Raw genomic sequence first — 267,887 nt, forward strand, 5'->3', positions numbered from 1 at the left:
GTAGTTGGCAATATCTGCCGGTGGTTCTCAAAATGTTGCGATTATTTTTTTAAATTTTCAAAGTTAAATAACTCAGTTATTTTCAATTTATTTTAAAAATGGTAAAGAGAAAATATGTTTATTTTGACCAGATCTACCACCTCTTAAAATATCTGCACTCATTTCTGGGACACCCTGTATATTATTTAGAGCACGCACCCGAACAAACCTTAGTTACCAGAGTCATCAAGGGTAAACAGTTACTCTACCTACTAATCTATCTGTAAGATTAGTCAGACGACTAGACCTGAATAAAAAAAAATAGCATACCCAGAATATATGCTACCTTCACAGAAGAAACCTGAGTACAAGACAGGAAGCAAATAACTGACACCAACATTGGAGATGTACATTGGACAACATTGGACATGTCACAACCTAACACCTTTAGGGCCGGTGTGTGGGGAGCTCCCTCTTTACTCTACCCAGAGGTCCTACAACGAAAAACCCATCTTTGCCTAACCTCAGTCTCCGACTCGAAACCACCCGCAGCATTACTTCATGACAGAAGGGGGTCTTATGCATGCATCATATGTACCGTTCTGCCAACGCTCTTCCTGAAATTTGGTCCTCCTATGATAACTCGCATTTCGGCAACCGCTATGTCCTTCTCTTGGTCTTCATCCATAAGTTGTCCAGCCTGTAGGTGTCTCAAACCCTATCTGGTGTACCATAGGCATGACACCAGCCAATGTCAGTACTGCCGTTGTCAGCGCAGTGCATTAGGCGCTCGTAATAGGTAAGGCCAGTCTCGTAATCATAGATTGTAACATATTGTCATAGTGTTTATATATTTGAAAAAAAATCAAAACTTTTCATGTTTTTTTTCGCGAAAAAAAACTCATAGGCGTGTTTCTGGGGTCGAAATATACTACCACTAAAAATATTTGCACTTATTTAAGACTCACCCTGTATATATGTACATCTACTTACTATAGAAAAAAGACGACGTCAAGTACGGCTAGAGAGTGACAATTGATGATAATTTTGGGGAGATCAAACCCTAGACGTCATTAGGTGTAGTTTAAAATTCGAGGAAAAATATTTTTTTGGAAATAGATTTGTGTGTCTGAAAACGTTCTATCCTTTTTTAATACTTCTACACTGAGAGTTAAGTTTTGTCAAGTGGTATTCCAATTTTTAGTAAATGGCGTCTAGAGAGTGACCTCGCCAAAATTATCATCGATTGTCATTCCGCAACCGTCTGTGACGCCGTTTTTTTTCTCGATCATACGGTATAATATAAAATATCCAATCCAACATTAGATGTATTACTGAAAAATTTAGTGATATATCTTTTTGTTTAGAGCTAGAAATAGTAAAAGTTTACAAATTATGACTTTTTTTCTCGTTTTTTATTACTTTTACTTTATTTTAAGATTCTCACAACCTTAAAAAATAAATCTATTAGATAAATCAACTAATTTATAATTACAAACAAAATTCCTAAACGATATAATTTCAGAGGAAATATTAGTAATCAGATTCAAACGGGATAGCAAATAATAATAATTATCGTTTGAATAGAGTAGAAGCGATTGTATCTCTCCCATAGCCTACAATTTCTTATTGTAAAAGCAAATAATTGTAATAAAAAGAAGATCCTGTACAAATAATACTTTCAAGTAATCATGTAATTGATTAAAATGGGAATACACCTAATGGATTAGTTTTATTTATATTTCATGCAATTTACCGTTGATACATTTTATTTAGTTTTATGTATAAAAACAATAGAAGAAGGTGTAACGACATTATACCGAGTTTTATGCTAATATGTATAGAATATTACCATCAAAAGAATATTCTTAATCAAATGCATAGTAAAGAAACAAAATAATGTATCTAATAATAAACAAAATAACTAAAAAATATTAGTGATTGCTATTATTGGACAAAAAAATAGTTACCAAGAAATACCTGTGAAACTGTTAAAAATTTAAAGACCTGGAAGTGCTTTTTCATTGTCTTCAAAACTACGACGTTCAAAATTTTCCTGTGTAGTCACATCTTGATAGCCATGTATCATTTGAATACGATTTCAATGATTTACCATGATTCTACATCATAAAGAAGAACGGAAAAGACGTATGTAGTATTAGCATTGTACGAATCTTACTTAAGTGTCGAGGGTAGTGATGGGAATACCGTTTAGCTTGAAATAGTTTAGCTTAAACAATAAAAAGTAACATAATTTGAATCATTATTCGAGATACCGACGCCATATGCTAAATTTCTGTATCTAGCTGTATGTTTTTATCTACGTATATTCCTTATTGGTGGAAAAGTTAGAAATAAAATGTTCATGTCAGATAATCAAAATAAAATCAGTCTTGCTTTATTCCCGTGTAGTAAAATGTAACTCTCTTTCTTTACAGTCTGCAAGCTAGGAAGCTACGAATGATAGAGTCATATAATAATTCTAATTGAGGAATATTTTTAATCAATTGATAGTAACTTTAGAAATTTCCTATTTTGCGGTCATATTTCTTCTTTGTTTTTCTTATTTTTGTAAAAGTGTTTATTTGTAACTATCTAATGTACCTAACATGTATTTATTATCAATCAAAAATGCCTAGTACCTAGACCTACCGAAAATCGCGGTCTCGAAAGTATCGTAAAGACTGTAACGGGGGCATCAACGCCAACAGCGGCCGATCAAAGCGCGACGCTACGTACTTACCAGTTCCAGTTACTACTGTTCGCGACTGACGAAAACTCGACACTACGAGCGTTCCAGCAGTCGCGCGACCACTGACACTGGACCATACTTTGGTACGTACCTTTCTTTGGTACGTCGCGGAATAGGTTAGTTATCGGTTTGCGTTACAAAAAAATAATAATGTCAAACCGCCTGCACCCATATATAGAAAAAAATCCTTCCAGAGTCGCAAACGGGTTTTCGTACCAACCGCGGCACCGTCGATTCCATATTTTCCATCCGTCAACTACAGGAAAAAGTAAAAGAGCAGCAGTCTAAACTTTATGTTGCATTCATCGATCTAACAAAAGCCTTCACTCTGAACAGAGATGCGCTTTGGGCAATTATGAAAAAGTTCGGAGTGCCCAACAAATTTCTTACAGTGTGTAAAAGCCTCCATAACAACAAGTCAAGAGTGTCACATCATGGATCACTGAGCGACCCATTCCTAACACATACAGGAGTTAGGCAGGAATGTGTCTTAGCGCCTCTCCTATTCAACATATTCATGGCAGCGCTCTCCATTATAGTGGACAGCAAACTGCAGGAGAGAGGATTGGGCATTAGATATGACGGCGGTCTGTTCAACATAATAAGACTTAGGGCAAAAACACGTACAAAATTTATCACAGAACTTCAGTACGCTGACGACTGCGCTCTAGTTGCAAACACGGTAAAACAATTACAAGAAATGTTGAACACATATACCTGGGCATACGAGGCTTTGGGCCTTAAGCTAAACATCGGCAAAACTAAAATCATGTGCACTCCCCCGGAAGATCAACATTGCTATAAAAATCGGAGAAGTACTATTGGAATATGTGGCGGAATTCAATTACCTTGGCAGTTTGATTTCGGAAAGGGCCAATATTGACTCTGAAATTCAGCACAGGATTAGTAGCGCATCAAGAGCATTCTGGAAATTAAAAGACAGGGTTTTCTACAATCATGACTTGAGTACAAAAACAAAACTTGCAGTGTACCGAGCAATTATAATCCCCACCATGTTATATGGAAGCGAAACCTGGGTACCGTACCGCAGACATATGGACGCATTAAACAATTTGCAACAGAGATACCTTAGACAACTCTTAAGAATAAAATGGTTCCATCATGTCTCAAACGTATCGGTCCTTGAAAAAGCTAACTGCGAGAGCATTTAAGTCATGATTAGAAAATCCCGCTTAAGATGGGCTGGCCACGTATGCAGAATGCAAGAAAACCGCATGCCAAAATCTCTGCTTTACAGTGAGCTTGTAGATGGTAAGAGGAGGCCAGGTGGACAACTGAAAAGGTACAAGGACATTTTCCACGAAAATTTAAAGGGAATTAACATGCAGAATGAGTGGGAAAAAGCAGCTCACAATAGAACTCAATGGAGAAGGGTTGTAAACTCAGTTAACAGCGGCAACCAAAAAGTAAAGAGGCAACAAAGCAATGAGATTTTTGAATGTCCGGAGTGCGGTAGGCAGATAACATCACGTATCGGGCTTTTCAGTCACAGAAAAGCTCATGAAAGAAAACGCCTTGCGCGACCATCTTCTTTATGTGTGTCGAATACTCGTCAGCGAGTAACGGCTGTATATATGTATATGTATATAGTTATAGGTTTGCGTTACAAGTTACATCCCTTCGCGACAGACAAAGCGGTCGAGATCGCGCGACGCTACGTACTTACCGGTTCCAGTTCCAGTTACTACTGTTCACAAACGACGAAACTGCGACTCTATAGGAGCGCGACGGCTGGAGCGAAACACGGCGCTATAAGAGCGATTATAAATAATTTATTTGCAAATTATAAATAATTTTTAATTTAGCAACAAGTTCCTGATTCGTTGTGGAGCGCGACACGACGTTAGAAGAAAATACCGCTCCAAAATCGCGTTACTCAAATACCGAAACATCACTAGTCGGCAGTGATCTTATTCTCTTAACTTTTTCGGCTTCTCCGCTTCTCGGCTTCTCGGCTATTGGTTCCAGATATTTCTAGTGATCAGGAACCTGTGTCCGTTTAGCGGAATTTTTTTGTCCATCGTAATATACTTAATAAATAAGAATCTTCGGATTGGCACGGGTTTTTTAATAAGATACTGTCTCATCAATGAACACACCTCAGTAGATTGAAACTAAGAAGCAACGGCGAATGAAGATTCTGTAGGGAAAATGAGGAAACACCAGAGTACCTCATCACTGAGTACGCCGCACAGTGATCTGGGGCTAGGTCATAAGTGGTCAAATCCGACATCCTGGTATCTTCCTTAACCGATGCTAATTAAACACGTAAATGACCCCAGAGATATGACTCATTATAAGTGAATTCCTATATTTTTTTAAGTTAAGAGGGTTACAAAGGGTTCATTTAGTATAATTTTGGATCGTAATCACCTTAAGCCTAAAGAAAGAAAGTAAAACAAATTATAACTAAGGCAAGAATTGTTCGTGGAAGAAACTAAAGACATCTACGTGTAGGGTAAGGACTGGGCTTTTAAGCAGTATCAAAAAAAATGGTAAGAGGGTTTTTGTTTTTACGCAAAATTGTTTTAATAAAATGTTAATTTAAAAGATGTTCTTGCTAGTTTCCAAAATTTATCTTTTAGAGTCCACCTTAGTCCAGCTAGCTAGTATATAAGTATCATACCCCAAACCAAATACTCCGAACCAATGGGCACCTACCCCAGTATCCTTCAGGCAGAAATTTACGCTATCGAAAGATGTGTACAATTTATCTTAGATAGGAACTATCGAAAACAGGAAATTGCCATCCTATCCGATAGTCATGCAGCACTAAACGCGCTCAACTCAGTAACCATCAGTTCGAAGTTGGTCAAAGAATGCCTAGAGAAGCTCAACAAGTTGGGCAAAGAAAATAAAGTCCTCCTACTCTGGGTGCCTGCTCACCAAGGGATAGAAGGCAATGAAAAGCAAATGATCTAGCTAGGAAAGGAGCGAACACTCCACTCAACTGGACCAGAACCGTTCTGTTTTCCAAGCGGAAACCAGCTGAAAGCGGAACTGAAGAATCTTGAAGACTCCAACCGCAACTTGAATGGGTGTCCTCCAACGGTCTAAGACACTCGAAAAAGTTCCTCAGAACCTACGACCGAGAAAAATCAAAGGTTTTCCTTGATTTAAGTAAAAACAATCTTCGGATTGTCACGGGGTTCCTAACAGGACACTGTCTCCTCAACGAACACCTCAGTAGGCTGAAGCTGAGAAACAACGGCGAATGCAGATTCTGTGGGGAATATGGGGAAACACCAGAACACCTCATCACTGAGTGCGCCGAGACGACGACGTGCCATGAACTTTGGTACGGCTGATGTCAAGGATGGAGAGCTGGCCTCTATGGAGCCGTCTCAGATACTGGCTTTTGTTAAAGCCTTAAGACTGTATGATGAGTTATAACTGGTTATAGCTCAAGAAAGGGGAACACACAATAGATCTTTAAGGTCGCGGTGACTAACTCCCCTCCTAAACATTCTACATTCTATATCATACCCCAAGTCTTACTAAGTAAATCTAAATTATATATTTACCCGCCATGACCCGCCCATGAGGACAACAGAGATAAACTCTGTATAACGAATGTTGTCCGATACGTTATTAAGGAACCAAGCATTTTTTACGGGATTTGCTGGTGAAAATTATATTTTCACCTCGAATCGTTTTAACTTATATCTTAAGTTGAATATACAGGGTGCTACAAATTCGAGGTACGAGCATTGTTATCTCGGTAATCGTAATAGATATGAACATGATTAAATTGGGGCAAAGTTGCGCTTTAGGATGTTCACCAAGATGCAATCAAAAAAGCTTAGTTTTTTGGAAAAAACGGATTTTTTTTTGAAATTCAATAATAAAAAAAATCGTATTTTTTTCGTATTCTTAAAATCTCTTTATTATGACCAAAATGACTTTTGACCGCTTTCTGACCCAGCCAGATCACTGTGCGCCGCGCCGATTTGAAAAGTATTGGTGCCATAAACTTTGGTACGACTGATATCGGAGATGCAGGAACTAAACTCTATAAAACCGTCTAAGGTACTAGCTTTTGTCAAAGCCATGAGACTTCACAATGAGTTACAACTCAAGAAAGAGGGACATAATAAATCTATAAAGTCGCGGTGATTAACTTTCCCGCTCCCAAACAATCTACAAACATACTTAATAGAGCTATAACTATTTTCAATTCTTAGTGATGTATTACAATTATTAATTAACTAGTATTTTTAGCAAAATAATAATCAAGATTCGATTTATTTTGCGCTAATGTATAAAAGAACCTGCTTTTTATTTCGTCGCACAAAGAAACAACCAGCTCTTAAAGAACCAAAGACCGCGATTCTGGCGGGTTCTGTTCTTGAAGGTCCATTGTTCGGGACGGCTGCCCCGAGTACCTGCTGCATCCGCGGTACCCCAACGGATAACATACGTACGAGCTACGAGCTATTCGTTCTATTACCTGCGCCATACATACGTAGGTTCACATCCCCACGTCTAGTCTCTGAATTTGAGGCTAGAAGCCCGCTCCCATTCGCATAAATACGAACGTCGTATAACACTAATATACATACAGTGTGACCCACTCAAGACCGGGCACCCTCCATAAAATCTGTGTTTATAGTCCGATTTTGATGATTTTTTTTTTCAAATATAAAGTTTCAAAAAATGTACTTTAGGGCTCAATGTCATGTTATTTCACAAAAAACAAGGCCTACTTAATAAAGTTTTTGTGGTGAAAAATTTGACAAAAATCATATTAGCGATTTTTTCAAAAAATTTGAGTACACCCCTACATTCGGCATCCCCCAAAACAGTTCTGTACCAAATTTCGTTTAAAAATATTAATTATTAATAATTCTGCAGTTAAATTAAATAATTCCCTATTTTTGCCAATTTAACGATGAGTTATCACGTAACCCTTGAAAAAACAATCCACGACAACGAGTTTTATTACAAACAATGATAAAAAAATACTACAAGCAACACAATAACCGAATAATAAGTTAAACATATTCAAATAATTCTAGTTGCTTCTACCAGCCCTCCATTCAGTTCAATACATTTGTCGCATCTTTTTCTTAGATTAACAGTTACATTCCTAAGCTGCTGTGGTGTAATATTTGCAGAAGCCTCTGTAATTCTAATACGTAATTCATCTACAGATTGAGGTCTAGACTTGTAAACTTGTTGCTTTAAGAAACCCCAAAGAAAGAAATCAAGGGGTGTTAGGTCCGGGGATCTCGGTGGCCACTCAATTAGCGGGCTATTTCGACCTATCCACTTATTTTCAAAATTTTCATTTAACCATTCCCTGACAACTGCCGCGTTATGCACAGGTGATCCGTCCAATTGAAATTTTAAATTCAAACGGGTTTGGCATGGTAAATTATGTATTGCATCCCAAAAGTCATTAATCAGAAAATTCAAAAACGTTGGACTATTCAAATTTCTCTCAAAAAAATATGGACCAATGATTCTATCATCAAGTATGCCACACCACACATTTAATTTCTGAGAATACTGTCTTCTTGTATTGATCACCCATTCAGGGTTTTCGACTGCCCAGAATCGCGAATTTTGAGAGGATACTACTCCGTTTGTACTAAATGTTGCCTCATCACTAAATAAAATTTCTTTTAAGAAATTTCTATTATTTAAATACTCTGCTTGAGCCCATAAGCAGAATTCTAATCGTCTAACATCATCTCCGTTTTCCAAAGTGTGTAAAATCTTTGGTTTAAAGGGTTTAACTTTATTAGTTCGCAAACATCTCCTAATATTTTCCCTTGGTATATCCAAATCAACACTGGCGCCTCTAATGCTTGCACGAGGATTGTTACGAAAATATTCTAATATTTCCTCATTCCGCCTATTTATTCGATGTTCCGGCCTTCTGTTTTTTAGTAAGTATTTTGACACACAACCAGTTTCATTAAAAACTCTATTTATTCGTTGAACCGTGCTTCTACTTACTGCAGGTCTGTCGGGATGTCTGTTGTTAAATTCTCTGGCAGCTTCTCCTGCTTGAAGATAGTTATCACCCACTAAACGAATAATTTCAATTTTATCCCTAATATTTAATTGTTCCATAATGCAAATAATATTTCTTGATACAACACTTTTCTGCGTGCTATTAAATTAATATTCAATTCTACGCTGCAAGAATTGACAGCTAATAAACCCATTGTTGTGGATTGTTTTTCCAAGAGAACTACCGACGCGTCATCGACAGATTTCAACCGAAGGACACACAAGAGAAAACCCAAAACAGGGCCGTCCTAATGTAATTCCAGATTTCGACATGGTAGAGGTCGTGTACCTGCTTGTAGTACGACCGAGCCGCGGTACAACATTGTTTCTTTTAAATGGTTTTTAGAAAGGGCCCGATGTGATGCGGTGAGAACGTCAAAACTGTCAAATAAAATATGTTTATTAGAGTCGGGGAATTAGGTAGCTTTATCTGCGTTGATATGTTTATTGGTGATGAGATTTTACGTTTTTTTTTCAGTTGGTGTAATGGGTTGTCGTTTGATTTTAATGAAGATTTAGTATTTTCTTTCTTTTTTTGTTTTTCTTGGTTAGTTGAGATGAACAAAAGTCATTACTGACATATTCTGGTACTATTGCTTGTATACACGGAAAAAAATCATTTCTATATTCAAGAACAATCATACACTTAAAATTTTACACTTTCTTTAAGGATAGTATTCTTTCCATGAGTACAACAAATATTTGGAACTATTTTACTTTTACACTTGCTAAGTATAAATGCTTTTATATAATAATAAGTAGTATTCTTAACTTTTTCAAAACTTTTACTTGAAATCGGTGTATTAAGACTTTAAATAAGTATATTATTCTCGGCGCGAGAATAACACCCCATTTCCAAGAGTTACTATTTTTATATTAAGTGACCATCCCCAACAGCAACAACGCAACAGTGCATTCCTGATTCCTATCTTCATTTGGTTTCTGTTTCTCCTCTGCGACACGAGACGCGCCGGGTACTTTATATAATATATTACCACCAATGTATAAGGAATAATGCATATTAAAATGGAGTCCCCCTAACCTCCAACCAATGTCATCAAATAATGTAGGATTATTGCTAAACTTACCTTGAAATTTTGGGATCAAGTCGTCATCTCCCATGCCTGAAGAAGGTCCTTCATTTTCACATATCACAAGCACAAACGATAACAAGAAAACTTCATAATTTTATAAACTACCTTGTCGGCGCGTCTAGTAACTAACCTAAAAGTAAGAAGAGGCTTTATTTTATAGTAGGTGATATTAGACTTGAATAAAGTAATTATTACACAAAGAATTACTATACTTAATGCAATAATTTGCTAATTTACAAATAAGTATAAGTAGTACTCGAAACAAGATTTTATCTCGAATTGTCTGGAGTGTAGTTATAATCTTAATTTCAATACTAGGTGGTAAATCTTAGATAAAAGATAAATTTTCTTAGCTTCTAAGGATAAGGTTTTCTTGAAAAGAAGTATAACTAGATTTGCGGAATGGGGAAACTAGCATATCGTTGGTTCAAGATTAATATTCTTTAAGCCAGTTTAGCTTTTTTTCCGTGTAGCTTAAAATATATCCTAAAATATGGAGAACAAAAAAATATATATGATAACTCACCCATTTTACCTTCACTGTCCTAATAATTATCGTCATATTTTAGTGGAGTGCCCAGAGACTTTTACCTCGGAATTCAATTACTGTGAGTTCATTAATGTGAAACCTTCTGTATTGTGTTTTATGGATAATTTTATATTTGCCCATTTTTTTTCATTGCGTTTAATTTTTTTATTTTAGTAAATTCTTAGTTATTTCCTTCTTAACTTTTTGATTTTTTTTATTTTTTTTTCTAATTAAATTTATTGAAATAGATGAATCGAATGCATAAGCTATACCTATTCTGCTTATATTCTAATCATTGAAATTTTAATTGAATCGAATTATACAGGATGGCGCGTCATATACGACGCGGTTTTTGCAAGGAGAACAAAGGTTTATATTGAAGTGAAATTTTGGAAGCTTATGTAAGTCAATTTAAAGTATTTTCTAAAGTTATATAGAGTTCTACAGGGTGTCCCCAAAAAAATTACACATCAAAGTTGTGTTTTTTGTAATGGAACATCCTATATATAAATTGATTTTCTAGACTCTTTCTAAATTAAAAATAAAACTCCCCATCTGTTTTTCCCCATCATTTCTTTTAGTATAAGTTTGAAGCACCCTGTGGAATATGTTAACACAGCAAGTAATTTAAAAATCATTTTATCATCTAGATACATCCTTTCTCGATAGTTTGTTTTTTGGTTCATCTCGTTAGCCTTATTTTTGTTGGAGATATTCGCTTTTGAAGAGAACATTTTTTCGTAATTTTTACATTAAGACCATGCCTTTGCTTTTGGTCCTAGTCAACAGATCTAGTAAGTTCTGGTCCCGAATCAGTCCTTCTTGACATAAAATTTGCTTCATTTAAATTATTTTTATTATTTTTTTGTTCTTCTTATAGCAAAATAAAACACTGACTCACCACAATACACCAAAACACTTTTACTTTTACACTAGACGCGCGGTTCGCTAACCATGCTAGCATCATCAGCAGATGATTAAAAACTAAGTTTCTACTACCTAACCTACCAAATGTATTGTTTTCACTTTTGCAACTAAATAGTCGGCTGACAAAAAATTACATGTCAGTGCGTACCCTAATTATCCTAAAAAAACTCACAAGAGAAATGCAGAAAAATGCATGCTTCATTTAGAAATATGTAATAATTACTTTTATTCAAATAATATGCGATAATAATTGTTTTGAGTAGTGTATTTGTTACGATAATTTATATGTATTTCAGTAATTTTATTTTAAATTATTTATGAATAAATTCTCACGATAAAAAGAGTTGATTTTGTTTATACTGTCTTATACATAAAAATTAGAATAGCGATATGAAAGACTGATATGTTCCTTTTCCGCATGGTAACGGTTAAAAGTTGATATATTATGAGTAATATAAATGCATTATATTACCACAGCCTAATTTAACATCGACTTTTTCTAAAATATCGACGCCTTCCGAACACGACGGACGGTCCTTCGCCCATCTCTACTCCGAATTCCCGCCGTCGCTCCTGCTGCTGCTGCCGGCTGCATGCAGGAGCCTCGGCGGCGGCGGCGGCGGCCACGATCCATCCATCGCCAAAACCTCCTACCTCTCTCTCTCGCACCTCTTCTCTCTCGCCCGCCGTTGCAATTACCAAAAGAGCGGCAACGCCGTCGCCCCCCGCGGCCCCCCATCCATCCCGCCCCCCTAGCGCTCTTCCCCCGCCCCCTCGCCCGGCGCCCGCCGCCACCGCCACCGCCGTCAGTGGATCGGTCTTTTGGGCGAAATCGTATGCAACTTGTCGCGGTGCATCGCGCCGCTCGACGCGGCTCAGTCTTCGCGCGCTACACTCTGCCACCCGGTGACCAGTAGTAGTGTGATCCATTATGTGACTAGTGATTCTGTGACTTGTGACACCCTTTAAACACGTAAAATTATTCGAAAAAAAAATACACCCGAAACGACGCGTACGCAAAAGAAAACGGTTAAGAAGACGAGCGGACCGGACGGACGAACGGACTTCCTCGAATCGAAAATAAGAAAACGCAGATTTATTGTATTTTTTGAGGAAGACCGAAAATATGGCCATCAACTTCTCGGCATCGTTCGCTGCTTGCCTGGCCGCCGGCCTCAAAGTACCCCGGCAAATAATGTACTGCATCTCGCAAGGTAAGGGTTCGTTTTTTTTTCATTTGTAAAAATCTGATTGCAAAGATTTACTTCTTTGTATAAAACGCTTTTGGAGTGCACAAAGATAAAGAATGGGTTACTAAAATTAATCTTCAGTAACCAAAAGATGCATAAGATGCATTCAACAGCATCAATGAGTAGATAAAATTATAATATCTCAAAATTCTATTTATTTTGTAAGGGTTTGTTTTTCTTTTCATTTTTAAAAATCTGATTGCAAAAATTTACTTCTTTGTATAAAATGCTTCTGGAATGCACAATGGTAAAGAATGGGTTATCAAAATTAATCTTCAGTAACCAAAAGATGCATAAGATGCATTCAACAGCCATCATTCAGTAGATAAAATTATAAAATCTCAAATGTATTTAGTATTATATTTATTATTAAGGTACATATTTTTTCAACAATTAAATCATACCTATTTGTTTTTCATTAAAATCCGATTATTGTTTTACCCAACAAATGGACCGAGATATAGAAAGAACCGCCCGCCAAATGTTAATTATGAATAAAGGACAAACAAATGTAATAATAATATACATAAAAAATAATTTAAAAAAATGATAATAATTTCCTTTTATTTTAACTTTTAATTTGTTTGCAATTATTTTTTTGCATACTATATGGAGTAATATACTGGATTTTATGGACAAAACATATTAAACCCTTTCGCGGGTGGTTCCTTTTTGTACCTCACGGTCCAACTAAACTATTTACACCTTTAGAAGGATTACCACGATTACAAAAAATAAGCAATAAATAAATGGATTTAAAATTTTACTAACCGTTGTAACCAATAGGTGCTAGTAATTTATTATCAGAATATAATTATTATATCCCGTTGAATGTAATCATTTACTGACGATAGTTTAACCTGGAAAACGTGCATAAAAATTATTTTTTTAATAGGTATGTAGCAAAAATATTTTTGGGTTAAATTTTTTACGTATTCCAAACTAAGATTTAAAAAAAAAATCCTGTATGGGTATTTCGCCACTGCACTGCAAGAAAATCTACAAAATAAAATAATTATTTTTTGTAAACACTAAAAACGACTATCCACCACATTTTATTGACAAAACATTAAACGAAATACAAACCCCAAATCATAGACACAATGATAACAATACACAATATATACAACTTACAATTCCATACATACGAGGCGTTTCGGAAAAAATAAGAACGATAGGAAAACAATATAACATACGAACATCTTTCAAAACACAAAATACAATTAGATCCATTTTATCACATACTAAACCAATCAATACAGAACAACAAACAAAAAATCTAATATACCAAATACCCTGTGAATGCGATAAATTTTACATTGGTGAAACATCTGGACCCTTAAATGTTAGAATTAAAGAACATAAAGATTATTTAAGAAAGGGAGATTTTCACAAATCTAAGATTTGTCAGCATTCTTGGGACACAGGGCACAGAAAAAATGTTAATAACGCCAAAACTATAATGAAAGAAGCGATAGCCTCTAAAAGAAAAATAAAAGAGGCTTTTTTAATTCAATCTAATAAAAATAAATGTATTGCTCATGCATCTGTAGATGTTAGTAATGTATGGCAATCGCTTCTTTGATTTTAAAGAACAATAGATACAAGATAAATAAACATAACATACGTAAAATTTAAAAATAATCATACAGAAAGTTTGGGGCTTTTTGGTTTTACCTTATTAAGTAATTGTTATCAAGTAGTAATTGTTAATTTTGAAGTTTAAGTATCAAGTTAAAAATGTCCTTTTAACAGAACGTCAACGGTTTCTTGTAGACGTATCTGTTTTAAAAAAGTAAAGTGTTCTCGAATAGTTGAATTTAAATATTTTAAATAGTTTTTTTCTTTATTCTTTGTATTTTTTTTGCTTCCGACGACGGAAAGAGATAACTTTCCGAAACGTTAAGCATTTTTTTTTTGCTTTGTTAGGCAAATTTGTATTACCGTAAACATAACTTCTGACAAGCAGTGTTTAGGTTTAACGCAGAAGTGTTTACAAAAAATAATTATTTTATTTTGTAGATTTTCTTGCAGTGCAGTGACGAAATACCCATACAGGATTTTTTTTTGGAAAGATGAATCCGCCACATAGGTATAGATATTTTATTAAGATTTTTACATTTGCGAAATGTGTTTTTCTTTTGTGAATAGTCCAGGAGGCAATAAAGATTTTCGGTACTTATTTTCCCAGTCAGCAAACACCGATAGAATTTTTCGGTATCTTATTTTAAGCAAATTTCATATATATTGTAAGAGAGGTTTTCCGATGAGTTGGGGCGGAAAATGCGTTAAAAAGTACAAATATACTGCACTTTTTTCCAGCGATAAAAATAATTCTATTAGTGAGAGATGTGCAGTTAAAAAAAAGGCTGGCTAATCTGTGAGAATGGGTAATATGTCCGGCAGGTGAAAAATTGGATAAAAATTATTTAAACCATCGCCCTTATTTTCGCAATCCTAAACATTTGTCAGATGATAGTTTATATGATAATTACAGGTGCAAAATATAGCCTGGCTCATGTGGAACATTCCGAAAATCTTGCCAGACTCGTCCAACGCTTGTCAGGCGCGCTAAATGCGGCATGTACAATTATACAGGGCGGGTCAAATTCGACGCTTTTAAATGGAAACACCTTTTTCTATAGGAGATAGACAAAATCTAATATCGGTGTCTGGAGCTCAATTTTTGTCAAAAATATGATGGTGAAAACCGCATATCCATATCTGTTACCGTTTCGGAGTTACGGGGTGTTTTTCAAAAATATGCATTTTTAACAAATCATTGTAACTTTTTTGCTATGGAAAATTTTGTATTTTTATTAAAACATTTCCAAAGCACCTTTTTACGTAGAATTTAATGGTTTAAGTATAATTTTTTTAAAATTAATAATTTAAGAATTTTCAACAGAAAATTTGATTTTTTATATGGGACACCCTGTATATTTTTAATTTATTGAAAAGAATTTAAAATTACCTTTCCAAAAATATAACACACTTGATATTTTGCTCGATTCCTCTTCGAGATATATAGAGTATATAAAAATTCGCCCGCTTTAAATAAGTAGGCTTTGAACGGCACCGGCTGTAATGCAAAAAAATTCTAGCTGTGAGCATCAACTAAAACGAAAATAATATTTGCTATGTGTGATGCCGAATTTTATAACAATTTAAAATATATTTAACCAACACCAACACATTTAAACTATATCTAATAACAATAAAAATAAATAGCAAACCTAGACATAAGATTTTGCTACAGGTGTTCGGCATATCGACCTTATGTTATCGACCCTATCTGTTATGGACAGACGAGGCAGTTTTTGAACATTCCTCGCGGAATTCATTAACTCAGTGGGGGTGAAAGAGACCCTTTCATAACTGCTAAGTATTTTTAATTCTTGTCTAGATTATACGGAAGAATAAGGAACCTTTATTCGCAAATATATCCATAGGATTAGATCCATGGGCTCTAAGTTAGGCGGCCTCGACGGCCAACGGCTGGCATCTTGGTTAGCTATCCAATTATTCTTGAAATTGGCTGCAAAAATTTGCTAATAACTTCAGCGTTCAGAGGCGGTGCGTCGTCTTGCTGGAAAAATATGTTTTCGAGTTCCGCACATCAATATCTGTTACCGTTTCGGAGTTACGGGGTGTTTTTCAAAAATGTACATTTTTAACAAATTGCTGTAACTTTTTTGCTATGGAAAATTTTGTATTTTTATGAAAACATTTCCAAAGCACCTTTTTACGTAGAATTTAATGGTTTAAGTATAATTTTTTTTAAAATTAATAATTTAAGAGTTATCAACAGAAAAATTGATGTTTTATTTGGAACACCCTCTATATTTTTAATTAACTGAAAAGAATTTAAAATTACCTTTCCAACAATATAGCACACTTGATATTTTGTTATAACCCCCTTCGAAATATAGAATTTTTAAAAGTTTGCCACTTTTAACTAGTAGGCTTTGGATCCCTTATTGATGATCTGAAAAACATATTTTTCCAGTAAGACCACGCACCGCCTCTGAACACTGAAGTTATCAGCAAATTTTTGCAGCCAAGTTCAAGAATAATTGAATAGCTAACCAAGATCCCAGCCGTTGGCCGTCGAGGCCGCCTGTCTTAGTGCCCATGGATCTAATCCTATGGATATTTTGCGGAAAAATAAAGGTTCCTTATTCTTCCGTATAATCTAGACAAGAATTAGAAATACTTAGCAGTTATGAGAGGGGGTATTTCACCCCTACTGAGTTAATAAATTCCGCGAAAAATGTTCAAAAACTGCCCCGTCTGTCCATAACAGAAGACGGTTGATATGTCGTAGCAAACACCTGTAGCAAAATCTCATATCTTGGTTTATTTTTATTGTTATTAGATATAGTTTAAATGTGTTGATGTTGGTTAAATATATTTTAAATTGTTATAAAATTCGGCATCACTCATAGCAAATATTATTTTCGTTTTAGTTGATGCTCACAGCTAGAATTTTTTTGCATTACAGCCGGTGCCGTTCAAAGCCTACTTATTTAAAGCGGGCGAATTTTTATATACTCTATATCTCGAAGACGAATCGAGCAAAATATCAAGTGTGTTATATTTTTGGAAAGGTAATTTTAAATTCTTTTCAATAAATTAAAAATATACAGGGTGTCCCATATAAAAAATCAAATTTTCTCTTGATAATTCTTAAATTATTAATTTTAAAAAAATTATACTTAAACCATTAAATTCTACGTAAAAAGGTGCCTTGGAAATGTTTTCATAAAAATACAAAATTTTCCATAGCAAAAAAGTTACAGCAAATTGTTAAAAATGCATATTTTTGAAAAACACTCCGTAACTCCGAAACGGTAACAGATATCGATACGCGGTTTTCACCATCATGTTTTTGACAAAAATTGAGCCCCAGACACCGATATTAGTTTTCGTCTATCTCCTATAGAAAAGGGTGTTTCCATTTAAAAGCGTCGAATTTGACCCATCCTGTACCTCTTGATCTTTTGCCGTTTTTTTTCTCTAAGACCTGTGTTATGGTAAACAGATGATCCACAGTAGACCTTCCCGCTCTAAAATCCGCCTGTTCTTCTATTTCTATCTCTTTATATTCATTTATTGATTATAGTTCATGATAGTATCAAAAGATAGGTTAATTTCTGTTAAAAAATCTGTAAAAATTTTTGCATCGGCAAATTTTCAGCCAGACTGACTTTCCACCATTTTGGATGTGTCAGACAATGGACCAACATGACTCATGGTTCAATGATTCATTTTAATAAATGTCAAATATTTATGACTGGAAAAATAAGTACATTTTTTTAATTTATTTAGAAAACCCATCCAAAAAGTTGAGCCAGACTCACAAATTGTCATAGGAAAGGAAAATAAGTAGATAAAAATGTCACTGCCTCCTGGACTAGAAGGAAAATTGTATTATGTCAAAAAATCAAACTATTTTGTTTCAATTCTTTCCAGCATTTCCACAAAAATACATCTATTTAAAAGTCTAATTGATTTAAAGGAAGGCAGTAGTAGTAAAACATTGGTAGAGATGCATCAAAATAAGTATAAAATATTTATGCATAATATACATCAAAACCGTGGCAAATATAATGAACATCCGCCGCTATCTTCAGGCCGCGCGCCGGTGGTAATGCTTTACTGAATGATATGTCTTTTTTCATTCTTTTCATATGTTGCGCATACCTATAGTCTGTGAAACGAATAACTTTGAATTTGACAGTTCCCACGGGCTTTTCTAGTGTTAATTTTATTAGGTTAGCAACTTGCGACCATGCTGACGCACTGCCGTCTCTAATAGAACAGCCTCGGAGCGAGATTTATGACGTCACGCTAACATAATTATTCCTTACATTTGACTATGGCTGAAATCGTACTCCATAGTCAATGTAGATAGTTTTAGTGTTAAGAATAATAATTTTAAAAAAATATGTGGTCATCTTTTGACAAGTTTATATTAGTTTATTAATTGCAGTAAACATTATGTGGTTTGTGGTGTGAATATTTTATATGCAATTTTTTGGATTATATTCGACACTATATTTTTATATGACACAACACTGATGAAGGCTATAATGTTAGCCGAAACGTTTTTTTTAAACCAAAAAAATAATGAAAAACCTAATAAAAACTTAATCAGCGTTTTTCGCGAACCTAAATCCCAAGAAAATCAAAAATTTTAGAATAATTTTACATTATAAAATGACAGCGATCTTTATTTCATAGCCATCGCTGACGCATTTTTTTCTATGATATTGTATTATTTGCAAATATAATTTTTCGAACATTGATACTTGCAAAATATATGTACATATAAATTTTGTGAATGCAAATAATAATAATAATAATAACACTATTAGTATATATTGAATGTTTTTTGTTAAATTAGATCGATTTTCAAGCCCCAAAATTTAAAATATATTTTACATTTTACCCATTATCTTATGTACCTATTCATTATATGTATATTGTAAAATATTTGCTGCATTTGTATGGTTCATAGTTTATTTGCCAAAGTATTTATTACTATAAATAGGTATATATTATATTTATTAACTGTATATTATGTATATTTCATGTAAACTATATCATTTTTAAAATACACACCAAAAATACGAGGAATAATTATGTTTTCCATATTTATTAATCCGTATCTAATTAGCGTGACGTCATAAATCTCGCTCCAAGGCTGTTCTATTACAGACGGCATTGATCTGATATTTAGAAATGTCAAAAGCTGATGACATTTTACTTTTGACAATTATGCCATTTCGTGTTGATTTTTGCAAGAAGAGGAAGAACTGTCACTTGTTTTATTATTTTCCTTTTCTATTTCACGTAAGTAAAAAGAGTTACCTATCTGATTCGTTCAGGCACTCAATTTAAAGAATACTTAAAGAATATCAGTAACTTTTTTGACAGAGGGATTTTATATTTGCCATGTTGGTAAAAAATAACGCTCAAAATTCAAAGTTATTCATTTTATAGACTATAGTACAGGTTTATCTTGTTTTATTTTTTTGAAAATTTGATAAATTTTGGTAGTTTGAAATAAAAATGTGTATTAAAATCTTCTGCGATTCACAAAAAATAAGCATTAAGTTATTAAACCGGATTGAACTAAACGTTCTCAATATATCTTCGAAGTGTTGGATATAATCATTTACTGCAGACATTATATATCGGAAAACATGCTACAATCTAGTGCTCCTTCATTTCTAATTTTATATTATTATTATTTATTATACCAATATGCCTGCATGTTATGCTTTATACATATAGTTTTAGTTTTTTTTGTAGCCTACAAGGTACTCTGGCAACCATGTCCTTTTCGACTTAACATTTTTCAAGCTCATCACAAACCGTATGATGAAAATATTCTGTAATCAAGCGTTCAAAAATTTCTAATGGAATTATTACCCAAGAACAGATTATTACCTACACAAAAATTGTTAATTCATCAGAACACTTGATCGTAAAATGTTTTAATCTTGAACTTACCTGTGTACAGGGTTGTTCACCACATACGACACGGAATATTGTAGCTAAACGATTAGATTTTTACAAATTGTAAGTTTTGGGTTCGTTGAAGGACTATTAGAGCTACAATTTAAAAATATTTTTACAAGATACAGAGTGTCCCAAATAAATAAAAAATATCAAAGTTGTATTTTTTTAATGGAACACCCTGTATATTATTACATTTTTAGTTTCTACGATTAAAATAAAGGTAAATTTAATTAAGATTTATTGCACTTAAACCTTACCGTTTTTGAAATATTTGCAATTTTGTGAAATTGCAGTATAAATTTTAAGGCTTCATTTCTCCGAGGGTATCAAAGTTTTTAATATTAAATATTTACTGAAGTTTATTTATTGATCAGTTATTGTGTTGCAATAATAAAAATTTTACTACCTTATACAGAGTGTCTAAATATTTATTTTAAATAATTATTAGCTTTAAACGGCAATAACTTGTTTAATTTAAATGGAACACCCTGTATATTTTATAAGAATCAGATGCACAATTTAATTGACTATCAAATTGTATTATACCATTTTTACCTGTCTCTTCAAGTTTCCGTAGAAAATGCATTTTATTGTAATTTAGAACTCATTTATCAATATACCCATGGAATACTGACATTTTAAATTATTTTTAAACATGTACCAAATTTTTAAAGAGTACAGATACTGACATTGTCGATATAGTTTGTTTATTTCATTCAAAAATAAAAAAAACTGTTTAAATATTTGTTAAAGAGGACCAATTAATATGTTTCCAGTATTCAAACTACATTAATTGACTGTTTGCGTTGATTAATAATAATTGCTTCAAATACTAAAAAACTGAATTATGTATGTGTATTAGATAGCGTGGTAAAAAAACTAACACCTTAAAAATGTTATTTCACTTTTTGACAAATGCTTATTTATAACAACAGAGACGTTCATTTTCATAACTTATTATTATATTGATTTCTAATTCAAATCCACATTTATTTAGAATAATTTATTAACGAACACAATTAAGTATGTAATTAATTAGTATTTGGGCAGAAATACTGGTGGTATATTTAATTAAAGGTATACACTTTTATAAAGTTTAAATAGTTTTCTTTTTGCATACAAATGGGCTAGTAATATTATCATTTTACTAAAAACGATAATATGACTAGCCTGTACATTTTGTAGATTTGTTGTTTTAAAAACAATCTAAAATGTCAATATTCCATGGGTATATTGATAAATAAGGTCTAAATTATAAGAAAATGCATTTTCTATGAAAACTTGAAGGGATAGGTAAAAAATGGTATAATGGCAATTTGATAGACAATTAAATTGTGCATCTGATTCTGATAAAATATACAGGGTGTTCCATTTAGATTAAACAAGTTATTGCCGTTTAAAGCTAGTAATTATTTAAAATAAATTTTTAGACACTCTGTATAAGGTAGTAAAATTTTTATTAATGCAACACAATAACTGATCAATAAATAAACTTCAGTAAATATTTAGTATTAAAAATTTTGATACCCTCGGGGAAATGAAGCCTTAAAATTTATACTGCAATTTCACAAAATTGAAAAAATTTCAAAAACGGTAAGGTTTAAGTGTAATAAACCTTAATCAAATTTACCTTTATTTTAATCGTAGAAACTAAAAATGCAATAATATACAGGGTGTTCCACTTAAAAAAATACAACTTTGATATTTTTTATTTATTTGGGACACTCTGTATCTTGTAAAAATATTTTTAAATTTAGCTCTAATAGTCCTTCAACGAACTCAAAACTTACAATTTGTAAAACTCTAATCGTTTAGCTACAATACTCCGTGTCGTATGTGGTGAACAACCCTGTTTAATAGAGCTGTATACAGGGTGGTCCGAACTGTATTCCGGAAACTTCGGCAGCATATTCTGCACATAAAAATCAGTAAAAAAGTTCGTATAAATGTATGCCCTAAAATGCTTAGTTTCGGGGATACAGGGTGTAGAAATTTCATATTTATTTTGTTTTCTTTTCCAAATAATATCTGAAGTAACGTCAATATTTGGATGAAAATTGGTGTCTGGCAGTTTTTTGACATGAGAAATTTGATTTTGATGCCAATATGACTCCAACTTGTAGAGGGTGCCACCTACACATTTTTTAACTCGTTTGAAGAGTAATAACTTTTCGTCTGTACCTGTATAAAACTATGGAGTTAAAAAATATACATTTTCATGACTTTTTACGTAAAAAATACCTCTTGGTAAAAATCGCTACGGGTAATGGTTTTCGAGATATTTGGAATCGAAATGATCAATACCTGTCATCATTGACATATAAACATGTTGACTAAATAGTTACTAGACTGAGATCATAAACAAAGAATATACCTAGCTAGAAAAAGAATGGACTCTGCCATACTGAAAAATGGTCCTACAGAAGTGGCGCCATCTATTGAGTAGGGCTTGTTTTAAATGGATCGAAGCGCGGGCTTTTTAAATGAGCGTATTTACTAAATAATTTTACTCTAAAATAATTAAATTTGATTATTAAATATTATTTTTTACACAAATTCAAAAATACTAATAACAAGTATCGTTGTGATGTGTAAAAAATAAGATTTAACAGTATAATATATACAATTATTAAATAAAATTAAAGCCACACATGTGAAATATTATTTATTATTTAAAGTTCTTATTTATAAGTCAAATATTTAAACATCGTTTATTATAATAAAACAAGACCGACGTAATACGCCCAAAGTTTTGTAAATGGAGTAAGAATTTAAATAGGTACTTAAATGATGGCAAAAATAAAAGACTTACATTATATTTTTAGAGCCAGAAACAAAAGGAATTGTCTAATTAAAACACATATAACAAATTCATAGAACAAATTATAGTTTTAAAAACGTTTTGATAATCATTTATTTGATAATATTATGATTGGCGCTATGACAACGACAATATTTTTTGAGAATTTGACAATAATATGACAATGGCCGCTGGAAACAATGGAAACTACAAAAAAATTCTGATTTACCGCCATCTGGCAATAACTAGTAGCAACTTCTTAACCTAAAAATTAATTGCACTACCACCTAGTGGCTAGGGCTGGAACTACCGTATGATCGAAAAAAAAACGGCGTCCAGTTGGCTTGGAAATGACGATCACTGACATTTCGCATATAATTTTACATATAAAATGACAGCGATCTTCATTTCATAGCCATCGCTAACGCCGTTTTTATTCGATCATACGGTATTTTATTTGAGATTTCCGTGGAACCGCTTTTGCTATTTCACTTTCCCGCCCCTGATCATAAATTTGAAAGTTGTTGTTACAAAAGTACAACAGAAACTGTTTTATCCTCATTTTTTTGCAGAAAAGTTAAAAATTAATTTAAAAAATTAAAAAAATTTCCAAATTTATTATTTCAGTCAAGTAATTATCTACTCAACGTGTTTATTTTCTGTCAATAATGACATGTATTGACTATTTTCATTCTAAATATCTTAAGAACGGTTGCTAGTAGCGATTTTTACCAAGATACATTTTTTACGTAAAAAGTCATGGAAATGTATATTTTTTCACTCCATAGTTTTATACAGGTATGGACGAAAAGTTATTACTCTTCAAAACAGTTAAAACACATATAGGTGGCGCCCTCTTCAAGTAGGAGTCATATTGACATCAAAATCAAATTTCTCATGTCAAACAACTCTCAGACACCAATTTTCATCCAAATATTGAAGTTACTTCATAAATTATTTGGAAAAAATCGAAATAAAAATGAAACTTCTACACCCTGTATCTCCGAAACTAAGCACTTTAGGACATACATTTAAAGGAAATTTGTTACTTATTTTTATCTGCAGAATATGCTGCCGAAGTTTCCGGAATACAATTCGGACCACCCTGTATATGGAACTTTCAAGTAAAGAGCTACTGGAGCAATTTAGTAATATTTTATACAGGGTAAAATGTTTGAAACTAGCTAAACTGGCTCAAGAATAATTTAAAGCCGATAACAATAAAGCAGTAACTTTGCAGATGATAAAAGGCTATATCTTTGAAAACATAAGACAACTTAGTAGTAGATTTTAAATATGAGATAATATACACTTTTAAATAAAGATAATTAAGTTTCTAGTTTCAAAATAATAAATTAATATTTTAATCAAAACAGTTAATAAATTTATGATGACAACGTGTTTACTAGTACTTACCATTGGTGTTGTAATAATATATAATATCTTAGAAAATTTTAATTGATGAAACGACTCATACATGACGAGATATGCTTCACCGCATGCGGCGCTATACAATCTCACCTAGAACGCTCGTAGGTATGCACCACACACTGAGATGATTTCGCGTCATTGTTAAGTTCTTTCTGTTACCGACGATTATCGTGGTATTTTTTGTCAGTTTCAAAATTTCATTCAGACATGAAACATTAGCTTAATTATTGGTGAATATAATTTTTGCAAATTCTGGAAAATATTTATGGTAAGGGAAACAATACTGTTTTATTGCAATTTTGGAAATATATACCGTGCAAATGTGTCAAAATTGCAAAATTTATCAAAAATTAACCATAACTAATAGAAAGATTAAAAAAGGATACGTTTCCAGACACACAAAAAAGATATTTTTCTCGAATTTTAAATTACACCATTTAAAAATAACTTTTACAGAGTATAAAAATAAATTGCTACCTTGTTAAGGCCAACTGGCAGTAAGCGCCAATGAAGTACTTCCTAGCGTATTTTTGTTATTATCTTAAAACAAAGTAACTTGCACTTGGTTGAATGAAAATATATTAAAGAGAACAAGTTTTCTTGAGTTAAGAGAGTTTTTCTTCAGACAAAATATTTTCTTTACACTAAAATAAATTTTCTTGCCAGTAAGTATTTTTTTTCAAGAACGATGACGACTTTAGTTCAAGTCTATATTTTTTATCAGTGTGAGACACTGGCTTTGGTCTTGCAGTCTTGGTCTTGCACAAAAATGAAAACCAAGATCAGCTTTAGATCTGTAAGACTAAGCCCTTGCATTTTTTCACGTTTATAAATATGATATTAATAGTTACACTTGCTGTTGTAACGTTTAAATACTTTAATAAATCGAAAAATAATTGAAAAAATATAACATATAACTCACATACCTACTTAGTATCTTTTCATTTATTAAAATGTTGCACCGATTTTTGAAGATATTTTATGTGAATCCATTATATTTTCCAAATGGCAGAGATTTATTTTGAAATTGTAAAGTGCCAGAAATTTGGTATTCGAATACATTTCATTCGCAAACTCTAGTGCAGATCTAGTTTCTTACGATGTCAGGTTATATTTTTATTCCCGAGGACCAATCTAATGTCAAAAAATATGCTGGTATCAAGGCTGTTTTATACCTTTTTTGAAACAGCTTAATGTTGATCAAGTTAACTTCTGCCTTCCTTAATGTATCTTCTAGTTCATTCCAAATTTCTACCGACATTTTGTTCTGCAATAAGTACTTTGCACTTTGAACATTATACAGGGTTGTTCACCACATACGACACGGAGTATTGTAGCTAAACGATTAGATTTTTACAAATTCTAAGTTTTGGGTTCGTTGAAGGACTATTAGAGCTACAATTTAAAAATATTTTTACAAGATACAGAGTGTCTCAAATAAATAAAAAATATCAAAGTTGTATTTTTTTAAATGAAACACCCTATATATTATTACATTTTTAGTTTCTACTATTAAAATAAAGGTAAATTTTATTAAGGTTTATTACACTTAAACCTTACTGTTTTTCAAATATTTTCAATTTTGTGAAATTGCAGTATGAATTTTAAAGCTTCATTTTTCCGAGGGTATCAAAGTTTTTAATACTAAATTTTTACTGAAGTTTATTTATTGATCAGTTATTGTGTTGCAATAATAAAAACTTTACTACCTTATACAGAGTGTCTAAAAATTTATTTTAAATAATTACTATCTTTAAACGGCAATAACTTGTTTAATTTAAATAGAACACCCTATATATTTTACGTGAATCTGTATATTTTATAAGAATCAGATGCACAATTTAATTGTGTATCAAATTGTATTATACAATTTTTTACCTATCTCTTCAAGTTTCCGTAGAAAATGCATTTTCTTGTAATTTAGAACTCATTTATCAATATACCCATGGAATACTGACATTTTAGATTATTTTTAAAGATGTACCAAATTTTTAAAGAGTACAGATACTAATATTGTCGATATAGTTCGTTTATTTCATTAAAAAATAAAAAAAACTGTTTAAATATTTGTTAAAGAGGACCAATTAATATGATTCCAGTATTCAAACTACATTAATTGACTGTTTGCGTTGATTAGTAATAATTGCTACAGATACTAAAAAACTGAATTATGTATGTGTATTAGACAGTGTGGTAAAAAGTAACACCTTAACAATGATATTTAATTTGTTGACAAATGCTTATTTATAACAACAGACACGTTCATTTTCATAACTTATTATTATATTGATTACTGATTCAAATCCACATTTATTTAGAATAATTTATTAACGAACACAATTAAGTATGTAGTAAATTAGTATTTGGGCGGAAATACTGGTGTTATATTTAATTAACGGTATAGTCTTTTATAAAGATTTAAATAGTTTTCTTTTCGCATACAAATGGGCTAGTAATATTATCGTTTTACTAAAAACGATAATATTACTAGCCTGTACATTTTGTACATTTGTTGTTTTAAAAACAATCTAAAATGTCAATATTCCATGGGTATATTGATAAATGAGATCTAAATTATAAGAAAATGCATTTTCTACGAAAACTTGAAGGAATAGGTAAGAAATGGTATAATACAATTTGATAGACAATTAAATTGTGCATCTGATTCTCATAAAATATACAGGGTGTTCTATTTAAATTAAACAAGTTATTGCCGTTTAAAGCTAGTAATTATTTAAAATAAATTTTTAGACACTCTGTATAAGGTAGTATAATTTTTATTATTGCAACACAATGACTGATCAATAAATAAACTTCAGTAAATATTTAGTATTAAAAACTTTGATATCCTCGGAGAAATGAAGCCTTAAAATTTATACTGCAATTTCGCAAAATTGAAAATATTCAAAAACGGTAAGGTTTAAGTGTAATAAGCTTTAATCAAATTTACCTTTATTTTAATCGTAGAAACTACAAATGCGATAATATACAGGGTGTTCCATTTAAAAAAATGCAACTTTGATATTTTTTATTTATTTGGGACACTCTGTATCTTGTAAAAATATTTCTAAATTGTAGCTCTAATGGTCCTTCAACGAACCCAAAACTTACAATTTGTAAAAATCTAATCGTTTAGCTACAATACTCCGTGTCGTATGTGGTGAACAACCCTGTATAGGTACCAATTTTATTCTCGGGCAGTCATGGCTATTTCCAAAAACAAATCCGTTGGATCTAAGCTGGCGATTTTTTTCCGGAAATAGGGGTATCGGCAAAGTTTACAGAATAAAATATATCGATGACCGATGCGGTAAAACTACACACGCCGTAGAAATGTTAATATTATCGATATCGGGCAGAGTTACAAAGATTTAGCCATTTAGGATAGGTTTTTAAATGGAAAATTGATTAAAATCAAAAAAATCCGATTAAAATAAAAAAAAAATCTTATTAAAATATAAAAAATCGACTTTTTTGAATTTATTTAAAAAATCTTGATTTTTTTGCACCCTGATAAAACATAACAAAATCAATAAAACATTTCAAGAAGTTATAAAGTAACTTCAGGAACATAAAATTGTGATATTTCAAAATGCCTCTGGATTGAGCTATAGCTTTTTTTAGTAATGACCTATGATAAAATGGATTTAAGCAACAGAAAATTAATAGTACCCCACATAACTTTAGAAATTTTACACCGCAATGTCCGTTGAGTAAATGTATGCAGATTTAAAGTAATCTGTTCCTTAGTGAATTCCATCAACCAATTTACTTGATCGCTTAGTTTAATTGCCTCAAATGGAGATCATAATCGTATCAATCTAATGTAAATGTATCAGAATAAATTTATTAAGATATAAGCCACTTCGATAATTTACTGTTTCGATTAATATTTATAAAGGATATTCGATTTGATGGAAGTAGGATCTGTCAATTTGTACTTTGCTTTTTTATTGCCATTACTTATCTAAGATAATTATTGAATAAATATAGAGGAAGAAGAAACTGTGCCATCAGTACTAAAAAACTGATTAAATATCCACTGTTCATACTTTCTGATTTTCTAGTTAATTAGATTTTAATATAAAAAAACATAGTTTTTTAAGGTATTCTGTTTTACACTGAATATTTTATCAATGAAAAGATTTATGAATCTCCACGGTCTTCAAATTACACTCAGATGTAAAAAAACGCAACCGAGAAATTTTTAGTCAAATTTGAAGTGTTATATTTTTGTTAATTTTAGCCCTATTTTCATGATTTTTTTAGCAAACTGTATATAATTATATCATCAGCTGTCAGCAAAATAAAATCGCAGATCTCATGCGTACATGGGCCCATGTGTTGCGACGTGGGAAAGAGTGTACACTTGAGATCTGGAAAGACGACACACGTGTGATAGTTTTAAGAGGCACCGTACTACAAGTTAAGAGGCATCGTACTACCGTTTTTCGTGTTTTTGGCGTAACGTGGTGTGGCGTGTTGCCTATTGTGTACGCAATACATGCAATTAAATAGAAAAACATATCACACAGATCTTCATGACGTGGGGTAGCATGGAGTAACGTGGAGTGACGTAGCGTGGCGTGTGGCCTAATGGACTCCCGGCTTTAGTGTTTTATTTTGCGGTTAGCACCATAAATGCATATATTATAGACCAAGGTTATTAAAATGCTTTGAAAATGGAACGTACAGTACGTCTGTCCGTTCTGTAGCTACGGGGTATCCGTGAGAAGGGAAACGATATTCTCTCGATGTTTTTCGTAAAAAATTAGACGACGCGTCCCATCAATAAAAATTCGACAAATTTGCAAGTAGCCAATAAAATGAGTGGGCGGAGCGATTTGCGGTGACGTACTCGTCATGTCGACGTATAAAATATATTGCTGTTTATTTAAATGTTTTTTGTCCGCATTCCTTTCATAGACACAGACCCAGCAGACGTACTGTATGGATTATTTTTAAATATCGGCCAGTGTTCTTACAACTCCTTTGAAGGAAAGAAAATGGCTCAACCAAAAAATTTCAACAGGACCTACTATAGGGCCAGTATTAAAAGACACCGATGGTATACGAAACAACAGCTGAAGAGGAGCATCTAGAAATGAGATGTCTTTGCTCTAGGTGTGTTTATATTGATAGAATTGTGTGATACAGTGTTTACTAGTTGTATACCGTATGCACTCAAGATTCTAAAGAGTTTTTTGTAACGTAACAAATAATTATTAAAATGACGAAATCGTCGGTATATGAGACATACAATGTATAAGTCATATGTATGTGTGATACTTCGTATCATAGTTGTGCCTATAGTACACACCTTGTAAAAATGTGACGTATACACATAATATAAATATCTATATAGACACTTTGTAATAGTGTACTGTTGTGTCTACATTTTAGCATGAAATGAAGGTGTGCGCATGCGCGGACATCGTCAGCGTAGACACACCGACCAAGTGTATTTTATGTGTCCTCTCTCCTTTCTCCTTTCTATGAGTGGTATGTGTTAGCAGCCATTATTGTTTTATCATTCGGAAGTTCTATATAAATGTTCTGTTTGTGTGTAGTTTAAAAGAGATTGTAAGGTGAGTACAAGCTTTTAATTACCTTGTTACACCTTCCTAAGAGTATTATTAATATTATAGCAGCGACTCTTCCCTTACTCGATACCCAATTTACCAAATTTTGACTCCAATGAATGAAAACTCCAAATATTGTCGTATAATGATAAAGAGGTTAGCTGAGCAATATTAATTTTATAATAAAATAATAGCAATATAATTTTTTTAATTTGGAAATAATGAAAATCTAAATGGACCAGAGAAAGAAAGATTTAAACACTTCAAAGAACTTCTTACATTGATATTCGGTAAGTTATTGATGGATCAATATACAGATATGTTTAATATTCAATAATCAGTTTCATATAAAATTTAAGGGTGAGATTGTTAATCTGCAAATAAAATACAATAAAGTCCAACAGAGTGCTCGATGAATGAGTATGCTAATAAACCAACTGCTTGGAGGGAAAAGAGGAGAAAAAAATAACTAAACGAGGTCCACCAAATCGTGGCGATATAACAGTGTTTACCATTTTAGTATGCTGTTATACTGGGTACTTATATTTTTAATACATTTTGATACAAATTCTTTTCTTTTACAGTGTTTTCTTACTTCTGGTTTCTGCAGTGTACATATTTATTAATATTGTGTTATTTGCGCTATTGCGTTCCATGATATAAAGAAATATAAGAATTTTATTTTTTAACCACTTAACCCATTTTATAGAAGAAAACTGGTGCATTTAATACAACACAAAATTGGAACAATTCTAAGGCTACTTCTCTTGAACTTACGATCGAGATACTTTTGGAAAATACAAAGTTTTGCCTTCCTAATTTTCGTTCTAAAAAGATATAATTGGTATCATTGAATAAATATTTCTTAAAAAGAACGAAAAGTTAGGCATCAGAACTTGTATTATTTCCTAAATTCGTTCATAAGAAGTAGTTTTATCTAGCACAAGATGTATATACGAAGCAAAATACATACGTATACACGCGGTAGTTACAACTGCAATGTGCAAACATAGTTTAAACGTAACACACAAGTACTGTGTATCCTACGGCACACTGTGTATTCCTTACTTTGTGTATACGTAAATGCTATACTGTGGCTACAAAACGTAGCATATTTACATCGGGGGAATTGTGTCACCCTGTATCTACATCTTATAATGTAAACACATCGTAAATGTGATTTGATGTGCTGTATGGACAGTATCTATGTAGAGTTTGTAAAAAACACCTTTTGTGAATATGTTTAGACACATGCAATTTTACTACAAGATTGTATTTCTGATTTAAATTTAATTAAACTCTTTTTGTAATAATCATTTAATATTAATTAACCGTTTTGCATAATTACATTTTTTATGAAACTATGTAAAAATATCTTATTTTTATAAGTTTCTTATTAAAAATACTATAATGTATCAATATTTGTTTTTGTAAAATTGCTTATATTTTTTTCAGTGCACTCTGTAACGACTAAAGGAAAATTATTCAGTGTAGCCTTTCATATTTTATGTTATGGCCGCAAATTTTGATAAATTCGCCTGTGCGCCCGACGAAGCCGTCCGCCACGATGGCCCTGGATCCCGCAGGAATCACTGACCCGCGCTAGACGGCGTCACGGCGGCCCCGTCCGTCGGGACGTCGCACTTGGAAGGTTGCATTCGAGTCGTCGTCGTCGTCGTCGGCGTCGTTGTTGTTGTTGTTTCTGAGGTTGCTCGCGCACGGCCGACCGGCCGCCAGCCGTGCGGCCTTCGATTCTCGTAATAAGAGGAAATAAAAGTTAACTCTGGCAAAGTTAATGAACGAACGAACGTCTCGCCTAACATCGAAACAGCTGATCTGGGACGACAAACTTTCCTCTCGAATTAATGAGAATTGATCTCAGATTGTGTCACGCGTTTTGGCCTTAGCTCGGCTCTTTTAAATTAAAAAAAAAAGAAAAAAAAATTTAGAAAAGAAGTAAAAAAAACGTAGAAGAAAAAAAATATTATTAAGTTAGCGATTAAGAAAAATAAATATTTATGGAATTTGCATCAAATTTCTAGTCGCGAACAAATTTATGCCCTAGCTCAGAAAATTGGGAGAGTAGGGGCGGGTTAAGAGCGCCACTGACTTTAGACGGAAAAAAAAAGCCAGAAATCCCCCAAGGTGTATTTAGGGCCTTACAAGTTCCACAAATACATAAATAAAAAAAGTAAATAAATAAACAAAAAAAAAGTCAAGATCTTAGAGAATTATGTAGACATAGGGCCAAAGGAAATATAAAAAAAAATAATGCAAACTGATTAGTTTCAGTACCCTCTATTGAAATATAAAAGGAAAATATAGGAAACAGTAAATAGAAAATACCAAATAGCAAATAGTAAATTAAATAAATCAATAAAAAAAATTGTGCACCAAGAAAAATATATCTCACAATACGCAAGTAGCAAAATTACGTAAATACCTAGGTACCCTTCGTGATCACGTAAGATTTACAAAATAAAATATATATGTATATATCAGCGCAACTAAATTCAGCTAATATATCAAATTAATCAACAAATTAATAAATCAAATAAATAATACTAAACCAATTCACTAATAATAATAAATTAATAATATAATTATTAAATAAATAAATCAAAATAATCAACTAATAATTATGAATTCATCAGTTCAAGAAATTTAGATATCGATAAAAAAAATGAATAGATTTAAATTTTAAATAGAGACAAAAAGAAACTTGTGTCAGCTGTATTAAATTTACAAAAAAAAATTAAAGGAAAAAAAAATGAAATATTATTTTATCAACAGAATTAAGTATGTGAAAATTTATTCTAATTAAATTATAATGTAAAAAAAATTATCTACGTTCAGTATTCGTACGCACCAATGAAATTCAAATCGTAAGATAGGGAAAAAAATAAAAATTGAATTGTACGATACCAAATAGTTGAAAATCTTCTAAATCAAATCAATCTTGGGCAGACACCGTCGGCTGTCAACTGTCAACCGTCGACTGTCAACTCCTCCAGAAAAGTAAAATGGATACAGCGAAAAAAAAACTGCTCCAACAAAAAAACTGGCTCAGAGAGAAGTCTTCAACACAGAAGAAAAACTTCTTCGGCCCAGACAAAAAAACTTCTTCGGTCCAGACAAAAACTCTTCGGCTCCGACGAAAAAAAAACCCTACGGAGAAATAATATTATAGTTTCTCCATAGTACGAGATACCATAAAAAAAGATAGTTTTTTTTTAAAGAAGAAAAAAAGTGGAAAGAAATGTATTAATAAAAAAAAATAGGCTTTACCTGCTAACTCAGGGTTTTCTACGAATCCTCAGGTGATTAATATTATTTCTTCCCCTGGATGGAATGGGGTGCTCAATAAAAAAAAGGCGGGCTGCTTGGTTGACCCACGTCAGCGTTTTGAGGTGAAAATCCCGTCACCGGTAAACCGTAGCACCGTCCAAAAAACAAAAGGTAAGATAGGATGCTGCAGTAATTTTTGAGGCACACTCGAAAATCCCCACAAGGGTAAAAATCAAAAACTTGACAAAAATGACCGAGAGGCCTCTGTACCTCAACTAGCTGAACATAAAGTGACCAAACCAAGGTAGTTCCAAGAAAAACGAAAACCTTTTTTGCAACAAAGAAATAGCCAGATAAAAACACGAGCCCTTGATAAAATATGGATTGCCAACCATGAGCTGAATAAAGACATGAAGAAAAAGTTATATATTAAAGGAAAATAAAGTTAATATCAATAATTTATATAATTAATAGAATAAATAAAGTTAACGAGATTAATGAAAGTTATATAGAAATTTGCTTATCAAAACATTCAAAAATTAATAAATAACAACAATCTAGAGATATTGCGCATGACTCACTTGCCGGATCGATACGATATTTTTAAGACAATTATGCTTAGAAAATTCTACCTAAAAATTAAAATAGAGCAACATAAATTTAATGAGTTTAACTAAGTGACAATAGGCTCAATAATTACTGTTGATTAAATAAAATACAAAAATATATAATCAATTTATTAAAGTATATTTTGGGTTGCCTAATAGTTAATGTTAATAAAAATATAAATAAATATTTGACAGTTCAATTCAAAAATTTCTAACCTACGTATTTAGTATATAAACAGAATTAACGGCGGAAAGAATTATTTTATCTATTTCGGCTAAAATAAATATTAAATTGTATTAAATCAAACTATTTTGTGCTGCAAAAAAAAATGTTATTAAGTGTGAAATATGTTTAGTTAAAAATAAGGATGGAATAATTACTTTTGTTAACATGTAAGTACGATTTATTTATTCTTGGTTTACTGAATTGAACTGATCGATATTTCAGACTAATAATAATATCAATTAGCGTTAAATTATTAAAGAAAAGAAATAAAATAGTTTAGTGAAATTTTGGCACGTTACAATTGTTATCGTGTCACAAGTCAAATCTAATGAAAAGAAAATCCCTTAAAATAGACTTACCTACAGGAATTTCAATAGTACGGATATACAGGATTGTTCACCACATACGACACAGAGTATTGTAGCTAAAAGATTAGAGTTTTACAAATTGTAAGTTTTGGGTTCGATGAAGGATTATTAGAGCTACAATTTAAAAATAATTTTATAAGATACAGAGTGTCCCAAATAAGTAAGAAATATCATAGTGGTAGTTTTTTAAATGAAACACCCTGTATATTATTCTATTTTTAGATTCTACGGTTGAAATAAAGGTAAATTTGGTTAAGGTTTATCACACTTAAACCTTACCGTTTTTGAAATGTTTTCAATTTTGTGAAATTGCAGTAAAAAATTTAAGGCTTTTCATTTCTCCAAGGGTATCAAAGTTTTGAATACTAAATATTTACTGAAGATTATTTATTTACCAGATATTGTGGTGCAATAATAAAAATTATACTTCCTTATAAAGAGTGTCCAAAAAATTTAAATGGAACACCCTGTATATTTTACATGAATCAGATTCACAATTTAATTGTCTATCAAATTGTATTATATATTTAAACCAGTTACAGTATTCCATTTAACTGTTACTTCGCAAAGAGTACTTCTTCTCGCAGACTTGCAAATTTTTACTAAATTTCGTAAATCTCTCTGAGATACAACTTTTTGGCCTTCCCGAACTTTTACCTCTAACGTCTACGTTGGCAAATTCACCATATTTTTTTATTATATTAAAGACCGTGGTTTTTGGAATACTTAAATCATCAGAAATTTTTCGAATTGTTTTTCCCGTACTGTATTGACGAATGATAATTTCGCGTAGTTTTTGATTTGTAGCTTTTCCACGGACCATTACTTTGGATTAAATTAACAAAATTGAAAATTAAAAAAATTAAAATTTCTTACAGTAAATCTCACTACTCAAAGTATCGAGTCACTTACAAGCTGTCAATGCTGAAGTAAACAGTTTGCGACATTTGTGACGTTTATAGCAAAGCCGCCTATGATTATATTAATTATTTAAAAATACTTGTCCCAACATTTAGTTGTCAGCAAATTTGTCCCTTTATGAACAAAATCCGCTACTGTAAATATGGATTGATTTACAAATTCATAAAAATATTGTCAAGTTGTTGAGGATATATGGCTATGTTTATATTTAAAAAATTAAACATATATTTTTCAGTCATTTTGAAAAACCAGGGCAATAATTCCATAATATGACCTTGTCCCAACATATAGTTGTTAAACGCTTTTCTTCACTTAGGCACGCCAGAAAGAAATCTAACAATTAACCCGTTTGTTTCACTTATTTTTAATGACCAAGCCGTAAGGGGAATCCCCTGATGTCGATCCCGCAGATCCCGCACGGTAAATCCCGCAACTTTGATCCCGCGGAATCACAGAGGGATCCCGCGTTTGCGGGATCCAGTATTTACGGGATTGCATTCCCTAATACGCACTATTGCCGGACCCTGTATGGTGATATAAAAAATAAATGTTATTTTTCAGCGAGGAATCTCTACACGAGAGATGGCACATGTTTTTTGTAACACCTGGTATTGCCAAACTCCGTAGTTATTAAAATAGTTTTTGGGCAAAAGTTCTGTTATGTTGTCACTTCATGTTCCTATTGTGGAAGTAATTATTTAATTGCCATATATTTTATCTACTAGATTTTTCCTATCCAAGTTAGACGATCAATATCAATATATTGAAGAAACGAGCGGCGACTAATAAATAATAAATTGGTATTCCATTTTCTAATCAATTTATATGATATTGGAGAATGCATACATACGGTAGTTTTACGTTCACACTATACAAAGATCAATTAGCTTCAATTATTTATGCCAAAATTAGAAAGTTTTATTGACACTAATTGTACTGGCATGATAAATATCATATTTTTTATTTATAGGACTAAAACAAAGCATTTCCAGCAATATTTTCATTCCAAATTGCGCGATTCCTGTATATTATACGAAAATGGCGATAGGTGTGAAATTCAAATAAAACACCGGGAAAATACTTTTGGATTAAGCCGGGAATATTTTTGCGTACAGTATTTTCAATTTTAAATAAAATATTAACTTTTGTTAATAGTACGGAAGCATTGTGTGTCCAGTGGGAAAGTTAATGAAGGGAAGGTACTAGTGGTACTAATCGATAGATAAAAATATGTAGTCCAATAATGTCGATGGTGACACTTTGACAGATGTTGCGTGTGGCTATGATGACGTCATCCATGATGACCGTCGCTTCATTATGAACCAAGTGGCATATCTCGGTCCCTGCTGAACCGATTCCAATTTATCTTATTTTGATCGAAAGGTATTTGTACTAGCTGAAAAAAATATTCCTAACATGCATTGCGAAAAAGTGATAGATTCGATGATATTTCATCTTAAGCTAAACACAGATTATTTTATGCCAACAGTGTCAGTTTTTGGAATATATTTTGAGTATGTAAGACTCGCGCAGTGAAAACTTCTTCGCCCAAAAGATCCAAAGGAAATACTGGCAATATGATGAACTTCATGTTATTTTCGACACGTACTTGGACGAATCAATAAAAAACCTTACTAGGCATAAGAGGCTACATGACGGTGTCACAACACAGTACAAAGTATGTGACACAACTGACATATCAAATATAAATTTGAAAAAGTTGTTGTCACATACTCGTACCAAGGATGAATTAACCACCTATATTGCACGTACAAATCAGCCAAGTCATGCCAAGATATCAGCAAAAAAATATGTTGTTTCATGGCGGACTGAAGTTTCTGCGACGCACTGCTCTTTGGATTGTTTAAAGAGTACTCAAGAAGAAGCCGACACCAAAATTATACTTTATGCTAGTAATGCGAAAGTTAGAGGTGCAGATACACTACTGGTATTTGCTAACGATACAGATATTTTAGTTTTGCTAGTGAGGCGCTATGCAAGGCTTCCCCAAAACACCGTTTTTGTACCATCGTCAGGCGAGGCAATATCAGTTAAAAACATATATATTTCACTCGGACCATTAAAATCTTCAGCACTGCCCGGGTTCCATGCAATATCTGGTTGTGACACCACCGGAAGTTTGTTTGGAAAAGGAAAGTTGTCATATTGGAAGGCATTTGTTTTAGCGAGTGAAAAACTTACTGCCTTGCAGAAACTTGGTACCAGTGATTTAGTACCTGATGTTTTGCATCAGCTAGAAATATACATTTCTCGAGTTTATAAAGAAAGCACTCTAACAAAATCACTTGCAGAATTACGATGGTCAATATTTACTGCCAAACAAGCCCTTGGAGATAAGTTACCCCCCACTAAAGGTTTCCTTGTACCTGCAATTAAGAGAGTTAAATACATCTTTTGACCACACAAAGGCTTGAAGGTTAGCAACCCTTTATGTGGTCAAAAGATAATGAACCAAATGCAGTCATCCCTAATCCAGTTGGACACGGCTGGTATTTGGAAGAGGGAGTGCTTACCCCTGTTATGTGTGAAGAACCATGTGCTCCAGAGTCTCTTCTTCAACTGATTAGATGTTCGTGTCTTAAAAATCGATGTTCGCCACCATGTAAATGTTTAGCAAACAATATGCCTTGCACAGAAATGTGTAATTGTAATGCGGACCAATCAGCTTGTGATAATTTGCATCCGCCTGATTTTGCCGACGAAGGTAGTGATGAAGTTGATAGTGATGATGCCGATTTGTAATTTTATTAATATATATGTGCAAATGTATCACTCAATTTTTTTTAAATACATAAACTCATATAACGTAGACCATATTTTATTTTCTTAAAATAATATAACACAATATTTTTCAGTTTTTTTCACTTCAAATCCAACCAGCAATAAAAATATTATCTTTTGCAATACTTTCAAGAATTAATTGTTTTACTCTTTACATTACCTTTCTAACGAGCTAAAAAAAATTGAAATCGGTTAAATAGCGGCGACGATAGCGCATATTCTCTATATTGCTATGACGGCCATTTTGTTTAACGCACTCCAAACAAACGCAACATCTGTGACGGTGTTACCATGAAAATTAATGAAATACATAATTTTTCTGATAAAACAACTCCACTGGCATCTCCCTTCATGAAGTTTCCCACGGGAAGCTATTTTTATACGTTGTGCTCCCCAACTATAAGGTATTTTTGAGTGATTTTGACAAACGCCTTTTTTAAGACAAAATAGACTGTGCATCTCGTGCTCATCACTGAGCTCCTGGTAATTCTTGAATCTCCACATTGTCCGAGACCTTTTCCTACTAATGTCTGCAAAAGAGGCTAGGGAACTATGGAATATTTCGACAGATGGCAAAGTCAGCAATTTCAAACGGATTTTTTTTTTCTTAATACATAATAATATTAATACATAACCATCGACGATACCTACATACAAAAAGCACTAAAATCCAGGAAAAATAAAAAAGCGTCAGGACCAGAAGTATTACCAACAGAACTAGTGAAAAACGGATCAAATAAATTAATACTAGGTACACCTGATAGAACTAATGACAAGGTATATAAACGGTGAGCCAATACTTGGCAAGAAGTGTGGATAACACAAATCCACGAAAAGGGAAAAAGGGAAGAATGCTCCTATTATAGATGCATCTCGGTCAAAAGTACTATGAGTATAGGCACCATATCAGAAAACAGGCAGGGTTCCGTACAGGACGATCCTGTATGGACCATATATTCACTCTGGTCCATATAACTGAAAAAGAAGTGGCAACCAATAGAGATGTGCATCTGCTCTTTGCTGAACTTACAAAAGCGTATGACACCGTTCCGATCCAAAAGCTCTGGAAAGTCCTCGAAAAATCCTCTATAAACAACACAGCGATAGAAGCAGTTAAACAGCGATGTAATGAGGCAACATCAAGAATTAAACTTGGTACGGCGCTATCTGTAAGTTTACCTGTAACTAAGGGCCTACGACAAGGTTGCTGCCTATCCCGGATGTTATTTAAGATCTATCTTAATGAAACCATAGAAAAATGAAGAAGATTTTGCAGAGGAATAGAAATATCACTTAACGACGAAACATCTCTATACAACCCTCACTTTGCAGATGATCAAGTTGTAATAGCCCAAGATAAGGAAGACCTACAATTTATGACCAGACTTTTAAAGGAGTATGAAAAGTAGGGGTTGTCCGTAAATACGTCGAAGACTAAATATTTATGTATAGGCCAAGCAGCAGAAATTCTACAGTTCATCTGCTGGATCTGTGTCTACGAAAGGAATGCGGACAAAAAACATTTAAATAAACAGCAATATATTTTATACGTCGACTTGACGAGTACGTCACCGCAAATCGCTCCGCCCACTGATTTTATTGGCTACTTGCAAATTTGTCGAATTTTTATTGATGGGACGCGTCGTCTAATTTTTTACGAAAAACATCGAGAGAATATCGTTTCCCCTCTCACAGATACCACGAAGCTACAGAACGGACAGACGTACTGTACATCTGGATGGAAATATAGAGATAGGGACATGCAGTAAATACACTTACCTTGGAATAGATTATACCGGGCGAACAGAGAGCGAGATCGAGAAAAGAATACTGAAAGGTAAAAAAACCAAACCAAACTCAAAAAAAGGGTGCCTAAACTCAGTATTATGGTCCAAAAACATGTCATATGTGAAAAACATACTATTTATGATGCCATTTTTCAAAGTATAGTTTTGTATGGATGTTAAACATGGCAGCTCACTAATAGAATGGAACAACGACTATTTTCACTCGAGATGGACTTCTGGCGAAGATCTGCGGGGGTATCAAGAATGGAAAGAGTACCGAACAAAAAGATAAGAGAAAGTATACATGTCCAGTAAACGATAATAGATGAAATAGAGAGAAGAAAGCTGGTATGGTATGGGCATGTAGAGAGAATGGGTGAGAACCGAATACCTAAGAAAGTCTTGAAATGGACACCATCAGAAAGAAGAAAAAAAAGAGAAGGCCAAAAGCAACATGGATTGGAGGTGTACATAAAACTATGTCGGAAAGGAATTTTCAACCAGGGGATTGGGAAAATAGGAAAGCTTGGCAACTGGGTGCCGGAAGGCGTAGGACGTTATGAACCCGGATTTATGTATATAAAAACTTTTTCTTTTATTTTTTCTCTTCGTCCCCCAAAATAAAGGCAACTATGTATAAAATTGACTATTTATACCTAAATTCAACAGTTTTCGAGAGATATTGACATATCAAAATCTTTTTTGACACAATTACTTTTTCTCATTACTAAAATACTTTTTTCTATATGAATATGAATAATGATTATGAAGTTTTCCCCGTTTATAAAATACGTGTTAATATAATATTCAGTTCTCGATATATAGATACTTTCCACTTTTTTGTTCTGTAGGTAATAATACTAATTAATTTGAAATATTATATGTACCTACTTTCTTCATTCGTCATTCCCCATATATATTTTACATTTTTTGATAAAACTTGGTTCTGTTTCTGATAGTTATGTTTAGCATAAATCATAACACATACGTTATGAACAGGACTTTCAGTGTATCGCCCGAAGAAAGACAACAGGAAATATATACATATATCGATATATATATATTTTACCGTAGTTCTTGGCACTGACTTTACATTCTTACACTCCGCTTACGTTCTCTTGATATGCAACATCGATGTTAAATATAAATACACGAATGAGCAATTTCAATTGATCATTTTATAGCGACTCAACACACAACTTAAAACATTTTTAGTATATGCTATGCCATGGATAACGTATGTATCAATGAGAAAGTGTTGACACAAGATAATACTCGTTAATTCGTCCAAATTCGGCAATACTTTTTTAGAAATTTAAAAAAAAATCATACTTTCTGAAAAGAAAAATTCATTCTTTATAAAAAAAAATGCATGTTCTAAAATGGTTAATCCCGTTTATAGGTACTTTTTCAAATGTCTATACCGTTTTAAAGAAAATTAAAAAAAACTTAAAAATATGGTTGAATTTTTTCCTGAAATTCCTAAAAATCTAAAGGCGTTTCTATGGTAATATAATTTCGATTTCATTCTTTGATAGATTGTTGACAAGATTGTTATTATTAATTTTGATTTGATTTTGATTAACGTCATATTTCTTCCTGTTGTTAAAGTACCAGATTTTCCGATAACTTTTATGACCTTTTCCATAGCATTGAATTAAATAAAGTTTGAGCTTTTTTAACATTTTAAAACAGCCAAAAATATGACGTTAATTAAAATTCTAACAACAACAAATCAAAGAATGAAATCGAAATTATATTAACATAGAAACGCATTTTAATTTTTAGGACTTTTAACTTCAACTACATTTTCATGTTTTTTTAAATTTTCTCTAAATTAGTATGGAAATTAGGAAAAGTATAAACGAGATTAACCATTTTAGAACAAGCAAAAATGTTTATACAGAACTAATTTTTCTCAAAATGTCAATAATAAAAAAGTGTTTTATCTTGTAAAGACAATTCGGGGACATACTGTATGTTCCTTAATTCATAATAAAATATGCTTCTATTAAACACTATCTATGTATATATTAAATAGATTTGTTTAATAATAACATTATTTAACATAAATATTTTATTTTTAAAGTATATATAAAGAACGTTTATAATGATTAAGAAGAAGCTAAATAATACCTAATTCAAGTAATATACCAATTTATATTCCATCTTATAATCATATAATTAGATTTAATATCGAAAGGCTACATATCGTTATTTTGTTTATGTTTTCTATTTGTTATTATATTTGAAATCTTTCATACGAAATTTTGGTTGTTAAGAAGAACATAATTACTAATTATGGGGGGATGAAATACAATATAAAATTATGTAAAACTAAGAACGATGTATCATACCTTATTGAATTATGCCTATTCAAACGATTATTTCAATTTTGAGTGGAACAGTAACTATTTTTATATTAAGTTATTTTAAAATTGAAAAAATATTTTGCAGTTTAACATATTTCCGAGAAAGTCAAAGAAGTTGAGATGATTTAAATGATCTAGGTACAAGATGAGTAATTAAAATGGCGTCAAAAATGGCTTTGAAATGAAGAACTCATTATATTAATTGACAACCACTTTTTTTCGCATCAATAAACATTTTTCTTTTTAACAATTTTTCTTGTACATATTAGCACAAAGCCAAATTTGATACATATTTGATCACTCTCGATACTATGATTTTATTTGTTTTTTTTTTTCGCCTCATATTATCATTTTATTTGTTTTTTTTTTCATCCCATTAATCTAGCAAATTTGAAGATGCTAGTTAGTTATAAGCATAGGGTATCATCTGTCTGTAATAATAGTGTAGAAATTTTAAAATAAATTATTGACAAGCGCTTTTTATTAATGACTAAAATTTCCATCTCTATCAACACACTCTTTTCTTATTCATATGAGTTTGTCAACTAAAAAGTTTAAATTATCGCAAGCAAACTTCAAGCAACGATTAATTCCTCTTATTTATGTGCCTTGTAGTGATGGGCATTACGATTCTTTTTAGGGAATCGAATCACACGATTCAATTTCTCATATTGAATAAACCACATGCACAATTTACATTTCATAAAAACAAGAATCGTAACTGGCACTACCGGCGATAATTTGGTCGGACAACTACTTAAGAGACCAGAAAAAAAAATCAGTTCTTTCATTTGTTTTTCAACACTTTATGGCACTGGCGTAATTGGATTGATTATTATTTTACCAATAATATTAAATTATCAATCCAATTCATATACATATATAATTTATTATAGATTTCATAGTACCAATTTAATATTTTTAGAGCATATTTTAATTCCGATTTAATAATCATATAATAAATAGTATATAATACTGCATGATAGAAAAAAATGGCATCCAGTTGGCTTGGTTTCCCAGCATAGCATTCCCCATATAAATTTACGTAAGTTCATTTAATGAAGCTGGTACCGTTTCGCAACATCTAAACCTACTGCCAAGCATTTCCCAACCGACGAACACGATGGTTCATCTATACTAATATATAAAATCCTTAAGTGACTGACATACAGATTAATCACGATCCTGCTCAAACCACTCAACGTAAGAAGCCCAATTTTGGCATACATGTTGATTCTAGGGTGTAGAGGTTCGATAAGAAGGGATTTTTCGAAATTCCAGTTCCAAGAGGGTGAAACCACCCCTCAAATATTACAATATTTTTTATTTAAAAAACGGTCGGGTTTCCGAAAAAACGCTGAAACACGTATATTTTATTTTGTTTTTTTTACATATTTTAAGATTTTTTTTTAAAATGTATACAGGGTGTTTTGAAAAATATGGTCATTGATTAATCACGATCCTGGTTAAAGCGCTTGACGTAAAAAGCTGATTTTTGGAAAACAGATTGACTTTACGGTGTAGAGGTTCGATAAGAAGGGATTTTTCGAAACTCGAATTCTAAGGGGGTGAAACTAATCCCTCAAATATTTAAATATTTTTTATTTAAAAACCGGTGAGTTTTTCGGAAAAACTCTTAAACACATATATTTTATTTTATTTTGTTTATTGTTGTTTTACATATTATTATTTTTTATAAATTTATACAGGGTGTAATTCATATCACCATTGAGTAATCACGATTCTGTTTGATGTAGAAAGCTTATTTTTGGCAAACGGATTTTTCGAAAGTCAAATTCCAACGAGATGAAACTACCCCTCAAATATTACCAAATTATATATAATAATATCGCCATATTGTTTTTTCTCATGCTGACATAAATGTGAGAACATTTTATCCAGTTTGTATATTAATGGAAATTCTTGCTTTGCTTTATCATCGGGAAAATTTACACACAAAATTATTGCACAGGGTGAAACATTCACATTTTATGTGAAACCATAAGTCTTCTAAATGGCAGAGATTTGTGTGGAAATTCATGTATAAGTGACATTTCATTCGCAAACTCTAGTTCAGAACTAGTTTCTTCTGATATTAGGCTACATTTTCATTTCCTATTTTTTTGCGGAAATAATTTTTGCGGCATCCGATTTAAATATTTTTTTTACTCCGATCAAAAAAATCTGATTAAAATCAAAAAACCTGGTTAAAATAAATGTTACTATTTTTTCTTTCATTATTTGTATTAAATCTAGCAATTAAATGCAGATATTTCCCAAAAAAAATTAAGTAGTCGATAAAACTAAAAATTACCGAAGTTAAAAATAGCTAAAAATTATTCGAATGCTTCATTTTACATAATATTCAAACGACTAAAGACCATCTAAATTTAAGCGGCCATTATTTCCCGACTGCACCGTTGCAGAAAAATGCATTTCTCAGCGCGTTTTTCACACTTCGCTCTCTGTCGAGGGCTGTTTTTAGCGTCGGCCGCGCATCTGCCGTTGCCGCCCTCGCCGCCTCCATCGCCGCCGTCATCAATCGATAAATATTGCAAAATTACGGATTACAAAGGGCATAAAAATGCCCTTAGAGTGGGGATAGGCGTGAGGGGACCGGGCAGGGGCGGTGCGGGGGAGCATGTTTGGGAGAGGGATGCTGCCGATATGCAGTTGATAGATGGAACCCGGCAAAAAACCTTTTGTATGTTACTGTGTGCATATTCGTCTTCTTTTTGCGCGTCCATGTTCTATGGGTTTTTGAAATTTCCTTTATGGAGAGAGATATTGAGCGAAGTGCTGTATTAACGTCATACGTCGATGTCAGTATTCTAATAAGTACTAAGAATATTACTTAGTCTTAGTCTTAGTCAGGCGAAGTCTGAAAAACTTGAAAAGAATCCAACTAGATGGAAAGGAAATACTGCCAACACAGGAAGTTAAATACCTGGGAATAACCCTGGACAGTAAACTCCTGTGGAACAGGCATATTAAGAACACTACCAGCAAAGCCATAAAGGCTCTCATGATATGCAGAAGATGGCCGGAAATAGATGGGGCTGCTCCCCTAACATTTTGCGCTGGATGTATACCATGATAGTAAGACCCATGATTACTTATGGAGCAGTTGCCTGGTACACAAATCTAGAGCAACGGACGGCAAGGCTAAACCTGTGCAAAGTCCAGAGACTAGCATGCGTTTGCATCATAGGAGCCATGAGAACCTGTCCAACAGCAGCAATGGAAGTCATTCTAGATCTAACACCACTGCACATTGTCATTGGTAGATATGCCAATGCGACAATGATTAGAATGGTCACTAACGGAATTAGTACTGGGAGAATTGTCAGATCAGGGGCTTGGAACACCCTCAAAAAGGAAATACTACTCCTGCAACTCCCAGTGGACGATATGCCAAGAACGTACAACTTTGACAAACATGTCAATGTAGTATTGAGCAATAAGAAGGATTGGAAGAGCGAAACGCTTGCCCAGCAGTTAAAAGACCATACCGACCATACCATAACTTGATATACTGATGCTTCCAAAACCAATACGGGAACAGGGATCGGAGTATTTGGGTCGAGAACTAATTACTCCGAACCAATGGGCACTTACCCTAGTATCCTACAGGCAGAAATCTACGCTATCGAGAGATGCGTACAACTTATCTTAGATAGGAACTATCGGAAACAAGAAATAGCCATCTTATCTGATAGTCAAGCAGCGTTAAAGGCGATCAACTCAGTCTCAATCAATTCGAAATTGGTCAAAGAATACATAGAGAAGCTGAATAAATTAGGCAAAGAAAACAAAGTCCTCCTACACTGGGTGCCTGCTCACCAAGGGATAAAAGGCAATGAAAAAGCAAATAATCTAGGTAGAAAAGGAGCGAACACTCCACTAACTGGACCAGAACCGTTCTGCTTTCCAAGTGGTAACCAACTCAAGGAGGAACTCAAGAACTTGGAAGATTCCATCCGCAACCTGGAATGGAAATCTTGCAATGGTCTAGGACACTCGAAGAAGTTTCTGAGGGCTTATGATCAAGAAAAATCACAGATCTTTCTGAGTAAGAACAATCTTCGGATTGTCACGGGGTTTTTAACAGGACACTGTCTCCTCAATGGACACCTCAGTAGATTGAAACTAAGAAGAAACGGCGAATGCAGATTCTGTGGGAAAGATGGGGAAACACCAGTACACCTCATCACTGAGTGCGCCGAGACGACAACCATTCGTGCCATGAATTTTGGTACCACTGATATTGGAGATGGAGAACTACCCTCTATAAAACCGTCCCAGATACTGGCTTTTGTCAAAGCCCTGGGACTGTATGATGAGTTATGATTCAAGAAAGGGGGACACAATGGATCTGTAAGGTCGAAGTGATTAACCCCCCTCCCACTCATTCTAAATTCTAAAAAATTCTAAATGGGCAGATTCTCGGGTGCCACAGTATTTTTGTGCCCAATTTGGTTAAAATCGGTTCAGCGGTTTTTGAGTTATCGTGTTACAGACGGACAGACAGACAGACAGACAGACAGACAGACAGACAGACAGACAGACACCATGAAAATATTTTGTATTTAGGTCATTTATGACCCAAATAACTCATTTTGAGTGAAATTAAAAAAACTTTTCTTTTTGCCGATCTTAATAGCCTACCAAAAAAAAAGCTATTTAAAATGTCTAAATACAACTATTTAAGAGCACTATAATTTTTTTTAACAGAAACTCTGTTCCGACCCAAGTATAACAATACCCATTTTTAAAAAGGGAGATAAAACAGACCCAGCAAACTATAGAGGAATAACATTACTGAGCACCTCGCTAAAACTTCTGACTAAGATCATTGCGGACAAAATCTCCTCAATAGTGCCAATAAGCGAGGAACAACAAGGATTTCGAAGAAACCGATCAACTACGATGCACTATTCATACTCAGGCAACTAGTTGAAAAATCCTTAGAATATAACTCTCCAGCCTATCTATGTTTTATAGATTTAACAAAGGCCTTTGATAGAGTCCAACTAAAAGACATCATCACCATCTTGGAAAGCAGTAATGTCTCGAAAGAACTCACCGAACTTACCAAGGACTTAAACACAAACACAACAACCCAAATAAGAACAAACTTTACCTTAACGCAGCATCTTCGAACTACAACTGGTATTTGCCAAGGCGACAGTCTCAGCCCTCTGCTATTCAACACATCATGGATCAAGTAATAAAAACCGTCAAGAATACTGGATTAGGATATCGAATGGGAATGCATAAAGTAAACATATTATGCTATGCCGATGACGCAGTACTTATTGCAGAGTCAGAGGACGACCTCCAAAGAATGCTACAAGCTTTTAACAGACAGGCAGAAAAACTTAACATGCAAATTTCCACAAATAAGACCAAATGCATGACCATTACAAAGGAGCCTCTACGGTGCAAATTGGTAATAAAAAACAAAACTATTGATCAGATAATGTCATTCGAATACCTCGGATGCAAAATTACAAGCTCAGGATTCCTGGAAGAAGAAGTAAGGAAACAAGCCAATAAAGCTGCCGCAATATCAGGACATCTTAAATATCCCATATGGAAAAACAAACATTTGAGTACAGAATGTAAGTCAAGAATATACAAAACCTGCATACGACCAGTGATGACATATGGTGCGGAAACCAGAGCTGAAACATCAGTAACAAAGAGAATCCTACGAACTACTGAAATGAAGACCTTAAGAATGATAACTGGATACACATTGAGGGACAGACAGAGAAATGTAGACATAAGAGAAAAGTGCCAAACAAACGACGTTGTCAGATGGATAAGGCAGAGAAGAAGAGAATGGAACCAGCATGTCAATAGAATGGGCCCCGACAGAATGGCCATAATAATTCGCAACAACGTACCCCATGGCAGAAGACCTACTGGACGACCACCTAAACGTTGGCAAGTCAGTTGGCAGTCAACCTCGCAAGAGTTGCTTAGACGAGGAGGAAACCGGAACTAAACAGGCGATACGCCTTCTAATAGAAGAAGAAGGAGAAAAAGAAACTCTGTTAAAAAAGCTTTTATTTTGTAGACTTTCTTCCAGTGGCTAAATCCGAGTTTTTTCTTTTCAAAAAATAAATATGTTTCTCATATAAAAAAGTATTGCGTTCTGTGAAATACTACACTAAAAAGGAAAAGGAAGTCCAACAGAAAACATGTGTTCGCTCGACTTTTTGTCCGTCAACTACTACTGCATTAAAGAATCTGAAATTAGAAAAATACCAAATTACCGGTAATGTCAAATAATGATAAATTAGATTCCGGAAACTCTCTAAATAAAAGTTTCAGTCCATTAATTTAAAAATAACAGAGCGCACGCTACAAGGAAAAATATTTTCCCCGCTGGCAAAGGAACGACAACGACGACGCTAACAAAACGACGACAAACCGAAATTTATTTAGAACAATACGGCGAGGCGATATAAATTTAAAATTTAAATTTATTCCCAAGCGAATAATCTTAATCTCTGCGCAAGAAAAAAGAAACAACAAATAAATAACAATAACAATAATTACTGCAGTCTGCGAAATTCAGACAGATGTGTGAATATAGACCGACGAGTTCGTATACGTAGAGTAACTAGTATACCAGTAATACTTTGGTATAATATTATTTAGTATTTTTTCGGTATGTTTTCGGAGAGTCTTCTTATTTAACTAATAATTTATTATTAGAATAAATAATAATGTAACTACTTAAAATCAATTAGTCAAAAGAAGTATCGCATATTTTTAATTAAAATATTAATTTGAAAAACAAGAGACCTTGACTAGGCCCCGCAACTAGCCTATGTGCTGAAGCGGGAATAGAGCCCCTTAAATACAGAAGGAGGAAGCTAGCGCAATCCTACCTCACTTCGGCATTAGCAAATCCTAGCCATATAGTGAGAGAAACAATGCTATCCCGTCATATGGAAGAACATCTGCCTATGATAATCAATGAAATCCCTTTCGAAAATTCTCCATGGCTAATATCTGAAACTGAAGTAATATTAGACCTGAACAAACTAAAACATCAAGACACATCGCCTGAAATATATCAACAAAAGTTCCAGAAAATACTAGACCAATATAACGAAAGAATTGTTATTTATACTGATCGCTCCAAAGCACAAACTGGTGCTGGATGTGCAATTATTACCAACGGGTCAACTTTCCAATGGACTTTGAGACATGAAGCCTCAGCTTTCTTCACAGAACATTTTGCGATCTGGAAAGCCTTCGTGTCTAAAATTAATGACTTATTTCTCCATGATCCTCTGAAACAAAAAATTCAGACGCTTATTCGAGAGTGCAGCGAAAACGGAAACAAACTCACATTTGTATGGGTCCCAAGCCCATACAAACTAATATACTTTGCAACACAATGGCAGATGAAGCTGCTCAGCAAGCTGCTAGAAGAGATACCATTGATTTCCATTATATTAGTAAATATGATCTTAAAGTTCTACTGCATAAAAGAACAGAAAGGGAATGGCAGGATGAGTGGGCAGGTACACTTTCAAAGCTTTGCGCAATAAAACAGGACCCGTCAACCCCATCCTTACGTCTTGCACTAGGACGAGCGGATGAATCCAGAGTGCATCGTCTTCGTATTGGGCATACTGCGGTGACTCATGCATATCTGCTTAACAGAGAAATACCTCCAATGTGTATAGTCTGTGATGTTGAGTTGACAGTAATTCACATTACATATATGTGAATGTCCTAAATATACGGTGGAAAGGAATAGATTTGATATACGTGGTGAAATTCGTAATAATTTAACTGAAGTAGAAAAAATTAAAAATATTTTGAAATTTATGAAAGATATTAATATATACTACCAACTGTGATACTCGTCTGTGATACCCAAATCCAACTGTGATACTGTGATGTAAACAATTACCTATTTTTCTTATTGTTTGTTTTTTGTTGTCTATTTTTTTGTGTTTAGTTTTTTATCCTTTTGTCACTCAATTTGAAATGTATATGTCAATGTAGTTTTATAAATTTTGAATTGCCCTGAGATAGATCCCTGTAATTGCATTATTGTTAACAATAACGAGTTATATATGGCTAATGATCCTGGTGATCGATGCCTAGGAAGAAAAGAAAAGAAAAGAGACCTTGAATTAATTAGTTAAAATGCTCTACTGAGAGAAAGGAGACTCAGACTGGCAGTCTTGTATATAAAAATTATTTTAAATTTTTGCTATTTAAATAAAGGGAGCAACATGTTTCGGGAAACAAATTCCATCCTCAGGCCCAAAAGCATATTTGTCAAACGAACAAAGTCAAGTAACAAAACAATAAAATACGGATACAAATAATAAAAAGTTAAAATTATCCAAATTATTTATACAAAGAAATGTTACAGAATGCCAAGCTGAGCTTTATAACAAATAAATTTCAATTACAATGACACCTCAAATATCAAGAGTACGAGGAGTATTAAAACGATTTATGAAGGAAGGGAGGAAAATTCAGATTTAGGTGAGAAAAGCCAAAGTATTTGTTGTAGTTAATGTGATAATGGAATTTAGTTTCTAAGATGTATATTTCAATTATTTAAATTGAAATACACTAATTACACACATATACTAATTTTTAAATCTCGGTTATTTTGGACTTCTTTGAAAAACGGTAAAGAGAAAATATGTTTCTTTTATCGAGATCTACAAGCCCTGAAAATATTTGCAGTCACCCTGTATAATTTAGGCATCGGAAATATAATTCCAAGCCATCATATTATTTTACTAATAGAGCTTCGTAGGCAAGCTGCATTACAAAAAACTTTAACAGCAGAGAATTGCGTTTACTATTTTTTTTAAAGTTCAACAATTAGATGTTCCGATTAAAGGGGCTGCTGTATACTATTACTTTTCATCATGACATGTTCTTTAATACAAGCACACAAAAAAATTGAAACTTTGTAAAAAATATGTTTCTTTATATATTTTATAAATTATTTTTAATTTTAACCAAATAAATGAGTATCATCACTTATTACAAATTTATATAAAAAATTGACGTCATGCTGCAATCAATATTGCCACATTCCAAATTGTTAACGCATATAAAAGTGAATAAAAAAGATCATTTTTACATAAAGTCGTTTAACAAAAGCTTCATTAATCAATATAAATTAATATTTTTAGACATAATATGAAGTTTTGATGATAAAAATACCGTCATTCCATTTTATATATATTTTACTTTTATTAAATTTTACGAAATGCATTTTTTTAATTATTTTTTCAAAAATTTTTAATTAATATTTGAACATCGTTTCAGATTATCAAATTGGAAATATTCTTTTCATTCTCTAGAAAATTCTCATGTAGATGAAAATATATCATTAATATGGACAACAAAGAAGCTAAAAATCCAGTGGAAAGAAGTATATATCCACTAAACGGAAATATTAAAGAAAATTATAGCACAGGTAACATGTGCTTATAGATTATTCTTATTTTATAAACTATAGTATATTAAGCCATAATTTATATTCTAAAAATATCCAGATTATTATACCGGGTGCGTCTCAATAGTGGCTCATCCCTATAACTTTTTTATTTTTTTAGTAAAAAAAAACGAAATTTGGTATGTTAGTATATGACATAAATTAGGATTGATTGACGTATTCAATTGTTTTCGGTCACATCCTGTTTCACCGGAAATGACTATAACTTTTGATTTTTAAATGGCACCCTCGGTATTTTTTTACTTTATTCGATAGAAAATAACACTCTGAATTGAATGACATATCATATGTCAACTTTTGACGTTTTCGCATATGGTTTATTTGAAATTATAACTTGCGGCGAACTTCGTGACGAAAATTTGACTCGAAATACCAAGTGTGTAGTATCAAATTATTCGTAAAAAATGCTTTTTCCAAATATGCAAATGAGCCACCCTCGTTCCAATTGAAAAAACGAGATATGATTGAAAATACGATTTGAGCATTTTCTAACTGGCCAGGAGAAGATGCCAAAAACATTAGACGATCAAGTCTATTTTTCCAAGGCTCCTTGATTAAGAATTAGCGTTTTTAACATAGCCATGGCACTCTAGATTGAATTTTAAAATACAATTTTTTATTAAGCGAGAATGTCAAAGGTTGACATATGATATGTCATTCTATTCAGATTTATTTTTAAAAATCAAAAGTTGTAGTCATTTCCGGTGAAACAGGAAGTGGCCAAAAACAATTGGATATCAATCAATCCTAATTTATGTCATATACTAACATACCGATTCTCGTTTTTTTACATGAAAAAATAAAAAAGTTATAGTGGTGAGCCACTTTTGAGACGCACCCGGTATATACTCATATTTTCTCGCTTTTAATACTTATAATATTTTACATATTTTTTTTATTGTAGTTAACAAAAAAAATCAGTAACAATCAAAGTTAGAAAAAAATCTATTTAATGGAACTTTATGGACTACACGAGCGTAAGCAGTTAATTATTAATTATGTGATGTATGTAGTTAAATTTAAAAATACTTGATTAGTTAGAGAGATTAAAGGGGATTTTATTATTTTTAGAAATACTAAGAAATTTAAAAAGATACAATTTTTGCAAATTCTCAGTAGTCTCGACATGCTTGGGGTCGTTACCTTCTATTTCAAAAGCATGTCTTTTCCTCACAAGAACAGACTAGCCTTCCTACTGGCAAAGATTTGTTATTAGTACTTTGAGACAATTGAACAAATTAGTCTTAGTTAATGTATAGATATTAAGACAATTAAAAATGGCATTAATATTAGAAAGATTTGTCCAGTTTAATAGTAACTGGTATAGTCAGAATACATGTCTTAACACGTATATTTCTTCTATTCCAAAAATATCTCTTATTTGCTGTAAAAGGGTATTTGCATATATATTTGCATGACTCGATTTTATAATAGTATTTAAGTTTCTAAGTTACAGTTGGTAGCTAGCGGTTGCATGCAAGTAACCGTTTACTGACGTAGACATTCCTGGTTACGATCAAAACTTTTGATTATAGGATAAAAGCCTTAGTAGTAAAATTTGAATATAAAATAAATATCTGTTTAACTATTTAAATATGGATATTTTTAAGGAATAGGGATTTAGAAAGTCGAATGGATTTATTGATGATATTATTTTTTTTATTACAAAGTAAAATTTCCGTTCGAAAAATACATAATATCAGATATTAAAAAGAAATCTTCAATTGAGAGATTGCAAATCAATGTTAAAAAATATAAAGCGATATATTTTGTACAACTTGTTTTATTTTTTTTTTGTTGTTATAATTGTACAACTTATCTTATGGTTAAAGGTACGTTCTCACGAGTCAATATTATTCACAACAATACATAGCATAGAATAACTAACTGAAAGAAATGAAAACTCCTATGTTAAAGCCTGGAAACACGCGCTCGACGCGATCCAAGCGGGCTACTGGCAGAACTAAAAGTTCGCGCCATATTTTTAAATGAACCTTTACTGCCAGTTTATATAAGTTTTTTACTTATATTTGGTAATTTCAATCTAGATTATGAACTTATTTGTAACAAAACATTTTACAAAATAAAAATAATGTATTTTGATACAAATAAATTAATAATCTAGGTTGAAATTATCCCTGAAATTAGAATAAAACACGAAAAATCTGTAACTTTATTATTTTATTATAACATTGTTAAAATTACATAATAACACATTCAACACTATACAAGTATATATAAAAGTTATCAGAATTTATACAATCAGTTTAAGTAATTATAAAAAAGGTTATAAATTATAAATAAATAATTCATTATATAAAAGACATATAGTTACCGTGAATATAATTTGGTATAACTTTAATCTCAACTTTAATGACCTATTCAAATAGAAACATCTTACAATTCACATTATATAATACACAAAGCCAAGGGACAAAATTGTTATTAAATCTATTCTCGATGACTCGAAGCATTTTTTTTTCAAATAAAACAGGACATATAGGGCTTATAAATAATACAAGGGTATAGAAAATATATAAATAAGTAAATACAAATATATTTTCAACCTAATGATTAATGATTATACTCGTTTAAATAAATAAATGATCTTTTTAAAATTACTTGTTTGTCTTTGCAAATTTGTATATTTAATATTTATCTAAAAGCGTACACTTACATAAATTACTGCACAACCTTTAAAATTAAGCTTTTAATATGTTATACAAATTCTTGATTCGATATAAATACACTTAAATAAAACTTTAAAATTAATGATCTTCCAAATTTCTGAGACAGCCATTTTGTTGAAAGAATTTGTTTTGATTATGAGAAATTTCATAAAAATTATCACAGGGATTAATTAATCTTATATATGAAACTACTTGGCTTTTAAATTTCACAATCCTATCGTCCAAAATACTCTAAATTCGCAAAAATCCGTAAATATTCCCATAAAAACAAATCACAATTCACTTCCACTTCACAGAAACTGACAGACATTGCCAGATATGGAATGACGTTTATTTTTCAATTTATTTTACTGATCTAACTGATCCGGGTCACTTAGAAATTAAATTTTTATTAAATTATTTAATTATAATTGTTTCTGGCGAAAGCAACTTCATATCAATGTTTATTCATAGGGTAACAAAGCACATCGCTGTTAAATTATCAACATTTTATATAAATATTTATATTTTTCAACTACTCCAACTACTCCAATTACTCCACAGAGAATCAAACGAATTGTTAATTAAACTATACTCTGTGGATGACTTGATAAAATCATGATGAAATTAAAGTCCCTAGATGAATATCTAGGGACTTTAGATGAAATTTCTACGCAGCGCCATCTATCCCTCTACTGGCAGAAACTCCGCCGTGTTTCCAAAATTCAAATGGCAGTTTCATCCGCCTGATACATAGCCTAAGAGCTGACGACATATTTAGAGAACATATTTCAGGCAAGCTAGAATAACTAAAAATGTATAGTTTATTAACTGGTGAACCCAGAATCTTAAGTCTGGCTGGGGGGTTGGGGGTATTTCGCTACTGCGCAACCCATATCATTTGCAAAAAAATAAATTCAAAAAACATTCTTTAGGCAACTTGAAATTTGTTTATTCTTAAATTTTAGCATCTATTTAACCTAGAAATAAGTGTGCCAGACTTTTTTTCGGGTTTAAAGTGTAACCAGACCATTCCAAATATGTTTAATTATTATACCTGGAAAACATACTTTAGGCATTCTAAAATTTTTACAGCGTGTTTATTAGATGATATTAAAAAATATGTGTTAATTGCCAGACGAATTCAATGGGATTTAATACTTGCCAGACGCGAATAAAGATTTCAAATGAGCGCGATAAGAAAGTCTTATATATATTATTTATTATAAGACTTTAATTGGAAATAAGTCCTAGTCATTTGGAAATCCCATTTAAATATTGTTTTGGATTAAAATCAAAAAAATCTGATTTAAATAAAAAAATCTGATTTTTTTGATTTTTTTAAAAAAATCATGATTTTTTCCAACCCTGGTTTGTAGACGTCTGTTCATACTGTTAATGAGGATGCAAATATATTGTGTTGTGTTTTCCCATTCAACTTCAAGGACCAAGCGAATATTCGTAATTTCGGCCATCTTTAACAAGTTCAATGACTTTTGAACAATTTTCAACACTAAGAACCATATTCAATCGTACATAACAATAATAACCAAAGTAAAAAACACAAATATTCAGGAGACATGGTTCTGACCGAAAAAACAACTCTTCGATTAACCCTGTATTATAAGTCAAATAGTAAAAGTTTATAATATACTGTGTAGAAAAATTAAAGTTGATATATTTATATACAGTTTGCTAAAAAAATCAAGGAAATAATAGGATCAAAAATAAAAAAAAAATAACATTTTAACTTGACCAAAAATTTTTCCGTTACGTTTTTTTTTTCATCTGAGTGCAGTTTTATTTAGTTAATCGTATTAAAGTAGTTAACAGAAAATAATATTCGATCGGTTTGTCGGTATTTCCCATGTCGAGTAATAATTCGCCTTCTCCATCTGTAATATCTCATTAACCCCAGACCTGTTGGTAAAGGCCAAGCTAAACTTGAGTCAGACAAGGTTCCGAAACGGGTTCAGTGTGTCTGGATGTGCATTGTCTAGCGCTGAGAGAACTAGGGCTGGCCGCGGTTATCGATATTTTAGTAAATTACAGTTCAATCAATTGCCTTTGTAATAATACCACTTCTTTTCGTGGCATAACAAGGAATGGTGATTAATAAAAAATAGTTTTATTGAATTAAAAGAAAATATAAAAATACTAAATAAAAATAAAAGAAAAAAAAGATAATTAAAATATGATTTGATATCTACATTTATACCTAATTAAGTAGTACACAATAATATCAAGTATTTGCAGCAAATTAATATATTTGAATTAAAAATTGACTTTGTATGGTTCGGATTAGGGTAAATTTAAAAATAATACAAAATTTTGAAAATATTTTTATTGCTTATTTGGATGTATCTTTGTTTAACAAAAATAAAACTTTTTTTAAAGATAACTTATGCTAAAAATAAAAGAACATTTTAAGTTTGATATTTGAAGTAAACAAAACTAATATATGTCATTTACATCACTGTTTTCATCAAGTGAATGATGGCTAATGGATACTTCATTTATTACTTTCAGACTTTCAATAGCTTTGGTTAATTTGATTTTGTCCCCCAGAACATTATGCTCACTTCTTCTTGTGAAGGGCACTTTATTACATCGATTCCGTCGATATTTTGCTCTGCAAGAAAACAAAGCATATTTTACCAACAAGACATTCACAATACAAAATATGAACAAGAACTGATAAAAAAATTTGGGTCAATTGTAATGAAATATTTAGCGTTTGCTACAAATGCCCGCGCATTTAACCTAAGGACACGAAGAATTTCAGGTGAAAAAAGATGGACGTCCATCACCAACTTATTGTCTGTAGTTCTTTTTGATAAAATCACGAATTTTCCAAGATACTTTTATTATTTCGCTAGACAAATAAACTATTAGCAACACAGTGCTATAATAATATTATTATACCGTGCTACCAAGATGAATTTATGTAAAAATCATCTATAACCCAATCGTAGATCGCGGCTCTATATTACATCATATTTTTTTAACATTCTATGCCGTGATTGAATAGTCAAAAGTACAACCAACAATGGGTGAAATATGAAAAAAAAACAAAGTAAATAGTAAATGCTTCTTTGTACTCTCTTTGTTTGTTGTTTATAAACTGTGTGTAAGTTTATTTCCAGAAATTTAAGCAAAACCTTTTACCACGTTATCTTTGTTCATTCCACCCATTGTTTATTTATTTTTATATCCTCTTATAAAATCATGCATAAACAAAATCAAACAACGTCTTATTGTTTCTACGTACCTTGAAATGTTGATAGCAAAAATGTTCTAGGCACCATGCCACTTGGCCAAAAATTCTTCCACGCTGCTCATATTCGGTCTGGTTGTTCAAAGGGACTGATGCTACTAATACTAACACGCACGTAAAAGGTTGATCGCGTCACGAAAGAAATATAGGCAACAATGGCTAATATGCCAAGAGCGCCGAATTTCTACCAAAAGCATGGCTTTCAGCTGAAAAGTTTGACATTGGAGATAAATGCATATAATTCCAATGAAAGGAGTAAGTTGAATCCACGCAAAATTTGGCGGCCCAAATGCAATAATTTTCTACTAAAATCCGATTTGCCAATAGAGCATGGATTTTAATTTGAAACTCTTAAATTTGACGTGAAAGTAATTCATTTGCCTGAAAGGCACAACAAGGCAAATGCATGGTGAATATACCCCAATCGCAGTGGTTTTGTTTGACACAAAAGCAATGCTATTGAATTTAAGGAGTCTCCCTTGGCAAGTTTTTCAGTAGATTATTCGATAGAAAATGACACTCTGAATAGAATGTATATCATATGTCAACTTTTGTCATGACATTTATTATTTACAAATCAGGTAAAGAAGCCCCGGACGGACGGTGAGTTTTTGTTGATTAAAACGGCACTTATTATGGAAATCGCGGGGGCATGCAGGTATGTTGAGTTGACGAATTTAACTGTGGAGAATATTAGAGACAATGATTCTTACTTGTATGTTATGATAAGTTTTACTTTAATGCCGGAAGGATTTCCTATCAATCCTGTGGAATTGTGCAGAAAATAACTACGTTTGAGACCAAAGAGTACTCTCCATAAAAGATTTTTTGTGTTCTATAAAAATGGTAAATGCACAACGCAATGCATGGGAATCAATACTTTGTCAGGAATGCCATCAAAAATTACTACGTACTTGGGTCTCCAACATCCTGAGCAATACACTGGCAATTGTTAATGTTAATTTAAATAAATAATTGAATTAGTAATTTATGAATAAAGCTTAATAATTTCTATAAAATAGTGTGGCTTTGAAGTATAATACACTAGTTGCATGCATATATACATGTGAGTAATGTCTGTATAAGTAGTAAAGTAGTGGCTGTTGGATAAATATTATTATTTCTACTCGTGCTTTGGAGTTATTTTAATTTCCGTATTATATTAAGCTATTCTTAAACTGCATCTTAAATTTACGGAGGCATATCTAGACGTATCGATATATTCTTCGACTCGGCCCATTCCTAATACGGACTGGCCAAGCAGCAGTTTTCAGCGAGATGCACAAGGTCAAACGGCACAGCAGAAAGTGATACCGGTCCCAACTGCACGATAATTCCACTGTTTATAAAAGTTTTGCATAACTTTTAAATAAATTATCCGATTCTTGTTTGGGTTTGCATTTTTTACGATAACGCTATTTATACATCGATTGCACGTACGATTCTTTTTGGCCAGATTGGCATTCTGATTACTCGCTGTTTTTTTCTGTAAACAAATTAAATATAATAATATCGTCTGATCGACTGGGTGGAAGCAAGAAGAGAGCATTCCTTAGCCAGTTCAGTCGAAAAAAATATACATCTTTTGGTTGATTTTGTTAAATGGTGCGTATGCTAATACCAAACTAATACCGTATGATACTTTATACGTCTATATCTTTTAAAAAAATATTTAAAATATTAAACGGTTTTTGACTAAAATAGATATTATAGTATCTATTGCATTTTGCATGTAGTATACCCAGTTAGTACTAATACGGCAGTGACAGTTTCGCAAAACTGCAGATTGTAAACAATAAATGCTCTTCTTCTCTCGCTCCGATTTTGGGATGCGGTTTGGACCAGGTTTATCCAGGTAATCCATCTATTGTGATTAAGATGCTATGTGGTTTTCGAAAATATATTTACCGAATTCTCATATACAGTGTGTAACTAAACTGAGCATCAATTGAAGCGTAAAGTGCAAATTTTTGCATTAAGTTTAACTTTTTGTATTTTTTAAACTTTTGAAGGAATTTTGAATTTGCCAGCCAGATTCTAAAACATTGTTTTATCGACTATCGAACCGTTCTTTGCAGTTTTTCTCAATTATTGGTCAGGACCCATAATACACGTTAAAACAAAACTGCGCGCATTTTTAACAAAATTTTAAGTAAACCTCATTTTGTGGAGGGATGGAGGAGATCCATTTTTGTGGGTAGTTTGAAGGAGGTGTTTTATACCTCGGGACGTTTATGTTTTTTCTTGGCTATCGCTCTCCATTGCGATGTTTTCGATATTCTTATGATTGTCGGTAGAGTTTTAATACTAATAATTTTATCTCATTGTGAAATGAAGATATCGTATTTTTAAGCATTATGCATTTTAATGTATAATTAAATAAAGCAAACAAATAATTTTATAAAACTAAAAAGTGTTACAGTTATACAGGGCGTTAAACATTTATCTAGCTGGTATATTTAAATTATATGAACAGGTTTTATTATGTATCTTGGCATAACAAAAGAAGCATTTAACACTTTTTCATTAACGATACAGTATAATCACTTAGTATAATCATTAGTTAATACGCATAAAACTCAAAAATGCAATATATTAATTTCATAATGAGATAAATTTATTAGAATCAAAACCTTACCGAAAACCATAAAACAAAGGAAATCATCGCAATGGAGAGCGATACGCCAAAAAAGCTCAAAAACGTCCCGAGGTATAAAACAGCTCTTTTAAAATACCCATAAATAATGGAACCATCCCCCCACAAAATGGAGGTCACTTAAAATTTTGTAAAAAATGCACGCATTTTTGTTATACCCTGTATTATGGGTATTGGCCAATAATTCCATAAAAAAGCGTTTCAGAATCTGGCTAGCAATTCAAAACGCCTTCAATAGTTCAAAGCATTTTCCAGGTGTTCGATATTGTTATTATATTCATATTTCAAAAATCTCCAATATCAGAAATCGAGAACGGACAAATCCGGGAATCATATGGGTCCATTGCTATTGGTTCCAATACATTGATTTGAGAAATAATAATTTAACACAATTCTAATATTAAATTCTAATCTTAAATTCTATATTATAATTAAACACATTATACTGGGTGTTGCATCGTCGGACGGGACATAGGAAATCCCATGTAAATTTTAATGGGGCCAATTATTGACTTCCCTAATTATTTTAGAGAATAATTCTATTTAGGTTTATTGAAGAGCACTAAAACCCACATTAAAAAGAATAACTTTAGATATTTTTGATTAGCCCGTTTACGAGATTTCTTTTTAAATATTTCTCCTTTCTTATGGCCCTGTATTTACTTATGAGCATCAGTCAAGGTAAAAGACAACTGTCAAATGAAGTTGTCATTTCAGAAATTTACCTATTTAGTGCTTTATTATAATTGAAAACTCATTCCTACATCGGAAATCTTAAAGATGTATTTATAAATACAAATAAATATGAATTATAGTAAAATAAAGTAATAAATTACAAGGTTAATTAGAGTATTATTACAATATTCAATAACTTATTAATTTAGGTACTATTAAATTGTTAGAACTTTAGGACTTAAGATGTTCAAATATTCCTCCAGCGACTGCTAGACAATAACCCAGGCGATCATAAAATTCTTATCTTACATTCGCTAGTTGGTAAACTGAAATGCTATTGCATTCGGCAGAAATAGCATTTTTCAACTCGTCTAGATTTGGGTATTTTTTATCCTTGTATATCCTGTTTTTTAAGTGGCCCCAGAGAAAGAAATCATTTGGCGAAATATCAGGAGACCTTGCTGGCCAATTTACTATATGATTTAGGCCAATAACGTTTCCGTTAAAACTATTGTCTAAATATTCCCGAACAGCCAGGGTACTATGTGCCGGGCAGCCATCCATTTGGTACCAAACTTCCTGATTTTCCCTAGCGGCATCATGTAAAACAGGTAAAATATGATTTTCGAGTAGTTCCAAATAATATTCCGCATTTAAATTTCGCATAAGAAATAATGGCCCGATAATATTGTGTCCGAATATCCCTGCCCAAACAGTTATTTTCTGTGGATATTGCGTCCTTGTTTCGACAAACCTGTGTTGGTTTTCTTTGTTCCAATATCGATAATTTTGAACATTGGATTCACTATTTAATGTAAACTTGCATTTTAAAAATTCCCTATCCGTGTTTGCTCTTTCCATCATATCAAAACAAAACGCCTGCCGCCGTATTTCGTCCCCATCTCGTAGCTCTTGGTGCTTTTCATATTTGAAGGAATAGTATTTATGTCGTTTCAAAATTCGAAACGCTGTAGTGTGATCTATTCCTATTTCATCCTCAAGTTTCCTTGTGCTGATCTTTCCATCGTTCTCTTCCACGCACAATAAAACTTCCAAGTCGGTATAATTTCTTGCATCTTCTCTTTGTTCCTGCCGTGCTTCACATCTGCAGTTATTTATTAGGGTACCTTTGGTCTCAAATATCTGGATATTCCTTGCGATTGTAGATTTTCCAGGTATCGGTCTATTCGGATGCAGAGCAGCAAACATGTCCGACACCTTTTGATAACTATATCCTTGATAATACCATTTGATCATCAATACGTTTTCTTCGGTAGTGTAATTCATGGCTAATATTTTCGATGTAGGTATGAGTTTTTAATAATAATAATAAAGTACAAAATAGATAAATTTCTGAAATGACAACTTTATTTGACAGTTATCTTTTACCTTGACTGGTGCTCATAAGTAAATACAGGGCCATAAGAAAGGAGAAATATTTAAAAAGAAATCGGCGATAACTCGTAAACGGGCTAATCAAAAATATCTAAAGTTATTCTTTTGAATGTGGGTTTTAGTGCTCTTCAATAAACCTAAATAGAATTATTCTCTAAAATAATTAGGGAAGCCAATAATTGACCCCATTAAAATTTACATGGGATTTCCTATGTCCCGCTCGACGATGCAACACCCGGTATAATCAATGCAGTATTTTCAAAATCTTATTCATAGATCGTTCAATTTATGAAAGACTTGATATCGATAAAGGGCTCCATTTCTGCTGCGACAATACAGCTAGGGCTAAAGGGCAACGGCGCCACCGACGCATTGAACTTGCGTAACGCTTAGGGCAAAGTGCGGGTCAGTAAACCGTCTACGTCGAAGGGCTGGAAGGAAAAGTGCAGGAAAAGGGCAGAAAAGCGGAAGAGACTGCGTTGTTCGATTTTTCCCGTCTGGCTATTTATCAGTTTTAGAAGGGGTCGTGTAAGGAGTATACAGAGATTTTCGCACAATCTGTTCATGAAAAGTTTGTAGGATCTAATTTAGATACAGTGTGAGTTTTCTACGATGTTCTCTACGGGTATCTCGGAAACTACTGGAGATAGAGAGTCGGTTAAATGGGGAAAGAATTGCAGTTTTGTGGGATCATGAATATGCGCCCTTCGGTTTTTGAAAAAGTGTATATGGCTATATCGCAAAAAAAAATATGGGCTCTTTTAAAAATTCTCCCTAATTCCATTATAGGCTATAATGGAATATATATAATTTTAGACAAATAGGTTTCAGATAAAAGTTGTAGATAATCACATCCTTAATGAGATTGTGTTCTCTGTTCATTAAATCTTGGTGCGATTCGAACCTCCTGAGTCTCAACATTTCTAAAACTAAAGGTTTGTCGTATAAAAACTCGCTGCAGCCTTTTGTACTTAACAACACCACCATTGACGTCGTAAAATCTGTAAAATTCTTAGGGCTTGTTGTAGACAATTCTCTGAAATGGGACATACATATCGAAGCTTTGTCGAAAAAATTGAGCTCTGCCTGTTTTGCATTAAGGTCTGTTTCTAAGGAGCTTAACTTGTCAGTGGCTAGAACTGTTTATTATGCACTTTTTGAGTCGCACCTCAGGTATGCCCTTCCATTCTGGGGTACGTGTTGTGCGGCTCAATTTGACCGCATTTTCAAGCTCCAGAAGAGAGCTGTTCGATATTCACTGGGACTAAACAGCAGAACTCATTGCCGGGGCTTTTTTAGAGAATTAAAAATATTGACTCTTCCTTCCTTATTTATATTTGAATCCGTTTGCCTAATACGTAAACATGTATCAGCTTCTCAAGAAAGGCCATCTCACACTTATCCACTCAGGAACGCGGAGCAAGATCTTTATTACCTTAACCCCACGCTCAGAGTTAGTTAAAAGTTCAATATTATACAACTCGAAAAAAATGCACAATCACCTGCCATTTGAAATCAAATCCATAACATCACTTTCTTCATTTTGCAATGGCAAAGCATTGAACTCTTATTTACTAGACAAGGCTTTCTATGCCGTAAATGAATTATATTTTGATAATCGAATTTGATCTTGTAAACACTGGTCTAATGTTTGCTATTGCTATATTTACTAATGACATCGAAATAAATTTATTTAGAGGTCATTGATATTTACTATAAACTAACTAAATATTTTTGAATATTATTTTTATTTTTTTTATTCTTTGACATTTTAAACATTTATAAATGTTTATTTTAAACAATAAGTCTGACAATATTATTTGTATAATGTTTTGTATTATCTTTTGTTTGTTTGTTTGTGTACCTTGTTTGTTTACTTTGTTTGTTTACTTTACCTTTGTCTACAAATTGTAAAATTTTTTGACAATAAAGGCATCTATTTATTTATTTATTTATTTATAACCGTAAAAAACTCATCGCAAATTTATTATAATATTTTGATCGGAAAAGCGGTAGTATGGCCCTTTATGTCCCTTAAGTGCTGTTAAGGAGGTGAGTTTTGTTGATGCAAATAATAACTGTTGATATATTTATAATTAACTTTTTTTTCCTAAAATATTTTGATTAAAAGAAAATATATAAATGTGGGAACGCTGTGTGTAATTTAAAACTATTTAAATAAAACTGACTGATGATGATCAATGTTGTCTTTAAAGAAGTGCATATTAAAGAGAATTAATTCTACAGAACCGAACCAACCAGTTTAAGTCGGACACCTTAAATAGCGAATAATTCTTTCCAAATTGAAAGTAGTCAGACCTCCAAATTTATTATTATACTGATATTTGCAACTAACAAAATGCCATTGTTTACGTGCTTTTAAAAATGCTGTACGGATAGATATTTCTTCACGTCTTAGAATTTATGTTAACAGCATAAATCGGCGTGATGAAATGTAGAATGACGAATTATATCAGCTGTTATTTAAACGTTAATATAAAATTAAATAAGACTGGTGTAATTAGTTCACTGAACGGGATATTAGTCAGTTACGAATTGGAAATTTTATTATGGAAGTATAGAGCATGTCACCAATGAACATGCATTGTAACTAATATAATAATTGCTGTTCATGTTTTTTAGAACAGAGATGGGGAAGTTTCCTTATAAATATTTCCCAGAAATGTTTTTTTAGTTTTAGTAATCGATAATTATTAAATTATATTTTTGATAACACCTTCCCACGTTGGACACACGGACATTTGCCACATCGCACAGTGGATCGACCCAATGCAATTTGGTGGACATAACTGCAATAAAATTATGCAAAATTTCTAAATTGAGATATGTCTTACAAACGTCAAATTTCTTCAAAACAGTCTTAACTTTATTTCAGATAACTTACTGAATAGTGCAGGGGTGTTTTACTATAATAATTTTACTAGAATATTATTTTATTCAAATTTCCGTATTAAATTGGCTCAGGGGCGGATACAGAAATTTATTTTAGGGGGGCCCAAATAAAAAATTTAATATTTTACCCAATTTACAGATTTTAGGGGGGGGCCGGGCCCCATGGGCCCCCCTCTGTATCCGCCACTGAATTGGCTATTACAAATTAAACTGCATAATTCCATACTTATCCTAAAAAATAATGAACTTTTTATCATATTTCTATTCTATATGAATTACATGCTTACGATTTGTCCTATTCTTTAAAACCAAACAAGTATTTAATAACAATAATTTTAAAAATTTTATAGTGTATCCTGCCAAACTAAACTTTAATCTTGAGTTTAAAAAAAATGCTTAAATATGCATAAACGTTAAAAGGTAAAAGTTTCTTAAAATAAATATAAAAAGATTTGCTGCCACTAGTGAAGTGCTAGTGAAGATTTGCACAAAACCCAACGTTTAGGCAGTGCATTGACTTTCCTTGAGCAGTACCACAATGAAGGTGAAGATTTTTTAGACAAAATTGTTACTGGTGACGAAACATGGGTGGCCTACGTCTCACCAGAATCGAAACAACAGTCCATGGAATGGCGACATTCATCATCACCCAAAACAGTGAAGTTTAAGCAATTTCTGCCCGGAAAATCATGTGCACAGTTTTTTGGGACAGAAAAGGAGTATTGCTAGTGGAGTTTCTGCCTCGTAATGAGACAATCAATGCAGCATCTTATTGTGAGACATTGAACAATCTGCGCCGTGCAATCCAAAACAAAAGACGTGGCAAGTTGAGTAAGGGTATTGTTTTGCTGCATGACAATGCCCGTCCACATGTGGCTAATCGGACCAAAGATCTCATCAAATCTTTTAAATGGGAAACTCTAGATCATCCTCCATACAGCCCTGATCTGGCGCCGAGTGACTACCATTTATTCCTGCACTTGAAGAAACACCTGGGCGGTCAGCGTCTTCAAGACGATAACGAAGTCAAAACAGTTGTGATACAGTGGTTAACCAGTCAGGCGGCAGAATTTTATGAGGAGGGTATTGAAAAACTGGTGCCACGTTATGACAAGTGCCTCAATATTCACGGAAATTATGTAGAAAAGTAGATTAAGGTACAGGCTTTCATTCCAAAACGGTACTTACTTAAAAAACATGCCTCGTATATGTAGAGTTAAAGTTACTCTTATTCAAAAATTTTTTGATACATCTAAAAGCGTGTTTTATTAAAATACTTTTATTAAAATACTAATATCATGTAGCTCTAAAACTATGCATTTCCATAGCCGTGTTTATAGGATCTTTTTTTTTCATAATTTTTGATGGAGAATCAATGAGTACGTATTTAAAACTTTCGTAAGTTAATGATATTAATTTTTTTAAAGGTTGCTATATGAGACTTCGATCAAGGCATATTAATAAAATTGCGTTTATCTCATTAAGGAGGCCGAAATCGATAAAATATCAAGAGATAACTTTTAATCGGCATTAAATGGCCTACACAATTTTGGTAACAAGACGAAAAAGAAAATTATCACTGATGGAATATTTTTTCTTAGAAAAATATTTCAGTGATAACCAATATGCACGTCACTGATGAATTTAACGGCACTTTTTTAGCAATAAAATATATAGTACTTATAGCAACTTTTACCCTCAACATTTCATTTGAGTCACTAAAAGTATTTGATCCCAGGATCCCATTAAAACACCGAAGTTAAGCTACGTAAGGCGATACTGGTGGATGGACGGGTGACCGGTTCGAAACTCTGTATCGTGCTGTTGTCCAAGGGAAAAGTGTAAAATCTATTGATACACACTGCTCATTCACGCCGGTTCGAGGCCGGATGAGATCGGATATCTCGTGAGTAAGAGTTAATTTAGACACTTCCTAAGTCGGTAGGCCACTGACCATGATATGGCCGAGGACCGCGGTTCGGATTCCGCGTAAACAAAGTAGGCCCCGTCCAGATTAACCCTGGCAGCAAAAAGGAGACGTTAACTGAAATCTTTACTTTTACTTTACTAAAAGTATTTGGAAGAAAATTGCAATAAATCGAAAAAATATTAAGACTTTTACACCCCATAGCTACGAAACAAAGCAGAATCGGCCCTATGTTGATATGAAAAATAAATTGTATTTTTACGTGAGGAATCTCTCCACGAGAGATGGCACATGTTTTTTGAAACTACCTGTATAATAATTATTAATTAAAATATACCATTTTCTTACATCGTATTTACATATTCTAAAATAGTTTTTACCATGAAACGATACTATCAGCTGTCGATAAAAGCACGAACAAAAAACTAGCCTAGCAAGTATTTCCCTTCTTTCCGTCACTTGCTATCCTATGGCTATTCAATCAAGCTTTCACAAAAAAATCTGTTTGCAAAACAAATAAGAAAAATTAGAGTAAATGAAGCGACAAAACTTTCAAACCTTGTTACCGTAATTAGGCATAGTTAATTCGCATTTTGTTGCTTTATAATCTTGCCAATCGGTTTTAATCGTTAAAGTCACATTCTGAGCGATTATCCCAATCGAGAATTGGTAGTCGTGAGCAAAGGACTGTGACGATTTTATAAAGTTTCTAATGAAATAACCAGTTTGATTCCGTTGTTGTATTTTTTGTGTTATTAATTTCTGTCCATTTAATTAATAGTTATTAGTTATATTTTTTAATGTTTTCACAAGATAGTTGTGGCGTAAGAGTGCTAGTTGCATTCTAAAAAAAGTTAATTGGAAAAATGATTCTTTAACTGGTAAGCAAAAACTTGTATTAAAACGTGTGTAAGACTCATGCTTTTCTTTTTCTAAAAGTCGTATTCTCTAATTAATGATTTAATGTGTATAATTATGTTAGAAAATAACACAATATATATAGTATGAAAAGTATGTAATGACCGTAATCTATATTTCATATATAATATATCCTTATTGGTAACTGGATGGGCTTATAGTGGAGAAACCGAAGTTTTACATAAACTAAACCACTGTTTTATAGATGGATAAACTATTGGGAGTGGCAAAATATAGCGAATTTGTGATAATTGTTAACGAGTTTAACGTAAAGCATTGGTAATAAAGAAGAGTCTCGATAAGTAATATAGAAATGATGAGTATACACTGCTGGCAAAGGAATATTAGCAATAGGAGGTTTTCAATGCGATAAAAAAAGATGGTAAGGCTGCAAAATACACTGCAGTGCAACAGAAACGGATAAAGTGTCTTTTCCCTACCATCGTATAGGGGAAGTGATCATAGAAGTGATACGACGAGAGAGCCCCTGCGAGAGTGGGCGCCGGGCGGGTCTTTAAGACGCTTGTGTGGGGGCTACAGCCTACTAATAGAACAGAATCGAAAAAATAGAAACAGGACGGACAGTGTTGCCATTCAATTAAATCGAAATTATGTTGGCTTGGCAAAATCCTAAATCTTCTAATCCCATTATCTTGCCTACTTAATGAAATATTAAATAAAGTACGAAACAATTTTAAGAATGTTTTCTCTAGGCACATAACTTCTTTCTAAAACGAAAAGTAACATGCATAACTTTGAAATCATTTCTAAAATAGCAAGTGCAATTCTATGAAATGGCAATACTGTACGATCTTCCTAGCAGTCGCCCCGACACAGTCGGTCGGCGGCAAAGCCGCGGCTGTGACAAAGGAATTAGGCCGAAAAAAACTTTATAAGGAGTAGCCGAACAGGGTTGCCGGGTTGGTTAGATTATAATTCCATACGAGAACAAAATTCTCGGTACATCTTCAACAAAAATTAAAAGTACAGAAACGAAATAAAATATAATATATAAGTCCAAAATTAGCATTCCTATGTGTCGTAATAATAGATCACTCAAATAAAATACAAATATAATAAATATAACAAGAATTAGAAATCGTTAGGTATATTATTTGATATTAAAAAAAATATTGAATTAAATAATATTAATATATTATTAAAAACATCTAAAACTATAATAAGTAGGGATAGCAGTCACAAATTAGTGTAGCAGTCACTTTTTACCTTTGTACAAATTTTGATCAGTAATATCTAAAATTAATTTCATTTCAATGGGAAAGCTGTAGCAACTCTCAACTCTTTTTTCGTATTAATATTTTTTTTGACGGGAAAATCACTAAAATATTTGTCCGAATTTAGGTTGTTTCTTAACTTAAATTTTGTTTTTTGTTTACATTTTTTGGGGAAAATATGGGTTCAACTTTAGTAGATGAATGAAATAAAATCTTTTCAAAAGATATCAACTTCTTCGGGCATGTCGCCAATACCGCGCCTAATAAGGAGTAATAAGGAGTAATAAGGATTTTTAGGAATATCTCTGTAACTCTGCAACTAGACAGAACGATGACCTGTATGTGTGTTATTACTAAATAAAATTTAATGAAACAATAATAAAGTCAAATTATACAGATTCCAACACGGCAGTCGCTTAATTTTTAGTCAAATAAGTCAGCTTTTTATAAGTGCTTCTATTGTAAAAACTAAAGACGCAGTTGAATATATCGTTAGATTTTTCTTTAAATCGGTAGATCGGTAGCTTACAGACGAAACCGGTAGACCTGGCAACTCTGTGATGAACTGACGGGAGTCAGAATAGCGAGGTGCGGAGGCGCGGGAAGGGAAATAAAATAATGGCGATAAATAAAGGGCAGGGAGATGAGTATCATGAGTGGATGGGAGGTGGCGGAATTTCCAAAATTTGTTATCTTATTGGAGTTTGTCTAAGTAGACAGTCGTAGTGGAAGTGGAAACGGGGAAGTTGTTGTCCATCTCTGTTTAAGCATAGACTTTTTATAGGCGTTTCATTCCAATGCATGTAATTCCTATGCCTAGAGATCCATTGCCGGGCCTGTATGCTTGTATAGTTCTGGAAAGAAAAACAATTGTATAGTGCTGCTACACAACTGCACAAAAAGATACTGGTCAATGACTTTTGCTGGTGCTTAGTGTTTTAGTCGCTATAACTTCCCGTCGTCGGAAGCAAAAAGCAAAAATAGTAAAGAAATTTTTTTTAAATGTACAGGGTGAGTCAACGATAGTGTAAAGTCCATTATCTCATTTGTTTCAAGGTTTACAAAAAAATGTTAAATATAAAAGTTATAGGGATGGTTAAGATACACATTTTAAAATTATTATAGAGTATACAAGGTGCTTCATAAAAGTGTGGCGGCTATAACATATGTTTTTTTAAATGCAACACCGTATTTTTTATTTTATTTTTAGATTCTGCGTAAAATTCCATAACATTTTTATGTATAATGTTATATACCTAAAATTAATAGTTTTTGGAATATTTCAATTTATTTAAACAAATGTTAAATTGCAGTGTGGTAAAAAATTGTCAGTTGTGCCATTGTTTCTGAAGTTGAAGTATCACAATTTGGTAGGAGAGTTTTATAGAGATGAAAAAAAAATATATGTAAAGAAATTTTAGTTAAATGATACAGGGTGTTCAAAATATATTTATGAATTTCAACTGCTTAAAATTTAAAAATCTCAAATTTTTTAAATGGTACACCCTATATATTATCATTTTTTCTGATAGATTTTACAAAACTCTTCAACTTTTATTAAGTATGTCATATCCCTATTTTTAATAATTTGCGATTTATTCCAATTTTTTCTATTTTTACCCATATTTTTAATACAATTGCCCTATAAAATCATAGTTACCATGACAAAACAAAACTATTTATTACTTACCTTTAACAAGTAGCTTCATAATTAGTTACAATTGCTGGTATTAGTTAAAATTAAATAAATTTACTCAAATAATCTAAATCGCAGTAGTGAATTTCTTGGTGTATTTCTATATTATGAAAGATGACACTTGGGATTTTTTCGTCGGGGCGAATAGCCACAGATTAGGGTAATACTAGATTACCTAATTGCTGAAGACTACTGATATATGAATTTTCTTCGACATACAGTAAAGTTTTTTCTCGTAGTAATTCTGGTTTATAATTCATTTGGTATAAAGCCAATATTAGGTACTACTGCCGCGAAATCGTCCCATTATACACTGAAGATGTTTTCTAGATAATATACATCTATCCTTATAGTAGTTAGCAAAGCATTATATAATATATAGTACTGAACCAAAAAATGTGGTTTTCTAAGCTTGTCCGTGTATATCAATCACATTGACTAATTCATTTCAAGAAAATCTGTAACTATTATCTCTACCATTTATACTTATTACGACAAATTAAACTAAAATTCAAATTTTGTTCTTAACTTGCTTAACAGACATGAAATTGTGATAAGTAGTACTTTTTGTCATGGCAACTATATGATGTTCTAGCGCAATTTTATTAAAAATATGGGTGAAAATAGAAAAAATTGGAATAAATCGCAAACTAATAAAAACAGATATATAACATTCTTAATTTGAAGAGTTCAAAGTTGAAAAGTTTGGTAAAATATATCAGAAAAATTATAATATATAGGGTGTACCATTTAAAAAAATTGAAATTCCTTAATTTTAAGTAGTTGAAATTCCTAAATATATTTTGAACACCCTGTAACATCTAACTAAAATATCAATCTAACATTTGTTTAAACAAATTTGAATATAAGAAAAACTATTAATTTTAGGTATATAACATTATATATAAAAAAGTTATGGAATTTTACGCAGAATCTAAAAATAAAATAAAAAATAGGATGTTGCATTTAAAAAAAACATATGTTATATTCGCCACACTTTTTTGATGTACCCTGTATACTGTATAATAATTTTAAAATGTGTATCTTAACCATCTCTATAACTTTTATATTTAATATTTTTTTGTAAACCTTGAAACAAATGAGATAATGGACTTTAGTCTATCGTTGACTCACCCTGTACATATCGATGTGTGCATAACTAGAGTACAAAAAGTACCTAGTACGCATAATTCTAGGTGTCATCACTGGAAACTGCTGAAATATCATTTTTAAGGTGTTACTTTTTACCACACTCTCTAATACACATACAAAACTCAGTTTTTTAGTATTTGGGGCAAATATTATTAATCAACGCAAACAGTCAATTAATGTAGTTTGAATACTGGAATCATATTAATTGGTCCTCTTTAACAAATATTTAAAAAAATAATTTATTTTTTAATGAAAAACAATTATATCGACAATATTAGTATCTGTACTCTTTAAAAATTCATCTTCAAATGTCAATATTCCATAGGTATATTGATAAATAAGTTCTAAATCACAAGAAAATGCATTTTCTACGGAAACTTAAAGAGATAGGTAAAAAATAGTATAATACAATTTGATAGACAATTAAATTGTGCATCTGATTCTCATAAAATATATAGGGTGTTCCAATTAAATTAAACAAGTGATTGCCGTTTAAAGCTAATAATTATTTAAGATAAATTTTTAGACACTCTGTATAAGGTAGTATTATTTTTATTATTGCAACACAATAACTGATCAATAAATAAACTTCAGTAAATATTTAGTATTAAAAACTTTGATACCCTTGGAGAAATGAAGCCTTAAAATTTTTACTGCAATTTCACAAAATTGAAAATATTTCAAAAACGGTAAAGTTTAAGTGTAATAAACCCTAATCAAATTTACATTTATTTTAATTGTAGAAACTAAAAATGTAATAATATACAGGGTGTTCTATTTAAAAAAAATACAATTTTGATATTTTTTACTTATTTGGGACACTCTGTATCTTGTAAAATTATTTTTAAATTGTACCTCTAATAGTCCTTCATCGAACCCAAAACTTACAATTTGTAAAAATCTCATCGTTTAGCTACAATACTGCGTCGTGTCGTATGTGGTGAACAACCCTGTAGATACTTTGTAGAAAATAGTGGCAGTGTACTTAAGTGCCTCTTTTCTACATTTCTATAAACTGAACCTTCCGGTTTTACTTTCCATCGAAGCGCAAATTAATTCATAAATACCACTACGACCATTACGGCCTTTACCAACTGAGTTTAAACATTTAGGTCCTACTATAATGCAAATTATACGCAGTTTATTGGATAGTCTGAAAAGTTATTCTAATTATGCTGTAAACTTCGCCGTTTCTTTATAAAGGTTTTACTTTGCACTAAGAAATTATTAAACCAGCTACTCCAGCAAGCGAATAAATATAGCAATAAAAAATATTATAAAAATAAATATTTCTAGTTTTTCCAATGTTCCTTGATCGAGTGGATTTTTTTTTGAAGTTATATTGGGTTGTACGTAATTACTTTGAATAATTTTAAGTTATTTCAGTTGCCATTTGTAAAAAAACGTGTTTTAAAATAGCATGGTTAATTTTAGTAAACTTTTGATGAACTACAAACACCGGAAAAGTCTAGGGATATTACAATTTTATTCAGCCATCGTCAGTAATTTTATTATTTGCATTTCTGATATAATAACATTAAAATAAACAAATAGTTTACAGGACGTATTGGAAATAAAGATGCGAAATTTACCGAATTTTTCAAATTTGCCTTGATTTTTATTGAACTCAAAAAAATACACACATTTTTTTTATTTTTAAACTGTGAATTAAAAAAAAAGATAAAATCATTTTTACTTAATAAAGGGTATGGCCTCCTCTACTGTTTATTACAGCCCTACATCATACTCCTGATCAGGTTGTCGATCTCTTCTTGAGGTACAGCCTGCCACGCTGCATTCCCGGCCCGAACCAGATCCCTACGAGTTTCACGAGGCATACCCATTCTCAAAATTCTTCTTTGGACCGCGTCCCATACGTGCTCGATGGGGTTGAGGTCAGGAGATTGTGCCGGCCAGGGTAAGATGTTTAATTGATGAGCATTGATAAACTCACTTACCACTGTGGCTGTATGAGGCCGTGCATTGTCATGCATGAGAATGAAGTTTCTCCCGAAATCATTGGCATATGGTAACACGACAGACTCAAGAATTAAATCACGATATGTGATTCCTGTTAGAAACCTTTCAAGAAAAACGAGATCGGTTTTTCGACCTAACTGGACTCCTCCCCAGACCATAACTGTTCCACCTTGATAAGGGTGCACTTCCTGAACATGATCCAACCGAATAAGATTTCCCAGTTCTCTCCATACCCTAGCCTTCTCGAATCCGGATGAATTCCAAAGCGTGACTCATCCGTAGAAGAACATTGGCCCATTGTTCATTCGACTAGTGAACATGATCTTGAGCCCACAAATATCGTACCTCTCGATTTCCTCTCGTTAAGGGTTGAGCTCTCCAGGGGCGTCTGCTTCTTAAGTTGACCTCTCTTAATCTATTGCGAACAGTGTCAGGACTAACGGTTACATTATGTGTTTCCTGGAGAATTAAATAAGTAAAGCATGTAAGCATTCAAAACGTCAAAATTAAGTTAACAAACTTTTAATTTTTCCGCTAATTATGGTTCAAAATTTGCGAGAAATGTCATTTTGGTCTTTGATTGTTTTCCGTCAAGAGAAATTATGGTTAGAAATTAAAAGTTGATTGTCTTATAAGCTAAATATTGGGCTTTCTCTATGGATAGAACTGTCTAACGTAAGCTGCTGCTAGAATATTATATTAATTTTAATTCTGTTTTTTTAGACATTGTGAATGATCGTAAACTAAAAAGTATGAAGTGTAATTGAAACCACTAATTTATTCCAGTAATTGCTTTGTTCTGAATGAAGCTTAAACGTGCGTTTTGCTAACCATATTAGCGTCATCAGCAAATGTTTAAAACTGGGTGGTTAAACTAGGGTAAAACCTAGTTTAACCTAGTTTGAGATCTGGCTTTGTATGGGAGCCGGAAACATTTACAGCTTTGTGGATCTTGAGGAAAGGATATTTAATGAAAAATGAAAAACAACAAAACTCCAGGGCCTGATGATATGTATTCGGAAACGTTCCACTTAATTAATGAACAAAACTTAAAAACTATAGTACAGCTTTTCAACAACATCTATGACACCGGTCACATCCCTGAAGATTGGCTTCGTTCTACGTTTATCACGCTGCCATGTCAAGTAACGCAACTTCGTGTAAAGAGTATCGTCTTATTAGTCTAATGAGCCACTTTCTTAAGCTCTTTTTACGGGTACTGCATACAAGACTCTACAAAAAATGTGAGGAAGTAAGTGGAGAAAGTCAATTTGGATTTAAGAACGGCTTTGGTACTAGAGAAGCCATATTCAGTCTTCAAACTTTAGTACAGAATTGCCAAGATCAGAGAAAAGATGTCTTCATGTGCTTTATAGACTATGAAAAGGCGTTCGATAAATTCAAACATAAGCTCCTTATATCATACCTCAGAGACTTGGGACTTGATGGAAAAGATATAAAGGCTCATCAGTAATTTGTATTGGAACCAAAAGCTGAAATTCATTATACATAGCGTGGGAGTAACAGAAGATTTTGAAATAAAAAAGGGGGTAAGGCAAGGGTGTATTCTATCTCCAATGTTGTTCAATTTATATGTGGAAAGAGCATTCACTGAGTCAATCTCCGATAGTCCCATTGGTTTGAAAATAAATGGTATTCCAATTAATAATATCCGATATGCGGATGACACAGTGATATTGGCAGACAATGCAAATGATCTCCAAATCCTTCTAAATAAGGTTAACAGTGAAAGTCAAAGACTGGGTTTAAACATAAATACTACAAAAACTAAATTTATGGCTGTTAGCTGAAACAATATTCCGAACACCAGAATTTACTTAAATGGAGAGGTCATCAAGCAGGTCACACAATTTAAATATTTGGGATGCATGGTTAACGAAACGTGGGATCCGGATCAGGAGATCAAATGCAGGATCGAATAAGCAAGATCTACTTTTCTGAGACTGCGAAGATTTCTCACAGATAGGAATTTAAACTTCGGCCTTAGATACAGAATGGTGAAGTGCTATGTCTGGTCCGTTTTGTTATATGGTGTAGAAGCATGGACACTGAAGGTAGCAACAATAAACCGAATTGAAGCCTTCGAAATGTGGACCCTATGACGAATGCTAAGAGTGCCCTGGGTCGACCGTATTAGGAATGAAGACATTCTCAGAAGAGCTGCTCTGGAACAACGTGAAGAACTCTTCAGAAATCATCAAGAAGAGGAAAATAGCCTATTTGGGACACATACTACGTGGAGAACGCTATCACTTTCAGCGTCTGATTCTCCAGGGTAAAATAGAGGGGGGCAAAAGGGGGATAGGACGAAGGAAGCTATCCTAGCTGAGAAATATTAGTCATTGGACAGGCATACAGGACTTCCAAGCACTCCAAGTCGCGGCAGTTAACAGAACCATCTGATGAGGAAGAAAAAGATGAACGCCTACGCAGGATTCTGCACGGCACCTTAAGAAGAAGGATCTTGAGGATGTTGTCGAGAAGAGCATAATGGAAGTTGTCCGTTTTTTCGATGCAACGGAATGGTTATAAACACTTAAAAATCTCTCAGAATGAGTGGTATCAAAACGGCAATTCTGCTTATTGGATTTGGATAAGCGGTCGTGTTTGCCACTTTAACCAAGCTCTCAGAATCTAAGATATCAAAATCCATTTCTGAAAAGATTGGATTTGGATAAGCGGTCGTGTTTGCCACTTTAACCAGTGGATATTGATAAGTACTAACTTGGTAGGTTCTTACGGAAACTTATTTTCGAAGAACTTCAGAGAGTTAAAAGAATGGACGCTAATGATGATAAATATGTTTTTAGTAGTACATATTTATGTGAATAGACTTTTTTAATCATAACCTATCGAAAAAAGAGCATTTTTCTCGATTGATAGATGCATATTAGATATTATAGATATATCATTCAGACGCGATACTCCGTATTTCTAAAACCAAAATGAGAGCAAATACGGGTGCGTCTCAAAAGTGGCTCACCCTTATAACTTTTTAATTTTTTCAGTTAAAAAACGAGATTTGGTATATTAGTATATGACATAAATTAGGATTGATTGACGTATTCAATTGTTTTCGGTCACTTCCTGTTTCGCCGGAAATGACTACAGCTTTTGATTTTTAAATGGCACCCTCGGTATTTGTTTACTTTATTCGAAAGAAAATAACACTTTGAATAGAATGACATATCATATGTCAACTTTGACATTTTTGCATATGGTTTATTTAAAATTATAACTTGCGGTTCGTAACGAAAATTTGATTCGAAATACCAAGTGTGTGGTATCAAATTATTCGTAAAAAAATGCTGTTTTCAAATATGCTAATGAGCCACCCTCGTTCCATTTGAAAAAATTGAGATATGATAAAAAATACGATGTGAGGATTTTCCAACTGGCCAGGACAAGACACTGAAAACATTAAACGATCAATTCTATTTTTCCAAGGCTCCTTGATTAAGAATTAGTGTTTTTAACATAGCCATGGCACTCTAGATTTAATTTTAAAATATGATTTTTTATTAAGCGAGAATGTCAAAAGTTGACATATGATATGTCATTCTTTTCAGAATGTCATTTTCTATCGAATAAAGTAAAAAAATACCGAGGGTGCCATTTAAACATCAAAAGTTGTAGTCATTTCCGGTGAAACAGGATGTGACTAAAAACAATTGAATACGTCAATCAATTCTAATTTATGTCATATACTAACATACCAAAACTTGTTTTTTTATCTGAAGAAATAAAGAAGTTATAGGGGTGAGCCACTTTTGAGGCGCACCCGGTATACAATCACTATACACTCTATACAGGGTGTTTCAAAACAAATGCGAAAAATTTCAGGGGGCGATTCCTTGTTCAAAATAAAGGGTAGTTTGCTTCATAAACGTTGGGTCAAAAGTCAACCATTAGGGAGATATCGCGGTACAAAGATGGCGGAAAAATAATGTTTTTATTTTTTATCTTGAAAACGAAAAGAGATAATCTAATGAAATTTTATGGCAGCATTACTGTTACGAAAACACACTTTCTGGTAATTTTTTCACTTTTTAAAGTGAGTGGAAGGGTTGAAATAAACTACCCTTATCATTCTTGTTAACGAAATTTAAAGAAAAATCTTATCAAACACATGCAAAAAATTGGTGATTTGGATAGCTTGGTTTATTTAGAAACTTTTTTATCTCTTGTGTTTCTTTTATAAACTCGCCGATTTGAAATTAAAAAATAACATGTAAAGCATTACATGTCAGGATCAAAACATTTTTAGATAAAAAATCTAGTGATAATAACGATAATAATAAGAATCTAGATAATAACGTATTGCAGTAGAGTAATGTCAATAAAATAATATTAGAAACATCTTAAAAGTGACAGCAGCCGACTAGATTTTTTCTAAAAATGTTTTAGAACAGATACTAGATTCTTTATCTAAAAATGTTTTTTGTCCTGATATGTAATGCTTTACATCACATTTATTAAAATTTCAAATCGGTGAATTTTATCAAACAAAAGATAAAAAAGTTTCTAAACATGTAAACTATCCAAATTAGCTTTTTTTAATTTCGTTAACAAGAATGATAGAGGGGTAGTTTATTTCAACACCTTCCACTCATTTTAAAAAAAGTGAGAAAATTACCAGAAAGTATGTTTTCATAACAGTAATGCTTCCATAAAATTTCGATTAGTCTATCGTTTTCGTTTTCAAGATAAAGAATAAAAACATTATTTTTCCGCCATCTTTATACCGCGATATCTCCCTAATGGCTTGAACTTCATTAAACAACGTTTATAAAGCAAACTACCGCTGGCCTGAACAAGGAATCACCCCCTGAAGTTTTTCGCATTTGTTTTGAAACACCCTGTATATATAGCTAACGGTTGCCGACCCCAGATTTAAAGCATAAAAAATGGTGGCAACGATTTCGTTGTCGATATATCCGATATAGAACAAGTATAATAAGGTATTAAACAATAATAAAATTTATTTTGATTTACTCAAAACTAATTTAGTTCCAACCTTTGGTTCCAATTAGTATTATAGGAAATTTATTATCGTCATAAAATGTTTGACTCTTCTAAAAACTACCACAAATTTATAAATATGACTTATAATTATTATAAAATATTTTTTTACAATTACTTTATGAACATTTTTGTTTAATTTCATAACATAATATCCTATAAATTATATTTGCATATTAACAAAATGATATTAATATGTAATTATAGAAGCGTGCGCCATCTCTGTGCATAAAAACTGCAAACGGTCTCAGTTGCAAATCAACAAAGTTGCCCAAGTGTTACGGGATTGATGTCTAATGGTATAAATTTACCGTTTTCGTAACCTGTAAGATCTAAATATTCTTGGTATTTATGAGCAAGTTATTTACATAATAACTAGTGATGTTAGCATACCAACGATATCAGAAAAACAGCTTTATTTAATGGAAATAGACCGCTTCAACTTATTTTATATACACCATATTCAGCGATTCATTTTTGATTCATTAAAAGTGTGTCTTTTTCTCGTATTAAAAGTTTTTTTACCGGTATATGTCTACAGGTTGGTGCATCGTCGTTTGAAACATAGGAAATCCTATGCAAATTTTGAACTGTCCAAATATTGGCCCTCCTATTAGTTTGACAGCTTAGTCATAAATACAGGGTGGGCCGCTGAAAACTTACAATGGCTATAATTTTTAAACCAAAAAAGATATCAAAAAATAAAAAATACCGTTTCTATAATATCGAGGGGGAATACATATGACGTATTTTTTGAACCACCCCGACCCCTACTCACATGAAAATCTTAAATGGCAGCACCCCACTTGTGGCGTCTTTTTGAAAAATGCTAAATGATGATCATAAAGTTTTTAGGGTGAAATTGAAAAACTACCCTTACACGAACAATTAGGTGGACATTAATGAAAAAGGTGAGTTTTTCAGCATAAGTTACAAACAAAGTAATAATAGATAATTTCTGAAACGACAACTTCATTTGACAGTTATCTTTTACCTTGACTGGTGCTCATAAGTAAATAACCATAAGAAAGAGAAAAATTTAAAAAGAAGTCGGCGATAACTCGTAAACGGGCTAATCAAAAATATCTAAAGTTATTCTTTTGAATGTGGGTTTTAGTGCTCTTCAATAAACCTAAATAGAATTATTCTCTAAAATAATTAGGGAAGCCAATAATTGACCCCATTAAAATTTACATGGGATTTCCTATGTCCCGCTCGACGATGTAACACCCGGTATATTCCTTGAGTAAAAAATAATAATACTTCCTGTTCGATCTGCCCGTTGACCAAGGGATAGAAGGCAATGAAAAAACAACTGATCTAGCTAGAAAAGGAGCGAACGCTCCACTAACTTCGGAAACCAACTAAAAGCGGAACTGAATAACCTGGACGATTCCATCCGCGACCTGGAATGGGAGTCCTCCGACGGTCTAAGACACTCGAAAAAGTTCATCTGAACTAACGACCGAGAAAAATCGAAGATTTAAGTAAAAACAATCTTCGGATTGTCACGAGGCTTCTAACGAGGGGCGCCGACTGCGTGTGCTCGGGTGCTCAAGCACCCACGAAAGAAAATTAGTGGGTGCGGAGCGTCTTTTTTGCGTTGGCCGCACCGAATAAACAAGTCTAGGGCAATCTGTCGGCAACACATTGATCTCATCTATTTATTTTTCATTTTATTCATTTTATGGAAAGCACTCTTCATTAAAATGTTGTATCTTATCTTATAGGGCTTGTTTCTCTCTACAATTTCCTGTCTCACAATGTACTGTTTGTGTCGGGGAAGGGATCATAATTTCATAGTTGTCGATTTTCGAAAGAAATCAGTACATGTATATTATTTCGTATATTTTTCATTTTATTGATACAATGGAAAGCACTGTTTATTAAAATGTTGTATCCTATCTTATAGGGCTTGTTTCTCTCTACAATTTCCTGTCTCACAATGTACTGTTTGTGTCGGGGAAGGGATCATAGTTTCATAGTTGTCGATTTTCGGTTTATCAGGGCCATGTATATTACAATTTCGTGACTCATTTTGTATTTTATTGATTTTATGGAAAGCATCATCATTTCAAAGTTATCCTATGTCATTAAAATGTTGTATCCTATATTATTTACGTATGGAGCGGAATTCTAACATTAACGAAAAAGTCACCAGAAAATTTAAAGAGTAGCCCTGAGAGCCATGAAGAGAGCCATGCTTGGAATAACTAAAGAGACAAAATTCCTAATAACACTATCAGACAAAAACCAAAATTAAAGACATAGTGGAACACGTAACTCGAAGATGGAAATGGAGATGGGCAGGTCATGTGGCTAGGAACATCTAAAGACAGAGTGGACTAGAAGATTGTTAGAATGGCGACCTCAAGCAGATAAACGTAGCAGAGGCAGACCACCGACACGCTGGACCAATGATGTAAAGAGGATTGCTGGAAATTGGATGATGACGGCCCAACATCGAGAGACATGGAGAAATATGGAGGAGGCCTACGTTCAGCAGTGGACAACGATGGCTACATGATGATGATGTGATGATGATCCTATGTTATAGGGCCTTGTTTCTCTCTACAATTTCCTGTCACACAATGTACCGTTTGTGTCCGGGAAGGGATCATAGTTTCATAGTTGTGGATTTTCGAAAGAAATCAGTACATGTATATTATTTCGTATATTTTTCATTTTATTGATTTTATAGAAAGCACTGTTCATGAAAATTTTGATCCTATGTTACAGGGCTTGTTTCTCTCTACAATTTCCTGTCTCACAATGTACTGTTTGTGTCGGGGAAGGGATCATAGTTTCATAGTTGTCGATTTTCGAAAGAAATTAGTACATGTATATCATTTTGTATTTTTTTCATTTTATTGATTTCATGGAAAGCACTGCTCATTGAAATGTTGATCTTATGTTATAGGGCTTGTTTCTCTCTACAATTTTCTGTCTCACAATGTACCGTTTGTGTCCGGGAAGGGTTCATAGTTTCATAGTTGTCGATTTTCAAAACAAATCAGTACCTACATGTGTATTATTTCCGAATTTTAGTTTATTGTTTTTATGTATTTCATATAAAATGGGTCAGTTTTTTTTTCTTTATGGTACTATTTTTGTTACTGAATAGGTATGTGTGGTTTTGTTTGTTTTATTTATTTAATAAATGTTTTTATACTTTAATTAGAATAGTTTTTGTTATATTTCCAATTACATATTGCTCGTTTGTCGCAGAATATAATTTCTTTAAATTTTTGAGATTAAGATTAAAATATATAATTGATTTAAATATAAAAAGGGCGCACCAAAGAATGCTGCACGTAGGCGCCAGTTACCCCAGGAACGGGCCTGACTAGAGGGACCATTTTACGAAAAAACAATCAACCGTCGGTGGACTTGGAAAATATTTATACTAAAATTTATGTAGGGGTGGGGGTAGTTTTCAACCTTCAAGTACATTTTCTTAATTTTTAGGAAAGGCAAATGTTTAAGCTCTTAGCAAAACATAGGCTCAACAAATCTCATTCAAATCGGAATAACGATTCTTAAAATATCTGAAAAAATGTGTTTTTTTTAATGTTTGATGCTCCCTAACGGACATACGAAGCACTTTTGTACAGAGGTGTCCAACGAACATATTTTGATTCCAAAAATACGTAGTAGTTCTATGTCCACGGAATATTGGGATACCCTGTATATCAGCCTAATTTGTAATAAAGCAAAAATTTTAAATAACACTGTGTTTTATTGAAAATTTCAAAATTTCCCTAGATCTCAAGAATTTTTAACTCGAAAATTTCTAGTCGAGAATTCTCGTGCCTGGAGAAATTAAAAAATGGTTGGTCCAGAAACCGGAAACGCTGAAGATGCAGTAGCATTTCACAATAACTTTGTTATCATTTAAATGTCTGTTTCAGTGGCGCAATATCCAGGCTTTATCAAGCAATTAACTCCCCACAATTGTAGACATTAACTCCTAATGTGTCATATTGAGTTTTGAATAAAAACATTACTGTAAAGATTTATTTATGGTTTTATTTCAAATTGTTACTATCTCTTACTTAACTACTATAGCCCACCTAACAAGTCAGGAAAGATTTCGATAGGCGACATTCAAAATATGTCAGGAAATACAATTTATCTATGAATTAAAAGGACAGACCCAACTGATCCTCTTGTTGGACAGACCATAGTAATCGTAGGATCGATTGCCATTTTTTGACTGTTAAATGCTAGCCTTCAAATTCACGGAAATTCAAATACACTTTCTGCAAAAGCAACATTACAAAATTCTAACTTTATTAGAGATTACCTGTAATCAATTTAAGTAACCATTAGTCGGTTTAACACATGGACAATAACATTTCAAACGAATGTCACAAGCGATTTCTTAGAAAACTAGATTAGTCCATAATATCACTCCAAAGCCTTTTGACCGATACGAATGATGCCGGGTAAAAAAATGTCACCAACAAATTCGATTTGGTCTACAAAGTTGTTCGCTGTGTAATGGTTTTATATTAGCAAAATATATTTTAAAAGGCATAAACGACGTTGCACTTTTTACGCAATAATTCTTGTGGTATTACGGTTTCAAGTGTGAAATGAAAATATTTCGCTATTTATTTCACGCTCATTTAAGCTACTTTTATGAGTCATCAACGAGTCCTTTCTTTTTCTCTTTTTGTCGATCTGTCAAACAGAAAGAAAGGCGTGGACATTAGGCTATTTATTGCTGGGTTTATTGGATTTACATCACAGCAAGTCAGACATTATTGGAATTAGACTGGAATGCAGTTTCTTTTTCTTTCTTCGTTGTTGTTTCTTCTTTTTTTTATTGCTTTATAGTCAGTTACTGAAAATTACTAAAACAGTAATATAAGTAATTCTCAACATTAAAAAAATTGTATGCATCATGCGCGTATATTTGTGAAACTTCTACAACAGCTATTAAACTGGATGATTTGAAAGACATGTTCGAAAAAGTGACATACTTCTTCTTCCTGTGCCTTGTGCTTAGCCGCACGTTGGCGATTGTCTGTACTCTTCATACAATGTGTAGAGTGCCGTTTTCGGCTCTTCGAAATATGGTGGCTGCGTCGCTGATGTTACACCAATCCCGTATGTTTCTTAGCCAGGAATGTTGTTTTCTTCCTGGGCCTCGCCGTCCCTCTATTTCTCTTTATAGAATCAGCTTAGGAATGTAATATTTGTCTCCTCTAAGGATATGGCCGAGGTATGAGACTTTCCTTTCTTTAACTATATTAAGCCTTTCTCATTCATAGCCTGCAGTTCATGGCACACGTAAGAGTCTCCGGAGAGTCCACATTTCGAAAGCCTCGATGCGGTTCAGAGTTCTAGCCTTGAGAGACCAGGTTTCTGCGCCGTATAGTAAAATGGGCCATATGTAGCATTTTACTCCCCATAGTCTAAGTGTTAGCGGGAGAGTGCGTGCTAATAGGAAGTTTTTAAGTTTAAAAAGTGTTGACTTTGCATAAGTCGTTAGCAGTCCCATCGTTCATTGATCATGGCACCCAGATATTTAAATCGTGGTACTCGCTCTATAATATTTCCATCCACGGTCAATGCGGTGTTGATTATAGGCTGGCGTCCTATTACCATAAGTTTGGTCTTGGTAGCGTTGATTTTAGGACCGAAACGATTTCCCATGTCCCCTATCTTATTTATTATTTGCTGGAGATCCTCTAAAGTTGGTGCTAGGATTGCTGTATCATCTGCATATCTTATATTGTTAATTGGAACTCCGTTAATCTTAATTCCTCCACTTTCTCCTTCCAGGACCATTTGAAATATCTATTCGACGTATATATTAAAAAGAATTGGTGACAGTATACAGCCCTGGCGGACTCCTTTACACACATTGGAGGTGTCTGTGGATAAATTTTTGTTAACTCTTATCTCCGCGGTTTGGTTCCAATATAGTTCCTGTATGATTCGAATGTCTTTGGAGTCTATTCCTATCTCGAGCAGTTTGTCGTGTTTAACGTTGTCGAAAGCCTTCTGATAATCTATGAAGCACAACAAAGACATCTTGGCGTTGATCATAACATTTCTGGATCAGTAGCTTGATTGAAAACAAAGCCTCTCTGGTACCCATCCCCTTGATGAAGCCGAATTGTGTCTCTCCGCTTTTTTTTCACATTTCGAGGCATATACGAGCACATACTAAGGGCTGGAGAACTCTCCAATTAAACAATACAGCTATCAAAGCCATCAGCGATACCTACTCAAGAATTTTCCAGAATAAAGATCGGCAGTAACATATCAGAAACCTTTTATGTGACCAAAGGCCTGCGTAAGGGATGTTGTCTATCGCCAGCTATCAAAAATCATCAAACAGCTATACCTTAAAGAATTTTCAGAATAAAGATCAGCAGTAACATATCAGAAACCTTTATGTGACCAAAGGCCTTCGTAGAGGATGTTGTCTATCGCCAACTCTCTTCAAAATCTAACTCAATGAAGCCTTAAAGAAATGGAGATCCTGCAATGGAATGGGAATAGAACTAAAAAATGATACCTACCTATATACTCTTCATTTTGCTGATGACCAAGTGACAGTGGCCCAAGATAGGAAAGACCTTGAATGCATGGCGAGGAAACTTTTTAAAGAATACGCAGAGTGAGGATTAACTGTTAATTGCAGTAAAACTATATACATGTGTATCGGTGGAGAGGGAACAGATTTGGAAGTGGACGACAGCTGCATAGTACAATATTGTTCAGATTATACCTACCTCGGAACAAAGATTAGCCAAAGTGGACGAACTGAAGAAGAAATATTGGAACGAGAGTTATAGGATGCCTAAACTCAGTATTATGGTCAACAAACATCTCTATCGAAAGAAAACACCTTTTATACACTGCAATATTTAACAGTGTTGTATTGTATGGATGTGAAACCTGGCAAATAAATAAAACTTTAGAGCGTAAACTACTGGCTCTTGAAATGGATTTTGGCAAAGATCTGCCGGAAAGTCGAGAATAGAACGAATAGCGAACGAGGGAATTAGAGAGATTATGGGCATAAAAAAACTATCCTCGATGAAATCGAACAACGCCAACTAATGTGGTATGGACATGTAGAGAATGGCTGAAACGTCTACCAAAACAAATCCTAAAATGGACACCAGCGGGAAGAAGAAAGAAAGGAAGACCTAAAGTTACCTGGATTGAGGGCATTAACCGAGCCATGTCCGAAAAGAAATTTACTTCAGGAGATTGGGAAGATCGAAGGCAATGGAGACTGGGAATCGGAAGGCGTAGAACGCTATAAAACCTGGATATATAACCTAAAGTTTGTGATATAACTTACACCCCTATAACAATACCCCTTATAACAGGAAATATTAATTAATGAGTTATATTGTTTCATCAAGTCGTTTAATCAATGTTAAAACAATCTTCTTTAATATTGTCGATTTATTTTTTAGGTGAAAAATAGTGTAAAATTGTAAATATATATAATTGTAAAAATGTACCATTTCTTACATTGCTTGCGTACGCCATTTCACATTTAATTAGGTCTAAAGAAATACATCAATATCTTTAAACATAGATTTATAACTTTCGTAGCTATAAATCTACAGTTACTATCATTAACCAGCAAAAATATTATTTCTGTCAAACTAATTAGAAAAGTACATTAATTGAAATATATTGTCTTATTTAATGATGGTGTTTTTTCTGCAAAGAAGTTGAAATTAAAGTTTTAGAAAATTAAGGCGATGTGTACAGAGTAATTCGATTCTAATCTAATTTATTCGATACTAAATTAAATTAATTAGTGTTGCACAGATACAACGAATTGTTGTTAATTTTAAATTAAGATTCATCTCATAAATCCATCATAATCTGGCAGCGCTGTTGCCATCGCTTGTCACTCAAAGTTGATCACGTGCATCGGAAATTGTTTTGCGATTACCATAGTTTTTTATCTTTCTATAAATATCATTTCATAATCCTTTATAATGTTACGTATTTCGTAGGTTCCGTGTGGATAGAAAGTCACAATTTATTTAAACACTATTTATTTACACTAATTAACAAAAACAATAACGATAAAAGACTTAAAGAAGTATTTACAAACGATTTATCTAGAAATGATTTATTTTGGATTTCGCGCGTCAACTGTACTTGTTTATTTATAACTGCCCTCTGTAGGCCACAGCCGCCGGCTTTTATACCCACAGCTAAAGATTTCTAGAATAGTCCATAGATCGTTAGGTGCATAGAGAAGGTTTCGATTGTTCTCGTATGTACTACTCCATTCCAGTGGAACTCGATTTTACTTGAACGTCCGAATGAATCATTACGGTGTCTATTCTTTAATGCAGGTCATCTGAGGGCGGGACATATAGTTAGGTTAGGTCGAGTCCACACGGGTCCGCAACAATAAGATGATTTTTTATATAAGGTATTACAAAACATTCCATAAAGAAATTATTTTTATTATAAAAACTATCTGAGCATCATTAATCAAATATATCTTTAGAATGCTATTCTATTAAACTAATATTTCAATGAATATTTTCCGGGAAAAAGTAACAAGAAAATTCTTCACCGTTCTGGAAGTCAACAACATTCCGCTCGCGATGAGTTTGCAGAAAACGGTAATTTTAAGATCACTTTATCTGTTGAAACAAAGGAATTTGATTGACTGTTACTAACCTCGGAGGGTATAATAAGAAATCAATGTAACACTTTAGAGGTATAATATTAGTAACTGAAACAGTTATAAATAAGTAGGAATTCTTTGAATTAAAATATTTACGTTGACAGAAGAATCTATAGGAGATATTTCGGGTCAAAGTTATGTTATAAGGCGACATACGATATCACAATCTAGATCATCAATATTATTAATTATCCTGATAAATATATGTATATAGTTATTTTTAGACTGTCATCTGTTAATCTAAATACATCGAAAATTAATTTTGAATTAAACAGGCTTTATCAAGTACATTTATTTATGAAATATGCTTTGCGACTCTGAATCTATCAGCAATTGGTTAACAACGTTTGTTGTAACAGCTCCATAACGTGAGTTTAATTTAAGTTTTATTTACTCAAACCCGTGATAATTCTGAAAAAGTGGCATTAAAAACTTAAAAAGCTGTGCTGTGAACTGTGAACTCATAATATGAACTGCAAAAACCATCGTGGATCGTGCTATAACGTCGGTTTCCAATGTTCAATAGGTATTTCATACGTGTCCTTATATAAAATAAAGTTTCTTGTATGCAACACACTGTATTTTATTTATAAAATTAAAAGAAAATAATAATATCCTAGCAACAGCTTGCGGTAGTCTGTTGTATCCGTAGAGAAAGCATAATATTTAACTTATAAAACAATAAACTTTTGATTTCTAACCAAAATTTTTCTTGACGGACATGACATTCCTCGCAAATTTTGAAGTATAATTAGTAGAAAAGTTAAAAGTTTATTAACTTTTTCCACTAATTGAAAATTACTACCACTCATTATGACGTTCTGAATGCTTACTTTAAAATTAGGTGAACAAACTTCTACGCTAATTGAAACTACTAATTTATTCCACTGATTTCGAGGTTCTGAATGAAGCTTTACTTTTTAGATTGTCATTGTGTAAATAAAAATAATGTATATCGAGATCGTCCCGGTTAAATAGCCATGTAGTCGAATAAAACCCCAACGACCCGTCGAACTTTAGCATGCATCGCCCGCAGCACTCGGATCGGCAGCGACGGCTGCTGCAACGTTGGCCGAGTGTTGTGTTCAAGGACACGCCGCATCGCCCGTCTGCATTTCTCAATGCAAACCGCTTTTGGGCTTCTTTATGTTCTCGCAGACTTAATTTTAGATTTTAAGAGATCCGCGCCACAGCCGATTTATTTATAAGACGGTACGTGGCGCGTCGCATCTTCGGTATGTTCGTAAAGGACTACCAGAGCAGGGCGACGCGACGGTCGAGTAGGTACGTGATTTATTCGCGGATTTCGCGAATATTTCACTTTCAATATGTGAAAAGAATTACAATTTAAAGTGGATAATAAGAAAAATTCTGCATTCTGCTTTAGTGATGGGCATTACGATTCTTTTTAGTGAATCGAATCACACGATTCAATTTCTCATATTGAATCGACTCCTACGATTCGTTCACTTGAACGAACCACATGCACAATTTACGTTTCATAAAAGCAAGAATCGTAACTGGCACTACCGGCGATAATTTGGCCGGACAATTACTTAAAGGACTAGAAAAAGAAATATACAGTTATTTCATTTGTTTTACAGCATTTTCTGACACTGACGTAATTGGATTGATTATTTTACCCCCCAATAATATTAAATTAGCAATCCAATTCATATACAGGGTTGTTCACCACATACGACACGGAGTATTGTAGCTAAACGATTAGATTTTTACAAATCGTAAGTTTTGGGTTCGTTGAAGGACTATTAGAGCTGCAATTTAAAAATATTTTTACAAGATACAGAGTGTCCCAATTAAACAAAAAATATCAAAGTTGTATTTTTTTAAATGGAACACCCTGTATATTATTACATTTTTAGTTTCTACTTTTAAAATAAACGTAAATTTGATTAAGGTTTATTATACTTAAACCTTGCCGTTTTTGAAATATTTTCAATTTTGTGAAATTGCAGTAAAAATTTTAAGGCTTCATTTCTCCAAGGGTACCAAAGTTTTTAATACTGAATATTTACTGAAGTTTATTTATTGATCAGTTATTGTGTTGCAATAATAAAAATAATACTACCTTATACAGAGTGTCGAAAATTTATTTTAAATAATTATTAGTTTCAAACGGCAATAACTTGTTTAATTTAAATAGAACATCCTGTATATTTTACGAGGATCAGATGCACAATTTAATTGTCTATCAAATTATATTATACCATTTTTTACCTATCTTTTTAAGTTTCCGTAGAAAATGCATTTTCTTGTAATTTAGAACTTATTTATCAATATACCTATGGAATATTGACATTAGAGATTATTTTTAAAGATGTACCAAATTTTTAAAGAGTACAGATACTAATATTGTGGATATAATTCGTTTATTTCATTAAAAATAAAAAAAAACTGTTTAAATATTTGTTAAAGAGGACCAATTAATATGATTCCAGTATTCAAATTACATTAACCGACTGCGTTGATTAATAATAATTGCTCCAAATACTAAAAAACTCAATTTTGTATGGGTATTAGACAGTGTGATAAAAAGTAACACCTTAAAAATGATATTTCATTTTTTAATAAATGCTTATTTATAACAGAGACTTTAATTTTGATAACTTATTATTATATTGATTTCTGACTCAAATCCACATTTATTTAGAATAATTTATTAACGAATACAATTAAGTATGTACTGGGCGGATTAGTATATGGCGGAAATAATGGTGTTATATTTAATTAATGGTATACTCTTTTATAAAGATTTAAATAGATTTTTGCATACAACATTATCGTTTTTAGCAAAACGATAATATTACTAGAATGTTATAATATTACTACAATATATGATGTCAATATTCCATAGGTGTCAATAATAAAATGTCAATATTCCATAGGTATATTGATAAATGAGGTCTAATTATAAGAAAATGCATTTTCTACGAAAACTTGAAGGGATAGGTAAAAATGGTATAATACAATTTGATAGACAATTAAATTGTGCATCTGGTTCTCCTAAAATATACAGGGCGTTCCATTTAAATTAAAGAAATTATTGGCGTTTAAAGCTAGAAATTATTTAAAATAAATTTTTAGACACTCTGTATAAAGTAGTATTATTTTTATTATCGCAACACAATAACTGATCAATAAGTAAACTTCAGTAAATATTTAGTATTAAAAACTTTGATACACTTGGAGAAATGAGGACTTAAAAATTTTACTGCAATTTCACAAAATTGAAAATATTTCAAAAACTGTAAGGTTTAAGTATAATAAACCTTAATCAAATTTACCTTTATTTTAATCGTAGAAACTAAAAATGTAATAATATACAGGGTGTTCCATTAAAAAGAATACAACTTTAATATTTTTTACTTATTTGGGACACTCTGTATCTTGTAAAATTATTTTTAAATTGTACCTCTAATAGTCCTTCATCGAACCCAAAACTTGAAATTTGTAAAAATATAATCGTTTAGCTACAATACTCCGTGTCGTATGTGGTGAACAACCCTGTATACTATTTGTTAAAGACTTTTCAATACCAATTTAATATTTTTAGAGCCATATTTTAATGAAATGAGCCATGATCGAAAAAAAAAAATGACGTCCAGTTGGCTTGGAAATGAACATCGATGACATTCCCCATATAATATTACATATAAAATGACAGCGATCTTCATTTTATAACCATCGCTGACGCCGTTTTTATTATATTGAGCAGAGGCCAACAATATTTATTTGGAGTTGGATAAAAACACGATTTCGTCTTTTAGTTCGACATTTAATGGTTTATAGTCGGTAATATTATTTTAACAAAAATATTAACGTGAACATTAAATACCTTACAGATACTCCCGTACTAAACACAGTTTAAATAAGTTTTTTTCTTGTAAATAACTTTCTTATCGTTTGCATTTTATACTCATGATGTTTGTTTAGTGCTTTATATAGGTTTTTTTTTTGTTTTTTTTATTCTCTAGACTCTTTTTTACGGCTCATCGTTTAAATGTTATGGATCCGTGCTGGCTACAATTAAATTGAACGAACCATATTCTAAGCATTGAATCGAATCTCACGATTCATTTTTAATACTCGTTCAAATGAACGACTCGTTCAGTCTTTGTCCACCTCTATTCTGCTTTTACAGGATGAAATTTTAAAAAGTAAGAATCGGAAATATCTCTTAGACCCAGATTTTACCTGCCGGTAGAACTCCGTTTTTGGGTTAAAAATGGCGCCCTAAAAAGCATTATTCTACATTACTTTTTATTTGGCCCCCCCCTAAACCCATACAGCCACGGTACGTACTATGTACGTACCTGGTACGTAATGTTGGGACGAACGTCAGGTCCCTGGTACGTACTATGTACGTACTAGGGACGTACATTTTCCAACGCTATGTACGTCCCCGGTACGTCCCTGAGATGTGGTAAAGTACGTACTATGTACGTCGCATGTACGTACATTCCAGGTACGTACATTTTATGTTTTGTTCCGGACCAAAACTGGACGTAAAATGATCGAAAGTACGTACAATGTACGTACTATGGACGTACATTTTTCAACGACATGTATACGACCCATGAATTTAATTAGAAATAATTCAATTCAAAAATAAAATATTTATTAATATAAAAACTCAGGTACAGGGTCATCCATTATGTCTTGATACACCCGTGAGTCTGGCATCGGTCCGTCAACTACACCCTTAGCGCACTCTGTCTTTTATTGGATATTGATAGATATTTTATTTCTTTATTCTCGAACTGCTTCTAACTAAAAAACACAAAAAGAAAACTAAGTATTCAAATATCTAACTCTTGCCTCTGTTTTGAAAAAATTGAATGAGCCGATTCTCAATCATTCGAGGTTGTGACTGTACTAGGTGAAATAGTCACATTATATTATTACACCTTAACTTACCTGGAAACAACGAGCAACAAAGGCAACGACAAAAGAAAACAAAGCGGAAGCCAAACAACCTACGGCCACCATGACACACAACACAATCGAAAACTGGATCGGAGTAGGTGCGCACTCAGTGTATTGTTGTTTTTATTTTTTACGTTGATTAATAAAAGAGGGAGCTACACTGAGTGCGCACATGCGCTCTAGTTCTGCCAATCGAAAACGCCATTAGAAACCGCCCGACTTCCGATTCCGACAAGACTCGAATGTGAACGAATAACTTAGCGGGAAATTTAAACAAAGGACTGCATAATTTTCCTGTTAGGCTTGATTGCATAATGTATTGCATTTTTAACCCATTAGGTTTCTTCAAAGGCTGTCATGCATTATGGTCATTGGATAATTTAGGAAATCATTTTTATAGCGGTCGGGTTAGATTTATTAATAAAAGAAGTAGAAGTAGGTTAGAGTGACTTGAATTAACGTTAGCCTAGAAAAGATCCACTGATCCAGTCCATTCATTATTATTGGGTATATCTGACCAAAATAATCCAGTCATGATATTAAAATTAAATAACATTTTGTAATGCGTTTCAAAAATTTTCAAGATATGTACGTAGTACGTACTCGCATGTACGTCCGTAGTGAAGTTCTACAATGTACGTAAATAGAACGTACATGGGGCACGTACTGTGTACGTACATAGTACGTCCCTAATTGGTCCCGGGACGTACCGACGTAAAATGGACATAAAATGTACGTCCCTGGGACGAAGTGAAATTTGATTAAATTTGTGACACTTTTATTATACTTAGAGATTTAGTTACGCATTTCGAAGAATCCAGCATATTGTCTATATACGTTTTACTTAGTAAACATTGGGCTTTCATACAGTAAAATAAAATACTGCGACTTTTTGCGAATAATGAGAAAAACTTTGCTGATAAAATGAGAAAAACATTCTTGGTTTCCTCTAATTTGCCAATCAGTGATATACTTATGCGAGGTGTAAACCGCTATGGCATTGTTGTGTACAAAGCGATCGCATTAGTGCCATTAGCAGTATAGCACAATTTGGCATTAGTAGCGACTTTAGTGGTATGGGCATTGCTCGCGGATCAGTCGTAGCATTAGTAGTATTAGTTGCGATATTACTACTGGCATTAGTGGCATTGACCGTGGAAACACTGGAACAATGATTTTTCTTTCTTTTTTTAGAATCGACGAATTATCCTTTATTTTGTTCATATTATTTCCTCTTTAAATGAAAATAGCAATAATTTATATAAGGTCTACATAAAAAAATTTCGATCAACTATCTGTGTCAAATACCCCACTGTGGGACGGTCCAAAAATAAATATATACAAATCAGTTCATAACGTTCTTCGCCGTCTTCTAATTTCCAGTCTCCATTGGTCTTTGCCAGTCCAAGGTTTTCGACGGTTTTCGTCTATTCCTCTTGTTCTGATGTCCCCGTCTATTCTTTCTCTGCAACTCCGTCTAGGTCTCCCTCTCTTTCTTTTACATTGCGGTGTCCAATTGAGTATTTTCTTTGTGATTCTACTATCTTCCATTCTTTGTACGTGCCCGTACCACCTGAGTTGGTTAATTTTGATGTCTTCTGATATTCTGTGCTTAACTCCCATGATGTTCTGAATTCTTTCATTTCTTAATCTATCCAGTTTCGATTTCCCGGCTGCGCACCTCCAAAAGTCCATTTCTGTAGCTTCGAGTAACTTAAGGTTTTTTTCTTTCAAAGGCCATACTTCACTACCATAACTATGATGCTTTTTTCTTTTTAACTATGCTATTTGTGGGAAATAAATTCCTATATCCGCCCCTGATTGTAAACATTGAAAAACTTGTAAATTGTATCTAAATATTAATTGCCTGAATTTTCGGATTGAGAAACTCCTTTGGCTTTTACGATTTTACATATCCATTTGGTGCACATGGGGAAGCTAACTCAACTTTCCCTGTTATGATGTCTGAGACATAAGTAGCACCTTCCTTTGCCAGTCTTCGACATTTTTTACACACGTAATGATTCGAGATCATGTACTTTAGTAGATTTTGATGGTTCTTCGACATTCAAGAAATCTAGGGTAGGTTTTTGGAAACTCTTCATTGCATATAAACATATTGCATTAAGTTCTTCAAAATTAAGCATATTCGCAACAGATTTAAATGGGCAACACGTGCTAATCCTAGACACAGCATAATGAGTCTTGTTCACAGCATCCACTCCAGATTTCATACTTTAACTTGATTTTGGTTTTTATGTAATTGGTTTTATGCAACTAGGTTATGAATTTTATTTTTTAGGAGAGGTAGTTTCATTTTATTTCGTTTAGGTTTATGTCTTCCTCAAAAATATAAACAAGTAAGATAGGTACTTCAGAATCACTCTGTTTTGCAGGATATTCAATACAATCAATCTGCTCTTTGTTCATTCTCTGTACCCTCATCCTTTGTTACAACCGTGTAAACTTCATATTTGTCAAAATGATAGTAAAAGTATGTGCTTGATCGATTTTCCATGCTTTCATCTATTTCTAATACTCTATATTAAGAGGGATATAATTATATACTTCTAAAGGTAATTTAACAACCGGTAATGTGAACTATGAGGTTATAATTCTCCAAAAATTTAACATTTAATAAGAATAAAAAGCTTTGGGTTTTTGGGAAATCTCAATATGACAGTGTTTACAGAAGGGGAAAGGTATTTTTTGGACTATTCTAAGTTACTTAGTATCTACTACTGTATTTAACACAAAATAAATTGGATGTTTCTTATTTCCAGACACAGCAGCGCCGTACGTACTTTACAAAGATGGTATGGATAGGGCGCAAACTCAATGGGGACCACAAGACGCTTACCCACCACCCCAGCAACAGCCCACACCTCAAGGGGCCAGCAGCCCACCGCAACCCTGCGGTCCTACGGCTGTGCCGCCCCTTGGGGTGGAGGCTGATGCGGTCACTCAAAGAGACCAGGTCAGTGTAAGTATTAGAACCATGATTTTATTATATTTTTAGTATTAGGTTGTCGATTTAAAGTTACTCTTGGAAAGGTTCTTGAACCAAAACCTTGTTTGCCAAAAATAAGCTTTTTACGTCAAGCAGTTTAAGCAGAATCGTGGTTAAGAAATTACCCAACTGTTTGGAACACCCTCTATGATTTTTTAAAAATTTCAAAATATGTAAAAAACCAAATAAATTATGCTTGACCAAGCGTTTTCTCGAAAGACTAACCGTTTTTTAGATAACAAATATTTCAATACTTGAGGGGCGTTTTCACGCTCTCGGAATTTGAGATTCGAGAAGCCCTTCCTTATCGAACCTCTACACCCCACAGTCAATCCGTTTGCCAAAAATCAGCTTTAAACGTCAAGCAGTTTAAGCAGAATCGTGATTACCCAATGGTCATATTTTATGAAACACCCTGTATAAATTTATAAAAAATCTTAAAATATGTAAAACAACAAAATAAAATATACGTGTTTAAGAGTTTTTCCGAAAAACTCACCGGTTTTAAATAAAAATATTTTTAATATTTGAGGGATAGTTTCACCCCCCTTAGAATTCGAGTTTCGAAAAATCCTTCTTATCGAACCTCTACACCCTAAAGTCAATCTGTTTTCCAAAAATCAGCTTTTTACGTCAATCGCTTTAAGCAGGATCGTGATTAATCAATGGCCAGATTTTTCGAAACACCCTGTATACATTTTTTAAAAATCTTAAAATATGTAAAAAAACAAAATAAAATATATGTGTTTAAGAGTTTTTTCGGAAACTTGACCGTTTTTTAAATAAAAAATATTGTAATATTTGAGGGGTGGTTTCACCCTCTTGGAACTGGAATTTCGAAAAATCCCTTCTTATCGAACCTCTACACCCTAGAATCAACCTGTATGCCAAAATTGAGCTTCTTACGTTGAGTGGTTTGAGCAGGATCGTGATTAATCAGTATGTCAGTCACTTAAGGATTTTATATATTAGTATAGATTGCCAAATTTCCTTAACACAAGTTTTTATTATCGAATATTTATTAAACAGAGTATCAATATCTACTTCTTTTAATTCTAAAATTTCTAAGATTTTTATTAATTCGTGGAAAAGAACTGTTTTCAAATTCAAGAAATTAATAAACATGTATATTTAATAATTTTTATAATTTTATTGTTTAATAAAAATGTGGCTACTAAACAAATAAAAATCGAGACAAACAAACAAACAAAAACAAACAACGCTTTATTGTGCAAAAAGCCAAAACAGCTTCATCGACAAAGCACTCACAAACAACAAAATTTAAGTCAATTCAAAAAAATTTAAGTCTTTAAAATTACAAAAAGAATATACATGGACAATTTTAGAACAGTACGCAGTAAATAGATATAATTTTAAAGTTATAGAATATTAAATACTTGACCTTTGACCAGTGTGTGAGATGATCAAAATTTTAAAATTCAAAATTGTTTATAATCAAACATCAACAAAAAGTCGTTTACCGCATATAGGGCTTCTCCAGTAGGTATGATTTTAGAGCCTTGCGAAATGCGGGAAAGAATGAAAGCGATTTGATATTCAAAGGCAGATGATTGTACATTTTTTTGGCATTGTACAGTATTGAACCCTTAACTAGTTCTGAGCTCGGGGTTGGCAGATAAAGATCGTGCTCTGCATTCCTAAGTGGATAGTTATGAGATGGCCTTTCGGGAATAGCAGATATGTGCTTGCGGATTAAGCAAACGGATTCAAAAATGAATAAAGAAGGAAGAGTCAGTATTTTCAAATTTTTAAAGAAATTCTGGCAGTGAGTTCTACTGTTCAGTCCCAATAAATATCGAACTGCTCTCTTTTGAAGTATGAAAACACGATCAAATTTTGTTGCGCAGCAAGTACCCCAGAATGGAAGGGCATAACGAAGATGTGACTCAAAAAGGGCATAATAGGCTATTCTAGAGGTTGAGAAGTTAAGTTCCTTAGAAACTGATCTTAGCGCAAAACAGGCAGCGCTTAGTTTCTTTGATAGAGCTTCAATGTGAGAGTCCCATTTTAACGAGTTGTCTACAAGAAGTCCTAAGAATTTCACAGAGTCCACGACGTCAATAGTAGTGTTATTAAGTACAAAAGGTTGTATAGTACTTTATATGACAAAACTTTAGTTTTTGATAGGTTGAGGCATAGGAGATTAGAATCGCACCAAGACTTAATGGTGCGTAAGTCATTGGATATAGTATCATATAGCGCCGCAACATCTGGGCCGCTCCAAGTGAAACTAGTATCGTCCGCAAAGAGGCAGATTTTACCGCTAATGTCCAGATTTGCAATGTCGTTGATAAACACCAGAAACAAAATAGGGCCAAGTACTGAACCCTGAGGGACACCACATTCTATAGGCTTACAAGAAGACATAGACGTATCAATCCTCACAAGCTGCCTTCTGTTGCCAAGATATGACTTAAGCCATTCGAGCGGCACTCCCCTGAAACCATAGTATTGCAATTTGTTAATTAAGATATTATGATTTACACAATCGAAAGCCTTAGAGAAATCACAGAAAATTGTTGCTGTAGAGTGATGGTTATTCAGGCTAGAGTATACATTATTAAAAAGGTCGAACATAGCATCATTTGTGCAACTGTTACTTAGAAATCCAAATTGATGGGTAGTAAGTATTTTATATTTAAGGAGAAAAGATAGAAACCTTAGGGCTTTGCGTGGGGAAAAGACATTAGGGCTTTGCGTGGGGACACGAGACTTTTAGATCAAAATCGGGATTGTGTTGGGAATCAAAAATCATAAATTTCGTTTTATCCGCATTTAGTTTTAATATTTTATATACTAATGTTACCTTTCTATTGTTATAGAGTCTTCCGTCCCCCGCCCCATCTCCCTACCCGGCCACGCAAGCGGAACCGGTGCGAGAAGACACGGACCCCATCCAGCCGGAAGCGCCTACCATGGACCTCGAACCCAGACCGGCGTCGCAACAGTGCTTTCCCACCGACCTGCAGCAACAACAGTCGGTGGCGGCGGCGGCCGTCGCCCAACAGCAACAGGCCTACCAACAGTATGCCAGGGCGCCGCCACCAGCCGCCCCGCCTCCTGGCGTACCGGGGATGCCGCCCCACATGCTCGGAGCCAACTTCTCCGCCTTGCAGTACCTCAAGCAACCGGGGATGATGCTGACGAGCTTGGGCTCTGACGGAAGTAAGTTTTAAATTTGTAGAAGGGTGAATATTACGTCAGAAGAAAAAAAAATTAGTAAACTTGGAGACGGTTCCTTCTAATTTATCTATGCTTCTTCCGGTCGCGCTACCAAAATCCGTGTGTTTTTTGATTCGAAATAATTTTGAGGGTGTTTATCTTCATTTAGAACCTAGCAATCAGTGGCATAAATTAGTTGTTTCAATTAGCGTAGAAATGTGTTCCTTTAATTTCAATCTAAGTATTCAGAACATAGACTTAAAATAAAGGCTGTACTTAAACTGCCGTTAAACGCTAGCTTACTAAAATACCGTTAATAGGTATGACGTCGTTGATGTGACGCACTTGACTGCTTTATGAAATATAGGAATTTTATAACAACTAACCAACGCTATCCACCCCACCAAATAACCAACTTAACCAACGCAACTAACCTCGACACTGATAAAAAATATCAAAAACAAATATAAATTAGTAAAAATCAACCAACCCCACCAAATAACCAACTAACCAATGAATTAACACCCTCCAAATAACCAGGCTAACCAACCCGCCAAATAACTAAACCATTCTAACCAAAGAGAGTGAAACCAATGCAATAAGATCACGCTGTAAGCAAAAAAAATACATCTCAACGCGGTCAAACAATCTTTTTTGTACACATGTTTACTTCTGGGTACAGTCGACCGAGCCTTCCTCATCCAGCCTATGTTGTCACGTCTTTAATATTATCAATATTTTTTTTCTTGTTATACACATATATTGAGATATTAATACTACAGTTTAATAAAGTAGGTTTTAATAGATGTATTAAATAGTCCTTATACTACTAAATTATAAGTCGGATACTGTTTAAAAAGGATAAGTTCTTTACAATATGACAACCCCGATTAGAGGTGAGGGAGCCTATTCATTCATTTATTACCTTGTAGTACGCGTCGCACGTGTGCGGTAAAGCTTTGTTGCCGCTATGTCCCCGGCTGTATTAACGCATTTTCTTAGCTTGTAGTCCTTAAGTGTTTATTTTATTGACTTTTTCTGTTCAAGAACTATAAAATATGGTTCGCCAGTGCCAAATTTGCAAGAAATTTGACTTAAATAATCCATTTAAGTCTTGAAACGACTTTCGACCGGTAGGCAACTCTCAATTTACCCATTGGGAGTCAGTGGCGTTGTTGTAGAAAGGCGCTTATTTAGATAATATTTTAGTAAAATGTAAAATCTGAATTTTTTTCTCTTACATTACATTATTTACATACTTACATTATAACCCTGTTAATAATTAATAATGTTTTTATTAAAAATATATTCCGGTTTATTTTAAAATTATCTTCAGAATCTAAAATAACATACAAGAATTTTAAAATGATATTACATTATGAAACAATATTTTTTAATATACCGGGTCGTCTCAAAAGTGGCTCACCCCCTATAACTTTTTATTTTTCAGATAAAAAAAACAGATTTGTATGTTAGTAGGTATATGACATAAATTAGGATTTATTGACGTATTCAATTGTTTTGGTCTCTTCCTGTTTACCGAAATGATTACATCTTTTGATTTTTAAAGGCACCCTCGGTATATTGCTACTTTATTCGATAAAAAATGACACTCTGAATAGAATGACATATCATATGTCAACATTTGACAATGTCGCTTAAAAACAAATCGTATTTTAAATTTCAATCCAGGGTACCATGGTGTTGTTAAAAACACTAAGTTTTAATCAAGGAGCCTTGGCAAAATAGTTTTGATTGTCTAATAGGTTTCGTGTCTTGTCTAGGCCGGTTAAAAGATGTACAAATCGTATTTTTAATCATATGTCAATTTTTCCAAATGGAACAAGGGTGATTCATTAGCATATTTGGAAAAAGCATTTTTTATGAATATATTGATACCACACACTTGGTATTTTGAGTCAAATTGTCGTTATGAACCGCGTGTTACAATTACAATTAAACCATATGCAAAAATGTCAAAAGTTGACATACGATATGTCATTCTATTAAGAGTGTCATTGTCTATCGAATCAAGTAGAAATATACCGAGGGTGCCGTTTAAAAATTAAAAGTTATAGTCATTTCCGGTGAAAGAGGAAGTGACCAAAAACAATTGAATGCGTCAATCAATCCTAATTAATGTCATATACTAACATACTAAATCTTTTTTTTTTATTTGGAAATATAAAAAAAATATGGAGATGAGCCACTTTTGGGACGCACCCGGTATAATAAAGACAGTACCGAATTAAATAAATGTAGTTTTCATTTTATCCACTTCCTATCACCTTCTCTGCTTTAATGGAACAGATTTATGTTTTCTCTAATTTACATAATAAGACATCACCGAACCAGAAAAAAAATTACAATAATCATATATTTTTTTCTCTCCCTGTCGCCGATTCTATTATATCTGTGGAATAGATCCTGTTTTGATTAATATTAGGGGTTGTAAATGTTTGACTAAAATTAATAATTTATTATCGGGAAAGGTTCAGCAGCTCAATGACTAGTAAGGCCTCTACGGATAGAGCTAGTGGAGCTCTATATTTGTCTCATTTAAACTGTGTTCCGAAAATGCAGTTTCCGAGATATTTAGTTAGAAAAAAAAATTATTATCTTTTTTAGAAGATGTTAATTTAAGAATTCTAAATTCAATTTGACACCCCTTTTTAGGTTATGTTGTATTTTTCAGAAATTGTCGAAATATAAAAATTGGTTTTTATTTGTTTTCTCACCCTGTATGTACTTTTTTAACAAACTCTGGATAATAAAAAATTTGGCTAATCGATCTGCATCGATCCACGTCCAAAAATCTTTTAAATTAAAATAAGTGAAAAATGTTCGATTTTGGCTAGGAAAATTTTTGGAAATTTTCGAAGGAATTTTTTTAATGGGGCGATTATAGAGCTTTACTAGCTCTATCGGTCTCTGGTAGGTAGGCCTCATGGGTCGTTTAGCTACATACATTTTCCGAGATATTTGCGTTTTTCGATATTGACAAAATTTCAACTTTAAATCGTTCTCTGCGAGTCCTCATGAAAATCTAAGAAACGAAAAATAGGCCATGGGAGGACGCTATCAATCGTTTATCCGACGGTGCATAAATGGTTTCTTAGAACTGAAGAGTTTGATAGATACCCAAAAAAAGGTAAAAAAAAAGCAAGATTTCTAAAAAAAATTTCCGGCCAAAATCGAGCTTTTTTCACTTACTCCGATTTGAAAGATTTTTGTGCGTGTATCGATGTAGATTGATTAGTTAATTTTTTTTATAAACACAGTTTGTCAAAAAAGTACATAGAAGGTAAGAAAAAAATATAAACCAATTTTTCCATTTCGGCAATTTTTTTGTTACAATTGTTTGTTACCATGGTTGTATCCCATGGAACAAAGAAAACAAGGTATGATATTGCGCAGGTTGGTCGCTACGTCACAGGTGATAACAGGCGCTATTGGTCAGCACGCTACGCGCGCCAATTCAAATCGTCAAGATATTATAATGAACCTGTTTTTTGTTTATATACCGTCATTGAACTGTCGCTAAGCAGGTTACTGTGGAGCAGTGCGTAAAGAGTCAGGCTAGGAAGCAAGAGACTAGAGTTTGAATCTCGGCCGTGGCATAACTTTTTTATTTAATTTTTTAAATACTGTTGTATTCTATAGTTTATTTTTGTAGTATAAAAAAATAACTATTTACTCGGTTATTTTTTAATCTCCGGTATTAATATAAATTGATTGTTGGTAAAATACCTCATTTAATATAAAATAATATTCTACTTTTTGAAATGTATTGGGCCCTAAAATTATGTTTAAGTTAATTTGTATTGAATAATTACCTACCATTAAAGGAAATTTGAGCTATAATCCCTGATGCATATTCAGGGTATGCAAATACTTCCTCTAAATTTTGGGTTTCGTTCAACCGATTTATTCTCAAAACCTGAAATATCTACATATAAAAAGAAGCACAGGTCACTAATTAAGTATAATAAACTTCACCCTTGGAATTACTTCTGTTACAATTAGAATACATTTATCTGCATTGGCATTTTCTACTTTGCGATGGGAAACAAACAGCTTCCCAACATTTTTTAAATGCTGTAACAATTTTTCTTGTGGTTACTTTTCCATAGATATCCTCATGTCAATTCAGAGACGATGAACATGAAAATTATTTACCATAAACATCGCAAACTAAAAACCTAATAAACAATTTTATACCGAATATAGAAATAAATTTAGTATTCTAACCTATTATCGTCGAAATCCATGTTAATAGATAATTAATATTTTGGATTTTTGTCTTTTATTTTTAAATATATTTTTGGAACTGCTGGTTTTAGTAATTATTAAATTAAACCAAAGAATTAAACGAACTAAAAAGTCAGAGAAAATAAACAATTCTTAACCATAACTTTAAAAAATGCAGATCTCCTGCATTGCCTGGAAACTGATATGGTGAAATTTTGATAAAATAATTTAGTACCAAACCAAACTAAAAACACGGTATGTCGCTAGTGGTAGGAAAAATAATTTTTAGAGGTTACTAGTTTATTTGGTTGCCTGTAATATGCATATACAGGGTGTTTCCTAATTAATCTAAAAAATAAAAAATCTTTAGAAAACGAATTAAGGCGGGCTCTTATTAAGTATATTTATTTTTTTCTCGACAACCGTTTAATGAACAAGAAAAACTCAAAAGATCAATTTTGTTGAAAAAGGATGGCCAGTCAAGAAAAAAATATGTTTTCTTTAAAAAAGCAATGGAGTACCATTTATGTTAAGCAAAAAAATCGATTTTTTTTTAATTTTTAACACCCTGTAGATCAGAAAGGAAGTACTTTAGACCTAATGGTTATATAAAAATTGTTTTAAGAACACCATGAGGAATCACACCAAAGAATATACCTAGCTAGAAAAAGAATGGACTCCATACTGAAAAATGGTCCTACAGAAGTGGCGCCATCTATTAAGTAGGGCTTGTTTTAAATGGATCGAAGCGCGGGCCTTTAATTAAATTTGATTATTAAATCTTATTTTTTACACAAATTCAACAATACTAATAACAACTATCGTTGTGATGTGTAAAAAATAAGATTTAACAGTATAATTTATACAATTATTAAATAAAATTAAAGCCAAACATGTGTAAATATTATTTATTATTTAAAGTTTTTATTTATGAGTCAAATATTTAAACATCATTTATTATAAGAAAACAAGATCAACGTAATACGCCCAAAGTTTAGTAAATGGAGTAAATATAAATAGGTACTTAAATGATGGCAAAAACAAAAGACTTACATTATATATTTAGGGCCACAAACAAAAGGAATTGTTTAATTAAAACACATATAACAAATTATAGTTTGAAAAACGTTTTGATAATCATTTGATAATATTATGATTGGCAACGACAATATTTTTTGAGAATTTGACAATAGTATGACAATGGCCGTTGGAAACTATGGAAACTACAAAAAAATTCTGATTTAACGCCATCTGGCAATAACTAGTAGCAACTTCTTAACCTAAAAATTAATTGCACTACCACATAGCGCCTGAGGCTGGAACTATTTTATTTGAAATTTCCGTGGAAACGGTGGAACCGCTTTTGCTATTTCACTTTCCCGCCCCTGAATCACACCATAATTTTTTTAGACTAATTCGAAAACACCCTGTATATTGTCAACTTGACAATGACTACTGATAAATCAAAAAATACCTTTTCAGTGAAAAAAACCTGATTTTCGCAGGAAAAATTTTGATTTTTATTGAATTTGGGCCTGCGTTTGCAAATACTCCTTTGTTTTTTAATTTTCTATCTATCTAAATTTTAAATATCATAGTCAGAAATAGTTTTATTATTTATTAACTGTAAAAATGGTGTTTTCTTGTTGTGTTGCATCTTGCAAAGAAACTAACAAAACTGCAAAAATGTACGTGTTTCCAAAAGTATGTATCTTAGATAAAAGAAAAATATATGGTATGTATTCGTTGTTTGATTTTTTTACGTTCGCTTTAAAATCTATAAATCTCGGTCTATTCATTAGACAGCGAGTTAGACTTACGATCATTTACATGAAACTCTGTAAAATAAATAAAAAAATAAATTGTAAAATATATATATTCTTATGTTTTATTAAAGTTACTCTGATATACTAATATATCAGTGTAACTTTAAAAATAAATCCTTTGAATTCAAATATAAACATAAAAAACATTTACAGCAGAAAAGGCAAAGGCGCTGGGGTAAACGTAGTCTCCACTAAAAACACGGAGGGGCGCTTTGACCAAAACTTTACTATTAAGTTTCATATCTACCTTAATAATAGATTATTTTCTTTTATCTATGATCTCCTGTCAACTTTCTTTATTTTTTATTTATTCCTTATTTTCCTAGTGACTCACAGGTGGTATGCGCGAACTGAAAGAAATTGGAGCCGCTATCGATCATACCTTGTTTTCTTTGTACCGTGGTTGTATCCAGAGAGAAAGCCTAATATTTAGCTTATAAAAGTCAACTTTTTATTTCTAAACACAGTTTGTTTTCAAATAACCACTACTTGTTTTTATGGATGATAATCAAAGGCCAAAATGACATTCCTCGCAAATTTTGGAGTATAATTAGTAGAAAAGTTAAAAAACAACTTTTTTTACTAATTGAAAATTACTACCACTAATTTTAACGTTCTGAATGCATACATTGAAACTTACTTCTGAATGAAGCTTAAAATGAATATTTTATTCCAAAATAATATTTTTCCGTCCCCGATGATCGTGTGAGCATGCTGATATGATATATAAATCTTATTTTTATGTAAGGAATCTCTCCACGAGAGATGGAGAGATGTTACGTGTTTTTTGAAACACCCGGTATAAGGTTTTTTAAATTGGGTTTTTAAAATAAGGTCTAAGGAACTTCAACGTGTAAGAAAGCACTACCTATAACTACTACAGTTACTACTACTACTACTACTTATAACATAAAATACAGTACGCTAAACACGACCGCAGGATACAATACTGTTATTTTAAATATATTCTCCATTCCTTGTCAATTCTAGATAAGATTCATTGATTGATGTATCTTTTCAAAGAAGCTATCAGTTTCATCCTGACTTAAATAAATGATTTTGTATATAATCTCATTAGAATAAACAGTTAATGAACTGCTAGTTATTCGAATTAGCTGTACAAAAATATTCTCCTAATCTTTACATAATTAAAACATATAAATCCAATATCCGTCTGTTTAATTCCGCAATTTATCTTTAAATGACTTAATGTATAGCGTATTTTTCAGCTAATCAACTCGACCAATATGCATCTAACATGCAGGACCTACGAAGCGCATCCTTGCCAGACGTTATCCAGCAACAACAGGCAGGTTTAAAGAAGGCCACTAATGGACTTACAGGAGAATTAAGGCTGTTTAAATGTCTGACGTGTGGTAAAGACTTCAAGCAGAAAAGTACTCTCTTACAGGTTAGTGTTTTTTTTTAATTAATTTGCATAAAAAATAATATCCAGCTTATTCACTATTACTCTTATTATTAGTCTTTCAAGTAAAACCTAAGAGAAAGTAAAATAAAATGTTATTAATAAACAAAAATAAAATACCTGCTATATATAATATTTCGTTATGTAAAATGTAGAAATAATTAAACAAATTATTTTATTTATTCGTTAAAATCTTAAAAAAACAGGTTTATAATTAGTTTAATTGAATAGTATATTCACTATATTTTCTTTTTTAATTTGGATATATTAGCATATCAACATTTTCTTCTGGGAAAAATAAATGCGTATCATAATTACCAGAATTATGCAATGCAACACACTAGCGTTTAATGTTTGTCCACATACTTCGTTAAGGAATTATTAGAACTGAATAATTATAAATAGCCGGTATATTTTAATCTTTTATGGTATTAAATTAAAAAAAGTGATATACAGGGAGTTTCCTACGATGTTCTCTATGGGTATCTCAGAAACTACTGGAGATAAAGAGTAGGTTAAATGGTGAAAGAATTATTTGTGGGAAAAGAAGGGGAAAGAAGATTTTTGTAGGGTCGTAGGTTTTGTAGTCATACGTATGCGCCTTTCAGATTTTCGAAAAATTACTGAGTTATAGCCAATTCTTATCTTTCTTGACCAATTTCACTTAGTTGGCGTGGTATTCCTATTCTGTTATGATTTATAACTTATAAAAAGACAGACGGGTTTTTACAATTTACATTACACAAACTAAACCTTATAATAAAATCACTTTTTCACACTTTAAATTATTTTAGAAAAAAATCCGCCATTTTTTGAGTACTTAAAAGCATCTTTTTAAAACTGAGATACTAGCTATTCTCACAGAACGACCGATCGAGTTAATTAAACTTCTCCCGTACCGCCCTCCTTAATTCATAAGTTCTTTTGTAAACCTTGTTAACCATATCGCATAGAAAAATCTAAAATGGATAGGTCAGGTGATTGAGAAAGCCCATGCAATCAGTCCACCCTTACTATCCCTGAGTTTGCATAAATTATGCTATAAATAATTTTTAACCTTTCTTTCAATATGGGGGTGGTTTCTTAATGGAACCACTCTATTGATGCGCGAGTATCTAAATTTAACTTTTCTAACATGTCTTGAAAACCGTTCTCAAAAAAAACGCAAGTAACGTTTACCGATCAACGTATCCTCGAAAATGTATGGCCAAGAAAAGTTGAACCAATAATCCTACACGCTTTTCTTTATTTGAGAAATTCATATTTACAATTTTTGTTTATTTTATTTTACAAAGTTTTGATGTGGTTTTGATGTGATGACAGTTCGAAATTTCTGAGACCAACGACAATTGAACTTGTTTTTTTGGCTAACTAAGTGAAATTGTTTAAATATGATACGAATTGGCTATAACTCAGTAATTTTTCGAAAAAACATATTATAGCTTATATCGCGGAAAAGATTAAAAAATGGGGCTTTTTATGAAGCCATGGCCAACTATGGTTTCCATTTAGATTAGATTAGATTCTTAGAGGTGGCTTTCGGCCTGATCCACTTCGACCTTCTCAGATCTATTGTGGTCCTCTTCTGATCCTTAGATTACATTCTCCAGTCCTATCCTTTTCACAAAGTTTAGCAACTTGGAGACTGAACCCTCCATGTAGCTCCTTGGCAATGGCCTATCATTGCCTATTACCGGGAACCGCACATTTGCCAGGCTGTCACACCGACATAAAATGTGTTCTGACGTTTCTTCTTCAGATTGGCAGAACCTACACATAGCTTCGTCTGTCAATCCCATCAGCTTTAGATGCCTATTTAGCTTACAATGCCCTGTTAGTTGACCTACTACAGCTTTGACTGTCTTTCTGTCCTTGCTTATCAAGTCTACCGTGAATTTTGGCGAATGTTCTACAATGAACCTTTTCGCCTCATAATGCCCTGGTGAGTTTCTCCACCATTCTAGAGATTCGTTGGCCACCCATCGTTCCGTGGCCATTCTCGTGACCGCCTTTGCAACGCCGCAGAAGGGTTTGGGCCTATGAATGGCATTGATGAGCCTTGCTTGGCCCTTTCATCTGCCTTTTCGTTACACTTGTGACCCTCGTTCCCTGGCACCCAGGCCAACGTAACAGTGCTACGTTCGCCCAAAGTATTCAGAGCACGCACACAGTCCCCCACTAGTCTAGAATTGACCTCCGTGGAGCTGAGTGCCTTTAGCGCCGCTTGGCTGTCTGTGAAGATCGCCACAGAACGATTTGTTCTTTGTTGCCTTATTATTTCTTCTACACAATAGTGGATTGCCGTTATTTCTGCCTGGAAAATTGTGACATCCTTGGATAGGCTTACGTGGAAGGTCTCCCTTGTTTCGGCCCTACTATCTCAGCTTCTACGCCTTCTGACGTTTTTGAGCATACCAGGTTGCCTCAGCTTGAATGGGTACACCTTTACTCCAGTCTTCCCTTCCTGGTATTATTAAATTTGTTGTTGAAGCTATACCTAGTAGCTGTTGCATCAATTGGCAATCCCAATACTTTGTCTGCTTTTAGCTCTTCGATTAGCTTCTGGTTAGCAGCACTATGCGTTTGGCTTATGTGCTGCTGACCGTGAATTAACCTGTGCATGACAGATCTGGCTTCGCCTTGTATGAAAATATGTGTGGTGAACTTAACAGCCTTACCGCACCCACTTGCGATGTCTTTGTCCACCACGCCACCGACCCGTAGGTTATCATGGGTCTTACTACCCTTGTGTATAGCCATAGAGTCATTTTAGGGTTATGTTTATGGTTTCCATTTAAAGAAACATATGTTAGTGTCATATGTCAAAAGTGACAGGCTTTAGAAGAAAACGGAGGACACAATCTCATTAAGGATGTGGTTATCTACAACTTTTATCTGAAAACTTTTTGTCTATAATAGTTTATAATGGAATTGGGACAATTTTCGAAATATCCGAAATTTGTTTTTTTCAAAATATCTAGTAAGCCACGAACTTTTTCAAAAATCTGAAATGCGCATAATTATGGCCCCACAAAACTGCAATTCTTTCCCTATTAATCGACTCTCTATCTCCAGTAGTTTCCGAAATATTTATGGAGAACATCGTAGAAAACTCATCCTGCATATTATAACAAGTGTTAATTTACAAAATTGAAAAGAAAACTCCCATTTAAGTGCCTCATATTTGTTAGAAACATTTGTACTCTTTAATGAAACACGGAAGGTATTTCATATTACATAAAAGAATCTTGATATAGGTTTTGCTTACTAACGTTGTAGAACTAGGCAAAGTTCCTACTCATTAATTATAATTACAAATATACCGTTAATATAACCACGAAACAAGATATACCAACAATACCTCATGTTCTGTCTGAAAGTTTTTTTTAGTTACTGTAGTAGTACTGCAGTTCTAAATAAATAGTTCTTTCCAATCAATTTTATTTTTTAAAGTGGAAAATTTTCAATTTTGATTTTATAACACCCACATGCAGCAATTAACACTTTTATAATATGCATTTTATAATTTATTTTTTATAAACCTGTATAACTACTGATCACTCTGTTTCCATCGTAAATAACATTGAAATGGAGCGAGTTCTTTTGTTCGATCAATTTAAGGGCCGGTTTTTAATACTCGGTTCAGGGTAAGTTCAGAATTAAACCGAGTTTAAAATATTAATGGGTTCAATGTTATTTTATCGTTGAAGTTGTGTTTAAAAATTAGGTATTTCACCTAAGCTAATTTTTTAATCATTTTATAACATCCTTATACTACAAGAAAATTATACCTAAATAGAAATGCCGAGTTCAAAATTTTTCAGAGTTTACTTGAACTTGAATTTAAGCTAGTACAACCGGACCTAAGTGATGGAATAGTCCATCTTAATTTTTATTTTGTTTGGTGCTTTCTATTGAAACATGTATATTGTTTAATATACAATCTCGATAAATTTCTGTCAGCGGTATAGATATTTGACGAAAGAAAGACCGCCGTTAGACGATTTTACATATTTATTACTATGAATACCACCGAACAACGAGCTTGTTGCGAAATGAACAAATAAAAATGAGAAAGAGAACTAATGAAAAACAGAATAAATGTCAAGGTACTCAAACAACTTACCCCTTTAAACAAATCCCAAGGGCAAAAACTAAAATAACTAATGAGATGCGCGAACAGAGCTAAATTTTACAGGTACGGTGGTTTTGGAAATATTCTATTAATTAGTGAATGGCACACTGCATTAACCAACTAATAGAATCATATGAATTCTTTTTGGTGTAGGATAAGTTTGCTTTTTCGGCAAATTTGTGATATTTTTTTAACTGACACAAAATTATAACTAGTTGTTAAAGTTAAAAATAAAAATATCTAGGAAAATCTTTGTTTGAGGGGTAGGCAACCTTAATAGTATTTTGAAGAGACATGAATTCCCCATTGAATATAGGAATAATAAGCACATTGGTGTTAAAATAAAAGAGTAATTTGCTTTTAGATATGATCAATATTTAATATTATTTTTGTCTCACCCTGTATAACTTTATGGGTCAAGTTTTAATTTAATTTAAAGTACAATAGTTATTTTAACTACATATTTGGCTATAGATACCAGGTAAATTCCATGTCGAAAGAACCTTATATTTTAGTCATATTCTTCTTTAATAAAACTAATCTTTATTTTTCTCCAAGAATACGAAAATCAGTTAATATACAGGGTGTTTCAAAACAAATGCGAAAAACTTTAGGGGGTGATTCCTTGTTCAAAATAAAGGGTAGTTTGCTTTATAAACGTTGGGTCAAAAATGAACCATTAGGGAGATATCGCGGTACAAAAATGGCGGAAAATTAATGTTTTTATTTTTTATCTTGAAAACAAAAAGAGATATACTAATGAAATTTTATGGAAGCATTACTGTTATGAAAACACACTTTCAGGTAATTTTTTTACTTTTTTAAAATGAGTGGAAGGGGTTGAAATAAACTACCCCTATCATTCTTGTTAACGAAATTTAAAGAAAAATCTTATCAAACACATGCAAATGCTTTAATTTGGATAGTTTAGTTTGTTTAGAAACTTTTTTATCTCTTGTTTTTTTGATAAAACTCACCGATTTGAAATTAAAAAATAAAATGTAAAGCATTACATGTCAGGACAAAAAACATTTTTAGATTAAGAATCTAGTGATAATAACGATACTAATAATCATCTAGATAATAACGTATTGCAGTAGAGTAATGTCAAATAAAATAATATTAGGAACATCTTAAAAAGTAACAGCGGCCGACTAGATTTTTTCCTAAAAAATTACAGCAGCCCACTAGATTCTTTATAAGAAAATGTTATTTGTCCTGACATGTAATGCTTTACATTTTATTTTTTAATTTCAAATCGGTGAGTTTTATCAAAAAATAGAAGAGATAAAAAAGTTTCTAAACAAACTAAACTATCCAAATTAATTTTTTTGCATGTGTTTGATAAGATTTTTCTTTAAATTTCGTTAACAAGAATGATAGGGGTAGTTTATTTCAACCCCTTCCACTCATTTTAAAAAAGTGAAAAAATTACCAGAAAGTGTGTTTTCATAACAGTAATGCTTCCATAAAATTTTATTAGTCTATCTCTTTTCGTTTTCAAGATAAAAAATAAAAACATTATTTTTCCGCCATCTTTGTACCGCGATATCTCCCTTATGGTTGACTTTTGACCCAACGTTTATGAAGCAAACTACCCTTTATTTTGAATAATGAATCGCCCACTGAAGTTTTTCGCATTTGTTTTGAAACACCCTGTATAGGATGTTCCGTTACAAAAACACAAATTTGATATGTAACTTTTTTAGGACCCTATATTTTTAAAAAGTGCTTTGAAATAATCTACATATGCTCACAAAGTTTCATTTCAATACAAACTGTCTCCGCGTCATTTGAGAGGAGCCAGCCTGTATTATTAATACTCTGTAGTTCAGGAATACATTGAATTTTTTCTTTTGCAGCACGAGCGGATCCACACGGATAGCCGGCCGTACGGGTGTCCCGAGTGCGGCAAACGTTTTCGCCAACAGTCGCATCTGACGCAGCACCTGCGCATCCACGCCAACGAGAAACCGTACGCCTGCGTTTACTGCGAACGGACCTTTAGACAGCGCGCCATCCTCAACCAACATTTGCGGATCCACTCGGGTGAGAAGCCGTACGAGTGCCCCGAGTGCGGGAAACACTTTCGGCAGAAGGCTATTCTCAACCAGCACGTCCGCACACACCAAGGCGAGCAATGCCCCCTCTGGCGGCGGCCACTCTCGCAGCCTTAGCAGCGCACATATCGCCCTGAAGATCTCTCATAATTATAGCTAATTTGTACAAATCATATTCGTTTTTGATACTGACGCGTCTTATCACAATCCATTTTGATGCTTTTCTTATTGTCCATGAGAAGTTTAACATATTTAGTCGCTAATACAATGACGTAGGAATGCCTGTTAAAATTCTACATATTTAGCCAAAGTGAACTTAACCAGGATAGCTATTAAGATAGAAGAGTTTAGGTAGCATTTACTTATACAAATATACAGGGTTGTTCACCACATACGACACGGAGTATTGTAGCTAAACCATGAGATTTTTACAAATTGTAAGTTTTGGGTTCGATGAAGGACTATTAGAGGTACAATTTAAAAATAATTTTACAAGATACAGAGTGTCCCAAATAAGTAAAAAATATCAAAGTTTTATTTTTTTAAATGGAACACCCTGTATATTATTACATTTTTAGTTTCTACGATTAAAATAAAGATAAATTTGATAAAGGTTTATTATACTTACACCTTACCGTTTTTGAAATATTTTCAATTTTGTGAAATTGCAGGAAAAATTTTAAAGCTTCATTTCTCCAAGGGTATCAAAGTTTTTAATACTAAATATTTACTGAAGTTTATTTACTGATCAATTATTGTGTTGCAATAATAAAAATAATACCACCTTATACAGAGTGTCTAAAAATTTATTTTAAATAATTATTAGCTTCAAACGGCAATAACTTGTTTAATTTAAATAGAACATCCTGTATATTTTACGAGAATCAGATGCACAATTTAATTGTCTATCAAATTATATTATACCATTTTTTACCTATTCTTTAAGTTTCCGTAGAAAATGCATTTTCTTGTAATTTAGAACTTATTTATCAATATACCCATGGACTATTGACATTTCAGATTATTTTTAAAGATGTACCAAATTTTTAAAGAGTACAGATACTAATATTGTCGATATAATTCGTTTATTTCATTAAAAAATAAAAAAAACTGTTTAAATATTTGTTAAAGAGGATCAATTAATATGATTCCAGCTGTGATTCCAGTATTCAAACTACATTAACTGACTGTTTGCGTTGATTAATAATAATTGCTCCAAATACTAAAAAACTGGATTTTGTATGGGCATTAGACAGTGTGATAAAAAGTAACACCTTAAAAATGATATTTCATTTTTTAATAAATGCTTATTTATAACAACAGAGACTTTAATTTGATAAGTTATTATTATATTGATTTCTGACTCAAATCCACATTTATTTATAATAATTTATTAACGAACACAATTAAGTATGTAATTAATTAGTATATGGGCGGAATAATGGTGTTATATTTAATTAATGGTATACTCTTTTATAAAGATTTAAATAGTTTTCTTTTTGCATACAAATGGGCTAGTAATATTATCGTTTTGCTAAAAACGATAATATTACTAGTCTGTACATTTTGTACATTTGTTGCTTTAAAAACAATCTAAAATGTCAATATTCCATAGATATATTGATAAATGAGGTCTAATTTAGAAGAAAATGCATTTTCTACGAAAACTTGAAGGGATAGGTAAAAAATGGTATAATACAATTTGATAGACAATTTAATTGTGCATCTGATTCTCCTAAAATATATAGGGCATTCCATTTAAATTAAAGAAGTTATTGCCGTTTGAAGCTAATAATTATTTAAAATAAATTTTTAGACACTGTGTATAAGGTACTATTATTTTTATTATTGCAACACAATAACTGATCAATAAATAAACTTCATTAAATATTTAGTATTAAAAACATTGATACCCTTGGAGAAATGAAGCTTTAAAATTTTGACTACAATTTCACAAAATTGAAAATATTTCAAAAACGGTAAAGTTTAAGTATAATAAACCTTAATCAAATTTACCTTTATTTTAATCGTAGAAACTAAAAATGTAATAATATACAGGGTGTTCCTTTTAAAAAAATACAACTTTGATATTTTTTATTTATTTGGGACACTCTGTATCTTGTAAAAATATTTTTAAATTGTAGCTCTAATAGTCCTTCAACGAACCCCAAACTTACAATTTGTAAAAATCTCATCGTTTAGCTACAATACTCCGTGTCGTATGTGGTGAACAACCCTGTATATGGAAACTATATTATACAAATGTAAAAAAGGTAGGTTTTATAAGAGTCGCTGGTAGTGTAAATTCACATCAAAGAGCTTACTGAATCAGAAAATATATATAATAGCTCTAAAAGCTTAAAAGTTCATGGCTTGATTGGTTATCTTTCTCTATTTGTTTCTGTCTTTCGCCTTTCTTCTCCACCCATCTACTCTTATCCTTCTCAAGTCCTCGTCAACTTCTTTTTTCCATCTGGTTCTCGGTCTACCCCTTCTTCTCTTTCCACCTATTTCACGTTTCATAATCATACTAGGATGCACTCTTGCTTCAGACATTCTTTCAATGTATCCCAGCCCTCTCAGTCTTTGTACTCTTGCTACTCCCGTTATTGTTTTAATTCTTCATTTGTTCTTCTGGTCCAGATCTCGTCTATTTTCTTTTCAGAAAATCTTCCTCAGTAATTTTCTTTCCCAAATCTCTAGCCTCGAACTTTCCGTTGCATTGAACGTCCACGTTTCGCATGCAAAATCAGAAAATGCAATGTTATATTATTAAAACTAGTTTGTTGTCAGCTAAACATTAGTCAAGGCAACTAGCCTTATAGTCTAAGAGCTAGCAACGTTTTCGAGAAAGTATTTTAAGACGTCTGACTCTTTGATATATATTTTACTATGCTCTCTGGAACAGCATGCGGCCCGTCTGGCTGCCAGCGATACCCGTTGCGTTTACTACTGCGCATCGGAAGAAGATCCTATATTTTTCATTCATTTAGTCCTTATAAATTCCAGTATTGAATATAAATCGAACATGTCTCCATAGCGCAGTGCTGACCACGAACCGATGATTCAGAGTTCGAATCGGGTCAGGTCAAAAGACTTTATCTTATTTTCGTTTATATTCTGATAGTAAAGTATTAAATAATTCTGGTAATTAAAAAAAGAACAAATATTTAATACTTTACTATTCAGAATATAAACGAAAATAAAATAAAAAAGTCTTTGTCCTGACCCGGATTCGAACTCTGAATCATCGGTTCGTGGTCGGAAACTCTACGCACTGCGCTATGGAGACATGTTCGATTTATATTCAATACCAGAATTTAAAGGACTAATAAAAATATAGGATCTTCTTTCAATGCGCAGTAAAACAAAACGCAACGTTTAACGGCAGCCAGACGGGCCGCATGCTGTTCCAAAGAGCATAGTAAAAGATATATCAAAGAGCCAGACGTCTCAAAATACTTGTTTTTCCGACGTTGCTAGCTCTCGTACTATTAGTAGTATATAATAGTTAAACGGATCAAGGTCTGACTTCAGACCCATTTAGGGGTGATTATAATTAGGGGTAAATTTAATTAGGTTTTTAAGCAATTCAATTGTTGCACATAAATTCATTCCAGTTCCAGTTCGGATTTCTCAAATTCCAGTTCCTGTTCTCACTTCTAATATCTCAATGACTCCGTTTGGGAAGAGATTCCTACTCTCTGAAACTAAAATACTAGGTTATCCTTTTGTGTATGCCTCTATGAATCCAGATTATAATTCTCTACTTGGCAGTGCATCTACAAACGCAAAGCTATATACAGAGGTATAATTATTACTTACTATGCAGAAAAAAAATCGTGGGTGTTTGGGAAGGCTTGAAAGGAAACTATGTTTTTGCGACGTTTCGCGACTTTATTGTCGCTTCTTCAGGCACTATAGGAGAAGCAGTTTTTTCCATATTATGCCAACAAACATTCGTAATGTCGTAATTCGTAATTTATTTTTTTTGCGTACTAACTACTGGGAAGTAACAATAATCATAATGGATAAACTTACTATTTAAAAATAAATCGAAAAATGTCAATCAAAATCATAAACTTCTATTAAGAAACATCTGATCCTCTATTCTACTAATATTTAAAAAATATAATACTGTTACTGTCAACTACTTGTTTCTTTTGATTATGTTTACTTAGTATATTATTAGTTAGACTAGAGTCGTAGAGATTAATATCAATTTAAACAATTTCTTAATATTGATTTTACATAATTTTTGCGGGTGTGATGATTTTTCACAATTTTTCAAAGTATGATTATCATTTTTTTTCTTTTTTATTACTTTACATCTATCGCCTATAAAAATTGACAGATTCTTAGAGAATTGGTTTTTCCAAAGCAGACTTACAAAATATACAGGGAGTTCCAATATTCCGTGGACATAGAACAACCTTTATACAAAAATGCGTCGTTTGTCCGTTAGACGGCATCAATCAAAAATAAACACGAACGTTAATTGATTTAAAATTTATAATTTTTTAAGCTCTTGATGATGCTTATTGTCAAATATAATTTATGACACTAACACAAATTTCCATAGTTTCGCCAACTAGATTATTAGAGCATAATAGATTTTATGCGCCTCCGTACCTTGAGATGACTAAAAATATTTTTTTGGCGTAAGCTTCGAAAATTTGTTTCTTCTTCTTCTTTTTCTTTTAGAAGGCGTATCGCCTGTTTAGTTCCGGTTTCCTCCTCGTCTAAGCGACTCTTGCGAGGTTGACTGCCAACTGTCTTGCCAACGTTTAGGTGGTCGTCCAGTAGGTCTTCTGCCATGGGGTACGTTGTTGCGAATTATTATGGCCATTCTGTCGGGGCCCATTCTATTGACATGCTGGTTCCATTCTCTTCTTCTCTGCCTTATCCATCTGACAACGTCGTTTGTTTGGCACTTTTCTCTTATGTCTACATTTCTCTGTCTGTCCCTCAATGTGTATCCAGTTATCATTCTTAAGGTCTTCATTTCAGTAGTTCGTAGGATTCTCTTTGTTACTGATGTTTCAGCTCTGGTTTCCGCACCATATGTCATCACTGGTCGTATGCAGGTTTTGTATATTCTTGACTTACATTCTGTACTCAAATGTTTGTTTTTCCATATGGGATATTTAAGATGTCCTGATATTGCGGCAGCTTTATTGGCTTGTTTCCTTACTTCTTCTTCCAGGAATCCTGAGCTTGTAATTTTGCATCCGAGGTATTCGAATGACATTATCTGATCAATAGTTTTGTTTTTTATTACCAATTTGCACCGTAGAGGCTCCTTTGTAATGGTCATGCATTTGGTCTTATTTGTGGAAATTTGCATGTTAAGTTTTTCTGCCTGTCTGTTAAAAGCTTGTAGCATTCTTTGGAGGTCGTCCTCTGACTCTGCAATAAGTACTGCGTCATCGGCATAGCATAATATGTTTACTTTATGCATTCCCATTCGATATCCTAATCCAGTATTCTTGACGGTTTTTATTACTTGATCCATGATTGTGTTGAATAACAGAGGGCTGAGGCTGTCGCCTTGGCGAATACCAGTTGTAGTTCGAAGATGCTGCGTTAAGGTAAAGTTTGTTTTTATTTGGGTTGTTGTGTTTGTGTTTAAGTCCTTGATAAGTTCTGTGAGTTCTTTCGAGACATTACCGCTTTCCAAAATGGTGATGATGTCTTTTAGTTGGACTCTATCAAAGGCCTTTGTTAAATCTATAAAACATAGATAGGCTGGAGAGTTATATTCTAAGGATTTTTCAACTAGTTGCCTGAGTATGAATAGTGCATCGGTAGTTGATCGGTTTCTTCGGAATCCTTGTTGTTCCTCGCTTATTGGCACTATTGAGGAGATTTTGTCTGCAATGATCTTAGTCAGAAGTTTTAGCGAGGTGCTCAGTAATGTTATTCCTCTATAGTTTGCTGGATCTGTTTTATCTCCCTTTTTAAAAACGGGTATTGTTATACTTTGTTTCCATTCTTCTGGTATTTTCTTATGTTGTAATATAATGTTAAACAGTTTTGTGTATTCCTCTATGATAGCCGTGCCTCCGTTTTTTATTAGCTCGTTTGGTATTTTATCTTAATTAGGAGATTTTCTATTTTTAAGTTTCCTTAATGTCTCTTCTACTTGCTTGTAAGTGATTTGCGCATGATCTTCTGTATTATCTCTTTGGCTTGTCTCTTGTGCTTCCATTGGTTCATCTGTTTCTGCGTATAAGTCTCTGAAATATTTTTCCCACGTATCTTCTGCAATTGTTCTTAGTTGTATTGTTTCATTTGTTTCTCGTTTCAAACCCCTCAACATCTTCCAAATACGTTTTTGTGCTCCGTACATATCCGCCTCCATTTCGCTACTAAATCGCTGCCAATATTCTTCTTTAATTTCTCGTACGCTATTATTAGTCCTGTTCCTTATTTCGGTATAGATATTTCGGTTCTCTGGTGTAAGTATTTTTCCTTCTTTTCCCTTGTAATGTTCTTGACTTCTAATGTAAACCAAGGTTTAATGTTCGGTCTTCTATTGTGTGATACAGTACGTGTTCCTAAAGCTTCTTTAGCACCTTTGCAGATGTTTTCTTTCAGTTTGTTCCAAGCTGTTTTAGGAGTATCAAACTGTACTATGGGGTTAAGAGTGACATGTGTTTGGCATCTGTTTGAATAAATTTGTTTAGTGCTTTCGTGGTTGAGGGATTCTATATTGAATTTTTCAGTTTTTATCGATGGTCTTTTTTTGGATAGCGGCGCACCTATTCGTATCTTTCCTAGCACAAGTTTGTGATCTGTTCCAATGTTGGCTGAGGATAAGACTCTTATGTCTATTATTTGTTGGTAAGAAACTTCGATTGGTGATGATATAATCGATTATTGATTTATTGTTTCTATTGTCATAGAAGGTGTATTTATGTTGTTCTTTATGGGGAAAATATGTGTTGTTTATTCTCAGTTCGTTCTGTCCACAGAATTCGGTCAAAATTTCGCCATTTCTATTAGTTATATTCTCGTTATATTTTGGTTTTATTCCATCCACTACCTTGTTTCCAATTCTTGCGTTTAAATCCCCTAACAGAATTATCTGAAAATTTGTTTGTCTCAAAAAATACGCACAGTGGCGTTTTTTACAAGAGACAAAGAATGTAGTAAACATTAGAAGAATCATTTTACGAAAAAGTAATATTTTCACAAAAATTTATGTAGGAGTGGGGGTAGTTTTTACCCTTCTCGTGCTTTTTCTTGATTTTTATGAAAGTGAAATGTTAAAGCACTTAGCAAAACATAGACAACCAAATCTCATTCAAATCGGAATTACGATTCTTAAAATATCTGATTTTTTTTAAAGTTTGATGCCATCTAGCGGATAAACGAAGCATTTTTGTGTAGAGGTAAATTGTGTCCAACGAACTTATTTTTATTCCAAAAATACGTCGTAGTTCTATGTCCACGGAATATTGGAATACTCTGTATAGCTGGGCCGTTCCCAAGTATCAAATTTTATTTTATAAAGGCTGTATAAACAGCTATATGATCATTTTTATAGGATACCTCAATTCGTATAACGTGCTATAAGACCGTAATATGATAGCTTTACAACCAAAAAAGGCCCATTTTTATACAACCGTTTAGTAGTATAGAAGTTCTATAAAAAGGGTATACAACGTTATATATCTATTATAAAACTAGTTTTATTGTGTATTACGTGGTCACATCTAAGAAACAGAACAATAAAAACATTTGATCATTTAGCGAGGTAAAAGAGTATTTTATTTTTTACCGATGAATATTAGGAGCAAATTATATTTTAAGCGTGTCGTAAAATGAATCTAGAGGATGTGGATTGTTAAAAAGGAGACTTTACTCGACGGTGAAAATGGCGGGTAGAGCCAAAAGGTACAACAAATATGTAATATAAAAAATCATTAATAGGGTTTGAAAAGTAGGGAAAATTTTTGTTGCGCCGAAAATTTTACTGGTAGATTAGGTATGTATTTGGCAAAAAATTAAAGCGCTTTAATTTCGATTTAGGTTTACGTATAAATTTAAACAATAAAATAAAATAAAATTTTCAAAAATTCTTGTTTTTAATTTAATTAAACAGTTTATTACTGTATGTGGGAATCTTATCACAAAATAGTTCTCAAAAAAAACATTTTACAATTTATTTTGATGTTTTTAATTTTGCTTCATATAATGGCGGCCATAGGCCATACAAAAATTCTGCCTTAAACATGGCGAATTATAATGCAACCATTTTATTATAAATGAATCCCTTAAATAAGTCTTTGTGGTAAAATAAAACGGTATAAGATAAATATCTATCATTACGCAGAATTTCCAGGCACTATAGAACTATTTTTGACATATTGAGATTTGTGACAAATGGATGTTGGCAAATCTCATTTGATTAGTATTTAAACTAACAAACATGATCAGGTTTTCATGGATTTATGCACGCAATGCATTTCATGCATGCCCGACGAGTGAGCGGCAACCTAAGGACTTGGAAAAACAACAATAAAACAATACAAACATTACTACAGTAAAACTTTTACATCAACGTGGCAACAATGCTTTGAAGAAGCCAGACAACCCGAGAGGTTTTGGCTTTTGGGAACCCAGGGAATTCTCGGGATTATTTGCCGTAATTTCGATGAGTTTTTTCTTACATGCTCTTTATAACTACCACTGCGTATGTTAACTTTTTTCCAACTTTGTCCAGAATTCATAATAGCTGTGATTGATTATACTCGTACGTAGATATTACTTTTGCAACAACAACAATAACAAAATAAATAACTACGTATACCATTTAATTTAAAATGAGGTTATATTATACATTACCAGTTTTATAATGCAGATATTACAGCAATTTATTTTGTTAATCACAATTTTATCATATAAGGCTATATAACTAGTGTTGTATACAGAACCGTAGTTTAACGCAATAAAACATTCTATCATACAACGTAATACAACTTTAATAAGACAAGTTTAAGTAACTATTATATGATCTTGTGACTACTAGTTATATGAATATTAAGAACTCTTACATGGTGGGTATAAGAGTCTAATAAAACAATATGTTTGTTATCATATAGCATTGTCTTATTAAGTGTTATATCATATTAAAAGAAATTATCGTTTAATGCGTTATAGGATACGTTGTAAAAACCACTAGAAAATAGTTTAATATGACAACTTTTATTAAAAAACAGAATGGTCGAAACCAAACGCTTAATAAAATCAAGCAGTCCTTAAGACAACGCTATTCGACTGTTATAAAATAATTCAATCCTTTTAAAATTTCTTTTTGCCACTTGGGTTGCTAATAAATATTACTATTGCGATATTTAAACAGCTCTTATCAAAAACGAATAAATACTTCTAAAGAAACGCTTTTGAATTAAAGCAATAATTTTTCGAAGAAATATATACATGGGGAGGATGATATCATTATGTTATCTTCAGGGTTAGAAAATAACGCTTGATGTGGATGCGGGCGGTTGGAGTGGTCTGCTGCTTGTTTCCTCACTATTTCACATTATATCACACCCTAATAGTTAGTAAGAACTTTGGATAAATCTTCAACTATAATCAAATTACATTTGATTTCTTGTTCAGGTCAACACCGAATGATCACTAGATCATTATACTTCTCTACTATAATTACTTACCCAACTAACATTTTTTGTTTAATAATGGTAATGGTTACGTTTCGATAACCTACTTAATAAAACCTAAGAACCTATCAATTTTTCGCGAAACGTTTTCGTTACCCTTATAACACCCCTATAGCACTTAAATGGAGAATCTTATAAAGGTAACGGTGACCAAATTTTAGTATATCGCCTTGAACGGCTGACCTTTACTCTCCGATGGTGGTAACTAAGAGGTTGTCTTTACTTTTATAAACCATAAATAAGTTTTATAGCGGCAAGGAATACATTTTCGTTACTGCTTTAAAACCTTTATATTCCTTTTTATAGTGTTTATAAACACCAAAATAAAAACGCCCCTTTTAAGTTCATCTCTTTCTACAACGTTTGTTTGCAATATATTCTATTTCAAGTCCTTGTCATTATTATTCTGCTTGAAAGTTTAAAACTGGCAGCAATAGTTTTCACTGAGTAGAACATGGCGTGTTATAATTATCATAACAACTCATCTCTATAAAATTCTATAAGGACTAAATTTTATTGACACGGAAAATTTATCGAGTAATATTAACATTTTACCCTTCTTAAAACTAAAGCGCCCCGTTTAGAACTCAAATATAATTTATTTTTGAAAAACATTTTTTTTTTTTTTTTTTTTTTTTGTTTTTGCAAATAAACGCAACATTTCTTAACCCATGCTTTGAAAAAATACGTCTTAAAGCTTCGGTAATATTGCTTAAAAATGTTTAATGTATTCTTTTTCAATAATAGATACAACAACACAAATAGCCGCCTTATAAAAAGGACGTCATGTTCATGTTTCGCCTTTAGAAACTTATCTAGTTTATATGGGCCTTTAAGTAATCATCAACACTTTAAAAACACTTCCCTAGGTGTCATGGGAATTTTCCTCTTCCAATAAAACCTTAGGTGCTTTTGTGATACTTATAGTTTTATAAGTTACCAAAAAGGTATTTATAGAAACTTGACCATTGACTATAACCTCACTTTTTAACCTCGGGCGTTTTGGCTTTTGCAAAACAATTTTTTAATCAAAATAATTAAAACAAAGCCCTTCAATGCACTTCAAAATTGTCCAAACCACAGAAGATGGAAAATCATCACCGTCTTTGACCAAATTTCCCTGATATCTATACATTCTTCCAAAGGTCCTTTGCCCCTTCCTTCATCGGTGGCAGTCGATTCAGTGGAAGTATCTGGCAATATATCTTCTTGAGAAATGTCTAAGTTTTGGTAATTTTTATTTTTTTTTTTTTTTTTTTTTTTTTTTTTATATTTTTACTGGTTTTAACGCACTTTCTATAAAAAACTGCTACTGTATTTAATTTTCCAATTTTTCTTTCTCCTTCCATTTTTGATTTGCAAAAGCAAAACAGGAACATAAAACATAAAACATAACATAACCTTAAAAATATAGCGCTCCCTATTCTACACATGAAAGGAGTTGCTACTGAGCCTATAAGTTTTATAAATTCTTTTAGGTTTTGTAGTACCTGTAGAATGTTTATTAGGTGCCTTAGGATTTATAAGGGTTTTACGAAGTAAGCCAAGAGTAAAAGTTTTATAATATGGTTTTTAAGAACGCTATAAAACCCTTTTAAAAAACCGTAATTAACCAATACCAAAAGATTTTATAATAAAGGTATCGAAAACATTTTGGATGCAATATTATAAAACTTCAAGTATTTTGATATTTTTTCGAGGTGTTACAAAACTTTTAACACCAATAGTGTTCTTATAAGACTTTAAACACTCTTATAAATGTTAAGGCTCCTTATAAACCTCTCATAAATACCCGTTACCTTTTAATAAAACTTTAGGCTCCGAAAAATGTTACTTGGGTACTTTATATTTATATAGTACTAAAGAGTACTAAACCTAGAGATATAGTATAAACATAGTAAATAAATATATATCCAAAATTCTTACTGATAAGTTTTTTAAAGCTGTAATTATTCAAATGGGCAATTAAACCATCTAACATAATCCTCAGAATTAAATTAAATAATTTATATAGTTTTAGTTCAGATATTGTTTCATAATGGTTTGATAAACTTTTTAAAATATAAAACTCGATAGAAGTTATTTATAAACCTGCTAAATGTTTCATGGTTTACTTGACTAAATTAAATATATTTCTAAACAATTAATATTAACTATGGTTGCTTGTAAACTAATTATTATTGCACACAATTTCTCTGAAAATGTAAATATGCACCTGGATATTTGAAGGTTCTGTACAGGGTGAGTCAACGATAGAGTAAAGTCCATTATCTCATTTGTTTCGAGGTTTACAAAAAATGTTAAATACAAAAGTTACAAGGAAGGTTAAGATACACATTTTAAAATTATTGTAGAGTATACAGGGTGCTTCAAAAGTGTGGCGGATATAACATATATTTTTTAAATGCAGTACCCTATTTTTTATTTTATTTTAGATTCTGCGTAAAATTCCATAACTATTTTATATATAATGTTATATACCTAAAATTAATAGTTTTTTAATAATATTTAAATTTGTTTTAAACAAATGGTAAATTGCAGTGTGATAAAAAATTGTCAGTGGTACCATTGTTTCTGAAGTTCCAATACCAAAATTTGGTATAGAGTTTTATAAAAGATGAAAAAAAGGATATATGTAAAAGACAATTTTGTTAAATGCTACAGGGTGTTCAAAATATATTTATAATTTCAACTACTTAAAATTAAAAATCAAATTTTCAAATGGTACACCCTATATATTTTCATTTTTTCTGATAGATTTTTGCAAAGCTCTTCTTTTAATCGCCTGTCATATACCTATTTTTAATAGTTTGATTTATTCAATTTTTCTTTTTTTACACTAATTTTAATACAATTACGCTATAAAATCATAGTTGCCGTGACAAAACGAAAGTATTTACTACTTATCTTTAACAAGTAGTTTAATAATTAATTGCAATAATTGTGTCAAAAACTACGTCGTAAGTTTCTATGTCCACGAATATTGGAATGTACTCTTGTATTAGCTTGGGCCGTCCCAAAATTAATCAATTTTATTTATATAAAGGCTGTATAAACAGCCATGTGATAATTTTTATAGGATAACTCAATTCATATAACGTGCTGTAAGACCGTAATATGATAGCTTTACAACCATAAAAAAGGAACCCATTTTTATCTACAACCGTTTTAGTAGTTATTAGAAGTTCTATTAAAAAAAGGTTATAACAACTCTTACGCAACTATTTTACACAGCGTTATATAACTATTATAAAAAACTTAGTTTATTTGTGTATTTACGTGGTCACATCTAAGAAACAGAACAGTAAAAACATTTGATCATTTTAGCGAGGTATAAAGGAGTATTTTATTTTTTACCGAAGAATATTAGGAGCAAATTATATTTTAAGCGTGTCGTAAAATGAATCTAGAGATGTGGATTGTTAAAAAGGAGACTTTACTCGACGGTGAAAATGGCGGGTAGAGCCATTAATAGGGTTTGAAAAGTAGGGACAATTTTTGATGCGCCGAAAATTTTACTGGTAGATTATAGGTATGTATTTGGCAAATAATTAAAGCGCTTTAATTTCGATTAAGTGTACGTATAAATTTAAACAATAAAATAAAATAAAATTTTCAAAAAATTCTTGTTTTTAATTTAATTAAACAGTTTATTACTGTATGTGGGAATCTTATCACAAAATAGTTCTCTAAAATAACATTTTACAATTTATTTTGATGTTTTTTAACATGGCGAATTATAATACAACCATTTTATTATAAATGAATTCCTTAAATAAGTCTTTGTTGTAAAATAAAACGGTATAGGATAAATATCTATCATTGCGTAGAATTTCCAAGCACTATAGAACTATTTTTGACATATTGAGATTTGTGACAAATAGATGTTGCCAAATCTCATTTGGTTAGTATTTAAACTAACAAACATGATCAGATTTTCATGGATTCATGCACGCAATGCATTTCATGCATGCCCGACGAGTGAGCGATAACCTAAGGACTTGGAAAAACAACAATAAAATAATGCAAACATTACTACAGTAAAACTTTTACATCAAGGTGGCAACAATGCTCTGAAGAAGCCAGACAATGGCTTTTGGGAACCCAGGGAATTCTCGGGATTATTTGCCGTAATTCCGAGGAGTTTTTTCTTACATGCTCTTTTATAACTACCACTGCGTTTGTTAACTTTTTTCCAACTTTGTCCTACAACAATAGTGAATTCATAATAGCTGTGATTGATTATACTCGTACGTAGATATTACTTTTGCAACAACAACAATAACAAAATAAATAACTAGTTATACCATTTAATTTAAAATGAGGTTATATTATACATTACCAGTTTTATAATGCAGATATTACAGCGAATTTATTTTGTTAATCACAATTTTATCATATAAGGCTATATAACTAGTGTTGTATACAGAACCGTAGTTTAACGCAATAAAACATTCTATCATACAACGTAATACAACTTTAATAAGACAAGTTTAAGTAACTATTATATGATCTTGTGACTACTAGTTATATGAATATTAAGAACTCTTACATGGTGGGTATAAGAGTCTAATAAAACAATATGTTTGTTATCTCATATAGCATTGTCTTATTAAGTGTTATATCACATAAAAGAAATTATCGTTTAATGCGTTATAGGATACGTTGTAAAAACCACTAGAAAATAGTTTAATATGACAACTTTTATTAAAAAACAGAATGGTCGAAACCAAACGCTTAATAAAATCAAGCAGTCCTTAAGACAACGCTATTCGACTGTTATAAAAATAATTCAATCCTTTTAAAATTTCTTTTGCCACTTGGGTTGCTAATAAATATTACTATTGCGATATTTAAACAGCTCTTATCAAAAACGAATAAATACTTCTAAAAAACGCTTTTGAATTAAAGCAATAATTTTTCGAAGAAATATATACATGGGGAGGAGTACCTCATTATGTTATCTTCAGGGTTAGAAAATAACGCTTGATGTGGATGCGGGCGGTTGGAGTGGTCTGCTGCTTGTTTCCTCACTATTTCACATTATATCACACCCTAATAGTTAGTAAGAACTTTGAATAAATCTTCAACTATAATCAAATTACATTTGATTTCTTGTTCAGGTCAACACCGAATGATCACTAGATCATTATACTTCTCTACTATAATTACTTACCCAACTAACATTTTTTGTTTTATAGTGGTAATGGTTACGTTTCCATAACCTACTTAATAAAACCTAAGAGCCTATCAATTGTTCGCGAAACGTTTTCGTTACCCTTATAACACCCCTATAGCACTTAAATGGAGAATCTTATAAAGGTAACAGTGACTAAATTTTAGTACCTTATAAAACCTTTAACGTGACCTTTACTCTCCATTTATTGGTAACTAAGAGGTTGTCGTTACCTTTATAAACCATAAATAAGTTTTATAGCGGCAAGGAATACATTTTCGTTACCACTTTAAAACCTTTAATATTCCTTACAATAGCCATTATAAACTTCCTGATCTACGGTGTTTATAAACACCTAAATAAAAAACGCCCCTTTTAAGTTCATCTCTTTCTACAATGTTCGTTTGCCATATATTCTATTTCAAGTCTTTGTCATTATTATTCTGCTTGTACTTTTTAAAGTTGACAGCAATGGATTTTCACTTTGATAAAAATGGTGGGATATAATAATTATCATAACAAGTTAAACACTCTGTAAGAATTCTATGATGACTAAATTTTATTGGCACGGAAGATTTATCGAGTAATATTAACATTTTACCCTTCTTAAAACTAAAGCGCCCCCGTTTAGAACCCAAATATAATTTATTTTGTAAAAACCAAAAAATTAAAATTACATCTCATGATTTGTTTTTTTTGCAAATAAACTGCGCAACATTTCTTAACCCCATGCTTTCGAAAAAATACGTCTTAGTTTCGGTAATACTGCTTAAAATGCAATATTCTTCTTTTTTGTGTATGTACAACAACACAAACATAAAATGGCCGCCTTATAAAAGGACGTCATGTTCGCCATTTCGCCTTTTAAAAACCTCTAGTTGTATATGGGCCTTTAAGTAATCATCAACTCCTTAAAAACTCTTATAACACTTCCTTAGGTGTCTTATGGGAATTTTGCTCTTGCAATAAAACCTTAGGTGCTTTTGTGATTTGTGATACTTAATAGTTTTATGTTTTCTTTTTGTTTCGGGCGTTTTGGCTTTTGCAAAACAATTTTTTAATCTAAATAATTAAAACAAAGCCCTTCAATGCACTTAAAAATTGTCCAAACCACAGAAGATGGAAAATCAACACCGTCTTTGACCAGTTTTCCCTGATATCTATACATTCTTCCAAAGGTCCTTTGCCCCTTCCTTCATCGGTGGCAGTCGATTCAGTCGAAGTATTTGGCAATATATCTTCTTGAGGAACGTCTGTCTTAAGTTTTGGTAATTTTTAGTAGTTGTGGGTGGTGTGCTTCACAAGATATTTTTACGGGATTTAATACACTTTCTATAAAAACTGCTACTGTATTTAATTTTTTTTCAATTTTTTCTTTCTTCTTCCATCTTTGATTTACAAAAGCAAAACAGGAATATGAAACATAACCTAACCTTAAAAATATAGCGCTCCCTATTCTACACATGAAAGGAGTTGCTACTGGGCCTATAAGTTTTATAAAATTCTTTAGGTTTTGTAGTAGCTGTAGAATATTTATTAGGTGCCTTAGGATTTATAAGGGTTTTACGAAGTAAGCTATAAAACCCCAAGAGTAAAAGTTTCATAATATGGTTTTTAAGAACGTTATAAAACCCTTTTAAAAAAACCTTAAGTAACCAACACCAAAGGTTTTATAAATAAGGTAACGAAAACATTTTGGATGCAATATTATAAAACTTCAAGTATTTTGGTATTTTTTCAAGGTGCTACAAAACTTTTAACACCAATAGTGTTCTTATAAGACTTTAAACACTCTTATAAAAGTTAAGGCTCCTTATAAACCTCTTATAAATACCCGTTACCTTTTAATAAAACTTTAGGCTCCGAAAAATGTTACTTGGGACTTTATATTTATATAGTACTAAAGAGTACTAAACCTGGAGATATAGTATAAACATAGTAAATAAATATATATCCAAAATTCTTACTGATAAGTTTTTTGAAGCTGTAATTATTCAAATGGGCAATTAAACCATCTAACATAATCCTTAGAATTAAATAAAATAATTTATATAGTTTTAGTTCAGATATTGTTTCATAATGGTTTGATAAACTTTTTAAAATATAAAACTCGATAGAAGTTATTTAGAAACATGAATTAAACAAATATCTTAAACGGGCTAAATGTTTCATGGTTTACTTGACTAAATTAAATATATTTCTAAACAATTAATATTAACTATGGTTGCTTGTAAACTAATTATTATTGCACACAATTTCTCTGAAAATGTAAATATGCACCTGGATATTTGAAGGTTCTGTACAGGGTGAGTCAACGATAGAGTAAAGTCCATTATCTCATTTGTTTCGAGGTTTACAAAAAAATGTTTAATATAAAAGTTATAGGGAAGGTTAAGATACACATTTTAAAATTATTGTAGAGTATACAGGGTGCTTCAAAAAAGTGTGGCGGATATAACATATATTTTTTTAAATGCAACACCCTATTTTTTATTTTATTTTTAGATTCTGCGTAAAATTCCATAACTTTTTTATATATAATATTATATACCTAAAATTAATAGTTTTTGTAATATTTAAATTTGTTTAAACAAATGGTAAATTGCAGTGTGATAAAAAATTGTCAGTGGTACCATTGTTTCTGAAGTTGCAATACCAAAATTTGGTATGAGAGTTTTTTAAAGACGAAAAAAAGGATATATGTAAAGATATTTTAGTTAAATGCTACAGGGTGTTCAAGATATATTTATGAATTTCAACTACTTAAAATTAAAAAATCTCAAATTTTTCAAATGGTACACCCTATATATTTTCATTTTTTCTGATAGATTTTGCAAAGCTCTTCAACTTTTATTAAGTATGTCATATACCTATTTTTGATAGTTTGCGATTTATTCGAATTTTTTTCTATTTTTACCATATCTTTAATACAATTAGGTACGCTATAACATCATAGTTGCCATGACAAAAAATAATAATGATCAAAATTTCTGGTTTATAATTCATTTCATAAAGCCAATATTACAGCTGCGAAACCGTCCCATTACACACTGAAAATAATATAATATAATATGAAAATGTTTTCTAGATAATCTACATCTATTCTTATAGTACTTAGCAAAGTACTATGTAATATATAGTACTGAGCCAAAAAATATGTTTATCTTGGCTTGTTCGTGTATATCAGTCACATTGACTAATTCATTTTCAGGAAAATCTGTAAAACTATTATCTTTACCTCTACCATTTATACTTATTACAACAAAGTAAACTAAAATTCACGTTTTATTCTTAACTTGCTTAACAGACATATGAAATTTTGATCATTATTATTTTTTGTCATGGCAACTATGATGTTATAGCGTACCTAATTGTATTAAAGATATGGTAAAAATAGAAAAAAATTGGAATAAATCGCAAACTATCAAAAATAGGTATATGACATACTTAATAAAAGTTGAAGAGCTTTGCAAAATCTATCAGAAAAAATGAAAATATATAGGGTGTACCATTTGAAAAATTTGAGATTTTTTAATTTTAAGTAGTTGAAATTTATATTTTGAACACCCTGTAGCATTTAACTAAAATATCTTTACATATATCTTTTTTTTTCATCTTTATAAAACTCTCATACCAAATTTTGGTATTCCAACTTCAGAAACAATGGTACCACTGACAATTTTTTATCACACTGCAATTTGACATTTATTTAAACAAATTTAAATAACACAAAAACTGTTAATTTTAAGTATATAACATTATATAAAAAAAAGTTATGAAATTTTAGACAGAATCTAAAAATAAAATAAAAAATAGGGTGTTGCATTTAAAAAAAACATATGTTATATCCACCACACATTTTTGAAGCACCCTGTATACTCTATAATAATTTTAATATTTGTATCCTAACCTTCCCTATAACTTTTATATTTAACATTTTTTTGTAAACCTCGAAACAAATGAGATAATGGACTTTACTCTATCGTTGACTCACCCTGTACAAGTTTAATTTGTAAATAAATAAGTTATTAGCCCTCAAGTAGGAAAAGTATGTTATACCCCAGTCAAATTAGTTAAAGAAAATCATCATCGGTGGAAAAAATCCCACAGTTTTGAAAATGGTTTTAAACGATTCCTCTAGTCTTGGGCTGATATGTGTTAAAAGTCCCCGAAGATAGACGATGAGCTCGAGGAGTGGGGAGAGTTAGATGTCAATTTTTTCACTTTTTTGCTTATATCTCAGAAACTATGACATCTACTGAAAAACACACCATGTTCAAAAATAAAGCTGACAAAATTCTCTATAAAAACGATTCCGTACATTTTTGTTCCGGGACAAATGGTTTCCGAACTACGCCCTTTATAAATTTGGATATTAAATCAAATGGGCATATATTCCAAATCCGTACAAACACATTTATTTTCATTGATCGTTTTTCGTTCAAATAGCGTTGAAGAAGTACAATATCATGATTTTTTAAGTATGTATTAAGTTTAACTTTTAGTATACAGGGTGTTTCAAAACAAATGCGAAAAACTTCAGGGGGCGATTCCCTGTTCAAAATAAAGGGTAGTTTGCTTCATAAACGTTGGGTCAAAAGTCAACCATTAGGGAGATATCGCGGTACAAAGATGGCGGAAAAATAATGTTTTTATTTTTTATCTTGAAAACGAAAAGAGATAGACTAATAAAATTTTATGGAAGCATTACTGTTATGAACGAAGCAATACCGATNCACCAAAATAATTAGTTTTTTGCACTACAATAATAAATAATACCAAAAATCATAGAGTTAAAACCAAAAATCAACCGACAAAATATGAAACGGAATCTAACCCAATATCTAAGTATGTACAGCTGATGAAGTAAACAAAAGTCCGCCCCCAGGCTGATCTTTTAAAGAACGGCAGTGGTCTGACAGTTGATCACTATGACATATGACATTACCAGCGTTGCCAATACTAGTAAAAAACAGCAATTTTTTACTATTTTTTTTAACAAACTATATCAGCAAACATTTTTACTATTTTTACTAAATTATACGCCCGTTTATTTTCTCTTTAGTTCCATATTTTCCTCCCTGATTTTTTATTTTCCCATTCAACGTGCATAACGAAATTGTCGCCACATATTAGCTTATTTCGGGTTTCTCTTATTACCGATTCTGAACCGTCATAGAACTGTGATGCGTATGCGCAGAAGGAAATATGAAGACTTTATTTCTAATAAATAATTTTCTACTTAATATAATTTTCTACTTAATCGGTAATAAGAGAAACCTGAAGTAAGCTATTGTTTCCATATATATTGCCACCTGATTGCCACTAAAGAAATTTATAGCAAAATCTGTGCATATCGCCAATGAAATAAACAGTTAAAAACTAAACCAATTGTGTTTGTTGTACACAAATTTGCCCAATAAATACAAGACACGTACGTGAAGTGTTTTTGTTGTTTAAACAAAAGTACCATCGACAAAAAACGGCGTCAAAGACGGCTGGGAAATGACAATCGAAGGTAATTTTGGCGAGGTCAAGCCCTACACATCATTTACTTGGCCCATACCCTTCTTTATTTTTTAATGGGGCTTACTGCCAGTTGGTCTTAAAAAGGTTGTAATTATTTTTATATTTTTGTGTTTCTGGAAACGTTCAATCATTTTTTAATCTTTCTATTTTAAATTAGTGTTAATTTTTGACAAGCTTTATGTATATACATTTTTAGTAACTGACGCCTAACCGATTGACCCTGCCAAAATTATCATCAATTGTCATTTCCCAGCCGTCTTTGACGCCAATTTTTTCGATCATACGGTATATTATTTGTGTTTAGGTCTGGAGTTAGTGAAGAGTTCGTTATTGTTTCTCAACATAACTGGGTTATAAATAAAAATAAATACATATATACACAATTTTAAGACCTGCAATTAATTTATTTTTGTATTGTAGTTTTAAGAAACTGTTCGGTTTTTTTTTCTACAAAAGGTTTATGTTATTAAAAAATACAATAAAATAAAAGATCCTTTAAGTTTTTCTTTCTTAAATTGATTATAAATTAAAAAATATATTATGGGTCAATCTGACCCAAAACGTATGTAAAATTATTATGATCAGTAGTTAAGGATTAAAGTTTTTTACCTTCATTCAGTGTGTCTAACCAGATTTTGTAATAATTATGAATTATCCATAAAGGTATAGATACCGTATGATACGGAAATGACGATCGATGACATTCCCCACATAATTTTACATAAAAAATGACAGCGATCTTCATTTCGTAGACATCGCTGACGACATTTTTTCGATCATTGTTTTATTTGTGTTCATTACCTTTGGCGTCTTTTGAAATAAGCTGGATACTGCAAATTTCCTACAACGCCATTTGGTGAAAAACAATTCGTCCTCTCGTTCGTTCCATTTTCACCATCCCCATATGTCGAAGTCACCTCTTCCTTGCCTTCGTCCGGAGGAAAGGGTACATCTTGGGGCCATAGGGTCGGGTTTATGCCATTTTTAAAGACCAAATGTGGACTTACATCTGAAAAGTATCCATATGAAATTAATATAACATAACATGGAATGTCTTAGTTGGGAATATAATATGTATCACCTCATTTACGAAACTTAATAGCCCAGTTAAATTAGGGCAAATCGGTGGAAAAATCCCACAGTTTTGAAAATGATTGATTCAATTGATTCCTCTAAACTCTCCGATGAGCTCGAGGAGAGGGGAGGGGTTAAATGTCACTTTTATGACTTTTTAGCTTATATCTCGGAAAATATGGCACCTACGAAAAAAATACTTGAAGCCCAGAAAATTCTCTACACAATTGGTTGAATTCATTTTTTTCATACGTCTAAAGGTGCGTTTAGGCTTGACCACGCACTTACTGATCCTCCGAGAATGCTCATGTAAACGGCTGTGAGCCGTCTGGTGTTTGTTTTTGGTCCGTGCTCAAAAGGATTTTATGTGTGCGCGAACGCTCAGTTTGCACCGGCAATTGGTTCCCTAATTCTGTCTTTACTAGTAAAGACTTTTGTGAATAAACTGGCGTAGAACAGAATTCGATGGGAACTACTCGTAGAATAACGCACCACAGTTGCCACTAACGCATAAATTAACAGAAAAAGTGTAAATTTACAGAAAATCTGTAAATTTACAGGAAAAGTGTAAATTTACAGAAAATCTGTAAATTTACAGAAAATCTGTAAATTTACAGAAAATCTGTAAATTTACAGAAAAAGTGTAAATTTTGCTAAAAATATTTTTCAATGTTGCGATGGCAGCTCTACGCTTTCGTATTAATGAGATTGCTATTCTAAAATTTGTCTCTTTTGTTCGTAATTTTTGGTGTTATTAAATTTTGTAAATATTCAAAGTCGGGTCTGGTCATTCTTGTAAAGTTTTTGAACTGATCATAGCCCTCCTCAGACACTTAGTTGTTGCAGTAAATTATATCGATTTCTAAAAATTTGGGTTTGCCACCAGCGACGATGTTTTCGATTTTTCTCCTTTTTAATAATTAAGCTGTGCATAACAACGACTGCAGCCTCGACTATTTCTTGGTCGTCCATTATTTTCGCCAACACAACTCTGCTGTGCGCGCACAAATGGATCGCTTCATTCGTCGAAAAATAAGTTTTTAATTTGAACGGAGCCGAGAGAGCGAACGAATGCCGTGCGCGCACACTCAGCTCGTGCGTGCTCAAGTCTAAACAAAAAAAAAATAACACTACTTCTCATATTGTATTTTCGTATTTAGAATTCAATTAAAGTCTAAATTTAACCTTTCATATTAATAATGGTAATATTAATTATCTATAAATATCTATCTAAATAAAATTATTTTATTTAGTTTTTTCTTGGTCTTAATTAAATAAAATATATATATTGAGAGGTCAAAGAAAAGAATAAAAAAAAACAATAAAATTATTTATATTTCTTCATATAATCCATTTTAGACAGGAGTTTGTATTCAAAAAAAGTGATTTTAATTTACTATTGCTTACTTTTTAATTCAATAGGTCTTTCAAATTCTTTTTTAATTTTGTACAATATCGTATAAAATATTATGAAATATAAATTACAAAAAATCTTATTAAAAATGTTATTAAAGATAATGTGCTTTAATTTTCATTATAAGATTTTGAATTATGTGAAGGCATTTCGTATTTCTGACACAAAAATTAATTCAGAAACATAATAATGTACTATTAAGCATATTATAAATGTATTATTATTTATTTTAATTCTTTAATATATTATATGTATTATGTACAGGGTGGGTCAAATTCGACGCTTTTAAATGGAAACACCCTTTTCTATAGGAGATAGACGAAAACTAATATCGGTGTCTGGAGCTCAACTTTTATCATAAACATGATGGTGAAAACCGCATATCAATATCTGCTACCGTTTCGGAGTTACAGGGTGTTTTTCAAAAATGTCCATTTTTAACAAATCGCTGTAACTTTTTTGCTATGGAAAATATTGTATTTCTATGAAAACATTTCCAAAGTAAGTTTTTACGTAGAATTTAATGGTTTCAGTATAATTCTTTTAAAATTAATAATCTAAGAGTTATCAACAGAAAAAATGATTTTTTATTTGGGACACCCTCTATATTTTTAATTAACTGAAAAGAGTTTAAAATTACCTTTCCAAAAATATAGCACACTTGATATTTTGTTATAATCCCCTTCGAAATACAGAATTTTTAAAAGTTCGCCACTTTTAACTAGTAGGCTTTGGACCCCCTCATTGATGATATGCCCTTAATGGAACTCGAAAACATATTTTTCCAGCAAGACGCACCCACCGCCTATGAACGCTGAAGTTATCAGCAAATTTTTGCAGCCAATTTCAAGAATAATTGAATAGCTAACCAAGATCCCAGCCGTTGGCCGTCGAGGCCGCCTGACTTAGTGCCTATGGATCTAATCCTATGGATATATTTGCGGAAGAGAAATACTTAGCAGTTATGAGAGGGTATCTTTCACCCCTACGAGTTAATAATTCCGCCAGGAAATGTTCAAAAAAACTGCCCGTCTGTCCCGCAACAGAAGACGGTTGATATGTTGAACACCTGTAAGCAAAATCTCATGTCTTGGTTTGCTATTTATTTTTTATTGTTATTAGATATAGTTTAAATGTGTTGTGTTGGGTAAATATATTTTAAATTGTTATAAAATTCTGCATCTCTCTTATTAGCAAATATTATTTTCGTTTTAATTGATGCTCATAGCAAGAATTTTTTTGCATTACAGCCGGTGCCATTCAAAGCCTACTTATTTAAAGCGGGCGAATTTTTATATATTACTCTATATATCGAAGAGGAATCGAGCAATATATCAAGTGTGTTATATTTTTGGAATGGTAATTTTAAATTATTTTCAATAAATTAAAAATATACAGGATGTCCCATATAAGAAATCAAATTTTCTGTTAATAATTAATAAATAATTAATTTTAAAAAATTATACTTAAACCATTAAATTCTACGTAAAAAGGTGCTTTGGAAGTGTTTGCATAAAAATACAAAATTTTCCATAGCAAAAAAGGTTAACGTTGTTAAAAGCCATATTTCTGAAAAAACACCCGTAACTCCGAAAACGGTAACAGATGTCGATATAGGTTTCTTCATCTGTTTTGATGAAAATTGAGCTCAGACACCGATATTAGTTTCGTCTATCTAGAAAGGTGAACCGTTTAAAAGCGTCGAATTTGACCCACCCTGTACATAATGTTGGGTTTGATTCTTTTAATTACCCAAAAATATAAAGCAAAAGAAATGAACAGAAAACATATTTATGTTAACAAATAACTTGCGCAGTCATGGAGTGATTTTTTTGAACGCTTCACGTCTTAAATTTATAAAATCGCAATATACAGGGTGTTTCAAAACAAATGCGAAAAACTTTAGGGGGTGATTCCTTGTTCAAAATAAAGGGTAGTTTGCTTTATAAACGTTGGGTCAAAAGTCAACCATTAGGGAGATATCGCGGTACAAAGATGGCGGAAAAATAATGTTCTTATTTTTTATCTTGAAAACAAAAAGAGATAGACTAATGAAATTTTATGGAAGCATTACTGTTATGAAAACACACTTTCTGCTAATTTTTTTACTTTTTTAAAATGAGTGGAAGGGGTTGAAATAAACTACCCCTATCATTCTTGTTAACGAAATTTAAAGAAAAATCTTATCAAACACATGCAAATGCTTTAATTTGGATAGTTTAGTTTGTTTAGAAACTTTTTTACCTCTTGTGTTTTTTTGATAAAGCTCACCGATTAGAAATTAAAAAATAAAATGTAAAGCATTACATGTCAGGACAAAAAACATTTTTAGATTAAGAATCTAGTGATAATAACGATAATAATAATCATCTAGATAATAACGTATTGCAGTAGAGTAATGTCAAATAAAATAATATTAGGAACATCCTAAAAAGTAACAGAGGCCGACTAGATTTTTTCCTAAAAAAATTACAGCAGCCCATAGATTCTTTATCAGAATATGTTTTTGTCTAACATGTAATGCTTTACATTTTATTTTTAATTTCAAATCGGTGAGGTTTTATCAAAAAATACAAGAGATAAAGAAATTTCTAACAAACTACAAGTAATTTTTGCATGTGTTTGATAAATTTTCACAAGCTCGTTAACAGAGGTAATTTATTCAACCTCATTCGCTATTGAAAAATTACCAGAAAGATGTGTTTCATAACGGCAACCTTCCATAAATGTAGTCTATCTCTTTCAAATTTCAAGGCCAAAAAAAATAAAACTGACAAACTTTCCGCCATCTCAATGACAACTTTGACAACATTTATGGCTGAACGAAATCGCCTACAATTTCCGCGACTGTTTTTAGCTGCTAAAAGTTAATACATAGCAAAAATCATGATATTGTACTTCTTCAACTATTTTGAACGAAAACGATCAATGAAAAGAAATGTGTTTGTACGGATTTGGAATATATGCCCATTTGATTTAATATCCAAATTTATAAAGGGCGTAGTTCGGGAAACCATTTGTCCCGGAACAAAAATGTACGGAATCGTTTTTATAGAGAATTTTGTCAGCTTTATTTTTGTACATAGTGTGTTTTTCAGTAGATGTCATAGTTTCTGAGATATAAGCAAAAAAGTGAAAAAAATTGACATCTAACTCCCCCACTCCTCGAGCTCATCATGTATCTTCGGGGACTTTTGACACATATCAGCCCAAGACTAGAGGAATCGTTTAAAACAATTTTCAAAACTGTGGGATTTTTTCCACCGATGATGATTTTTTTTAACTAATTTGACTGGGGTATAACATATTTTTCCTACTTGAGGGCTAATAACTTATTTATTTACAAATTAAACTTGTACAGGGTGAGTCAACGATAGAGTAAAGTCCATTATATCATTTGTTTCGAGACAAAAAAATGTTAAATATAAAAGTTATAGGGAAGGTTAGGATACACATATTAAAATTATTATAGAGTATACAGGGTGCTTCAAAAAAGTGTGGTGGATATAACATATGTTTTTTTTAAATGCAACACCCTATTTTTTATTTTATTTTTAGATTCTGTCTAAAATTTCATAACTTTTTTATATATAATGTAATATACTTAAAATTAATAGTTTTTGTAATATTTAAATTTGTTTAAATAAATGTCAAATTGCAGTGTGATAAAAAATTGTCAGTGGTACCATTGTTTCTGAAGTTGGAATACCAAAATTTGGTAGAGGTTTTTATAAAGATGAAAAAAAAATATATATGTAAAGATATTTAAATTATTGCTACAGGGTGTTCCAAATAACATATATAAATTTCAGCTACTTAAAATTAAAAAATCTCAGATTTTTTTAAATGGTACACCCTATATTTTCATTTTTTCTGATAAGATTTTGCAAAGCTCTTCAACTTTTATTAAATATGTCATATACCTATTTTTAATAGTTTGCGATTTATTCCAATTTTTTCTATTTTTACCATATCTTTAATTCAATTAGGTACGCTATTGCCATGACAAAAAATAATAATGATCAAAATTTCATATGTCTGTTAAGCAAGTTAAGAACAAAACGTGAATTTTAGTTTACTGTGTTGTAATAAGTATAAATGGTAGAGGTAAAGATAATAGTTTTACAGATTTTCCTGAAAATGAATTAGTCAATGTGACTGATATACAAGAACAAGCCAAGAAAAACATATTTTTTTGGCTCAGTACTATATATTACATAGTACTTTGCTAAGTACTATAAGAATAGATGTAGATTATCTAGAAAACATTTTCATATTATATTATATTATTTTCAGTGTGTAATGGGACGGTTCCGCAGCTGTAATATTGGTTTTATGAAATGAATTATAAACCAGAATTACTACGAGAAAAAAACTTTACTGTATGACTGTATGTCGAAAAAAATTCCTATATCGGTATCGTCAACAATTAAGATAATCTGGTTAGTATTACCTAATCTGTGGCTCAATAGCCCCGACGGAAAATCCAAGTGTTATCTTTCGTAATGTTGCGAGCCCATTGTGGACTCGACCTAACCTCACAATATGGCCCGCCCTCGGATGACCTTAACATCGCATAGACACCGCAATGATTCATTCGTTCGAGAAGAATCGAGTCCCACTGGAATGGACTAGTACATACGAGAACATTCGAAAACCTTCTCTGCGCACCTAACGATCTATGGACTATTCTAGATTTCTTTTGCTGTAGATATAAAAGCCGGCGGCAGTGGCCTAGAGAGGGCAGTTATAAATATACCAGTGCAGTTGACGCGCTAAAATTCAAAATAAATTCTTAGTTATAAATCGTTTGTAAATAGTTCTATAAGTCTTTTATCGTTATTGTTTTTGTTAATTAGTGTTAAATAAATAGTGTTTAAATAAATTGTGACTTTCTATCCACACGGAACCGAGGAAAAACGTACCAATTGGTGTCAGGTGTGGCGTGTGTGATAGACTAGAAAAATAAAAAGACTAACAATGGCTGCGAAGAAATTGTTGAAAGACTTGAAAGTGTCCGAACTGAAATCCATTGGAAGAGAGAGAGTGCGAGACAGATGGAAAGAAAAGCATTTTGCAAACCAGACTGAGAGACGTTTTAAGGGAGGAAGGCGAGGATCCGGACACATTTTGCTTTGAGTTCGAAGGTGACCTTGACTCGTGCCTACAAAAATTAGAAGCTAAAATGACGGAAAACTCTCAAAAATTAGAAGACAGTTTGAATGACAAAATTACAGAAAATTCCCGGGAATTGCAAGACAATTTAAACGACAATTTGAATAGTAAAATAATTGACTTGGAAGTTAATTTAGAAGATAAAATCACAGAGAATTCTCAAAAATTAGAAGACAGTTTGAAAGATAAAATTATGGAAAATTCCCAGGATTTAATTAATATTTTAGAGGATAAAATCATAGAAAATTCTAAAGATCTACAAGCCAGTTTCAATGACAAAATTCAAATTGTGCTATATTTTTGGAAACATTTTAAACTCTTTTCAGTTAATTAAAATATAGAGGGTGTCCCAAATAAAAATCATTTTTTCTGTTGATAACTCTTTGATTATTAATTTTAAAGAATATACTGAAACCATCAAATTCTACGTAAAACTTACTTTGAAGTATTTTCATAGAAATACAATATTTTCCATAGCAAAAGTTACAACGATTTGTTAAAAATGGACATTTTGAAAAAGCCTGTAACTCCGAAACAGTAGATATTGATAGGTTTCACCATCATGTTTATGATAAAAGTTGAGCTCCAGACACCGATATTAGTTTCGTCTATCATAGAAAAGGTGTTTCCATTTAAAAGCGTCGAATTTGACACATAATACATATAATATATTAAAGAATTAAAATAAATAATAATACATTTATATGCTTAATAGTACATTATTATGATGTTTCTGAATTAATTTTGTCAGAAATACAGAAATGCCTTCACATAATTCAAAATCTTATAATGAAAATTAAAGCACATTATCTTTAATAACATTTTTAATAAGATTTTTTAATTTATATTTCATAATATTTTATACGATATTATTGCAAAATTAAAAAGAATTTGAAAACCTATTGAATTAAAAAGTAAGCTTAATAGTAAATTAAAATCACTTTTTTGAATACAAACTCCTGTCTAAAATGGATTATATGAAGAAATATAAATAATTTTTATTTATTTTTTTATTCTTTTTCTTTGACCTCTCAATATATATATTTTTATTTAATTAAGACCAGAAAAACTAAATAAAATAATTTTATTTAGATGAATATTTATAGATAATTAATATTACCATTATTAATATGAAAGGTTAAATTTAGACTTTAATTTCAATTCATGTAAGCCTAATATAAGTAGAGTGTTACATTTTTTTTTTTACTTTTTTTGTTGGACTTACGAGCTGAGCGTGCGCGCACGGCATTCGTTCGCTCTCTCGGCTCCGTTCAAATTAAAAACTTATTTTCAACGAATGAAGCGATCCATTCGTGCGCGCACAACAGAGTTGTGTTGAAAATGGACGACCAAATAGTCGAGGCTGCAGTCGTTGTTATGCACAGCTTAATTATTAAAAGGAAAAATCGAAAACATCGTCATGGTGGCAAGCAAATTTACAGAAAATGTGTAAATTTACAGAAAAAAGTGTAAATTTAACACATACAGAAAAAAGTGTAAATTTACAGAAAATCTGTAAATTTACAGAAAAAGTGTAAATTTTGCTAAAATTATATTTCATTGTTGCGATGGCAGCTCTACGCTTTCGTACATTAATATCGACATATTCAATATTAATTTTATTTACAAGTTCTTGTCATGCGTTTTTTTTTTATTTTTTAATAATACAAAGAATGTTTAACATCCCATAATATAGGCAACTTTTCATATTCATCAATTAATAATAACGAAGATTCATTGATCCACTCCATAATTTTAATAAAGAAAACAAAAAAAAATCACGCACGCACGCACGAACGACAAAACAAATTGCCGCTGCAAACTGAGCGTTCGCGCACACATAAAATCCCTTTGAGCACGGACCAAAAACAAACACCAGACGGCTCACAGCCGTTTACACTTGAGCATTCGCGGAGGATCAGTAAGTGCGTGGTCAAGCCTAAACGCACCTTTAGACGTATCGAAAAAAAATGAATTCAACCAATTGTGTAGAGAATTTTCTGGGCTTCAAGTATTTTTTCGTAGGTGCCATATTTTCCGAGATATAAGCTAAAAAGTCATAAAAGTGACATTTAACCCCTCCCCTCTCCTCGAGCTCATCGGAGAGTTTAGAGGAATCAATTGAATCAATCATTTTCAAAACTGTGGGATTTTTCCACCGATTTGCCTAATTTAACTGGGCTATTAAGTTTCGTAAATGAGGTGATACATATTATATTTCCAACTAAGACATTCCATGTTATGTTATATTAATTTCATATGGATACTTTTCAGATGTAAGTCCACATTTGGTCTTTAAAAATGGTATAAACCCGACCCTATGGCCCCAAGATGTACCCTTTCCTCCGGACGAAGGCAAGGAAGAGGTGACTTCGACATATGGGGATGGTGAAAATGGAACGAACGAGAGGACGAATTGTTTTTCACCAAATGGCGTTGTAGGAAATTTGCAGTATCCAGCTTATTTCAAAGACGCCAAAGGTAATGAACACAAATAAAACAATGATCGAAAAAAATGTCGTCAGCGATGTCTACGAAATGAAGATCGCTGTCATTTTTTATGTAAAATTATGTGGGGATTGTCATCGATCGTCATTTCCGTATCATACGGTATCTATACCTTTATGGATAATTCATAATTATTACAAAATCTGGTTAGACACACTGAATGAAGGTAAAAAACTTTAATCCTTAACTACTGATCATAATAATTTTACATACGTTGTTGGGTCAGATTGACCCATAATATATTTTTTAATTTATAATCAATTTAAGAAAGAAAAACTTAAAGGATCTTTTATTTTATTGTATTTTTTAATAACATAAACCTTTTGTAGAAAAAAAAACCGAACAGTTTCTTAAAACTACAATACAAAAATAAATTAATTGCAGGTCTTAAAATTGTGTATATATGTATTTATTTTTATTTATAACCCAGTTATGTTGAGAAACAATAACGAACTCTTCACTAACTCAGACCTAAACACAAATAATATACCGTATGATCGAAAAAATTGGCGTCAAAGACGGCTGGGAAATGACAATTGATGATAATTTTGGCAGGGTCAATCGGTTAGGCGTCAGTTACTAAAAATGTATATACATAAAGCTTGTCAAAAATTAACACTAATTTAAAATAGAAAGATTAAAAATGATTGAACGTTTCCAGAAACACAAAAATATAAAAATAATTACAACCTTTTTAAGACCAACTGGCAGTAAGCCCCATTAAAAATAAAGAAGGGTATGGGCCAAGTAAATGATGTGTAGGGCTTGACCTCGCCAAAATTACCTTCGATTGTCATTTCCCAGCCGTCTTTGACGCCGTTTTTTGTCGATGGTACTTTTGTTTAAACAACAAAACACTTCACGTACGTGTCTTGTATTTATTGGGCAAATTTGTGTACAACAAACACAATTGGTTTAGTTTTTAACTGTTTATTTCATTGGCGATATGCACAGATTTTGCTATAAATTTCTTTAGTGGCAATCAGGTGGCAATATATATGGAAACAATAGCTTACTTCAGGTTTCTCTTATTACCGATTAAGTAGAAAATTATATTAAGTAGAAAATTATTTATTAGAAATAAAGTCTTCATATTTCCTTCTGCGCATACGCATCACAGTTCTATGACGGTTCAGAATCGGTAATAAGAGAAACCCGAAATAAGCTAATATGTGGCGACAATTTCGTTATGCACGTTGAATGGGAAAATAAAAAATCAGGGAGGAAAATATGGAACTAAAGAGAAAATAAACGGGCGTATAATTTAGTAAAAATAGTAAAAATGTTTGCTGATATAGTTTGTTAAAAAAATAGTAAAAATTGCTGTTTTTACTAGTATTGGCAACGCTGGTAATGTCATATGTCATAGTGATCAACTGTCAGACCACTGCCGTTCTTTAAAAGATCAGCCTGGGGGCGGACTTTTGTTTACTTCATCAGCTGTACATACTTAGATATTGGGTTAGATTCCGTTTCATATTTTGTCGGTTGATTTTTGGTTTTAACTCTATGATTTTTGGTATTATTTATTATTGTAGTGCAAAAAACTAATTATTTTGGTGTTTAAGTGACATAAACTACTACCAGATATATGGTCATCTCGGTTTCGCATAAAAAAATAGAAAAATTGAAAAATTACACGTTGTGTAAGTGATTTAACCTAAAAGTGCCCATATATTTTTTACTCATCGTGATTTTTGTGTGTGTTTTTTAAGACTCTAACAATTCATCAATAAAGCTTAAGTGGAGTGTGTTTTTGGTGCTATGCCTCATCTTTGTTGTGTTCCTGGTGGAAAGGATAGTTATACTAGGCAGCCTAAAGTGTCCGGAAGAGCAAGAAAAGTGGGTACGAGTTATAAATCAAGAGAATTCTATTGAAAATATCTTTAATAAATTTAAAAATAATATTCTCCCATGATGGTATTAATGAAAACTGGACAATTATGTTTATTTTATTCATATTGTGGAATCTCCACTCCAAGTGTTGTTGGTTCAGCTTCGATAGATTCAAACAAAAAATAAAGAATATGTGTATTAAAGATCATGAAAAAGATTATTATTTTGAGTTCAAATTTTAAAAGAGATTTTTGTAAAGACAAGACTGATACAGTTTAAAAGAAGAATGTGTTTTTGTTTGATAATATATAATGTATGTCAAGTAGTAGTTTATTAATTGCAGTAAACATTATGAGGTCTGAATTATATTGTATGTGTAATTTTTTGGATTATATTCGACACTATTTTTCTCATATGACACAACACTGATGAAGGCTATAGTTAGCCGAAACGTTTTTTTTAAACCAAATAAAAATAATGAAAACCCAAATGAAAACTTAAATCAGCATTTTTCCCGAACCTAAAAATCCCAAGAAAAACAAAAATTTTAGAATAATTTTACATATAAAATGCCAGCGATCTTCATTTCATAGCCATCGCTGACGCCTTTTTTTAGATAATATTGTATTATTTGTAAATATAATTTTTCGAACATTGATACTTGCAAAATATACATATAAATTTTGTGAATGCAAATAATAATACATTACTATTAGTAGATATTGAATGTTTTTTGTTAAATTAGATCGATTTTCAAACCGCAAAATTTAAAATATATTTACATTTTACCCATTATCTTATGTACCTATACTTTATTTGTACATTGTAAAACATTTGCTGCATTTGTATGGTTCATAGTTTATTTGCCAAAGTATTTACTACTATAAATAGGTATATATGTTGTAGTTATTAACTGTATATTATGTATATTTCATGTAAACTATATCATTTTTAAAATACAAACCAAAAATCTGAGGAATAATTATGTTTTCCATGTATTCTACAACATATTTATTAATCCATTATATCTAACTAGCGTGACGTCATAAATCTCACCCGTGGGCTGATGTTTTAATAGAAGGCACTGGTCAGACTGTCACTTTGCCAACGTCATTCTACTGTCATATTTGTTTATAAACAAGTTGATAAACAAACTTCAGGCAAAGATTTTTCAGGGACAAACATTAAACAACACCAAGTTCATCTTTGTCTTTTGTCTGATGATTGAATTTTACAGTATTGATGAATATGTGTAATTGAATCTCGTAGTTATAACAATAATTAAGGACTATCAGAATGAAATCATGGTGACTATTTCTGTATTATAAATTTGAACAGCCCTATACGTATTATTTTATAGTATAAGTGAATGAGGAAAATATGTTTTGCTTACAGGTATGAACCATTCTGTTTTTGGATCCAGTGGGAACTTTAATGCCCTACAATACCTCAAACAGGGTCAAGGGAAGGGTTTACCAGATGTTATTCAACACGGTAGGTCGGCAGGGATGCCTTTATACGTTAGATGTCCAATTTGTCAAAAAGAGTTCAAACAGAAGAGCACGTTGTTGCAACATGGGTGTATACATATCGAAAGTAGGCCGTACCCATGTCCAGAATGCGGGAAAAGGTAAGAATATGTCCAAAGTTTAAATCAGTTAAATCAATATACTTACTTCCTTTTAGATTTCGACAACAGAGTCACTTGACACAACATTTAAGGATACATACAAATGAAAAACCATACGGTTGTGTGTATTGCGGAAGAAATTTTAGACAGCGAACCATTTTAAATCAGCATCTCAGAATTCACACAGGGGAAAAGCCTTACAAATGCACACAATGTGGAAAAGATTTTAGGTATTACAAATCAGTGAGTAATATATCGTGCACTAATTATTATAAAATTTATTTAGACAAAAAGCTATTCTTGACCAACATACCAGGACACATCAAGGGGATAGGCCATTTTGCTGTCCAATGCCAAATTGCAGGCGAAGATTTGCCACAGAACCAGAAGTAAAGAAGCATATAGATAATCACATGAATCCACATGCAGCTAAGTCGAGAAGGGATTCTGCAAGTTCTGATGGAAAATTAGCTTCTAATGGTATGTAATTCAAAATATACTTAATATTTAATCAGTAATAATTATAATTATGTATATACATTAAAATAAATAAGTCTAGTTCCAGTACTATCTTTATGTGAATGTATATATCTTTCAGGTATGTTACCAAGAGGATTAACTCCATCAAGTGTGGTCAAGCCAGAATTATACTTTCCACAATGCTATCCCAGCTTTAACCCACCAACAAGTGTGACGCAGTTCCAAGCTGCCGTAAATCCAGACTTTAAGTCTCCAAATGGATTACCTACCCAGTGACTAACCGCCAGCTGGCAACTGGGCCCACCCTGTATTGGGTAAAATAAGTGCCCTGTTGCCAGCTTCCTCGTGGTCGCCAATTTCTAAGGACTTTTTGGTTTGTTTATAAGTTGTATTTATTACTTGCTATGGTTTTCTTATGGAAATATCTACAATGTTGGTATTCCTAATGGGTGAAACGTATGGTGCTGATATGAAATGGACTTTTGAGGTCTTTATGCATGTTACGAACATGCATTTTGATGTTTCTACCGTATATATAGAAGTATTTTTAATACATTGCAGGAAGCTCCTTTAATTATAGTATATCTGAGCAATTGAGATTGAATTATTTTAAAGACTGAGTCAAGTATTCTAGTTTTTGATTATTTTTGTAATTAAATCATCAAATGTATTTTTACTAGGTATTATGATTTTTTTTCACACAACATATAATTGAATTTTGTTATAAAAAAATGTGAAACCACAAATCGTATATGTTTTTAGAATATACTAATTGAAATTATAAAAAATACACTGAGTTGAAATTGACACGTTAAGTTAAATTCTATATTCTATCGTCATTTAACTTTGGAACTTTAGTAATTAATTACGCATATAAAATTATGATTATTTTAATTACACTATTAAATTAATAGTACATTTTCATTATATGAAAATAAATGAGTACTGTGTAAGAAGGTTTGATAAAGTAATTACTGTTTTTATTTATATAATTTACAAATACAATTAAATGCTCAAATAGGCGAATTTAGAATAGAAAACTGACTGATATGTAAAATATTAGTTCTCTTCCTATATCTACAGGGTGTCTCAGATTTTAATCGGGAAAATTTAATAAACGACAGAACTTGCAAAAATAAAACAAAAGTTCATATCAACTTGTAAGATTTTAAGCTTCCTTTTCAAGATACAGGGTGTTAAAGTTACTTAAAAAAGAAAAAAAATTAAGATATTTGAAAAACTATTTAATCGATTTTGATATAACTTAACCCGTTTATAATACTTACTATGGGACTTAATCTGATGTAATTAGGTTTAAGTTTAATGGCCAGGGGCGGCGGTGGGGCATCACTGTTAAATTATTTTAAAGGAAAAAATAGGCACGCCACTGCTTTTTTAGAAGTTTAATATTATTTTGGATTTAGTAATTTAAAATACTATTTTTTTGTCTATCTTGCTTACTTCTTGCGAAAAAAATAAATTCTAATTTCAAATTCTGTATCATGAAAAGGAAGCTTTAAATCTTACAAGTTGATATGAACTTTTTGTTTTATTTGTGCAAGTTCTATCGTCTATTAAATTTTCCCGATTAAAATCTGAGACACTCTGTATACTAATTATCAGAGTAAGCCAACCTTATCATTTCAATTTTTTATATTGAATGGGACTTAATCGTACCTAGCTACTTATAGGTAATCGATCATTTCACATGGCTATACATTTTAAAATTCCTACAGCATATTTAAGACATATTTATTTACACTATTAAAACTTTTATTATGTATTTTATTTTACCTATAAAATTTACTAATAAAATTAATAATGTCCTATATTTTAGTTCCTTATTATAATTTAGTTATTGTGCACTTGAAATGCATTTTATTATAATTAAATTTATTGTTTGTCAAAATTCCTTGCAATATTATTAAAAATACTTTTAACATATTGAAGTAAAATATTTCTCATATTTTATTTAACAATGTCCTGTTAACTTGGTGGCAATACTTTCTACAAGCAAAGAAAAACAAACAAAGAACCTAAAAGGTACTTTTTTTCTGTGGATATTAGATGAAAATGTAATAATTTTGTTTCCATAAAATAGAAGATAATTTATATGAACACATCAATATTTCATTGAGTGTTATAAAACAAGGTTTTTTTTTCGATTTAAAGCAACATATTTTTTTAAGTGTCGAAGAAACAAAATTAGTACGTTTTCTTTAGTATCCACGTGCTAATTATGATTGTTGTAGTTTAGAATTTACCAATATGTGATCTCTTTAATGTAAAAAATAAACGCTAAGAAAACGTAATGGTAGAACTGTTTGACGGGTTCTAACTTAAAAATATTGCCAAGCAACTGTGGTTCTATAACTTCCAAAATATTTTTACAGTGTTATTATAATAGTACAGATAAATATAAAAATGGGACAATTTTTAAAAATTAATGCTGTGCCTCAAAAACGTAGCTGCGAAAGACACATTAAAATTGATGTTTTGACGACAAGCAAGTTTAACTGTTCTTTATTTAATCGATATTACAAAACATTCTTTGGCCTCTTTTATTTACCTAAGAGATTTGAATACCATATAGCTACGTTCAATCCCAAAATACAAAATAGTATAATTGTTATATATTTTTAAAAGTTGTTCTGGGTGCAATAGAAACAAACTATTTTTATAATAAGTTAACCGATAGTACACAATTTAATTCTATACAGTGTCTTCATAATGCGGGAATATTTCGAATAATTTGTTCATACTCAACGATTTACATTTTACAAGTATAGTGATAAACAAAGTCATAAGTGCATTATTTATCAGAAGTCATAATGAATACAGTTTGTTACAAATATAGCCTATAAAATAAAAAAATAATTCCTTTTTTTCTTATCCAACCTTTTTTGTTTGACATCACTTATTAAAAATATAATGTTTGATTATTTATTTTTTTGATAATCCCTAGAAACTAGGACTATTATACAGAAAAGTTGAAATAAAAAGTTTCTCTTAATTATAACCACAGACTATATAAGTTAGTTTGTGTTATAACACACAATGTTTTATTTTTGTTCTATAATTATTTATATACAGTACGTCTATCCGTTCTGTAGCTACGAGGCATCCGTAAGAGGGAAACGATATTCTCTGTTACCTTTTACCAAATTTGACATATGTGTGACATAAGGTTTGTTCTCACAGCGTGTTCCCAACATGTTTGTGACTTCTTTCAAATCGGTGTTAATGCGCAGGCCTCAAATAATGCAGTTTCTTATCGATTTCAAACTGTCTGTACGAACAGCGAATCCCCTACTCTTCTTTTTTGATCTAATAATACCACTAATTTTAACTCCTACGTAATACCGAATAAAGAAGAAAACGAACAGGGAATTAACCAAAGACATCTTTTAATGTTTTTGGTTTTGTTCTTTTTAATGTTTTAATGTTTTGTAATTTTGATTCTTGGGCCTGACCCGTTCCTCCATCAGCTCTTCTAGGTCTGTGTCTGTATCCGAAAATTCGGACGCCTCAGATTCTTCGGAAAATTCAAAATCGCTCATTTCTTTTCTTTATTTTTTTGAAGAAAAAAACGCTAAACAAAAACAACACACGTTTTGTATGTTAAGTTTACCAATTTTAATGACATCGGGTCGCAATACGCATGCGCCGGACAAAAGATCCGCGAACAGGTCTGACTGTCAGCTAACAATCAGAATTTTCTGTGCGAACAGCGTACTGTTGGTTGGAAACCAATCAAAAATTTCTGTGCCAACGCGTTTTACCCTATTGCGCATGATTATCTGTTGGAAATATGTTTCTTTAAGCGGCCCATACATTATCAAACAAATTGCGCAACGCAGGCTGTTGCGCAACGAGTTGCCAATGTATGGTAACGTTTGATGCGTTGCGCAAATGTTTGATAAGTTTCAAGAATGTTTGAATTGTTTTGGGCAACAGGCGTTTGCGCAGCGTGTTGTGTAGTGTATGTGTGTGTTGCGCTTCGTAGTGCAATATTTTAGTTTTCTTTCGTCCAAATTCTTTGTTTTCTTTTTCGTTTTTTGGTATTATTGAAATCATCTAGGGTATATACGATAATAATTGACGCAATGGCAATTGAGGACATGATTATTTCTCAAACAATGCACAACTTTTAATGAAAAGTTTGATCAAAATTTTACTAAGTGCATGGGTGATACAGTTGTGCAACGGAACGTTGCGCATCGCTTCGTTGCGCAACTTGTTTGATAATGTATGGACCGCTGAATCAGTTGTGCAACGCAACGTTGCGCATCGCTTCGTTGCGCAATTTGTTTGATAATGTATGGACCGCTTTACAGCTGTGAGAACAAACCTATACTCGTCAAGTCCACGTGGACCCTCTGCCGCTTCTATACCGGGTGCATCTCAAAAGTAGCTCACCCCTAAAACTTTTTTATTTTTTCAGGTAAATAAACGAAATTTGGTATGTATGTATTTGGTATATGACATAAATTAGGATTAATTCACGTATTCAATTGTTTTCGGTCACGTCCTGTTTCACCGGAAATGACTACAACTTTTGATTTTCAAATGGCACCCTTGGTATCTGTTTCCTATTCGATAGAAAATAACACTCTGAATAGAATGACATATCATATGTCAACTTTTGACATTTTCACATATGGTTTATTTAAAGTTATAACATGCGGTTCATAACAAAAATTTGACTCGAAATACCGAAATTGTATGGTATCAAATTACTCGTAAAAAAATGTTTTTTTCCAAATATGCTAAAGAGCCACCCTCGTTCCATTTGAAAAAATTGAGATATGATTAAAAATATGATTTGGACATCTTTTAACTGGCTAGGACAAGACACTAAAAACATTGGACGATCAAATCTATTTTTCTAAGGCTCCTGGATTAAAAATTGGCCCTGGCACTCTAGATTGAAATTTAAAATACGATTTTTTATTAAGCGAGAATGTGAAAGTTGACATATGATATGTTATTCTATTTAGAATGTCATTTTCTATCAAATAAAGTAAAAAAATACCAAGGGTGCCATTTAAAAATCAAAAGTTGTAGTAATTTCCGGTGAAACAGGAAACGACCAAAAACAATTGAATACGTCAATCAATCCTAATTTATGTCAAATACTGACATACCAAATCTCGTTTTTTTATCTAAAAAAATAAAAAAGTTATAGGGGTGAGCCACTTTTGAGACGCACCCGGTATAGGTAACGATTTTTAAAATATATTGCTGTTTATTTAAATGTTTTTTGTCCGCATTCTTTTCATAGACACAGGTCCAATAGACGTACTTTACAATTAGGTATACCAGCTATACGCACCTCAATAAGTTATGGTTTCAAAATTAGGCTCATTAAACTTAATTTTGAAATCATAGCTTATTCAGTTGTGTATATCTGGACTGTTAATAAAAATTTTCCACTTTGATCAACGATAATTTATTTTAACGTACAATAAAAAATAGTGTTTAATCAAAATTCAGTATTTTCTATTATTTATTAAACATATTATACATTTTACTGAAAACCGAATTTTATTAATATATCAGTTACATAAAATACATCACAACGAATAAGTTTACAGGGTTGTACTTAATGTTTTGATTTTGTCAATAAATAAAATCTACTGATTTTTTTCTTATGAGCAGATTTCTTTTCAAAACTGTCCTGACAATAATAATGCACTTTTATAATAGGTAATTAATTTATGTACATATACTGACCACAATACAAGTAAGTAACAGATTAATTTATAGTTTTCCTGTAAATGTTTATGCATATGAATCATATCAAGACATATTTTTTAATAGCATAAGTCATTTGTTCATTTTATTCGAAATATTGCCGTAACCAGATAGATGTTAAATTTTTTACAATACGTAAAGCAGATTTTTAAAGGTGATGGTACCGCAACACAACTCTATACTTGCCGTTTTTATACATATATATTCTATATATACAACGTGTATAAGTTATAAAGTTTAGCTTTTTTATACAGGGTTTATACACCTAACATATATTTTATTATTTTTGAAGCTGGAAGCGGAAATATCAAAACCAGTATTTTTTCAGTGAGTATTGCAACCGTTTTGTTTTAGACAGTGCCTCAATACAACAGTGATACTACCGTATAGATATTAAATATTTTAATACTCTTAATCAAAATATTAGTTTCACGAATTAAGCATACTGGAGAGCATCGAAAAATATACTAGTGATGAGTGTAAGATAGACGCTTGCTGTGATCCGGGTGTATGTTTTAATAAATATATTTTTTGAAAATCTCTAGTATGTTGAACATTTTTTCGTTACAGGATTATGTAAACTATACCTGAAATAATAATTTCAGGACATTTTCCGCTTCTAACGTCAAATCCGGTGTTGGAACTCACTTTTTACCATATACACAACAATAGATATAAACTATACAACAAATAAATATAAGGTTTTTTGTTACTGACCGTTAGTTATTGTTAATTTTACTTGATTTAAACAAACTTTCGATTTGGAAATCAAAAGTAAGACAGTGTTAAGATGACTTTGGCAAACTCGTTATGGATAACGTCAAACGTTAGCATTCAATATGCTTATTGAAAACAAAAATTGTATATAAAAATTATTCCACTTTAGGTCCCGTCAAAAATTAATTGAAACATTATATAGTACTATAGAGACCAAAAGTTTTTTTGTAAATGTTCTATTTTTGTTCTATAATAGATTATTTGTATACGATTAGGTATAACAGATATACAAAACTCCGGTTATGGTTTCAAAATTTAGTCAAATAGCCTTTTCATAAAAACTTCACTTTGATCAACATTAATATATTTTTCAAAATGCAGAGGAAATTAGTATTTAATCAAAATTCAGTATTCTCTAGCCAATATTAAGCGTATTATAAAAAGGCATTTGACTGAAAACAGAAGTTTTTGAGCTACAAGACTTAAAACTCGTGATAGTTTTTAAAGTTAGTGCTAAGGTTATTTGTATGTATATAGTTACATTTTTAACTCATGGTTTTTACTCAAAGTGTGTTAGATTTTAGTTAGATTTCGTGAAACGATATTTTAATGGAAATTTGTGACGTGTGATATATCCCAGTATAAGGGTATTTGTTTTTTGTATTTTTATTCATAGGAATAATAGATCTCTTCGATATATGTATTTACTAACTGAATAGTTACAGCTACTGATTAATCTTCTAACTGTTAAATATACTTAATTGATCTCGTTTTTTTATTAATCATATATTTTTAACTACTTTTTAGTCTTGTTGCCATCACCAAGCATAAACAGGATGGATATCGCTTATTTCAAAATTGATAACTAAAAAAAGACCAGTAGGGACTAATACCATTAAGACTGATAATTTAATGAGAGTTAAATATGTTCAAAAAAATACATATTAAACCATGTGAGCTGTAGGTACTTATTTTGAAAAATTAGGAGTTATACAGTGGACCCCAAAAAATTCGCAATTTAAAGTTTTGTGGTTTTTGGTAATGATTAAAAAATATGCGAATAGCAAAGAACACAGAATTAGTGATGACGCTTTGGAACAGGATCTGTTATTTTCGAAATAGGTTTGTTTTGGAACTGGCTTGGAACAGGTTTATGTGCTATCCTATACCAGTTCCAGTTCCAACTGTTCCAGCTGTTTCAAAGCACTGCAACTTAAATTAAATACTTAAAGAAATAAATTCTTGGAATTGTTTAAATTATGTTATGTACCATATTTGTGATACTAGATTCTTAATAGTGTATTTTTCAAAATTAGATAATTATATATTATATTGCATTTGGCAACATCGCCAGTACGTTTTTTTTGATGGCAAGAAATTCTCTTCGCCTATACTGTTTACATTAAAAAAAAACTCTGCGCAAAAAATGTATACATACCGACAAAGGAACCGCTTGTTTTATTATCTAGGAATGTAAATTGTTCTTATTTTATATATGTATTTTACTATTTTACATATATAAAATAGTAAAAATTAGATATTCTTTTCTTTCTGTATTTTTAAATATTGATTTTCTATTTAAAATTCATAATAAAAGTTTAGTTGAATTTTAATTAAATATATCAAATATCGGCAACGCTGCGAAACCGTCACCCTTGTTTTTTTTACGTCTATGCACTATATTAGTGCACTCGCACTCAATCTCGATAATATAACGCCACGCGACCGCGTCGCTAAAGCGATATACTACCTCGTTTCTCAACTGAAACTGGTTCTTTTTACTTAACAGTTCCAAGTCCCTAACTGTTCCAAGCGCTAAACTGTTCCAAGCCGTAAACTGTTTCAAGTCCCAACCTGAACAGTGGGACTTGGAACAGTTTGCGACCTGGAACAATTTAGGGCTTGGAACAGTTTAGCGCTTGGAACAGTTAGGGACTTGGAACTGTTTGAGACTTGGAACAGTTTGCGACCTGGAACAGTTTAGGGCTTGGAACGGTTAGGAACTTGGAACTGTTTGAAACAGTTAAGTAAAAAGAACTGGTTTGAGTTGATAATCGAGGTCGTTTATCGGTTTCGCTCAATGTTTCGCTAGTCTAGCCAAGTCTAGCGGACGCGACCGTTCAGGTGTTATCTGTTATCTGGTTACAGGGGCGTAAAAAACAAGTGTGGCTGTTGCCGTTATTTAAAATATTTAATTAAAATCCAACTAAATTCTTATTATAAATTTTAAATTTATAATAATTTTTTTAAATATTTTATTTTTTAATGTAAACAGAAACAGAATAGGTAAGGAACATTTTTTATTATAAAAAAAATGCTGGCGATGTTGCCAAATGCAATATAATTATCGCATTATATTTTTTTAAAATACAGTGTAAAAACAGTCGGTTATTATTTTGTATTATAAATATAGTAGATATTAAAAAAAATTAAACTCTTCCAAGAATTTACTCTTTAAGTATATAACAAAATTATAAATCTAAATTTATTCATTAGTGCTTATACAGGGTGAGTCTTAAATAAGTGCACATATTTTTAGGGGTTGTATATTTCGATGCTCATGAGTTTTTTTCGAGAAAATATGTTTTTGAAAAGTTTATATTTTTCGAAAATTTGATAGTTTTTTTTTAATTTTTAGTTAAAAAACATTATATCTTGGTAATATAGCAACATAGATAGTAGATTAAATTTAGAGAAAACAGAAAAATCCCCAGTAGTTCTCATTATTTAAGCAAAAAATATTCTTTTATAAATTTAAAAAGAGAAATAGCAACCGAATCAGAATGACGCAAGTACGGTATTAATTTTCGTTTTGGAACAGTTTGGAACTGGAACAGGTATCTTTTGCAACTGGAACAGCTTGTACCTGTTATTAAAAAATCGCTGTTCCGGCCATGACTACACAGAATAGACCTAAGTGGGAGTACATTTTTTTAAACTTATCGTAAAATTTGCAGAACATTTTTTTTACCAGGAACCGTCATTGTTCAAAATTCAATTTTGGATCTACTTTTTTTCAAGAATATAACGATATATATTCAATTTTTCGGAAAAATGTCTATTTAAATCATTTGTGAATATTTATATTTATACGATATCGTTATCTCGCCCTACTTTATGGATATTTAAATTATTTTAAACTGAGACAAATCGAAACGATTTTCTTTCTTACCGACTATGCCAAATTGATGAACTCAATAAAACCATTTATTGCGAACTTTTGGGCGCCCAGTATAGTACAAATTAAAAAACAAATCTAAAGATTAAAGTTCTTTTAATAAGAAATTTGACGAGATTTGTTTCAAGTTGTAGGTCTATTTTATATTAACAATTATGTAGAAATATATTATAATTTCGTTTTGATGTAGTGAAACAGTATTTTTTTGAAATAAAAATGTGTTTTTTTTTATAAATCAGCTCTGTATACGGAGAAGACCAGGCTACTAGTAACATAGCAAGTTGCCGGACGAATTTACGTTTACCCGTTTTGCGTTCGTAGGTACTCGAAAGTCACAGCCGGCTAGTCGGCTGGTCAGGCTGTACGCAGTTGCAGTTGTGCTTGGACGGGTCGTTCGTGACAGACTAGGAATACGACTCGAGGAGTGCGGAGTATTTATTATTTTTGTTTTAAGTGTTTACCTTCACTTAAGGTAACATTTAAAATGAAAATACTTAAATATTTATTATTTGAGTGTGTTTACAAGCCAAACATAAAAATAAAAAAATTCTCTAAACTCAAAAAAAACCTAAAATATTACTCTAAATAAAAAAAAGTTATAACAAGTGTTCAAAAAGACCATCTTCTTGTGCTAGACAGAAGCCCAGGCGGTCGTAAAATTCGTCTGACATTGGCTAACATATTAGGGCTAATAGTTTGGAAAGCCTCTCGTATTTTTACTTGAAGCTCATCCAGATTATTAGCCCTATTATGACCATACACTTTGGATTTTACATAACCCCACAAAAATAAGTTATTGGGAGAAAGATCTGGTGATCTAGCGGGCCACAAAGTAGTTCCATATCCACTAATTAAACGGTTGGGAAAAGTATTGTTCAAATATTCTTGAACAATACGGGCATTGTGGGCAGGACAACCACATCAGCAATTTGATTACTTGAAATCGTGGGATTTTTTGATCCGCGGTAGCACAAATCAACACTTTTTTAACTCCAGTTCTTCATTAATCACATCAGGCTTTTTGTGTTTTTGTGGGAACACGCACCCATGTGTTTCAAAATTATTAATAACTCTTGATACAGTAGGTAAAGATGGAATTGGCCTTTGTACAAAAGTTTGTGGAAAAATTGTTTGTATATCCCGATAAGACCTATTTTGGAGATACCATTTTACAATTTGAATTTTCTCACGAACTTCGTAAACATCCATTATTTTACCTAAAAAAATAGATTTTACACGAGAACTGTCGCGAGAATCTATAGCTTTATTCGGGTTCTTGTTATTACGCATCACTTAACTGTGATGCGTATGCGCAGAAGGAAATATGAAGACATTATTTCGTTTGCGCATGCGCTGCAGAGTTCTAGGTCGGTTCAGAATCGGTAATAACAAGAACCCGAATAAAGCTTTTATATTCGTTTTGGCTATTAAAACACGAATAAATACAAATTCTGAAACATTCTTATCACATATCTACCTATTTTTATTTTATCGCATTTTTTCGCCTGCTGTTTATCCGGCGCACAGTAGGCAAAAATCCAGAAGTATGTTGCAAAAATTCTTTTTTTGTACCATTTTATTCAAATTTGGTAAAAACATTCTATGCCAGTAGGCCGTGAACCCAGTTAGTTTTGGCTGACTTGAGAGTGGTTGGGGGTGGTGGAGGGGATTCATAAAATGGAAAAATCATCTTTTGACTAATACAGCTACCAAAATGCGGTAAGAATATTTTACATTTCACTAAATTTTACGATTTTTGGCAGAGCCAAGATGAAACAGACAAATATTGAGCAATTATTACTCCTCCGCCAAATACAGGGTTTGTTTTATATATTGACATCCTCTGTATCTTTTTTATTCGACGTTTTCGAAAAAAGTGTCTTGAATAAAAGTTTAATGGTCTCGAATACATTTTTCAAAACAGTCTTCTTTGCATATACAGGGTGCCTTAGAAATGGCCCAACTTTCTTATTTCAAATTAGTACCCAATTTTTTATTTGATTTTTATTTTCTCCTAAAAATCCTAACTACTTTTTTGTAGCATAGCCTATACCTAATTTGAAATAAGATAGTTGAACCACGCCCAGACTTTTTGAAGCACTTTGTATATGCGAAATAGACTTTTTTGGCAAATTTATTCAAACCCACTTTCATTTGAGACAGTTTTCGGAAACGTCAAATAAAAAAGATAAAGGGGGTGTCAATGTATAAAAGAAAACCCTAGTATACTAATCCAATCGAACTTTTATTCAAGATTGTTTGTCATTTGAATAAGTAGAGTTAACTCTAATAATACCAGACAATATGTGAACAATATTTTATTATTATATTTTAAATAAGTAACAATATTCTGAGAATTAAACAATGACGATTAAGAAAATAACAGAACTTATACCTATTAAAAATATCTAAATTTTATTTTACCACCTACTATTTACTGATATTTTGTTTTATAACAGCTGGAAGCAATGGTCACGAAGTGCACATTTTTAAATCTGAAGGAAAAATCCATTTCATTTAATTTAAAAAATTAGGCACTGTCAAAATTTGTCAATTTGTCAAAAAATGTCATTTGACATTTATGACATACCTCTTCGGAAATCTTGAGAAAAGTTACGTAACTTTATATTTCAAGTTCTTCTCTAGCTCTAACTACTATGACAATTAATTTATGAGAAGTATCCACATAAAGGATGTTACTATACCCATACGCATGGAGGCTTACGCTTCCAATAAATTTAATGTTGCGATTTTTTGCGATTTTTTTGACTTAACTTTTCTAAGATAGAATATATGCCACTATCAAAAAAACCTTAAATGATTATGTTCTACTTTGACCTTTAGGCGAGTTTTTATCCAAAAAATCAAAATAAAAGATACTTTTTTACTTACCTTCACATTAAATTTACCGCAACCGGGAATCTACGTAAAACACGTTATGACAATTTTACAATAATTATTGACAGTAAACTAAGGTCGTCCGATTCAATTGTTATAATACTGTGTCACTTGAATGCAACGCCTGCTATTTAAAAAATTGTAGAAAAAAGGCAGTTATTGGACACAAATTAACTGAAAATGTAGGTTTTGCGCAAAGTTCGTTTTACAGCCCCTCGAAAGAGACTCCGAATATGTTTTTTTGTTAATTTTATGTGGTTTCCTCTTAACTAATATGTTTCCAATCTAATGTTATTGCCATAAATGCTAACTGTGGATGTTATTTTTGGCAACTTGGTTTGGACATATTGTCTACTGTGCGGCGGACGGGTATACGCTAATTCGTCCGGTTCTGCCTATGTTACTACTACGGTGGTCCGGTCTGTATTTCCTATCATATTTTGTATACGTACCAGATATACTAATATAATTACTTAAGAAGAAACATATTCAGCACTTTTCTACTTAAGCAATATTCAATATGTTCAAGTTCAATATGTATATTAACCATTCCATATGCAGGCCTGGTAAAAGAGCATTCCATATACCCGCATTTATCACAAAAATATGTAAATCAGTAGCTGAACTATTAGTGACTTTAACGATTTTAACAAATAGTTCTTTAATGATCAAAGAAATCGTAAATTTCCATCAAGTTGTATAAGAGGTGTTTGTAATTTGTCTCATTTTTAATTGTACAAGTAAATTATTGAAATATATTCGTGCACATCCTTTAAATATAGAGAAAATGCCCCGATTCGACTAGGAAGTCAAAAAACATTTATAAGGAACAATCTCAGAATTTTTGACAGCTAAACAACGAAATTTAACGTCTAAAATAGAGAAAATTTTAAGGTCGGGGCATTTTCACGAATTCAAAAACCCTCGTATATATAAATATAATATAGTAGTAAGGTTTGTGCTTAAAAGATATAAAAGTATAAAATATTGTAAAATAATTCTCGTCAAAATTTAATATTAGAAATTTCACATTCTTCACTTCTTTTTTGTTATAAATTATCTATAATAATATAAAGCAGATCTCTAAGCAAAAATTTGGTAGCAGAATAACTGACCTAATTGTTAAGTGCCATAGTTTACAAACGACACTACTGTTCGGTTCACTAATTTATGTTCGTGTACAAGGGAGCGTCAGAAAGTGTTTTTCTCTCCTCTTGTTATTTTGAAAGTATCAAAGTATTCCTGTCCAATTGTTAAATTGATGTTTATGAATTCGTCGGGCCACCCTTGTATTAATCTAATTTAAATGATAAAGAAAATGCAATTTTGTATTTGAAAAAAATGTATAATCTAAAGTAGCGGCAGCACCAAAAATTATTTTTTTAGAAAAATGTGGGATATGTGCAAAATTCTAGTCACGGTAGCAAAATTTTTTAAGATAAAAAGTGATAAAAAATCGTTCGTTGTTTCTGTTTGACTTTCGACATATTATTGAAAAAAAGTTATTGATTAGAAGATTGTAAATGTTTGTTTTTGTTAATTGTTATTAAGAAAAAATATCCCTTGTTCGTTAGAAGAAATAAACAAATACAAGATTGTTTCTCATATTATACAGTCGGTGTGTATATCTTTTACATTAACATACGTATGTAGGTTTTTCGTATTATTGATTTTACTTGTTGAAAAATATCAGTTGCAAAAATAATCAATAAGAGATATATTTTTGGTATATCAAATAATGATGTATTTTCTGAAAAATCCGAAAATGAAGAAAATCGAATAATAAGCGTATGTATTTCTATGACTATGACGTTTATTTGTTGAGAAGTAAACTACAGAAAAATCACGTAATATTTTTAGTGGAGTACCCAGAGACTTTTACCTCGGAATTCAATTACTTTGAATGATACTGAGATAAAATACTAAAATGTTATTTTTTTTCTTTGCTTTTGATTTTTTATTTTAGTAATTTTAGTAAATTCTTAATTATTTCTTTCTTAATATTTTGATTTTTTTAATTCTTTTTCCAAGTAAATTTATTAAAGTAAATAAATCTAACACATAATCTATACCTATTCTGCTTATATTCTAATCACTGAAATTTTGATTGAAATCGAATTATACAGGGTGGCGCGTCATATACGACGCGGTTTTTGCAAGGAGAACAAAAGTTTGAATTGAAGTGAAATTTTCTGAGCTTATGTAAGTCAATTTAAAGTATCTTCTAAAATTATGTAGAGTTCTACAGGGTGTCCCCAAAAAAAGTTACACATCAAAGTTATGTTTTTTGTAATGGAACACCCTATATAAAAATTGATAGTATCTTTTTCTAAATTAAAAATGAAACTCCCCATCTGTTAATTATACGAGAGAAAACAAAATGTTATTATATACAGGGTTGTTCACCACATACGACACGGAGTATTGTAGCTAAACGACTAGATTTTTACAAATTGTAAGTTTTGGGTTCGTTGAAGGACTATTAGAGCTACAATTTAAAAATATTTTTACAAGATACAGAGTGTCCCAAATAAATAAAAATTATCAAAGATGTATTTTTTTAAATGGAACACCCTATAAATTATTACATTTTTAGTTTCTACGATTAAAATAATGGTAAATTTTATTAAGGTTTATTACACTTAAACCTTACCGTTTTTGAAATATTTTCAATTTTGTGAAATTGCAGTATAAATTTTAAAGCTTCATTTTTCCGAGGGTATCAAAGTTTTTAATACTAAATATTTACAATGTGCTGCAATAATAAAACTTTACTACCTTTTACAGAGTGTCTAAAAATTTATTTTAAATAATTACTAGCTTTAAACGGCAATAACTTGTTTAATTTAAATATAACACCCTGTATATTTTATGAGAATCAGATGCACAATTTAATTGTCTATCAAATTGTATTATACCATTTTTTACCTATCTCTTCAAGTTTCCGTAGAAAATGCATTTTCTTGTAATTTAGAACTCATTTATCAATATACCCATGGAATACTGACATTTTAGATTATTTTTAAAGATGTACCAATTTTTTAAAGAGTACTGATACTAATATTGTCGATATAGTTCGTTTATTTCATTAAAAAATAAAAAAAACTGTTTAAATATTTGTTAAAGAGGACCAATTAATATGATTCCAGTATTCAAACTACATTAATTGACTGTTTGCATTGATTAGTAATAATTGCTACAAATACTAAAAAACTGAATTATGTATGTGTATTAGACAGTGTGGTAAAAAGTAACACCTTAACAATGATATTTAATTTTTTGACAAATGCTTATTTATAACAACAGAGACGTTCATTTTCATAACTTATTATTATATTGATTTCTGATTCAAATCCACATTTATTTAGAATAATTTTTTAACGAACACAATTAAGTATGTAGTTAATTAGTATTTGGGCGGAAATACTGGTGGTATATTTAATTAATGGTATACTCTTTTATAAAGATTTAAATAGTTTTCTTTTTGCATATAAATGGGCTAGTAATATTATCATTTTACTAAAAACGATAATATTACTAGCCTTTACATTTTGTACAGTTGTTGTTTTTAAAACAATCTAAAATGTCAATATTCCATGGGTATATTGATAAATGAGGTCTAAATTATAAGAAAATGTATTTTCTACCAAAACTTGAAGGAATAGGTAAGAAGTGGTATAATATAATTTGATAAACAATTAAATTGTGCATCTGATTCTCATAAAATATACAGGGTGTTCTATTTAAATTAAATAAGTTATTGCCGTCTAAAGCTAGTAATTATTTAAAATAAATTTTTAGACACTCTGTATAAGGTAGTATAATTTTATTATTGCAACACAATAACTGATCAATAAATAAACTTCAGTAAATATTTAGTATTAAAAACTTTAATATCCTCGGAGAAATGAAGCCTTAAAATTTATACTGCAATTTCGCAAAATTGAAAATATTTCAAAAGCGGTAAGGTTTAAGTGTAATAAACCTTAATCAAATTTACCTTTATTTTAATCGTAGAAACTAAAAATGCAATAATATACAGGGTGTTCCATTTAAAAAAATGCAACTTTGATATTTTTTATTTATTTGGGACACTCTGTATCTTGTAAAAATATTTTTAAATTGTAGCTGTAATGGTCCTTCAACGAACCCAAAACTTACAATTTGTAAAAATCTAATCGTTTAGCTACAATACTCCGTGTCGTATGTGGTGAACAACCCTGTATATTATTATATAAGATATTTTTGATGAAAGTTTGAAACACCCTGTGAAATATGTTAAAACAGCAAGAAATTTAAAAATTATTTTATCATCTAGGTACATCCTTTCTCGATGGTTTATTTTTTAGTTCATCTCATTAGCTTTATTTTTGTTGGAAATATTCGGTTTTAAACAAGGCCCTAACATTTTTCGTAATTTTTACATTAAGACCATGCCTTTGTTTTTGGGCCTAGTCAACACATCTAGTAGGTTCTGGTCCCGAAGCAGGCCTTCTTGACATAAGATTTGCTTCATTTAATCTTCTTCTTGTAGTCCGTTAGTTAATATGTACGGTTCTTAAGTGCAATTCATTATCAATTTGAAAAGCTGGCAAACGGCAGTTTCTTAGCGATAAACTTACAATAAGCCGATCGTCTCGATTAGAAGTTCTCATACGAAGGTTCCTGGACGTCTATATTGACGTCCTCTTGGACGTGGTCATAATTCAAAGATTATTTAATATAGTCTATGGTATTAAGGTATTTTTGGAACCAGAATTTGATAACAAATTCACTAAACTCGAATAATTAAATGATATATATTTGACTCACCCTGTATATCTATAAAAATATTTTTGAAATGTGAACTAATATTAAACATATATTTTGTAAAAGGTTTGGAATGAAAATCTCAAACAGGAATCCTGATACAGAGCTTTTTCGGAAAACGGAGCCATCTTGTACATATGTATGCATTTGTACGAGGCATGTTTTTTAAGTAAGTACCGTTTTGGAATTAAAAAAAAACGTGCAAAGATATCGCAATAATTTTATTTTTACATGAAAGCCTGTACCTTAATCTACTTTTCTACATAATTTCCGTGAATATTGAGGCACTTGTCATAACGTGGCACCAGTTTTTCAATACCCTCCTCATAAAATTCTGCCGCCTGACTGGTTAACCACTGTATCACAACTGTTTTGACTTCGTTATCGTCTTGAAGACGCTGGCCGCCCAGGTGTTTCTTCAAGTGCAGGAATAAATGGTAGTCACTGAGCGCCAGATCAGGGCTGTACGGAGGATGATCTAGAGTTTCCCATTTAAAAGATTTGATGAGATCTTTGGTCCGATTAGCCACATGTGGACGGGCATTGTCATGCAGCAAAACAACACCCTTACTCAACTTGCCACGTCTTTTGTTTTGGATTGCACGGCGCAGATTGTTCAATGTCTCACAATAAGATGCTGCATTGATTGTCTCATTACGAGGCAGAAACTCCACTAGCAATACTCCTTTTCTGTCCCAAAAAACTGCACATGATTCTCCGGGCAGAAATTGTTTGCTTAAACTTCACTGTTTTGGGTGATGATGAATGTCGCCATTCCATGGACTGTTGTTTCGATTCTGGTGTTTCGTAGGCCACCCATGTTTCGTCACCAGTAACAATTTTGTCTAAAAAATCTTCACCTTCATTGTGGTACTGCTCAAGGAAAGTCAATGCACTGCCTAAACGTTGGGTTTTGTGCAAATCCATCAACATTTTCGGAACCCAACGTGAACACAATTTCCGGTAATTCAAGTTCTCGGTCACAATGCGATACAAAACACTACGAGAACATTGAGGAAAGTAGTCGCACAATGATGAAATTGTAAAGCGTCTGTTTTCTTTCACCTCTTTGTCCACTTTCTGCACCGAATCTTCATTAACGACCGAAGGACGCCCACTCCGTTCTTCATCATGCACATTTGTGCGGCCATCTTTAAATGCTCTCACCCTTTTCCTTACCATTCCATCACTCATAATGTTTTGTCCGTAAACTTCACAGATCTCACGATGAATATCGATCGGTTTTACGCCTTTAGCACTAAGAAATCGTATGACAGCCCGTACTTCACAATCGGCGGGACTCACGATTGTCGGAGGCATCTTAAACACTCAATAAACAACGTATACAATGAAGAATCAGACTGTACTGGCGTCTGTGCATAGACAAGACACGTAGGTAACCAGCGCGTATGCGCGGAACGCCGACCGTAGCGCTGCGGCGGCGGAATCGCAAAACGGTACTTACTTAAAAAAACATGCCTCGTATATGTGTGTGTTTACTTAAATACTAAAGTGAAAGCAACGAATTTGAATAGGTAAACTTTGTAATATATCTTATTAACAATACAATGCAAAGAGTTTTATAAAAATTTGTTCACAGTAAATGAATTCCGAGGTTTGTACCTCATAAGGGCTTAAAGCACTCCACTATTTATACTGCTTGAAATTGTTTTATATTGACTATTGACCGTAACTAATATTAAAAAAATATGGTGGTTACTCCATTCATATACTGAAGAAATATTTTTTTTGTTAATTTGATATAAACGTATGTTGCATCGACCTAAACATAGGAAATCCTACGTAAATTTTAATTATGAGGATTAAGTTTCTCATTTTATTTTAGAGAAAAATTGGTGTTTAAGAGTTTGTATAGGGCTCGTTAAAAAAATCAAATTCTCTCAAAAAATGGAAAAAATAAAATATTACCAAATTAACAGAAAAGGTAATCCGGTCCTGGTCAAATAAACACTCTTTTTACCTTATAACAAGTACATCATAATTTTCTTCTTCTACAGATCTGTCATAATTTTCTTCTCTTCTACAGGCATGGGCGCCGGAAGAATGAAATTTAGGGGGGGGCAAGGTAAAAATGAATAAAAAATTTACATTTTTGGTAATTATTGGGAAAAATGGAAATCGTCCGATTTTCATCAAAATTGGTATACACCTTATTTTGAAGTCGTAGATTACAAATCTGAACTTTTTTCTTGGCGGTCTCTTACTGTTTTTCAGAAAAACGGAAAATAATTTCAATATCGAATTTTTCTTAATTTCTCATATTTTTAAGGTTTTCTAGCACATATTTTGTTAGGTATTCAATAATCAATAATGTTTTTGCTATTTTCTGTTACTTTTTTAACCAATTCTATGCATAATAGAGGAAAATTTGTTAAAATAAATTTGTAAACAATCTGAAAATGTTAGATTATGGCTTTGTTCGGGTTCTTGTTATTACCGATTCTGAACCGTCCAAGAACTCTGCAGCGCATGCGCAAATGAAGTAATGTCTTCATATTTCCTTCTGCGCATACACATCACAGTTCTAGGACGGTTCAGAATCGGTAATAAGAGAAACCCGAAGTAAGTTTATGTCTTTCTGGCATTTAAAGCAACGTTGCCAATGTTAAACCTAAATTTAGCGTGTTTTTTTCGCTCATTCTGGAATTACGAAAGGCGGTCGCCAGAAGAACGGCTCCTTCCCATAACTGCTATTTTACCAACGAGATCTGACTATTTATACCCACGAAGTTGCACGAAAAAGTTTTGATTGCATTGGTTACAACTTCCATGCAGAGGGTGTTAATCTTTTGTTGTTATATTATTAGATTAACTAAGAAAAGATTAACCTCCTCCGCAAAGAAGTTAAAACCAATGCAATCAAAACTTTTCCGCGTAATTTTGTGGATATTGGTGTATATTTAATTATTGTTGATCTCATAATAGGTAATTTATTTAAATTCCGTAATCACCCGAAAAAATAGAAGATATGGCAACGTTGTAAATTTTCAAATTTCTAGATTAGGTCTAGAATAAATTTGTCTCTCTTATTACATAGGAGAGAGAAAGAAGGATATATCAAATGTCAAACTTCCATCTGGTCTCAATTTTCTTTGCTATTTTGTTAAGAAAAGTGTTTTTCAGTAAAATGTTGGACACTTTTCTATCCCCAATCAAGTGTGGCTTTTAGATAAACTATAATATAATGAAAATATAGTGAAATTATTACTTTATAGGGCCGAAATAAAGAAAAATTCAATGTTGAAATAATTTTCCGTTTTTTCTGAAAGGTAAGAGAAAGGTGAGAGGTAAGAGACCGCCAAGAAAAAAGTAGATTCGTAATCTACGACCTCAAAATAGTGTGTACACCAATTTTGGTGAAAATCGGACGATTTCCAGTTTTCCCAATAATTACCACACTTTTTATTTTTTTACAGGTAACACCTAACAATTTCATAATAATGATTATTTTTTTACAGATGGATGTAAGAAGATATAGCTTTTATTTTTATTGTTTCAGTGATCCGGGGGGGGGGCAAATGCCCCCTCTTGCCCCCCCTGTCCGGCGCCCATGTCTACAGGTCTATCAAAATCATCATAAATTACACTCTGAATAAAAAGTTACAAACGTATACAGCGTAAACAACGATACTGGCATTAGAAAATGTCTTTTAGTTTTCATAAATAAAAAGGGAATTCGTAGAAACTATTCACATAGTGAACAGATAGTTTTATTTCAATGAGTTTTTTAAAATGTTTCATACATTTCTTCTCCAAAATAAAATTACAAACTAATTATCTTTTTAAATTTATATGGGATTTCTTACACGATATATGCTGACTTTATAAGTTATTGTCTCACTTGTATTCTGCTAAATGGAGAAAATATGTAATTTTTTTATTAACGAAACCCTGCGATCAAAGTTATGTTTACAACTGATATGATTCCATAATTTATATAGATCTGTTTGGCAGAATAATATATATTATTATTATAAACTATAATATAAAACAAAAAATGTATCGCACGATTAACAGTTTTATGATCAAGCGGGCTTTGATTTTGACAGTAAAAAAATCTTATGAAATGCAGGGTTGTTCGCCACATAAGACACGGAGTATTGTATCTAAACGATTAGATTTTTACAAATTGTAAGTTTTGGGTTCGTTGAATAACTATTACAGCTACAATTTAAAAATGATTTTACAAGATACAGAGTGTCCAAAAATTTATATTAAATAATTATTAGCTTTAAACGGCAATAACTTGTTTAATTTAAATAGAACACCCTGTATATTTTACGTGAATCAGATGGACAATTTAATTATCTATCAAATTGTATTATACCATTTTTACCTATTTCTTCAAGTTTCAGTAGAAAATGCATTTTCTTGTAATTTAGACGTCATTTATCACTATTTCCTATACCTATGGAATATTGACATTTTAGATTTTTTAAAGCAACATATGTACAAAATGTACAGGGGGTAAAAATAATATTACAAGTCCATTTGTTAACAAAAACGGTACTATTTAAATCTTTGTAAAAAAGTATACCAATTAAATATACCACCATTATTTCCGCCCAAAAATTAGTTAATTACATACTTAATTGTTTTAATTAATAAATTATTCTAAATAAATGTGAATTTGACTGAGAAATCAATATAATAATAAGTTATAAAAATGAACGTCTCGGTTGTTATAACTTAGCATTTGTCAAAAAATGAAATAAAATTTATAAGATGTTACTTTTTACCACACTGTCTAATACACATACAAAATTCAGTTTTTAAGTATTTGGAGCAATATATATTATTAATCAACGTAAACAGTCAATTAATGTAGTTTGTATACTGGTATCTATTAATTGGTCCTTTTTAACAAAAAAAATACATTTTTTTTATTTTTTAATGAACTATACCCTTTGAAAATTTGTTACATTTTTAAAAATAATCTAAAATGTCAATGTTTCATGGTTATAGTGATAAATAAGATTTAAATTATAAGAAAATGCATTTTCCACGAAAACTTGAAGAGATACATAAAAAATGATAAAACACAATTTGATAGAAAATTAAATTGTGCATCTGATTCTCTTCAAGTTATTGCCATTTTCGACACTCTGTATATGGTAGTGTTTTGTTTATTATTGCAACACAATATTATCTGATCAATAAATAAACTTCAGTAAATATTTAGTATTAAAAACTTTGATACCCTTGGAGAAATAATATCCTTAACATTTTCACTGCAATTTCATAAAATCGAAAATATTTCAAAAACGGTAAGGTTTAAGTGTGATAAACCTTAATCAAATTTACCTTTATTTCAGTCGTAGAATCTAAAAATAGAATAATATACAGGGTGTTCCATTTAAAAAAATACAACTAATATTTTTTACTTATTTGGAACACTCTGTATCTTGTAAAATTATTTTGAAATTGTAGCTGTGATAGTCCTTCAACAAACCCAAAACTTTTAGCTACAATACTCCATGTCGTATGTGGTGAACAACCCTGTATGCGATAAGAATTGTTCTTCTGTCTTATAAAGCAAGGTACGTTTGGTAATCAAACGCTTTGATTATACGATCAAGTTCCCTTTTAATCGTGATCCCCCATTTTATCAGAAAATACCCGTACATCAAGGATATCCTTGTCAGGAAATGATTATGCTAATTGATTCAATATAGAAACCTAATAAGATTATTTGGCAACTGATGCATAACAAACATCTGATGATTGTCAATGTATATTACTTAAACATGTTTAGTTGTATTTAGTTTGAATGTAAATTTTAATGGCATACATGTATATTTTCCATAATATACATTTTGTCGAATTGTGTTGAAGTTTTTAGTTTTACTTAATAGGTAATTTTTTATTTGTGAGACAATCTTTAAATCAATATTCACTCATATTTACCGTCATACTTTAGGTATCTGTGTTTATATCGAAGGAAAAAAGTAATTGCGTCCAGCATCCTTTACAAAAAAGAGAGTCATTTCAAATATTTCAAACACCGTATATTTCTATTATTTACTCTTTTCTTTCAGAAATAGCGGGATTGTTTCGAAACAAATTAAATAAGGTTTGTAATATTTTCGTGTATCAAACAATTCCGCTTTACATTACAAGTAACCTCAAATATATGCCATTAACTGAAGCAGTTACTAATGCTCAACCGTAAGTGTACAATAGATTTGTTTTTAATACAATGCAATAGATGCATGGAGCAAATTCTGTTATGATCATCCACAAAGTATCTATAGCACAAAGGCTACAACTGTTTAAATATAATACGTCTAACGTTTCACCTACTTCTTTCTATATTTTTCTTAAATAATATAGAGCATATTTTCACATGTAGGGACTGTTTGTAGTTTTTGTCTGCTTACTCTCAATTTCTTGCCAATACGTGTTGTACAAAATGACTCATAGATTGTATCAAAATATCTCTCAATTTTCAATCTATTGATAGATAAAGTGGAAGATCTGCAATACGTATTTGATCCATTGCTAACGGTATTTTTGCTCAAAAGTACAAACACTGTAAATAGTAATACCGGAATTGTTTTTATAATATAAATATATTCTAATAGCAAATGGAGTATGTGAATGAATTGATTCTCTTTGTATTGCATATTTAAATAAAATATGAATGTATTTGTTATGTGTGAGTTTTTTAAAATTTCCTCCAATCCTTTCTTAAGCTTGTCGCGCACTTGACCGTCCCGGCAGCATTTTTCCGTTTCCTATACGGCTAGCGTAACCGATTGCGTTAATCGCATAGGAAACGGACTCGATACCTGCAACTCCGTTTAAAAAGTGGTCATCCCAACTAGTAGTGGGAAGTATCGAATGAATACTATCGAAACATTCGATAGTTGCAATTCATTCGAATAATTCGATAGTTAGTAAGAAAACATTCGTTGAAAACTATTCGAATAAAAATTATCGAATAGATCCGTCATCTGCCTTGAAATATTGTATTCTAGTAATTCGTAGTAGACGTAGGTTTCTTTCCGAGAAGCCCGACAGCGGTCGGTGGCAATGCTATGAAAGAAGCCGGCATCTTTGATTTTTTGCGGAGTCAGATATAGATAAGGACACATTATTTTTTTTATTGAGGTGCTAGTATTTACACAGAAAATACATTATGAAGGGCGCTGTTGCCATATTTTGGTATTAGTTGATATTAGCAAAGAATATTATTGTTTGGCTTTAGTTAGTTAGGGATAGTATGTCTATATATTCTTCATTTTTTTTATTAATATTCTGTTCTTACACTGCAATAATACTTGTTATTTTGGATGTAGGAAAATTATTTTTAATGTTTTTAAGCAAAGACTGGTTTAATAAATAATAATAACAGTAATAATTTGTTATACCTATTAACAACAAAATTTAAAATCATTTAATATAAATATTTTTTTTTAAGTAATAGCAAAATATAAACAACAAATTAGATGTCAAAATTATTTATATTAGATCCTATTTAAAATAATATAGTCTCTAAATTTTGTGTGTGGCAACGTTGGTTTATTAAATAATAATAATTACAGAACTAATTTGTTATATTAACAACAAATTTTAAAATCATGAAATATAAACATTTATTAATTTTCTAAGCATGCAGTGTAATGGAAGGAAAATATAAATAAAAATTAGAAATCAAAATTATTTATATTAGGTGCTTTATATACTATTTAAAAATTATATTTACTTTTACTGGCATTTACTTTAAAAAATAAATGAAATATTTCTTCGCAAAAAACTACATGTTAGAGAATTAGCATAAACAAAATACAAACATCGTTAACTTTTTTTTTAAATTGGCACGTGTAAAACTTTCATTTTAATTTTCTCACCCCATAGTTTGAGTTCGATAACCCCCCATTTACTTAACCACATTACTTAAATATGATTATTAAGTTCCAACTAATTCATATTATTAAAACATCTAAAATGCAAATATGTATTTTTAAAATTAATTGTAAGTTCATCTCATCCCTCTTAAAAATTGCTACTTCTCAAAATTTCCCATTAAAAAATAGACCATATACCATATAAAATTAAATAACTGAAAGATCGGACTACGGAAAACAACACAAATTTTCGGAAAAATTTTGACCACCTGCACATGCACACAATCGTCAATAAATAAAATTAAAAAATAACTACTATTTTAGTATTTTAACTATTTTAATAAATGCAAAAATAGCACAGTATTTATACGGCGAAGTTATAAAAATTTGGAAGAACTAATAATGCACTGGCGCATACAAAAATCAAACGAATACTAAATTTCATTTATCAAAAGCATTCGATAGTCGTGGCTCAACGATAACCATTTAGTCGCACGGCGAGGTTGTCACATATGCTTTAGTATACAAATGAATGTATGATTTTATTCGAATAAAACCATTCGATAGTTGAAATCATTCATTCATTAACCATTCGATAGTCTAATTCATTCGATAGTTCCCATCGCTAATCGCAACCCATGCAAAGAAGCGCTTGCAAAGAACTTTCTAGGTATGCTCTATTTGTAGTCACTTAGGACACAGAAAACAGGATACTCAATATTACTTGTAACCACTACACTATAACAAAACTCTAAGAATTAAGATTTAAACAATTTAATTTGACAATTAATCAAATAAATAAAGTTACAAAAATATTATTCCAACAATGAAAATCATAATAATTCCATTCATTGATTTATATAGGGTGGATTGGGATAATTGTAATGCCATGTACGTATAGGTCAAACAGGTAGAAATTTAGATATAAGGATTAAAGAACATATAAAATCTATTAATAATCTCCAGCAAAGTTCCGGTCTAGCACCTCATATTAAATAGTCACACAGTTAATGAAAACTCAATTAAGTTATTAGATAGAGAAATAAAAAGCGCAGATGCTTAAATTACCCAGAATAGTTAGAAATATTAAAATCAGCTAAAAACGACAATAATGTAAACCACCAACAAGGATTTCTAAACACATTTTTTATTACACCTATTGTAAACTCCTTAAATCCACCACCATAGCAAATATATTATATATCCTTAAAATGTAGTCAGACGGTTAGTTTTTAAAGGAATCTTAAAAATGTCTAACTAGGTTACTCTTTTTAATTTTTTTTTGATACATCTAAAACCGTGTTTTATTAAAATTCAAATATTTCAACGATGTTTCACAAGGAACCAACCACCAACTCAGCACTCTAGCACAGAAGTGTCTAGCCGTCAACTTTTAAGCTTGACCAATCAGGTTGGTTAGCGTGGGTTATTTGAAGGGTGTTAATTCATTTGTGTTTGTCAAAAACTCTAACGTGATTGATCGGGCTTAATAGTTGCCTGCTAGGGCTAAACACAAGTCTCTAGCACTATTTATTTTAAAAAAAACAGATTGACATAACAACCACGTCTTAAAGCTGTGTTGCCGAACTGCCTTGCCAATATTAGCCTATAAAACGTTAAAAGTTACCTATTAGATTTATCTCTCAATTATGTTGAAACCAAACATACCTCATTATTAATTTAAATTTATTAAATTTAACACCTATGCAGGTCCACCTGTCATAATAATAATATTATGACTCATATAATAATATTTGCATTGGTTGCGTTAACCACTTAGTAAACGGAGTTGCAGGTCTCGAGTCCGTTTCCTATGCGATTAACGCAATCGGTTGCGCTAGCCGTATAGGAAACGGAAAAATGCGTCCCGGCACGGAACGGCGAGTCCTATTCCTTTGCATGGTTTTAACACTGCCTATCCGCATTTTGACGGGTCGGAAGGGACGGGGCGTGACGGCCAAGTGGGCAACAAGCTTTAATCCTATCGTTCGGGGCCCAAGACCATCTTAAATACCAGCGAATTATTATAACTAGAGGGCAGAAACACATACGTGCATCGTTAGATTATTATTATTAGTTATTATTACTACTAGTCCAACCTACGGCACTTTCAAATAAAAAAAATAATGGTATTTAAGATAATTACAAAAACCATAATTTTAAAAAGTTTTAACGTCCTGTAACTCTAAAACTATGCATTTCCAAACCCATGTTTACAGCCTTTACAGGAACTTTTTTCATATTTTTTGATGAGGAATCAATGAGTACTCATTTAAAACTTTCGCAAATTAATGATATTAATTTTTTTTAAATTTTTACTATTAGACTTGGGCCAAGGTAAATTAATAAAATTTATAAATTTATAAAAATTTATAACGTTTATCTTATCAACGAGGCCGAAATCGACAAAATATCAAGAGACAACTTTTAATCGGCATTAAATTGCTTACACTATTTCGCTAACAAGAGAAAATAAAGTTAGTGGCGTACATGCTTTTTTTAGAAAAATATTCTAGTGTAACCCATGTGCACGTCCCTGGTGAATCTCCCGATACTTTTTTAGCTTTAAAATATGTCGCATTTATAGTAACTTTTACCCTCAAAATTTCAGTCGAAACGCTAAAAGTACTTAGAAGAAAGTTATAATAAATCGAAAAAATATTAAGACTTCAACACCCTGTAGCCACGAAACAAAGCAGAATCGGATCTATGTTAATATGAAAAATAAATGTTATTTTTACGTGAAAATTAAATAATTTCCAAATTTTTTTCGAAAAATACAAAAATTTTTCCGCGATAAAAACCTCATACCCGTGTTTCTGGGATCGAAATATATACCACCTAATGTAAGTATAGCCAAATATGACGAATGCGCTGGGAGAATAATTGCGTAAGTATAGCCAAATATGGCGAATGCGCTGGGAGACTAATCGCGCAAGTGTAGCCAAATATGGCGAATACGCTTGGAGAATAATCGCATAAAGGAAATTACACATTTGAATTTTGTGGTTTATTTGCCTTTTCGAAACTAAAATTAAAAATAATAAAAGTGCAAATTATAGTAAATATTGATGATTGATCTAGTTTAGTTATATAAAATATACAGTAAAATATTAGGCTTATTTTTTATAAGTATAAAATATCAGCAATGAGTAACAGGCAACCAAAAATACAGTATTAAGTATCTGAGGTTCTCGTTAGATGGGAGCAGCTGGTTAAATATTTCACCTTTTATTTTTACGTTACTATAGATAATATAGATGTCGCTGACGAATATTAATCAAACATGCTAGAATGCATTATATCTTCACTTTTTTGAGTTGAGTGACGATACTGACGATGAAATTTTGTAATGTTATTGGTCCACCCTGTATATGTCTGTAAAAAATTTGGGGTGTCTACTTATAGCAGTTTTGATTGTTATGAGTTTGTTGTTAAACGTAGGTATCAACATATAATTTTTTCAATAGGTATCTTTTTATAAAAAAAAAATATTATTTAGTAATCATATTTATATTTTCTTAATTAAAATTATATACAGGGTGAGTCTTAGATGAGTGAAAATATTTTCAGGCTGGTAGATCTCGATAAAAAAATCATATTTTTTCTTTGCCTATTTCGAATAAGTCCAAAATAACCGAGTTATTCTACCCTAAAATTTTTCCAAAAAAAAATTTTTGCTTAAATTTTGAGAATCACTGGATCTTTTTTATTTTTTTTTTCTTGTAAATTTAATCTACTACCTATGTTGCCATATTATCAAGAAATTATGTCTTTTAACTAAAAACTAAAAAAAATTCAAAATTTTCTTCAAAACATTCCAAATATTCAAAAAAAAAATGTTCACGAAAAAAAATCATACTTGTGTTTCTGGACTCGAAATATATTACCCTTGGAAATATTTGCACTTATTTAAAACTCGTCCTGTAGGTATACTGTACCATAGGCGTAGTATATGTATATTATTTTTTATACAATATACCATGTCAGCAATTACTATTGTCGGTCTTGTGTCGGTATTTATGTATTTGCATACTAAGGAGCGAATCGCTATGGCCAAAACTTACAGGACTATGGCATGGCAATCTTGTAGGTCGGAAAAAATGCGAATTATTTGTTAAATAACCACTTCATCCGACACTATTTTAAACGCTTCAGAAAATACTTGTTCAGTACTGAGCGTATTGACTACTCGGCATTTAAATCGGCACCTAAAGCAGACTTTGCCGACCATGTAAAAAGCTCTGGACATATTTATGTAGGTATAGTATTTCCGAAGTCAGTTGGACTCGTTTGGGGCTCTTAATTCCGATACTGCCTTTGTAGGCGCTATTACTACTACTACTATTACTACTACTGCTACTTAAATCAATCCAATTGACTTTGGAAAGTCTTATTCTTATCTTATAATTTACCCAGACCAATGAGACTTCATATAATTTTATTATTTACTGCCATGGTAATTGACATTGCTTGCTCGTAAAAATAAAGTACCTAGGCAATTACCGTTAATATTTGATTATAGGTTTTTAATCATGTCTCATTTCAATCATGTCTCAATCAATATTCAATATTGCTTCACTATCCTCTTGCGTTGAGGAATTGGAAATCAATTTTGTCAAATACGTATAACATATTTTATTATAAGTAGCAGGTATACAGGTACTTATTAATTATATGAAATACAACTTACAAAGAGCAACAGGCGTGAAGCTATAAAACAAAGTAATGATGATTAAAGGGGAATTCGTGTCATAATAATTATGAAACTCAGAAAGTGAGCTCAGAAATTCCATAAAACTGTTTACTTCATTTCTTGGATTCAGGTTTTGAATTTTTTACCACATGTTAGGATATCTGAGGTTATGATCCCTGATGAAAAAGGTCTAAAATAATGCAGAAACGTCGTCTGAGGAACCAGAGAATAGCCGACGTAATTCAATGAACCCTCCCTGAAGGTGATAGGAAGGTTAAATAATAAGGCTACGTAACGCGCAACGTTGCCATATTTTGACCGCACGCCTCTGTGTACAGTTGCTATGCAGCTGTTTATTTTCAAAGTTCAATCTGGCGTGACCTTGGTACAAAATGATCATAGAAAGTGTATATTTAATTCTTATTAAAACATGACCTATACACTAAACAAACCTACTATAAACACTATAATATGGCCTACTAATGATTTCGTGTTTAGTTATGTAATTATGCTAATTTGGTAGGTACCTAGTAAACTGTTTATTTATTTTTGTTGGCCTCTTTTACCTTCTTTTTGTATATTTATGGTTAACTTATTCTTGGTATCTAGTTACCAAATACCAAGAATTAATTTATGGTTAACTTACCATAAATTAAACTGTTTATTCTAACTTCTCTATTATAATAGAGAAAATGACATTATTTTTATAACAGTCGAAGTAATATTACTTGCTGCTCATCGCTTCTATACCTACCCAATCCAGAATACACATTACGAAGGTAGGAATTGAGGACGGAAATTGAGTGAAAGGATCAGTAATGAGTACTTCAGTAATCATTTGCCAAGCATGGGAGGGCTTTGCCTGCGCGCTAGCCCGACGAGTTTCGTGTCGGAAGTGGCAACCGTGTCTAGCGGTCTGCCGCTTTCTATCAGTCATGTTCGTTGTGTGAAGTTTTTGTACACTTGGAAATGTTATATTTTGCTATTTAAGTGATGTTTTAGAAGAAATATAATTTGACATACAGTCTGAAATTCTCAAGGTGCCGTTTTTTACCTGTCACAGTAATGTAAGTACTCACCTTTACTCATTATCTGCATGTAAAGAAAGGAATTATATCTTAACCTCAAAATTGTTTGGTGAATATTGAGTGATTGACCACCATTTTGAATAGTTTTATCAACTCTATGATTTTGGAGTTGCGCAAATATTTTGGTTGGAGTGAAAAGTTAGGTTAGAGTTAGTTTTCTCAGCCTCGTATTATCAGTACTTAGTGGGGGAACTCACGTTGATTTTCCAGAAGTAATGGGAATGGTATCTGGAAATTGATTTGATCTCGTTAAGCACACTATTATATACAGGGAGGTTTAAACGCGAGGATGAGGGATGAGTCATGCTTATACCGGGGGTATTTAAAAATTAGTTTATTGATTGACGTTAATCAGAATTGATTATTGCTGGCTGGAACTGAAGTAACGGATAATGTATGCACCTGTAGTATACAGTATTGTGTGGAAATAAAAATTTAAATTATGTACATATCACATCTTGTAAACATCATACCTATCAATATTGCATATACAGTTGGGTCAACGGATCTTTGCGTGCACGTCACAAAACTATGATTAACATCAAATCAATTCCCTTTTATACGCTCTCTTTCTAACTTAAGCAAGACAATTCGAAGAAATACTGAACGTATGTCTTCATAGTTATCCGACATACGGTCGGAGCTAAAGTTATGTGTAAGACAAGGAAAACCCCTAGCCAAGGATCACTCAAGTTTCTTTTCTAAACATTTAAAGTCAATGCCGGCGAACGCAAAAATAAATCGATTATTTATTTTCGGGTTCTCGTTTTAAAAGAAATGTACTAAATTTAGTATATTTTTTTAATAAAGGTACACTGGTGTTCACTTCATACTAACTTCATTTGCATTATAATTTCTTGTTTTTATTTTATAAGGGATCCAAGAACTACATCCTATTAAAAAAAAAGACAGCTTTTCCTTTATAATTTCCTAAAAAAAGTAACTTGTACTACAATTTAGTACATTTTGTGGAGACGTGCGTACATCTGTAAAACCCTGGCAGCATCCATGCATGACATTTTTGTCATTCGGTGTTTATGTTTATGATTTTGTCATTTTGTCAAAAAGTTAGGGAAAGTTGTTTTGTATCTTTATTTTCTTTGGACATCGTTTATTGCGACTAGCTTTTGTGAAAACTTTTTGTGATTTAACAACAGTTCTTTCCAAAATTTATTTTTCGTGATTCGTTAATATAATTTAACATTAACATTGAAATGCCAGGAAAACGTTTAAATTCTCAAGCACGTATCCTTGTTGGAAATCTTATCTCTTATTTTACGTCTGAAAAAGAGAATAAGGGGCCACTAATTTCCCTGAATGCTGTTCAAGAGGTAAATATATATTTTGATTTATAAAAATACAAGTGCCTAACTAATAAATTTACAGAGAGTTGCTGATGCCTTGAAGATCAGTCTAAGAACGGTTTCAAGCATTAAAATGTCTAAAGATCGAAATGAGCTACCCTCAACACCGGGAAAGAACAGACCTCGAAAAAAATGTAAAACTCAAGACTTGAATGAAGGTTTGAAGATGGAGGTTCGCAATATTCTGTATGACTTGTATGCACAAAGTAAGTACCAATATTATTTTACTGAACTATTTTACTAAATTTATATTTTCAGAGAAACAAGTTACAATTAATAAACTAAACGAGGAGTTGCGTCGCAGAGAAATTGTTGACATAAGTTATGGAAGTCTTCGAACACTCCTTTTTAGTTTGGGATTTAAATACAAAAAGGATGATAACAGACGAGCATTAATGGAGACATCCAATATAGCTTCTATGAGAGCAGCCTTTTTCAGAAAATACATGGAAAACAAAAATTCGCAATTTCCTCGTCAACTCGTATTTTTAGATGAAACGTGGATCTTTTCCAAAGGCAGTAAAATGAGATCATGGCAGGATGATAGTGTTAAGAGTGTTCGTAAGCCAGGTGGTTTTGATGGCAAACGTTTCATTGTATTGCATGCCGGACACTGTGGAGGGTTTGTTAAAAATGCTGGTTTAATTTTTGCTTCAAAATCTAAGAAAATGGATTATCATGGGGAAATGAATGCAGAAATGTTTACAAAGTGGGTAGAAAACCAGCTCATCCCAAATTTAGAAGAACCTTCCCTTATTGTAATGGATAATGCTCCATACCATTCTGTTGAGTTAGAGAGACAGCCATCATCCTCATGGAAGAAATATGAAATTGTTGAGTGGTTGGAGAAAAGTAATATACCTTATGATAAAAAAATGTTTAAACCTGAACTATTAAGCATAGCAAAAATTCACAAAAAAACAAAACAATATAAAATAGATAAATTATTACAAGAAAATGGTCATGAAGTATTAAGATTACCACCTTACCATTGCCAGTTTAATGCAATTGAAATGATATGGGCAGATTCAAAATATTTTTACAATGCCCACATTGGTGAAAATGGACATAAAGATGAAAATGTGCTAGATATGTGGAGAAAAGCATTAGAGAAATGTACACCAGAAATATGGCATGCTAAGGTGGTTCACACTGAAAAATTAATCGAAGACTGGTATGATAGGGAAGTCATTATTGAAGAAGTACCCCAAATGTTTATCAATGTCAGTGATGAGGAAAGTTCAGAAGATAGTGAGAGTGGGGAGAACTAAAGTGGACTACGTACATTTTTCAAATTTTTTAATTTAAATACTATCCATGCTATTTTTAAACAAATAATTGTACTGATCTATGATGCTTTAAGCGAGTTACTGCAAACTTTTTTTTCAAATTTTGAAAAAACCAAATTTTTTTTGGAAAAACTGAGTTGGTAGAAAGATAGAGAATATGTTCAAGAATACGAATTCACCAAAATCTCAAAATCGAAAAAAATCGAGTTACTGCGTTCTTCATTAGGACGGCAGTATTAATCAAACATGCTAGAATGCATTATATCTTCACTTTTTTGAGTTGAGTGACGATACTGACGATGAAATTTTGAAATGTTATTGGTCCACCCTGTATATGTCTGTAACAAAATTGGGGGTGTCTACTTATAGCAATTTTGATTGTTATGAGTTTGTTGTTAAACGTAGGTATCAACATATAATTTTTTCAATAGGTATCTTTATATAAAAAAAATATTATTTAGTAATCATATTTATATTTTCTTAATTAAAATTATATACAGAGTGAGTCTTAGATGAGTGAAAATATTTTCAGGCTGGTAGATCTCGATAAAAAAATCATATTTTTTCTTTGCCTATTTCGAATAAGTCCAAAATAATCCAGTTATTTTACCCTGAAATTTTCAAAAAAAAAATTTTTGCTTAAATTTTGAGAATCACTGGATCTTTTTTATTTTTTTTTTCTTGTAAATTTAATCTACTACTTTTGTTGCCATATTATCAAGAAATTATGTCTTTTAACCAAAAACTAAAAAAAAATTCAAAATTTTCTTCAAAACATTCCAAATATTCAAAAAAAAAATTTCTCGAAAAAAAATCATACTTGTGTTTCTGGACTCGAAATATATTACCCTTGGAAATATTTGCACTTATTTAAAACTCGTCCTGTAGGTATACTGTACCATAGGCGTAGTATATGTATATTATTTTTTATACAATATACCATGTCGGCAATTTACTATTGTCGGTCTTGTGTCGGTATTTATGTATTTGCATACTAAGGAGCGAATCGCTATGGCCAAAATTTACAGGACTATGGCATGGCAATCTTGTAGGTCGGAAAAAATGCGAATTATTTGTTAAATAACCACTTCATCCAACGCTATTTTAAACGCTTCTGAAAATACTGGTTCAGTACTGAGCGTATTGACTACTCGGCATTTAAATCGGCACCTAAAGCAGACTTTGCCGACCATGTAAAAAGCTCTGGACATATTTATGTAGGTATAGTATTTCCGAAGTCAGTTGGACTGGTTTGGGGCTCTTAATTCCGACACTGCCTTTGTAGGCACTATTACTACTACTACTATTACTACTGCTACTTAAATCAATCCAATTGACTTTGGAAAGTCTTATTCTTATCTTATAATTTACCCAGACCAATGAGACTTGACATCGCTTGCTCGTAAAAATAAAGTACCTAGGCAATTACCGTTAATATTTAATTGTAGGTTTTTAATCATGTCTCAATCAATATTCAATATTGCTTCACTATCCTCTTGCGTTGAGGAATTAGAAATCAATTTTGTCAAATACGTATAACATATTTTATTATAAGTAGCAGGTATACAGGTACTTATTAATTATATGAAATACAACTTACAAAAAGCAACAGGCGTGAAGCCATAAAACAAAGTAATGATGATTAAAAAAGGGAATTCGTGTCATAATTAATTATGAAACTCAGAAAGTGAGTTCAGAAATTCCATAAAACTGTTTACTTCATTTCTTGGATTCAGGTTTTGAATTTTTTACCACATGTTAGGATATCTGAGGTTATGATCCCTGATGAAAAAGGTCTAAAATAATGCAGAAACGTCGTCTGAGCAACCAGAGAATAGCCGACGTAATTCAATGAACCCTCCCTGAAGGTGATAGAAAGGTTAAATAATAAGGCTACGTAACGCGCAACGTTGCCATATTTTGACCGCACGCCTCTGTGTACAGTTGCTATGCAGCTGTTTATTTTCAAAGTTCAACCTGGCGTGACCTTGGTACAAAATGATCATAGAAAGTGTATATTTAATTCTTATTAAAACATGACCTATACACTAAACAAACCTACTATAAACACTATAATATGGCCTACTAATGATTTCGTGTTTAATTATGTAATTATGCTAATTTGGTAGGTACCTAGTAAACTGTTTATTTATTTTTTGTTGGCCTCTTTTACCTTCTTTTGTATATTTATGGTTAACTTATTCTTGGTATCTAGTTACCAAATACCAAGAATTAATTTATGGTTAACTTACCATAAATTAAACTGTTTATTCTAACTTCTCTATTATAATAGAGAAAATGACATTATTTTTATAACAGTCGAAGTAATATTACTTGCTGCTCATCGCTTCTTATACCTACCCAATCCAGAATACACATTACGAAGGTAGGAATTGAGGACGGAAATTGAGTGAAAGGATCAGTAATGAGTACTTCAGTAATCATTTGCCAAGCATGGGAGGGCTTTGCCTGCGCGCTAGCCCGACGAGTTTCGTGTCGGAAGTGGCAACCGTGTCTAGCGGTCTGTCGCTTTCTATCAGTCATGTTCGTTGTGTGAAGTTTTGTACACTTGGAAATGTTATATTTTTGCTATTTAAGTGATGTTTTAGAAGAAATATAATTTGACATACAGTCTGAAATTCTCAAGGTGCCGTTTTTTACCTGTCACAGTAATGTAAGTACTCACCTTTATTCATTATCTGCATGTAAAGAAAGGAATTATATCTTAACCTCAAAACTGTTTGGTGAATATTGAGTGATTGACCACCATTTTGAATAGTTTTATCAACTCTATGATTTTGGAGTTGCGCAAATATTTTGGTTGGAGTGAAAAGTTAGGTTAGAGTTAGTTTTCTCAGCCTCGTCTTATCAGTACTTAGTGGGGGAACTCACGTTGATTTTCCAGAAGTAATGGGAATGGTATCTGGAAATTGATTTGATCTCGTTAAGCACACTATTATATACAGGGAGGTTTAAACGCGAGGATGAAGGATGAGTCATGCTTATACCGGGGGTATTTAAAAATTAGTTTATTCATTGACGTTAATCAGAATTGATTATTGCTGGCTGGAACTGAAGTAACGGATAATGTATGCACCTGTAGTATACAGTATTGTGTGGAAATAAAAATTTAAATTATGTACATATCACATCTTGTAAACATCATACCTATCAATATTGCATATAGGTAACGATAACAAGATTTTGGTTTAAAAATTGTCATTTTTACAAAATTAATACTATCTGACTATCAAGCTATCAAATGCTATCTATTCCAGTGTGGTGAGCTACGCTAAACACGGTAAAATGATTCATCTGTTATTAGAAATAAGTTGGAGAAGTAAACAAAGGGACGTTGAAGCAGTCATAGTTTGAAAGACTCTAAAAATATAGTTTGAAAGTTTGAAAAACTACACTAGTTTGTTAATCATAGTTTGAAAGAAGAAAAAAACTACACTATGAAATGTCTAATACCACTTGAAAATTTCATTAGGTATTAATTAACTAGAAGTTTCGAAAAATGGAAATGCTAAATTCGAGATTGTTTCCATTCCAATTCTGCTTTAGACTGACTATAGTCATTGCACAGTTACCTATAGTCTATTCAATGTACATATCAATAAGAAGACAAAATAACAAACAACTTTTTAATAGGAGTAGGTATGTTTTATTGACAAGGATTTAATCAGTAGGTAACTGTTAACTAGGACAAGGAAGCCTTGAATTTCTACGGAGTGTTCTTAAGATTTGTTCACTGAATATACCGTGTACGATCGAAAAATAATAACATTATATAGGTTTGTAGGTACTGGTCCATACAAAATTATTGATTGGTCTTTCTGTATAGGTATATAAATTGACAGCGATCTTTGTTTCCATACCAACTTTTAATGTCGTTTTTTGCGATCGTATGTCATACCTACTTGGACTTGGATACAAAATTAACTTTTTACTAAGATTTGAAAATAATTTGAATAAGATTATAGCAACTATACTGTAGGTATACAGTACGCTTATTCGGGAAACGATATTTTGTCGATGTTTCTCGTAAAAAATTAAGACGACGCGTCCCATCAATAAAAATTCGACAAATTTGCAAGTAGCCAATGAAATGAGTGGGTGGAGTGTTTTGAGGTGACAAACTACAGTAGCGATTTATAAAAATATATTGCTGTTTATTTTTATTTAAATATTTTTGTCCGCATTCCTTTCATAGACACAGTTCCAGTAGACGTACTTTACCCATTCGCCATATATAGAAACTTTTTACTAGGCATCAAACCTAGTTTTACTAAAAAATAATCAATTTTGAACTGCATATCTACCTACCTATAATAACATAAAGATTTGGCATCAAACGGTTTGCACTTGTATATATGTCTGAAATATATTGACCTTGAATTTTTATCTCATTATTTGCAGTGACGCAAACTAAATAAACCTTCTAAAATTAAATGTTTTGATATTTCAATTTTGATTTTTCATACTTTTCTCTGTCAGTTTATTTCTTTAAATAATTTTATGTCATTAAGCGGTTAGTTTGACAAGTGTGTCTAAGTTTGTAATACATAATTTTTGATATTTTTTTTGACGAGATTCCTGATATGACCAGATTGTAGGGGAGATTACAGATCTTCGCTACCTACATTTAGGTACCGATAACAAAACTAATTTCTTGTACCTATTAGGTAGGTACATAAGCTTTTATAGGCTTGATCAAATTATTCGAATTGGTAATTGGTTGATCAAGAATATTGCCACGTTATTTTTATATTTATTGTAAATATGACAAGAAGTTTTGAAAATATCAAAATGTCGAAAGCATTTTTGACGTTCGTAGCAAAGTTAAGGCTCTGACCTCGCAACGCGGTTATAAAAAAGCGGAACGGTCCATGTTACTGGCAGGGGGAGTTAGGTAGTGAATCGGGTATGTTTATCGTACGTCGTACATCGTGCAACGTCGCTTTGAGCATGGAATTTTCTTATTGAATACCAAATGTTTTGATTATGATGTTTTTATGCTTTGTTTTGACGGTGTGTTTATTTGGGCATGTGATCATTGTTGAAGCATTGTCAACATTGATGTATTTAATGCCTTTGTAATCTCTTAATTTTTAGTTAATATAATTCTTATTGAGTTTTTAACTTTGTAAAGCAGAACGCATTTTTTATATTACTTATTTACAAGGTTTACATTGGTTACAAATTATAGTACAGTTAACAAGTCAGTTAACAAGTTGATTATAGATTCTGTAAAGGATTATACACATTTACTTAAACTTATTTAAGCAATATGCTAATACAATCTAAAGGTACCCTGTAAAATTCATTGTACACGAACGAGGTCAATAGTCTCAGAATTTTGATGTAGAGTATGTTTCTTCTGTTATGGTTAAATGCTTCTAAAATCTATTGAAGTTATGGCAAGTGCTAAGTCAATTTAAATGTTCACAAAAATACATTGATATCGTTTCTCTTCCATTAGATTTCATAGGCGATGGTTAATTTCTCGTTTTCTATTGATTTCAAGTATACAATGCAGTTTTCAAAATTAATCCACATCTATATCAAAGACTCCTATACTACAGGTTCATCATCTACATTTCTGTTTTATTTCCGTAATTAATACTAAAACTTAAGAAAAACAAATGAGTGTGAATTTGAATAAAACTAACTCTATCATATATTTGAGGTTATCAACACCATTTTCAATATTATTTGACTCTTTTGTCCCGTTCAAATTTCAATAAACTGGTGTATGTTTTGTAATGTTGTAAATATTTGTTGGAAATCTGCAAAGGAAAAGTACTTCTTACAAAGGGATCACTGTAATATGATTTTTGTAGTTTCTTTTATTTGCCGACTTTTCATTATAATTGTCTCAATTTTGGCCGATAATTTTTCAGAAACTAAACAAACAACACAAAGTATGAATTTGATATATTCATCTTTCATCCTTCGCATCGTCAAATGTATACAAAACTCACAGGGAGGAGAAAAGCTGAATTTACTATTTATCTTTTCATCTCAATCATCTTTAAAATTTTATCAAAATATAAGTGCCATTTTTTTACTAAAAACTTTTTCATCAAGTCCATTAGTCTTAGTGGTCCAATTAGTGTGAACATTTTAAAATAAATGTTCGGTCAAATCCGAACAGCATTTAATTTTTATTTAATATGGCTCTATCTTTGGAATAAAATCATTTATTAAAAAGTAGTCAAAACGAAAAAATCTATACAGGACTCGAAGGTCGTTTATATGGCGTTTGCGCGACTGACGCCTGCACGAACTTTTATCTTTCGAAACGTGGCAACGCCGCGTAGCGGTTCTAGTTGGTCGTTCCCCTTTTCCCCCCTGCGCGACCGTATCCAATTGCTTGCTGGCTGACTGTTCGCCGAATCGCTTGGCACGGCCAGCCTGCTGTGCTGTTGCTGTCGTTTCTGTAGTCGATATTGCTGTTGGTGGATCGATTTGGATTCGGACACAGCAACGAGTTCGGATAGGGTCCAAATGAAAACTGAAAGTTTTGCTGATGGATTTTAAATTGATCCGAGTGGATTTGTGGATATAGTAACGATTTATAGTTTATAGCATCTTAATTTTTTTTTCAGTTTTATTCATAGATGTCAGATTATTTTCGCGTCCTAGCGTTGCGGGCTTTGGCCAAGGTCGCTTAGGTTCCAGGTAGTCGTTTTTAGATTATAGGCTGATTATAGGCCTGTATAGGCTGATGGTCGCTAAATCGACCACTTTAATTTAACCAACTGATTAGTCGTGTGGAATTGTATTATCGCCCAGTTTGTTTGCTATGCCTTATTTCTATGCCCGCTTTGGCCATTTAATCAACCATATCTATACGTTAGACGAATTGAATATTCGAGCTTACTCTTTTTTCTAACATTGGATGATACAGTTTATACATTATACATTAGATCATTACATATTATCTATTTGCTTTAACAGTTTCTGGTTGAAAAATCGACCACCTCCCACTTCTTTATTTGTTAACTTTTTGAAAAATGTTTCTATGTTACTTTATTTATGCTCCCTATGTGCTAGTTTATATATTTTTGAAGTCGATTTGATCAAAGTAAAAAATAATTAGTACTGCCTTAAAAAGGGTTAAATTAAAACGACAGTTTTACCAACATCTCTTGACATAGATACCCATAACTTTATATCGTTGGAAAGGGTTAAACGCCAGCATTTTTTTAAGTTCATAGCCAACTATGATTTCCATTTAAAAAATTATATTTTTCATTATTACTGACAAAAAGAGCAATTATAGAAAAAAACTGACTACCCCACTGGATTGTGCTTAAAAAAGTGCCTTAGGAACGTTTTTACAGAATTTTATTATTCCGCGAAATACAAAAGTTATGGGCAATTTTCCAAATGGTAAAAAATTCAAAAAGACCCCGTATCTCAGTTGGCAGTGAAAATATCAACAGGCGGTTTATGCCATTAAAAGTGTCTCAGAAATCGAGCCCATGACATCTATGTCGGTTTTGTTCTGTCTAGTCAGGAAATAGGTTTTCTCTGTTAAAACAGACCAATTTCGACCACCCTGTGCATCAATAAATAAATAACCCATAAAAACGCTTAGAATAATCTTCATAATGGACTAGTTTTTTCCAATATGTAATAAGTAAAATAAGCAAAATAAATCAATTAATTACTAACGTATATATAACTATAACTATAAAACAAATAAATCAATTAATTACTAAAATATTAATTAAATTAAAATTAATAAATAAATGCCTTTATTGTCAAAAAAATTTACAAATTATAGACAAAGGTAAAGTAAACAAACAAAGTAAATAAACAAACAAACAAAGAAGAATACAAAACATTATACAATTAACATAGTCAGTCTTGTTATTGTTTAAACAATTGTGTCATTGTTTAAAATAAACATTTATAAATGTTTACAATGTCAAAGAATAAAAAAATAAAAATAAGCTTCAAAAATATTTAGTAAGTTTATAGTAAATATCAATGCCCTCTAGATAAATTTATTTCGATGTCATTGGTAAATATAGTAATAGCAAACATTAGACCAGTGTTTACAAGACCCAATTCGATTATCAAAATATAAGTCATTTACGGCGTAGAAAGCCCTGTCTAGTAAATAAGATTTCAATGCTTTGCGAAATGAAGAAAATGATGTTATGGATTTGATTTCAAATGGCAGGTGATTGTGCATTTTTTTCGAGTTGTATAATATGAACTTTTAACTAACTCTGAGCGTGGGATAGGGAGATAAAGATCTTGCTCCGCGTTCCTGAGTGGATAAGTGTGAGATGACCTTTCTTGAGAAGCTGATACATGCTTACGTATTAGGCTTCTTCTTACAGTGCCATACTCTATACAGAGCGTTGGCTACTTCTTGCATGTACTTGTGAAGTGTGTCATCAGTGTTTCACAACGGCACTATTTGAGAGGCCGTACAAGGCAAATGTACTCAAGGTGGTTTGCCATTGCCTTCCTTGAGGTGGCGACCCTCTCGTCGCTCTATTTAGATAAATCAAATATTTTTATTCAAATAAATAAAGCGACCGTACTGGCTGAAGATCGAACCAACTACCATCCCATCTCTCGCACCGCAGATCGACACACTAACTGCTTGCGCTACGGCCGACCACAATAATACGTATTAGGCAAACGGATTCAAAATATAAATAGAGAAGGAATAGTTAATATTTTTAATTTTTTAAAAAAGTCCTGGCAATTAGTTCTGCTGTTTAGTCCCAGTGAATATCGAATAGCTTTCTTCTGGAGCTTGAAAATGCGGTCAAATTTAGTCGCGCAACACGTATCCCAGCATGGAAGGGCATATCTGAGGTGCGACTCAAAAAGTGCATAATAAACAGTTCTAGCCACTGACAAGTTAAGCTCCTTAGAAACAGATCTTAATGCATGTCTACAACAAGCCCTAAGAATTTTACAGATTTTACGACGTTAATGGTGGTGTTGTTAAGTACCAAAGGGTGCAGCGAGTTTTTATACGACAAAGCTCTAGTTTTACAAATGTTGAGACTCAGGAGGTTCGAATCGCACCAAGATTTAATGGTGATTAAGTCATTTGATATAATCCTATGAAGTGCCGTGACGTCCTTGTTGCTCCAAGTGAAGCTAGTGTCGTCCACAGTAAAAAGACATATTTTACCACTGATGTTTATGTTAGCAAACAAAAACAAACGTAAAACTCTTTAAAAAATGATATAATAAATATATTGTTTTTCAATTTTAAATTATGATTCATCTCATAAATCCATCACAATCTGGCAGCGCTGTGCCCATCGCTTGCCACTCAAAGTCGATCACGTGCATCGGAAATTGTTTTGCGATTACCATATATAATAGAGAACGTTTAGTTTAAAAAATAATACATTCTATATATTCAGACTATAGAGGCAGTCTCTATTGTATTTCAATTGAATTATTAATCTTAAGATAACATTATCAAAATTTTTACATTAATTAAGGGGGAGAGGTGGGCGGTTAAACCACAATTTGCCACACACAAGGCAAATTTGCGACGGGCTTTAAATGGTATGATGACGCCACTGGATGAATTTTATTAAGACCCCCCTACACTTCGGTTATTTTGCTCGGTTTTAACTGTGCAGTTAACCGTTAAGACCGCGCTGGTAGAAAGCACGGCCAAGCAACCTCCACATCATACTGTTTTTTTTTCGGTTAGTTTATTATTTCCGCGCCGAGAAACAACTTGCTAGCAGTGGCGTCTCCAATTCAATGCGGTAAAAAAGAAAATCGAGAAAAGGCATACACGAAAATGGTTGTGAAAAGAAACTGCTCGCGCCACTGGCTTCAATAAAGCTGGTGGAAACATACCGTTAAAATATATGTCGAAGACATGTCGCACATGTAATCCAAAACCGTCACTATACCAAAAAGCAAAACTGTTCAGTAGAAGCATTTTAAAATTTGCAGTTAAAGAAAAAGTTAAGTAATACAAGTTTATGTGAAAAATAAACTTAGAACTTTTATGGTAGGATAAAAAAATGTTTTTCTTTAGACTTTGACTCAACTAGAAGTAAAAAAAGTTGAATATTGATTTATTATTTATTGACTTAGTTTATAGTGTCACTATTCCGTTTTTTTTAAACACAATTTTGAACAATTTTGTTATAATACATTTTTCACATAAATGGGCAAAAGAAAGGTAAAACAAAGAAGCTATTTTATCAACAGTTTTATTAAACTATTAAAGGAGGTAAGTAGTTAGGTCTTGGCAGGTACAAAAACAGTGAAACATAAAACTAGACTCACTGTATATCAATACAACCACGACAAAAACGTAATAAAAAACTTAAACCTAATCAGACTCAAATAAGGGTGAGTATTAATTAAAATTCTTCATAATTAATACCTACAACGTTTAGAGAAAAAAAATGTTTTCTACGAAAAAAGTTATAAGACGGCCTTCAATCTATAATACTATTATAGAAAGAGTGGGCGTAGCATTGAGGTATTAAGCTATTATCAATGAGACTCTTGAGATCGTGTTTTTTTCGATCCCCTAACTCTAGCCTCGCCGTGTAAAGTTTTTTTAATTGAAAATTTTTTCGACTCTGACGCGTTGAACGAGGCGCCGAAGAGTTGATCTCCTTAAAAATTGGGTCTCCGTATGAAGTTTTGTAAAATATCTGGAGTTGTGCGTTTTCTGACTTTACAAATTTAATTATTTTTATATCACTTAATTTCACAACTCCCCCTTCAGTATTTTTAGTAAACCGACTGCCACACTCGTTTGCCAAATCTTTTAAATCGTAAAAATCATTGTAACATAACTCGTTGACCTTATACGGAGTTCCTCTCTTTCGCGCAGTTCTGATTATTCCGATAAACTGCTCAGGTACATAAATTGGACCAGATCTTAAACATTTTTTAACCTCTTTTTCAATGACGGAATGAACAGAGTCGTTTTCATTTTGCGTATGACCAGCAATAAGAAATTTATGGGTAATGCTCTTTATTTTTAAATTTGCCAGAGCATACATGTACATGGAAAATATAAATTGGTTTTTCTGCTGACCACAGCAATTATCGGAATAAAACACGATTTCCAACTCACCATTGTTAACAGCCTCTGACTTATTTTTTAAATAACGCAAGACGCAAGACCCAATTTCGTTGGCACCTCGGAGTCCTTCAACTTCATTCCAAACAAAACATTCGCAGCTATCCTTTGCTAGTTCAGTAATTGTAAAATTATACGCGTTAATTTTGGATTTGTAGTAAAAGGTAGAAACCTCACCTTTGGGTAAGGGCAAAACCGCCTGTAAATCGTAACATGATACAATAAAATTATTTTTTACTTGTTTTTTATCGTCCTCTTTTTCTTTTCGACTCAAATCTTTCTCTAAAATATGGTTTTCATACTTCTCCCTAAGCTCCAACTTCTGTTTTTCATCAGCTATACCATACGAAGTGCAAAGTTCACATTGGTCCTTCTTCGGTACAAAAAAACTGATGTTATAGTCGGTTTTAAATATTTTTCTATAGCTATGGAACTGAGCTGGTTGACGACCTTCTTTTAAGCAATCTTCTTTGTAGTCTCTAAACAAATCCATCAAATTTTTTCCGCCGTCTATAAACTCTCGAGTTGTCTGTTTCCTTAAATAGTGACTTTCAATTCGTGGCACTAATTCTATGTGTTTTTTTATTCCAGTTATTGTGTCCTTACTTATCTTTGTTTGTTTGCCATGTTTTCCTCGCATTTCGGGCTCAACGACACCTTCACTGTTAATCTTATCAATAACTGTTCTAATGGGCCGGTCATTAATACCAAGAGTATTCTTAAAAAATACTTTACATACCCGTGTTTCGACCAAGTTTACCTTGAAATGAAAGGCATGTTTTGATTTGCGATTGCTGTTAATCATTTTATATTGATATTTGGGACAAATCACTTTCATGCAGCCTGAAATAAAATCTCTTTGTCTTGTCAAACTGGCTAAATTCCAGTAGCTTTGAAAAATGTTTGCTCTCTGATTTTCACTTATTTTTTCTGAACATTTAAGACGGCATCTTGAAGTGCAAGGTGGACCCATTTTTTTCGCAGCAACGATTTTCTTTGATTTTGATAAAGAAATGTACTGTTTACCAGAGTCCCGAAGGATTTTAGCCATTTTCTTTTTAGAAATCTGTCCCTTTCGTCGTTTTTTGGGAGGACCTTCTTCCTTTTCTTGATCCGATTGAGTTGATTCACTACCAGAGGATTGACTGCTTTCTTGCTCGATGACGGCTTGAGAAGGTAATAAGTATTCTTCATCTTCATCGGTCATAAATGGATCTGTCTTGGATGATGTCGATGAACTGCAGGTTGAAGAGCGTGAAGATGAAGATGAAGACGTCGATGAACCTGAAGCCGATAATGTTGAGGCTTTTGGTAAGTCCACCGATTCCGTTGATTTGAAACTGGTACTTCGGTTTGGTGGAGTTGTAACAGTTTCTAATAGCTTGAGGCCATTTGATTGCACAGACGTCTTTAAAGAAAATGTTGGACTTTGTTCCGCTAATAGGCAAGTAGGTGGTTCAGAGGGCTCATTGATACTAGGTGCAAGTTCCTCTGTGATTTTAGATGGTGTTAAAGATACTTCGGGAACGGAAAAATCGGGAAAATGTTGTTCTTGGTCATTCCTCTGTGATAGCGAGTCTTGACCTTCAAGAGCAAGCTTTAGAATTAGGTCAGTTCTTCGCATTTTGACCTGAAAACAAAGTAACTTTTAAAAGCAAACATCCAATCAGATTTATCAGCTATTTTTTACCCAAAGTTAAAAAACACGAATTAATAAATGGCAAGTTATCGTGTACAATTAATACAGTTTCGGTTAATTTGTAAAAACACACTACTATGGTAAATTAATATTCGAACTGAATCTCTATACAAAATTATATAAAAAGATTATGTGGAAAAATGACATTAAACAAAATACCCTCCTACAACAATTACTTATTTTAAAAAATACTTAGCAATAAAGCGTCTCTAAACAAATAATGTCATTTTTATAGAAATTATAATCTATTTTTATTTTATTTTAGATAACGCAATACTGTCACTAAACCAAAAGTGACGGTATTGCATATTAAAATAACCAATTTTACCTTTAATGCACTCGATAAACTGACACTAAACAAAAAATGTCACTTTTGCACAATTTGTGGTATACTACTTGCTCCACACACTTGTTACAACTGGGATAATGTCACTGTTGCGTACGGCGACCTCGCGAATTCCATAAATGCTATAGAGACACTTACGCCCTCTAGAGGTTTCTGCTAAAAGTTTTTAGAGATTTGGTATAGTGACGTTGTTGCCAATACGGTTTTGGACAATGTTAGCAGAAAAAGTACATTTACAAAAAATTTTGTATAGTGACGGTTTTGGATTACATGTGCGATGTATTGAACGAACGGACAAAACTGGACCCATACACTGACGTTTTTAACTGAACAATCCTACCCGTTGGGTTAAAACAGTGCAAAATAACTGAAGTCTATGTAGAAGTGTAACTTTAGACACAGGTTACTGAAATACCTAAAATATTACATGACCCCATTTTACAGTTTTATCAGTTGAGTATAGATAATTTTGACTTCGTGTAGGTTTGTCATCGTTATCTGTGTATTAACTCTTAATACCGAACAATTTTTTTGTGTTTGATTTAAAATTATTTTAGTTAAAGATGCTGTATTTGATTTTAGCTAAAGATGCTGTCTCTATTAATATTTAATTTGTTAAGATGTTTTTTATTTCTCTATTTTAATAGATATTTACGATACAAGTGCTAACTACTACGTACTAACTATCTATCCTAACTAACTATACCTATCCTAAAAATCAATTACCTCCAATACCTTTATTCAAATAACACCATGCATGGCAATGTCAATATGACAGTAAATAATATTGATGTCACTAGTTTAAAAAATGAGCGATTCGGAAAGTATTCCCTGGACTTATTATTAGATTAGACCGAAATCATAAATTTGAAATGTTTTTGTTCCAAAAGTTCAACAGAAACTGTTTTATTATCATTTTTTTGCAGAAAAATTTATCATTAATTTAAAAAAAAATAAAAACTTCCCAAATTTATTATTTCAGTGAAATAACTATCTACTCAACGTGTTTATTTTTCGTCAATAAGACATGTACTGTCTATTTCCATTCTAAATATCTTAAGAACGGTTGCTCGTAGCGATTTTTACATAGAGATATTTTTTACGTCACAGAGATGTATATATTTCCGCTCGGTAGTTTTATACAGTTATTACGCTTCAAAACAGTTAAAACACATGTAGGTGGCGCCCTCTACTAGTAGGAGGCATATTAACATCAAAATCAAATTTCTCATGTCAAAAAACTCCCAGAGACCAATTTTCATCCAAATATTGACGTTACTTCAGAAATTATTTAGAAAAAATCGAAATAAAAATGAAACTTCTACACCCTGTATCTCTGAAACTAAGCATTTTAGGACATACATCTATACGAACTTTTTTACTTATTTTTACCTGCAGAATATGCTGCCAAAGTTTCCGGAATTGAAGTTCGGACCACCCTGTATATGCTTTTTCAGGCATTTACTTGAAAGATTGTTCAAACTGTATCATTAACATTTATAATAAATATGTTTTTATAATTATTATCAATAGAACAGTTTATTTGTATTTAGTAGGTATTTAGTGCAAAATAAATGTTTTACAAAATATTTTTTTCTCTTTGGTAGTCATCTAAACAAGGAGTGCGGTAATGAAATGCGTGAGTTAAGAAGCTCTTAACTCACTGAAAATGCGTGAGTTAAGAGCTTCTTAACTCACTGACGTAGATAAATTACTTTACCGGATTGGAATAATATGAGCAAAAAAATGTTATTCACGAATTCTACAGTATGTTCCCGGATTGTCTTTACAAGAGAGTCCAAAAAATCTAAACGCGTTTCTATGGTAAACGCGTTCTTCGTTTTCATTCTTTGATAGATTGTTATTCGGAATTTTAATTAACGTCATATTTTTTGTTGTTTTAAAAGTTAAGGAAGCACAAAATTTATTTACTTCAAAACTACGGAAAGGGTGATGATAGTTATCGGAAAAGAATAATCACGTTAATCAAAATTATTAATAACCATCTATTAATGAATGAAATGGATTGATATTACGATAGAAACTCCTTTTAATTTTTAGGACTTTCATGAAAAAAATCTACCATATTTTCATGTTTTTCTTAACTTTCTCTAAAACGGTCTAGAAATTTGGAAAAGTATAAACGGGATTAACTATTTTAGAACAAGCAAATTTTTTTATGGAGATTGCATTTTTCTCAAAATGTCAATAATAAAAAAGGCTTTCCTCTTGTAATGACAATCCAGGGACATGCTGTATTGTTTCCTACATGGTATGGTATAACTTCTTAATGTACCAAATGCGATATTTATGAATTTCATAACACTAAAATGTTTGTTATTACCCTAGATCATATATACTTACGTGGATAAGTAAATCACTATGGAAACTGTCGCAAACGTATCAACAACTTTTATCTTTTTTTTTTTGTTGCACACGATGTGCTTCTACTCTATCTATTCTTGTCGAGGACCTGTCGTCCACGCGCAGCAATTTGAACATTAATTTTAAAAATTTAATGTAAAATGCATATATTTGAACAATAAAATGAATCTTTACTGTCACAAAAATTAAATTATATAACAATACGTTTAGCCACTCCGTATCAATATCAATATCCTTTATATTAGAACTTCTACACACCAAACACTTTCTAGTCATTATTATTTTAGTAGAGTATTTAGAAAGTCAAAAGTAAAAATTTTCGTATAGCGTATGACGTTACAGGTGGTATGCGCAAACTGAACGAAATTGGAGCCGCTATCGATCATACCTTGTTTTCTTTGTATCGTGTTTCTAAACCGTATAAAATTGTGATTATTTTGGAAATACGTGTAACTTTTACTTCTTCTTTCTTCAAATGCCTTCTTCGTTGCGAAGGTTGGCAATCATCAGTGCTATACGTATTCGTGACACAGCCGACCGAAATAGTTGGTTTGTGGTGCACCCGAACCAGTCACGTAAGTTTCTCATCCATGAGTGGCGCCTTCTTCCTACACTTCTCTTTCCTTGAATTTTTCCTTGTAATATCATTATGTGGTAAAGGTAACTCCCGAAACTTTGGAAACTTTAGCACAAATAGGTCCTAACGAAGAATTTTTACAGAGGCAAATAACTAAGAAGCACAAATATGGAAATAATTTAAAAGCTTTTTCCCTTACGTTACATTTTTATTCTGTAAAAGCTTATAATTTTGTCAGGAACACTTTTTAATTCAGCTCTTCCCATCCTAAAACAATATCGAGATGGTATAAAAATGTAAATGGGGAAGCTGGTTTTTACATTAGAGGTGTTTCAATTATTAAAAAAAAAAAAGGTAGAACATGCCAATCGCACAATTATATGTAGTTTAGTAATAGATGAAATGGCAATTCGCCAACATGTAGAATTTGATGGAGTTCGATACTACGGATTTGTAGATTATGGTATTCAGCTAGAAACTGACTCTAATCCAGTAGCAAAAGAAGCACTGGTATTTATGCTAGTTGGTGTCAACGAATCTTGGAAGCTTCCTCTGGGATACTTCTTAATTGACTCATTAAATGGTTTACAGAAACATAATTTACTAATACAGTGCCTAAAATTACTAAATGAATCGGGGTATCCACTTGGTGTCTATCACTTTGATGGGGCTAGTAACAATATTACTTTGGCTAAACAACTGGGTTGTAATTTTGATTATAAAAATATTAATTCAACATTTGTTGACCCCTAACTCTGGGAGAAGAATTGCAGTTTTTTTTGATCCATGTCATATGGTAAAGTTAATTAGGAATACATTGGGTGAAAAAAAAGTTATTATAGATGACAACGGTGGAACAATAAAATGGGATTTTTAACAGAGTTGTGTAAACTTCAGGGATGAAGAGGGTTTGCACTTGGCTAATAAAATGCGAAAATCACATATATTTTATAGCAACCAAAAAATGAAGGTTAAATTAGCCACCCAACTATTTAGCCAATCAGTAGCACATTCTTTGGAATATTGCAATGAAATTTTAAAACTTGAACAGTTTAAAGATTCTGAACCCACAGTAAAATTCTTATACGCTATATAAACAACTTATTTGATATATTAAACAGTAGAAATTTGCACCAACTTGATTTCAAAAAACCAATCAGTATGCAAAACTTTGAAAAATAAATTCTTTTTTGTGTGAATTATTAGATTATTTAAAATCATTAAGATTAATGGATGGCAAACTATTGTGCGAAAGCGGCAGAAAAATGGGATTTGTAGGGTTCTTATTTAATATAGAAAGCCTTCAATTTCTTTATAAAAATCTAATTTATGAGAATAATTTACTGTTGTATTTCCCTACCTACAAAATAAGTCAAGATCACATTGAATTATTTTTTGGGCAGATTAGATCTCTGGGTGGTTACAACAACAATCCATCAGCAAAACAATTTAAATCGGCGTATAAAAAAAATGATGGTCCATCTTGAATTGAGAGATTCATTTAAAGGGAATTGCATTCCGTTGGAAGCAATTCCAATTTTAACTCCTTCTGAGGTAATTAATAAAACATGTGGTAAAGAACGCATTTCAGAAGTAACCGAAGAAGTAATTGAAGTTGAGGACGATGAAATATTTCACAATGCTTTAAACATAAATATAAATATATCAGAATTTAAAAAAGAGGCCATAACATACATTGCTGGCTTTGTGGTTAAAAAAATAGGTAAAATTTTTAAAATGCGAGGAATGTGTCTATTCACTTTCAGGTGACAGGTATAATTTAATAACGTCCTTTATTAAATCAAAAAAGACAAAGGACAGTACCTCTTTATATCCATCTGAAGATGTTATGTATATTTGTTTAACAACAGAAAAAATTCTTCTCGATATTTTTAACGGTTCAGAAACTGTTATCGATATTAAAAATAAATATTAGAGTTTTAAAAATAATAATTGGTAAAAAAACTTATTTGAATCACTTAATAACCACTTTAGAGAACAAAATATTTTTACTAGCCACTTTAACAACCTAATAGAATTAATTTCTTCTATATATGCAACTGTGCGAATTCATCATTATAACAAAAGTCTGTTTGACAAAAGTAGAAGTATACGGTCTAGTTATAATAAGTTAGTATTATTTAAGGGACAATAATATTTTGTAATTCTGTAAAAATATATTTTTTTTTTCAAACGTCAAAAAGTATTAGTTTTTACAACGTGACTGACAATATAAAAAAGTAATTTTACTGCCTAGGCATAAAATTAAAGCACTTTTATGCCCAAGCAGTGCGAAAAATATATTATTAAACTGACATAAAGTGTCAAATTCAACGAGCGTAACCATAGTTTCTCGATATATAATTATATACAAGGTATTACAATATAATTATACACATCAAATCTTTTTATATTATTTGGAACGTTTGAAATTGTTTAAAAATTATCTGTAGCGTTTCTAAAATAGCATGTTCTATTCAGAGTAAAAATGACTTTTTGTGCCTCGCCTGTATGTAAACGTTCAGCCTCGCCACAAAAGTGTCATTTTTATTCCTAATAAAACAATATACTATTTTTTCACACGTCACAAAAGTATTAGTTTTTGCGACGTGATTGACAATGTAAAAAGTAATTTTACTGCCTAGATATAAAAGTAAAAACACTTTTACGCCCAAGCATACAAGTGCGAAAATATATTATTAAACTGACATAAAGTGTCAAATTCAAGGAGGGTAACCATAGTTTCTCGATATATAATTATATACAAGGTATTACTTTTTTAAATCTTTTTATATCATTTGGAACGTTTGAAATTGTTTAAAAATTATTTGTGGCGTTTGGAAAAAAATAGCATGTTCTATTCTGAGTAAAAATTACTTTTTTGTGCCTCGCCTGTATGTAAACGTACAGCCTCGCCACGAAAAGTGTCATTTTTATTCCTAATAAAAACAATATACTATTTTGTGATTAATATTGTGTTATTTTATATTTTATAGCCCATTGTAGAATTATTTTATTTAAATAGTTTTAAATAAAGAATTTTTAATATCATAAGGTGGTTTTTCTGCAGTCCTATTCTACAATTAAATTTTGCTTATTAGCGTCCTACACCAGAAGATTTGGCCTGCAGACTTGGTCTGCGGATAAGAACTTTGTGTTTGTGTGCCGGACCAAGTCTGTAGCAGGCCAAGCCATTGGCGGACCAAGCCTGTCACAGGCCAAATCAGAGCAGACTTGATCTGTCAGATTAGATTGGTCTAAAAACGAGTAGCCACCCATACACCAGAAGATTTGGCCGGTGGACTTGGATCACCCTTATCACTTACCCCCCGGTATTTTCAGGTACAGATAGCGTGTTATATATTTTATTTGACGGATAGCGTGTAAAACGTGTATCTTCTACCAATTGTTTTATCTTTTAAGATTGTTATTTGTTAGATAAAAGTTATTTATTTATACCTGAATAAAAAATAGATAATAACCTACCCTCAGACCTACTGAATATATATATATATATATATATATATATATATATATAAAATTTCATCAAACTCGGTCAGGCCCAGTCAGGCCGTTTCGGAGAGTAAGGTAACAAAAATTAAAAAAACATCCCCTATTAAAAAAAGAGCGGTTGATGGTAGAAAAAAGAAAATTTAGGGTTGTATGTATTTTTGCCAAATTGTATTAATGTATTAATTGCCAAATGTATTAATTGCCAAATCATAAAAAAATAGAAAATAAAAAATTCCAAAAATTAAAAAATATATTTTTTTTGGGCCACCAAATCGATAACCTAGTCTCAGACCCACTGATTATACATATAAAATTTCATCAAAACCGGTCAAGCCGTTTCGAAGGAGTAAGGTAATAAAAAAAAAAAAATTAAAAAAAAACAACCCCTATTACAAAATAGGTGTTGGTGGTAGAAGGAATGAAAATTTAGGGTTGTATGTATTTTATAATGCCAAATCATAAAAAATTAAAATAATTTTTTTTTTCAAAAAAGTAAAAAATTTTTTTTTCTTGGGTCACCACTTATCATAGGGGTATAAAATCGATAACAACCTAGTTCTCATATCCACTGATTATACATATAAAAATTTCATCAAAATCGTCAAGCCCGTTTTCAAAGGATTAAGATGTAATAAAAACTGTGACACGAGAATTTTTATAGTATATTAGATGTATATTATTCACTTAAAAATTTCTAAATCCGCTCCTGGCGTGACCCCCACCAAAGGAACCCAGATCGGAAAAACAGGCAGCCTTCGCGCATTATAAAATAGAGCATTTGTTACCTCTTTCTCTTCTAACCTCTTTGATTGCAAATAACTAGTGAATTGGAGAGATAAACATACTATTAAAAAGACATTTTAGTAGTATGTTATCATCTATTTACTGATAATACATAAGTATATAATAGGTAAATAACATGCATAAGGCACTATGATACAACTACCTGTATCATGATAACACACTAATATCACAAAAAATATGTGCTAATTTAAATTCCTTTAATGAACTAATGAAACACTATCTAGCGTCAATGCATGCCATTCCAAAGGCAAAAAAAACTATTATACCAAATAAATATAAGCTGAATAAAACATACACTAAGCCAACGTGCATAAACAACCAAAAAATCCATCAAAAAAATACTTTTATCAGATCATACCCTTGGATATATTATGTATTTTATATATGGCACATCCAGTTCAAAAGTTCACTAACTCAAAATAGAGAATATAGAGAACATTGTCAAGAGAAGTAAAAGAAAATGTAAGTTAAGGAATACGCTCCTTTTTGCATATTAATGGCCAAATAATATAATGTTAATTTAATAAAATTTTGCTGGCATCCTTCTGAGGTATAAATCAGATTAAAAGGACATTGTTGTTGTATTAATTGTTTGTTTTGTAAATATTTTTTGAAGACAATACAGTTTTGAACGGGCTGTGCGATATAAACAAGGATCTTACTATTATATGAGATTAGAAAGTATTTAAATAACATAAAACATAATCAAAATCATTTTTCATCATAAATTATAGAGGTACTTACGTGTTTTGATATTATGATCAGGAAATGATACGTTTAGTTAAACAGGTACGCTACCAGGCAAGTTCTATCGGCGGGTCTTTGCAAAAGTTGAAATCTAAAAATACAAAAATACGTTTACATCTTAGTTGTATTTACGAATAAAGTATTTGTGTGTAATTTCTGACTTACCAGTTAACTGAATAATCGCATTAAATACATCCAAATGGTAATTTAATATTGTAAAAAGCAAAATTGTTTTAAATCACTTGCCAGGACAGCCCGGTCAACTTCTTTGTTGGCAAAATGGCCGCGGCTGTGGCCGCGGTATCATGATTTAAACAATGTGAGTGACAAAGAAAGCCAATGCCTGGCAGATGTTGCTTTCTTTGTCGTTGGTCCTGGCACGTTTAAATTTGACTGTTGCCTGTTTTCCCATACAAGCACGGTGCAAAAACTTAAATGGCAGGATTTGGAACAAGAATTGCCAAATCCCGCTGTCAGAGGGCGCCACTGTCGATTTAAAAATACATGGGCGGAGTAAGAGGGAAGGAAAAGTTTCTTCCCGCCACCCGTCTCATCGTAATATTTCGTCATTTTTCCCGGCAGCCATCAGTGCCTAACTTTTCTGGAGCTACAGAGAGGTATGTGTTTTGTGGTTGTGAGTGTCAGTGTTCATTCTCAAAGTAAAGACGTTTTATATGTTGTGTGCCCGGCCTTTTTATAGTGTATTATTTTAAATTAAGAACTTTTTATTTTGTGTATCCATCAGTGGATTATTCTTTATATGTAATTACCTAGAAATTGGTTTATAATAATATAACCTGCTCGATAACAGCTAGGTTAAGGTTAGGTTAGTGTACCTTGGAAATGGCTATCGATGGAAGATTGATATTCATTAATTAGTTAGATTTACTAATATAATTTTGCATTTTGAATGCCATCAATTGTCATTCCTAAGGTAACTTGATGCAGCTTTTTCGTAATCGTATGGTACAATATGATCGAAAAAACGGCGTCACCGTTGGCAGGATTTGGAAATCAAGAATTGCCAAATCCCGCTGTCAGAGAGGCGCCACTATCGATTTAAGCCATGGGCGGGAGTAAGAGGGAAGGAAAAGTTTCTTCCCGCCACCCGTCTCTCATCGTAATATTTCTGTCATTTTTCCCGGCAGCCATCAGTGCCCTAACTTTTTTCTGGAGCTGAGAGGTATGTGTTTTTGTGGTTGTGAGTGTCGTAGTGTTCATTCTCAAAGTAAAGACGTTTTTATGTTGTGTGCCCGGCCTTTATAGTGTATTATTTAAATTAAAAACTTTTTATTTTGTGTATCCATTTAGAGTGAATTATTCTTTATATGTAAGTACCTAGAAATTAGTTTATAATAATATAACCTGCTCGATAAAAGCTAGGTTAGGTTAGGTTAATTGTACCTTGGAAATGGCTATCGATGATAAGGAAGATTGATATTCATTAATTGGTTAGATTTACTAATATAATTTACATTTTAAATGCCATCAATTGTCATTCCTAAGGTGGCTTGATGCAGCTTTTCGTAATCGTATGGTACAATATGATCGAAAAAAAAACGGCGTCACCGTTGGCTATGAAATAAATATCGCTGTCATTCTCTCTCTATATGTAAAATTATATGAGGAACGTCATCGACCGCGTCATTTCCAAGCCAACTTGACTTCGTTTTTTCGATCATACGGTATTACTTTAGTATTACCATGTACCTAGGTATAGAAATTTAGAAAACAAAAAGAATACAAAAATAGTTGTATATATATATATTTTATCCGAGCAATAATTGTAATGTTTAATTTTTAGTTGCCTATAAATTTAATGAGCCGCATTTGTATTGTAAAATTTCGAAATCTACAAAAAAAGAAAAAATAAATAAAAATTTATAACAAAAAATAAATGATTTTTATTATAAACTTCCTTGTAATATCTGGTATATAATCAATTCACATGTGTTATTAATCATACACCTATTATTAAGTAAATCTGATAGTACTTTTTGATTTTGGTATAGAAAATATTGTAATGTGATTTTTACCGCATGTGTATTGTTTAACGATTATAGGCTAGATATTTGTTTGGCAAGTATATTAAATCAAACATCTTTTACAACATATTTTTTAAAAAATATATTGTATAAGATGTTTATTTAACTTTACTTGAAACAAATTATCTGGTATAAAATCATCCTAGTTTAAATATTGTATGATCGAAGAATACGGCTTCAAGTTAACTTAGAAATGACTATTGATGACATTAACCATATAACTTTACAAAGAAAATGTTATCAATCGTCATTTTTAAGTTAACTTGGAATCGTTATTTTTCGAACATACGGTATATTAAATTAATTAGGTGTAATATAATACTATAGATGGCGCTGCCAAAATTGCTTTGAATGCAATGCAGATTTCTTTTTAAAATTTAATTGCAGATTTCTTTTTTTTAATTTAATTTGTAGTTCTAAATCCGTGTCATAGATGGCGTACCAAAATGTTGTCCTAATTTTTTGTACGGAAGATTTCGTTCTGTTTTAATCTGTTCTGTGCATACAAGTGACATCCCCGTGCTTTACAGTTTGACATTAGCTAATACCCTCTAATACTAATTTCATTCTCGACTTAAGACTATTTCCGAACAATAGTGTATTGTTTTATTAAGAGTAGAAATTATACTTTTTTTGACGATGCTGTACATTTGAAGGACCATCGTAAAGCTATTCCGACGTTACAAGGAGGCAGAAAAAGTACATTTTTACTCCGAATAAAACACTATTTTTTTAAAACATTACAAATAATTTTTTAATCAATTTCAAACATTGCAAATAATACAACCAGTAATCGAGAAACGATTTGTACACTCGTTGAATTTGACACCTAATATCAGTTTAATAATATATTTTTGTACTTTTGTGCTTAGGCGTAACAGTGCTTTACTTTTATGCCTATAGCCGTTAAAGTGACAAAAATTAATACTTTTGAGACGTTTAAAAAAAATCCTTTTGATCTGAAGCGAGCGACATTTTTGCGGAATATATTGGTGACCGATGTGGAAAAATAACAGGCCTCGTAGAATTGTTAATGTTATCGGTATCGCTCAGAGTTATTAAGATTTAGTCATTTAGGATAGGACTTTAATTGGAAATAAGTCCTAGTCATTTGGAAATCCGATTTAAATATTGTTTTGAATTAAAATCAAAAAAATCTGATTTAAATAAAAAAAATCCGATATAAATAAAAAAAATCTGATTTTTTTGATTTTTAAAAAAAATCATGATTTTTTCCAACCCTGATTATTACTATTATTATACATTAAGATTAAGACTCACCCTGTATATTAAAAATACGTAAGTTATCTGTTCTTATCGTATGTGTTTCCATAGTGTGAGCGGTTGGAGTCGTCATTATTATTTTTGTAGGCAGTTGGAATACTAAATATTTTAGATAAGTGTTTTGTTCGCTTTTTTTTATTATTGAAATGTGCTTCTATAGTGCCTGAACAAATGGCATTAAAGTTGCGAAACACACTATTTTTATTTCTACATACTAATTACTGGGAACAATACAATAATTATAATAACTAATAATTTGCTATAATTTATGGCACAGAGGTCATAGCGATGAAATTTGACTGTTACAGGTCGAAAGTACAGAAAAAGATCTATAGATGTGCCATTTGTAGCTTTCAAACTAAACACAGGCAAAGTCTGCACCACCACAAGAAAGTTCACTGGGCACCGGAAAAACGACAGATGTTTACTTGTGCGAAATGTGACAAGAAATATAGATTAAAAAAGAGTTTACAATGCCACCTCAAGCGTGATCATCTTGATTCCAGGTAAATTAATTGTTAATGTAAGAAATATTGATTATGACGATTCCAATATCATATTTAATATCCCTAAGCCCACGGCCACACAGAAAGCGTTTTTAGCGTTTTGCGTTTTTTGCGCCTCAAGCGGTTTTTGCGATTCGACCGTTTTAAGCACTTTTTTCGATTTGTGCCCATTAAAAACACGTAAAAGACGCGGCAGGTTTGCAGTTTCCATCAAGATGTCAATTAGTAACACAAGCTCGTGGATTCCCGGCCCGTTCAACAATCAATCCTGTGAGAAAGAGATAGGCGAGATCGGCGCGGTTAGCGTTGAAGAGACGAAGATAAAAGATTCTGGGATTGAATTGTGGACGGGCCGGGGCATATATTCGGCGACAAACACATCTACTGCTAGTGCCAGTGGTATGTGTAAAAATAATAATTATTATTTACCATTTATTTTACGAATTTTAGTTTATATGTGAATATTTTTTTATGTTATAGTGTTGTGGTTAGTACTTGTTATAATTTTGATATAATAAATAATTATAATTATATAATAGACTAGTAAATATGTCTAGTTACTAATGCAATTTTAGGACATTATTTATGAAACATTTTGGAGTAAAACTTCTTTACGCGCGCTGGGAGTAAAAATTCAAAGCCGTGACATACGAGCTAGTGACGGCCCTGACACACGAGCTCGTTGTAACGAAACGTGTTAACACCTTAGAAATACTTAATGACGCGACGTGTATTTGTGAGCAGTCCACGTGTTTATCAAAAATATTGATATTTTAATACAAATTTTGTAAAAGTGAATTAAATCATTACACGTAAAAAACTATTTTTATTATTTTACGCGAATAAAACTCTTACGCGTAAAAAACTATTTTTTGCGCGTATAAAACTATTTGTTACTGGTATAAAACTATTTGTTACGTGTAAAAATGTATTTGTTACACGTTAAAACTATTTTTTTATGCGTCAAAAACTTATTGTTTCTGGCAGAAAACCTTTCTTACGCAAAAAAAAAATTTTACGCGTAAAAAACTATTTGTTACACGTAAAAAACTAATTTTTACGCGTCAAAAACTTATTGTTTCTGATGAAAAACCTTTCTTACGCAAAAAAAATATTTTTTACGTGTAAAAAACTATTTGTTACACGTAAAAAACTATTTTTTACTCGTTAAAAACTTATTGTTTTTAGTAAAAAACTCTTTTACCCAAAAAAAAAGATATTTTTTACGTGTAAAAATACTATTTGTTACACGTAAAAACTATGTTTTACGCGTCAAAAACTATTTGTTTCTGTTAAAAAAACCTTTTTTATGCAGAAAAAAAACTTCTTACGCATACAAAAACTATTTTTTACGCGTAGGAAAATAGAATTAATTTATTACCTTTTCAACATTTCAGACTACACTTTTTCAAACAATTCCTTCAAATTTTTGAATTTAATAGAATCTTCCTAAACAGTAGATGTTCTTTATAAAAATATTTTTAGATAATACCCTAAAATGAAAAAAAATGCATACTACTTAATTTATTTTTATTGTATTATTAAATACTAGTGTGTACCCGCGACTTCGTTCGCGTCGGATTAATCATTTGTAATGGTGATGATCAAGCAAAGCAAGAATTTCCATTAACATACAAACTAAGATAAAATTTTCTTACATTTATGTCAGCATGAGAAAAAACAATATGGCGATATTATTATATAACTTGGTATAATATTTGAGGGGTAGTTTCATCTCGTTGGAATTTGACTTTCGAAAAATTAGTTTGCCAAAAATAAGCTTTTTACGTCAAGCAGTTTAAGCAGAATCGTGATTAATCAATTACCCAACTTTTTGGAACACCCTGTATGATTTTTTAAAAATTTCAAAATATGTAAAAAACAAAATCAATTATGCGTGTCCAAGTGTTTTCCCGAAAGGCTCGCCGTATTTAAAAACAAATATTGTAATATTTGTGGGTCGTTTCACACCCGCTTGGAATTTGAAATTCGAAAACCCCTCTTTATCGAACCTCTACACCCCACAGTCAATCCGTTTGCCAAAAATCAGCTTTAAACGTCAAGCAGTTTAAGTAGAATCGTGATTACTCATTGGTTATATTTTATGAAACACCCTGTATAAATTTTTAAAAACCTTAAAATATGTAAAACAACAAAAAAAATATACATGTTTAAGAGTTTTTCCGAAAAACTCACCGGTTTTTAAATAAAAAATATTCTAATATTTGAGGGGTGGTTTCACCACCTTAGAATTCGAGTTTCGAAAAATCCCTTCTTATCGAACCTCTACACCCTAAAGTCAATCCCTTTTCCAAAAATCAGCTTTTTACGTCAAGCGCTTTAAGCAGGATCGTGATTAATCAATGACCAATTAATCAATTTTTCGAAACACCCTGTATACATTTTTAAAAAATCTTAAAATATGTAAAAAAAGAAAATAAAATATACGTGTTCAAGCGTTTTTTCGGAAACTTGACCGTTTTTTAAATAAAAATATTCTAATATTTGAGGGGCGGTTTCACCCCTTTAGAATTCGAGTTTCGAAAAATCCCTTCTTATCGAACCTCTACACCCTAAAGTCAATCCGTTTTCCAAAAATCAGCTTTTTACGTCAAACGCTTTAAGCAGGATCGTGATTAATCAATGACCAGATTTTTCGAAACACCCTGTATACATTTTTAAAAAATCTTAAAATATGTAAAAAAAGAAAATAAAATATACGTGTTTAAGCGTTTTTTCGGAAACTTGACCGTTTTTTAAATAAAAAATATTCTAATATTTGAGGGGCGGTTTCACCCCCTTAGAATTCGAGTTTCGAAAAATCCCTTCTTATCGAACCTCTACATCCTAAAGTCAATCCGTTTTCCAAAAATCAGCTTTTTACGTCAAGCGCTTTAAGCAGGAACATGATTAATCAATGACCAGATTTTTCGAAACACCCTGTATACATTTTTAAAAAATCTGAAAATATGTAAAAAAAGAAAATAAAATATACGTGTTTCAGCGTTTTTTCGGAAACTTGACCGTTTTTTAAATAAAAAATATTGTAATATTCCACCCCCCTTTTTACCCCCTTAGGGGATGAATTTTTAAAAATCCTTTCTTATCTTACGTAAACATCATAAAAGGAACCCCTGTGCAAAATTTCAGCTTTCTAGGGTCAAGGGTTTGGTCTGGGCGTTGATGAGTCAGTATCAGTCAGGACAGTCAGATTTATATATATAGATAACGTCCGCCTATGACGGGGTCTCATCTTAGAAATAAAGACGCTACAGAAAACAAACTGATTTGTTTTCATTTGCGTTTTTTGCGAGACACGCCGAACGCACACGCTTTTGGTGTGGCCACTCCTATATAATCCTGTTATTTTGTTTTAGTCGCTAAAGACGCTTCACGCAAAAAACGCTTTCTGTGTGGCCGTGGGCTTACCACTAACAACATGAAATAATAATAAAATACAGGGTACGGCAATAGTGCGTCGGACATCTGTAGCTCTTAGAATAAAAAACTTGGTAATTTTGTTTGTGTACAAACCTAAAGTATGTACTAGGATGTATTTTGGGAATATATTTTTACCTCTACAGGGTGGCTCAAAAAAATGTGAGTGGATCGGGATGATTTTTTTAACGGAACACCCTGTGTATTATTGCATTTTAGGCTTCCCTTCCGATCACTTTACATGATTCTAAGATATTTTTAAATATGTTTTGATAGTTTCAGAGACAATAATAAATAAATAAAAAATATATTTTTTTCGGCCTTTTTTAAAGAAAAATATTAAAAATACAAGAACTGTCCTGAAATCAAAACTATATTAGGTATTTACTTTAGATGGTCTGTAAGTACTTACTTTTCGATAAATATCGTAAACTTAAATCATACAGGGTGTTCAAAATTCTACGACAAATTTTCTAAAATACAGGGTGGCGCACCTCATTCGCCTCGGTTGATTATACGAAAACGGAAAGATGTAGAAACAAAATATTTTATGGGTATATGTGGAGAGACAATGTGCACAATTTAAAATTATTTTGAAATATACAGGGTGTTCAAGAACTAAGATCCATACCAAAGTTATATTTTTTCTTATGAAACAACCGGTATTTTATTTCACTTTTGGATTCTTGGGCTCAAAAAAAGCCATTTATTACAAGGGTTAAATATGTTTAAAATCTCTAATTTTTGAGATATTTAAAGATATTTAAATTTGCATGCTACAATAGAATAGACTATTAACACCCTGTACATTACTTTTCAGAATTAATTCTTATGCTGAGCTTAAAGGTAGAGAAATAAACTTTACTGAAAAATGGTATTGGTTCCTTATTTTTATTCAAAATCTGAGCCAGATAGGTATAGGAAACCCTAATATAGTTTGAAAGAGTATTTAAATCTACTTCGACCTATTTAAAAAAATACATATGTTGCATTTAAAATAACGAAGTTTTTATGTAAAATAAATATTTAAAATAGACCAGCAATTTTTGATACCCCTGTATACATTTAAGGAAGGAATAACATTTTTCTGTAAAGTTTATTTCTCTACCTTTAAACTCAGCACAAGAACTAATTCTGAAAAGTAATGTACAGGGTGTTATAATCTATTCTATTGTAGCATGTAAATTTAAATATCTTTAAATATCTCAAAAACCAAAGATTTTAAACATATTTAACCCTTATAATAAATACCTTTTTTTGGGCCCAAGAACCCAAAAATGAAATAAAATACTGGGTGTTCCATAAGAAAAAATATAACTTTGGTATAGATCTTAGCTCTGAAACACCCTGTACATTTCAAAATAATTTTAAATTGTGCACAGTACCTCCCCACATATACCCATAAAATATTTTATTTCTACATCTTTCCGTTTTCGTATAATCAACCGAGGCGAATGAGGTGCGCCACCCTGTATATATTTTTTTAATGGAACACCCTGTATACTATTTTTTTAATAGATAGAGAATTAAAAAATGAACAACATTTTGTATTTACAGTATTAATAAAATTTTTAACGGTTTCGCAGATATTTGTCGTTTTATATTTTTAGAAATGATTTTTCTCTCGTATTTTACCGTTGAAAGAGCCATATGATATATAAAACCACAAGTATCTGCGAAGCCGGTGAAAATTTTTGAAATACTCTTAATACAAAAAAAAATATTTTTTTAATTCCCTATCTATTAAAAAATAAGATACAGGTTAATTAAAATTAAAAAAAACGAAGAAAAATTATTTTATATTTTAGAAAGTTTGGCGTAGAACTTTGAACACCCTGTATGATTTAAGGTTACGATATTTATAGTAAAGTAAGTACAGACTATCTAAAGCAAATGCCGAATATAGTTTTGATCTCAAGACAGTTCAATCATTTTTTTTTAAAAAGCTGATTTTTTTTTATTTATTTATTATCTCTGAAACTATCAAAACATATTAACAACCAACTTATAATTAACCACCAACTTTAGCAACCAACCTGTGCAATAATTTCGTTTGTAAATTTTCCTGAAATATAATTTTAGGGTCAGAACCATGTCTCCTGAGCGTTTTTTGGATGGTGCCTTGGTTAATTTTTAAGAGCGAAATGAACTTGCCACCAACAATTTGCAATTTTTTCAATTATAATTTATTTTTGAATTTTTTTTCAATATGACAAGGCAGCTTTGGTGATTATTGTGAACTATATACTACTATGAACTGCCTGCATCATGTTCGACGTTTGGGAAATGCTTGGCTGGAGGGTTCGAGGTCGCGCAGCGTTACCAGCGTCATTAAATGAACTTCGCTTGGTCCTTAAAGAAGAATGAGAAAACATAACGCAATATGATATATGCAGCCTCAATGACAGTATGAACACACGTATACAGGCAGTTCTAGCAGCCAGGGGAGGTAATACAAAGTATTAGGGTACTTTTTACAGTTTTTTTTTTCTGTTTGTGTACCTACTTCAGTATTACAGATGTTTTCCTTAATATCGTTTGTTCTGTTATCGCTATTAATATTTATTAAAACCAGGACTGTATCGTTAGTCTTTAACGTTTTTTTTTTAATTTAGTATAGAGTATCCAATGCACAGTAATATGACGTTACGACAATAGTCACCTACACCATCTCGTCTTTTTAAAAAATGACATCAAAAGTAATGATAACTGAAAAAATTTCAAATTGATCGTGATCAGTTCATTTCGCTCTTAAAAATTAACCAAAGTATGCATTGACGTGATCCAAAAAACAAAATGCTCAGGAGACATGGTTCTTACCATAAAATTATATTTTAGGAAAATTTACACACGAAATTATTGCACAGTGTGTTTTAAAGTTAGGATAAAAAACAACTCCTCGATTAACCCTGTATAATATGCCAATTACTAAAGTTTACAAAAAAACTGAGTTTACGAATTAAAGTTGATATAATTATATACAGCTTGCTAAAAAATTCATGAAAATAGGGTTAAAAATAACAAAAATATAACAATTTAAATTTGACCAAAATTTTCTCCGTTACGTTTTTTTTTGCATCTGAGTGTATATATGTTACGGTTAAGGTACGATATTCGGTTAATATCGACATTACCCGGTTAGTCTCGAGAATAACACAAAACAAAACAACCAAAAACCACACCAAACTCAAACATTAACCGAATAATGTCGACATTAACCGAACATCGGACTTTAACCGTAACATATAGACTTTTAGGCCTAGTACAAAATGTTTTTACGAAGTTAAAAATGTAGTTACGAAAATAATTACAACTATCAAAAAGTTCTTTGAAATATTGCCATTGAAACGGAAATGTTCAGACACATATTTCGCCATTTTAATTTTTGATTGTTTTCAGAAATTCTGATTCTACATCTCCAACTGATGAAGTGATATTAGGTTCCTTGAAAATGGAAATTGATGATTACACTCCACATTTGGATGACTTTAAGTACATTTTTTTAAATGTATATTTACTAATATAATAATAAAAATGTAATTTATTAATTCTAGAAATGCTGAACATCTAGCGGTGACTAATAAAGTAAAATCAGAAGTTTTTTTAAAAATAGAACCTGATGGTGTCACTCCGACTATGAATACGGACATGCAAGATGATTTTAAGTATGTTTTTTTTCTGTATATACAGGGTGGTCCGAACTGTATTCCGGAGACTTCGGCAGCATATTCTCCAGATAAAAATAAGTAAAAAAGTTCCTATAAATGTACGTTCTAAAATGCTTAGTTTCAGAGATAAAGGGTGTAGAAGTTTCATTTTTATTTCGATTTTTTTCCAAATAATTTCTGCAGTAACGTTAATATTTGGATAAAAATTGGTGTCTAGAAGTTTTTTGACATGAGAAATTTGATTTTGATGTCAATATGACTCCTACTGGTAGAGGGCGCCACCTACATATATAACGATATCCGTATACAGGTACGGACAAAAAGTTATTACGCTTTAAAACAGTTAAAACACATGTAGATGGCGCCCTCTACCAGTAGGAGTCATATTGACATCAAAATCAAATTTCTGATATCAAAAAACTCCTAGACACCAATTTTCATCCAAATATTGACGTTACTGCAGAAATTATTTGGACAAAATCGAAATAAAAATGAAACTTCTACACCCTGTATCTCTGAAACTAAGCATTTTAGGACATACATTTATACAAACTTTTTTACTTATTTTTATCTGCAGAATATGCTGCCGCGGTTTCCGGAATACAGTTCGGACCACCCTGTATAAATCTGTACCCCAGAAGCAAACGATGTTAAGTCACAATATACAGTTTTGAGAAAAAACGAATTTAAAGTTCTTTTTTTAAGTTATTTTCTAATTACTCGGTTATTTTTAAACCGTTGATTATAATATTTGGTATATGACTAACTTATTTTGAACATGTTTTGAACTCAAATGAAATGTAAAACAGTTTTTTAAATAAATTATACTGACATTTTGTGTATATGCCAATTTTGGACTTAATACAGTTTGCTTCTATGGTATAGAAATGTATTTTTACTAATTGATACACAGTGTTTTAAATATTTTTTATTGCTTCCAGAAATACTGAAAATTTATCTGTAACTAAGAAGTTATATATTAAACTCGAAGATTTTATAAAAATGGAACCAAAATATGACGATGAAGACGCGCGTTTTTAAATGAAGAAAATATTCATAATGCAATCTTAAAAATTAAAAAAAAATAACTGGTTTGTTTAATTTTCACATGTAAACATTTTTAAGTTTTATGTATAGATTTATTAATCTGATATTTTCAAAAAAAGTAAGTTTTATAAGTTATGTAGTACTTTTATTTTAGCTTACTACAAAGTTCGTAATATAATCAATAATCGTAAAAAAGTTGATTGCATATTAAAAAAGTTATTTAGTTTGCGTTTATGATTAGTGATGGGAAAAATCGGATGAATTCAATCCTCGAGGATTCCAATAATCGGATAATCATCCGAGGAATCCTCGGTCATAAAATTTTCTCTGTATAATATCTCGATCGAAACCTCAATAATACTCGCCGCTGGGTGTGAGTGATTTTGCTTGCTGTTTTTAACATACTATTGCCATGTACTTGAATGACTTAAATAATATTGTAATAAAAATAAATACTAATTATTTTAAAAACTTTTTTAATAATTTTTAATATGTTCGTGTATAATTTAATGTGGGAAATAAAATTTTCATAAGTTTTGCTTTAAATTGTGCTGATTTTGTTTCTTTAACTCCGACTTTGAGGCTAATCTGGCAACCTTTCAGCACACTTTCAGGCCAAATACAAACCAAGTAATTCTAGGAAATACGTGCGGCTTTTTAAAAAGGGCTCGTTATTTATTGTTTATTTGTCGGCGGTCGGTCATTGAGATAAAAAATATATTTTATTTTTTCTTTTTAATAGCGTACTTTCACCGAAAATAAACTGTAGTACCTAATAAATTATTGTAGTAGTATTGTGTTATTGTGCATATTTTAGGTTTTGTGCGACATAATATCCAGTTTTAAAATTGAATTTACCAACTGTATTGTTTGGGTACAGCTTAACTAATAATCGAAAAAAAATTGTTAATGATGATTGTTTCGGATTTTCAACCTCTTTCTCTTGTGATCCCTCATAGTGGAAAAATATTAACTAATAAAATTTTACATAAGGCCGAGCTTAAGGCTTACAACGAGTCAGCTGTCGCTTTAAAAACTGTTTGTAAAAAAAATGAAATAAAATATACAGCAATAATGTTGTTCTTGTTGGCAAATTCCGCAAATCATTCACTTTATATCTACGTTCCATCACACTAAATTTCGATTATACTTTCATCAGAATATAGTCTCCCAACGTACAACTACAAGCAAAGGTTTTTTTTACAAACAAAACACGTAAATTGAAAATTAAAAATGCAAATAAAGCAAAATCTCCAAAGCCTCAACCCAAATAAACAACTGGTTTTGTCAAATGGAATTTTGAAAGTCGAAAACTGACGTATTATGAATTTTCAAATGTTTCAATTCTGAATTATTACACAGAAAATACAACATTTTATTATTATATCAATGGTTAAAAAACTCTAAATCTTAAAATATAAAGTATGGAGAAAAAATCTTTATAATTTAAACAAATATTATAATTAATATATCCCATCTAAACAAAACAAAAATAAGTAATGTATTTCTGTTCAAAAATGCAGAAATGCACAAATGCGATATGCGAGCAGGTGATTAAACGGTTATCCTCTGTCCTCTATATAAAAGGTTTCAGCATAAATCGTAAAATCACCTGTATCGACGCGAGCAGCGAGGACGATACACCACACCCGATGTTAGTTGCGTGCCGAGTAATCCTCGAGGATCGACAAAACAAGGTTTAAGCATAAATCGTAAATCGCCTGTATCGACGCGAGCAGCGAGGACGATACACCACACCCGATGTTAGTTGCGTGCCGAGTAATCCTCGAGGATCGACAAAAATACTCGAGACATACCGAGGATATGAATACTCGGATGACCGAGTATTTTTCACTCGATTGATCCCATCACTATTTATGACTGTCTGCGAGTCCCCAAACATAATAGTAAGCATCAAATATTACTATAGATTACTATTTGTCCTTATAGTACGAGAACTAGCAACGTCGGGAAAACAAGTATTTTAAGAAAGCTGGCCCGTCTGGCTGCCGGTAAACGTTGCGTTCCCTACTGCCCATTGAAAGAATAATAATAATAAAACACTTCATATACAGTAGAAAATAAACATAGAATCCTCTTAAGGTAAGTCCTTGTCTGAGGTTTCATTACTATAATAAAAAGTACAAAGTTATTATATCCATAATTCTAAAATAATATCTAAAAGTATACTATTAATTTATTTCACATCCACACTAATGCACGCAAAATAAAACAAATAAAAAAACACCTTACACCGCATAAATAATTAAGACATAGGGCAGATGGCACATTCTAAGATTACATAATATTTTATTTTTAATATTATTATTCCTTATACAGACCGGACCACCGCACAGTGCTTCGAACATATGGCTCTAGAGGACAAAAATCCAAAACTTCTCTTTTATTGTAAGCAATTTATTCAAACTAGGTTTAGTAATTACTATCATTTGACACAAATGATAGTACTCTCATTGTACTAAATGATGATGTTCTTAGTCCCACGTTTATGAAAAAAAAAATCTTATCAATAATAATAATGTTGGAGCTGTGTTCCATCTAAGCAAATAATAAGTTATAGTACGAAAACGGTGTAAGTATTAAATAAATTCCTGTAATAAAAAAGAATTGAAATAACATTAGAACATGATTCCTACAATATAAGCCTAATATAAGATAAAAATGTTTTTCTTTAATGAAAAAGAAACATTAATGTTATATTTAATTAAAAAAAAAACTTAAGATACTATAAATTTACTTTAGGACAACAAAATGCATAGATCGTAACTACTCTGATTCAGGAGAATCACTGCTGACAGAATCTTCCAAATTTATACTATCCAAATCACAGGTAGATGAAGTATCCTCACATATAAGATATTTCTGTACATCATTTTCTAATATGTTACTTTTTCGCGTTGTTACTGTTCATTTTGTCGGTATGAGGGGTTCGGATGATAATAGTTACCTCTTTAATAGACCATATCCATAAATTATTTTTTCCTTTTCTTGAATATGAGATTTTATAATAAATTGAAAGATGGACACTTTTTTTATGCGACGTTTCGCTCCAACATAGTGGACTTTTTCAGGCACAAGTGGTGTCTCGTTTGACTGGAAGGTTCACCAATATCTAATAAGAACATATTTTTTGAAATACAAATAATTTTGAGTTCTTTTCCTTATGATCAAGCCAAGTATTAGCCAGATCGGCATTGCTTATCAATTTTACTCCATCTGAAAAGTATTATAAAATAAAGTTCGTCGCAAGCAGACGCAGGTGAACTATACAAAAATTAAAAGTGTATTAATATGGCAACAAAAATATTCAATAAATACGATATGTTTTGATATGTTTTTTTTAAATGCCTTTTTGAAGTTTGAAAACGTAAAATTTTTATACCCATTTAAGAATCATCTTAAAAAATAAATAAAAACTAAACAATCACGAACTTGTTTAGAAATAAATTTAAAGGACATACCTTGTTTAACAATATCCATAGTGGCTTTCAATTAAGTACGTACCCGTTTAACTCCATAATATACAGAACTACTATGAATGTTATTCTTTTCACTGATGAGTGAAAATATTTGCTAACAAAAACGCTGTTTATGAAAAATAATATACAGGATGGTTGAACATTGCTATAAGTATAAAATTATATATTCAGATATTAGTAAATTTTAACTTATTTTTTGATTTTTGTCCATGGGACGAAGCACTGTGCACCGTAGTAGTAACATAGGCAGAACCGGACGAATTAGCGTATGCCCGTCCGCCGGATAAAAAGCAGGCGAAAAAATGCGATAAAATAAAAATAGGTAGATATGTGATAAGAATGTTTCAGAATTCGTATTTATTCGTGTTTTAATAGCCAAAATGAATACATAGATTCTCGCAACAGTTCTCGTGTAAAATTTATTTTTTTAAGTAAAATAATGGATGTTTACGAAGTTTGTGAGAAAATTCAAATTGTAAAATGGTATTTCCAAAATAAGTCTTATCGGGATATACAAACAATTTTTCCACAAACTTTTGTAAACAGGCCAATTCCATCTTTACCTACTATATCAAGAGTTATTAATAATTTTGAAACACATAGGTGCGTGTCCCCACAAAAACACAAAAAGCTTGATGTGTTGATTAATGAAGAAGAGTGAAGTTAAGCAAGTGTTCATTGAGTTAAAGCAAGTGTTCATTTGTGCTACCGCGGATCAAAATCCCACGTTTTCAAGTAATCAAATTACTGATGTGGTTGCCTTGCCCACAATGCCCGTATTGTTCAAGAATATTTAAACAATACTTTTCCCAACCGTTCAATTAGTGGACATGGAACTAGTTTGTGGCCCACTAGATCACCAGATCTTTCTCCCAATGATTTTTTTTTGTGGGGTTTTGTAAAATCCAAAGTGTATGGTCATAATAGGGCTAATAATCTGGAGGAGCTTCGAGTAAAAATACAAGAGGCTTTCCAAACTATTAGCCCTAATATATTAGCCAATGCCAAACGGGGATTGTACGATCGCCTAGTAGTCGAGTAAAATCACTGAGAAAAGTCGCTTCCTTCTCGAAAAAAAATTTTTGAAGGTATAACCACATAAAAGCTTTATGAAATGATCGGTTAGGGCTTTGTGCATGTGAAATGACTAATTACGACCTTTTGGGGGGGTCAGAAATTTTTTATCCGGGAAAATGTCAAAAATCTGTCAAAATTGTATAACCATGTTTTTTTACCTTTCCTACGCGATAACTCCTAAACTAATCAGCTTATTCACATACTCTTTTTGTTAATCGATTGAGAACACATAGGCGATGATAGCTGAAGTAATTAAAGTTCCATAGTCAGTGTATTCTTTTTTGGAAAATGGATTAAACTTCAAACATTAACTTTATTGTATCATGATTTTCGGTAAGCGAGAAACTTTTTTATTTGAAGGAATTTTTACATAGTATCTGCGTATGAAATAAAGAAAAAATATTGAAAAAGTTTTTAAAACTTGTTACAACCTTCTATTACTAATATTTTTATAGTTATTCTGATTTAAAGTTATCATTATCCCGTGCGCGGGCTTTAGAGACGCCGCGCTATACCTCCCGGCCTGCATCACGTTGTACGGCGTGCTAGATGTGGCATTAATTTGTGTTTTAGAGTAAATGTAGAAAATTCTTTTTAAGTAATTATTTAATATCTGAGTAGCAAATATGTCGGTGTCCATTTAATATGACATTTTATTTTTGTAATAAGTAATATAATAAATAAAAAAAAAACATGAAAAATCATTATTTTTATTACATAATAAGGACATATCTTGAAGTTTGCATAGGATTGAAACTCTTTTATTAAACTACGAATTTCTTCTTTTAATATAGGTGTTATTATTTGTTTTCTGATTATGCTCTTCATACCACTCACATAAAGATTTAAACAAAAGCCTAAAAAGAGCATCGGAAACTATAATCTCTAAATAATAAGCCCTCGAATAGCCCTAGAATATTATTTTTCATCTTACATCATTGTACAAGTATTTTAGACGTAATTATCTGTTTCCGTAAAAATTACAAAAAGGCCTCCATCTCCAAAAATATACCCAATATTGACAAAAAAAACAGATTAAGGTTCATTCCGCCTAATAATATCCATAAATGTTAATTTCCCATATAATCATTTAGGACTATTACGTAATATTTCGCGAGCTGTTGAATAAATGATCAAGTGTGCTGTTATATAAATATGGTTTTGTTTTAAAGTTTGTGCTAAATCTACTAATCTTACCATCAAAGTATATGGTATCACATTCGGTAGGTGGGTTGTAAAAATGACAAGTAAAATATTTTGGAAACACAAATTTCGTTGTCAATAATAATAAAGTATTAAAAGTATTAAAATCAGTCCAGTTTAAAAAAGTTTCTTCCTACTTAACACTGCGAATAATTTGCAATGCTAGATTCTTGTTTTAGATTCTTTTCTACCGAACGTAATAGATTTTAATGGAGGATGTTAGGCTAGATAATATATTTATTTGATCTCTACCTAGAACAAATAGCATTTAATATTAAATAAATCAATATAAAATAAATTATTAAAGCGTATTAAAGCGGACTCTACGTATAAATATTTATTTAATATTAAATGCGATATACATACATATTTTGTATTATGTTTTTATTCAACTGTAGTCCTTAATGTAAGTATTATTGGTTTTAAGTTAATTCAATTTTAACAATGTTCCATGCTTATTAGGCTTTGTAACAACACTTTGTTCTAGTTAGAGATCAAATAAATATTATCCAGCCTAACATCCTCAATTAAAATCTATTACGTTGGGTATAAAAGAATCTAAAAAAAAACTATTCGAAGAAGAAAAAATCTAAAAAAAGAATCTAGCATGGCAAATTATTTGTAGTGTTAAGTACTATGAACTAATCGACTAAAAGACAACCATTGCTTTGATTATTTTATTACTTTTCATACTTAAACACAGAAAATAGAAAACGAGCCGTGTCCCGCCTAGACTGACTCTCAAACCATGACTATACAACGACTGACTATTCTAGTCCCTCATCACCGTCAATAAAACTAATTATATAACATCTTATCGATTAACATACAATCGTGGCAATAATATTTATGCATAAAATATATAGTTCTTCTCCACAAAGTATTCTGTTCCATGGTCGCCGAAAATTACTGCCCACAGTACGAAGAAACTTTTTTAAACTGGACTGATTTTAACAACACTTTAGTTGACAACGAAATTTTTGTCTCCAAAATATTTTACTTGCTTATCCACCTACCGAATGTGATACCATAATATATACTTCGATGGTAAGATTAGTAGATTTAGCACAAACTTTAAAATAAAACCATATTTATATAACAGCACACTTGGTCATTTATTCAAAAGCTCGCGAAATATTACGGAATGATCCTAAATGATTACATAGGAAATTAACTAGGCTGAATGCACCTTAATCTGTTTTTTTTCAAGGAATAGCTTTAGTTGCCGATGCTCTTTTTAGGCTTTTTTTTAATCTTTGTGTAAGTGGTATGAAGAGCATAATCAGAAAACACAAATAATAACTCCTATATTAAAAGAAGAAATTCGTAGTTTAATAAAAGAGTTTCAATCCTATGCAAACTTCAAGATATGTCCTTATTATGTAATAAAAATAATGTTTTTTTTCATGTTTTTTTTTATTTATTATATTATTTATTACAAAAATAAAGTGTCATATTAAATCGACACCGACATATGTGCTACTCAGATATTAAATAATTACTTAAAAAGAATTTTCTACATTTACTCTAAAACATAAATTAATGCCACATCTAGCATGCCGTACAACGTGATGCAGGCCGGGCGGTATAGCGCGGCGTCTCTACAGCCCGCGCACGGGATAATGGTAACTTTAAATCAGAATAACTATAAAAATATTAGTAATAGAAGGTTGTAACAAGTTTTAAAAACTTTTTCAATATTTTTTCTTAATTTCATACGCAGGTACTATGTAAAAATTCCTTCAAATAAAAAAGTTTCTCGCTTACCGAAAATCATGATACAATAAAGTTAATGTTTGAAGTTTAATCCATTTTCCAAAAAAGAGTACACTGACTATGGAACTTTAATTACTTCAGCTATCATCGCCTATGTGTTCTCAATCGATTAAAAAAAAGAGTATGTGAATAAGTTGATTAGTTTAGGAGTTATCGCGTAGGAAAGGTAAAAAACATGGTTATACAATTTTGACAGATTTTTGACATTTTCCCAGATAAAAAATTTCTGACCCCCCCAAAAAGGTCGTAATTAATTAGTCATTTCACATGCACAAAGCCCTAACTGATAATCCTGTGTAGATATCATGTAGTTATACGTCCAAAAAATTTTTCGACACATTTTCATATCGTTTTTACTCCACTATACCGTTTAGCCTATATAGGCAGGCATTACTTTCCGCCGATATGAACGACGTCACAATATCTATTAACGGCATTTTAGTAGGCTACCGTTTAACGGCTGTTTAAGTACATCGAATAATAAATTTGGGAATTTTTTTTTTATTTTTTTTAAATCAATCATAATTTTTTCTGCAAAAAATGATGATAAAACAGTTTCTGTTGAACTTTTGGCACAAAAACTTTTCAAATTTATGATTTCAGTATAATAACTATTTAGTCAACAGGTTTAATTTATGTCAATGATGACAGGTATTGATAATTTCGATTCCAAATATCTCGAAAACCATTACTCGTAGCGATTTTTACCAAGAAACCTACTTCACGTAAAAAACGTCGTAAATGTGTATTTTTTTACTCAGTAGTTTTACGAGCCCTAACAACTATATGTTGATATTCATATAGGTCATATAGGTCATATTTTGGAATTATTGCCCTGGTTTTTCAAAATGACTGAAAAATATATGTTTAATTTTTTAAATATAAACATAGCCATATATTAGGATATATGGCTATGAACAAAATCCGCTACTGTAAATATGGATTGATTTACAAATTCATAAAAATATTGTCAAGTTGTTTAGGAACATCTTGACAATAAGGCTAAAATCCATATTTACAGTAGCGGATTTTGTTCATAAAAGGACAAATTTGCTGACAACTAAATGTTGGGACAAGTATTTTTAAATAATTAATATCATCATAGGCGGCTTTGCTATAAACGTCACAAATCTCACAAACTATTCACTTCAGCATTGACAGCTTGTAAGTGACTCGATACTTTGAATAGTGAGATTTCCTGTAGATGTAATTTGTCGCAGATGAGGATGTAATTTGTAAGTACTTTTAATTTTTTTAATTTTCAATTTTGTTAATTATTTAATTCAAAGTAATGGTCCGTGGAAAAGCTACAAATCAAAAACTACGCGAAATCGTCAATACAGTACGGGAAAAACAATTCGAAAATTTTCTGATGATTTAAGTAGTCCAAAAACCACGGGCTTTAATATAATTAAAAAAATACGGCGAATCTGCCAATGTAGACGTTAGAGGTAAAAGTTCGGGAAGGCTAAAAGTTGTATCTCAAAGAGATTCACGAAATTTAGTAAAAATTTGCAAGTCTGCGAGAAGAAGTGCTCTTCGCGAAGTACCTAACAGTTAAATGGAATACTGTAACTGGTTTAAATATATCAAGAGAATGTTGCCGAAAATATATCCATAAATGCGATCTGGGGTTTTACAAGGTAAACTTTATTTTGTGTGGATAATCAATTACCTGAAGATTATTGATACAAATTCTTATTTAGGCCAAAGAAAAGCCGCTGGGGTAAACCCAAAATTTTGGGAATAAGTTTTTTTGAAAACGGATTTATCATCTATAGGTGTCCTACTTTTGATGTCCGAGTGATGACAAAGTGGCATCTTTGGGGAAATTAAGATACAGGGTGATTCATTGTCAATTATGTGAAATCGAGTGTTATTCGAGTTATCGAGTTATTTTGTGTGTTTTTTTAACGTGAAAAAATGTTTTACATTGATTTATTTAATAATGTAGTTTTTTTCATAGGTATAAGTGGTAACGAAACATTTTATAAACAGGTGACAATAAAACATAATATATTTTCACGTTAATTAAAGGTAAAGCGAAAAATTAAATTTTTGCATTTTGTATACTTTGTAGGTTGTAGTATAGTAGGTGTATGTATATACCTAATGTATGAGTAAAAGAATAACAAACACATTTTTTATACAGGGTATTTCAAAAATAACATTACTTCCGTTGAAGGACTAGGGTAAATATTTTAAACAGGCAAATCATAAAACATTAAAATTTATGAGTCGGTATCAACCTCAGAGAATCAACTTCTTTATCGGAAACCACAACATCTTCATCCTCGTTATCGTTAGCCGGTACAGCGGGGGTCAGTTCGTTGCAACAATGTTCGTTCCCGTGGCACATACAAAACATTGTGCAGGGGAATCTAGCACCTTTACACCCTCATCTTTTTGTGCTATACGGACTGGCACTTGAACAAGGGCAACGAATCAATTTTAATATATCGGAATTTGGAGTGTGGTTTCGTCGTTATTCTGGCCTGATAGTCGTTTGGTTAGCAAAATAGCTTTTTGGCCCATAAATCTGTTTCGACAATCCAGATGGTATCTGGCGTCTACTGCATGTAGGTCTTATATACAGCCCGCTAATCTTAGTTTAACTTCAGAAGCCCAGGTATCATTCCTTTCTATACAGGTTTTCGAAATCGCTTTTTTAATTACCATTTTCTTAGAGTGGTCTTCTAAAGCGCGGAACTGGAAGGCCACTCTCCATCGATGTGGGTACTTTTCATCTTTTTCTAGTTCACACTTTAGTCCACAAAACAAACAGTTTTTTTTGAAGATAAAGATTGGCACTTCTGAACGTCGCTGCATTTTCTTACTTGAAGTTCCAGCCTTGTTATTAGCATTGTCCGGGGATAATGTCCTTTTCAAATGTATTTTGGATGTGTGTGTACGTCGAAACGCAACCCCTGTGACATAGTAAACGAAAATCCTTGTCCGTAGTGATCTTCTCTTTCATTTCTTCACATTTGCCATCATGATACACTTTGCTATATTTTATAATAGTTTCTATGCGTTGTGCACCAGCACCTGAAAGTTTTTCACTTTTCTTCTGACAGGAAAACTTCCAGTCAAAAAAATTCACAGATTTTGCAACATGCGCAACCATCATAGGCGTATTGAAAATACCAGACACAAGTCGGCGGTTGTCGACAATCACCTGTTTTTTACGTTTTATATTAACTTGTGGCGTCATTTGGAAGAGCTCAATAGAAATATAAAAGCACTAAACCTTGTTCGTTGGAAAGCAATTTGACATTCGTGACGTCAGCACTCCGGCAGTCTGACGTAAACGTATCGTTGATCACTATTCACAAATATATTCCAGATACGTATAGTGAACAAGTTTAACGTTCGCAACGTTAAATAATTTTGATATTTGATTATTATCGTGATGGTTTTTTGTAAAAGTAAAGAATTTAGTGAGGAAAATATTAATGATGGATATGAATGTGTGCGGATTAGTGATTGGTCACGATCACGGTCACGACACTATGACGGGCTCCTATACACACGTAGGAGCCCAAAATATGCAAAAAGGGGGTCCGTTTAGCTTAAGTTTAGATTAGGTCTATATTTTTTATTAATGTAAAACCAACTAAAACCTAATTCTAATCTAACCTAAACTCACTTCTTCTTTTGCATATTTCGGGCTATTACCTGGGTATTCCTAGGTTTAACCAATATTCGAACTTAGGTGTAAACTTAAATTTATGGATGGCCCATAAATTTATATTCGCCATACAAAAAAAAATACTTTAAAAAAAAACGTGAAAAAAAAACGTGATAAAGTGCAACGTGAACGACCAGAAAAATATCAAGTAAAAAAGATTGTTAAGTTTTAATTACTAGTTACACAGTCCTTCCCCCCATATTGGCTTCCCTCTTGCCTAAAATCTATATTGCCTTTCCTAACATTTTAAATATAAATGATTGAAACTCACAAGTTTACCATAATTTAAACTTAAGATAGTCCTTAATTCTTAACTAAGATAGTTGAAACAAAATATATTAGGTTACTGATTATTTGTTGTTAAATTGCGGAACTACATGGGAATATTTTAGTGTAAATGTAGTAAACCTTATTAACATTCAATGCGTTCAAACATCCGTCTTGTAGATGTCGCCGCTTATACCCATTTTATTAAATAAATCTGGTATGCGGATAAAAAATATCTTCGATTTAAGTAAATTTATTTCTACATTTATTCTTAACTTTTGCAAATAACGGCGGCAGCCTGTGGTTTAAAATTTCACCATACATCTTATTAGTTATTATATTTTGTATGAATTAACTTGGTGCTAGGTAAGATTTATCCATAATATTTAAGATCAGCAAATCATTTATATAAATTTCTAGCCATTATAGCAAAGAGTTACAAAAGAGAGAGAGAAATACACGAGGAACTTAAACTATCGCCTTTTACTTCATCAAACCGACCTTCAAAATTTCCCCCTGTTACATAGTCCCTTACTTAAGATAGTCCCTAATAATTAAAATATAACACTTACGAAGTTAATAAATATTAACTATTTCTACTAATTTTTAATCATTTAATAATTCTGATAAAAACACGCTTGATTTTTTTATTTTAGAAATCATACGGGCTATAATAATTAATATGACTATATTAACAATATTTAAATTAAAATTTATTTGAAGGAATGCTACTGTATTACAATAATTGTAAAACACGTATGTAATAATAACTCGGAATAATATAATAATTATTATTTAAAACTGCTCATCGCGTTATCGATGTCGGCGTCTTGTCACTTTTATTTAGTCCTGTCACTATTATTTTATTAGCCGTTTAGGTATAGTTTTATTTCAGATAATGCAGATTTTAATGTGCCATTTGTGTTTTTTTTTTTTGCATATTTGGTATATTCTATGAAGTGATTTTAAGTGCTCCTGACCATTTTTCAATTATTAAAGTGCCTATTTAGATACATTTAAAATGAATTAATTAGTGTATAGTATTTGTATTATGAGTTTGTTTATTTTTTATGAAATGTATTTTTTTCCCATTAAAATAAACATAGCTTCCTAGATCACTAGCTAGCCATTTTTAAATACAGGGTGTTAATTAAGTATCTGGCCAAACTTCAGGAGGTGATTCTTTGAGTGTTTTAAGGTAAAAAGTTCATATAAACATGTGTCCGGAAATGTATAATTTTAAAGGTACAGGGTGTCAAGGTGTTTTCTATTAGACCTTTTTTATTAATATCCCAAAGATCCGTTGTCCGATTTTGTTGAAATTTCGCCATGTTGTGAACTTTGATAAGTTAGCACTAATTAAATGATAATTATTATTTATAACAATATTCAAAGGATAAAATCTTATCCCAATAAATATTTGGCAACGCCTTGGATTCATGTGTTTTTACGCCTGTTGGCGGTGGAAACCATGCAAGCTTTTTCTTTGGCCTAAGTTGTTAATTAAAAAAATAATAATCATAAAAAATATAGGTCCTAATAGCCTAAATTTTAGCAAAATATTTCAGCAGATCCGATGAGATCCGAGTTATTATGTTTTGGAACTTAATGATCTAATTAATTATTCCCTTTAATGCATTTACATATCCTACGCGCCAAGAAAAAATATTGCATTAGTCTAAATTTATTATTTTTGTTATTCCACTCTCTCACGTATAATTTGTTCCTTGCTTCTCATACGGAAAGAGTTAGATTAAAGTAGCCAAACTGTACCTAACAACCCATATGCCTTGACGCATATTATTTTTTATAATAATATGGGCTTTCTTTATCCGCCGGCCCAGACAAACATCCATATACATAAAATAGTTGGCCCACAGACACACACACACTGATAAATTAATAAGACCTCATTTCGGCCCTCAAACGTCCTTCGATGATCAACGCCGGCTAAACTATCGAGTTACGTGTTGACAAGTTGATTAGGCAGGTTATTGAACTCGTGTGGCATCGAGCATGTCGTTTTTTCAAAGATGGGTCCCATATAAACGCGGCCAGAAGTATTTTCAATACTAAAACACTTTTCACTCATGTTTAACTAGGTATTATTGCTACAATCAAATTTTAATCTGAAAGAGAAATCACTGTTATCTTTCTGCCTTGGAATAGACCTTTAAGTCTTAATTATAAGCTCTATTAGCCCATACCTTGTACGCATGGTACAGTCGTTCCTGTCCCATAGATATGTCATCACAGAGTACGGCGGGAAATTGGGGGAACAGAATGACGTGTGGAGTCCCTCAAGGTTCGATCCTCGGACCCACCCTCTGGAATATATTTTACGATCAGATACTTAGAACCGATACAGGCCTGGGCAACACGATCTTAGCTTACGCGGACGATCTAGCCCTCTTAATAACTGCATCCACCTACACGATCCTCGAAGAAAAGATTCAAACGGCTGCGCTAGCGATTAAAAATAAGTTGGAAAGCATGGGCGTCAAACTGGCCCCCGAAAAAACTGAGCTGGTCATTCTCGTTGGACAACGCAAGGCAAAAGATCTAAGCATAAAGCTGGATCATTTGGTTATAAAACCTCAAAAGAAGGTTAAATACATGGGGGTCTGGTTCGACTCGGGCATGCGAATGACTTCACACGTCACAGAAATCAGGGATAAAACGACTGGAATCATCCAGCATCTGACGAGAATAACTCCCAATATCGGAGGACCTCGCGCGGAAAAAAAAATTCTCGCTTCGGTAGTTCATTCGACGATACTCTACGCATCGCCGATCTGGGACAGATCCGTGCGCTTCAAGCATTACGAAAAACATGCTAGAAAGGATAAATAGGAAGTTAGCACTCAGGGTTGCATCGGCATACTGCACATGTCCAACAGTAGCGGTACTGTGTCTTGCTAAGATACCTTCAGTCAGTCTACTGATCCAGGAAAGAAATCAAATATATAAAAATGGAACTTCCTTCCGGAAAGAGGCCAGAAACATGATACTAGAGCAATGGCAGACACGATGGGAAGCATATAGCGGATGGACAAAGACTTTCATACCCAATATTAAAGATTGGATAAAATGCGACCAAGCAAACACGGACTACTACATCACGCAAACCATGACTGGCCATGGAGTATTTGACGAGTATCTGCATAGGATCCGCAAGGCTGACTCTCCTAAATGCTGGTATTGCGAGGAGTCAGACTCGGCTAACCACACACTATTTGAGTGTCACGCTCACGAAGATTTACGGGAAAACGCAGAAACAGTGTGTGGTACGAAGATTTCTAGAGTAAACGTCGGAAACCTTCTAATATCGAATGAAAATACCGAAGCGATTTGCGGCATGTTAAGGAACATTATGAAGAAAAAGGCGAAGGACGAAAAAGACAAGATCTGGGTACAGACAAGAGCAACATAGAAGTATGATAAGTCTCTAATCTTGATGAAATGCCTTCGGCGGTACCGTGATTGGCGAGCTTAGAGCACAGATGGGTTTTTAGTGGGTTAGGCCCTCTCGCATGAGGGAGATCCCCACACTCCGGCCCTAAAGGCATTTCCCATCAATAAAAAAAAATAATTTTAAGCTCTGCGATTTGCAGTCAGTAGTCGCAGTCGGCCGTTCCATCAGATTTAAAATTTCAAGAGCATGGAACGGCCAACTACAGCTTGCCACTGCAAACTGCAGGGCTAATAAATTATTAGGCTTTAATTATGGACACTTATATCGGCAAACTAAAGTATAACATAATTATCTAAGTAATAAAATTGAGTTAATGGAGCCTTAATGAAAATGTTTATGATATTTATATTATTTCTTTTTACTGATACTTCAGGTTACAAACTAAAAGTATCAGCAACTGTAATGAAACGTCTTATATTTATATGCTAACATTTTTGTTGAGGCTTTATTAACTCAATGTTATTGCTTTATTCTAAATTATTAAAAATGTGTGTTAAACATTTCACAGAATCATTGAAACGGAAACACAAAATCATCGGTAATGAGGAAAATGCATGTTTTTAAATAATGGTTTTAAAAAATAGTTCTTATAATTACAAATTGAACAAAAAAAAATCGTTGATATCGGTTAAGAAATGCCTCTAATATAAAATAATTTAATATTGTTAATTTAAATGGCCGGGCAAACGCTCTTTACCGTGCCTTGCCGCTGTGACGTCACCTGCCGTTCTTCTGGTTGAGTGGAGCCAGACGCGTGTTTATTTTACACAGTTTGCTTTTAAACACTATTGAATCCGAGTCAAAATTTTAGTTATTTGTGTTAATTAATACATAAGTAGTAATTAGTGATATTTATAAATAGTAATGGATGAGCGAAAACAGAAAAAAATGGTAGAAGGCAGAAGGAAGAAGAGATGTACAAGGAAGAAGGATGAAAAGAAAAACGTGAAATTATCCTCTATTTCTACGATTTATTGTTGTGAAGATCATTTTGATGTAAGGTCATATATTTATGTATATTGTCTTACATAGAGGTATATGAAATTTGAATGTAGAGGGTTATTCATTATATTTTTACACCCATCTACAGCCTTAACTGCAAGTTTTAGAAGAAAACATTAAATACAAGAGTTGCATGGTTTTTCATATACTCTCTTTTAAAAATAATTCTAGTTATACAGGGTGTCTCAAAAAAGTTGTTCCAGAAAATTGTAGGTATTTTTCGTGTATAATTTCCTATACCTATCTTCAACTGTTTACGAAATATTGACAGTTGAAAAACGGCCATTTTAACACTTTGACAAGCTCTAAAATCTGAACCAAATGAGATCGGGAAAAATGGTTTGCATATTCTTATCCTAGTTTTTCATAAGCTACCGAATGATATTAACTTCGAATTTAAGCGGGACTTACAAAAGTTAAAGTTAGTGTTATTAGATAGCTTATGAAAAACTAGAGTAGAAATGTGCAAACCTTTATCCTCGATCTCTCTTGACTTAGATTATAAAGCTTGTCAAAGTGTCAAAGGAAAGTGGCTGCTTTTCAACTGTCAATATTTCTTAAACATTTGAAGATAGGTATAGGATATTATACATGAAATATATCTAGAATATCTAGAAATTTCCGAAGAATCCAAAAACATATAGGGTGTTTCACTTAAAAAAAAGTAACTTAATTTTGACATTTGCTTATGGGACACCTTGTATAATAGTTTCATTACTCATAAAAAAAATTCAATCTATTTCGTATAATTTCGTAAAAAAACAATCTTTAAAAATAACAAGGGCAAGGGGGGTGTGAATATATAAAAAAAAAACTTTCTTTTTCACGCTATGCTCTGGAGTTATTTTTCCACGTACTAAACAAATATTTTTGTCTCTTTTCACCCTTCCACATAACCTACAGCATTATCTCCATACGTCTCCCTACCTGATCTAAAAAATAAGTTTATAACATTAGTTTATAACTATATAAAAGTTCGTAACAGTAGGTACCTACTGTAGCGTTTTTTTATAAACATTACCACTGCGAACGGCAGCTTTTCATCGGAGAGCAGTCGTGGGTAAGGTATTCACTAGAGAGAAAACTAATCAATAACGAATAAGAGCATATCTATAACGATACCCCAAAATGACTCTAAATACAAAAAAATACAACTAAAAACCGTCTGAGCATTATCTCAGAAAGCGGAAAAAACGAAACCTACTCATCGCCTAGGGTAGTCGACGGAAGGTCAACGCCCTGTCGAGCAAATGGCGACGGAACCCTAACCAGGTATGTCAATTAAATCAATCTAACAAAATAAATAAATATAAGTTTTACTATCAAAGTAAAACTTATTAAATAGATATTACTATAAAAGTAATACTATATACGTAATATGTGAATAAGGTGTACGGAAAGAATTTCCGACACTCTCGATGTTCTGCGACTTATCACATACTACGGTGGCATTTGACGGACTCTTACCGTCACGAGGAACCCGTACATGGCTATTCTTTCCTGTTGAGCATGCACCTCACCAGTAGCACACTCAACTCGCCCACCATGTAGAGCGGATATAGGCCACAAGGCCACAAACCTTGACCATAGGCTAGATAATAGCCATAGATCAAAACAAAATAAAAAAACGAATGACAAAATGACAATCAAACAAACTCAAAGACTTACAGCAAACTGTAAAGTCAAAAATCACAAAATGGCATACACGACATTACTCAAAGTCAGCCTCAAACAAAAATACAACTGCTAAACGCAAGTAAACTGTAGGGCTAAATGAAACTAACGAGCTAAACTAAACTATACATAAGGGACTAAAATGATGAAATTGTCTCTATGACAACTCATCAGGCAAAAAACAAACTAACAACTATCTCACTGACAGTTATTCTAAACCAAAAAAGTGGTGTAATTGCTCGCGAAACAATACACCTGGACTAAAAAACCAGAAAAACTAATAAAACAGAGCAATCATCATCTCGCTATGCACGCCGCTAAAAAACTCAATGCATCTGCACATTCCATACAGACACTGCCAAAATTCACTAAAAAAACTAAAAATGATATAGATGTCACCAAGACAAAAATATCTCACAATACAAAAAGATCTAAACCTGACACAAGTGTCATCAAAAAATATCTCTTCAAATAAAGAGAGAACTAGAACTCTCCAACTGAACTCAACCTACTGACGCGTTTTGACACAGATATAGTTCTTCGGAAACATTGCATTGGCTATTAGATCTAGTAAAAACTATTAAAACCAGGCAACAGAATCCGAAAACAGAGATGTCAAACGTCAATCCTCCATAAACTTGAGTCACGAACGCTAAATCTCTCAAAAACAATCATCATATCACATGATGACAACACGTTAATGACCTTGGACGTCTCCAAAAAAAATCATTAACAACCAAAATGTTCACAGTAGCCTCCTGCTAACTGTAAACCATAAATACGACAAATGCTCCCGCATGTGTCGTCTGCAACACTGCAAAAAAATTAACGTCCTCCTGACATTAAATTACTAAACGGTAAATGTCTGTTTATGAAAAGTTATTCTGCAACAATCATAACAGAACAAGTACCAAACATTCCTTTGACACGTACATAGACAGCTGTCAAAAGAAAACAAAACGATACCTCACGTATCAAATATGACAAGTCACCCTCGTCATACACTCAAAAAAACTCAAAGGATACACTTCCTGTATCAACATAACAGTCCTAGTATAACTGTCGTGACAACCAAAAAAAAACTCATAATGTACCTAAAGTACTAAACAGGACAGTCTAGCAACTGTCGATAGTAACTGACAACACTGAAGGTTCAGATGATGAAACATAGTGAATGCGGATATTAAATAAATAAAAAAATTGGCATAAAAAACATTGGCGTAGAAATCTGAAGGTAAACCAAACAATAAACGAGATGAGATTAACTCTAACGTACTTCTATAAGCAAAAAAATAACCCTAAATGTCAGTTTAGCAGCTCGCCCTAACAATTATCGATAATCACAAAAACTTGTAAAATTAATTGCAATCAATTAATCAACACAAACCAAAATCAAAATGGTCAAGTTGTGACCACCCAGTATAGTAAAACTATCAAAATAATCTCAACTAAGTATGTCGTTCAAAATTTATACGAAATTTCAAACACCTATAGAGATATAAAAAAAATCAAAGTCGAAAATTTAATGTTTGTCCACCCTGTATAGGGAAAATCCAAACCAAAATGTCTGTAAATACAAAGCTTCAAACCTTATCAAATGTCAAACACCTTGAAATTTAAGAAATTTCAAAGTTACAAAAAAGTATTGACCACCCTCTATAAGGAAGTCTCAACAATAGATAAACTTTCAAGTATATCTACCAAGAAAAATTTTTAAACAACTATTAAAAAAAATTTTAACCCCAAAGAAAATTCAGGTCCAAGCATTAAATCTTGACCGCCCTGTATACCAGGTTCAAAAATATATCAAAATATCAAAAATATCAAAACACACAGCTGACACATCTCTGTTATATGAAATTGTCCAAATTCCATAGAACAAATAATAATAAATAGAAATATCAAAAATAAGAAAGAGAATAAAAACTTCAGTCTTAAATTGTACCAAGAAAACAACAACTGTTTTCTCCTCTGTATCATGCCAAAAAAGATTAAACTACAAAAATTAATGTAAGAAAATTACTTAGGAAAATTGTCAGACTCCAGTGAAATGTTACGAGTAAAAATTTCTCAAAGCCCCACGTTGGGCGCCAAATAAGGTGTAGTAATGTAGGTGTTTTTTATAAACATTACCACTGCGAACGGCAGCTTTTCATCGGAGGGCAGTCGTGGGTAAGGTATTTCACTAGAGAGAAAACTAATCAATAACAATAAACAAAAAAATATAGATATTGGGCGCCAGGCATGTACAGAGAAAGAAAACACAGTTGTATATTACTTAAAACTAATGACTATATTTATTCATAATGTTCTTTATTGGTAAATGACATTGTAGAACCTTAATAATTATTATAGTGGTTAAATACTATTACAAGGCGTAATGTAATGAAACCTAAGATCTAAATCATATTGTAACTACTAAATCGACACAAATGTTCTTAATAATCCAACCACTAAATATAGTCTGTACGATATTATTTAAAATGTACGTTATTGTTTAAGACTGAAAATGTGTTAAATGTTAAATGTAAGCTAAAACTTAAATCTAAACAGCTGTTCTTTATGCAATCCTGCTTCAAACAGTAACAGCGCAGCGTGAGGTGGGCTTGCATCTCTGTACTCGGCCATCCAATACAACAAAAGGGGCCAGAATGAGGACACCATGAATTGGAACAGCCGTAACTACTAACTAGCTTATGGATGGGAACGAAGCAGCATGGGGCTCAAGCTACATCCACGCTGGGGCACTTTATATGCAAGAAAAAACATTCCTACTGGGGACACTCGTCCACAGGACATCCGTACATAGGATAATGGTACAAGGGAACACTACCCGTACCTTGGACCATAACTTAGGACTATAACCTTGGAAATAGTTCGTACCTTGGACCCTAAAAATACGAAACTCTTGTTTAAAATCAAACAAGGTCTAATAAACAAAATGAACCTACCTCGAATTACTTCCGAGGGCTCACTAAATAATAAAGAACATGTCCTTTCTTCCATGTGACATTCTGGAGGACAAAAGAAAAGGGACGCCAACATGCCAGCAAAATACAAATACAATTTAGGTTGGGACATCCAAAACTCCACCCTAAAAATACGCAGTAATAATAACGAATCAAAAAAGATAATATCTCATTTTTACCTGTAACTTCGAAATAGCAGCTGATTCAAATTATACAGCAAGATTTTTATAATTGCAATTTCTCGAAGCAAGGATTTTTTGATGGTGACAGTCGGACGGTCAAAGCCAAGCGAAGTTAAGCACGGAGAGAGTTAACAGAAGCGATGTTGACAGCGCCTCCACAGAACAGTGAAACGATAGCAGGGTTGCCGACCAGAGAACGCAAAAATTACGCGTCAAATAAACCATCCGGCCTGAACGAGAGGGAATCCGGTGATGATAGGCCAGACATCATATATTATATATAAAATAGACATGTAACGAACTAAAAACGTTACACTACTTATACTTAAATATGCCTCAGTACTACAAAGAATAAATGATACAAACCTCTCTGTTTTTTTTCCTCGTAATTCAGCACCAATAAATTGGGAATTTGTATTTATAAAAGCAGCCAACATAAAAGCATCGACTTTTGGCAAGTTATCTGATTGTGCTTTTACAAAACCGGAATCTGCCATTACTTAAAAAATTCTCAGACCACACAACACACACAAATAATAACTGCACAATAAAAGCATAAAAAGCTTCTTCAATCAACGCTAAAAGCAACAAAAATGTCTTAATACGTCACCTAAATACGTACATAAACGGAACACGTCTGGCTGCTGCTGGCCATCGCGCGAACGGCTGATGACGTCAGACCTATGGAATATCGTTTCAATTCGCGAGGCGTCGTTTGCATTATACATAGTATTTTAATGGCCCGTTTTATAAAATTGTGGTACTGCTTTCAAGAAAAAAGTGTTTTTTTGAATTTACACATATTTATTCTAATAAATTGAACAGTTTCTGGCGAAAAATAAAATATATGCATCTTCCTCATTCAAAGACCTTCAAACCTTAACCTAAAATTATTAATACCAATAATGATTGTTGAATTGAATTTAAGTTACAAAGTTCTAAAAACAAGAAAAATATTAATCGGAAAAATGTAGGTATAAGTTCTATTTTTTTTAAATCACCCTGTATATTGCAAATAATAATGATTATTATTTTTATGTTATAAAGGTAAGCCTATATTTAGTATATAAATACAATAAATTGACCAACCCACACAAAAATTAAGGCCTAAAGCTTAAAAACCTACCGAATACATTTTTATGTCCCATATTTTGGGACACTCTGTATGTCTGGATTTCCCCAAGAGTGGCAGCTTGTCATCAGCCGGATATGGAAAATAGACATCTATAATAATCCGTCATAAAAAAAACTTAATCCCAAAAGTGGCACTTCAGGGAAAAATCCGGGTTTTGCTGCCGGACTATGGCAGAAATTCAAAAGAAAAATCGCTACAATTCGGCAAAATCTAAATTATCATGGACACAAAATGATTGAAATAAGGTCATATTTAGCGATGAGTCTAAATTTGATGTTTGCGTTGGAGATCATCGAAAACGAATAATACGAAATAAAGCAGAAGCCTTTCATAAAGATTGCTTTAAGAGGGTTGTTAAATTTCCTAAGGGGATTATAGTTTGGCGTTGCATGTCAGCAAGAGGTTTGGGCAAATTAAATTTTAGAGATGGCGCTGTTAACGCCCAAAAATATCAACATATACTTGAGACCTCACTTTTGCCTAGTTCTCAAGAATTGTTTCCAAACGAAGACTATATTTTCCAACAAGATGGAGCATCGTGCCATTCAGCAAAATCAACTAAAAATTGGTTCGGTTATAATAATATAAAAGTTCTATCCCATCCTGCAAGTAGTCCGGACCTCAATGTTATAGGAACCGTGTGGCCATAAAATGAAGCAATATTTAAGAAACCACCCTCAACGAATAATTTTTGATTTGCGGAAAAAACTGCAGGAAATTTGGGATAATTTTTCTCCTCAAATGTGCCAATCTTTGGTAAATACAATGCCATTAAGAGTTCAGGCATTTGTTAAGGCGAAAGGTGATGTAACTCCGTATTAAACAAATTTCTTGTTGTGTTATTATTAGTTATAAATAGTTCTTTAAGTCTTTTATCGTTATTGTTTTTGTTAATTAGTGTTAAATAAATTGTGACTTTCTATCCACACGGAACCGACAAAAAAAACGTAACAATTGGTGTCAAGTGTGGCGTGTGTGATAGACTAAAAAAAATAAGACTGATAATGGCTTCGAAAAAATTGTTGACGGACTTGAAAGTATCGGAATTAAAATGCATACTGGAAGAGAGAGAATGTGAGACAGATGGGAAAAAAGCATTTTACAAACAAGACTAAGAGATGTTCTGATCGAGGAAGGTGAGGATCCTGACACATTTTGCTTTGAGTTAGAAGGTGATCTTGACTCGTCATTGAAAATTTTGCAAGACAATTTAAACGACAATTTGAACAGTAAGATAATTAATTTGGAAGGCAGTTTGAATGATAAAATTACAGAAAATTCTCAAAAATTAGAAGACAATTTGAATAGTAAAATAATTGATTTGGAAGTTAATTTAGAAGATAAAATCAGTGATAAAATGACGGAAAATTCCCAAAAATTAGAATTAGAAGATAAAATTAATATTTTAGAAGATAAAATTGCAGAAAATTCCAAAGACATACAGGCCAACTTTAATAATAAAATAATTAATTTAGAAGAAAAGATAACAGAAATTATAGAGAATTCTACGGAACTACAAGATAAAAATAACACAAATTGAGGACGATGTAAACAGAAAAATCGAGATTTTGAGAGAAGAAATGGCAAAGGCAAATTCACCAAAATGGCAAGAAACACCGGAGGACCCGAAACTAGTCGAAAATAAGTATACCTCAAAATCAGTTATGAAACCTCCACAGTTTGACGGAAAAACCGCTTGGACCAATTATTTTTGCCAATTTGAAGCCGCTGCGAGAGCGAACGGCTGGACAATCGCTGAAAAGGCTACCGCTTTGACTGTCGCACTGCGAGGAGATGCGACTGACATCCTGCAGACACTGTCACCATCGGAACAGGGAGATTATCAGCAATTGGTACGACATTTAGAAATGAGGTACGGCCAAGCTCATTTGGAACATGTCTACCATTCCAACTCAAAAATTGTGTTCAGCAGCCTAATGAGACCCTAAGAGAATATCAAGCTGAAATAGTCCGCCTTGCATACCCTGCTATTTCACTAATTTTTTAATATAGAGAGAGTCTAAAGTTCTCCATATAAGTATGGAATTTTTTGTATTATTACTTTTATGAAAACATCAGTTAGTTACTTTTTATAAAAAGGTCTGCTTTCTCAGAAAATAGGTAGTGTTAAAATATTCAAACTTGTAGGTAGCATTATAGGGTGTTCAAAATCATCGGAAAAAGAAATAACCAGAAAAATATGACAGAAAATAGCAATATAAACTAAATATTTAATTGCAAACACTTACCTACCATAGTTTAGAATTTACAGAACGTTTGATAAATATATACTATTATGGACAGGAATAGGAAGTTACTTGTCTTAGTGAAAGCCTTGGTAAATGCTTTTGGAATTATAAACTGCACTGGCTTGGATCAAAAAATATGATGAGATCAGACGATGAACATCTCAGGCGATGAACATCTGTTGTTGTCAGGGAAGGATCGGAAATACCTGCCCCCCCCCTACAACAGGAATATAACACCCTGTATAATAAATAGGTAGACTTTGAATTGATAAATTATGTTTAGATAGAAAGCTCTGGAAATTCTATTTAATATCAATGGTCAAATATGTCTTAATAGTAATCTATGTCCTCCGCCTGAAGGTATTTTAAGTCTTCCATAAACGCCTGACAAGACCATTGAATATTTTTATCTTGCTCCGTCCTTTGAACCGAATATTCCATATTGAGTTTTATCATAGTAAAAAAAATTGTTCTTTTGAGTCTCCGTATTTTCGAACATATTTCAAATACTACCTTTTTAGACATTCCATTTCAGGTATGTTACTGATATAATATGAATGTCATTTTTATTGGGACATTTTCATATATCTACATATGTACATATAAGTTGTTTTCTTTATTTATTGTCAATGCAGCATTTTTTATATTTTTTGATTATTAATTTTCCGATAATTTGTATTTTATGTTTTATTGCATTTTTGTTTTTATGTATGTAGAAACTGTAATTTTTAAAGTAATATTATTACTGACAATATTAAAATAAACAATATTATTTAAAATATTTAAACCACGCCCTTGAATTGCTCGTGTAGAGATAACTTTGTTTCTCCCCTTACTCTTTACGGATACCCTGTATTTACAGAATGGATCGACGCTGGATCGGACTGGCCATATAGTCAGGTTAGCGATTGCCAGCCGGGCCCCAGCCTTCGCGGGCTCCCCTAGTAGTTCATTATTTATTATTAAATAGAAATGAAACAGAAAAAAGTGACGGTAATATTCTGAGGTTATTCCCAAAACGTTTTTTTTAAATAACAATATTTGCATTGCAATTTGGGTGTATCGCATTTTGATCTACTTTCCATTACGGCTAGTTTCCTGATGTCTATATATGTATAATAGAGACTGATTAAAACGTAAGGCGAAAAAATACGCAGAAAACTCCACCCGTGCCCCTCCTCACAACGCCACCCGGGCTCCTCTAGCCCAGTCCGACTCTGGATCGACGTACTGTACTAAAGAAACATACGAGTAAAGAATTCGCGTATTTGATTCAGCGTGATCATAACGGAAATTATGGAGATAGCAGCATTTCGGCGGCTATTTCAGATCACTGGGAGTTGCAGATATTATTGAGTTAAAATAATTTTTTTTTAATTGTAAAAAATTTAGCTGCTTTCCATATTTATAGAGTATTTTTTTCTCTTTCTAACGGTATAGAAAATTGGAGTTAGCAGGTTATCACGTTTCACTGACGATATGTGGCGCTCACTACAAGTAGGTGTCATATTGACATTGAGATTGAATTTCTCATGTCAAAAAACACTCGGACACAAATTTTCATCCCAATATAGACATTAGTTCAGAAATGGTTTGAAAAAAAACCTATATATAAAAATAAAATATCTACACCCTTTATCTCCGAAACGAAGCGTTTTAGGACAGTTTTCCGAACGAATTTTTCCGAACATAATTTGGACCACCCAGTATAAAAAAATATAAAAAAAGTTAGAAATTTTAAAATAAAGGTGCAAAAAATAAAAGCCAGTTACAACAAAATCACTCCTTCAATTCCCTATCCTTATACAATGTATTTACGAGGGCTGAAATTAAATAATCTATTTAAAAACTATGTTTTTCTTACTTGTAACATAGGAAGAAAAGTACACAGCAACTCGCCAAGCATCCAGTTCTGAACCAGCAACACGTACAGTGTTATAGGCAACACCACAACACATTTAATAAAGTCACTAACGGCATTGTTTATAATAAATCTATAAGTGGGGTCTTTATAAAGTTTGTACTGAATAATATGAATAAACAAGAGTACATTAGATAGAACACCATAGAATACAAGTACACCATATGCGAAAATGATGTACGATGCTATTCCTTCTAGAGATTTTTTAGGATGGGGTTCGCGCAAATCTAAATTTTTATCACCCCCAATCTCTAGGAGCAACTGGTGAACTATAGCCAAAATGTGAGGAGGAACATTAACTTCCTGTGATGTAGAGGTTGAAGTTGAGTTAGTTTTACCCATTTTGGAAAAATATCTTTAAATCAAAGTTGTTTTAGTTTCTTTGGAAAAGTGTTTAAAAGAAAACGCGATGTTTTTCATCGGAAAATAGCATAAAAGTGTGGCTGTGGCCGTTGTGTCGAGCTGTTATCGCGCTACTGGACTTGGAAAATTTAGAGAATTGGGAAAACGGTATAGAGGAGTTAGAAACGCTTGCGCTTTGAGTGATTAGATGCGAGAATTATTGTCTAGGGAAAAATAAGTGATTGCCTTCGACTAAAAATAGTAAATGAAACAACATAATAAGAATTCTATAAAAATCTACATTCACCGGCACAAAAAACGGGCACCTTAAAATTTTATTAAAAATTCATCCGAAAAACACACATTAAATAACAACAAAAAGGGGGCACGTTATTTAATGTGTGTTTTTAAGTTCCGTAAGAACCGTTCCGTAAGAACGTTTTAAGTTCCGTAAGAACAGCTATCTAGCAACTACCGCACCTGATCGTTCAACCTTGTGGCAAGTGAAAAAATGCATAAACATATAGAAATAACAAGAAAAAACAGCAAATTGGTGGAAGGAATTTATCCTTCTCATTTACTCTGGTAAATGTTTAAATAAACTTTTCAAATTTCAATCCTTCATTATTTCTCAATGACTCGACCGATTTTCAAAAACGAAGCGGGAAAGTATAGAGAATAGAAGGCCCTTTTCATTGCGGTACCACTTGACACCCCTTCCCATTTGAAAAAAAAATGGGGGATGACACCCCCGCTTAGAGGGTTGACGATTTTTTAATTATATTTGGGGCAAAAGTTGTCCCCCTCACAAACAAAATTGACGTGTTTTTGAATTTTTGGAAAAAAAATTACCCTGGCCGTTATGCTTTGCGGAACGTTTTTGATGGGCCACCCTGTATTAGCAAAGTAAGGAATTTAAAAATCAATTTATCATCTAGGTACGTCATTTTTCATAGTTTGTTTTTTGATTCATCTCAATAGCTTTATCTCTTTTGGAGATATTAGCTTTTGAATAAGATAGTAACGATTTACAGCAATTTTAACATTGATTTTGGGTCCTCACCAACACACTTACAAAATAGTGTTTATTGTTTTTGTAATGTTACTGTCATTGAAAGTTCATATTTTGATTGTTTATTGGCGTTTACTCTAGTAGAGATTGTTTTAAGTTCTGAAGTATCGGCTATTGTTGCTTTAATTGATCATGGTAGAGATCAACTTTTGGACTTAAAACCATATCTTCTAGTGTAACTGCCCAACAGAAAATAATAATATGACTTTTCAAAGATAGTGATATTGTATAAATCGTAAACTCTGTTTTAACATTGAAAATGTTTCTGTTATCCTATATAAGGGAGCCCAAATCGAATTAAAATGCTACATTTGCCACACCATGACGTCATATATACAAGGGTATAGGAAATCTCGGCGCAGCGGCGGCAGTCGGCCAGCGCGCGCAAAAACCATTATATCGCTAATTGTTTATTGATATATCTTTATTAGTTTAAAAGCTAAAAAATATGGGGTTTGCTTTGATACCTTGTCAAGACATAAGCGAAACTTTTAAATTGTTTTTTCATTTAGGCCTCGTTTTCGTTAAATGAAAGTTATATTAAAAAATCTATTTTTAAACCAAATTTTCATGATTGAAATGATTATTCATGTTTAAAGTTTTTTTTGGTCATAAGTGCTAATGGAAATATTGTAAATAATTATAAAAATTACTCCCTACGAAGACTTTATTGTACTGGATCAAAAAATAAGTATTTGTTCTCTATACGGTGGTATTAACAGGTCGATTTTTTATGAAGCCCTTACCCGGCCACTTTGTACTAATGTTTGAAATATGTCCCCATATCATGTACTGTACTTCTCCATCCCTGAAAAAATTAGCCAGACACCGAAGTGAGAGGTAACGTCAAAATAGCTTTAATCTACCTACATCATAGGTGAAAATTTAGGTATATTCTACCTAGACAGTAATCTCAGTTGACAGTAGTAATTAATTTGTTATCCGGATAAGTAGTTGTCATTATATAGCTTAATCATCTTATACCTCCTATAACGGTAGGTTTTGGATTTTTCCTGATTGGTTTGTTAAACAAAAATATACTGCATATAAATGTCTGTTACAGGTTAATTCGTTAAAGAAGTATGTTACCACATATTATTAATAATAATAGTATAATAGTAATGGCTATATTATGTTATAACACATACATATGTACTGAATGTACTATAAATCAATGCATTGTTTTGTTTTTTTAATCTCACAAATAAGAAATGTTTTATAGTTTTTATTATAAAAAACAGTGATTATACATTCTATTTACACCCTCACACTGTTTCTCTGCAGGTGTAACCAGGAGTAGGTTTCGTAACCTCTACGATATAAGAGGGCACAAAGTGTTTTATTACTTAATGCTTAAAATTTAATAATATAGCTTATGTACATAAAAAATGTACAGACTAGAAAGTCAATTAATTAATATTGACGTAATTACTAAATAAGTACAAGATTTTTTTTCTAATTATTTTAGTGTATTTTAGTCACCCAATTATAAAGGAGATATCCAACCATTGCAATATTTACTCAATAAATAAATGTTTTATGGTTTTTATTATAAAACAACGATGACTTATTATACACCCCCTTAACCCAAACACCCAAGTGAGGATATTATTTCGCATCTCCCTTTATTTAAAGTGGACAAGCTTTTTATTAGTCAATGTTTTAATTACCCAGCGTCTTTAATAAAAAAATCTAATGTAATTTTTCATAGAAATGATTCGACATATAAAGCAAATTTCTATCAAAAAACTTTTGATTATCTAAAAGGAGTAAACCGCTGACAAATGCTCGTGGCTACCAATGCCAAAAAATTAAAATACCAAAATTTCCCATATAATGCCCACTAATACCAAGCTCGCCGATTCTAATATAATACCAATTAATACTACGAATATGTAAATACCATTTGTTTCACGCATTAACCTGTAACAATACTGGTAGGTACGTGCACAGATTTTGTCCTAGGTAACTTAAAAGTCGTTAAAAAAGTCTAATTATATTTAAAGAAGATATGTATCCCAACAAATTACATTAAATTTTAGCGTTTTTTAACTTTGTGTAACATATTTCTTTAACGAATTCCTGTAACAATAGTGGTAGGTACGCGCACAGATTTTTTCTTTTCGCTAGGTAACTTATTAAGTCGTTACAAACAGGCCTATAAAAGCTATAACAATTGTAGTAACTAATATTTATAATTTAATTCGAGTTTTAATCTCAAATAATAAATGTTTTTACTGGTGTATTTCTTGAAGTGTCTATTATTAAAAGCAGATGCTATTCTTCAAGTTATGAAGTGTTAATGCCTGGTGAGACCGCGTATATGTCACCGGATTCTGGTTAGTAAAGATCTTTTCTATAGAAAGAGTTTTTTCTATATTTTCTCCTCAAAATAAGATTAATTTCTCCTTATATTCTTTAAATATTACAGCAAGTTTCTTTCTCCCTAAATGTTATACTTTACTCAGCTTAAAATTAAAAATCACCAAATGGAGGTGAAAATATACGTTATTGAATAAAGTTTATATAAATCACTTACCATAACAAAATCATGGCGGAAGATAGTTCAGGTGGCATTTACATTTATGTATTAAAATCGTGAGATTAAATAATAAACTTGCACATGTTATGGCCAATTTATATAGAAAAGTTTCAGAATCGATTAATACGCAATACGCTACGCAGTCAACTTATTCCCTATGCGCGGATGAGCGTCTTCAAATTCCTTCCTTCGGCCAGCCACAGGACGCCGTGCCGAAGAGGTGGAATCGGCCTACGTTTGGCTAAACAGGTTGGACACGGTGGAGTACGATACCATGAGTCTGAATTTATAAAAAATTGGTAAAATAAAATATCATGTTGGAAAATAATTAATCCATACATAAGCAGGCAAAGCTCAAAGGGTTTTTTTTGTTGCGTCCATCCCGCCGAAACAGCTCTACCAATCTTGATGATTCTTTTTTTGAAATGAAAGGTATATATGTGTAGATTTGTTATGAAGTATTTTTTATAGTGCTTAATGGCTATTTCTTTGTAAAACGACTAAATACTAAACATACCTGAAAACACCTACAATAACCTCCAGAAATAAATTATTTGTCATTGTCAGTGGTGTCGTGTCACACAAAGGTTCGTTTAAACGACATTAGTGAATTAGCTACACAAAGCGATTTGTAAAATTCATCCTCTTAGAGAGTAAAATTATCTCTCGAACAGTTTGTTGTATGAAAATTCCTTTACTATTTGGTCTAGAAGAATGAAATTCTCACAAAAAGAATTAAAAGAAATTTTGAAATTCATCAACCAAATGGGTAAAGTTAGTAAAAATGTATATAAAACTTGGTGACCCTGATTATACACATAAAAATTGGCACAACAAAGGTGCGCGAATTTATGAAATTTATACCCTCAGGGAGTAGAATAGAAATGAAAAGTTTGCTGTACGAAAATGCAATATTATAACAATATAACCAGACAGTATAAAATTTATGGCAAGGGTTTATTTAGTGATATCATAACGAAATATATCTTCCTCACTCATCCTTCAAAGAATAAAAAATAACCTATAAAGAGTATTAGTGCTCTAAATAAATAAAAAAGATGAAAAAATAAAAACATCTATGCTCACTAGTTTCTATAAAGAAGTAAAAATCATTTAAATCAATGCATGAACGATTCCTGAGAAACGTGAAGTCATGAGAAAAAGCCAGTAATTTATTAAATTATTTTATTTAACTCATTAATTCTCATTGAAAGGGAAATTTTGTAATTGCCACTATATTAGTTAAAAAACTAAGAACCTCATATCAAATTTAAGTTTTGGGATTTTGACTTATACTTTTACTAAATCTGGAAGACATTTTTTAAAAGAAAAGGTTTTGATAATATTTGTGTAGATTGACTACAAATTGTATAACATAAATTTCTACGACCGGTCTACCTAGTGGTCTGCAGCATCGCCTTGTGGTGCAAACGTGGGCCTGTTAATTCGTGACGACGCAGCCGTAGCCAAGAAAACAGAAGCGTGGCTATGAATTTAGTACTTAAAAAAGTCTTTTAGATAGTAGGCATAAAAAGTTTTGTGTTTAAAATGGGGTTTGCCTTTTAACAAAGTTTGGGAAAATTATATCGTAAAGTGTAACTTTCCCGTAAGAATTCTTTTTTTTTTGCTTGCTTGTTTGATAGGTGATCGCATAATTATTATTGATAATAATGTTTTTTATTTAATTTTAACATTACTACTTTTTCAGTGAATCCTAAATCTGTTGTTTTTTGTTAAGTTCAGCTATTTAAAACATATGTATGTAATACACTCATATTAACACTTCATGGTACAAAGAATACAAGCGGTATGATCGATAGCGGCCCAATTTCGTTCAGTTCGCATACCACCCTGTGATCACTAGGAAAAATGAGGAATAAATAAAAAATAAAGAAAGTTGGACAGGAGATCTGCATTTGTTGGGGGTTATGGTTAAGAATTGCTTATTTTTAAGACTTTTTAGTTCTGTTTAATTTAATACTAAACCAGAAGTTCCAAAAAATATATTTAAAATAATAATTATCTTATTAACATGGATTTGACTTTTAGACCATAATAGGTAAAGAATACTAAATTTATTTCTATATTGGTACCTATAAAATTGTTTATTAGGTTTTTAGTTTGGTGATGTTTATGGTAAATAATTTCTATGTTCATTGCTTCCGATTTCACATGAGGACAGAGATGATATATATGGAAAAGTAAATCAATAAGAGGAATTGTTACATCATTTAAAAAAATGTTAAATTTCCTATTGTTTCATCGAAAAGTAGAAATGCCAATGCAGATGAATGTATTGTAATTGTGATAGAAGTAATTCCAAGGGCGAAGTTTATTATAATTAGTTATCGTGCTTTATATGTAGATGTTTCAGGTTTTGAGAATAAATCGGTTGAACGAAACCCAAAATTTAGAGGAAGTATTTGCATACCCAGAATATGTCCATCAAGGATAGCTCAAATTTCCTTTAATGGTAGGCAATTATTCAATGCAAATTAACTTTTTAAGTGACTGAAATATTAAATAGTTTACAATATGGTATATCATTAAAAATATATTACTTTTAGGTACAATTAGGGCCCAATATTTCAAAAGTAGAATATTATTTATATTAAATGAGGTATTGTACCAACAATCAATTTATATTAATACCGGAGATTAAAAAATAACAGAATAAATAGTTCTTTTATACTACAAAAAAATAAACTATAGAATATAACAGTATATAAAAAAATAAATAAAAAGTTATGTCCTGCCGAGATTCGAACTCCGGTCTCGCTTCCTAGCCTCACTCCTACGCGCAATTGCTCCACAAACTTGCTTAGCGATAATTCAATGACGGTATATAAACAAAAAAACAGGTTTATAACAATATCTTGACGATTTGAACTGGCGCGCGGAGCGTGCTGACCAATAGCGCCTGTTATCACCTGTGACGTAGCGACCAACCTGCGCAATATCATACCTTGTATTCTTTGTACCATGTATTAACACTAATCATATTTTTACGTTTTTATTCATCATTTTCAATGCCCCCCCCCGGTTGCATCTTTGTAAAGGACTGTGAATTTTATAGGTCTGTTGACTAGGAGCAAAAGCAAAGATTTAATGTAAAAATACGAAAAATGTGACTTCTTCAAATGCGAACATCTCCAAAAAAAATAAAGCTATTGAGATGAATCAAAATGCAAACTACCGAGAAAAGATACATCTAGATGATAAATTGATTCTTAAATTCTATTCCCTTTTAACGTACTCCACAGGGTATTTCAAACTTTCAACAAAATATCAACATTTTGTTTGAAACATTTTATCTCTGTTGGAGATATTCGCTTTTGAATAAGACAGTAACGATTTACAGCAATTTTAACATTGATTTAGGGTCCTCATCAACACTCTTACAAAATAGTGTTTATTATTTTCTGTAATGTTACTGTCATTGAAAATTCATATTATGATTGTTTATTGAATGCTTACTCTAGTAGAGATGGTTTTGAAGTTCTGAAGTATTGGCTATTGTTGCTTTAATTGATCATGGTGTTGAGATCAACTTTTGGACTTAAAAACCATATCTGCTAGTGTAACTGCCCAAAAAGATATTAAATATATGATTTTTCAAAGACAGTGATATTGTTACATAAATGGTAAACTCATTTTATAGGTCTGTTGACTAGTACCCTCCAAAAAGCAAAGATTTAATGTAAAAATGCGAAAATGTGTCTTTCAAATGCGAACATCTCCAAATAAAGCTATTGAGATGAATCAAAAAGCAAACTACCGAGGAAAGATAATAATCTAGATGATAAACTGATTTCAAATTCTATTTTCTTTTTGAACGTGCTCCACAGTGGGTATTTCAAACTTTCATCAAAATATCAACATTTCGTTTGCCTCGTATGGACAGATGGCAACATTCATTTTAAATTAGAAAGAGATACTAAAAAACTCAAATAATTTAGCGCCACAAATTGCTTAAGCAAATGATCAAAATCGGTCCACTAGGAACACAATATATAGAACTTTAAAAACATGAAAATTTTAAGGATGCAGAGTGTGTAAAGAAAAGTTGTATTAATAGCACTAAGTGTGGGTATTAGGATTTGAAAAATAAAAAACTTGAAAATCTGATATAGAATTATATTTGTTATATTTATACCACAAAAAAAGAGTTGGATAGCATTATGTTTGGCGATAGTGGATAAAAATAATACACGGAAAAACGATAGTGGGATAAAAATAAAGAAAAAAAAACGGCATCAGCAGTCACCGGAGTTGATGCCCTTAACGAGAATTGATGATAATTTTAGCGAAGAAGCCCTAGACCTCATTACTTTTTGTTTTATTTTTAATGACAATTACTACTAGTTGGGTCTTAAGAAGGTTGAAATTATTTTTATATTGACTGGCCAAATTATTTTTAAATGGTGTAGTTTAAAATTGAGAACTTTGAGTCAATTTTAGTAGATTACGTCTGAGAATTCAGACGTGCTATTGGTTTTTTTCGATCATACGGTATAAAATTATACTTATATAATAATGAATCCTGTTATTAGATCTAAAGTATTTGTAGAACTAAAGTTAGAAACGTAGTGTGTCTTGGTTGTATTAAAGTACTAAGTACTACCATTGCACGCAGGCCGCTATCTCGCTATGCGAGATTTATCTCATCGCTGTTTTCCGATAACTGGGATTTACATACTCTGCGCTGCATTGATCATTTACTGGAACCAATCCAAGCTCACCTGATGATGGGGTAGGGCCCCGAAACCGGTAGTGAGAGCAGGTTGTTCCCGATCATGTTACAAAGAAAACAAGGTATGATCGATAGCGGCTCCAATTTCGTTCAGTTTGCGCATACCACCTGTGACGCCATACAAAAAATATCCATATTGCTCAATTGCCACTAATAAAAAAGACCTAAAATAGGGAAGAATTAGGACATAACCCCAAAAGTTATGTCAAATCATCGAGCTTGACATTTGAAAAATTATTTTCACCAATGAACTAATGACTGAACTGTATGACTAAAGAATACAAGGACATATACGGGCTGCAGCAGAATTTGTTACGTTAGACGCCATCATTTTGGAGCTTACGGATGAGTCAGAACCTCGTCAACAGCGACAATTTTAGCAATTTTTAACAATTTGTTGTGTGTAGTGAACTTTGTATAAACTTTATTACAATGGTGACGTGTTCAACTTTCAAGTGTAAAAGCCGCAACGACAAGAAAGAGCCAGGAGTTACGTTTCATAAGTAAATAAACAGTCCGCTCCACCTTTTTAGCGTTTTCTTATTGAATTTGGTAATTATTTTTCTGATACTATATGTACTTGATATTTGCTATACGTCGATACTAGATATATAATAATAATACCTAACCTTTTGTTAACATTTTAATACGTTTTTTTGTAATTAATTAGTATGATACTACCGACTACACCATAGGCGTAGTCAAACCATTTATCAAAAATATAAATATCCCTTCAAGTTAAAAAAAATATATGGCCACGGCACTGTGTGGAGCCATAGTAACAATTTGGTCTCGGGTGGTATATGTCCTTGCATTCTTTAGTCATTGACATTCACATTTATTGAGTGTCATCTGTTTGACAATTTGAAATTGACGCGCAGAGCTTGCCGACCAGTGGTGCCGTTTATCATCTGTGACGTAGTGACCAACCTGCGCAATTTCATACCTTGTATTCCTTGTATCATGTTTCCCCATTATGACGAACACAGTGTGGAATTAATTTCTATATTAGCAGTTCAAGGCAAGAATACTTGTGGGTTCGTATTTAAAATAATAATGTTGGCCTATATTGTAGCACCCTGTATAAGTATGGATATTTGCAACATATGACACCTTGTACGTGCTCTCGTTTAAAAATTAAAAATATCATAACCAGTGAACTATCACGTATTATTTATATCAACGGTTATTAGTATTAAAAAATGCAACGGTTAAGCTTTTAAAACACTTTTGCATAATATTAAACTAATTTTCCAGTTTATAAATATTTTTAAAATTACTTTTATAATAATTAAAATAAATAAAGGACCAAATATTTTTAGCATACATGGTTGCCTTGTTTACTTTTTTAATAAATTCCAACACAGATAGATGGATTTATACTAGAATATTTATGGTATATAAAAAAATAATTCAATAAAGTTTAAAATACATGGATTATTTTACCATATTTTGTACACTATATAAAAAGTTTTATATTCAGTTTCAACAAAGTATTAAATTTTAGAATTACTTATTTAATTATAAACTCCAAAAACTTTGGTATTTTATAAAATAAATAGCGTGTACCAACGACTTCGTTGGCGTCGAATTAATTATTTGTAATGGTGATGATAAAGTAAGGCAAGTATTTCCATTAACATACAAACTGGATAAAATTTTCTCACATTTATGTCAGCATGAGAAAAAACAATATGGCGATATTATTATATAACTTGGTAATATTTGAGGCATAGTTTCATCTGGTTGGAATTTGACTTTCGAAAAATCCGTTTGCCAAAAATAAGCTTTTTACGTCAAGCAGTTTAAGCAGAATCGTGGTTAAGAAATTACCCAACTTTTTGGAACACCCTGTATGATTTTTTTAAAAAAATTCAAAATATGTTAAAAACCCAAATAAATTATGCTTTTCCAGGCGTTTTCCCGACAGACTAACGGTTTTTTAAATAATAAATATTGTAATATTTGAGGGGCGTTTTCACCCTCTTGGAATTTGAGATTCGAGAAACCCGTCCTTATCGAACCTCTACACCCCACAGTCAATCCGTTTGCCAAAAATCAGCTTTAAACGTCAAGCAGTTTAAGCAGAATCGTGATTACTCAATGCTCATATTTTATGAAACACCCTGGATAAATTTATAATAAATCTTAAAATATGTAAAACAACATAATAAAATATACGTGTTTAAGAGTTTTTCCGAAAAACTCACCGGTTTTTAAATAAGAAATATTCTAATATTTGAGGGGTGGTTTGACCCTCTTAGAATTCGAGTTTCGAAAAATCCCTTCTTATCGATCGAAATCAGCTTTTTACGTCAAGCGCTTTAAGCAGGATCGTAATTAATCATTAACTATGTAAAAAAACAAAATAAAATATACGTGCTTAAGCGTTTTTTTTTGGAAACTTGACCGTTTTTTAAATAAAAAATATTGTAATATTTGAGAGGTGGTTTCACCCTCTTGGAACTGGAATTTCGAAAAATCCCTTCTTATCGAACCTCTACGCCCTAGAATCAAGCTGTATGCCAAAATTGAGCTTCTTACGTTGAATGGTTTGAGCAGGATCATGATTAATCAGTATGTCAGTCACTTAAGGATTTTATTATTACAATTTTATATATTAGTATAGATTTATTATTCATATATATTATTATTCATATTATTTAACTTGAAAAAAAATCAGAATGGCCGCCTATTTCAATCATTGTTGCTCGTGCTTAACAAAACATGTTTATTATTTGTTTCATAATAGAACAGTATTTGATTCGCATTTCTTTCATTACTTTATAATTAGTAAGCGAATGATGTTCGATTACTATTGGCCAACTTTTATTATTCAAATGAAGTTTACAAATACCTATATAATAACTAATTTATAATATATAGTCTCCTGATGCAAATGAAAAATGGATATTTTTTTAAATTTACTGCTTGACCTAGATATTATTATGTTCATTCGTCATAATGTAAAGCAAAATCCATCAATTTCTATCTCTTTGCAAATTATTGACCTATATATTTCTAAATTAATTTCCTCTGACTTGTCGAAAAATGAAATACGATCAGATAATGATTCTTTTTCATGTCAAATTATTTATGGTCAGTTGGTTTTAAAATGTTTATTTAAATTAGATATATCCCAGAAATTCTTTAACTGTGATAAATGAGATTCTTGTCTAAAACTTATAATTTTCTAAAAGTATCTTTGAATTAATTTATATCTCATATCATCGACAACTTTACAGTAAATATTTTAATTCCATTTTTAAAGTTTGGTTATTTTATTTAATTTTAATTTATCATTATAAATACATTCTGGACCTATGGCATGCCAGACTATATTTTTGTACTTCATAAAAAGAGTTTTATAAAAACATTGCATTCCTTTTTGGTTAAAATGTTTAATAATAAGAGAATTCTTAGAACTATGTCTAGCAGTAATAACGTATTATGTTTTTGTATTACATTCTAACAAAACCGACCTTTGCTAAAATTAATATTTGAAGGTTAAATCCGGATATTACTAATTTATGAAATACCTCTACAAAAATAAAAGTGGTATGTAATATGTTGCCGCGGTTATGATTTTGTGTACAAAAATAAACGAAGAATGTCGATATATAGATGTAGGTATATTTAGAATGTTTTGGTTCACGTTAGTAGTATATTTTTGGGTATTAAATTACTTTTATGGAAAGTTAAAAGGAGCATGTCATATTTAATTAATTATAGGTATGTATATACTACCATCAGTAAATAAAAAAGAACAATAATACGATCATTTATTATACATATAGGATTATTTTTAGGTATAAAATATATACAGGGTCTTCAAGAATTAAGTGCAAGTATTGTACGGGGTGGTAGTTTGGCAAAAAAACATCTTTTTATTTACCATTTTTATATTCTGACCAACGACAACATCCTTGACAGTGTTAGATGTGTGTGTCATTCTATTTTCAAAGTAGTTTATTATATTTTACAAAGAAATAAGTTGGTACAATTGGAACGAATAGCAGAAAATTGATATATTTAAAATTTGCGTGACAAGTGATTACTTCAAAATATTGTGAAAAAAAATGTATAAAATTGAAAAAATCTAATCGAGTTATTTTATTAAAAACAATTACAGTATGTGTTAATACAAAACAGGCAAGGGTGTATTGGGTATTAAAAAAAACACCACATTACCAAAAAAAAAGATTTCCTGCTTTCCAGCTGTGTTTCATGCTCAAGCAACTTTTATTTTTACATTTATGAATATAACTTATGTAAAAATAAAAAAAAAATAATAATACTGCAAAGGAATAAATAAAACATGAGATAAATGAAGCAAAATATTTTATTAATAGTAACACGTAAAGTTGGTTAATTAACTTTACTTCACTAATTTTTGGAAACCAGTATCTTTTGACATTATCTCTCTGCAGTACTAAAATTTATTATACTCTGTTTTTTTTCTCAGGTAAGATTTCGACAGACGATGACAGAAAAAAAGCAGATGACTTCCATACCAATCCATTGATTTCACTAACAAAAGTTTCTAATATTTTTTAAGGTTACTATGAATGGGTTTATAAGTAAATACGTCATGCGTCGTTTCTTGTTGTTTTTAACCAGTTTTATTGGTTTAATTCAAAAACGACAGATCATATTTCAATATTATTGGTTTGACGCAACGATGAACGACAAACGGACTCCGATGCGTATGAACTGGACTTTTTTGAGAGTTGTCAAACTCTTGCCAAATTATAGGTTATAATTTTTTGTCAAATAGAAATGATAAATATTTTGCATTTTGCATTTTGGACTGTGTTGTTACTTGTGTTTCGTGTTCTTTAAAATTGAGTGGAGGAAAACTCGAGAGAAAATTAAGTGTTGACCCAGACCATAGTTTACAGTTAATATTCGGTGCCCAAAGACCGCCAAAAACACAGTTCGTCAGAGACTATTGCCAGAGAGTTGTATTAGCTACAAATAAAGTTGTATACCATCTCGTATATGGTATTAAAAACTGGAGTATCTGAAAAATAACATCACACGATAGGTAAATAATACATTTTAGTACTAGCAGAAAAAATTAAGATTAGAGTTAATTAACCAAGATTAGATTTTTTCAGTTTCATACAGTTTTTTTTTTCACAATATTTTGAAGTAATCACTTGTCACTCAAAATTTAAATATATTAATTATGCGTTGCAATTGTACCAACTTATTTCTTAGTAAAATAAAATAAACTACTTTGAAATTAAAATGTCAGACACATCTATCACTGTCAAGGATTTTGTCGTTGGACAGACTATATATTTACCTATGGTGTGCTGCTATTTTACAGATACTCCAGTTCTTGGTACCATATAAGAGATGGTATACAAACTTTATTTGTGGCTAATACAACTCTCTGGCCATAATCTCTGGCAAACTGTTTCTGGCGGTCTCTGGGCACCGAATATTAACTGCAAACTATGGTCTGGGTCAACACTTAATTTTTACTAGAGTTTACCTCTACTCAATTTTAAAAAAACACGAAACACACATAATAATACAGTCCAAAATGCAAAATATTTATCATTTCTCATAATTTGACACAAAATTATAACCTATAATTTGGCAAGAGTTTGACAACTCGTAAAAAACTTAAGCCGAGTTCATACGCATCGGCGTCCGTTTGTCCTTCATCGTTCTGTCAAATCAATAATATTGAAATATGATCTGTCATTTTTTAAATAAACCAATAAAACTGATTAAAAGCGACAAGAGATGACGCCATGACGGATCTATATATAAATCCATCCATAGTTAACTTAAAAAATATTAGAAAGTTTTTTTAGTTAAATAAATGGATTCGTATGGATGTCATCTACCTTTTTTCTGTCATCGTCTGTCGAAATCTTACTTGAGAGTAAAAAACCAGACTATTAAAATGATATTTAACTTGGAAAATTTAAAAAAATAATGCTTACATTTTGACAACCGCTGGCTACAATCGGCTGTAGCATAATTAATAAAATATGTGGGAAATATTAAATATAATATATTAATTTAATATAATATCTAAACAGGTTTCTGGATGTTAACATTAGGTTTCTTATAAACAAATATATAGATGGCCCTGGTAGTTCAATTTATCAATTTCGCTTTTTTGCAACAATGAAATTCGGGTGACCGCCATTTTATTTATACCGCTACAAGTAGTGATGGGCAAAACTGTTATTTTTAGATAACAGTTAAAACTGTTATAGTTATTTATAAAAAAACAGCTTAAAATAACAGCTTAAAAATAACAGGTTTCTTTATTTTACTGCTAAATATCTGAAAGAGTATGAGGCGGTCACCGCCAGGCGTATTAACGCAGTTGCAAGTTGCAACAATGACGTGCTCGGTGGTAGTATTTCCAGTGTGTCAAAACATTTCGAAATATCGATTGTTATCTAAAATATCTCTCTAAAAACGGTGGTTGTTTACAAATAAGCGCTATTTACAAATTGCGATATAAAAAAAGCCAAAATTCCGCCACTCGTCTATACCTATACATTCCGATCTACCTACGCCCTGCCCCTCGATCCACGTAGATCCTGAATTGTGTAGCAGTGTACAGGGTGCTTCTCACTCGACGGTCGAGAAGCTCTTAGTTATGATTTTACCATTTGCGGTCAAAAAATAGCAATATAAGAAAATGTGTAGTATATTCTTCATAAGTAAACCATCTAGACACTAGAGTTCGAATTAATTTTACACTTAAACTAACGTGTACCCGCGACTTCGTCCGCGTCGAATTAATCATTTCTAATGGTGATGATAAAGCAAAACAAGAATTTCCATTAACATACAAACTGGATAAACTTTTCTCACATTTGCCAAAAATAAGCTTTCTAACGTCGAGCAGTTTAAGCAGAATCGTGGTTAATCAATTACTCAACTTTTTGGAACACCCTGTATGATTTTTTTAAAAATTTCAGAATATGTAAAAAAACAAAATAAATTATGCGTGTCCAGGCGTTTTCCCGAAAGACTAACCATTTTTTAAATAACAAATATTGTAATATTTGAGAGGCGTTTTCACCCTGTTGGAATTTGAGATTTGAGAAACCCCTCCTTATCGAACCTCAACCCCACAGTCAATCCGTTTACCAAAAATCAGCTTTAAACGTCAAGCAGTTTAAGCAGAATAGTGATTACTCAATGGTCATATTTTATGAAACACCCTGTATATATTTTTAAAAAATCTTAAAATATGTAAAACAACATAATAAAATATACGTGTTTTTTTGTTAGTTTTTCCGAAAAACTCACCGGTTTTTAAATAAAAAATATTCTAATATTTGAGAGTAGTTTCACCCCCTTAGAATTCGAGTTTCGAAAAATCCCTTCTTAGCGAACCTCTAACACTAAAGTCAATCCGTTTTTCCAAAAATCAGCTTTTTTTTGCGTCAAGGGCTTTAAAAGCGTGAGGATCGTGATTAATCAATGACCAGATTTTTCAAAACACCCTGTATACATTTTTTAAAAATCTTAAAATATGATTCTGAAAATTTTTCAGAATAAATAAATACCTAAATATTGAAACTTAATAAGTAAGTACTGAAACATACAGCGCCATAATATCTCGACCTCCGTCCGTTATGCTCGTAACAGGTTGAAACAGAATGTATCTAAAACAACTGATGCGTTATTCCCCAACCTGTTTCGAACCTCCATCGACAATCGACCGATGCAGCAGCGTTCCTTTCCCACTCCGATTATCTCGACCGCCGCCCTGTTATACTCGTAACAGGTTGAAAAACAACATATCTAAAATGACTGCTTCTCCAACCCGTTGCGAGCCTCCATCGACAATCGACCGATGCAGCAGCGTTCCTCTCCCACTCCTGTTATCTCGACCGCCAGGCGTTATGCCCGCAACTGTTTCAAAAAACCTGCTTCTTTTATATCTTATTATTTTTAAACTGTTGCAAACCCAATACGACCATCAGCGCTTTCCCCACTCCGTTGTCCGTTGTCTCGCCGCCTGTATCGATGGTTGACGAAATAACATATTTTCCATCCATACTAGTTGTTTTTTGGAATCGCTTCGAGCAGCATAGAATTTCGTGGTAGTGCAGAGCGCCGAATTCGTTTTTCGTTTCACGAGCGGCCGATCTCTACGTGTCGTTATTTTATATCTGTTATTTTTTAGAAGTAGTAAGGGTTGCGTTATGTTATTTATAAATAATTGTTATAAAGTAACAGATAGTTAAATAACAACCCATCACTAGCTACAAGTGTTAACAGCCTTTGGTTTTCGACTTATTACCAAATATATTATATTCTTATTATTTTGGAGTATAAACCTGATGTTAGGTAAGAAATTGATTTACAACCCTTAACTCGTTACCTATTAATTATAATTTATTTTAGAACTTTGTAGAACTTTTCCTAAATTACACTTACAACCATCAGCGTGGAAAATAAAAAAGATAATATTTCCTGCAGTAGTTGTTTTATTGGCCAGTCTTCAGAACCTTACGTTACACAGTTTTCAACCGCAAATACCAGTAACTCTGCCTCTTGGACGCCCTGTGGTGCCACATCGATAAGAAAGAATGTAAATACTTGAGTAAAAACGTATTTCAATATATGGAGTATTCAAAGTGGTTATGTAGAGGTTCGTTATTTTTTTAAGAACATATTCGACAGTGTCGCCAGTGTATTGGATATAATAATTAGAAGAAAAAACTTACCTAACATTAAAATAATGGTACCAAAACTCGGATGCCACTACATTCAAGTTAACTGTACTGCTACTTCTTGAATTACTTTTACAATTTGAATACGTTATGAAAAAATGAATACATTACATATACAAACTGTTCATCCTTCTGGCCATTTATTTTTTAACATTTTGTAACAATTCCTCGGTCATTCTAAGTGTTTAATGTAGTTTTTTAGTTTTTTTTCTTTAAATCCATTGAAAGGCCTCCGGATCCTGGGAGTTTGTCTAGAATTGGAAGTAATCTGAACTGATGTAACTATAGTTATATTGCGTAGTTTTTGTGTAGATAGTTCCAATTACTGTGAACCTTTAATTATGCAGAATGTAAGTAACGTAGGAGGTGGCAACATTGGCTCTTATACATGCACCTTAATTAAATTTCCGTAGAATGAACAGTGGCACTCAAATGTTTTCAACATTTCCCGGAAAAAAACAAGAAAAATAGAAAATTTTCAACATTTTTTCTCAAAAAAAAACCCTTAGGTGTGTTTCTGGGGTCGAACTATATTACAACTTAAAATATTTGACACCCCGTATAAAAAGTCGATTTTTTGAGTTTGGATTATTAAAAAAATATACAATAAAATAAGTACATATTTGTCGCCCAATTGTTATTTATTAAACACTTTAATTTTAGAAATTCTGTAATTTATCTTTCATGTTTTTTTACTGGAAAACAAAAATGACATACTGTTTTTTTGATAAAAATGCACTGACTAAATGAGAATGTTTTATTTTTTCAGCAGCAGAATGCACAAAATTAGAAAACCGCAACATACAAAATTTCAAATATCCAATTAGGGTCCCGCGTCGTAAAAAACTTGATATAAAAATATGACGGTGGAGCTGTGAAATGGTATTCTATTATTCAACTAAACTTTGAAATATTTATTTACTTTTACCATTCTTCATTATTTCCAGTGCTGTATATTGGTTTATTGAAAACAAATGTAGGTTTTAGCGTTCACTATGTTTCAGATACTTAAAATTTATTTTTACAATTTCTGTTTTTTGCATTTATGATTGTAATATGTGATGTAATTCTCTAATCTAGGAACTTAATCTGGTTCACCAATGGCTCACAAAAAAAATTGTGAGCTGAACTATCCACTTCATCAGAATTCTATTGAAGATACATTTTGTATCTATTTCTAACGACGAGATTCTGATAATTATGTTTTAACATCTGATGAACAATCAGTGCACAAGGATATATTCTGACACCTTTAGAAATACCGTTTAACAGGTACTTTGACGACAATGTTTACTTCTAGACTTACAAAAAGTAGTATAATGTAATCTCAATCCGGATACAGGTTCAAATAAAGCTCGCTAGAAATTCTAAAGATTCAATTTTTCCTACAAACGTAAAAACCGGCAACACTGTATGCCGCTTTTGATTTTGTCTCTCTGTCTGTCAACCGGTCATTTCTATTATTCTCTGTCTTACACGTTAAAATCCAGACCACACTTCTAAAATGACTAAATTGGTATAGTACCATAAAGTAATAAAAAATAATGAACTTCTTTTATTTTTTGACACTTCTGAATATATTTTTATATCTTTAAAAATAAAGAAAATACAGGATCGTAATTCATGAATTGGAAGTTGACGATATATTTTTTGGTGATATTAATATTTGATAGAGTTTTGTTTGTTTATGTCATTAAATTTGTTTTAGTTACTTTTTTTAAAAAATATGTATATTGTTACTCTTTTGGTAAAAGAATGTTTTTTTAAGTTTTTAAAATTTTATTTTTATTTTAAGGTCTATTGTAGGATAATGTGATAATTTTTAACGGTTGCAACAATAATTTCCTGTCTGATATCTAACAATACTGCCTTGGGCTATTGCACTTACTGACTGTCTCTAATATCATAGTAGAAGGGAAAGAGTAGTTGCACTCTCCCAAATATTTTCTGCCAGTTTTTACAATCTGTCGAATATCGGCAGATTGCAGAGCGTTTCAGTTGAGTTCCGTCCGTCGATCTGCGAGGTTCGAGCGTTGCGTCCCAGCACGGAGACGGATTGACAAAAAATGAGTGCCTTACTGTGTGCTGCTATTGGTTGTAGTAATAATTCAAAAAATTGTGCTTTGAGTTTTTTTTGAGAGTCATTTGTGATCATGTTTGTGTTCAGGTTAATTTTCTCATGACTGATTTCTACTTAATAATTTGATATTATTTTCATTTAAACCTCAATTTTTTATCGATTTTACTTTAGATAACCATCTCTTTCTTATATTATATACTCCAGGGTTGTCGCGACTAACGTCGCATCCCCACGCCTAACCGCCACCTGTTACGATCAAGAACATATTCCTCTTCCAAGTTACGGTCCTCCATTGCCCTTCTGATGGCCTCATTCCAGGATCTTCTAGGCTGTCCTCTTTTCCTTTTTCCAGGAGGTGACCAGCTGTAGACACGGTAGGGCCATCTTTGGTATTCCATGCGTAGCAAGTGTCCAAACCACTTGGTTTGGACAGAAGAATTGTTACTTACACTATATGTGGAAATATTCTGTTTACAAGCAAATTTTTCCTCGATGATCAATTTTTTTTATTTTATTTTATTGTGAACCTATACTTTCCTAAATACATCTCTGTGAAACTATGGCGAGTGCCACGGCTATACTTTGCCTAGTTATAGACCACGACTATACAGTTACGTCAGTGGTCACGGGACGCGAGAACAAGGTCATATAAAGTGGCAGAAAAAGAACAAAGGATTTGACAAGGAGTAAAGCTACTAGTTTCCTTATACTATGCTAATATTTTCCCCTATTTTGGTATCTCATAACAATTTATAGATATTAACCAATATTGTAACTAAAGTAGGCATAAAATTTCATAACCCGGTACCGACTTCACACGACTAGTCATCGTTCTTTACTCGCATGAGTTGCACGTACTGCGAATTCATACCTGTTATTTTTTAAAAGTAACGAGTATTATTTTCTGGTATTTGTAAATAAATGTATAAAATAACAGATAGTTAAATAACAACCCATCTCTACACTAAACTTTGTGAATAACGCTAAATAATAATCAAGGTCGATGCGTCGCTCCGCGTGTCTGAAAACAACCGTCTATTTTTTCCAGAGTTTAAATGAAACTAATTCAGCGGTATTATTCGATTTGCACTGGATTTCACCCACGTCAAATCTCACATCGATTCGAGGTATGATTAAGTTTTCAACATGTCTAGCCGAGGTAGGCATTAATTTTACCTTACCGTTTTGATATTAGCTATCACAAAGATTAATAACCTCCGGCCTAAAATAATTAAACTTTTAGCTGAGCATTAATCAATCAATTAGGCCAATATTCGAAATGGCTTCACGTAATTTCATAGGTATAATATTTAGTCATTTGAAATAATATTTTTTGATAAAATTTTCCTTTTAAAAAGCACACCGGCTAAATAACTACCAGCGGTATTGTTAGTGTATATGTTACGGCTAAAGTCCGATGTCCGGTTAATGTCGACATTAACAGGTTAATGTTTGGGTTTGGTTATGTTTTTGGTTGTTTTGTTGTGTGTTATTCTTGAGATTAACCGGGCAATGTCGACATTAACCGGACATCGGATCTTAACCGTAACATATATACAATAAAATACCGTCATCTAGTGACATAATATTTCTATATCTGTAAATGCAGGCGGGAAATTGAATTAGTTTCTCCTTGACGGCAGGATGAACTTACATACCGCCCAACGGCATAAATACCATCGAAATCAACTTCTAGCCGCTACCGGTAATTTACTATCGGGAAACTATGATCAAAGCTGATTTGGAATTTTCAAACCAAATTCTAAAAATGAAGAACAAATATTAAATTTCAGTAAAAGCTACATGGCCAAAATTATTGCATATAACGATATTTTTATTTTATTTCGCAACTAATATGATTCTTTTTATATTTTTGGACATATTGACTTACTACACGACTAACTAATATAAAATTAAAAATTTAAGTGCAACTAGGCTGTTATTATAATTTTATTTCAGATAATGAGTGAAAATCAACAAAAACAAATTTTGATTTTAAACAGAAAATATTGAAAACAATTTTAATTATTTCTCACAACTAATAGTCTGTATTGCGTCCTCGAGCCTCAATGCAAGCTGTGAGACGACGTGGCATGCTTTCATTTAAGTAGTCCAGAAGATGCTGAGGAACGGCTTTCCATGTTTCGCGCGCAGCAATTTTCAATTCATTTAGGGTACGGTGGGGATCATTCCTTTTGGCAATATGGCGTTTTAGCATGTCCCAAGCATGCTCGATCACATTCATTTCTGGAGACCATCGGTGGCCACCACAGTTTTTATTATACCCTCTTTCTCACAAAATTAGCGAACCGCTAAAGTGCGATGGGGAGGAGCATTATCGTCCACGTAAACAAATTCATCTCCGACTGCCCCTGGAAATGGACGCACAATAGGCTCTAAAACGTCTCTAAGATATGAGGCACCTGTCACTGTGCCATCAATAAAAACAAGAGGAGTTCGAGCTCCGTGCATTATACCTGTCCATACCATAATGCTTTTCCCTTGAAACGGGACAAGGGGTTGAGCTCCATTCAAGCGTGCTCTCCAGACCAAAGTTCGTCGCGAGTCTGACACTCGGCCTATTCTTGTTTCATCACTAAACATGGTTCATTTGCTCTCATCTCCTCAGCCCATTGTAGTCGCGAAATTTTGTGCTGTAAATTAAGCTTTGGAACACGTAGAGCCTAGTTAAATGTAATCCTCTGTCATGAAGTCTTCTTGCTATGGTCTTTCTTGAAATATTTAGGTACTCCTTCAAGGCGAACTATCTCATTTTTAATAGCAGTACTAGAAAGCAAGGGATTACGTCGTGCAATTAGGAATATTTGACGGTCTTGCACAGCAGTAGTAACAGCTATTGCAACTTGACGGTAGCCCTGCTGAGACAGTGTTACTATTCTGACTCTATTAAACTGTGAAATAAGGTTTCTGTGCATTTTAAGGCCAAAACAATGGTCAAATTTCTTCTGAAACCCAAGAGACCACAAATGTACAAGAATTTGTAATAACATTGGGTCTGAACGATAAATATTGTTTACCATATCCATTTTAACAAAAAAATGTTTATTACAGATTATCAAAGCTATGTATAAAAAAAGATTTTTTAAATTCCTTTCCCTATATTTTTGAACGATATATGCAATAATTTTGGCCATGTGGGTATATTGCAATTTACCCGATATACCCTAAAAAATATATATATACCTTATACCCGAGGGGTGTACCTCTTAATACCTTATACCCAATCACTCGGGTAAAAAATGTACACGTACTGCCAAAATATCCTTCCACTGCTAAGCGACTGCCAATGACTATGAAGAAGACTGCCTATGACTGCCATGTAATTATTATAGGCGACTGCCATAAGACTGCCAATGACTGCCAGCGACTGTCAAGAAAATGTACAGGTAATTCCAATAGTGAGACACCACTCGCTTAGACCTATACCTTAAAAAAATAGCTATTGTACTTTAAATCAGATTACATGACCCAAACAGTTATACAGGGTGACAACATTAATATTTAATATTCACCACTTTTAAAATCAAGTTTCTCTCTTATAGTCAATATCTCCGATAGTCAATAAGAAATTCAAGTGTCTTCAAAATACTATTAAGCTTACGTCAAACAAATATTTTCCTAGACATTTTCATTTTTATGGTTTAGTGTCAGTAGATCTTTATTATTTGATAAAATCTAGGTTGCTGTGATATGCCTGACGTTACTTCAACCTAGCTGTCAAATTAGTTCAACTTTAACAACTAGTTATATTTTTTTGTCAGTTAAAATAAAAAAAAATCTCAGAAATTTGCCGAAAATGCAAACTCATCCTACAAAAGAGAGAATTGATATGATTCTTTTAATTGGTGACTGCAGAGATGGTAAAAAAGTTTACCTAACCTAGTGTTCGCTGCTTTCTCATTTAACATGTCAAAAATATTTATTATTTTATGCAATAAAATATGGTTTTAACAACAATACCTAATCGTGGAAACACACAAATTTGGTAAAATAAGCGCGGTATTTCTGTTTTTTAAAAAAGTATACCGCCGGTTGTTGTTAAACATCTACATATATAAAATGATAATGTTTATCTGTGTCGTCTCTACTGCAGTAACGACTTGCTCTAGAAAATTGCTTTTTTTTACTAAATGATTTAATAATTGGCTCTTCTAAAACTGTCGTCCCAGTTTTTTTGTTTTTCATTTTAATAATTAAATAGAAAAACATTTTCAATTATTAAAAATAGAAAGTATTTTTCATGATGTCGTGCTGGGTTATGAGCTTTAACTAATTATATTATATGTAACTTTAGCAACAACTTCGTCTAGTACAGGGTGGCTCGAATTCGAGGCTCATCATTGGGATTTCGAAAACCGTAAGAGATACAGGATCGGTTAAATGGAGGCAAAGTTGCGCAATTTGATGCTCAATAAAATGCCGTATTGCATTTTGAAAAATTCCGAATATATTCGAAAAAAAAGTCGGAATTTTTAATTTTGTTTTCTATTGTTTCCTGGCTTTATTTGTTAAGATAACTTAAAATTAAAAACACATTTTCATGCCCACTTTTTTTGCTCTATAACTCTGTGTGACTAAATATTGACTCTGACGTTTCGGCTTTTGGCGACCATCATCAACTTAATTTTTTTAAATACGGACCTGATTTTTTTTTTTCAATTTAATTAAATCCTTTCATCACTCTTAAAACACTATATATAGTCACTTCGATATTTGCCGACGTTTCGTACAGAAAATTCCATCAACAGAATATTTTATGCAAAAAAAAGCAATACGGCATTTTATTGAGCATCAAATTGCGCAACTTTGCCTCCATTTAACCGATCCTGTATATACGGTTTCCGAAATCCCAATGATCAGCATTGAATTCAGGCCACCACACATGAAAAAAAATTACCTCTCGTTTTGGCGGTGTTCATGTTAATAAATGTTTTTATTTTTAACTCTATATATAAAGCCGTCGAGACGACGTTATACCGCCGGCGCGGCATTAATGTAGCTCATTTTGTTTTAAAGAATAATTTGAGGAACTGATATTACCGATATTGATAATTTTCGATTTTTAAACTGTTTGTAAATACACAGAAGTGAATTCAGGTTTAAATCGGGAATAATAGTGCTTTCTATGATATTTTTGCATGAACTTTACTCCCAGAGCGATTGGAAACCAGGATGAAATTAATTTTTGCGATCGGCGTTCCGGGCTAGCCATAGTTACAAACAAAAATTGAAAAATCGTAGTTTTATTGAGAGCACTGTTATTTTTGTTTTTATCGTTACATTTCTGAAATAAAAATGGAAAAAATCTAGAATCTGAAAAAGTTGGAAAAATGCATTTTATCCTCACTTAAAGGAAATAAAATTCACAGATTTTACCTTATGCGCAACCATCATGGGCGTATTGAAAATGCCAGACCTAGATCGGCGGTTGTCGGCAATCCACCTATTTTACATTTATCTTAATTTGTGACATCATTTGGAAGAGCTCAATAGAAATATAAAAGAACTAAACCTTGTTTGAAAAGCAATTTGACATTCGTGACGTCAGCACTCCGGCAGTCTATGGTGCGTCCAGAGCACATAGCCATCGCTGACGCCGTTTTTATTCGATCATACGGTATTAAAATGTAACACTTACGAAGTTAATAAATATTAACTATTTCTATTTAATCGTTTAATAGTTATTCTGATAAAAACACGCTTGATTTTTTATTTTAGAAATCGTACAGGCTATAATCATTAATATGACTATATTAACAATACTTAAATTAAAATTTATTTGAAGGAATGCTACTTGAAGTATTAACTCCAAATAATTATTAAAAACTGCTCATTGCGTTATCGATGTCGGCGTCTTGTCACTGTTATCTGGCTGATTGGCCGTTTAGGTACCTATAATTTGATTTCAGATAATGCAGATTTTAATGTGCCATTTGTGGATTTTTTATTGGAATTGTTTTTACATATTTGGTATACTCTATGAAGTGCTCATGTCCATTTTTCAATTATTAAAGTGCCTATTTAGATACATTTAAAGTTAATTAATTATTGTATGAATTGATTAGTGTGAATTATGGGTTTGTTTATTTTTTATGAAATGTATTTTTTTCTATTAAAATAAACATAGCTTTACTTACAAAATCACTAGCTAGCCATTTTTAAATACAGGGTGTTAATTAAGTAGTATCTGGCCAACTTCAGAAGGTGATTCTTTGAGCGTTTTTAAGGTAAAAAGTTAATTTAAACATGTGTTCGGAAATGCATAATTTTAAAGATACAGGGTGTCAAGATGTTTCCTAATAGACATTTTTTTATTAATATCTCAAAGATCCGTTGGCCGATTTTACTGAAATTTCGCCGTGTTGTGAACTTTGATAAGTTAGCACTAATTAAATGATAATAATTATTATTTACAACAATATTAAAACGGTAAAAACTTATCAACTTATCCCAATAAATATTTGACAACGCCTTGGATTCATTTGTTTTAATTTTAACGCCTGTTGGCGGTGGAAACCATGCAAGCTTTTTCTTTGTCCTAAGTTGTTAATTAAAAAATAATAATAAATGCTAAAATATGGTAATTAGTCTAAATTTATTATTTATGTGATTCTGCTCTTTCTCGGCATACGGAATGGTTGGGCTCTATCGACATGAGGTGCATTAGTGACAGACGGGTTATTGAACCCATGTTGTAGCATGTCGTTTTTCAAAGATGGGTCCCATATAAACATGACCGAAATTATTTTCAATACTAAAATTGGACTTTGCTTACAAAATACAAGTCTTCCTCAAATCTGAGGACTCAATTGGTACCTCTATCCACATGCCGACTTGGTTTCCAATCGATCCATAATTGAATCCTGGTAGTTTCATTTAGAGGCATTACATCGGTTCCGAAACGTCAGGGGCGTCATTTTGCCAGCCGTCCCCAATTATGCCGAAATCGACACACTTTTTTTTCAATATCAAATCGTTAGTCCTACCCTGATGAAGATGTAAACGAAACGTCGTATCAAACTTTGCAGGGTTAGAGGACCGTGTGCGTCGTCGCATTTTCTTATATTTTGTGTAGTTTGGCAATCTATCGGTACTTTCTATCGGTATTAAATCAATTTCTATATAAAGAATATTTTCTTTATCTTCTGCTTCAGCGTAAGTGTACGTTCATATTGGCACTGCTCGAGCAGTAGGCTTTGTGCGATGCCACTTGAGTGGCGCCGCTAAATAATTTCAGCTGTATATTTCAAACTGTGATTTCAAATGATAGTGTTAACATTGCCGAAAAGGTACGAGCGTTGCTGCGCGTTGCTCGTCCTTTTTTTGCGTCGTTGCTACTTCTGGACTTTTTATTCTATATTTTTGACTGTAGACGTGTCAAAGAAGAAGTAGCGTACAATACTTGCCGCGTTAAATGACATCTTCTGCGATAAATAATGAAGATTACAAGTTTAGGGCACACCTGTTAAAATTCTCCATAAAGAAAACGATTTTTATTCACTTCATGAATAATATATCTTCTCGATTTTTCAATAACGAACATTAATAATAATTAACTAACTTAATTTTGAGAGACAAAGCAAAGCGCCTCTCGTTCAATATGAACACCATCGCTAGACGCTCGCAGCGCAAAGCTCAAAGCTCACCGTTTGAACGGTGACAATATGAACGCGCACTAATACTATAACAGCTATTTCTCATTAACATAAAGCTTGTTATTACAGCCATCGCAAACCAACAATCACAAACAAATTGATTGAAATACGGACTTGGCAACGACTGCCAGTTTAGTAACTAAATAATTAATATCCGCATTTTCAAACTTTTGGGTTTCCGAATATTTCGAGAACAATTCCAAATTTCCTCAATTTTTAAAGTGCGTTGACAGCTGGAGGACCCTCTTCTCGACTTTGCACTGACTTAAGTTTTGCTGTATTACTTGTCGATTGTTAGAACTTCACAGTCACTTTCAAAATTGAAATCTTTATAAATAAAAGAGAGTG

General features: G+C 32.0%; 4 protein-coding genes across 7 annotated transcripts; 3 read left to right on the forward strand and 1 right to left on the reverse strand.

Annotated features, from left to right (window-relative positions):
- Positions 1-12,156: 12,156 nt before the first annotated feature.
- On the forward strand, positions 12,157-148,511 carry LOC115888636 (zinc finger protein 502-like). Of its 4 annotated transcripts, none has more exons than XM_030908405.1 (10): positions 12,157-12,537; positions 95,767-95,966; positions 98,837-99,179; positions 106,471-106,664; positions 112,677-112,947; positions 143,209-143,415; positions 146,674-146,908; positions 146,965-147,138; positions 147,195-147,388; positions 147,507-148,511. In XM_030908405.1, the coding sequence occupies exons 1-10, from the start codon at positions 12,450-12,452 to the stop codon at positions 147,662-147,664; spliced, it is 2,064 nt and encodes a 687-aa protein (XP_030764265.1). In that variant the 5' UTR covers positions 12,157-12,449; the 3' UTR covers positions 147,665-148,511. The 4 variants fall into 4 exon arrangements, with proteins under 4 accessions (XP_030764265.1, XP_030764268.1, XP_030764267.1 ...); XM_030908408.1 differs by having other exon boundaries at positions 112,677-112,863; XM_030908407.1 differs by having other exon boundaries at positions 106,483-106,664.
- A 30,384-nt stretch (positions 148,512-178,895) lies between these two features.
- On the forward strand, positions 178,896-181,109 carry LOC115888639. Its single transcript, XM_030908410.1, has 3 exons — positions 178,896-179,733; positions 179,789-179,972; positions 180,025-181,109. Exons 1-3 carry the CDS (start codon positions 179,617-179,619, stop codon positions 181,035-181,037), a joined length of 1,314 nt encoding a protein of 437 aa, XP_030764270.1. The 5' UTR covers positions 178,896-179,616; the 3' UTR covers positions 181,038-181,109.
- Positions 181,110-190,963: 9,854 nt separating this feature from the next.
- On the reverse strand, positions 190,964-194,465 carry LOC115888640. Its single transcript, XM_030908411.1, has 2 exons — positions 194,196-194,465; positions 190,964-193,798 (listed from the first exon to the last, which is right to left on the reverse strand). Exon 2 carries the CDS (start codon positions 193,790-193,792, stop codon positions 191,513-191,515), a length of 2,280 nt encoding a protein of 759 aa, XP_030764271.1. The 5' UTR covers positions 193,793-193,798; positions 194,196-194,465; the 3' UTR covers positions 190,964-191,512.
- An 11,246-nt stretch (positions 194,466-205,711) lies between these two features.
- On the forward strand, positions 205,712-214,420 carry LOC115888638. Its single transcript, XM_030908409.1, has 4 exons — positions 205,712-206,074; positions 212,912-213,004; positions 213,067-213,177; positions 214,122-214,420. The coding sequence occupies exons 1-4, from the start codon at positions 205,857-205,859 to the stop codon at positions 214,219-214,221; spliced, it is 522 nt and encodes a 173-aa protein (XP_030764269.1). The 5' UTR covers positions 205,712-205,856; the 3' UTR covers positions 214,222-214,420.
- The last annotated feature ends 53,467 nt before the right edge of the window (positions 214,421-267,887 follow it).

Source organism: Sitophilus oryzae, unplaced genomic scaffold, assembly GCF_002938485.1.
Source record: "Sitophilus oryzae breed Bouriz unplaced genomic scaffold, Soryzae_2.0 scaffold_805_pilon_pilon, whole genome shotgun sequence".
NCBI classification, from domain to species: domain Eukaryota; kingdom Metazoa; phylum Arthropoda; class Insecta; order Coleoptera; family Curculionidae; genus Sitophilus; species Sitophilus oryzae.

Excerpts from the sequence above, each read along its gene's own strand:
- LOC115888636 (XM_030908405.1), top strand. The coding sequence starts at position 12,450 with ATGGCCATCAACTTCTCGGCATCGTTCGCTGCTTGCCTGGCCGCCGGC. Across the intron at positions 112,948-143,208 it reads GCACGTCCGCACACACCAAG|ATGTAAGTCCACATTTGGTC; the intron begins GCGAGCAATGCC and ends GATACTTTTCAG. Across the intron at positions 143,416-146,673 it reads TTATTTCAAAGACGCCAAAG|GTATGAACCATTCTGTTTTT; the intron begins GTAATGAACACA and ends TTTTGCTTACAG.
- LOC115888639 (XM_030908410.1), top strand. The coding sequence starts at position 179,617 with ATGCCAGGAAAACGTTTAAATTCTCAAGCACGTATCCTTGTTGGAAAT. Across the intron at positions 179,734-179,788 it reads CCCTGAATGCTGTTCAAGAG|AGAGTTGCTGATGCCTTGAA; the intron begins GTAAATATATAT and ends ATAAATTTACAG. Across the intron at positions 179,973-180,024 it reads GTATGACTTGTATGCACAAA|AGAAACAAGTTACAATTAAT; the intron begins GTAAGTACCAAT and ends TTATATTTTCAG.
- LOC115888640 (XM_030908411.1), bottom strand. The coding sequence starts at position 193,792 with ATGCGAAGAACTGACCTAATTCTAAAGCTTGCTCTTGAAGGTCAAGAC.
- LOC115888638 (XM_030908409.1), top strand. The coding sequence starts at position 205,857 with ATGAAATTTGACTGTTACAGGTCGAAAGTACAGAAAAAGATCTATAGA. Across the intron at positions 213,005-213,066 it reads CCACATTTGGATGACTTTAA|AAATGCTGAACATCTAGCGG; the intron begins GTACATTTTTTT and ends TATTAATTCTAG. Across the intron at positions 213,178-214,121 it reads GACATGCAAGATGATTTTAA|AAATACTGAAAATTTATCTG; the intron begins GTATGTTTTTTT and ends TATTGCTTCCAG.